Source organism: Chiloscyllium punctatum, chromosome 20, assembly GCF_047496795.1.
Source record: "Chiloscyllium punctatum isolate Juve2018m chromosome 20, sChiPun1.3, whole genome shotgun sequence".
NCBI lineage: Eukaryota > Metazoa > Chordata > Chondrichthyes > Orectolobiformes > Hemiscylliidae > Chiloscyllium > Chiloscyllium punctatum.
In genome coordinates this window covers 15,415,257-15,703,614 of record NC_092758.1, presented here as the reverse complement: position 1 = coordinate 15,703,614, position 288,358 = coordinate 15,415,257, and the positions used below count along the sequence as shown (strand labels likewise).

General features: G+C 41.1%; 1 protein-coding gene across 5 annotated transcripts; it reads right to left on the bottom strand.

Annotated features, from left to right (window-relative positions):
* Positions 1–59,830: 59,830 nt before the first annotated feature.
* LOC140491916 (glutamate receptor 1-like) lies at positions 59,831–274,126 on the bottom strand. 5 transcript variants are annotated; one of them, XM_072590383.1, is made up of 16 exons: positions 273,554–273,856; positions 273,198–273,341; positions 196,205–196,444; positions 194,472–194,656; positions 190,128–190,181; positions 189,602–189,763; positions 188,103–188,270; positions 187,645–187,749; positions 182,487–182,597; positions 176,883–177,089; positions 170,497–170,867; positions 92,659–92,857; positions 90,943–91,190; positions 73,399–73,513; positions 64,769–64,903; positions 59,831–61,054 (listed from the first exon to the last, which is right to left on the bottom strand). In XM_072590383.1, the coding sequence occupies exons 1-16, from the start codon at positions 273,633–273,635 to the stop codon at positions 60,887–60,889; spliced, it is 2,694 nt and encodes an 897-aa protein (XP_072446484.1). In that variant the 5' UTR covers positions 273,636–273,856; the 3' UTR covers positions 59,831–60,886. The 5 variants fall into 5 exon arrangements, with proteins under 5 accessions (XP_072446484.1, XP_072446485.1, XP_072446486.1 ...); XM_072590384.1 differs by lacking the exon at positions 73,399–73,513 and adding an exon at positions 69,726–69,840; XM_072590385.1 differs by having other exon boundaries at positions 59,831–61,051; positions 273,554–273,855.
* Positions 274,127–288,358: the final 14,232 nt, after the last annotated feature.

Below are 288,358 nucleotides of genomic sequence, written 5' to 3'. Positions count from 1 at the left end.
CCTTATATAAAAGTTGCATACTGGACCTGTACTCAAACTCCAGGCTAAGGGAATGGGTGTAAGTCTGTGTTTCATGCACCACCAGGGAAGCTTCTACATTTGCAATGATGACAGAAATTCAAATATTATTTTTGAACATTTTGGTATGTTGCCAGATCCAGATCCAGTTGAATTGCACCTTGCTACAAAGGGCAGCTTGCTGCTCCCTCTGTCCCTTGGCTCCATGTGCCCATTGGAATTCCCAGCCCATCAAGACAATGGAGGTGGAAATGATAAATTATGTCAAAAGGAAATTGGATAGACTTTTGAAAGAATGAAACCTATGGGGTGGGGGGCACGGGAATGGTTGAAAGGGGGCAAGTGGTGCAGTGGGATTGACTGGATCACTCCACAGAGGGCCAGTGTTGAAACTATGGCCTCTTTCTGTGCTGGAAATGACTGCGGTTCCACATCTATGTTATGTCAGGGGCTGAGTGAAGGTTATGTACAGCATCGAGCACTGAACGAGGCCATTCTGCCAAAGTCAATGCTTATATTTATGCTTCAGATGAACCCCTTCCCACTCCTTGATCTTGGCATAAATTTCTATTTCTATTGCCCTTTCTATGTTTCTGCGTTGGTGTCAAATATGTGTTGTATTTCACACTTTAACCACTCTTTGGGAATTTTTTTTTGATTTTCCTATTGCAGTTATTAATTGCCTTTTTTCATGTCCCTGACCTTGTGATCTCGTCTCCATCCACAAATGGATACATTTTCTCTAAAACTTAATTTCAGTACAAATTTAATTATAACTTCTGCTTTTCAGATTTTTTTTCTTTCAAAGTGAAAATGTTTGGTTTACTCTGTTTGTGACCTTGTTAGCTTGCATTGTTATTTCTAGTGATTTGCCTGCAGACCTCCAAGTCCACTCCTCCTCTTCCCTTTTGACTTTGAACATTCAAATAAAAATGTAGCCTCAGTCCTGCCTTACAACATGTACCACTACGTACTGTTATTTATGTAGGTTGGAATTCACTTGTGAATTAAATGCTCGTTCTTCAAGTTTTGTTTTGTTACATTATGTCCTCCCTGTACCTTCTAATTAGGTGTCTTCTAAATTTAAAGTTTTGAAATGGTACTTTGGTGGATTTGTACCAGAAGTGTAAAAATATTCCACTCACTGAACCATTTTGGCTTTCATCTTACAAATCTCGTCCAATATAGAATACCTTTCACGTTTATTTCTAGCCCCTTGTGTAATTAGAATGTACCTTGTCTTTATAAAATGCAAACTTGTATGATGAGAGGAGTCTGCTAGAAATCAAGCCACATAACTCCATGACATCAACCAGCAGGTTAAATGTCTTAAAAGTCACTAAAACTTATCAACCTGTTTCTCTTTATCATGGTTAACTAGAACAAAGATACTTTTAACTAGCTTTTCAATAGACTCAAAATTAAAACACTGACTTTAGTCAAAGCTATTCTTAAAACAAGTGAAATGCTGGTTATCAATGAAGGAACTATTCAAACTAAATGGTCACCCTTAACTGCAAATACACACATTCATATGTAGACAGGACAGACCAAACATAACCCTGAAGAGGAATTATGAGTGGGAAAGTAGGGAAAACCCTGTCATAGAGTCACGCCGCACACAAACAGACCCTTCAGTCGGTGCCAAACATAATCCCAAACTAAACTAGTCCCACCTGCTTCTTCCTGGCCCATGTCCCTCCAAACCTTTCCTATTCATGTACTTATCCAAATGTCTTTTCAACGTGGGAATTGTACCCAACTCAGGAAGTTCATTCCACACATGAACCACCCTATGCGTAAAACATTTTCTCCTCATGTCTTTTAAATCTCCCTCCTCTCACCTTTAAAAATGTGTCCCCTACACTTGAAATCCTCCATCCTAGGGAAAAGAAAAAAAAATTCTAGCATTTACATTATCTATACCCATCATTATTTTAACTGGAAAGATAGAATGAGATGACTTTCTGACAGCTCCTTCAGTTTCCTATTGCCAAGCTCACATTGCAGTCAGTCACTGAATGGTAGGAGATAGTCAGTTTCAGGTGGGAAGCAGTGAAGATTCCTGGTATTTGAAACTTTGTCTTTTCTTCCATAGTACTTCACTGAGAGAAATATAGATTGTGGTGCTTTCAGCTTCCAGCTCTGACTATTTTAGATTGACAGTGACAGTCCTGAATTCTCACAACCCTTTCTAATAACTACCTACAGCTTTTAGTTGCATACTGAAACAGGCACCTATTACGTCACTCCAGAGGCTGTTGCTAAGTGCTGGCTGAGATCCATTAAGGTTTTGTAGGTCTTTTGTCTCAAAGATTAAAGCAATAAAACTCCACCCTTAACTCTCCCTGAAACACCACTTTCCAAAATCTTTGTGTTTCGTATATAAACAACGAATAGACCATAGTCTCCTTTAACAGTTTGCTTTACCATTTCAATATAAAATCACAAAATAAACCCAGTGACGGTCAGTCCATAATCCATCACTAACTTTATTCTTTCTCGATGTTCGTGCAAAGCCGGTAGTTGATGCCCATTGCTAGTTGTCATAGTATAGATGATAGTTGTCACATGTAGGTAAAGACAGGAAGAATTCCTTCACTAAATTAATAACTAGTAAAGGTTTTGTTGTCTCCTTTACAGAGACTAGCTTTATATTGTAAATCTATTATTTTAATGTATATTCTAGCCAGGAGCTGTGTGGGGATTTGAACTCCTATTCCCAAAGTATTGGTTTGGATCTCAAGATTCCTTAGTTGGTTTGGTCTACGTGTAACTCCAGCCCCACAGCAATGTAATTGCCTCTTAACTGCCACCTGGGAAATTTGGGATGGGCGATAAATATTGGCCTATCCAAAGATGCCCATATGCCATAAGTGACTAAAAGAAAAAAGCAGATACATGGAAACATGACCACCTGGAAGTTTTCCTCTGAGCCATTCACCATCCTGACTTGGAAATATATCACCATTCCTTTACTGTCACTGGGTCGCAATCCCTTCCTTAAAGCATCGTGGGTCTACCTATAACATATGAACCACAGTGGTTCAAGAAGGCAACTCACATCACCTTCTCAAGGGAATGGGGGTCAGGCAAAAAATGCTGCCACAGCCAGCAACGCCCATGCTCTATGAACTAATAAAAAAAGTTAACATTTTCCATTTTTTGAAGCAAAAACAGTGCAGGTACATTTCCCTATTCCTGCTCTCCATATTCCCTGACTTTCCACAGACTGAAAGAATACCATTATAATGTTAAACCAGGTTAGGGATTATTTCACACTCTGAGATGTGGGATGTGAGGGGAAGGTATGGATATTTCACAACAAAGACAAGAGTGTAAGTTGATTTGAAAGGGATAAAGACATTCAACTCACAACCATTTAAGTTCAATACAAGCAAAGTATATCCGTTGTTCAGTGTCCTTGCTTTCATAATTGAGTCCAAAACTCCAAGCCTGATGCAGTCATTTCTTTGTGGGGTTTGTCAATTGTCTAGCTTGGTGATTTTCAACTATTTTTTTGGCTACAGCCCCCCCAGGAGCTCTTCTCAGGTTCCAGGGCCCCCTTTCAAACAGGGATACAGCACAAACAGATAGACAGAAAATCATTTATTATTGAGCACCAATAAAACATGAGCATTCTGATATACTGGTCAAAACTTTAGAAAAGACTGTATGAATTTAAACATCTCTCAGGCCTAATGAGATCCTTGGTGTTTTTCTGCAAGTTTCATGATATCGGGCTCCAAATTAGACAATGACAGTCGGAGGTCACCTCTTGTTGCGATATCAATTCTGTTCCTGGATTTTATCAAAGAAACTGTCTTGCAGAATCCGCCCGCAACCAAATAGGTTAAGGGAAAGGCAATAAAAAAAATTTGGACTTTTTCCCCACAGCGTTGTAAATTTATTCGGCAGATCACTCTTGATGCAAAAAGCTTTTTGAAACTGACTGCACTGACGACATGCAGTTATTTCATTCTGAAGATCAATCAACCTCTCTGGCATTTCTGCCTTAGTTGGGTGGGTTGTACTTCAAATAGATTATATTATAAATAGAAAGATGATATAAGCAGGATGGAATCCATTGACTCCAGTGAAGGTTGTTGCTTGGGTATTTCATTAGTTCAGTTACCAGAGCCCTTATAAACCGTTGGGGCTCCCCTTCTCTCAGTAGCCCAATTCCAATGTGCTAGGGCCCCTTTAGGGCTGGTCTCGCTGGCAGTGAGAAGCTGTAGGCAGTTTCTTCTCTTAAAAAAGAATTCTAAAATCTCAGCTTCACAGTTTTTGGTGAACCAAAGATTATTACTTGCAGAGACCCGAGTGCAGGTTGTTGGTTGCCTTTTGCAGGTGAGAGGTTTTTTTTGTTGTTAGCATAAATTTAGGGATTTTGACATTGTATGAAGCCTCGTTGACTCCTTAACTTTGCACAAATCAGTCTGGTTTAACTCTGTGAGGTCATGAGACCAAGCCTCCACGAAGACCAAAGCTTCCATTGTATATAACCAGCTGTCCATGGCCTCTATAAAAACTGACAGAACTGCGGATGCTGTAAATCAGAAACAGTAACAGAAATTGCCAGAAAAGCTCAGCAGATCTAGGAGCATCTGTGGAGAAAAGTCTGAGTTAACTATTCTGAGGAAGAGTCACTGAACCCAAAATGCTAGCTCTTAACTCCCTCCACAGATGCCACCAGACCTGCTGAGCTTTTCAGGCAATTTCTGTTTCTGCTGTCTATAGCCTTCCTCAAGTTAAGTGCCAAGCCATTATTACATTGGTGTCATGTGTAGTTCAGGTGTGTAAGGCAAGCCACCCCAAATTTGGGGTCAAGTCCCCAAGTGGGGCTTGGAAATTTTGGGATACTTCTGAGACAGCAATGACCTTGCTCTCATTGATCTCCTCCTCAATCCCCCAAGCTCTTTATTGAGAAATTACAGCAATGTTCAAGCCTTGAAATAGGGTCAGAGGGGAAAGGTTTGGGAAGCTCTAGTTCAGGGATTTTATTCTGGAAGACACCAAGCTTCCATAGCTGGGTATAGCACAATATTCTAGAAGCACTAGGGACGTGTTCACAGACTGAAATTTGGCTTCTGAAAAATTTTTGCAAGATTACTGCTAAGCTCAGTCACATGACTACAGCAGCCATCTCTGTTGGGCTGTTTAATGTGTTTTTATAACAGTCACTAAGCACATTTAGATATAATATACTCCAGAGATGCAGGAACAATATGAGGTTGTTTGGCAGGAAGAATGAGAAAGCAGAGTATTACTCAAATGAAGAAGGATTGCTGATTTCCGAAGTGCTGAGGGATTGAGGTGTTCTCGTACATGAGTCGCAACAAGGATAGCGACACAGGCAACAGAAAGACAAAGAATAGAAAATCAGATAAGTTAGGGAAATGCAATTCATTGGCCTGCTATCTCGTGGCTTAGTTGAGCTATCGCAGGTTCATCTTGCAATACCACTCTAGCCCTCAGGATGGCAGTCTTAGTCCTCAAATCAGTCATAACTAGTGTTAAAGTTGGGCTATTTCTGTCAAAAGTTTGTTGTGTAGTCACATGGTTTCAAAGGGGCGTCTTAATCACATTTGAATTCAATGGGATGAATTCTGGGAACAAAAAGGATCAGCTGGTTTCATCCAATGCCACATCACAAAGTGAGAAAGAGGTTTGCAATAAGGCAAAATAATCTCCTATACAGGGTTGAAAAGAGCTTCTATAGTATTCAGAACAGCAGCACTGACAGCAGGACCTCAGTCTTTTACTGGGCAATGGAAAATCCCATTCTCAGGATATGGGTTTCACTGGCAAAGGGTGCATTTGCTGCCCCTTCCCTGTCATACTGCAAAGTGGAGAATTGATATAACGAGCTATTTGCTGGGCTCATTTCAGAGCTGGCCACAATGCTGTGGGTCCACTGAGAAAGCATTGGAGACAGTTTAGTTTCTTTTAAGCCAAGTGATACATTTTAAGAGCAGAAAAACTGTGTAGAACACGAGTTAGGTCGCAGCTAGGGTGCCCGGTTCGAGTAATGATGTTACTGGATAGATGTGTTCACACATGAGGGGATTTAAAGGCAATTTATGAGAATGGGAGATGAAGAGAATTCTTCTTCCCCCAGAGGGTGGCAGGATTCCAGAGCTCACTGCCTGAAAGGGTCAGAACAGCAGAAACCTCAGATGCTCCAATATATGCTTGAAGTATCATAAACAACAGGTCAAGAGCTAGAATGGGGAAAAGGTTGGGTAATTCTTTCTCGGTTGACACAAACACAAAGGGCCAAAAAGCCTCCTGGACCAGGTTTTTCTTAAATATTTCTGTGTCAGCAGGGTAAGATTTGGTGCTGAAAATACCTGTTTATGATCATGATAAGGTGAGGAGAGGTGAATTGGCTCCTCTTTTTCTCCACACCTTGGTGCCAATCAATGCCACAAATACTGAATATGTTGTGTGTTCAAATGTGGAAGCAGTATATAATTCAGACTGTGATTCCACCTCAAGACCTAAACTGTGCAGCCCTGCCACACCTGGTCATCAATGGTGGTGGACAATGAAAGAATTAATTGAGGAGTGAGGGTCTACAAATATCCCAATCCTTGCTAATGGGGGATCCCAGCCCCTCAGTAAAGAGAATGAGGCTGAAGCATTTTTCAGTCTTCATCCAGAAGGGCTTAGTGGATGATTCTTCTCAGCCTTCTCCAGAGGTCACCAGCATCTCAGACACCAGCCTTCAGTCACTTCAATTTACTCCACATAATATCAATAAAAAGATGAATTGCAACAACTCACTGAGGCTCCATAGACAGCAACTTCCAAACCCAATAACTGTACCACCTGGAAGGACAAGCAGATGCTTCAGAGCACCACCACCAGAAAGTGCCCTTGTGAACCACACACCATCCTGACTTGCAAATATATTGCCGTTCCTTCAGTGTCACCGAGGCAAACTCCTGAAGCTCCTTTATGAACTCCACTGTGGGTCCACTTATACCACATGGAGCACAGAGCTCCAAGAAATCAGCTCAATATCACATCTCATGGGCAATTCGGATGGACAACATATTCCAGCCTAAACAGGGATGACTGCATCTAATGAATCGATAAAAAACATTCGGTCCCTCTGGCTGAATTAAATACATGTTTCCAGATGGTTTGTGTATTTTGTGAATTTAACCCCTTGTGCACTGAACTTGATTCAGTAGCAATATCTTAATGTCAAAGCAGAATGCTTCCAGGACCAAGCAACCAAAAAACTAAAACTGCCATGAGAATTAATGATATATTCGTAAAAAAAATTTGGTCTCATTGGTAGGAGATTGAACACATCTTTTTCTACTCAATCATAGGAAGGATATTACATACACAAACAATGGTCAATGTAAATTCACCAGATGACTCCTGTGATTGGAAGCTGTAATTATCTGAAGAAACTGGAACTGAAACTAATTCAATTGGAATTGGGAAGCCCAAGAGAAGATTTAATTTACATTTTTAAAACAATGAACGATATTGATTGAATGAATGGGGTAAAATGACTTTCTTTGGCTCGGGAATCAAGGCACACTGAGGAAGTTAGAAAGCCACAAAGGGATTTTATTTCTCTTTCAAGGGATAGTGGGGACTCAAGGGTTAAACATTCCACTCCCAAAGAGACTCACTGCAGTATCAGTTGCATGTCTGTCCTCTTACAGAATAGACAGAACATCTCAGTAGGAAGGAGACTGACTGAATCTTAGAGAAGGAATCCATTGGAGCCACACATGTGGATTCCTCTGCAGCCTCAGGCAAAGGTATTTGTCCTCCCCAGACAAAACTGATAGCCTTGGCCACAATCCTGTTAAACTGCCTCCTACTCCCATTACCTTGCTTCCCCTCTGTATTAGCAGGGGTATGTGAATCCCCCATCGAGAACAGGCAAAACCCTTCTGGTTTAATCTCTTCCCATCAACACATGATCATGAAAAATATGATAATCAGTCCCGGTAATCCATTCACTCGTTATCACAGGACATCAACATTCACCGGGCCTTGTAAAATTATAATTTCCCATCTTAAACAACGTATGACAATCCACCATGTGACTTATAGACCTTTTGTATTGTTCCTATAAGAAGTGCTGCCTTTGTGTGTAGAGCAGAGATTCGTGGAGAAGTGTCACCACAAGTAGATCGCATGACTACTTTTGGGGACATTGAGAATCTTTTTGCTGGCTGTCTGATAATACAGCACCTTATCATTGTACTGAAACTTGTGTCATCCAGATTTGTGGAACATCAACATACTGCCACTGGAAGATTGAGTTGAGTGAGATTAAATAAGCGTGTTGAACTATCTCTCCCCAAAGTGCTGGGTCCTGCTCATTAAGAATTCCTCCTGGGTAAATAACCAGTATTCATGGTAAAGTCACTCAGGACCTGGATATTATTCGCCTGGAAATGTGAAAGGAGAAATCTTTCTATGCTCTGCATGTGGGAAAAGATTTCAAACATCAGGGTAATTGGAGAAAGTACAGAGGCATACACAAGTGGTTTCACTGCACCAGCTGTAGAATGAGCTCAAGGCAGTTGACTCCTGGAATAGTGATGGGGTGTTGGCTGCTGTGACAGTGGAGTGGGGACTCCTAGCTGCAGTAGGCCTGGAGTGTGGACTCTTGCCAAGAAGCCGTTGACTGGGGTAATGTCGGTGCCTGGAGTAGAGTCTCTTGGCTGCAATAGGCCGAGCGAGAACCTTGCAGAAGTCCTGGAGCCATGTTTGGGAGCCTGGTCCATGAGGATGAACTCTATTTAAGTACTTTCTTTTATTCTTCTTGAACTTCAAAATTGTGCCGGATTGTGGTGAATGAACTCTTTACACACTGTATCTCCGTAGGTATATGTGACAGTAAATAAATCATCATTTGTTCATTCAGATCGGTTAGAGCAGGTTTTTTGCTGGAAGATCTCAGGAGTGGCCAAAAAGAGGCTATTTTAATCCTCTAGCTATAATTTATTCTTCAATCATTTGTCATTTGCAGCTTTCTGGTTTGGTAATTATCAGGAAACAGCTGCAAAACAATTGCTGAAAGACATCATCACATTGCTATTGAATTTACGTTGCGTTATGTTAAACAGGAGCAAATTTAAAGCAAATACTGCCCAAGGGATGGATGGGTTTGAATCGGTAATATTTACCTACTATTTACAGCACAGAAACAGACCATTCAGCCCATTGGGTCCATGCTGATGTTTACATGGCACACAAGACTCCTTATTCTGCTTGTTCATCTCTCCTTCAGCATGTTCCACTATTCAATTCAATCAAGGCTGATCTATAACTTCATTTATTAGCAGTTCCTTCTCCCTCATGCTCAAATAAATAGATTTATCTTAAGGCTTCATTTATAGAAAAACAGGTGGAACATCATAAGTGGGCAGGTGCTACACTGTTGTGTTTCTTTTGGTTAGTTCAGTCAGCTGGACAGCTGGTTGGTATACAAAGTGATGCTGACAACATCGGTTCAAATCCCACACCAGCTGTTATTACCATGAAGGAATTTCCTTCTCAACCTCTCCCCTTACCTAAGGCATGGTGACTCTCTGGTTAAACCACCACCAGTCATCTCTCTCTCTAATGAAAGAGTATCACCAAGGTCTGGTAAGACTATGATAACTTTATCTTTTAACCATTAAATCAATCCAAACTACATGGTGAAGTATTAAACTAGATAAAAATTATTTCCTCATAGTTTATTTATAGAACAGAACATTATTTATCTCTGTGCACTACTGTTATGCTATGTCTCATGGTCAGTATACTTTAAAGAGACTTGCTCATGGTAACATCACTGTATCATAGCATGTGACCCAAGGGTATACTGTAAGGTCTATTCCTTCATCTTAGATCACTTGGAGCCTGACATGTTACAGAAATCACGCTGCTTTGTGTAAATTAGGAGCTTTATTAGCACCAACTGTAGGTGTGGGAGAAATATTATTTCTGTATACAATAGCTAGTTTTAATAAGCATCTGTTGGATTCTTCAATATCACAATATCCACGCTTAATCATTTATGTTATAAAAGATAACTTAAGCATTACTGCATCAGGTGAAATCAGGCAAATCTGCATTATGGTTAGCAGCAGTGACCATCTGTTAAAAAATGAAGACTCAAATACATTGGCATCAGGTATTTGGAAAACCAATTGATAACCAACTGAACAACAACAGGATATCAGAGAATTCCGACAATTATCAGCATCAGTTTCAGTCAGTAAAGGCAGATTTACAGATCTGCAGATGGGGCACCAATCAATAAAAAGTCAGGCTTAATTAGTTTGCATTCAAAACAAAAAGATAAAACAATGTTCAAAGACTGCCTCAATTAGAAATAATAAAAAAAAGTCATCTACTGATCTGAGACATTACAAGGAGCTGGAAGCCTGATGTGCTGTGTTCACAGTTGATACAAATAATTTCTCAGCTCAAAATATGGTCTTTAAAGAAGGAGCATTTTCAATTTCGACAGATACAGAGTCCCAGCTGTACCTTTTTAGTTGATCCCGAAATGCTTTTACGCACTACTGAACATTTTTTTCCACCACCAAATAATCTATCATTTTTCATTTCTTCTTCACCACAAAATCATCAATGTTTCTGAATCAATTATCAATTTACACGCAAAACCTGCAGTGCTATGATGCCAAAAATGAGGGAAAGAGGGAAGGGATGAAATTAAAGATGGAATTAAAGTTGGAAATAAGGCACTACAGTTCACTACACTGTGATGTCTACCTCTCTCTAAAGGCATCTGCAGTTGCCTTTTTGTTTATATTCAGAAGTGCTCTTATATGCACTTGAACAGTTTTCCTATCACCGAATCACTGTGACTTCTTACGTTTTTAACTATCAACTGCTGGGTCTGCTGTATATTTTCTAAACACCGTGTTCAGTAATGTTATTACTCGCTGTTATTACAGACCCACTGACTCAGAGGTAGGAACACTACCAATGCTCCACAACAGCCCTCAGCAATTGCTTTTTAAGCTATTTTGGTTAGTCATCAATAAGTCAATAATTAAGCAATGGGGCAGCACAGTTGCTCAGTGGTTAGTACTGCTGCCTCACAGCCAGGGACCTGGATTCAATTCCAGCCTCAGGCTACTGTCTGCGTGGAGTTTGCACATTCTCCCCGTGTCTATGTGGGTTTCCCCAGGTGCTCCGGTTTCCTCCCACAGTCCAAAGATGTTCAGTTAGGTGGCCTGGCCATGCTAAATTGTCCATAGTGTCCAGGGATGCTCAGGGTAGGTGGACTGGCTGTGCTAAATTGCCCAATCATGTCCATAGTACAGGCTAGGTGCATTAACCATGGGAAACATGGGGTTACAGGGATAGAGTAAGTGGGTGGGTCTCCGTGGGATGCTTCTTGGAAGGTTGGTGAGGACTCGATGGACCGAATAGCCTGTTTTTGCACTGTAGGGTTTCTATAATAACTAGTTTTTAAAGGGTTATTGTAACAAAATTTAGATTTTTCAATAAAACTTACCGAGTTAAACTAAAGTATCACATCTGGGGCAGTTAGGTGCCTAAGGAGAACCACAATGTGTGAGAGTTGTTCCCATGTCCAAGGTCACCCCAGGCAGAAGCACAGAGCAAAGACAGGCAGTCAGGTGTAACCCCACCACAGTTCACAGACTGAACCTCTTGGCCAGGGCCAGCATTTAATCAGATAGGAGGCCCCCTGATTATCCCCAAAATTGGGGGGGGGGGGCAAAGACTAGGAACATAGTGTTGACTGGGAGTCTGTCAGTCTTCTTTTTTAAATCAATCTATGATTTTTTTTACATATACACAACCAATAACCTCCAACTATTTATCCTTAAAGTTAACAACACAGTTAACACAGCATTTCCAGTAGTTGCTCATGTGGCAGAGTGGAAGTATCCCTATTTCTGAGCCAGGAGGTTCAAGTCCCATCCTGCTCCAGAGGACTGCAATAACATCTCTGAACAGGTTGACTAGGAACTAAAGAGTTAGGAAGGGAGTTGCAGGAATTGTATTTCACAACAATGAAGGAATATCGATACAGTTTCATGCAGGGATGATGTGTGGCTTGGAAAGAAACTTGCAAGTAGCTGTATCACTATTTTAGCTCCTCATTTCTGGGGCTCGTGTGGTGTTGTGGTAGTGTCTCTACCCCAAGCTTCAAGTTCCACTTCCCATGGTGGAAAATGATGTGTATACATCATAACATAAAAATATTTAACTCCGCAATTTTGATGTCAGCTTAGTAACTTCTCCAGTACCCTTTACATAAAACAGAGTCTAGAGTGCATAATTTCACATTAATCAATTTGAGAACTTTGTTCATTTTTAAAATGCATTGGAGTGCACGTTGGTAACTGGCGATAGCTACATCTCAAACAGCAGGCAGGATTGTCACTCTGTGATCCACTTCCACTCACTTTGCCCTCAGTCCCCAGCGAAGGAATTCAATCAGACAAATTCTGCCTGTTGAATAAATTTAATTGATGTAAGTCTGTGTCACATAAAAATGAAAATGACTTTGCTGAAGGCTACAAGATGTTAACACTCTCTGCTTCACTCTCTGGGAGTGTCGTTCCACAAATTTAACAATAAGTGAGTTTCCCAGAGTTTCCACACTCACTCCATCACTTTAGGTAGCCATTTATTTATTGTGGAAATGAACGGATTTCACTTGGGGAAGGATAGCAAGTGTTACAGAACCAAGGTAGAGAGATGGAATGAAGTTATATAAATCATCCCTGATCTAATTCATGGGTAGAACAAGAATAGAGGGGCTGGATGGCCTCCTCCATTTCCTATGTAACAGGAATGGGAGGTTGAATTACCTCCTTCTGTTCCAAATCCCTCATAAAAATGCAGGAAACTGCATGAACAGCATATGACATGGGGTTTGGTCTGGGTTGGGAGGAGGGGGGAGAGAAAGGTCACAAGGATGTTAGAAGTGAGGGGAAATATAGGAAGGCGATCAGCAAGGGGGAGGTGAAGGATAGTTGATGTGGCAATGTGAAAGATCTAGTTAATTCAATCTTCCTCCTCCTGAACCCCATTATCTGCCTCCTAGCATAAATTCAGGCACAAACCTCACTGAGGTTTGATTTTTGGGCTGAATAGCCTCCTTATAGTGCCAGCCAGCTCCTACCTCGATTTGACCTGATCGTGGCAAATAGGTTTCTTTCCTTCTCTACCATTGTAGCTCAAGCTGATTGGCAGAGTCTGTGAGTGACCCTCAATGTCCCTCTGGTGAATATAAAGTAACAATGATGAGCTCAGCAGTTGAAATAAAACTTTCCCTCTCTCTCTCTCTCTCTCTCTCAGTTTGAGGAGAGAATAGATGGGCGACAATACTTAGTCTGTACTCTTCAACACAACAGTTGACAGACAACATGCAACCCACATGCAACACTGGACAGATAACATCCCAACCACCACCTTCAACATTTACTAAATGATTTGAGCTATGGGGAGAGGTAGAACAGGCTGGGACTGTTTTCCCTGGAGCGTCGGAGGCTGAGGGGGTGACCTTATGGAGGGGCACAAATAGGGTAAACAGCAAAGGTCTTTACCCCAGGGTAGCAGGGTCCAAAACTAGAGGGCATACTTTTAAGGACAGAGGAAAAATTTAAATGGGATCTAAGGGGCAACTTTTTCGTGTAGAGCGCGGTGTATGTATGGAATAAGCTGCCAGAGGAACTGGTACAATTACAACATTTAAAAGGCATCTGGATGGGTACATGAATAGGAAGGGGTTGGAGGGATTTGGGCCAAGTGCTGGCAAATGAGACGAGATTAATTTAGGATATCTGGTCACATGGACAAGTTGGACTGAAGGGTCTGTTTCCAAACACTATGGCTCTACAAACGTACGAAGGGAAAATAGGGGCAAGCAATAATCTTTTGCCGTCTGGTGTTGTTCACATCCTGTTAATGAATGAAAAAGAAATACTCACAATGACATGTCTTCGGGCAGAACTCATTGCAATCTATTGCAATGGGAAACATTGTGGCAAGAACCACTTAAGGATAGAAGAAACTGTGCCTCAGTCACCCAGCAATGAGGAAATCTCCTCTAGGTTAAAGATAGGAAGGACATACGTACGTGAAAATTGACCAATCACAATGGGATCTCAGTTGGGCTCTTAAATGAGCCAATTGACACCAATTCTCCCTCAACCCTCTGGAATTCAGTGGGGATTCAGGGATTGAATGGGAAATTAGCATGGCTTTATCCTCTTAAAGGCTACCCATCAGACACTGTCAGGTTTGCCTGTGGTTGCTGGTGTTGCAAGTGGGGTATTGAGGGATGACCCTCATCATCAGGCACTCTGTGTCTGAATGAGGGGCTCAGCATCATGACAGAGGGGGGAGGCATGCCAGTGAAAACCAAGCCCTGCTTTTGCCCCCGAATTCCCCTGCCCTGTCCTCCCAGAACATCCTCCTCATGACCCTCATAACATCCTGATCAACCTGACATTGGAGATCAGTGTCAATCTGCGACGTAGAACTTGCAGCACTACCAGTAGCTGCCACCGATTCCCAGTGGCACTGTTGGCAATGGAGAGCTACAGCTAGCCTTTTCTCAGGGTGAGGGAGGATAAAGGGGGCAGGAATTTCACCATTGGGCCCCTAAGATCACGGCAAAAGCCATTGACATGTAATGTATACACATCCCTCCAAAAAACCCTCAAGGAATGTGATGTAGGTTTCCATCAATTCTCCAATAAGTGGTAGAGACCCAGATAGGGGACAAGAGATTCCATTTTCTGGATCTGAGTCCTTATAAAAAGAGAAGGAATTAATCCATTGGATCAAGAGTCAACACTCTGTATAATGGATGTTCCTCCCAGACGTTTCAGTCATTACAGCTCTGGCCATCCCCATTACTGCTTTCCTCCATTATAGACGTCAATTTAATTGGGACGTCAGTTGAATCTGTTTGCTATTGCACTGTCAATGAACTCTCAGTTCAGCCAGAGACTAATTTCATGGCAATTGACCTCAGAAATTCTATGTGTAATGAAGTGTGAAATAAACGTCAATGGGAAATTGAAATAAATGTCAATGGGAAGTTGAATGATATATTGTATTGCATAGTGACCGAATAGATAAATAGTCATTGGGTCATGCAAACCCTGACAAAACTATTGGAGTGTGAAAACAAAGTCACAGCTGACAACATTCAAACATGTGCTTTATAAATATTTAATTCTTTGATTAAATTTGTCTGGAATGATTGAGCAATTAGGGTGCAGTGCGAATCATTGCTTCACGCAATTCCCTCATGGCACCTTTTCGATGATGGTAAGTTCCTAATGTTCTGTCATTGAGTGTTAAGCTCAGATGTGTGATCATCAGCATTCTTTGCAAGTTTATAATAGCATTTGAAATTGTGAAAGTAATTGCTGATGGTAAATTAACAAGTACAGCATGTACCCCCCAGAGTGATAGGTAAACTAGTTCTGTACATAACCTGGATCTGATGTTTGTTAAGTTTTTAATGATTGAATACTCTCTTCAAGCTTGAAAGAAGGAAAAGCTCGGAAGATGCTCTACTCCATCCACTTTCCTGTATGCCTCAGAAACCTAGAGAATAATTAAACCTCAATGGAGAAAATAGAGGTCTTGGAAATGTTGATGCTAAGTAACTAACTTAAAATTCTTTGCAGAGACCAAGGACAAATGAAGAGGCAATAGGAGTTGCATGAATTTTTTAAAAAACTCTTTAAAAAGTGGAACCAAGAGAAGAAAGTGATAGTATTTTGGCCATTTGATCAGAACCGAAAAGCTACAGTAATCTCTTCCAGAAGACAAAATGAAGAACAACAGTAAGACAAGTTGACCCAGACACAGTTGAATGATGGATGTTGCAGAGCGGTTGCAGATGACTCATGGCGAGTGTATGAGCCTGGGACAAAACAGGCATAAGGTCTATCATAAGGACATATGAACTAGGAAAGGAGTTGGCATTTCTGCCCCTTGAGTCTGCTACCCCTATTTGATATAATCATGGCTGATCCCATCTTGATCTAAACTCCACTCCCCTGCCTGCATCCCATAACTCTTTAACCCATTGCTAATCAAAAATCTCTCTATCTCCTCCTTAACATTACTCAATGTCCTTGCCTCCCCCACTGGGATAGTGAATTCTACGGCTTGACAACTCTTTGAGAGAGACAATTTCTCCTCATATCTGTTTTAAATCATATCCCTTATCCTTGAGCTATGACCCATCATTCTAGATTACTCCACATGAGAAAACATCCTTTCTATGTCTGTCAATCCACTTAAATACCTTATGGGTGGCACGGTGGCACAGTGGTTAGCACTGTTACCTCACAGCGCCAGAGACCTGGGTTCAATTCCTGCCTCAGGTGACTGACTGTGTGGAGTTTGCACATTCTCCCCGTGTCTGCGTGGGTTTCCTCCGGGTGCTCCGGTTTCCTCCCACAGTCCAAAAATGTGCAGGTTAGGTGAATTGGCCATGCTAAATTGCCCCAAGTGAAGGGTTAAAATGTAGGGGAATGGGTCTGGGTGGGTTGTGGGTCGGTGTGGACTTGTTGGGCCGAAGGGCCTGTTTCCACACTGTAAGTAATCTAATACCTCATATTCTTTTAAACTGCCACATTACAGCAAATATCCTGGCTGGAATACTTGCAAGCAACAAACGTAGCAATCATCATACTGTAGTGATTTAGCAACTAGAACTTGAATAGAAGGGCACATAAAGTTACCACTCAGTCAATAAAGAGAATAAAAACATTCAGTTACAATCTCCCAAAATGTGTTGATGAGGGCAGGAGAAGCCAAAAATTCACTTAAAAGGGATCTAGATCATTGCTTGAGAATGTGGGAATTGCGACTATGTTAATCAAGACAATGTCTGATTTTATTAGAGGGACAGAAGGTCAAAGTCAATTTTACTGGACTTATAATCTAAAACCCCAGGCTAATGTTCTTGGTATGTACCTTCAAATCCCACCATGTCAGATAGTGAAATATGAACTCACTTAAAAAAGAGATCAACATTAAAAGCTACCACAATGGCAATCATGCAATCTTTGACAACTGTTGTAAAAGGCTATCTTTAGGAATCTGTCATCCATATCTGGTCTGGCCCACAGCAATGTGGTTGATTCTAATTGCTGTCTGAAATGGCCAAGTAAACCACTTAGTTCAAGGGCTGTTTAGGAATGGGCAATAAATACTGGATCAGCAAAGGAATGAATAACGAAAGATTTATTTAGTGCTTTCAGATTGGTAGAAAATAACAAAATAAGCATTCTGGTTGGAATATTCTGAGAGGTTTGACCGTATGACACTATGCCCAGATTTTCCCACTATCCTGTCAAATGTCACCCAGCACCTCCATCCTCTGTTGCCTCCTCCAACATCTCCTGCAAATTGAAAAGCAAACCAGGCTTTTCTGCAACTTGACAGTTTTTCTTAAGGATTCAGTTTAGACCATTTAGAGTTGAGCTGAAGAGTAATTTCTTCAATCGAGAGAACAATAAGCCTGTGGAATTCACCCTCACGGAAAGCAGGCGAGTGAAAACCTTGTATGATTGGGAGCAATTACCGAGTAACTGGACTGTTAATCCAGAGACCCAGGCAATGATCTGGGGACCTGGGTACAAATCCTGCCATGGTGGAATTTGAATTCAATAACTATCTGGAAGTCTAATGATGACTATGAATCCAGTGTTGATTAGCAGGAAAGGCTCATCTAGTTCACTAATGTCCAATAGAGAAGGAAACTGCCATCCTTACCTGATCTAACCTACATTTGATTCAAACCCACAGTAATGTGGTTGACTCTTAACTGCCTTCAGGGCAATTAGGGATTGGAAGTAAATGCTGGCCTAACGGTGGCTCCTTCATTCGATCAATGGATAAAAGAAAGATTTCAAGAGGGTGTATGATTTAACATTTGGGGCTAAAAAGATCAAAGAATGGGGGCAAAGCAGGAACAGGCTATTGAGTTGGATGATCAGTCAAGACCATGATGAATGGCAGAGCAGGATCAAGAGCAAAATGGCTTGCTCCTGCTCCTGTTTAGAGTGACCTCTTATTGTTGAAGTTTTGATTGAGGAGAGAATGTGAGATGCGCGACTGCCCACTTTCAACCCAAAGAACACAGATCGGTGCATATTCTAAGTGGTGAGAGACTAATGGGGAGGAGCCAATATATTCAGGGATCCAGATAAGCAAACTCAATTGGCAGGTACAAAAGGGACCCGAAAAAGATGAACAGAGACCTGGCCCTCCTTTCAACGATGCTGGCAAATGGAGGGAAATTACATTTCTGCTGTACAAGCTCCTGTCAGACACCAGCTGAACTGTTCTCGGTTCCAGACTTACACTTCTGGAAGGAAATATTGGCATAGAGCAGATTCTCCAGAGTGACACTGGGGCTTAAAGAGTGAAATTACAATGTAAACTTGCAAATACAGGGCTCTTCCTGTGCATAGAAGGTCAGAGGTGCATGAGGTATTTAACTGAGTTGTTGGAAACGATTAAAGGATCAGACAGAGTTAAAGGGTCAAGAACCAAAGGAATCTGATCTAAGGTGATTAATAAAAGAACCAAAGATGAAATGGGGAAAAGTATTCGTTTACACAGTGAGTGTCCAGGATCTGGAATGCGGGATTACGTTGTGGAGGCAGATTGAATGGTGGCTTCCAAAAGGAAATTGAATAATTACCTGAAAAGCTAATATTTGCAGGGCTATGGAGAAAGTGAACAAAGAGAGCTGTTGTGGACAGGATGAGATGAATGGCTTCCTTCTGTACTGTAACTATTCTCTGATCCAGTAACAGAGAAAAACTACTTCCTCTGATGGGTCAGTCCAGACCAAGAAGGGATAAGCTAACATTAGAGCCAGATTCTAGATTAAAATGGTGCTGGTAAAGCACAGCAGTTCAGGCAGCATCAGAGGAGCAGGAAAATCGACGTTTCGGGCAAAAGCCGTTCATCAGGAGTAGAGGCAGAGTGCCTGCAGGATGGAGAGATAAATGAGAGGATGGTGGGGGTGGGGAGAAAGTAGCATGGAGTACAATAGGTGAATGGTTGTGGGGATGGAGGTGATAGGTCAGAGAGGAGGGTGGGGGAAGGTAGCAAAGAGTACAATGGATGAATGGGGTTGGGGATGAAGGTGATAAGTCAGAGAGGAGGGTGGAATAGATAGGTGGAAAGGAAGATAGGCAGGTAGGACAAGTCATGGGGACAGTATTGAGCTGGAAGTTTGGAACTGGGGTGAGGTGAGGGAAGGGGAAATGAGGAAACTGGTCAAGTCCACATTGATGCCCTGGGGTTGAAGTGTTCTGAGGCAGAAGATGAGGCGTTCTTCCTCCAGGCTTCAGGTGGTGAGGGAGCAGCGGTGAAGGAGGCCAAGGACCTCCATGTCCTCGGCTGAGTGGGAGAGGGAGTTGAAATGTTGGGCCACAGGGCGGTGTGGTAGATTGGTGCGGGTGTCCCAGAGATGTTCCCTAAAGTGCTCTGCTAGGAGACATTCAGTCTCCCCAATGTAGAGGAGACCGCATCGGGAGCAACGGATACAATAAATGATATTGGTGGATGTGCAGATAAAACCTTGATGGATGTGGAAGGCTCCTTTGGGGCCTTGGATGGAGCTGAGGGAGGAGGTGTGGGCGCAGGTTTTGCAATTCCTGCAATGGCAGGGGAAGGTGCCAGGACGGGAGGGTGGGTTGTTGGGGGGCATGGACCTGACCAGGTAGTCACGGAGGGAACGGTCTTTGCGGAAGGCGGAAAGGGGTGGGGAGGGAAATATATCCCTGGTGGTGGGGTCCGTTTGGAGGTGGCGGAAATGTTGGCAGATGATTTGGTTTATGCGAAGGTTGGTAGGGTGGAAGGTGAGCACCAGGGGCGTTCTGTCCTTGTTACGGTTGGAGGGGTGGGGTCTGAGGGCAGAGGTGTGGGATGTGGACGAGATGCATTGGAGGGCATCTTTAACCACGTGGGAAGGGAAATTGCGGTCTCTAAAGAAAGAGGCCATCTGGTGTGTTCTGTGGTGGAACTGATCCTCCTGGGAGCAGATACGGCGGAGGTGGAGGAGTTGGGAATATGGGATGGCATTTTTGCAAGAGGTAGGGTGGGAAGAGGTGTAATCCAGGTAGCTGTGGGAGTTGGTGGGTTTGTAAAAAATGTCAGTGTCAAGTCGGTCGTCATTAATGGAGTTGGAGAGGTCCAGGAAGGGGAGGGAGGTGTCAGAGATGGTCCAGGTAAATTTAAGGTCAGGGCAGAATGTGTTGGTGAAGTTGATGAATTGTTCAATCTCCTCGCAGGAGCACGAGGTGGCGCCAATGCAGTTATCAATGTAGCAGAGGAAGAGGTGGGGAGTGGTGCCGGTGTAACTACAGAAGATGGACTGTTCTTTGTAGCCAATAAAGAGAAAGGCACAGCTGGGCCCCATACGGGTGCACATGGCTACCCCTTTGGTCTGGAGGAGGTGGAAGGATTCGAAGGAGAAATTGTTGAGGGTGAGGACCAGTTCAGCCAAAAGAATGAGAGTGTCTGTGGAAGGGTACTGTTGGGGACATTGGGAGAGGTAGAAACGGAGGGCTTGAAGGCCCTGGTCATGGCGGATGGAGGTGTAGAGGGATTGGATATCCATGGTGAAGATGAGGCATTGGGGGCTGGGGAAATGGAAGTCTTGGAGGAGGTGGAGGGTGTGGGTCGTGTCTCGAACGTATTTGTGGAATTCCTGGACTGGGGGGATAGGACAGTGTTGAGGTAGGTAGAGATGAGTTCAGTGGGGCAGGAGCATGCTGAGACAATGGGTCGGCCAGGGTGGTCAGGCTTGTGGATTTTGGGAAGGAGGTAGAACCGGGCAGTGCGGGGGTCCCGCACTATGAGGTTGGAAGCTGTGGGTGGGAGATCGCCTGAGGTGATGAGGTTCTGTATGGTCTGGGAGATGATGGTTTGGTGATGGGGAGGTGGGGTCATGGTCGAGGGGGCGGTAGGAGGAGGTGTCTTCAAGTTGGCGCCTGGCTTCAGCAGTGTAGAGGTCAGTGTGCCAGACTACCACTGCTGGCTTGATGGTGAGGTCAGGATTGGAGCAGAGGGAGTGGAGGGCAGCGCGTTGTGAGGGTGAGAGGTTGGAGTGGGGGAGGGGGGTAGACAGGTTGAGGCGGTTAATGTCTCGGTGGCAGTTGGAAAGAAGAGATCAAGGGCGGGTAATAGGCCAGCACGGGGTGCCCAGGTGGTTGGAATGTGTTGGAGGTGGGCAAAGGGATCCTCGCAAGGTGGGCGGGAGTCCTGATTGTAAAAGCAGACTCGGAGGCGGAGGCAGCAGAAGAAGTGTTCGATGTCGCAGGGTGTATTAAATTCATTGATGTGTGGGCGGAGGGGGATGAAGGTGAGTCCTTTGCTGAGGACTGATCGTTCATCCTCAGTGAGGGGAAGGTCTGGGGGGATGGTGAAAACCCGGCTGGGCTGGGAGCTGGGACCCGGTTTTTACCAACATTAGAGCCAGACTACTCAGGGATGATGGCAGGAAGAACTTCTAAACATTGAGGTTTGTGGAAATGTGGCTCTCTCTCCCTGAAAATAAATTGTGAAGCTCAGGAGAGGGGAGCAATAAAAATGTTTAAGGCTGAGATTAAGAAGATTTTGTTGTGTAGGGCTACTAAAGGTTACAGAACTGAAATGGGTATGTGCAGTTCAGAGTCAGCTCGGTTGTGATCTAATTAAATAACAGAATATGCTCAAACGGCTAAATGGCCTTCTCCTGTTCCTCAGGATCCAGATAAGCAATTGTAGAATCCATACACTGCAGATAGAGGCCATTTGGCCCATCACGTCTTCACCAACCCTCCAAAAAAGCATCCCACACACTGTCCCCCAAGCCACGTAATTGCACATGTCCCATGGCTAACTCACTTAGCCTGCACAACTCTGGACACCATAAGGCAACTTAGCATGGCCATTCCACCTCCCTGCACTATTTTGGACTATGGGAGAAACTGGAGGACCCAGATGAAATCCACACAGACACGGGGAAAATGTGCAAACTCCATACAGATAGTCACCTGAGGGTGTAATTGAACCCAGATCCTCGGGGTTGTGAGGCAACAGTGCTAACCATTGGGCCAATGTACAGAGGTGCTGCAATGGGTGTTGAGAAGGGTAACATCTTATTGCACGATCTATTTCACACAGCCAAGGAAAGTAAATATTAAGCACAGCTGAATATTTGCTGTGCATCTCACAGCTGATGAGAGTACCCAAGCAGAAAATAAGGGAACAATCATTCATCTGGTAAATATGTGGGTGATAGTGATGAATAAATAATCAGCATTAAGAAGGCAGCAGCTGTGAGTGGGCTGGGATTGCTTTCACCCAGACCCAGCAGACCAGAACTTCAGGAGTGTTGTATAATAGGTTCGGAACTAACACCTTGAGTTTCAGATTCTCCATCAACTAATTCTCAGTTTTCTTGCAAATGATTTCAACTTCTACAAAATCTAGTATTACCTGGGGACGTCACCTCCAATTTTCCCTTGAATGCTTCTCCCAAATTCTCCATATCAAAGGCATAACTGATTGTGATTCCTCAATGTCCTACCTTCCCAACAAATTAGTTCTTCCTCCACAATCAGGTAGAGTTATGTCCTCTTTGCTGTTCCAAGGGACAAGTTTGCCAACTGTTGTTCAATTAATAAGTGACGCTAGTGCTGATGTATCATTTTACACAGCATTCTGAAGCATTTCAATACTTACGTAATTTACAGGAAAATGCAACAAATATCAGTCTGTTCCTCCAATGAGTGGGTGTGTGGTAAAAACTTGCATTTATATAATATCATTGACAGACACTGGATGTCTCAAAACGTTCTAAGGCCAGTGAAGTAGTTTTGAAGTGTAGCCACCATCATAATGTAAGAGATGCCACATCCTATCTTCACACAGTGAATTCCCCCAAACAGCAATGATCAGATAGTCTGTGTTTTTTTTATGTTGATTCAAGGATAAATATTGGCCAAGAAAGCAAGGAGTAATCCACTGCTTTTCTTTGAAGTAGTGGCTTGGGATGCTTCACATCCAACTAAGCAAGCAGGTAGGTCTCAATTTAGCAACTCCCAACAGTGCAGCACTCCCTCAGTATGGCACTGGTGCTTCAGCCTTGATTTTTGCATTCAAACACTGGAGTGGGAGACTTGAACCTAGACCTTTTTAACTCAGAGGTTAGGAAGCTGTCAACTCAGCCAGAGTTCACGTAAAATAGTTTTAACTTTGGTTTGATCCCCCTAGTAACCAACTCAAATCACATGACAAAACATCATATTTTAAGTCTTTATGGTAATAAACAGCCTTTAATCAGCATTGACTAAACATTACAAAAAACAAAGGAACTATGGCTGCTGTAAATCAGAAAGAAAAATCAGAAGTTGTTAGAAAAGCTCAGCAGGTCTGGCAGTACCGGTGGAGAGAAATCAGAGTTAACCTTTAGGATCGAGTGACCCTTCCTCAGAATGATTGACTAAATATTACTTAGTCGGCAAGATATATATAAAAATATAGAAAAGGCATCCCTTTTTAACATTTAATAAGCTGAAAGCCCATAACACATTTATATATTAGAATAATGTATAAATTAGAATACAATAACATGCCTTAGATTTCCATAGAATTGTTGTCTGGGCAGGACACAGTCCAAGGTTGCTTCCAGCTTCTAAAAGATTCACTGGTCCTTGTTTCATTGAATCATAGCATCCAATAATTGTAAAAGGCCCCTTGTTCAGTTTATTGAGCACTGAATCCATCAGTGATCACATAAATTTCCATGGGTTCTAAGTCTTCACATGGAGAACATTATCTCATGCATTCAGTCTGGTAGCCAACAGATAAATAGATTATTTACATTACTGATCACAGCAACTCTCTCCCTGTCTTTCTCTCCTGTCCAAGTAAGTAAATTTATGACAACCACAGCAACAAAGTCTTAAGAAAGCAGCAGTTTTTAAAAAAGTTACCCTGACAAAAAGTCAGACACATACAGTTTGAGGTGGAATAGTCTAATAGTGGAACCCTGGATTGTAGAAAATTGTAGAACCCTAATTATGGTATGCATATCCAATGACATATTAACATATTGCAACTGCTCAAACATTTATGTGCTTTAGGTGTGGCTGAAATTATTACTAAAGTCCATAAAGAACACCAAACCACCAAGATTTTTATCAGATGTGATTTGCTGCACCTATCTTAAAGCTGTACAATTATTCTTGATATCTGAAAGTACACTCTCTGCAAACAAGTCCTAATGCCATAGGTATTACTCAAAGATATCATGTCTGTGTTACACCAAGGACACACAAGACAGCTAGTACATCAATCTGTGGCTGGCCAGGGATGAATCAGGATAATCAGTGATTTGTGAATGCATATGAGGCATGACCAATACATCAACTGTATCCAGACAATGTTCTATTTACTTCTTGGATGAAAGTAGCAACAGACTTATTCATAGTGATTGGAAAAATGTTATATTCTTGTGATGGATTGGTGCTCGAAATGTACCATTGTTTGATGACTTCACAACACAGCAATTATGAATGTTGTTGACAGGATTTGTGCTATTTTAAATTTGTTCCGTGTCCTGGATATGATGGTGTTTGACAGTGGACCACAGTACACTGGCAAAATACCTCAACAAGTGTGCCCCAAATGGGCACTGAGTCATATCACATTATAAGTTCACTTTCCTTGCAGAGATGGGCTAGTGGAAGGTATGGTACATATTACTAAACCAATGATCATTAACGGTCAAACAACAAAGCAAGATTTTTGCACTGAATTGCTTCATTTTCATGGAAGATCAATGGAGAAGGAGTTACCATATTCAGTATCGCTTATGCTCAGAGGGAAAATGTGAAAGATCTTGCTCAACAACCAATTATCTAATCATCCCAAGACACAGGATGTTCTTTTACAAAGATAGAGAAGAATGATCACTGAGCAGGTAGAGAACTATCAAAACTGTGCACAGGGCAGAGAGTGTAAGTTAAAAATACAAATACTTGAAAACTATTAAAGGTTTCTAATATAGGCAAAGATCCAAGGTCATATAGTTATTATTGATCATGGTGCTATGTTGCAAAGGAACAGAAGCCCGCTCAGTGTCTGCCACATCAATCATGCACAAAAAAAGGGAAGAAGTATCCATTATATGGTGTGATTATCCATTATATGATGATTATATGGTGTGTTTGAGTGACACCTGTAGTAACAAGACATCCAATTTGACAAAAAAAGAACAATGGAATACAATCATACTTCTGGATAGACATCTGATCACTAGATAAGGACAACTTTCAAACCTTCAAAGTATTACAATGGAATTTAAAATATTAATCTTGTAAATGCTGTCTAACCTGCCTGTGTACTGTAATTTGTGCTCGGGTAGGTTTTTCACTTTGGACAAAGTGTTGTGTAATGTCTCACAATCAGTACATCAAATTATACCATTATGAGACTTACTCATGATATCGTACCACATCATAGCATTTGATCTGAGGGTGTAATGATCTCAGACTCTATTTTACTTCAGATCACTTGTAGCATGTTCTTCTGTTATAATTAACAGTAGCCCTGACACTGACGTGCCTGAAGAATACAATGTTAACACATATTAGTTAGTTGTTATATATTGTTTTGGATTCTTTGCTACCATGATAACCATACCCAATTTCTAATGGTACGGTACACAGCATAAGCCATTGGAGACAAACTCACACCACTGTGCAATTGACATTGAAAACTAGAAGAACATGGAAATGGAAAGAAAAATGCCCAGTGGATCAATGAGATGGTGAAACGGAAATGGAGTTTATACTTGGGAGTTTACAGGTTGGCAATTATTCTCCTTTACAGTTTAACTTTAGCGAGATAGCTTTACACTTTGTATCCAAGGACAGAATTTAATGCCCTTGTTAGAGGAGGATTTGTTGGCAAGGAGGAAGAGGTGTAGGGATTCTGCCCTGGGAATAACACATACCTACTCTGGACCTCATCCTACTGATGCTGCTACTCATTACTCAGCTTGTGGAAAGCCCTAAATGTCACGCCTGCCCAGAGTTGCTTGGAGATCTCTGGAGAGGAGACCCTAATTCAAAGGCACTCAGTTCCTGATCGAGGATCTGGTAATAAGAAGAGGAGGGCATATGTTCACTGAGAGGCATCCACCTACCATGCTATCAAATTCCCACCTCTGAATTCCCCCCTTACCTCCACATCAGTCCCCACCCCATCTCCCTTCCCAATCACTTCTGTCATTATTCACCTGCAATTGGGTCCATCAGTGGGTGATTCCTAAGTCTCAGGTTACGTATCAGGCAGGCACCAGTATCTGCTGGTCCTCTGGTTGCCTGGCACCTCATGGTGGATGGAATTTCAGTTCTGGGGGCCCCTGATCGAGGGAGAGATGAATCACTACCCAATCAAATGCCTGATTCATGCTTATTTTGGTGGATTTTGTTGAAAAGAAGTGACACAGAGGTGTTCGTTTTCAGCTGACAGTGCAAGTACCCTGTCACCTCAATTAAATACCACCCTACATTGGCAATGATGGGATACAAGGACATATGAAGTAAAAGTCATAAATAGTGGACCATTGGGTTGCATTCTCATTAGAAGGGTGATGACTGGTGGCAGTTTAAGTTGAGGGTAACCTCAGCCAATCCATTAATTGAACAACTTATTGGCATTCCTTTGTATTACAAACCAGCAATCCAGCCAACTGAGCTAACTGATCACCTTCAATACCTGACGTAAGAGCCTTATGTAACACACTGAACCAGTTCTAAATGTATTAGGTTCATACAGAGTGAGGGAAAGCTTGATTAAAATTGTGAACTATTTAATCTATAGAAATGGTAAATCACATAGAGTAAAATGTATTCAAAACCCATAAGTGAAATCAGCGCAAATTTTAATTGTGCATTCATACAAAATAATGAACATGCAATAATGCCTCCTTTTATTGGCATTTTTACTTACACAGAGTAGTTCTTTATATATTTTGATTCTACCTTGGTGATGTGTTTTTAAAAATTCATTCTTGGGATGTGGGCATCGCTATCAAGGTCAGCATTTACTGCCCATCTATGTACCATTTGAAGGAGCCACCATCTTGAATCACTGCAGTCCATGTGGCGTAGGTACATCCATGGTGCTGACAGGGAGAGACTTCCAGGATGTTGACCCACCAATAGTGACGGAATGACAATGTAGTTCCAAGTCAAGATGATTTGTGGGTATGGAGGGGAACTTGCAGGTAGTGACCTTCTCTTGTATTTGCTGTTGATGTCCTGGGTGGTAGATGAATGAACTAGAGGTTGCTGGCAGAGGAGCCTTTTTGAATTACTGCAGTGCATCTTGTACACTGCTGCTAATGTGTGGTGAATTGAGTGCATATCAGAGGTAAGGATGGGGTGCCAATCAAATGGCTGCTTTGTCTGTGTCAAGCTTCTTGATGTGGTTGGAGCGGCACTCATCCAGGCAAGTGGGGAATATCCCATCACACTCCTGACCTGTACTTTGTAGTTGGTAGAAAGACTTCGAGAAGCAGGAGATGAGTTATTTATTGCAGGATTCTTATCCTCAGACCTTTTCTTGTAGTCACCATATTTATATATCATTTGTCCAGTTCAGTTTCTGATCAGGATTATTGCCTTGACATAAAGATTGCCCCTTGGGACCTTAATATGTCCAAGTTTTCCTGAGTAAACTGTCTACATTTTATATGTATATGAAATGTTTTGAGCGTCAAAGTAATTTTGCCTGCTAGTCTTGTCTTGTAGCCTTTCTTTGTCTTCTACATTAACTTTTGTAATTCCCTTCTGCACTTTTCTTAACCTTTCTGGTTATTAACTGAATATTGCTCCTGATATTTGTCATAATTCTCCCTTTTCAATTTTATCTTGACTTTTATTTGCTTTGTCGCCCAGACTGCATTAGTTTTGGATATTCTGCCTTTTCCCTTCAAATACAACCATACGAAATAGGAATAGGAGGAGGCTGTTCGGCCCTTCTAATCTGCTCCAGACCATTCAATGTTCAATCCAACATTTCCCACATCTACTTTCCTGTGTTTTCCCTATAATCCTTGATTTCCTTGAATACAACTTGTTCCTACCCAGTCATCTCTTCCAAGAGTACCTTCCATTTCTTTCCTTCATTTCATCCTTCCATTCTCCAAGGTGGACTTCGGGACAGGCAGCAGAGAAAAGTGGCCGAGCAGAGGCTGATAGCTAAGTTCGGTACCCATAGGGAGGGCCTCAACCAGGACCTTGGGTTCATGTCACATTACAGGTGACCACCATTGCACTATTACACACACAGATACTCCTACACACACACACTCTCACACACACACAGGCACTCCTATACACACATACACACAGACACACATACACACAGATGCGCACACAGACACTCACACACACCCTTACAGACACACACACTCCCACACTCACACATGCGCCCCTTCACAGACTTAAGACACTCTGCACTCACTACACACACACATACACTTTCTCACACTCACAACCCCCAACCCAGACAAACGTACACACAGACAAAGCCCCACATACACACATATATCTTGTGGGGTGAATTTGTACTTGCAGAGTTACATTGTACTTTGCTCAAAAACTGCATGCATTCATGTAGAACTCTGAGCACAAAACCTACATGAATTTATGTAAAACTCCATTATCTCACTTTTTAGATTAGAATCAATCTAAGCATCATGGCATAGACAGAGAACACAGGGGGCCAACACCTTCAACATATTGTCTAGCTATCACCATTGTTAACAGCTAACCTGAGAATGCAATTTTTTAAAAAAAAGGTTTTGTGATTTACACATGAAAGAAGTGAAACTATCACTGTATTCTAACAGATGAAAGGCTTAACAGACAATCAATTTTTCAATGTATAATTTCAGTTACATCACACTGTAAATTTTTGCTCTAAATTCTGTGTGTTAGGATTGAGCCCTCCACTATCACCTGATGGAGGAGCGTCGCTCCAAAAGCTAGTGTGCTTCCAATTAAACCTGTTGGACTATAACCTGGTGTTGTGTGATTTTTAACTTTGTACACCCCAGTCCAACACCGGCATCTCCAAATCATTCCATTTCTTTGTTACCTCTTAACTCTGCAATCACCTTTTCCAATCCCCCCGTGCAGTAAAGTTACCTTTCAATCCTTTGGAACATTGCTACCATCAGTGAACAGAAATAGTTAATACAATTTGATATTTTAAAATGTCTTGAATTACTTAATTGTTAAGTTCCTAATAACTTTACACAAAATGACAAACTGTAAAAGGTCAATGCAGAACCTTCTCCTCTCCCAATCTTTCCAGCCCATATTTCACAGTATAATTAAACCTTTGGTTTTGATGCCACCTTTTCATAATTATCTGGTGACTCATTCTCTTCCAGTTCACCCACATTCATTCTTTACACTTCAGCTTATTCTTTAAGTAATAATTGTCACCTACAGCTGGTAAATACTGTAGAATTTAATGAACAATTTTATTTCAGAGACGAAAGGAATCATAATGGTGAGGAAGCCATTCAACGCATTATATTCATGCTGGCTATCAGCAGAAGCAACTCCAAAACAGAGCAGCCTGCCTACATAGAACATAGAACAGTACAGCACTGGAAAAGGTCCTTCAGTCCATGACATTGTGCTGAATGTGACATGACATTAAACACATCCCTTCTGTCTGCCCATGGTCCACATCCCTCCATTCCTTGTTTAGTCACATGCTTATCTAAAATTTACTATTGTACCTGCCTCCATCACCACCCCCGGCAGTATATTCCAGGTACCTAACACTCTCTGTATAAAATATGTGCCCCTCATATCTCATTTGAACCATTCCCCTCTCACTCTAAATGCAGGTCCTCTGATATTAGACATTTCAATGCTGGGAAAAAGATTCTGACTGTCAACCCTATGTATGCCACTCACAATTTTATAAACTTCTATCAAGTCTCAGCTCAGCCTCTGCCACTTGAGAGAAAACAACCCAAGTTTGGCCAGCCACTCCTCATAGTTCATACCCTCTAATCCAGGCAGCATCCTGGTAGACCTCTTATGCGCCCTCTCCAAAGTATCCATATCGTTCCCACAGTGTGGTGGCCAGAATTGAATGCAATACACTAAGTGCGGCATAACCAAACTGTTACAAAGCTGCAACATCACTTACTGACTTACATACTCAATGTCCTGATCAATAATGGTAAGCATGCCAGATGCCTTCTTTCCCACTTATTCAGTGGTGTGAGTTTGCCTCCAAAGGATGTTTAACCTGATGCAATAACATTCTTGTTATCTCCCATAACTTAAGAAACTGTCTATGAGTATCATGGCTTTGAAAAGTGCAACAGACAGTTATTGAAACTAATGAATTTGTGCAAACATTCCATTCATTGGGCACATAAGTGTCAGGGTTATGATTAAGCTATTAATGATAACTGAGCAGCAAGTATACACTACAGTGTCATGTTTCAAATGTTCCAAGGCATGAGAACTGTATATCCTGAGGCCACACGCTATGATTCAGTAATGATTTTGTGAGCATATCTCTTAAAGGTATGCTGATATATTGACCATGAGGCATACCAAACCAGTTGTTATCCCCACTGCCACCTTAACCATTCACTCCCTCCAACGCTGGCAAGCATTGGCAGAAAGGTGTGGTGGTGGACTCCTTGTTACTTGAGAATGTCCAGGCTGTGAGTAAATTTGTAGACATAGTCTTTCCAATAGCCAGACTGTCGCTTCTAAAACCTAAACTGGAATTGGATGTCAGAACCATGCAGAAATCTGGACTCCAAAGGATTTGCTTGGGAAATTGAAACTTACAGCTGACAACTTTGAACCATCCAAAATGACCCTTGAACCCAGAGATTTCCACTTAACCTTAATATTTGTTTAGGAAATGTTAGAGGATTAAAACTTACTGTAACTCGTGGCACGAAACACCTAATACCCCACCCCCAACTAAACCTCCTGATCCCTGACACCTAAACTTCTAAAACTGCCCACATAATCCTGCTGTCTCTGACACTCCACATTATCCCCAACCCAATCTTACTAACACTACACCATATCCCCACCCCTTCCATGCTGTCCCTTGACTTGGCACACGTTCTCCTCAATCTGACAGTCTGGCTCTGCCGACTTAACCCCACACCCACCTGGCACACTAACCCTCTCATACATATAGATCGCAGCTCACGTAACACTAGTTCAAATTATAAACACTAAAATAAATGTTTTTATATTTATATATAAAATAAGTGACACATCAACCTCTTCCAAAGGAGAATGAAAATGCATCTTTAAGAGGCATTGTCATTACCCATTTAAAAAATATCTTAGCACTATTTTGATGTCACACTAACAAGAGTAACATATTGTAGCTTTGTTACATCCTCTGACTGATCATTGTGTCATCAAAAAATTTAAGTACCTTACCTTCGGACCCTGTATCTAAATCATAAAGACTTGAGGTACCAACCCATTTGCCATACCACTTGTGATTCTGTCCATCTGAAGAAGACTTATTTATTCCTAAAAAAGAACAAAAAACTGTGGATGCTGAAATTCTGAAGCAAAAACAAATTGCTGGAGAAATTGTGTGCAATTCTGTTCTACTTCCTATCGGAAAGATGTTGTGAAATTTGAAAAGGTTCAGAAAAGATTTTCAAGGCTGTTGCCCAGGGTTGGAGGATTTGAGCTATAGGGAGAGGTTGAATAGGCTGGAGCTATTTTCCCTGGAGTATTGGAGGCTGTGGGGTGACCTTATAGAGGTTTATAAAATCTTGAGGGGCATAGATAGGGAAAATAGGTAAGGTCTTTTCGCTGGGGTGGGGAGGCCCAGAACTAGGGTGAGAGGCAAAAGATATAAAAGAGACATACGGGGCAACTTTTTCGTGCAGAGGGTGGTGCATGTCTGGAATGAGCTGCCAGAGGAAGTGGTGGAGGCTAGTACAATTGCAACATTTAAATGGGTATATGAATAGGAAAGGTTTGGAGGGATATGGGCCGGGTACTGACTGGCAGGTACGACTAAATTGGGGTGGGATATTTGGTTGACATAGACGAGTTGGACCGAAGGGTCTGTTTTCGTGCTGTACATCTCCATGACTCTATGACTTTAGCAGCGTCTGTATAGAGAAGGATAAGTGGGCTTGAAATATTAATATTCTCTCCACAGTTGCAGAATTTCTCCAGCAATTTCTGCTTTTGTCCCATTTATTCCCACTCTCTTCTTCCTGTTTGCCAGCTAATCTTCTGTCCATGCCAATAAAGAGAAGTTGCCATAGGATTACTTTGTCATTCGAGAGAGATGACCAGTGCTGATTTTAGGGGCAAGGGGTGACATTGAGAAAGGTGCGTGACCTTCATGTTAACACCTCAGCTAGTATAGGAATTGAACCTATACTTTTGATATCACTCTGCATTGCAAGCCAGCTGTCCAACCTACTGAGCTAATTGATCCCCTCGTACCAATATGTTACCCACAACACCATGAGCTTTTATATTCTGTAATCACCTTTGTTTTAGCATCTTATCAAATGTCTTCTGGAAATCTAAACATAATACATCCACTGGTTCTCCTTTGTCAACAGCACAAATTAGTTCTTCAAAGTACTCTAATAAAATAGCTAAATATGTTTTCCTTTTGACAATACATGTTGGCTGTCCCCAGTTAGCTTGAACCTATCAAATACTTTGTGATAACACATGTAAGAATAGTGATTTTTGAGAAGGTTTGTAGCTCAGGTCGATGATAAGTATGTAAGTTAGTTCGCTGAGCTTGAAGGTTTGTTTTCAGATGTTTTGTCACCATGACTCTGTGACATTATCACTGAAAGTCTCTGGTGAAGCACTGCTGGTATGTCCTGCTTCTCTATTGGTCTTAGTTTCTTAAGGTGGGTGATGTCTTTTCCAGTTCATTTTTTCAAGGGAAGGTAGATAGGATCTAAATCAATGTATTTATTGATGGAGTACTGGTTAGAATTCCAAGCCTCTAAGAATTCTCGTGCATGTCTTTCTTTCATTTGTCCTAGGATGTATGTGTTGTCCCAACTTAAGAAACCAAGACCAATAAATAGAGAGGCAGGACATATTACCAGCGCTTCACCAGAGACTCTGATGATGTTATCTAGTATGGTAACCTTCAAGCTCAGTAAGCTAACTTACATACATATCTAAGAATAGGTTCTAATTTACTTTTCCTATGATAGATGTTCAGCTAACTGGCCTGTAGTTTCCGTTTTTTGCCTCTCTCCTTTTTTTGTGTAAAAGTGTTACATTAGCTATTTTCCTATCTAGAGCAACCTTCCATGAAGCCAGTATGTTTTGGTAAGTGAATATCAATGCATCAACTATCTTACTAACCTTATTTTGTAAGACTCTAAGATGAAATCCATTAGGACCTGGGGACTTGTCAACTCACATTTCCAACAATTTATTCAGCATTATTTCCCTGCTAATTGTAATTTTCTTGCTTCAATTCCTGATATACACTATTCCCAGGATGTTAAATGCATCTACTCTCATGAAGACTGACGCAAAATATCTGTTCAATTCAGCTGCTATCTCTGAATCCTCCATTACTAATTCCCCAGCGCCATTTTCTGTTGAAGCAACACTTACTTTGTTATCTTATTTCTTTTTAAATATTTGAAGGAACTTTGTACATTTTTGGCTAGCTTTCTCATGTACTGTAATTCTTTACCTTTTATAAATCTTTAAGTAATTCTTTTTATACATTTCCTCCAATCTTCTGACTGGCTACCTATCTTTCTACAATTAAATGTCTTTTCCGTAAGTTTGATACTTTCGTTGACTTTTTCAGTTAACCATGGGTTTCTTATTTGTTAGGACGTTGACTATTTACCACCGATATTTGTGTCACTGTGGTCACTTTAGCATGGCCAATCCACCTAACCTGCACATACTTGGACTGTGGAAGGAAACCCATGCAGACATGGGGAGAATGTGCAAACACCATACAGGAAGTCACCTGATGAAGGAATTGAACCGAGGTCCCTGGTGCTGTGAGGCAACGGTGCTAACCATTGAGCCACCATGCCACCCAAAAGGGAACTGAGTTTTCTTTGACCAAACTTGTTCACAATAGGAAGTTAAGTTGGAAAGCATGTTGTGAGGGCACAAAGGGCTAGATTTTCCCTCCGATGATGGATAGTTTGATGGAAAATATTGCTAACTTGGCAATCACACCTCTCTTTAAATAGCCCTATTAGATCCAATGTTTAACTCCAGACTGGTGAGGATAGGATCAAGTAGAGCGTGCTGACCCTGGAACCCAATCCTAGCCAGTCACTATGGCAGTACATGCCAAGGTGGCTATGTAGAAGGCTCACTTTGTTTCTCTGGCACTTCTCTCAGATGTTTTAGGCCCTTTGAAACCCTATAGCTATCACTCTGTATTCCTTTCACATCTCATCCACCCCACTGCCCAGATGGGTCCTGGTAAATCACAGGCCAACTCCAGGCCAATACATGTCCCATACAACCATAACTCTCGTGTCCATGCTAGCGCTCCAAATTCTCAATCAGAATCTGCCTTTTGGACAGATCTCACAGTAATGTGGATATGAAACTAACACACTTCTAATAATCAAATACTGGTCTGACTCATACATGTGTAATTGTGAAAACACCCACACTCAACAAAGCTTTTAAGTTTCCTTGAGTGGTTAATCTTTTATAAAAACAATAAAACTTTTCTTCCAACTCACACCAAAGACAGCTAATCATCTTTAACTTGTCAATCAGACTATGAACTTCGGAGCTTCCAGTAAGATTTCTGGCTTTTGAAACTCAGCCAAGCATTCACAACATTCTAAACTATAGCAGATATCCTACCAGTCAAATTGTCTGGTAGCTTTTTCATTATCTTTCACTAACTGCTTCAACTTTTTTTCATGTTAAAAGAGCAAGTAATTTTAAAAACTTCAGATAAAGATACCTAAATATCCCCCTAGGGTAGGGAGTTCATAGCTAGAGACATTTTTAAGGTGAGAGGAGAAAGTTTTAAAAAGGACATCAGGGACAACATATTTACACAGACAGTGATTTGTGTGTAGAGTGAACTGCCAGAGGAAGTGGTGGATGCAGATACAGTTAGAACGTTTAAAAGATATTTGGCTAAATACATTAATAGGAATGAGTTGGAGGGATATAAATCAAATACTGGCAAGTGGGATTAGTTTAGTTTGGGAACATGGTTGACATGGACTAGTTGACCTGTAGGATCTGTTTCCATGTTTCAATGACAGTATCATTCTACAATAACATTGAAGTCTATTCTATCAGTTTAAAACTCTGACTCTGTGTGGTTCAGCCCTTGCAATAACCTAAATAGTCCTGAGGGCATTTTACCCTTTCATGTAAATTATAATGCATCCTTTTTCACTACACGCTGACATGTTCATTAATGCTCTCCACATCCAATGTCACCCCAAGCTGTCAGCTTCCGGAGTTTACAGCTGTCAGTGACTGTCACCTGATTTTCTGTGTCAATGCCTGTCATCTTTCGATTTCATTTGTAGGTATCTTTGTAGCTGATATGTGGTTGTGACATGTGAATGTTCAGGAAGTTGTGACCCAGTAACCACTTCACTGTACAGAAGGTCTTTGGGTTTACAGTCATAATTAGGCCAATGAAGTACATTAAGAGCAAAAGGGTAACGAGAGACAGTGTAGGGCCTTTTAAAGATCAAGGATGTCATTTTTGTGTTGAACCCCAGGAGATGGGAGAAATACTAAATGAATACTTTGCATCAGTTTTTATTGTGGAGAAAAAAATGGAGTCTATAAAATGCAGAGAAATAAACTTTGATGTTTTTATAAACAGTTCACATTACAGAAGAGGAGGGTCGGGATGTCTTAGAGAATATAAAGGTGCATAAACCTCCAGGACCTGATCTAATGGATCCCAGAACATTGAGGGAAGTAAGAGAGGAACTTGCATGACCACTTGCAGAAATATTTACATCATTTGTAACTACAGGTGAGATGCCTGATGAGTGAAGGGTGGCTAATGCTATACCTTTGTTTAAGAAAGGTTGTAAGGAGAAATCAGGAAACTATCGACCTGTGAGTCTGACTTCGGTTGCAGGAAATTGTTGGAGGTGATTACAAAACATAGGATTTATGGACAAAAGTAAGGCAAAAACTGATTAGGGATAGTCAGTATGATTTTGTGTGAGGAAAATCATGTCTCACAAACTTGATTGAGTTTTTTTGAGGATGTTACGAAAAAGATTGACGAGGGCAGAGAAGTAGACATTGTTTATTTGGATTTTACTAAAGTCTTTGAGAAGGTTTCACATGGTAGACTAACTAGTAAAGTTAGGTCATGTGGGATTCAGGCTGAACTTGCCAATTGGATACATAATTAGCTTAATGGCAGGAGACAGAGACAATAGTGGAGGGTTGCTTTTTGGACTGGAGTCCTGTCACCGGCAGTGTTCACAGGGTTTGATTCCAGGTCCTTTTTTGTTTGTCATTTATATAAATGATTTGGATGAGAATGTAGAAGGCATTGTTAGCAAGTTTGCGGACAACACCAAAGCTGGTGATATATTGGACAATGAGAAAGGTTATCTAAGATTACAAAGGGATCTTGATCAAGTGGGTCAGTGGGCTGAAAAATGGCAGATGAAGTTCAATCTGAATAAATGTGAGGTATTGCATTTTGGCACAACAAACAAGGTTAGGGCCTTTACAGTTGATAGTAGAGTGTGTGTAGTGTTGCAGAACAGAGGGATCTAGCGATGCAGGTACACAATCCTTTGAAATTTGTGTCACATATAGACAGGGTGGTTAAAAAGGCATTTGGCATGCTTGCCTTCATCGCTCAGTCCTTTGAGTATAGGAGTTGGGAAGTCAGGTTGAGGTTGTACAGGACATTGGTGAGGCACTTTCAGAAGAATGTATCGAGTTCTGATCACCCAGTTATAGGAAGAATATTATCAAGATGAAGATGGTTCAGAAGAGATTTACCAGGATGTTCCCGGGTATGGAAAGGTTTGAGTTATAAAGAAAGGCTGGATAGGTTGGGACTTTTTCACTGGAGCGTAGGAGGTTGAGAGGCGATCTGATAGAAGTTTATAAAATAATGAGATGTATCGATAGAGTAAATGATAGTTGTCTTCTCCCTAGGATGGGGAATTTCAAGACTAGGGGACACATTTTAAGGTGAGAGGAGAGAGAGTTAAAAAAGACATAACAGGCAAATCTTTTACACAAAGGATGGTTCGCATGTGAAATGAACTTTCTGAGAAAGTGGTGGATGTGGGTACAATTATAATGTTTAAAAGACATTTGGATAAATACCTGAATAGGAAATGTTTGGAAGGATATGGGCCAGGCGGGACCAGGTTAGTTTGGGATTATGTTTGGCATGGACTGGTTGGACCAAAAGGTCTGTTTCTGTACTGTATGACTCTGTGACTGTATGAGTCTATAAATGTGGTCGAACCAGTACAAACATCATTGACCTAACAATGAGCAAGTAGATACAAATTGAATTATTACACTCCAGAACCTAATGGCTCCCATGTTGTGCAAAGGCAAACTTTGTTTTATAACACTCCTGTGAAGCAATTTCAGACCTTTTAGTTATTAAAGGTGCATTTTAAAGGAAAGTTGGTATCATTATTTATAGTGAAATGTATTATGGAATAATCTTCAGGAATATATTACACTGTAACTTGCATCTGTATTTGTGTTTACATATTGCAGAGATTTTATATTAATGTTCATTTAAATAACCATTCTTTTCACATTAATATGATAGCAAAATACTGCAAATGCTACTGATCTCTCATAAAAATAGAAAGCGCTGGAGTGACGTATTTCACATTAATACTTATCACATAATTTTATGTATCTTCTATTGCAATGCCTTCTGTGCTATAATGTCCACTATTGCTTGTTTTATGTTATGTTAATGTGCATTATACATGACTGAATGCATTTTATTCCAGAGATTTTACATGAATTATAGAATATAGATAGATTTTGAACCATGGTCTCCAACATTTAGATTGCAATGAACAGGTTTATTGCAGATTCTCTGACAGTTGAACATAGAAGTCTATGCAGAGAAAGAGGGTATTCATCCCAAATATGTGCACTTGCTCTTCAAATTAGCATCTTTGCCAACCGCCAGTTTTTCCCGATACCCTTGCACATTATTTCTATCCAAATAATCATACAATGCTCTCTCAAATGCCTCAATTGAACCTGCCTCCATTACACTTCTGGGCAGTGTTATCCCAGACCCGAACTGCCTGCTGTGTGAACAAGCATTTTCTCACCTCGCATTTGCTCCTTTTGTGTACTCTAGTTCTTGATCACACAGTCCGCCTGCACTCTCTCACTGTGCTCACATTAATCATCGTGCCACTGCATGACTTCTGCTTGCAGAAGCTGCACGGCTGGAGGAAAGTGCATGCTCTTAACAAGCTTTGTCAGCTGGTTGCATCATGTTGCAGTTTTGTCCAGATGGACAATCATTTCAGCATAAAGTAAGCTTTCTGGCTGTAATGCAAACAAACAAATCAGAAAATTATTTGGAGCTGATCTATGAAGTCAATACATCGCAGTGCGTAAAACATAGGAGGCTATACAGCCCATCATGTGCTTGTGGACTGTCTGCAAAAACAACTCAGTGAGCCCTGCTCCTCCACTGTCATGCACATTTGTTTGATTTTGTTGCTTACCCAATCAATCTGTGCAGGGTTAAGGAAGATAACAGGGATTACCCTGTCACACGCCCAATATCTAGCTATTGCAAGCCAATCTGGGGCCTCAATTACAAATCGGGACCATAGAGGTGAACTCACATGCCCCCGCACTTAAAGGTAGCCAGCACCATTCTGGATTTTTTGGGTGCTCGGATCCAAGGGCCAACATGCAGCGTAATCAGCAGCAGAGTAAGTAACATCATGAGCCATAAGGTGAAGCAATTAGGCTTGGACCATCTAAAACCTGGACCATCTAAAATAGAAAAGGAAAATGTATAACTCCCATGTGGAATGGGAAAATGAATGTTTGATCATATTTGTAAAAGATGCTGCCTCATACATCACCAAAATATGTCAATAAATAATGAGAATTTAGAATCACACCACATATTGATGATAACAAATTCAAGGATATCTTTCCTATGAAAAGCATATTTTGGGCATCGAAAGTTGATGAGCCGAAGGCTGTTTTGAAAAGTGAATAGTAATTTTTTCTAAACCAGCAGCAAAATGTAAGGCCTGCACTGAAGCATCATTTCATATTACAATCATTTGGCAAAACAAGAATTCATTCACAGATGGTGAAGTAATTAAAGAAGCAATGACTGTGGCTGATGACTCTTTATTCACTTAAAACTAAAATGCCGTAACACATCCCCAGTTTGGAGAAAATACTAGAATAAACAAAGACAAAAGAAAATGGTTCCATACTGAAAATGCCTGTGCATTCCTGAGGAAGTTAGGAGAAGAATTCAACAGGCAGTTTCAGGGATTAGATGTGATGGAGCAAATTGTTATGTTTGTCTCAAATCTGTTCCTTCCACAAGACATTGGTGGTTTGGATATTAAATTCCATCAGATATTTGATTTATAAAGCAGTGGGGTTGAAAAAGAGGAAAATACAATGCAAAATGATACTGGACTGAAAATCAGATCAAGGAATATTGATTTTTGGAGACTCATGAACACAGAAAACTACTCACCTACTACCCTGTGCTTTAAAATGAAAGCTTACTTTTACTCCATACGCATTCTCCCAAGTGAAAATAATCAAGTCCAGGTACCTCATGCATACAGCTATTTGGTGGAATCCATACAACTAGCTAGCTCAAACTACAACTCAGAGTTCATAGGCATTGGTAGGTAATGTACAATCACAGATACCACACTGCATTTTGGGAAGTAGAGGACAAAATGAATCATTATGCATTCTTGGTTTTAGATTTATACAGGACCAAAATAAACTGTATATTCTATATTTTCTTCAGGATAAACTCTGGTTGCATTTAATTGCAAAAAGTGACCTCATGCTTAGAAACCATTGGGGAAAACGTTGGGGTTAGAGAGGTTAAAGGGCAAGATCTTATTAATAATGCAGGTGGCTCGAGGAGCTGTATAACCTATTTCAGCTCCCATTACTTATGTACTTATAGATGTGCATTTTATATTAATGTGCATTTCATATTAGTTACTTGAATTCAATTTCTTTCTCAGATATTGCTGGAAGGCTAATGTTGTTAATGAGCAGCATGAAGTTAGAATGTGAGCTCCCTGACCTTCCACTGGTAAACTGACATTACAATCTTCTGGAAAAGTAATTAACATAGTATTAAAAATACAAAGTTTGTAAGATTGTGATTTTGGGAACATTCCTAAATAAGGATAACATGGAGGAATGAAGGACCTGAATTCCACCGACAGTGAGACTGGGTGACATGGTTGGTCAAAGTTAAAGGGGGATCGAAGTAGATTTTACTGGGAGGTAGATGCAGTGCATCACTAAAACATGACCTGAGCAATCATGTGTTGGGACCAAAACCAGATCAGAAATTGTTGGTGAAACTCAGCAAGTTTAATAGCATCTGTGGGAAGAAGCAGAGTTAATGTTTCTAGTTCGATGACTGGAATACTGCAGGAAGCTTGTGACAGAAATGTTGGTATGGGAATCCAGTGGTGATTTGAAGTGACAGGCAACTGGAAGCTGAGGGTCATTTTTGTGGACTTAACATTTAGGACTGTTAGGTTTTGTAGACCCTTCAGTCTAACTAGTCCACGCCTACCATGATCCCAAACTAAACTATTCCCACAACCACCTGATGACGAAAGCTAGTGCTTCCAAATAAACCTCATAGAATCATAGAGTCATAGAGGTGTACAGCATGGAAACAGACCCTTCGGTCCAACCCATCCATGTTGACCAGATATCCCAACCCAATCTGGTTCCACCTGCCGGCACCCGGCCCATATCCCTCCAAATCCTTCCTATTCATATACCCATCCAAATGCCTCTTAAATGTTGCAATTGTACCAGCCTCCACGACTTCCTCTGGCAGCTCATTCCATACATGTACCACCCTCTGCGTGAAAATGTTGCCCCGTAGGTCTCTTTTATATCTTGCCACTCTCACCCTAAACCTATGCCCTCTAGTTCTGGACTCCCCGACCCCAGGGAAAAGACTTTGTCAATTTATCCTATTCATGCTCCTCATAATTTTGTAAACTTCTATAAGGTCACCCTTCAGCCTCTGATGCTCAGGGAAAACAGCCCCAGCCTGTTCAGCCTCTCCCCATAGCTCAAATCCTCCAACCCTGGCAACCTCCTTGCAACTCTTTTCTGAACCCTTTCAAGTTTCACAACATCTTTCCAATAGGAAGGAGACCAGAATTGCACGCAATCATCCAACAGTGGCCTAACCAATGTCCTGTACAGCCGCAACATGACTTCCCAACTCCTGTACTCAATATTCTGAACAATAAAGGAAAGCATACCAAACGCCGCCTTCACTATCCTATCTACCTGCAACTGTACCTTCAAGGAGTTATGAACCTGCACTCCAAGGTCGCTTTGTTCAGCAACACTCCCTTGGACCTTACCATTAAGTGTATAAGTCCTGCTAAGATTTGCTTTCCCAAAATGCAGCATCTCACATTTATCTGAATTAAACCCCATCTGCCACTTCTCAGCCCAGTGGCCCATCTGATCAAGATCCTGTTGTATTCTGAGGTAACCTTCTTCGCTGTGCATTATACCTCCAATTTTGGTATCATCTGCAAACTTACTCACTGTACCTCTTATGCACGCATCCAAATCATTTATATAAATGACGAAAAGTAGAGCACCCACCACCGATCCTTGTGGCACTCCACTGGTCACAGGCCTCCAGTCTGAAAAACAACCTTCCAACACCACCCTCTGTCTTCTACCTTTGAGCTAGTTCTCTATCCAAATGGCTAGTTCTCCCTGTATTCCATGAGATCTAACCTTGCTCAGCAGTCTCCCATGGGGAACCTTGTCAAATGCCTCGATGAAGTCCAGATTGATCACATCTATCACTCTGCCCTCATCAATCCACTTTGTTACTTCTTCAAAAAACTCAATCAAGTTTGCGAGACATGATTTCCCATGCACAAAGCCATGTTGACTATCCCTAATCAGTCCTTGCCTTTCCAAATACACGTACATCCTGTCCCTCAGGATTCCCTCCAACAACTTGCCCACCACCGATGTCAGACTCACTGGTCTATAGTTCCCTGATTTGTCCTTACCACCCTTCTTAAACAGTGGCACCACGTTAGCTAACCTCCTGTCTTCTGGCACCTCACCTGTGACTATCAATGATACAAATATCTCAGCAAGAAGCCCAGCAATCACTTTCCTAGCTTCCCACAGAGTTCTGGAGTACACCTGATCAGGACCTGGGGATTTATCCTGTTAGACTATAACCCGGTGTTGTGTGATTTTTAACTTTGCCCACCTACTTGTGTTCGGCCCATATCCCTCCAACGCTTTCTTATTCATGTGCTTATCCAAATGTCTGTTTTTTTCATGAATATTTTTGTTGAGAAAAAAGATTTTAATTTTTTACAGAATTATAAAATCACTACAAAATAGTATAACAACCTCTTAATATAATGACAATAACAGAAAATAAACTACTACTCTACTCCACAAACCACTGAAGAGAGAGAGAAAAATAAACCTATAAAAACTACAATTCAATAAATAACTAGGAAAAAATTAAATTAAACCAAGGTAAATTAAGTTAATTCAGATAATTTACTGCACTCAGCGTAATCCCACCAAAGCTCTCCACCACCATTAGTAAGCAAACTCGTATTTGTTCAGGATTCATTCCCACCTCCCCCCCCCGCCGCGCCCCATAACTAATGTACACCAGCCTAAACGTCCCAGGGGACTCTCTGACACCCAGCCCATTAGAATGTTCTTCCTCGCACAGAATGAAAGAATATTAAACAGCTTCTTCACGTGCACACCCAAAGAGAGGAGATTTGGCAAACCCAAGAGGAGAGATATTGGATTCAACTTAACTTCAATTCCCAAAACCTCTTCCAAAACACTCACCATGGCATCCCAATACCTATGAAGCTTGTGGCATGACCACTAGCAATGAGTAAGAGTGCCAACACCTGTTTTACATTTGGGGCATATTGGAGATGCTCCTGTCTTAAATTTCACAAGCTGTTCCGGTGCCAAATGAGCCCTGTGGAGTGCCTTCAGGTGCATAGCCTGCATCCTGTTACAAACCAAAATCTTCCACATGTTCTCTAAAGTCCAAGTAAACAACATCTACTTACAAATGTCAGACTCACAGTGCTGTATTCCCAAGCCTGACGGTACCGATCCCTGTGAAACACCACTAGTCACAGGCCTCCAGTCAAAGAAACAACCCTCTACCACACTGTCTGTTGCCTGTCATAAAGCCAATTTTGTATCCAATGGGTGAGCTCAACCTGAATTCCATGTGATCTAATTTTACTAATTAGTCGACTGCGCGGAACCTTTTCAAAGGATTTTCTAAGGTCCGAGTATACAACATCTACTTCCCAATGTCAGACTCACAGGCCTGTATTGCCAAGCCTTACAGCCTTTCTTAAATAAAGGCACAATATTAGCCACTCCCCAGTCCTCTGCCACCTCACCTCTGGTTGTAGATGATACATCTGTTTCAGCTAGGGTCTCCACAATTACCTCACTAATTTCCCACAACATCCTGTGATACATTTGATCAGGTCCTGGGGATTTATTCACCTTTATGTTTTTTTATGACCTCCAGCACTTCACCTTCTGTAATGTGAACTGTTTTCAAAACATCATTATTTATTTTCCTGAGTTCTCTAGCCTCCATTTCTGTCTCCACAATAAAACCTAATGTGAAATATTCACTTAATATCTCTCCCATCTCCTGAGGTTCAACACAAAGATAACTTTGCTGATCTTTAAGGCGCCCGACTCTCTCTCAAGTTGCTCTGTTGCTCTTAATGTACTTGTAGAATCTCTTTGAATTATCCTGAACCTTGTCTGCCAAGGCTATCTCATATCCCCTTTTTGCCTTCCTGTATTCCCTCTTAAGAATGCTCCTACACTCTTTATACTCTTCAAGAGATTCATTTGATCCCAGTTGTCCAAATCTAAAGTATGATTCTTTTTAATCTTGACTAGGACTTCAATATCTTTATTCATGCATTGTTCCCTAATCTTACCAGCCTTATCTTTCACACTTACAGGACTGTAATGCCTCCGAATGCTTGTTATTTTGGGACAGCCTAACACTTATCAGATGTCCCTTTACCTGTGAACAGTCCACTCCAATAAACCTTTGAAAGTTCTTGTCTCATATCATTAAAATTTGCCTTACTCCAATTAAGAATTTTGACTTTTATTGAAGGCCTATGCTTTTACATAATTATTTCAAAACTAATAGAATTATGATCACTAGTCCCAAAGGGTTTCCCTACTAACACTTCAGTCACTTGCCCTGCCTTATTTCTCTAGAGAAGGTCAGGTTTTTCTCTCTCTCTCTAGTAGGAACATTTACAGATTGATAAAGAAACTTTTTTGGAATATGTCTAACTAATTTCTCAACATCCAAACCTTGAACACCAGGGCAGTCTCAGTCAATTTTTGGAAAATTAAAATCCCTTATTATTGCAACCCTATTATTCTTGCATATATCTGATGTCCCTGCATATTTACTCATCAATTTCCCTCTGACTATTGGGGGACCTAGAGTATAATCCCATCAAGGTGATCATCCCTTTCTTATTTCTATTTTCAACTCATATATTTTCACTAGACAATCTCTCAAAAAATCCTCTCTAATTCTAGTAGTAATGTTTTTCTTAATCAAAGTCGCCACTCCCCTTTCTGTTTTACCACCCTCCTATCATTCCTATAGTATATAAAGCCCAAAACATTGTGCTACCAGTCCTGTCCTTCCCTCAACCAAGTTCCTGTATTATTAATATATCCCAGTCCCATGTTCCGATATATGCTATGAGTTCATCAGCCTTACTTGCTTATGAGAAGTCTTAATCTGTTGAAATCAGTGAACAGGATCCATAGCTATATTCCTGCTCTGGGAACTGATATTTCTCTGAGGAGAATCCAGAAATGATGGGGGTGGAACTGTTTGTCACTGTATCTGTAACCCTGGAAGTTAATGGTCACCTGAAGCCACAATTCCTGTAGAATTCATGCTTTTATTAGTTACAAGTTTATCTGTTTATACAGAATTGATTGTTTTCTTAAATTTGTATCTAGTTGCCTTATAGGAAGCTTGGGTTTGCTGTTAAAAAAAAATCTCTCAATCTCTCTCTGGCCAGCTGGTCGCATTATTTTTGACAATGTACTGACATTAATACAGAAATTATTGTACTGGAGGGGCACAAGTGTCCTGGGTAGGAGATTTGCTCGTGTGGCTCGGGAGGGTTTAAACTAGTTTGGCATGGGGGTGGGAACCAGAGCTACATATCTGAGAGGGGGGGGCAGTTGTAGATGGGGCATGACAGGATGTAGTGAATCTATCAAGGAGGTTTTTCATGTGATGAAACAAAAGGATGGGTTAAAGTGTGTCTGCTTTAATTCTAAGAGTGTCAGAAATAAGAGTGATGAACTTAGAGCATGGATCAGTACTTGGGACTATGATGTTGTGGCCATAACAGAGACGTGGGTTTCATAGGGGCAGGAATCGTTGCTAGATGTTCCAGGGTTTAGAACATTTAAAATGAACAGGGAGAGGGGAAAGAAGAGGGGGTGGAGTGTTGTTAATCAGAGAGTGCATCACAGCTAAAGAAATGAAGGTTGTTGAGGAGGGTTTGTCTACTGAGTCAGTATGGGTGGAAGTTAGGAACAGCATGGGAGCAGCTACTTCATTAGGGGTTTTATGCAGACTCCCTAATAGCAGTAGGGAGATCGAAGAACTCATAGGCTGGCAGATTTTTAGGTTGTTGTTATGGTGATTTCAATTTTCCCAATATTGACTGGAACCTCCTTAGTGCAGATGGTTTGGATGGAGCCATTTTTGTCAAGTGTGTTCAGGAGGGTTTCCTGGGGAGAGGCCATTTTGGATTTGGTTCTCAGCAATGAGCCAGGATAGGTGTCAGTTCTCATGGTGGGAGAACGCTTTGGTGATAGTGACCACAACTGCTTCACATTTACGATATCCATGGAGAGGAAAAGGAGCGGTTACCATGGGAGGATAATTAATTGGGGAAAAGGAAATTATGACACAATCAGACAGGAGTTGGGAAGTATAGATCGGGAGCAATTGTTCCACAGAAAGGGCACGGCAGACATGTGGAAATTGTTCAAGGAGTAGTTGTTTCGAGTGATGCATAAATTTGTTCCCCTGAGACAGGCAAGAAGGGTAAGATTAAGGAGCCTTGGATGACGAGAATTGAGGAGCTTCTCGTCAAAAGGAAGAAGGCAGATTACATAAGGTGGAGGAAGCAGGGATCTAGCACAGCTTTAGAGATTGCAGGTTTACTAGAAAGGAGCTCAGAAATAGACTGAGGAGAGCCAGGAGGCGGCATGAAAAAGGCTTGGTGGGAAGGATTAGGGAGAACCTAAAGGTATTTTACTTATACGTGAGGAATAAGAGAATGATCAGGGAGAAGGTAGGGCCAGTCAGGGATAGCGTAGGGAATGTATGTGTGGATTCTGAGCAGATAGGGGAAGCCCTAAATGAGTGTTTTGCTTCAGTTTTCACTAAAGAGAGGGACCTTGTTGTGAATTAGAACTTTGAGGAGCAAGGGAAAAAGGCTTGAACAGATCGAGATTGAGGAAGTTGATGTGCTGGAAATTTTGGCAAACATTAAGATTAATAAGTCCCCAGGGCCAGACCAGATTTATCCTAGGCTGCTCCGGGAAGCAAGAAAGGAGGTTGCTAAGCCGCTACCAAAGATATTTGCCTCCTCACTCTTCACAGCAGTCGTACCGGATGATTGGAGGGAGGCGAATGTTGTTCCTCTTTTCAAGAAGGGTAATAGGGAAATCCCTGGCAATTACAGACCAGTCAGTCTTATGTCTGTGGTCAGGAAGGTTTTGGAAAGAATTCTGAGGGATAGGTTTTATGACTATTTGGAAAAAACATGGCATGATTAAAAGCAGTCAACATGAATTTGTGAGGGGCAGGTCACGCCTCACAAATTTTATTGAGTTCTTTGTGGAGGTGACGATACAGGTTGATGAAGTCAGGCAGTGGATGTGGTGTATGTGGACTTCAGCAAGACATTTGATAAGGTTCTCCATGATAGGCTCATTCATAAAGTGGAGATTTGGCTATCTGGATTCAGAATTGATTGGCTGAAAGTGGTTGTAGATGGAAAGTATTCTGCCTGGAGGTCAGCCATGAATGGTGCCCATCAGGGCTCTGTTCTTGGGCCACTGCTCTTTGTAGTTTTTATAAATGACTTGGATGAGGAAGTTGAGGGGTGGGTTAGTAAATTTGCTGATGATACAGAGGTTGAAGGTGCTTTTGATAGTATCGAGGGCTACTGCAGGCTGCAGCATGACATAGACAAGATGCAGAGCTGGGCTGAGAAATGGCAGATGGAGTTTAGCCTGGATAAATGCGAAGTGATGCGTTTTGGAAGGTCAAACTTGAATGCTGAAATTAGGATTATAGACAGGATTCTTGGCAGTGTGGAGGAACAACGGGATATTGGTGTTCAAGTTCAAAGATCTCTCAATGTTGCAACCCAAGTGGATAGAATTGTTAAGAAAGCATATGGTGTTTTGGCTTTCATTAACAGGGGGATCGAGTTTAAGAGCTGCGAGGTTTTGATGCAGCTTTACAAAACCCTGGTGAGACACACATGCATGTGTCCCATTCTTGTCACCCTATTATAGGAAAGATGCGGAGGCTTTGGAGAGGGTGCAAAGAGGTTTACCAGGATGCTGCCTGGACTGGAGGGCTTGTCTTATGAACAGAGGTTGACCAAGCTTGGACTTTTCTCTCTGGAGAGAAGGAGGAAGAGAGGTGACCTGATGAGGTATACAAGATAATGAGAGGCATGGATAAAGTCAATAGCCAAAGACTTTTCCCCAGGCCAGGATTGACTGGCATATGGGGTCATAGTTTTAAGATGTTAGGAGGAAGGTATAGAGGAGATGTCAGAGGTAGGTTCTTTACACAGAGAGTTATGAATGTATGAAATGCATTGTCAGCGGTGGTGGTGGAGGCAGAGTCATTAGGGTCATTTAAGCGACTGCTGGACATGCACATGGACAGCAGTGATTGAGAGTGCATAGGTTAGGTTATTTTATTTTAAATTAGGATTAATCCTCAGCACAACATTGTTAGCTGGAGGGCCTGTTTTGTGCTGTACCTTTCTATGTTCTGTGTTCTAAGTATGGATCAAATGCTGGAAAATGGGATTAGACTGATTGGTTCATTTCTCAGTCTGCACAGGTACAATGGGCAGAGTGGTCTCTGATTTTTTTCTACATTTTCAAAATATTTTCAATTGCTGAGAAAGAGAAATTTACAGGCCTGTAGGGAGAATGTACAGGAAGGGCAGTCGGTGAATTCCTCCTTAGGATGGTCAGCATTTGTCCACTGGAGTGGACAAAGTTAAAAATCACACAACACCAGGTTACAGTCCAACAGGTTTATTTGGAAATACAAGCTTTCGGACTGCTGCTCCTTCATCAGTTAGCTAGCTCTGAAAGCTTGTACTTCCAAATAAACCTGTGGACTATAACCTGGTGTTGTGTGATTTTTAACTAACCCCGTTCTAAAGTAAGAGAAAGTGAGGACTGCAGATGCTGGAGATCAGAGTCGAAGAGTGTGGTGCTGGAAAAGCATAGTTGGTCAGGCAGCATTTGAGGAGCAGGAGAGTCGCTGTTTTGTGCAAAAGCCCTTCATCAGGAAATGTCAACTCTCCTGCTCCTCGATACTACCTGACCGGCTGTGCTTTTCCAGCACCACACTCTTCGACTCTATTCTAAAGTAAGAGTGGTATGACAGAGGAAGGTTGAAGCCAATGACTGAGGATAGATTTGTTTTGGTTGGTCTCCATGCAAACCATCTTCCTGAAGGCAGCATCAAACAGGCTTCAGTAACTTGTTTGGACATTTAAATAGCCTGACTTTGAGTGGAGTCTTCCATGTTTGGAAATCCCTCGGTGTGGAGTGACAGCAGACTATAGAAGAACTGTTATGTTTATCTTCTAACTTTTTTGTTATTTTCGTAATTTTTACTATGAAGAACTGAAATGTAGAACTTTTAGCTTATTTCTTTATTTCTCTATGTTTGTACCTAATATATTTTAGTATCTAAGATTTGTAACGAGGTACTTTGTACCTAAGATGGCACCTTGTGTGGCAACATTGTACACTTTTCACTGTACTGCTCTACTTTTGCACTTGAGTACGTGTGACAATAAAATCTAATTCAGATGCCTCTTTGGACTTGTATGTTGCTCAGTGTACTTTGGCAATGAAATGTACCTGTCATTTACTGTACCAATCACCTTGACACTTATTTAACACCTTCAGAACACATATCTTTATCCCATCCTTAGGCTATTATCTCCTTGAACTGCTACCTCCTGCACTGTGATTCAATGATTCTTCAATTGATATCAAAATTTAACCAAAAGGGAGGAAATTGGGATGTAAGGATCCAACTGTGAACCCCCAGTTACATATGTCGCTGTCAGAGAAACACAGGCATGAGATTGCATCCCTACAGGGTAGGTTAGGCAGTTAGCAAGACATTCAGTAAAAATAGACTTTCTTGTCTGTAGATACCTATTAATTTACATATGGCTATCAGTGCAAAACCTGTCATCAGACTCTCTACTCCAGTTTATTCTACTTGCAAATGTAATTCAGTTTCAAGATAGCACACACTCCCAAGTCGAATTCCCACTGTTTACCATATGATGAGCTTTCTGAATGAATTGGCTTTGAGCTCCGTCCTAGTTTAACTCTTCTTATGAGTTGCACATATTACCAGCAAGGCCAGCACTTATTGCTGATCCCTAATTGCCCTGAACTGAGGGGCCATTTCAGAGGTCAGTTAAGAGTCAACCACGTTGCTGTGGGTCTCGGGTCACATTCGGAGCAGGCCAGTCAAGGATGGCAGATTCCCTTCCCTATTGGACTTTAGAGAATCAGATGGTTTTCAAACAAAAATGAATGTTGATTCATGGTCACCATCACAGAGTTTAGTTGTTAATTTCATAAGTACTAATTAATCAAACTTAAATTCCTCTCACTGTTGATAGTGGAATTTGATCACATGTCTCAGGGCCTGAGGTTTGTAGATTACTCACCCTACAATGTTACCGCCATGCCACCAGTCCTTCTAACCTGTCTATTTAAATTGTGACTGGAGCTAATAAACTCAGTCAGATGTAACAGTTAATATAACCAAATAATATCATGGACAACCAATTAACAAAACGCCTGACAAATTGATGGCGATGTTTTATTAATTGAAGCTAGAAAACTGATATGAAACTTGAAAAGCAATACTATTATGAATTTAAAAAGAGCAGAAATAATTGCATTGCTCTTCACTGAATGATAAGCTTGTTAATTTGTTCTTGTACTAATATAGCTTTCAGAAAGTCTGTGCCTACAACTTAATCTTATCCATAAGAAATAAGAGGTAAGCCTCTGATTAATGATTTGATGCTTTTAAACTCATGTGACATTTCTACTTTATTGAAGAAGTACCATGCTTTATATTTGATTGGCCAATCTTCTTGTTCCTTTGTATTTTTCCTGTCACCAGCATATGTGAGTTTATCCCATTTTCATTGAAAGCACCACATTGCTTTGAGTAAAATTGTGAAGAAATAACCCATGACTAACTCTTTAAAAGCTGTTGTTGAGCTGTTGTGGGCACGCCAAAAGAATGAGTTGAACATGCAGTGAAGAATGAGTCCATTGCACGTACATTTCCAGAACCTAGGAGACAGTGAGGACTGCAGATGCTGGAGAGTCAGAGTCGATAAAGTGGGGCGCTGGAAAAAGCACAGCAGATTAGGCAGCATCTGAGGAACAGGAGAGTCGACATTTTGGGCAAGAACCCTCCATCAGGACCTGCCTGAAACGTCAACTCTCTTTCTCCTCAGATGCTGCCTGACCTGCTGTGCTTTCTCCAGCGTCATAGTTTATCAACTCTCAACTGAACCTCCCTACTCTATTCCCTGTTATGGACCAAGCCAGACCACTTCAAATATTTTAAGAAGATAGTATAGAACCTTAGACTTAGAGGAGATAATTAAGTGTAGTATTTTAGGAACCTTAGGTTCTACTAATAACTAATACCCATTGAAGCAGGCAGCAACTTTATAGGTGCGCGATGGCTCTTGCTTCCTGGTTCTGCTTCAGGCACTGGCTCCAATGCTACAAGGGCCTTCTACTTCCAATCAGACAGAAGGATAATCCAATTTTGAACTCCTTACACACAGTGGTCACCAAAAGCTATTGCTTATTAACTCTATCCCAGCCACAACCTACAGCATGATCAATTACAGTGTTGCATTCTGATTGATCTAGGCTTAGTGAGACCTATTGCTAATTGGTTGAAAGGCCACATGATCAACCTTCATTTGACTTTTAAGGGAATTGGACATTAACTGATACCACTTCCTACTATCCCCTGACTGATTCCTTCAATTGTCAATTATCCATGGGCCTATTCTCTTCAATACATTTTGCTTTTGTCAATTTACTGGGCTCAGTGGTTAGCACTGCTGCCTCACAGCACTAGGGACCCAGGTTCAATTCCCACCTCGGGCAACTATCTGTGTGGAGTTTGTGCAATCTCTCTGTGTCTGTGTGGGTGTCCTCCAGGTGCTCTGGTTTCCTCCCACAGTCCAAAGATGTGCATGGTAGGTGAATTGGCCATGCTAAATTGCCTGTACTGTTAGGTGGATTAGTCAGGAGTAAACGTAGGTGAATGGGTCTGGGTGGGTTGCTCTTTGGAGGGTTGGTGTGGATTTATTGGGCCAGAGGGCTATTTCCACACTGTATGGAATCTAATCTCTTCATAAAAAGATCGTTTGCAGTGTTCTTTGGTAGAGGAAAAGGCAAATATATGTAATCAGGACTCAAATATTGATAACCTTGAACTCATGCCTCAACGTTGTCTATGTTGGCAAAGTTCCCATTAAAACAGACACATAACTTAGTACTGGCCAAATGCTTTTTTCCTTCAAGTCATTCATTCTAATTGATTTGTTTTTGCCATGTTGAATGTTTGGAAATAGTTTATGTAATTCTTTATACTTACTAAAGCAAAAATAATACAAGAAATACTAACCTCAAAAAATTGTTCTAAAGTCTAAGGGATTATACAATTACAAACCATCACAAAGTTAACTCTGATAGAAAGGTCACATTTACTCAATTGCTATACTTCTAATGCACCAGTATAAGGACTATACACAATCCCACAGTACATTTCTTTGTTAAATGATTTGATTTGATTTATGACTGTCACGTGTACTGAGGTACAGCGAAAAGTGTTGGTCTTACACGCCTTACAGACAGATTATACTATACAAGTGAATCAGGGTAACAGAACAGAGTGCAGGATATAGTGTTACAGCTGCTGGAAAGGTGGAAATAGACATCAATATTAACATTAAAGGGGACCTTTCAGAATTCTGATAACAGTAGAGAAAAAGCTATTCTTGAATCTGTTTGTATGTGTACACAAACTTTTATATCTTGCCCAACAGAAGAGGGTGGAAAAGAGTATAATCAGGGTGGGCGGGGCCTTTGATTATGTTGGTTGATTTCCTGATGCAGTATAGATTAAGCCAATGCAGCTAAGCAGACTTATATGATGTTACAGTACTGAGATCTGCATTGACTATATAGGCAGTCCTGTGTTGTAAATGTTCTTGAGTCTGTTCACGAGCCAATTTGTATGCAAGCTAGAATAGAATGCAGGATGATATAAAATAGCAGTACATATGTACAGGAAACATTTGAATGTTGGATCATTAATATTACACCCCTGATTGGACCACGTTCATAAGTCACACATAGATAAACCAGGGATTCCCTGTACTCAAGCAGAATAATAGAACATTGAATTGATCGATGAGTATACTTTAACTGTGAAATTAAAACCAAACTAAATCAATCATAAAATGTCAGGTTATCTATTAATCCTACATGGCTAATAGGAAGAAAGAGGCTGTTGCCTCTCATAAGAGTTGAGATGAAGGGAGTATTCTCAAAATACATCTTAGCATTTGGAGGAAGCAGATTTTTATTTGATGGGAGGGGGTTTCAAATTCCTGCACAGGCATGTGATGTGTATTACCTAGAGGTCCTCTTTGAACCATAGGTATGGGGAGCTCCTCTGAGGTCAACCATTCAGGAAGGCGATTTGAAGCCAGAGCTCTAGGTCAGAAGCAGGGATGCAACTAACTGAGCTCATGGTCTCTCTAAAGAGTGGGTGAGAGGCAGAGAGAGCAGGATTGGGAGAGAAAGGAAGGGAGTGAGAGACCTAACATTTTTCTCCTAATTCTTCCTGATGTATCTGCACTCCTTGACATGGTGGACCACATCCTCCTCCTCCAACCTTGTCCATCATGAGACTGTACTCACCTGGTTCCTCTGTTAACTATCTTGATTGAAGCCATGACATACTCAGCAGAATTGATAAGGGGAAGCCAGTGGATGTGGTTTACTTGGACTTTCAGCAGGCTTTTGACAAGCTCTCACAAAAGAGATTTGCATGCAAGATTAGAGTGTATGGGATTGGGGAAGTGTACTGACACAGATAAAGGGCAGGCTAGCAGACAGGAAATAACAAGTAAGAATAAATATGTCTTTTTCTGAGTGGCAGGCAGTGACTGATGGGGAATTGTAGGGATAAATATTTGGACCCCAGCTATTCACAATGTGTATTAATAATTTAAATGAGGGGGAATTAAACATAATATTTCCAAGTTTGCAGATGATATGAAACTGGGTGGGAGAACGAACGGTGAAGAGAATGCGGTGATGCTTCAATATGATTTGGAAAAGCTGAGTGAATAAACAAATGCATGGCAGAAGAAACAGGAAGGCAGATTATTACCTTAATGATGATAGGTTAGGAAAGGGGGTGGTCCTTGTATACCAGTTACTGAAAGTAAGCACACAGCAGGTGATGAAGAAAGCGAATGGTATGGTGGACTTCATAGTGAGAGGATTCACAGGAGCAGGGATGTCTTGTCACAATTGTACAAGGCCTTGGTCAGGCCACAAAAGAAGTATGGCATGTATTTGTGGTTTCCTTATCTGAGGAAAGATTTTTTGGTTGTGGAGGGAGTCCAACAATGGGTTTGCAAGACTGATTCCTCTGATGGCAGAACTGACATATGAGGAGATGTTGAATTAGTTAGGTATATATTCACAGGTATTTTGAAGATTGAGTGGTGGGACGGGGGTGGTGGTGGAGGAATGCATGGTGGTAGAGGGACTCTCATAGAATTGTATAAAATTCTAATAGGACTAGACAAGGTAAATATAGGAAGGATGTTCTCGATGACCAGGGAGTCCAGAACCAGGGATCACAGTCTAAGGAGATAGGATAAGCCATCCAGGACTGAGGTGAGAAATTTCTCCACCCAAAGAGTGATGTGGAATTCTTGCCAAAGGAAGCAGTTGAGTCCAGACCAATGTATGTTTTCAAGAAGGAGCTAGATATAGTTCTTAGGGCTAAAGAGATCAAAGGGTATGAGGCAAAACTGGGAACAGGATACAGTGCTGGATGATTAGTCATCATCCTACTGAATGGTGGAACAGATTCACATGGCCTATTTTTGTTCCTATTTTCAATGTTTCTATATTACATTTAAATAAAAATCCATTCATGGGATATGGGTGTTGCTGGTTGGGCCAACATTTATTGATCTTCCCTCATTGCAAAGAGGAAGTGGTGTGAGCTGCTTTCTTGATTGGCTGCAGACCATGTGAAGTTATGAAATGGCTTTTCATTGTGTTCCCACACTATTCCCTCTTGTGTACCCCAAGGGTCTGTCCTGGGCTCCCTCCCACACACTGCACGTACCCCAACCCATCCACAAGACAATGGCAGTTTTCATATGAACACTGAAAAACACCCAGCTCTCCATCATCACCACTTCTCTTGATTCTTGCACTATCTCACCACCTATATGACATCCAATACTGGGTGGGAAGAAATGTCCAACTAAACATGGAAAAGACTTAAACTGTTGTCTTCAGTGAGTGAGACAAAAGGTGAGAGAGGGACAGAAAGAGGTTAGAGAGAAAGGATGATGGAGAATGAGATAGGGGAATGAAAGTGAGAAAAAGGATTGGGGTCAGAGAGAGGATGGAGCGTGTATGCGACAGAAGGAAAGTGAAGCTGATTCTGAAAGAGGTAGAGAGAGGGGATGAAAGTGAGAAGGGGGAGAAAGAAGGGGAGAACCTGTGTTTTTAAAGGGAGAGAAAAGGGGATGAATTTGAGAATGAGAATGATAGAGTGTGCGCGTGTGTGTGTGTGAGAGTGAAAGAGAAAGAGAGAACTCCTACGCTTTAGGGAAGGGATTCTTTTTCAGATATTTCTGGTTTTACATGTGGCTTTACAGGAACCAATGGGCTTGTAAAAAATAAATTAATTTCTATTAAACATATTTGAAGAGGAAAGTGTTTCTGTCACAACATTGACCTGGAACTTGTGTCAACAGTTGCTTAGGATTAATTATCTGAATCTAATCAGAATTATTCAGGGACCGTGCTGATTGTATTCCCTCGACTTAATGCGATTGAGGGCACATGGGTGTCAGAGGTTTCCATGCATTAATGAAACACAGTTACACAGTTTGAACAAAAATAGCAATATTTATGCAAAGCAATCTTGATTGCAGTCACAGTTCTCAGTGCACTGTGGAAGAAAGAGAAAACCTCAGCAAGTAATTTAGGCAAAATTAACTGTATTGTCAAAGTATGACAAGTTATCACATGATTGATCAGCGCAGGAATTGGGTGTGGTGACATTGTGGGATTGTACCTCTGTGAGTCAGCATCTGTGGGACTTTGTCCCAGTGAGAGTCAGTGTGTGTGTGGGACCCTGTACCCAGTGAGAGTCAGTGTGTGTGAGACCATGTACATCAGTGAGAGTCAGTGTATGTGGGACAGTACCCCAGTGAGAGTGTGTGTGGGATTGTACCCTAGTAAGAGTCAGTGTGGGTGTGGGGGACCGTGTACCCCAGTGAGAGTCAGTGTGTGGGACTCTGTACCCCAGTGAGAGTCAGTTGCGTGTGGGGCCCCATACCCCAGTGAGAGTCTGTGTGTGTGTGTGTGTGTGTGTGTGAGAGACCCCATACCCCAGTGAGAGTCTGTGTGTGTGTGGGGGACCCCGTACCCTAGTGAGAGTCTGTGTGTGTGTTTGTGGGACCCTGTACCCCAGTGAGAGTCAGTGTGTGTGTGTGTGTGTGTGTGTGGGACCCTGTACCCCAGTGAAAGTCAGTGTGTGGGACCCTGTACCCCAGTGAAAGTCAGTGTGTGGGACCTTGTACCCCAGTGAGAGTCAGTGTGTGTGTGGGACTGTACCCCAGTGAGAGTCAGTGTGTGGAGGGGGGCCTGTACCCCAGTGAGAGTCAGTATGTGTGTGTAGGACCCCATACCCCAATGAAAGTCATTATGTGTGTGTGGGACCCCACACCCCAGTGAGAGTGTGTGTGGGACCCAGTACCCCAGTGAGAGTCAGTGTGTGTGGGGGACTCTGTACCCCAGTGAGAGTCAGTGTGTGTGTTGGACTGTACCCCAGTGAGAGTATGTGTGTGGGGGGGGAAGATACCCTTTACCCTAGTGTGAGTCAGTGTGTCTGGGACCCATATCCTAACCAGTACCTTCACAACGAATAGGGCTGTCAGGTTATTTCAGTGCTCAGTGAACAGTCAACCATATTGCTGTATGCTTGTAGTTGTATGTGAGCCTGAGCCAGAGCATATTTGATGTCCACAGAGTTAGATTTTCTCTCCATGCGAGAACTGAAAAACTCATCAAACTGGTTACACCATCTCTCAGCTTGTAATGTTTTTTTCAAGGCCAGTCAGTGATTGACACATTGCCTGCTGCTCTTCCCTTTCACTTCAAGTCCCTGGAATTCATTATTAGTGTCCTGATGAGCCCTCCATCACGAACTGCTGTCCCTGTTACCATTTGGCTTATTGAGCTCACAATAATGTTGCCCTGTGAACTCATAACAAGGTGTGCAATCCTGCAGAACCAATGTGTTTACTTCTTCCTGTTGAGTTTTTCAATGATTCAAATTAAATCATTTATTAGGTGTCAGTTTCAAATGTCCAAGCTTATGAATTATCCAAGAGTTTAACATTCATTGGACTCAATGATTTGCCCTTGTGGTTTAAGGAGAATGGAAACTAACTGAGGGTGACTGCAGTATTCAAATTTAAACAACATTAAAATCAAAGAATTCTAAAGTATCTATTATTACATTTCTTTCTGTCAAGGATATCATAGGAAATATATAGGAAATATATGTTTGCTAAGATGGAATGTCATAATAGAGGGCTGATAATGTTATTTAGTTTCCATTTTAAAGTCATATACTATTCTTTATATAATATTTTGAGATTTCTTATTAAAATTTTGTAGCTTCGTAATAAGAAATGTCAATTTGGGAAGTAGTTGCAGCAGTTGAGGAGCAGGACGATGCACACTTCATTGCCACCACTTGAGGGGAGTGAATTCTTGTTATATATGTTTATACATACAGTCTCTATTATTAACAGGAAAAAAAATGCAAAAAAATTCACTTCACAGTCTGACAAGAGCTTTAAAAATAGAGGTATGCTGCTGCATAAAAGCAAGAGAGTGACATATATTTAAATCTTTGTAAATCACTTATCAGATGTCAGCTGGTGTTTGTGGTCAAATTGAGGAAGAAAGATTTTACAAAGTGTTACAACTCAGCATTAATAATGTGAGACTAAAGGTGAAAACCTTCAGATGTGTGAAGATTGAAGTAACTATGGTCCTAACCCTTACAACCAGAAGTTTAAGGGGTGATTCAAAAGATGTATTTCAAATCACGCAGGATTTTGATAGATGAAATAGAAAAAAAATGAACAGCAAGGGATAGGTAATGAGATGATATCGAGTTAAAGTGATTGGTAAAAGAACGAGAGGGAGTAATGAGGAGCAGTTGTTAGGTAATGAACTGTTATGACCTAAAATAGAAAATCCCAGGAGAATGTTTAATAGTAACTTTTTAAAGGGAATTGGATAAATTCTTGAAGGGGAAATATTTGTATGGCTGTTGGGGAAGACTAAGGGTTGTGAGATTAACTGGATAGCTTTACTAAACAGAAGTACTGCAGATGTTGGAATCTGAAATAAAAACCAGTAAGTGCTAAAGGACTCAACAGGTCTGGTAGCATCAATAGAGAGAACAGTTATTGTACTAATGTTGATTAGTATGGGGATCAAGGTTTATGTGGAGAAGGTAGGAGAATGACGTTGTGAAACATACCAGCCATGATGGAATGGCAGAGCAGACATGATAGGCGCAATGGCCTAATTCTGTTTCTATATATTATAGTTTAAATATTTCAAGTTCAAAGGCTTGAAAGACAGTTGGTGAGGGTGCCCAGAGCAAAAGACAAAGGGAGTGATTTTTAGTTAATGGCAAGACTGATATAAAATAGATGTTAATGGTAGGTGGATAGGAGAACATATGTTGGCTCTATTGGAAGCAAAGCCAACAAAATGTAAGAAAGACTTTGGGGTGAATAATGAAGGTGGAAGAGAGTGTTCATGCTCTGAGGTTGTTGAGTCCTAAAGGTTGTAAAGTGCTTACACTTTACCAAAGAGCTGGCAGAAGCAAAATGCATCAACTGTTCAGACCATAAGAAATAGGGACAGGCCTAGACCGTTCAGCTCCTTGAGTCAAGGCTAGACTGACGCTGGAAAAGGATGAAGGGCTTTTGCCTGAAACATCAATTTTCCTGCTCCTCGGATGCTGCCTGACCTGCTGTGCTTCTCCAGCACCACTCTAATCTTGACTCTGATCTCCAGCGTCTGCAGTACCCACTTTTGCCGTTTGGCACCTTGAGCCTACTCCACCATTCAATAGGATCATAGCTAATCTGACATACTTCACATTCAATTTCCTGTAAACCTTGATTCCCTATCTCAGCCTTAAATATACAGAAGAACTCTGGCCCCACAGACCTCTGAGTTTCAAAGACTTACAACTCTCTGAAAGAAGAAATTCCTCCTCATTTCAGTCTTAAATTGGTGCCCCTTAAATTTGAGACTGTGCCTTCTGGTCTGAGACTCTCCCATGAGAGGAGACCCTTCAAACTCCTTCTGAACCTTATATCTTTCAATGAGATCACCTCTCATTCTTCTAAACTCCAGTGAGTACAGTCCCAATCTGATTAACCTTTGTTTATAAGACAATCCCTCCATTTCAGCAATCATCCTAGTAACCCTTCTCTGCTTATCACCCTGCTATACAATGTCTGAGTGAATTGTATGTATGTGTGTATGTATTTATATAAGATATTGGTCAGATATACATAAAAATATTAAAATAGCATAAATATGTTGAGAGACACAAATGATGAGCTGACACACGTCACTATCATATCTTTGCGCTGTCAGATGAAGCATTTGTTCCAGTTTGCAGACATCAAAAGAGGCAGTTCTAATGTATATTTAGTTTAATGTTCTTGTACAAACAATTATATAAAACTGTTTTAAACCACTCCAAAGTGCAACCGAGACCATAGAGTGTTTTGAATGACATCTGTTTTTAGACTGTTGTCCATCTCTCGGTCCTGTGCCTGCTAACAGATGGATAACTATTAAATGAGCCTCTAGAAACACAGAAACAAACATCACCACCAATGACAAGCTGTAAAAGCCGATGCACAGTCCAAAGCATGTAACAGCAAATAGCAACTACCTAGCAGGGGAATCCTACACAGAGACAGAAATACTGCTTCATTAGGCAATGTCGTTAAAAACTTAACACTTTTTGTCTCTTTAAGGTGACTTGAAATAATATTCAGCAAAATCGCTTGAAGTAAACAATGGCCTGAAGAAGCTGTGTTTAATATTTCAAAGGCAGGACACTCATTTTCTTGACATTTTATAATTATCTGTTACCTTGAGTTAAATCAAGACCTTGATCCACACAGTATCACTAACATCCCTCCCTCCTGGCTCCAACATTTCATCTCTTCATTTTACTATATTCCGCCCCTCACTTCCCAGTTTCTTTTCTCCAGCATTTTATCCTGATTTGTTTATGTTTAGTCATTAGCTCCCTATCCTTTGTTTCTCGGTATTGAATATTCTACAACTGGAGCAAATGCATGAGAGTATTGATGAATTCTGTGAGAGTTGGAGGCTGTGTTGGAAGCAGATTAGCAATCGGTTGGACCAAACCTCTCTGTGACTAACTCAGTTATTCACAGCAGTTAATGCAAGATTGTGATTCCTGTCAGAAATACTAAACACCAACTAGAAACAAATGGTCCACCGAAGATGAACAGACACAGTTCTGTTCCCACGCGGAATAGTTTGATACAGATCTTACTCTCAGAGTCCTCCTCCCAATTATTGCAGCTTTACAATATTTTGCAACAATTTTTTGTTAGATTTCCTTAAATGAAGATTGTTATTAAAAAGTCCCCATAACTTGTTTGTTCAGTTCACTGAGCCATTCCTGGGTTTGCTTGTGTCACTTTCTGAGGTTATGAGATCCCAGTTGCGCCAAGACTCATTCCGCTTGTGTGGCTCATGCGGGGTAAGGTTTGCATGGACTTGCTGTAATCGTGGGTTACAATCCGCCCGTTCTCACCAGTGCCTCCCTGTGATGGGACCCTGTCCGTGGCTCTCATCGCTTCACTTATCGAAAGCTGCTAAGGAGAAGGGAGCAGATACTGGATAAGATAATGGAACCAATAGCTAAGAATTCAAGATTATCATGAAGATATGAACACTATATGATTATCATTAAATTGATATGAAGGTAAAACACACGATTGAACCATAAAGCGTTTTTGTCTAATTTTTTGCCATCTGCAATTCTTGTCTTGTAATACATACCAGGATTGGGGACGATGGAGACTGCTGGAGGCGAGGCTGTCAGCAAACATTACCTTTTATTGACCATCATCTTCCAATATGTATAAGAAGGGTCTGTTTCCATGGTATGCATTTCTATGATTGTATGTTACACAAGGCTTCTATATGCAGTGTAGTGTCCCTCCTCTGGACCAAGAATCCTGCGTTCAAGGCCCACCTGCTCTAGAGGTGTGTAATAACATCTCTGAACAGTTTGATTAGAAACTATCTAGAACCATCTTCCTGTAGTTCTAGTTATCATTTGTCATGGGATCTTACACCTCTGTTGAAGTAGACTGTTCTATTACATGCTTAATGTTAACCCTTTGCATCACATCTCCCCCAGTACCCCTCAAAATCTCTGAATCTATTCAATACACTATTTATACAATCCTACACTGTACTGACATAAGAAGTCAAACTCTGCTGTGTGTAGACTCCAATAAAACCGCCTGCATTTTAGTACTCAATAAAAAACATGCAAATGGGATGGGGATTGAGCAATATCCAGTTAGGTTTCTGGGGATTGGAGGCTGAGTTACTGGGATAAGGGGAGGGGATGACTCCTGAAGACGATGAGTTTGTTTCTTTGAATGCGGAGTCCGTTTATGGTGAATGGACCCAGAGGTTACAACAGGAGAGATACTGCTGGAAGAGTTGGTTGAATTCCTGATTAAAAAGAAACAAAAACATATGCCACAAGTAGTGAACATGATATATTCACCACAGTATCTGGAATGCTTTCGTATGAGAAACACAGCTCCATCCACCCATGCATCAGACAGATTAAAACCAGATTTAATGAAACCTAGGGAAATATAATTAGAGGTAATTGGAATGAGTGCCCAGGGAGAAGATTAGGCACTTTCTGTGACAGAAGGAGACAGCTGTCTGGTAAACGAGGATCAATTATAAATCAAATGCAGAGAATCAGAACCAGATGAACTCTGGGCTCCTGAGAATACTGCTCCCCATGATATGAAAGAGCCTTACTAATTGTCATTGAGCTCCCTGTAGACATGGAGGACATTCACTGTAATTTATTCTTTACAGAAGCTTTTATAAAGATTATATTTAGTAAACTCACAGTGAATAGAATCTTTTTTTTCTGGGGAAAGGGCCACCTGTGAGCTTAGGCCATGCGCCTAGATCTATATTTCATCTCTTACACCCTGTGTCATATCAAATGCGCAGCCTAAATGAGGAGCTTAGATCCATCTGCGTTGCCATGGAAATGGCATTTATCAGCAAGCTTTGAATCAATGTGTTTGTTGGTTCCAATTCTACATCAGTTGACTTTGGAGCTCCTTATTAGTAGACAAATTCCAATTTATTAGAGGTCAGAGATTGGGTAAGTTATGAGCCCAGTTACAGCTGGTTGAGGTATTTGATATCACGAAGAGGGTCTAATGCCAGGCACAGTGTTCCAGAATGACAAGGCAGAACGGTGGCTCAGTGGTTAGCACAGCTGCCTCACAGTGTCAGGGACCCAGGTTCAATCCCAGCCTTAGGTGACTGTCTGTGCGGAGTTTGCACATTCTCCTTGTGGGTTTCCTCTGGGTGCTCTCGTTTCCTCCCACCATCCAAAGATGTACAGATTAAGTGGACTGGTTATGCTACATTGCCCATAGTGTACAGGGGTGTGTAGGTTAGCCACAGTAGACATGGGGTTATAGGGTCTGGATGGGATGCTCTTTAAAGGGTTGGTATGGGCTGATGGGTAGGGATTCTATGATTCCAAGTCTTGATATTGGAAATGAGAGACTGGCTAGATGCCCTGAAAAGCTAGCAGGGACAATATGGCAGTAACTGACATACTCCCTCCTTCAGATGCCCATCTGCCCAATATCCACCAATGCCCATATTTCTTGTCCAAAACTTCACATTCACCTCCACTCTGTCCTTCACTCCTGCATTCCAACTCATGTGCTCCCATTCCTCTTCTCATCTTCTTGTCTCGAGCACTCTCCATCCCACACCATTTCCCTATTCTTTCCTCAGATCATCCTTCCACCAGTCACAGCCTTCATTCCTCTCTGTCTCACCTCCTTGTTTCCCCTCTCATCCTATTCCCTCATTAAGTCATCCCCACCTCATCCCTTGTTCACTACTCATAAACCCTTGTCACGTCTATTTGTACTAGAGTTGGTGAAGGGTGGCCAGTTCCAGAAGGGGTGAAGTTGTGGGCTAGGTTGGATCTGGAGTGGGTGAAGCAGGAGAGGGCACCGGAGTGGTGAAGGGATAGTCAGGTCTTGAGGGGGGGTCAGATCCAAACTTGGGGCTAGGTTTGTCTACTCTAGCAGGTCAGGCAGCATCCGAGGAGCAAGAAAATCAATGTTTCAGGCAAAAGCCCTACATCAGAAAAGCTCTCATTCGGATGCTGCCTGATGTGCTGTGGTCTTCCAGCACCACTCTAATCTTGACTCTGATCTCCAGCATCTGTAGTACCCATTTACGCCCTGTGTCTACTCTGGTGGCAGGAGAAGGGGTGTCAGGATGGACTGAATGAAGGAGGGTCAGATTCAGGGTGAGTGATGAGCTATTGGCTTGTGGGGGTTCAGGGTCGATGGATGGGTGATGAATGCAGTTACCCTGGACTGGAATGGTTAGTTTCGGGATAAGTCTGGTCAGAGTCTGGGGGTGTAGGCAAACTAGGGAAGGGGTTCTGAGAAAGAGCAACACTGGACTCAAGACGTAAATCAGTTTCTTTCTGTACATATGCTACATTTGTCCAGCATTCTCTGTGTTTGTTACAGACTGACAGCATCCGCAATACTTGTCTTTATGTGAGCTGTTGTTAGGGGTGTTTTGGTTAACTATGGGGTTAGTATAAAAGCTACTCAGGAGTTAGAATGTATTTAGTTGTCTAACATTCCCTGAGCAATTACTACTTAGTTTCAAATAGATTCCCTACAGTATGGAAACAGGCCCTTCAGCCCAACAAGTCTACATTGACCCTCCAAAGTGTAACCCACCCAGACCCATTCTCCTACCCTATGTTTACCTCTTACTTATGCACGTAACACTACGGGCAATTTAACATGGCCAATTCACCTAACCTGCACATCTTTGGATTGTGGGAAGAAACTGGAGCACCCAGAGGGAACCCATGCTGACACAGGGAGAACACGCAAATTCCACACAGACAGTCGCCTGAGGTGGGAATTGAACCCGGGTCCCTGGTGCTGTGAGGCAGCAGTGCTAATCACTGAGCCACCATGCCGCCCAAAAACATTCGTTGGAACTTCTTGAAGTCTCCGATTTAACTGGAGGCTTTCAAAGGGTTCCAGGTGTAAAGTATTTCACTAGTGGAATCTTCAATTTCCTGGGCTTTTCCTTTCGAGTCTGCTTTGATGGGGATTCCACAGGGTGCCTATATACAATTCCCATTTAGTCCAGAGAAATGACTGGCTGGCAAGTGGGAAATCCAAGCCAAAGTGATTTACACATTTAAATAATTAACCCATGGAGCTAATCAATCTCTGACAAGCCCGGCAATGATTTGTCACCTTCATTCGTGTTGCTTCGGTTCTTGACTTGTAACAAAATTCCACTAGCGCCACGAGCATTGCCAATCCGAGTCCACCAATCAGGATGTAGAAAACCCCTGCTACGTTGCTGAGACTCAGCGCACTTGTCTTGTCCTGAATGAATGAAGGAAAGGACAAATGTACTCAGAACAGATTCATTACAAACTTTGGAAGATGATCATAAATTGAGTCACGGGTTGAACTTGGCTTTGAGTCACAATGTGAACCAGGTGACAGTGAGTCTGCAGTAGGGAAAGAGTTGGGCCGTGCAGGAAATGGCAATAAAACTGGAAAGAGAAGCCAAAGAGGTTGACCTGTTTTACACGATGGCAGAAAGCCAAACTCGAGCCAATGCTGTACAGTTCATCAACGATACAAATTCAGCACACTCAAGTATCAATCACTAACTTGCCTTCTGATAGCCACTGATCTCACTGATTTTACTATGGGCACATTCTGAAATATTGGGGAAATTTGACACAAATATTCCCATGAAGTGTCACTTTGTATTGAGTATGTGGACTGAAGGGGGCTGAATGTGGGGTACTGCTGAGGTCTGAGTGTGGGGACTGCAGTGTTCTAAGTAGAGTCTTTAGGAGTTGGATATGGGAGACTTAGGGCAGTGTTGGGGGGGGGGGGGTGGGGGTGGGGGTGAGGAATGCTGCAGAGAACTGAGTGTGAGGGTATTGAGTGCAGGGGCTGCAAAGCCCACTACTCAATTTGTTAAAAAAAATCAATTCATTGTATAGCAAAAAGAATCAATGAACGCAAGTGAAGACGAGGTCCACAAAGCTGCACAGAGCACTGACTGACATCTACATGAGGGGTAAAATATTTTATACAGTAAAATAGCTCAGAGTCACACAACTGCCTGTTTCATTTAATTGTTAACACCAATTAATGTGCATATTTTTGATCTGTACTCTTACACCCGTAGAAGGTGCCTGAGGGTGGACAAGTCCAAGTGAGCTTTAAAGATCAACCTGAATGGGGCACTTAAACCAATAGACACACATTAAATCCTAATCAGAGCCTTTCTGGACACTGTACCTCCTGGAAAATTAATTAAAATTACAAAAAAAGCCAATTCATCAAACTGGTCAGCTCACTGGTTACTGACAATGTGTTGGCTCCTCAATGTGTCTGTGGAGATTCAGGATTATGGGTGGCTGAGAGCCCTAGGATTTGTGAAAACTCAACAGTGGATAGATTAGATTCCATACAGTGTGGCAACATGCCCTTCGGCCCAACAAGTCCACACCGAATCTCAGAAGAGCAACCCACCCAGACCCATTTCCCTACATTTATCCCTGACTAATGCACCTAATTCTATGGGCAATTTACCATGGGCAATTCACCTGACCTACACATCTTTGGACTGTGGGAGGATAGTGGAGCACCCAGAGGAAACCCACACAGACACGGGGAGAATGTGCAAACACCACACAGACAGTTGCCCGAAGTGGGAATCGAACCTGGGTCCCTGGCACTGTGAGGCAGCAGTGCTGACCACTAAGCCACTGTGCCACCCACGGATAGAGGGTGAACAACCACCCACTGTGCAGTACTGCGGAGGGTCCAGACTTAGCAGGTAGACATAAATTGTCCAGTGTATGCCCTTTCCCTTTCTTAAAGTTTTGGACCCTCTGGGGAACACAATCCTTTTTGATTGGCCACTGGTTACCTCTTGCAGCTGGTGGCTTTTTAAATCAAGCAGCGAGAGAAAAGGTCAGATGCAACCAGACAGGTATCACTTTAACGGACTTCTTGGAAGTGAATACTCCTTTGAATCTTGCAAGAGTTCAGGCTAGCTCAACAATTCTAGCTTAGACAGTGAGAGATGACAGGGTAGATTTCCGTTTAAGGTGGTGACGGTGATATATTGGTGACCAACCACAGAGGTACTTAGACTGTGCCAGAGGATCAAGTCTCCAGACTCAAGTGCTCCTGAGCTGAAGCTGTAATAACTGCGTCTAAACTCTGAGAAGGGATTTCAAGATCAGAATCACTAGAATGGTGCCACTTGAGAGAGACTGTGTCTGAAGACGAGGACAGTGTAGGGAGAGAAAGACAGAGAAAAGAAGAACGAGAGAGAGAGAAATGATTAACAATCCACCCAGTCAGCACAGAAAGAGATAGTACTGAAACTATTACAGAAAAACCAAACTCTCTTATCATTGGCATTGCCAGGCTGGGAGGGGTGACCTATAGGGAGAGGCTGAATAGGCTGGGGCTATTTTCTCTGGAGAGTTGGAGTCTAAGGGTTGGCCTTAAAGAGGTCTATAAAATTATGATTTGGAGATGCCGGTGTTGGACTGGGGTGTACAAAGTTAAAAATCACACAACACCAGGTTATGGTCCAACAGGTTTAATTGGAAGCACACTAGCTTTCGGAGTGATGCTCCTTCATCAGGTGATTGTGGAGGGCTCGATCGTAACACAGAATTTATAGCAAAAATTTGCAGTGTGATGTAACTGAAATTATACATTGAAGAATTGATTGTCTGTTAAGCCTTTCATCTGTTAGAATACAGTGATAGTTTCACTTCTTTCATGTGTAAATCACAAAACCTTTTTTTAAAGTTGCATTCTTGGGTTAGCTGTTAACAATGGTGATAGCTAGACAATATGTTGAAGGTGTTAGCCCCCTGTGTTCTCTGTCTATGACCTGATGTTTAGATTGATTCTAATCTAAAAAGTGAGATAACAGAGTTTTACATAAATTCATGTAAAAACTACATACATTGTAAAAACTGCATACATTCATGTAGAACTCTGAGCTCAAAAACTGCATGAATTTATGTAAAACTCTGTTATCTCACTTTTTAGATTAGAATCAATCTAAACATCAGGTCATAGACAGAGAACACAGGGGGCTAACACCTTCAACATATTGTCTAGCTATCACCATTGTTAACAGCTAACCCAAGAATGCAACTTTAAAAAAAGGTTTTGTGATTTACACATGAAAGAAGTGAAACTATCACTGTATTCTAACAGATGAAAGGCTTAACAGACAATCAATTCTTCAATGTATAATTTCAGTTACATCACACTGCAAATTTTTACTATAAATTCTGTGTTACGATTGAGCCCTCCACTATCACCTGATGAAGGAGCGTCGCTCCGAAAGCTAGTGTGCTTCCAATTAAACCTGTTGGACTATAACCTGGTGTTGTGTGATTTTTAACTGTATAAAATTATGAGGAGCAAGGATAGGGTGAATAGTCAAGATCTTTTCCCTAGGGTAGGGGAGTCCAAAACTAAAGGGCACAGATTTAAGGTGAGGGGGAATGATTTAAAAGGGACCTAAGTGACAAGTGTTTCATGCAGAAGGTGATGCGTGTATGGAATGAACTGCCACAGGAAGTGGTGGTTCTGGTAAAATTACAACATTTAAAAGGCATCCAGATGGGTATATGAATAGGAAGGGTTCAGAGGGATATGGGCCAAATGCTGGCAAATGGAACTCAACTAATTTAGAAATGAATAAAGAGAGAGAGAACTGATTAACAATCCACTCAGTCGGCACAAAGAGATAGTACTGAAACTATTACAGAAAAATCAAATCCTCTTATCATAGATGTTGCCAGGCTGGGATGAGTGAGCTATAGGGAGAGGCTGAATAGGCTGGGGGTATTTTCTCTGGACAAATTGGCATGGACAAGTTGGACCAAAAGGTCTGTTTTCGTGCTGTACAGCTCTATTACTCAAGTCTAAGCTGGGTATAATCTTCTAGGGTTTTCATACATACAGATTATCTGTAATAAACTACAAAGCTGTTTGGGAGCAGGGATTTGACATTAATAATAAAGATGAAAAGCTCACGTTGGAATGTAGGTATTCAAAACCACAGAGAGTGCAAGAAACGGATGCACAGATTGTGCCATGTATTAGCGCTGAACCTGGCTAATTTACACAAATAATTTTGAAGATTAATTGGAGACAAAATCAGCAATGAACAATTGAGCAAGAAGAACCAAAGTGAGAGCATGCGGAGCGATGGGAGACAGTGCAGCTTCACTGCAAGGGGCAGAAATTGAATAATGTGTAATTCACAACATAATCAAATCCCTTCCAGGACCTCAAACAGTGACAGTGCCTTGTAAATAGGAAAATGTGTCACTCAACAGAACAATCAGGGGTGACTGAAATGGCTGGGGCTTTTTTTTCTTGACTTCCCGATTGTGAAAAGGTTTCACACAGTCGTTGTAAAGAAGATGTTCCCACATTTGGAGAAAGCCAAAACAAGGGATTTTAAATAAGGCAGTGATCAATCCAAAAGAGAATTCACTAGAATTTTGTGCAGAATGGTGAGAATGTGGAACTTGGTGCCATGTGGTGCTGCTGGGTTGAATAGCCTTTAAGGAAAAGGTGGATTATGGTCCAGAGTGAAAAAGGAATGGAAAGATGTGTAATGAAACCAGAGATAGCTGGAAACACTCAGCAGGACAAGGCTTGGAGAGAAACAGTGGTAAAAATTCAGAGCTCTGACAATGGTTACTATCTCTGCTTCTGGGTGAAATGATGAGCTTCATGTTCGGTTTTTAACTAAGATTCCCAGCATCCACGGCATTTCAATTTTGTAGGCGTATGTGTTGTCGGGGTTAGTTGAAGTGGAGGAGGATTGTGTGTGTGTGTGTGTGTGTATGTGTGTGTGCGGGGGGTGGGGTGGGGTATAAAGACTGGCATGGCTTCTGGTGGACTGGCCTGTATTTGTTAAATTTTGTGTTGGGCCCTATAGAGGGATGGTGATAATTCTGTCTCATGTTGGGTAGTGGCCGTGTGAATTTTCTGTCTCTGAATTTGTAAAGGTATTCTCCCAGTTCGTTCCTAAGCTGATTGGCTCAGACCCATGTGAGCGTGGGTTCTGTGCTTTATTAGTGGATTCCCCTCAAGTTAGCATGCGTTACGTGCATTACGTGCGGCAACTAACCTTACTGCTGGAGTCCTTGCTTCCACATTCACCTTTATCGTACCACCATTTGTTTTTCAGCTTGTCTAAGATGCCTTGCTCACTGAGTTTCAATACTGCAAGGTTTACTCGATTTCTTCACGTGAAACATAACATAAATAACATTATCAATGTTATTTTATGTTATCCATGACAAAATACATTACTGATTCACAATTCCAAGTGATAGGTACTCAGTGCTCCATTTGGCTGGGTGACCAAACTCCTCCTACTTTACACACTCCACCCAGCGAGATGTGCAAACACCTATCGCTTTGCGTAACCAGCAGCAACCAGCTCCAGGTGAAGCTTGGGAGATAAAGTCAGATGTAGATCCTCAGCTGGGTGGCGAGAGGGAAATATTAGGCCACATGAACACAACAGACATTGGAAAGCTCACAGAGTCTGGGGTAAAGGCACTTACATTCCACTTGGCTTTAAAAGGGTTGGAAGTTGGTAATTTGTTCTTTCATACAATGCAGATTGAGACAGAATGTAGGGTCAGAGTTCAAAACTCAAGAACAATCAGACAATTGAGACATTGGTTAGTACAAGAACTGATGGCTGAGTGTTCCTGTCGAGGTCAAGTCCGCGCTTGATGCTTTCACAGTTACATACAAACATATAAACAAGGGGAGGCCATTTGGCCCTTTCAGCCTGCTCTACCATTCAATAATGTCAAGACTCATCTGATTTTAACCTCAACTCAACATTCCTCCATGTTCCTGATGATCTATAACCCTGGGCCAACAAGTGATTCTGACAGTGCACCCCTGAGTTTAGGTCTTGGGTGGCTTTGGGAGATAAGGTTATCAATGAGAAACAAGGTTATCAATGAGAAATTCACATGCTGTTCCCCAAAAGGAGGGTTAAGGGCATTTAACTGCAGGGGTATAGTTAGTTATATCCTACCTACTGGACTCACCACCAATTCTGGACAGGAAGCAAGGGGACAGGTTGGAGACTTCCCTTGAAGCTGGAGGTTAGTTCCTTAGAGGAGGAAGGCCATGTCCTTTGGATTCTCCTAGTCAGGTCTCAGTCATACGGATTAGGAGCAGGATGTAGGCCAGGACCCTGCTCTGCCAGTCATGTCTGATCTGATTGCAGTCTCAGATCCATTCTCATGCCCACCACAAAACCTTCTCACTTCCTTGTTAGTCAGAACCTATCTGCCTCTGCCTCAAAATATTCACTGACCCCACCTTGTGATTCCACTGACCAAGATGTTCTGAGAGAAAAAAAAACATTCGGCTCATTTCTATCTTAAAGGATATCCCTTTCTCAAAACTGCGTCTCCAAGTTCTAGCCCCTTCCATTATGTAAAACATCCTGGCAGCATTCACACTATCAGGATCTGAAATATTTCATCTTTTATTCTTCTATACACACCCAACCTTTGACCTTTCCTCATAAAGTAATACCTTCTACCCAAGAATTGGTCAAGTGAGCCTTCTCTGATCTGCTCCGAAATGAAGTTATCCTTTCTTAAGTAAAGAGACCAATAGACAAAACTCTAGATCTGGTCTTACCAAGGTGTAGGATAGTTGCTGTAAAATTCACCATCTTTTATTTTCCATCTCTTAATAACATCTGATTTGCTTTCCTAATCACTCGTAACTATATACAAATATATTGTGCTTTCTAGAACCAGGATACCCAGATCCCTCTATGCCACAAAGTACTGTAGTCTCTCTCCATTCAAATAGTATACAGCTTTATAATTCTGCTTGACTATCTGCTATAAGATTTTGCCCAGACACCTTAACTTATATATAGCCCGTTGCAGTATACCCTTGGGCTTATCACAACTTACTCTCTGACCTAACTCTGTATAATCCACAAATTTTGCAACTGTAGATTCCTGGGGCACTCTACTCATTACAACTTGCCAACCTTAAAATGACCCATTTATGACTGCTCTCTCGTTTTCTGTTAGCTAACCAATCCTCTGTTCAGACATCTCCTGGCCAAGTTCCATTGAGGTCTTGGTCAGTTCTCAATGAGCCAGCCCATGGTTCATATACTGCTCAGTCAGTTCCAGTGACATCTGAAACAAACCCAGAGAAAACTGCAGAAACCTAGCCATTTTGGCAACGTATGTGGAAAGAGAACTAGAGTTCATATTTCGAGATCGATATGACTCTTCTTGAGATCATTCCTGATCTGGTCCCCAGGTAGGTAGGTAACATGAGGGATTTTTAGCTGTCCCCACCCCTGCTCATTTTCTGAAAGCTAATCTGGCTGTGGGACAAATTAAATTTCTTGGTGAATCAGTTTATTCTACATCAGGACAAATCCGGGTGCCACAGGTTTGATCTTTGTAGAATTTTTGGGTGGAACAATAGGAATTGTGAAAAATCAGAAACCTCCAGTTATCAAATCCAACTTCTGAGGACCCCATCCCTGACTAGTGCTGTATCACCAACAGCCCAACTCCAACAGGGATTGACCCATCCCCCATCCCTGACTGGAACTACAACCCATTCCACATCTATGACTGGGTTTTACCCCAACCCCCATCCCTGATTGGGACTGTACCCCATTCCCTGTCCGTTACTGGGATTGTAATCCTCCCTCATCCATGACTGGAACCATTACCCCTCCCTCATTCCTGACTGGGACTGTATCCCATCCCCCATCCCTGACAGGGACTATACTCCATCCCCCATCAGTGACAGGGACCATAACCGTCCCTCATTCCTGACTGGGACTACAACCCCTACCTCATTTCTGACTAGGACTGTGCCCCTCTCTGAAGCTTGACACAGACCATGTCCCTTTCCTGTCCTTGTCTGGGACAATGAACCTCCCCTGAAAAAATCTTGTGCCTGACAGGGCCAGCCTCTAGCCTCTCCCCTGTCCCTGACTGGGACTATACCTCTTCTCCTTTCCATGACTGCAACTATAACATTTCCATCTCTCCATCAGTCTTGAGTGGCACAATAACCCCTCTCCCTGTCCACGAATGGGATCTCATCCCCTCCCCTGTCTCTGGCACAGGTTGTACTGTCCACCCCAAAATAGTCACTGACCCCACCTTGTGATTCCACTGACCAAGATGTTCTGAGAGAAAAAAAACATTCGGCTCATTTCTATCTTAAAGGATATCCCTTTCTCAAAACTGCGTCTCCAAGGTCTAGCCCCTTCCATTATGTAAAACATCCTGGCAGCATTCACACTATCAGGATCTGAAATATTTCATCTTTTATTCTTCTATACACACCCAACCTTTGACCTTTCCTCATAAAGTAATACCTTCTACCCAAGAATTGGTCAAGTGAGCCTTCTCTGATCTGCTCCGAAATGAAGTTATCCTTTCTTAAGTAAAGAGACCAATAGACAAAACTCTAGATCTGGTCTAGAGCAATATGGAGATCTGCAAACCGAAATCCTGAGGTGGTATGAGAAGCCCAGTCATTACTGAGATGGAGACACACAAAGGAAAACCGAAACAGACATACAGAATGATGTTGAGAAGGACATTGCAGTTGTGTAAATGGTGGCACCTCTCCAGATGTTTTGATAACAAGTGTGAGATGACTATGATGGGGGTCAATTTCCTTCCCACTGCTGAGGCCCCAGATGGCTGGTTGAGTTTGCTGGTTACGCAGTCATTTTCATTCTTTACCCACTAGTGTTCCACACTGAATCTGACCTTGGAGTCACTGCCTCCACTGCCGCACTCCCCCTTGTCGTACCACCATTTGTTTTTCAATTTGTCCAAGAGTCCCTGCTCGTTCAGTTTAAGAACTGCCAGGTTTACGGGATTTCTTGAAACGATAAAACATCAGTTTGTGAGCAAAATAAAAAAAATAAACCAGCAGTCAGAATTGGAGTCATTCATTTACACAGACCTAAAGTGACTTAACAGGTCAAACCATTCACAGGGAGACAAGGAGGAGTGGCAAAACTTTTCACTGTACTTAGGTACATGTGACAATAATAAATCAAATCAAATCCAAGTAGTTGAGGTAAAGTTAAGTGTGCACCCCGGGCATTCACAAAGCCAATATTGAAAGTTGGAAAGATGCCTCTTACAATGACAAGCTGGTAAAGTCAATGTATCCCAGACCATGCTCCTCCAGGGAAGCTGAGACTTTACCCAAATGCTTTTCTTCTTTCAGCTTCTCATTTACTGCCTTCTGCCGCAGTGAACCCAGTGACCCCCTTTTAGTGCACAAAATGTATCTTCAGACGCTCAGAGCATTTCCGCTTCACGCTTGAGTTCCAGTCTCCCCAGGCTCATGGCCTGACGTTGCAGACAATCCATGCTGGTGTCACCTTTACACAGCACCCTGCACTTGGCAGCAAGCTTGCCACCTGTCCAGTGAACTCCTGGGACACACCTTGGAATGAGTGAATACGGCTGCAACAAGCACCAACATCCACCTCCATTCCCACTCTAGCCTGATGTATCTATGGACTTTGTTCTTCCTTTCAAGGTGAAGGAAATCAGACATAGGATTCAGGGGGGAGTAGGATGGAAATTGGGATATTGGAGGATTGGGGGGAGGAGGCATTGGCAAGTGGGAGACAGTGTGTTGACAATGACCTCTCAACAACTTCTATGCCCTGCACTGAGAGTTTGGAAAAATACCAGAACCTTCATCAAGATAGTGGGACGGATGTTGAAAATACATTAATAAGAGGGAAAAAAAGCATTTTTATAGCATCTTTCATAACCTCAGGACATCCAACAATATTTTTTAGTCAAGGACGTACATTTTTAAAAATTTTAATGCAGCAAATATGTAGACCATTTGACCATAGCAAGTTCCCAAAAACAGCAATGTGGGATTGGCTGAACCGTCTGTTTTCAATGATGTTGATCAAGGGACGAATGTTGCTCAAGACACGGAGGATGACTCCGCTACTCTGTTTTGAAATAGGGCCATGACATCTGGCAAAGGTTAAGCATTTGTCTAAAAAATGGCATCTGTGACAGCAAAGTACCAGTTCAGTATTCTATTGATGGTCATCACTTGCATGGCCAGGAATTATTACCCTTTCCTAATTGTTCATGAGCACACATGTGCTGGTTTTAATGCATGTGCAGTGGGACAACCTTCAAGAATAAAGGTGAGAGTGCAAGCCACTGAGTCACAGCTCTGGAAAGCATTGAGTTGATTAATGAGAACTCTCCGCAGGCAGCTCACAGTTCAGCATCCATTCGATGGGCAACATAACCCAACTGCCTTTAAATCCCAGTTAGACACCCCTATGCTGTTCACAACCTCAAGCAAAATAAGGAGCTGTCAAATGAAGGACTGAACTGAGGAAGAATCCAGTTTCAGAAGGCTGTTTACTTATAGATAAGCCAGTCAGGATTATCAATTTGAATTGGTTGGGGGTGGGGGCAGCGTTGGGAAGCGTTTCACTGGGAGAGGATGTCACAGGAAGGATTGGAATGACACTGGGCTGAGAGATCTGTGGTGCAAATGGAGACAAGGTGCAGGAATGTCGAATTGGGATGGAGACAGAGCAATAGAGCTGCTCCCCTGGAATCAGGGCAAGTCCTCGAACAGAAATCATTCTCCCAAACTCTCTAATCTGGGAATACAACTGCTGATGACCAGCCGTCACTGTGCGGTTAGTAGGCAAGGTTAACTGAGATTCCCCCCACCAGCTCTGAGGTATTGTATTGAGCAGCAAAAATGAAGAGGCAAAAGAAGCTTTAATAACAGATATGATAGGGGCATTTTAGGGACTTTTTGATAATGACCTGAATGTGAAAGAAATGGAGGGATATGGACCATGGGCAAGCAGGAGTGATTAGTTTAATTTGACGTCATGGGCCGAACGGCCCATTTTTGTGCTGCAACTGTTCTGTGATCTAATGACAGAAAATGTCGGGTGACCATCAGTGAGCCAGGCATCTTCTGTGGAGGGGCAAAATGTTTTGCTCAATGATTGTTTGTCAGAAGTGGAAGATATTAGAGCTGAACGTTAACTCTGCATTGCTTGCCATCGGGACTGCCTGACCCTCTCAGCATTTTGAGCTTTTATGTTAGATTTCTAGTGAATGCAGTATTTTGTTAACATTTTTTCAAAAATGTTCATTCATGGGATGTGGGTTCACTTGCTAGGTCAGTGTTTATTGTCCATCCCTAATTGTCCGTTGACCTGGGTAGGGCCACTCAGAGAACTGTAGGTCTGAAGTCATGTGTAGACCAGACTTAGGTAAGGAGTGCAGATTTCCTTCTCTAAAGGACTTTGGTGAACCAGATGGGTTTTTACAATAATTGACAATGGTTTTGTGGTCATCATTAGATTTTTAATTGCTTACTGTCATTGAATTCAAATGTCATTGGAGGATTCAAATCTTGATCTCTAGGACATGAGCTGGGGTCTGTGGATTGCTCTCCCAGTAACATTACCACTTCACCAATAAAAACATTTGTCAGTTTGCTGGTCTCTGACTCTTCTGGTCTGCAGCTTACCCTGAGATGTAATAAAGGGCAGCAGAATGTCTACAGCCGATGAGCTGAAATTATTAAGCAGCTTTCTTCAAACACAATATCTGTCCCGTCAGGGCTGAAAACAGTGTGGGAGACGCAAGGGTGCTTGGTTCAATGGCATAAAGAGATGGGGAGCAAGAGGAAAGGGTTATATAGGAATCACAAAGTACAGTCAGAGTGGGATGAATGGTCCCTGTCATTTCTCCAACAGGCTGACAGTAAATACAGGCATGGCAATGTTCTGCTGGAGTCCAGTTTTCACAGTAATGGTTAAAGGGAGTGCTGAATATTGATCAAAGATTATGCATTTTGTAAAATGTCAGCGATCCTACCAAAATATCAATGGAATGGTCCAGTTGTTTGTCATGGAGCAACATACTTCTCAGCCTTGTTCTTTGTTCAAGAAGATGGGTTTCAGGAAATACTATCAATTCACGCAGCTGTCAGCACAAGAGCAGTAGGGCTGACAGAGCAGATCAAAGCAAGACAGGGCTGGCAGATACGGCAGGGCAAGAGACAAAAAAACTGCAGAAGCTGGAATCCCAAGTAGACATGTGGAAGAACACAGCAAGCCAGGGAGCACCAGGAGGTGGAGAAGTTGACATTTTGGGTATAAACCTTCTTCAGGAACAAAGGACAGGGTGGCAGGGCAGGGCAGATAGGGCAGGGCTGATGGGGAAGAGCAGGGCTGGTGGGATAGGGAAGGACACAGCAGTGCAGGGAAGATAATGCAGGGCAGGGCAGGGCAGAGCTGGTGGGATTGGGCAGGGCAGACTAAGGTAGAGCTGGGCACTATAGGACAAACATGATAGGGTTGAAAGGATACGGCAAGATGCAACTGGGCTAGGAAAGTAGGGCATCTGATAGCTGGACCTTCATGTCTATCCTTCCATTTAGAACATCGAGGCAGATCTTAACAATTAATTGCATTATTACCCAAACTTTGTAAACAAATTGACTTTTTTCCAAACTAGGACATTGTCCAGATAGGACGCTCACTGAGGAGTCAATCAGAAAGAAAACTAAAGAGATTAGGTATGAAAATCAATAATACTTTCAGAAAGAAACTAATCTCATCCATAGTCACACAGATTCCAGCTCATAGGTTCTCATTAACAAATCCAGCAGTCAAACATCTCAGATGTTAGTTAGCTAGTACGACTCCATAGCTGGGGCAGTTAACAATAATGTGAAGTGAATTTGCTGTGTTGTAATGGTCTCAGTTACTTTTCCACTTAATAATGTTAATCTATTGGAGTGTCAATTCCCAGTGTTAAGCGATCAGGTATTAGTTTGCAGTGATACACTAACACTGAGGCTGTACACAGTGTTAGAACATTATTGTGTTACTCTATTAGTGAGTTTGTTCCAATTGTTAATGTATCAGTGAGTGTGTTCCCAGTGTTACAGTATTAGTGAGTTTATTTCCAGTGTAATTGTATTAGTGATTTTATTCCCAGTGTTGCTATATTAGTGAGTTTGTTCCCAGTGTTACAGTATTAGTGAGTCTGTTCCCAGTGTTACAGCATTAGTGAGTTTATTTCCAGTGTTACTGTATTCGTGAGTTTGTTCCCAGTGTTAATGTATTCGTGAGTTTGTACCCAATGTTACTGTATTAGTGAATTTGTTCCCAGTGTTACTGTATCAGTGAGTTTGTTCCCTGTGTTGCTCCATTAGTGAGGTTGTTCCCAGTGTTGCTGTATTTGTGAGTTTGTTCCCAGTGTTACAGTATTAGTGAGTTTGTTCCCAGTGTTGCTGTATTAGTGAGTTTGTTCCCAATGTTGCTGTATTAGTGGGTTTGTTCTCAGTGTTACAGTATTAGTGAGTTTGTTCCCAATGTTACTGTGTCAGTGAGTGTGTTCCCAGTGTTACTGTATCAGTGAGTCTATTCGCAGCCTTACAGTATCAGTGAGTTTGTTCCCAGTTTTAATGTATCAGTGAGTTTGTTCTCTGTGTTACTGTATCAGTGAGTTTGTTCCCAGTGTTGCTGTATTAGTGGGTTTGTTCTCAGTGTTACAGTATGAGTGAGTTTGTTCCCAATGTTACTGTGTCAGTGAGTGTGTTCCCAGTGTTACTGTATCAGTGAGCCTATACACAGTGTTACAGTATTAGTGAGGTAGTTTCCAATGTTGCTGTACTAGTGATTTTGTTCCCAGTGTTACTGTATTAGTGAGTTTGTTCCCAGTGTTGCTGTATTAGTGAGTTTGTTCCCAGTGTTGCTGTACCAGTGAGTTTGTTCCCAGTGTTGCTGTATTAGTGAGATTGTTCCCAGTGTTACTGTATCAGTATGTTTGTTCCCAGTGTTGCTGTATTAGTCAGTTTGTTCCCAATGTTACTGTTTCAGTAAGTTTGTTCCCTGTGTTGCTGTATTAGTGAGGTTGTTCCCAGTGTTACAGTCTTAGTGAATTTGTTCCCAGTGTTGCTGTATTAGTGTCTTTGTTCCCAGTGTTACTGTATTAGTGAGTTTGTTCCAAATGTTACTGTATCAGTGAGTCTGTTCCCAGTGTTACTGTATTAATGAGTTTGTTCCCAGTGTTGCTGTATTAATGAGATTGTTCCCAGTGTTACTGTATCAGTGAGTTTGTTCCCAGTGTTGCTGTATTAATGAGCTGTTCCCAGTGTTACAGTATTAGTGAGTTTGTTCACAGTGTTGCTGTATTAGTCAGTTTATTTCCAGTGTTACTGTATCAGTGAGCTTGTTCGCAGCGTTGCTATATCAGTGAGTTTGTTGCCAGTGTTACAGTATTAGTGAGTATGATCCCAGTCTTGCTGTATGAGTGAGTTTGTTCCCAGTGTTACTGTATTAGTGAGTTTGTTCCCAGTGTTACTGTATCAGAGAGTTTGTTCCCAGTGTTGCTGTATTAGAGATTTCGTTCGCAGTGTTACTGTATCAGTGAATTGGTTCGCAGCTTTACGCTATCAGTGAGTTTGTTCCCAGTGTTACAGTATTAGTGAGTTTGTTCCCATTGTTACTGTATTAGTGAGTTTATTTCCAGTGTTACTGTATTAGTGAGTTTGTTCCTAGTGTTACGCTAATACTGAGTTTGTTCCCAGTGTTGCTGTATTAGTGATTGCATTCCCAGTGTTACAGCATTAGTGATTGCGTTCCCGTGTTACTGTATTAGTGAGTTTGTTCCCAGTGTTAATGTATCAGTGAGTTTGTTCCCAGTGTTAATGTATCAGTGGGTTTGTTCCAAGTGTTACTGTATTAATGAGTTTGTTCCCAGTGTTACTGTATCAGTGGGTTTGTTTCCAAGTGTTACTATATTAATGAGTTTGTTCCCAGTGTTGCTGTATTAAATAGTTTGTTGGCAGTGTTACTGCATTAGTGAGTTTGTTCCAAGTGTTACTGTATTAGTGATTTTGTTGCCAGTGTTGCTGTATTAGTGAGTTTGTTCCCAGTGTTGCTGTATTAATGAGTTTGTTCCCAGTGTTACTGTATTAGTGAGTTTGTTTCCAGTGATACTGTATCAGTGAGTTTGTTCCCAGTGTTAATGTATCAGTGAGTTTGTTCCCAGTGTTAGTATATTAATGAGTCTGTTCCCAGTGTTGCTGTATTAGTGAGTATGTTGCCAGTGTTACTGTATTAGTGAGTTTGTTCTAAGTGTTACTGTATTAATGAGTTTGCTCCCAGTGTTGCTGTATTAGTGAGTTTGTTCCCAGTGTTACTGTATTAATGAGCTTGTTCCCAGTGTTACTGTATCAGTGGGTTTGTTCCAAGTGTTACTGTATTAATGAGTTTGTTCCCAGTGTTACTGTATTAGATAGTTTGTTGCCAGTGTTACTGTATTAGTGAGTTTGTTGCCAGTGTTACTGTATTAGTGAGTTTGTTCCAAGTGTTACTGTATTAGTGAGTTTGTTCCCAGTGATACTGTATCAGTGAGTTTGTTCCCAGTGTTAATGTATCAGTGAGTTTGTTCCCAGTGTTAGTGTATTAATGAGTCTGTTCCCAGTGTTGCTGTATTAGTGAGTATGTTGCCAGTGTTACTGTATTAGTGACTTCGTTCCAAGTGTTACTGTATTAATGAGTTTGCTCCCAGTGTTGCTGTATTAATTTGTTCCCCGTCTTGCTGTATTAGTGAGTTTGTTCCCAGTGTTACAGTGTTAGTGATTTTTTTTCCCAGTGTTACTGTATCAATGAGTTTGTTCCCAATGTTACAGTATTAGTGAGTTTGTTCCCAGTGTTACAGTATTAGTGAGTATGATCCCAGTCTTGCTGTATTAGTGAGTTTGCTCCCAGTGTTACTGTATTAGTGAGTTTGTTTCCAGTGATACTGTATCAGTGAGTTTGTTCCCAGTGTTTCTGTATCAGTGAGTTTGTTCCCAGGGTCACTGTATTAGTGAGTTTATTTCCATTGTTACTGTATTAGTGAGATTGTTCCCAGTGTTGCTGTATTAGTGAGTTTGTTCCCAGTGTTACAATGTCAGTGAGATGGTTCCAAGTGTTACAGTATTTGTGGTTGTTTTCCCAATGTTACTGTATTAGTGAGTTTTTTTCCTAGTGTTGCGCTATTAGTGAGTTTGTTGCCAGTGTTACTGTATTAGTGAGTTTGTTCCAAGTGTTACTGTATTAATGAGTATGTTCCCAGTGTTGCTGTATTAGGTGTTCCCAGCCTTGCTGTATTAGTGAGTTTGTTCCCAGTGTTACAGTATTAGTAATTTTTTTTCCCAGTGTTACTGTATCAATGAGTTTGTTCCCAGTGTTACAGTATTAGTGAGTATGATCCCAGTCTTGCTGTATTAGTGAGTATGTTCCCAGTGTTACTGTATTAATGAGTTTGTTTCCAGTGATACTGTATTAGTGAGTTTATTTCCAGTGTTACTGTATTAGTGAGTTTGTTGCCAGTGTTACTGTATTAGTGAGTTTATTTCCAGTGTTACTGTATTAGTGAGTTTGGTCTCAGTGTTGCTGTATTAGTGTGTTTGTTCTCAGTTTTTCTGTATTAGTGAGTTTGTTCCCAATGTTACTGTATCAGTGAGTTTGTTCCCAGTGTTGCTGTATTAGTGAGTTTGTTCCCAGTGTTACAATGTCAGTGAGATGGTTCCAAGTGTTAATGTATCAGTGAGTTTGTTCCAATTGTTACAGTATTTGTGAATGTTACTGTATTAGTGATTTTTTTCCTAGTGTTGTGGTATTAGTGAGTTTGTTCCCAGTGTTGCTGTATTAGTGAGTTTGTTCCCAGTTTTGCTGTATTAGGGAGTTTGTTCCCAGATTTATGGTATCAGTGAGTTTGTTTCAAGTGTTAATGTATCAGTGAGTATGTTTCCAGTGTTACTGTATTAGTGAGTCTGTTCCCAGTGTTACTGTATTAGTGAGTTTGTTCCCAGTGTTTCTGTACCAGTGAGTTTTTTCCCAGGGTTATAGTATTAGTGAGGTTGTTCCCAGTGTTACAGTGTTCATGAATTTGTTCCCAGTGTTAATGTGTCAGTGAGTTTGTTCCCAGTATTACTGTATTAGTGAGTTTTTTCCTAGTGTTGCTGTATAAGTGAGTTTTTTTCCCAATGTTACTGTATCAGTGAGTTTGTTTTCAGTGTTACTGTATCAGTGAGTTTGTTCCCAGTGTTACAGTATTAGTGAGATTGTTCCCAGTGTTACTGTATTAGTGAGACTGTCCTCAGTGTTGCTGTATTAGTAAGTTTGTTCCCAGTGTTATTGTATCAGTGAGTTTGTTCCCAGTGTTGCTGTATTAGGGAAGTTGTTCCCAGTTTTGCTGTATTAGTGAGATTGTCCCCAGTGTTATTGTATCAGTGAGTTTGTCCCCAGTGTTGCTGTATTAGGGAGTTTGTTCCCTGATTTATTTTATCAGTGAGTTTGTTCCAAGTGTTAATGTATCAGTGAGTTTGTTTCCAGTGTTACTGTATTAGTAAGCTTGTTCCCAGTGTTGCTGTATTAGTGGGTTTGTTCGCAGTGTTACAGTATTAGCAAGTTTTTTCCCAGTGTTACAGTATTAGTGAGTTTGTTCCCAGTGTTGCTGTATTAGTGAGTTTGTTCCCAGTTTTACTGTATCAGTGAGTTTGTTCCAAGTGTTACTCTATTAAAGAGTGTGTTCCCAGTGTTACTGTATCAGTGAGTTTGTTCCCAGTGTTACTGTATCAGTGCGTTTGATCCCAATGTTACTGTATTAGTGAGTTTGTTTCCAGTGTTACAGTATTAGTGAGTTTGCTCCCAATGTTACTGTATCAGTGAGTTTGTTCTCAGTGTTACTGTATCAGTGAGTTTGTTCTCAGTGTTACAGTATTAGTGAGTTTGTTCACAGTGTTACTGTATTAGTGAGTTTGCTTCCAGAGTTACAGTATCAGTGAGTTTGTTCCCAGTGTTACTGCATTGGTGAGGTTGTTCCCAGTGTTAGAGTATTAGTGAGTTTGTTCACATGTTACTGTAATAGTGAGGTTGTTCCCAGTGTTACAGTATTAGTGAGTTTGTTCCCAGTGGTACAGTATGAGCGAGTTTGTTCCCAATGTTGCTGTATCAGTGAGTTTGTTCCCAGTGTTACTGCATTAGTGAGTTTGTTCCCAGTGTTGATGTATTAGTGAGTTTGTTGGCAGTGTTACTGTATCAGTGAGTTTGTTCCCAGTGTTACTGTATCAGTGAGTTTGATCCCAGTGTGGCTGTATTAGTGACTTTATTCCCAGTGTTACGGTATTAGTGAGTTTGTTCCCAATGTTACTGGATCAGTGAGTTTGTTCCCAGTATTACAGTATTAGTGAGTTTATTACCAGTGTTACTGTATTAGTGAGTTTGTTCCCAGTGTTACAGCATTAGTGGGTTTGTTCCCAGTGTTACAGTATTAGTGAGTTTGTTCCCATTGTTACTGTATTAGTGAGTTTGTTCGCAGTGTTACTGTATGAGTGAGTTTGTTCCCAGTGTTACTGTATTAGTGAGTTTGTTCCCAGTGATACAGTATCAGTGAGTTTGTTCCCTGTGTTGCTGTATTAGTGAGTTTGTTCCCAGTGTTGCTAAATTAGTGAGTTTTTTCCCAGTGTTACTGTATCAGTGATTTTATTCCCAGTGATTGCTGTATCAGTGATTTTGTTCCCAGTATTGCTGTGTTAGTGATTTTGTTCCCAGTGTTAATACATTAGTGATGTTGTTCCCAGTGTTGTCGCATTAGTGAGTTTGGTTCCAGTGTTACTGTATTAGTGAGTTTGTTCCCAGTGTTACAGTATTAGTGAGATTGCTCCCAATGTTACAGTACTAGTGAGGTTTGCAGTGTTGCTGTATTAGTGAGTTTGTTCCCAGTGTAACTTAATTAGTGATTTTATTCCCAGTGTTGTTGTATTAGTGACTTTGTTCCCAGTGTCACTGCATTAGTGATTTTGTTCCCAGTGTTGATGTATTTGTGAGTTTGTTTCCAGTGTTAATGTATCAGTGAGTTTGTTCCAATTGTTAATGTATCAGTGAGTGTGTTCCCAGTGTTACAGTATTGGTGAGTTTATTTCCAGTGTAACTGTATTAGTGATTTTATTCCCAGTGTTGCTATATTAGTGAGTTTGTTCCCAGTGTTACAGTATTAGTGAGTCTGTTCCCAGTGTTACAGCATTAGTGAGTTTATTTCCAGTGTTACTGTATTCGTGAGTTTGTTCCCAGTGTTAATGTATTCGTGAGTTTGTACCCAGTGTTACTGTATTAGTGAATTTGTTCCCAGTGTTACTGTATCAGTGAGTTTGTTCCCTGTGTTGCTGTATAAGTGAGTTTGTTCCCATTGTTATTGTATCAGTTTTTTTTACCAGTGTTACTGTATTAGTGAGTTTGTTCCGAGCGTTTCAGTCTTAGTGAGTTTATTGAACATAGAACATAGAAAAATACAGTGCAGTACAGGCCCTTCGGCCCTCGATGTTGCGCCAACCGAAGCCTACCTAACCTACACTAGCCCAATAACCTCCATATGCTTATCCAATCCCCGCTTGAATAACCATAAAGAGGGAGAGTCCACCACTGCTACTGGCAGGGCATTCCATGAACTCACAACCCGCTGAGTAAAGAATCTACCCCTAACATCTGTCCTATCCCTACCACCCCTTAATTTAAAGCTGTGTCCCCTAGTAACAGCTGACTCCATACACGGAAAAAGGTTCTCACTGTCAACCTTATCTAAACCCCTAATCATCTTGTACACCTCTATCAAATCTCCCCTAAACCTTTTCTCCAATGAGAACAGCCCCAAGAGCGTCAGCCTTTCCTCAGACGATCTTCCTACCATACCAGGCAACATCCTGGTAAACCTCCTCTGCCCCCGTTCCAGTGCCTCCACATCCTTCCTATAGAATGGCGACCAAAACTGCACACAATACTCCAGATAAGGCCGCACCAGAGTCTTATACAACTGCAACATAACCTCAGGACTCCGGAACTCAATTCCTCTACCAATAAAGCCCAGTACGCCATATGCCTTCTTCACCTCACTATTTACCTGGGTGGCAACTTTCAGAGATCTGTGTACATGGACACCAAGATCCCTCTGCTCATCCACACTACCAAGTAGCCTACCATTAGCCCAGTAATCCATCTTCTTGTTACTCCTACCAAAGTGAATGACTTCACACTTAGCTACATTGAACTCCATTTGCCACCTTTCTGCCCAGCTCTGCAACTTATCTATATCCCGCTGTAACCTGCCACATCCTTCTTCTCTGTCCACAACTCCACCGACTTTCGTGTCATCTGCAAACTTGCTCACCCAGCCTTCAAGCCCCTCCTCCAGGTCATTTATAAAAATGACAAACAGCAATGGTCCCAAAACAGATCCTTGTGGAACACCGCTAGTAACTGCACTCCAAGATGAACCTTTACCATCAACTACTACCCTCTGTCTCCTTCCAGCCAGCCAATTCCTAATCCAAACCTCTAATGCACCCTCAGTGCCATACCTCCATAATTTTTGCAGTAGCCTACCATGGGGTACTTTATCGAATGCCTTGCTAAAATCCATATACACCACATGTACTGCTTTACCCTCGTCCACTTCCTTGGTCACCTTCTCAAAGAATTCAATAAGGTTTGTGAGGCACGACCTGCCCTTCACAAAACCATGCTGACTATCCTTGATCACATTATTCCTATCCAGATGTTCATAAATCCTATCCCTTACAATTCTCTCTAAGACTTTGCCCACAACAGAAGTGAGACTCACTGGCCTATAGTTACTAGGGCTGTCCCTACTCCCCTTCTTGAACAAGGGGACCACATTCGCTATCCTCCAGTCTTCTGGCACTATTCCTATAGACAACGACGACATAAAAATCAAGGCCAATGGCTCCGCTATCTCCTCCCTAGCTTCCCAGAGGATCCTAGGATAAATGCCATCAGGCCCAGGGGACTTATCTATTTTCACCCTTTCCAGTATTCCCCGGACCTCTTCCCTACATACCTCAAAGCCATCCATTCTAATCACTTGTGACTCAATATTCACATCAGCAATAATGTCCTGTTCCTGAGTGAATACTGATGAAAAGTATTGATTTAGTGTCTCTCCAATCTCCTCTGCTTCCACGCATAACTTCCCACTACTATCCTTGACTGGATCGATACCTACCCTAGTCATCCTTTTATTCCTGACATACCTATAGAAAGCCTTAGGATTTTCCCTAATCCTACCAACCAAGGACTTTTCATGTCCTCTTCTCGCTGCTCTTAGCTCTCTCTTTAGATCCTTCCTGGCTACCTTATAACTCTCAATCGCCCCAACTGAACCTTCACGCCTCATCTTTACATAGGCCGCCCTCTTCCCTTTAACAAGGGATTCCAATTCCTTATTAAACCACGGCTCCCTCACACGACCCTTTCCTCCCTGCCTGACAGGTACATACTTATCAAGGACACCCAATAGCTGCTCCTTGAACAAGCTCCACATATCATTTGTGTCCTTCCCTTGAAGCCTATTTTTCCAATCCACACATCCCAAGTCATGCCTCACCGCATCATAATTTCCTTGCCCACAGCTATAACTCCTACCTTGCAGTGCACACTTATCCCTCTCCATCACTAGAGTAAAAGTGACCGAGTTGTGGTCACTGTCCCCGAAGTGCTCACCTATCTCCAAGTCTAACACCTAGAACCAAATCCAGTATAGCCTCACCTCTTGTTGGCCTGTCTACATATTGTGTCAGGAAACCCTCCTGAACACATTGGACAAACACCGACCCATCTAACGAACTCGAGCTATAGCTTTCCCAGTCAATATCTGGGAAGTTAAAGTCCCCCATAACAACCACCCTACTACTTTCACTCTTCTCCTGAATCATCCTTGCAATACTTTCCTCTACATCTCTCGGACTATTAGGAGGCCTGTAGAAAACTCCTAACAGGGTGACCTCACCTTTCCTATTTCTAACCGCAGCCCAAACTACCTCAGATGGCAAGTCTTCCTCCATCGTCCTTTCCACCGCTGTAATACTATCCTTGACAAGCAATGCCACACCTCCCCCTCTTTTACCCCTACCTCTGACCCTACTAGAACATTTAAACCCTGGAACCTGTAATAGCCATTCCTGTCTCTGTTTTACCCATGTCTCTGTAATGGCCACAACATCGAAGTCCCAGGTACCAACCCATGCTGCAAGTTCACCTACCATATTTCTTATACTTCTGGCATTGAAGTATACACACTTCAAGCCACCTTCCTGTTTACCGGCACCCTCCTTCGAGATCGATGCCTTGTTCCTAACCTCCCTACACTCAAGGTCCTGTACCCTAAAGCTACAGTCCAGGTTCCCATGCCCCTGCAGAGTTAGTTTAAACCCTCCCAAAGAGCACTAGCAAACCTCCCCCCAAAGATGCCCCTCAGGTTCAGGTGTCGACCATCCTGTTTATAGAGGTCCCACCTTCCCCAGAAAGACCCCCAGTTGTCCAGAAACTGGAATCCCTCCCTCCTGCACCATCCCTGTAGCCACGCATTTAACTGTTCTCTCTCCCTATTCCTCGACTCTCTATCACGTGGCACGGGTAACAGACCAAAGACAACAACTCTGTTTGTTCTAGCTCTGAGCTTCCAACCTAGCTCCCTGAAAGCCCGGTCTAACATCCTCACCCCTCTTCCTACCTATGTTGTTGGTGTCAACGTGGACCACGACCTGGGGCTGCTCCCCCTCCCCCTTAAGGACCCGGAAAACACGATCAGAGTTCCCAGTGTTGCTGCATTAGTGAGTTTGTTCCCAGTGTTAATGTACCAGTGAGTTAGTTCCAGTGTTGTTTTATCTGGGGGTTTGTTCCCAGTGTTACAGTATTAGTGAGTTTGTTCCCAATTTTACTGTATCAGTGAGTTTGTTCCCAGTGTTGCTATATTAGTGAGCTTGCTCCCAGTGTTACTGTATCAGTGAGTTTGTTCCCAGAGGTGCTGTATTAGTGAGTTAGTTCCCAGTGTTACTGTATCAGTATGTTTGTTCCCAGTGTTGCTGTATTAGTGAGTTTATTCCCAGTGTTACAGTATCAGTGAGTTTGTTCCCAGTGTTACTGTATTAGTGATTTTGTTCCCAGTGTTGCTGTATTAGTGAGTTTGTTCCCAGTGTTGCTGTATTAGTGGGTTTGTTCCCAGTGTTACAGTATTAGTGAGTGTGTTCCCAGTGTTACTGTATCAGTGAGTCTATTCGCAGCCTTGCAGTATTAGTGAGTTTGTTCCCAGTTTTAATGTATCAGTGAATTTGTTCCCAGTGTTACTGTATCAGTGAGTTTGTTCCCAGTGTTGCTGTATCAGTGAGTTTGTTCCAAGTGTTAATGCATCAGTGAGTTTGTTTCCAGTGTTACTGTATTAGTGAGTTTGTTCCCAGTGTTGCTGTACCAGTGAGTTTGTTCCCTGTGTTGCTGTATTAGTGAGCTTGTTCCCAGTGATGCTGGATTAGTAAGTATTTTTCCAAGTGTTACTGTATCATTGATTTTCTTCCCAGTGTTGCTGTACCAGTGAGTTTGTTCCCAGTGTTGCTGTATCAGTGAGTTTGTTCGAAGTGTTAATGTATCAGTGAGTGTGTTCCCACTATTACAGTATTAGTGAGGTTGATCCCAGTGTTGTTGTATTAGTGAATTTGTTCCCAGTGTTACTGTATCAGTGAGTTTGTTCCAAGTGTTAATGTACCAGTGAGTTTGTTCCCAGTGTTACTGTATCAGTGAGTTTGTTCCCTGTGTTGCTGTATTAGTGAGTTTGATCCCAGTGTTGCTGTATTAGTGAGTTTGGTCCCAGTGGTACTATATCAGTGAGTATGTTCCCAGTGTTACTGTATTAGTGATTTTGTTCCCAGTGTTGCTGTATGAGTGTGTTTGTTCACAGTGTTACTGTATTAGTGAGTTTGTTCCCAATGTTACAGTATCAGTGAGTTTGTTCCCAGTGTTGCTGTATTAGTGAGTTTGTTCCCAGTGTTACTATATCAGTGTGTTTGTTCACAGTGTTACTGTATTAGTGTGTTTGTTCCCAGTGTTACTGTATTAGTGATTTTGTTCCCAGTGTCACTGTATCAGTGAGTTTGTTCCCAATGTTACAGTATCAGTGAGTTTGTTCCCAGTGTTGCTGTATTAGTGAGTTTGTTCCCAGTGTTACTGTATCAGTGTGTTTGTTCACAGTGTTACTGTATTAGTGTGTTTGTTCCCAGTGTTACTGTATTAGTGATTTTGTTCCCAGTGTCACTGTATCAGTGAGTTTGTTCCAAGTGTTACAGTAACATTGAGTTTGTTCCCAGTGTTAGAGTATTAGTGAGTTTGATCCCAGTGTTGCTGTATTAGTGAGTTTGTTCCCAATGTTACAGTATCAGTGTGTTTGTTCACAGTGTTACTGTATTAGTGAGATTGTTCCCAGTGTTACTGTATTAATGTGTTGGTTCCCAGTGTTGCTGTATTAGTGAGTTTGTTCCCAGTGTTACTGTATCAGTGAGTTTGTTCCAGTGTTACTGTATTAGTGAGTTTGTTCCCAGTGTTGCTGTATTAGTGCGTTTGTTCCCAGTATTACTGTATCAGTGAGTTTGTTCCAAGTGTTAACATATCAGTGGGTTTATTCCCAATGTTACTGTATCAGTGAGTTTGTTCCCTGTGTTGCTGTATTAGTGAGTTTGTTCCCAGTGTTACAGTGTTTGTGAGGTTGTTCCCAGTGGTACTGTATGTGTAAGTTTGTTCCAAGTGTTAATGTATCAGTGAGTGTGTTCCCAGTTTTACAGTATTAGTGAGTTTATTTCCAGTGTTACTGCATTAACGTGTTTGTTCCCAGTGTTACAGTATTAGTGAGTTTGACCCCAGTGTAACTGCATTAGTGATTTTGTTCCCAGCGTTACTGTTTTAGTGAGTTTGTTCCCAGTGTTACTGTATCAGTGAGTTTGTTCCCAGTGTTGCTATATTAGTGAGTTTGTTCCCAGTGTTGCTGTTTTAGTGAATTTGTTCCCAGTGTTACAGTATTAGTGAGTTTGTACCCAGTGTTGCTGTATTAGTGAGGTTGTTCCCAGCGTTACTGTAAGAGTGATTTTGTTCCCAATGTTGGTGTATTAGTGAGTTTGTTCCCAGTGTTAATGTATCAGTGAGTTTGTTCCCAGTGTTACTGTATTAGTGATTTTGTTCCCTGTGTTGCTGTATTAGTGAGTTTGTTCCCAGTGTTACAATATTAGAGAGGTTGTACCCAATGTTACTGTATCAGTGTGTTTGTACCCAATGTTACTGTATTAGTGAATTTGTTCCCAGTGTTACTGTATCAGTGAGTTTGTTCCCTGTGTTGCTCCATTAGTGAGTTTGTTCCCAGTGTTACATTATTAATGAGTTTGTTCCCAGTGCTACTGTATTAGTGAGTTTGTTCCCAGTGTTACTGTATCAGTGTGTTTGTTCCTAGTGTTACTGTATTAGTGACATTGTTCCTAGTGTTACTGTATTGATGTGTTTGTTCCCAGTGTTACTGTATTAGTGAGTTTGTTCCCAGTGTTATGTATCTGTGAGTTTGTTCCCAGTGTTACAGTGTTATTGACCTTGTTCGCAGTGTTACAGCATTAGTGAGTTTGTTCCCAGTGTTGCTGTATTAGTGAGTTTGGTCCCAGTGTTACAGTATTAGCGAGTTTGTTCCCAGTGTTGCTGTATTAGTGAGTTTGTTCCCAGTGTTATAGTCTTAGTGAGTTTGTTCCCAGTGTTAACGGTATTAGTAAGTTTGTTCCCAGTGTTACTGTATCAGTGACTTTGTTTCCAGTGTTACGGTATTAGCGAGGTTGTTTCTAGTGTTACAGTATTAGTGAGGTTGTTCCCAGTATTACTGTATCAGTGAGTTTATTTCCAATGTTACAGTATTAGTGAGTTTGTTCCCAGTGTTACTGTATCAGTGAGTTTGTTCCCAGTGTTGCTGTATCAGTCAGTTTGTTCCCAGTGTTACTGTATCAATGAGTTTGTTCCCAGTGTTACAGTAGTAGTGAATTTGTTCCAAGTGTTACTGTATCAGTGAGTTTGTTCTCTGTGTTGTCTTATTAGTGAGTTTGTTCCCAGTGATGCTGAATTCGTGAGTTTGTTCCCAGTGTTACAGTAGTAGTGAATTTGTTCCAAGTGTTACTGTATCAGTGAGTTTGTTCCCAGTGCTATAATATTAGTGAGTTTGTTCCAAGTGTTACTGTATTAGTGAGTTTGTTCCCAGTGCTATAATATTAGTGAGTTTGTTCCAAGTGTTACTGTATTAGTGAGTTTGTTCCCAGTGCGACACTACTTGCTTCAGTTCGCAATGTTAAACTTTTGGGCTATTACTTTCAGGTGCTTTGCTAACAGTGTGTTTTCTTACACAGTGTTGCATGAATCCACCCACCTTAAAGGTGATCCTTTTGGTGTAGCCACTCCATATCCCTTGGAGTCGAGGTTACCTCCAACCTTCATGGTATCACATGGCTTCCTCTGCTCGATATACTCATTCATGGTCGACTCTAAGAGATAGGCATACTTCCCTTTGGACTTTCTCACACGGATTACACCTTCCTCTGTGGTTTTGACAAAGACTGAAGGCTCAGCAGACTTCATATAAGCCCACATCTTTTCAAAAACGGCAATCTTTGACCTCTGCATAAGATGAAGAGTAAACAGAATGAATTTACCACAGCACCAAGGGCGGTTCTTCTTTCCTGGAATGTGGGCTGTCAGGTCTGCTGTGGGCTTTTTTTTCTCTCGGATGGTAGCCAATCTCTGGAACCTTTACTGTAGGAGGCTAGGTAGGCTGTATCATTCAGCATAATTAAGCTGAGATGGAGACATTTTTAATCAGTAAGGGAATCAAGGATTATGAGGTAAGTCGTGTCAAGGATTCTCAGATCAATTGTGATCTCATTGAACAGCAGAGAGGACACATTGGGATAAATGGCCTCCTTCAGTTTCTATGTCTCATGGTCTTACTCAATGGTCAACCACTCAACAGAACTGATGCATGGCCTTCATTGGTGATTGACTTCAGCAGCTCCCCTGTCTAGCTACCTCAACCTTCACCAGGGTGAATGAAAATCAGGGAATTAAGGATTTTTAAGAGAATAGGGTGTCACTGTCGCTACTTGGATTTTGTATTTTCCACAAGGTGAATAGATCCCTGAAATGCCCCAATCTTTGGAAACTCCTTAAATTACCAGCAATGTCCCAGTCATGAAAGGACTCCCATATCTGTGTTGCATCTCACATTTTGACTGCCCTTAGAGCCCATGTGAGCCAGAAGATTGACATGATGCCCATGTTTTAACATTTTAATAGTGTACTCTGAGACCTCTCATTCCAACATCCATCTCCTTAACTTCCAGCTTCCTTTGAGTAACTTTTGAAATATTATTAGTGAGGTGGCAATCTTGAGATCCTTTGCTCTTCAAAAGGACAAATATATATTCATGGGATATGGGCATCACTAGCTAGGCCAACATTTATTGCCCATCTCTAATTGCCTGGAGGGCAGCTAAGTGTCAGTCACATTGCTGTGGGTCTGGAGTCACATGTAGGCCCAGCCACATAAGGGCAGCAATTTCCTTTCCTAAAGGACATTGGCTAAACCAGATGGGTTTTACGACAATCCAGTGCAGTTACATGGCTACTGTTAAGTTGCTCCCCATTTCTGATTTTATCAAGTTTTCTTTTTGAATTTTGCCAGCTGTCATAATGGGATTGAAACCCATGTCCTCAGAACCTTGGCCTGACATCCTCTGCCATGAGGCTAGTGACGTTATCACTTTGCCAATGCCTGCCCAGCTTAACCCTGGGGCGATGGCAACAGTGTCATGTCGATAAAATGCTGGGTCCAATTTCAGGCTGGCTTTTAGCCTTCTTCAGCATGCTGCCTGTGGGACCCTGTTGTAAATGAGGTAGTTGCTGAAATTTCTACATTACAACATGGGACTACACTTCAATGGCTACAAAATACTTTGGGATGTTCTATGGCATTGAATGGTGCGAAAGAAATACAAATCTTTTTATAAAATAGCTTCAATTGCATTCACAATGAAAAATTTCACTTGTAGCTGTCCCTAGAGTTGGGTAGAAAGACTGTTGTACTTACTCTGAAGAACTCTTTTGTTGATCCAGCGTCAAGCGTTCCATAGGCGATCTCTGTCTGTTTTGCAAGGTCCTCTGCGCTCTCAATGGGAGACACCATTCGTTCGACTGTCAGGAAGGCAGCTAGATTTGCAGTGTAGGATGAGATGATGATCAAAGTGAAGAACCACCAAACTCCACCAACAATTCTGCCCGACAGAGATCTAAATATGGTCAAGAACATGGGGTTGGGAGAGGAAATGACACGAAATGAAATGCATTAAAAAAAGACAGCACATTACTAGTCCTGAGTCAATGTGTGTGGTTTAGGAGTATTCACAACCACAAAAACTTAACAGCTTCTGTCAAACCAGATCCCACTCCTGAGACCTTTGTGACCCCAGGCAGGGGTTGAAGGTAGGGGCTGTCCATGATTGATTACTAAGATTTCAGGTATTCAATGTTGATCATCAGCACAAATATGACAATGACACCCAGCAATTTATTTCTCTAAATATGAGACTGCAAGTCAGAAGCTAAACCTATGAAGAAATGCAGTTCACCACCATCTTCTCAAAAACAGGTTGGGATGGGCAACAAATGCAGGTCTTGCCAGAAATGCTCAGATCCCAGGAAAGAATTTTTTAAAAAAGTCCGGTTTCTCAGCCCTGTGGTTTGATGGTAGGTTCCCAGGCCTCCCTTAAATACTCCATAAGATATCGGAACTGAAGCAGCCCATTCAGCCCATTGAATTTGCTCCTCCATTCAGTGAAATCATGACTGATCTGAGAATCCTCAAGTCCTCTTTACTGCCCTTTTGTATCTACCCTGTCAAGTCCCCTAAGCATTTTGTTTGTTTCAATAAAGTTGTCTCTCATTCTTCTAAATTCCAATGAGTACAAGCCCAATCTGCTCAACTTTTCCTCATAAGACAGTCCCTCCCTGGCTGGTATCAGTCTAGTGAACCTTCTGTGTTTTGCCTCCAATACCAGTACATCTTTCCTTAGATAAGGGGTCCAAAACTGCACACACAATTGGTGTGATTGGAATCATCATAATATATTCCCTTTGCCAGTGGTGTTCTGGAAATACTGGACACAGTCTCCCATTTTCTTCCCATGACACTTGCAGTTTGACTTTAGCACTGTGCAAGTGGATGGATATTGAACAAATTCAAATCTTGCCTGCTTGGCCAGAGGATTAATGTACCCAAAGTGATCCTCTATCTGTATGGAGTGTCATGTCATGTTCACAATTCGTCATCCAATTTGTACAACCTATTTTAGCAACAATGTTCTTACACCCAGTGCTGCGGATGCCATGGGTCACAAAACATGTCTCAGTCAATCAGCAAGCTTATACAAAGAATTGACCTGCTCCCCAGCTAATGGTGTGAAGCACTGTTAAACTTTATAAACCATAAGATGGACTTCTGATCAGTCAATAAACAGATAGCCTTAACAATCCACTGGATCAGCCAATCAGCTATTTCTGGCTTAGACACATGATCCCACATAGTATATATTCATTCAGTAAACATGATTGACATGTTGACTTTGAGCTCAGATTGTTATTCACATTATGTTCAGGTCTCTGGAATCCTCTCCTCTAAACAGTTCTGGATGCTGAGGATCAGTTGGAGCAGACAGAATATTTTGTGTGGAAAAAATACAGTTAAAGGAGCGGCTAAGTGGCTAAAGAGAGTTGAGGCACAGATCAACCATGATGTTACTGAATGTTACCTTACCATTCCCACTTAGTATGCTTTTCCTTAGTTCTCATATGTGAGCTCCATTGGAAACACTGGCATTTGTTGCATATCCCTGACTGCTCTTGAATTGATTGGCTCTCTAGGCCATTTCAGAGGACAATTAAGAAGCATCAACCACATTGCTGTCATTCTGGGGTCACACACAGGCCAGACCAGGTAAGGACAGCAGATTTCCGTCTTTTAAGGACACTGGGAACCAGATGGCCTTTTTTGATAAATGACAATCATTACCTTCAGCCTATCGATTCTTATCATTCCAGATATTAAAAGTTGAACTCAAATTCCACCAGCAGCCAAATCTAATCCCCAGAACATTAAGCTGGAGGTGTGCAGTAGTATCCAAGTGACAATACCACTACATCAGCATCTCCCCTGGAATTAAATAGCCCTACCAAACTGTGATAAAAGAAGCTGCACTTTCAATGGAGCCAAAACATAGATCTCCATGCTCACGTGCAGCTGGACTCCTCAGTACTCTGAACCGCTGTGTGTGAGCTCGTTGATCAGCTTCTTCATCACTCCAATCAGGGTCCTTCAGTAAACATAGAATCCACATCTGAGTCTGCAACCTGGGGCACCCTCTCCCTTTGTCCTGGTACTTGCACACTTATGCTCTGTAATTTACCACATGAAGACCTCTGTTCGAGACCAACATTAAAGGTTAAGTGCAGTGCCAGTCTGAGCTGGTGCTTGTGAGAGTGAAACTGAATGTGCAATCTTCAGGAAGGGTGAACCCTCTACTTCCTCCACAGGCTGAGCAGCCTCCATACCTTCAGCACCTGAAATACAAGGTTGAGACAAGAATGAAGTTTCATTGTGTAGGGAAAGCAAAGGGAGACAGAGGTTTATGGAGTGGACTGTGCACAGTTCACACAAAACGTGTGGAGTGGGATGGAAGTGAAAAGAGGAAATGGGGATGTAGATGTGAGCACAATTACAATGTTTAAAATACATTTGGATAAGTATATGAATAGGAAAGGTTTGGAGGGATATGGGCCAAGAGCAGGCAGGTTGGAGTAGATTGGTTTGGGATTATGTTTGGCATGGACAGATTGAACCGAAGGGTCTGTTTCCGTGCTGTATGACACTATGTTAATAAATTCTTCTCGATGTCTCCTCCGGTCTTGTCCCCATTAGGACTGAGTATCCCACTGCCTGGATTGACCAAGATACCTTCTTTGAGAGGAGAGAGGGAGTGCAGATGTAAAGGCAAATCTGATGGAAGCCTCCTCTCTCAGGCATTTGTTACTGATTGGTGGTGGTGCACTTTAGCAATGTAGCTCATTAGCTAAGACACAGTGCACCAGATCTGAGATGTGGGGAGCAAGGACTGGAAACGAGAAGGAGGTACACAGAATGTGACAAATAATGGGGGGGGGGGGGGCGGAGGGGGGGGGAAGAATGGAAAGGTCAGTAGTATGAGAATTGGGGCTGGGAATGGTGGTGATGGAGCAGGGAGCAGGAGAACATGTTTCTTACCTTGACAACACCATTCAGGTCACTGAGCTTCTTCCAGCATTGCAACCATGTCAAAATACAGCATTCACCACCTCAGCAAGCTCTTCCTCTTGGAGGTGGAGATATTGCCTAGAGGAGAGTCCACCCCTTGTTGGGTGTGGGTCTCTGTTCATCGATGACCTTGACCAGACTGCCCAAGGTAACAGTGAAGACTTTAAGTACCCGCTTAGAACTTGCTCCCAGTGTTTTTCTAAACATGTTTGTAGTTAGAGTGGAACCCGCATTTAACAAGCTCCCATGCTTGAAATGTCACCTGAGATGGATAACTTCAGACCCTGAATCAGGCATCCAGCCAATGAACAGGGTAGATTAAGCTTGATACACACCTGCATCTTTATGGTTCACATAAATCTTACTTGTGCAGTTGTTACAGAGGCATGCAGCATTTGCAGTATAAATAGGAAAAGAGAGAGACAAGGATATAGGGCAGACCCTGTCTTTATGGGATAAACATTGAAAATGATAAAGAAACACACAGTAGCTACACCATTTAAACAGAGAGACTGATACCCTGTATATATAGCAGGAACACACAAAGGCATCTGATAGAATGGCCGGAGTCATAGAATGGACACAGTATAGAAAGAGTCTATAGGCTTACTAAATCTATGCCAGATTTCTGCAAAATTAATTTAGTTACTATCAATTTCACTTCACCCTTTTGCCAGAAATTGGCAAATGTTTTCCCTTCAGGTGCTTATCTAATTCCCTTTTAGAATAATGACTGAATCTAGCTCCACTACACATTCACACCATGCCATTCAGATCCTAAACATTCATAATTTTTTTCTGACTCCTTGTCTCATCTTTGTTTCTTTTGGGAATCATTTTAAATCTGTGTCATCCGGTTCTCCCTTCTTCTCCAAACAATTTCTTTCATCAATTTTCTACACATTTCCCGAGGGGTCTCTCCCTCCTTGCACCTGCTTTAGAATTGTGCTCAGTTTTTCTCCTGAATCTTCTGACCGGAAATGGATCGCTTCACTCTTCTTAGGGTTGATTTTAATCTGCCATGTGTTTGTCCATTCCACTAGACTGCCTATGTTCTCTTGAAACCTGTCACTATCCTCCTCATAGTTAACTGTATGTCCATAAGCAAATTTTGAAATTGTGCCTCATAGACCCAAGTCTAAGCTGTTACGGTCATATTTATCTTCACACCAAACCTTGGGAAATCTCACTTTATACCCTCCTGTGATTAGATTCCCTAGTGTGGAAACAGGCCCTTCAACCCAACAAGTCCACACCGGCCCTCCAAAGAGCAACCTACCCAGGCCCATTCCCTTACATTAACTCCTGACTAATGCACTTAACACTACGGGCAATTTAGAATGGGCAATTCACCTAACCTGCACATCTTTGGACTGTGGGAGGAAACCGGAGATCGTGATCTCAGAAACAATTGTACCTCACGACTGTTTCCTGTCACACAGTCAAAACTGCATTCATAATTCTATTGTTCCTTTCATTCCATGGGCTTCCACATTGCTGGTAACCCTGTTAAGTGGCATTTTATCAAATACCTATTGGATATCCATGTACAATCCATCAACTTGGTTGCGCTCATCAACTATCTCAGTCACTTCATTACAAACTCAATCAAGTTAGTTAAACACAATTTGCTTATAACAAATCCTTGCTGGCTTTCCTAAATTCATCTGCATTTGTCTGTAACTGTTAGGTTTGTCCTGGATTAGCTTTGAAAGCTTTTCCATCATTCTTACTTTTGTGAAGAAGGTTGCAATTCTCGTCCTCTGGTACTATACCTGTAGGTTATGGTTAGTAATAGTCTTCTGCTCATTTCTCCAGGTCTTAATTGTTGCCTTCCATGATAAGGAGCCTCCTATTTTCGGGAACAAATTGTCTCATGTCATCATTCTCTTACTTTCTTTAATTTACTTTCCTCTATGTAGTTTCAATGATCCCCTTTGACAAGTTCTCTTGCCTTAGCATATGGCTAATTCAATTTTGTTTGCCTTTCTTGATGATATTTGTTAATGTTCCTTCCTTCTCTACTTAGGGACATAGAGATATACAGCACAGAAATAGACCCTTCAGTCCAACTCATCCATGCTGACCATTATCCTATATAAATCTAAACACATTTGGTCCATATCCCTCTAAACCTTTCCTATTCATATACGCATCCAGGTGCTTTTTAAATATTGTAATAGTATTGGCCTCCACCCTTCCTTTGGTAGCTCATTCCATGGACGCACCACTTTTTGCGTGAAAACGTTGCTCCTTAGGTCCCTTTTATATCTTTCACCCCTCACCTTAAATCTATGCCCTCTAGTTTTGGAATCCCCTACCCCAGGGAAAAGAACTTGTCTATTTACCCTACCCATGCCCCTCATGATTTTATAAACCTCTACAAAGTCACCCCTCAGCCTCTGACGCTCCAGGGAATATAGCCCCAGCCTATTCAGCCTCTCCCTTTAGCTCAAAACCCCCACCCCTGGCAAAATCCTCGTAAATCTTTCTGAACCCTTTCAAGTTTCACAACATATTTTCAATATCTGGGAGATCAGAATAGCACACAATACTCCAAAAGTGGCCAAAACAATGTCCTGTACAACTGCAATATGACCTCCCAACTCCTATATTCAATTCACTGACCAATAAAGGCAAGCATACCAAACACCTTCTTCACTATCCTATCTAACTGTGACTCCATTTTCAAGAAGCTATGAACCTGCACTGCAAGATCTCTTTGTTCAGCAACACTCCCGAGGACCTTACCATTAAGTGTATAAGCCCTGCCCTGATTTGCCTTTCCAAAATGCAGTACTTCACATTTATCTAAATTAAACTCCATCTGCCATTCCATGGCCCATTGGCCCACCTGAACAACCCCTGTATTCTCTCCAATTGATTTGTTGCATCCTTCTCAAGGACTACATTCCACAACTTCACAGAATGTAGATGTCTATTTTTCTCAATGTTCACACTTCAGCCCTGGACAAGATGCTCCGAATCACAGTCTTGATCATTATTTTCTAATGTCACCATTGATCATTCCATCAAAGTTGGTACTTCCTTAATTTGCTCCCTTCCTTAAAATCCTTGGATACATCTGATCCAGTTAGAAGCTCTTGTCAACTTTAAATGCTGATACACTCCTAGACCATTTTTAAAACATTCAGTATCTTAGCTTTCTCCATGTCACGAAAACTTTGTCACATCTTCTTCCCTAATAAAGACAGACACAGAATAATCATTTAGCCAAGTCCTATGCCTCCATGCGTGTGTCTGCTTTTTACTTTCTAGTGAGCCCCACCTCTCCTCTGCATGTAGAAGATTTTGATATTTTGTTTTACATCAGCTGCCACCCTCTTCTCATTTTCTCTATGTCACCCCAATTCCTTTCACAATTAATCTCCACAATTATCATCAATTCGGGGTGGCGGGGTGGCTCATTGGTTAGCACTGCTGCCTCACGGCACCAGGGACCTAGGTTCGCTTCCAGCCTCGGGCGACTCTCTGTGTGGAATTTGCACATTCTCCCCATGTCTGCGTGGGTTTCCTTCCACAGTCCAAAGATGAGCAGGCTAGGTGGATTGACCATGCTAAATTGCCCATAGTGTTCATGGACGTGTAGGTTAGGTGCATTAATCAGGGGTAAATGTAGAACAATGGGGAGTGGGTTTGGGTGGGATACTCTTCCGAGGTTCAGTGTAAACTTATTGGGCCAAAAAGCCTGTTTCCATACTGTAGGAATTCTAAGGTAACATCTGACATGTTTCTATTTGCTGTATTTCCCAATCACGGGTTAGCTCTCTCTTCTGTTACCTTACATTCCCGTTTCATGAGAACACATCTTGACTTTACACTGAACCTCATTATTTAAAGACAGCTCATATTTTGATCACAATTGTGTTTTGTCAATCTTTGAATTCAGTTTACCCAGGAAAGATCTCATCTCAATCTATAAATGTTTGCAGGACCATTCATCTGTATGCGCACTATGGAGTCATCTACTGGTATCTGAACTTCCTCCTCTCCACCACCTAATGTACTGTTGAAGCTTTGTAATCTGGGCTCTGGTTGCACTCCCCAAAGGAATGATCATCTTCAATAGTATTCAGAACCAAAATACTTTATAATGAGTATTTACACAATAAACAAACAGGAAGTCATAGATGACATATGCAGTATAAACACCAGTGAAAGGTGTATAGAGTATTGGCAAACAATGGCAAGCTGTATTTGTAATTTAAGACTCATAGATTCATACAGTACAGAAAAGGCCCTTCGGCCCATTGAGTCAACACCGACATAACTACCACTAAAGGCACGCTAATCCCAATTTCCTGCACTTACTCTATATCTTTGAATGTTATGATATTTGAAGTACTCATCCAAATATTTTTAAAGGTTGTAAGGTTTCCAACCTCCACTAGTAGGCAGTGCATTCCAGATTCCCACCACCCTCTGAGTGAAAAAAGGTTCTCAATCCCCTTTGAATTTCCTGCCCTCTTACACTAAAACTATGCCTTTTTGTGATTGACCCCTCAACCAAGGGGAACTGCTGCTCTCTATTCAGCCTGTCCATACACCTCAATTATAAGGTCACAATAAATCTCAGAATGTACAGTATTAATGCATAAAAAGCAAAAATTTACAATAGAAACCCCAGTTTTACATTTTTTTGATAAATGTATCTTGAACGTATGTGTCACTGGCTAGGGGCAGTATTTGTTGTCCTGGAGAAGGTAATGGTGATCCACCTTCTGGAACTACTGCAGTTCATTTGGTGCAGGTACACTCACAGTTCCAGGATTTTCAAGTAGTGACAGTAAGGGAATAGCGATATGATTCTAAGTTAAGATAATAAATGACTAGGAGGGAAACTTGCAGGAGCTGGTGTTCCAATATATCTGCTGCCCTTGTCCTTGTAGACGGTAGAGGCTGCATATTAGGAAAATGTTGGCTACAGAGCTTTGGTGAGTTGCATCTTATAGATGGTACACATTTCTGTCACTGTGCATTGATGCTGGAGAGAATAAATCTTAAAAAGTGCTAGATGGGATGGCAATTAAGTGTGCGGCCTTGACATGGAATGGTATTGAGTTTCATTGAATCCCTTCAGTGTGGAAGCAGGCCCTTCGGCCCAACAGGTCCACACTGACCCTCTGAAGAGTAACCCACCCAGACCCATTCCTTTACCCTATATTTAACCCTGACTAATGCACCTAACCTACACATCCCTGAATAGTATAGGCAATTTAGCATGGCCAATTCACCTAACCTGCACATCTTTGGATCCTGGGAGGAAACCAGAACACCTGGAAGAAACCAACACAGACATGCGCAAACTCCACAAAAGCATTTGCCCAAGGCTGGAACCGAACCCAGGTCCCCAGCGCAATGAGGCAGCAGTGCTAACCACTGGGCCATGCTGGCCCATTGAGGCCCTTGAGTGTTGCTGGAATTTTAACAACAGGATAAATGGAGAGTATTCCAACACTCTCCTAACTTGCGTTTTGTAGACGTTGGGCAGGGTTTGCTAACACAAGAGGTGAGTTACTTGCCTTTTATTTGCTCTTGAATCTACAGTACGTATATGCTTGGTCCAATTAAGATTCTGTTCAACTGAATAAAGGATAGTTTTGATGAGGAGTGTCTCATTGATGTTGGGTTTAAGGGCTTTGAGAAAGCATTTGGCAAACTACAGTGATGGACTATTTAGCAAAATTACAAGTCATGAGGCTAAAGGGCAATTCTAGTTTGGAGTCGAGAGTGTGGTGCTGGAAAAGCACAGCAGGTCAGGCAGCATCTGAAGAGCTGGAGAATCAACGTTTCAGGCATAAGCCCTTCATCAAGGATGAGGCCATGCCCAAAACATCGATTCTCCTGCTCCTCGTGTGCTGCCTGACCTGCTATGCTTTTTCAGCTCCACACTTTTGACTCTGATCTCCAGCATCTGCAATCCTCACTTCCTACTAATTGTAGTTTGGACACAACATTGGCAAAGTGACAGAAAGCAGACAGCACTAGCAAATGGTTGAGTTTTCAAGTGAGACATATATAATGGAGTTCCGCAGGGACACCTCTTTTTGAGCAATCGTAATGACTTGGACTTGGGAATACAGAACAACCTCGATTATCCAAACGAGATGGGCAGGGAGTATTCTGATCAGATAACTGATTGTTGGGATAACTGATCTGATCGCAAACAAAGGAAGCACTAACAAGATCTTGAGATCTTGTTCAGATAATTTGAAATTTGGATAACTGATGTTCAGATAACCGAGGTTGTTTTGAACATCTCATAATCAATATAAAGTTCAGAATGTCGTAAACAGTGAGAAGGGTAATAGCAGACTTCAAGAGGAGCAAAATAATGCAGATGCTGGCGAGCTGAAATAAAAGCAAAGTGATGGACAAACTCAGCAGGTCTGTCATCATCTGTGTAGAGGGAAACTGAATTAATGTCTTGTGTCCAATGGCTCATTTTCAGCAGAAGAGTCCAAAGAGTCTGTTCCAATGAAGAGTCATATTGGACTCAAAAGCATTAGCTCCATTCCTGTCTATCCGTAAACATTGAACTTTTCCAGCACTTTTGGTTTTATTTCTGTAGGACTTCGGCAGGCTGGTGAAATGAGTAGACACACAGCAAATGGAATTCAATTGTGAGAAGATAGAACTGTTGCATTTTGACAATAAAAATGATGAGGTAATTTTAACTAAAGGACATTCACAGTAAGACGTCCCCACTTTTAACTCAAATCCTCCTGCAATGAAGGCTAATAAACCATTTGTTTTTCCAACTGCTTGCTTCACTTGCCGTTTGATTTTCATTGACTGCTCTCTCACTACACCATTGGTTCCCTAACGTTTCTTGCAGTCTATTTGTGTCCTCATTTGTGAAGTCACAACCAAAGTGTGTGATCAATTCTTCTGCTGTTTTTTTGTTTCTCCTTATACTTTCTCCTGTTTTTGACCGTAGGGGACCCACATTTGTCATGACAAATCTTGATGTTTCATTTACAGAAGCTTTTACAGTCAGTTTCTATGCTCCTTGCAATTTTACTTTCACACTCTTGATCAAACCTTCTGTTCTTTTTTGCTGAATTCTAAAAATCTAATCCTCAGGCTTTCTGGTTTTTCTGGCAATTTTATATGTCTCTTCTTTGGATCTAGTACTAGCCCTAATGTTTTTCATACACTAAGGTTGAGCCACCTTTCCTCTTTTACTTTTATGTCAGATAGCAATGAATAATTGGTATAATTCATGCACATCCGCTTTCAACATGAACCATTGCCTCCCACGGTCAACCGTTACAATTGAAAGTTCCTCAATCCATCCTCGCCAGTTTGAACTTCATACCTCATGTTTAGAAAAAGGACTCTTGGTTCAGATTCGACGACTTAATTCTCCATCTTAATGAAGAATTCTATCACATTATGGTTGTTCCAAGGGATATCACACAACAAGACTACTAATTAATCTTTTCTCATTGCACAGTACCCAGGCTGGGATAGCCCACTCTCCGACTGGTTCTTCAACATATATGTCTAAAAATCCATGCATATACTCCAGAAAACTCTCCTCTAAAGCCTGTAAGTGCATTAAATTATATTATTGTGGGGGTCAAAATCCAACCCTCAACAATGTTTTCTGCCCACTGGTATTTCTCAGCTCCTTTACTAACATTGTCACCCCATCTCTTTCCTTTTTTGCCTGTCCTTCATAAACCATGAATACACCTGGAGGTTTAGTTCCCATCCTTGGTAACCTGAAACTATGTCTCTCAAATTATAACTATATCACACCCATCCATATCTATTGCATTGCTAATTCATCCACCTTATTGTGGATGCCCTTCACATTAAGACACAAAACTTTTAGAACTGTCTTTTTAACTTATTTGATTACCTTAGCTTTATTTTGCTCTATGGTCCCCAGAGCTGAGATGAGAAGAATTTTTTACACAGCAAATAATATTCTGTAGGCGTGGTACACACAAATTCAACTGTAAAAATCAAAAGTAAATGTAATAAATACTTAATCACAATATAAAAGTTGCATCAGCAGAATTAACTGGATAATCCTTTTGAAGGGCCAGCACAGACACAATGGATCAGTTAGCCTTCTTCTGTGATGCAACATTCTGAGAGTTTTAGTGGTAGGCAGCCAATTAGGATGGCTAAGGCTCCAATTAGGAGCAACTTTATAGTCCAGTTCACATTTTGCCACTGGTGGTGACCTGTCACATGAAGAGGTCAATAGAGCCGAACTCTCGATGGTAATTCAGGGGCCAGCATAACCACTCCTGTGGCCCAAGTGTTTCATGTGCAATTCAATAGACATAGACAATAGGTGCAGGAGTAGGCCATTCTGCCCTTCGAGCCTGCACCACCATTCATTATGATTATGGCTGATCATCCTTAATCAGTATCCTGTTCCTGCCTTATCTCCATAATCCTTGATTCCACTATCCTTGAGAGCTCTATCCAACTTTTTCTTAAAAGAATCCAGAGATTGGGCCTCCATTGCCTTCTTGGGCAGAGCCACTCTAAGTGGCCTGCTGTGATGGTGTTCTTCAGTTTTGATTTGGATCTCACCTCCAGGGGACCTCAATGTTCGAGTATCCATACAGTTCCCTAACTGTCTCAGAATTGCCGACCCTTCCAGAGGGACCTCAAACACTTGCCTATTTTAATACTGAGATAAATACCAAAATTTGTCAATACAAACAAATATAGTGAGGCAAACAAAGAGAGGAATTCAAAACAAATGTAACTGATTGTGGATAGCCTTACCAAATAAGAAGGCTAGCTGCAGCAGGAATGTTAACATATGGAAGTGTGAGGTGATGCATTTTTAGTAGAAGAGATAGGGAGACGATGTATGGTCTCACTGGACAGGGACAGGGGGACCTGGGGAATCCATGTGCATCGATCTGTGAAAGTGACAGGATGCATTGACAGAGTAATTAGCAAAACACATGGATTCTTAGACAATACAGAGAGAAGCATTGAGTATAAAAGCAGCGAAGTTGTGCCAAAACGTGATAAAGCTCTGGCCACAACTACAGTATTACACCCTCTTCTTAGTCAATGGATTGAGAAGGATTTGAAGGTCCTTGAAAAGTTGCAAAACAGACACCAGAATCGTTCCAGGAAACAGGGGCTTTAGGTTCATGGTTAGGCCAGGAAGGCCGAGATTACTCTTCTTGGAACAAAGGAGATTGGGGGATGATTTTACGGAGCAAAAAATTTTAATAAATTTAGATAAGATAGACAAAGAAAAGCTAGGCTAAGAGAAACTCTTTCAATTCGTTGAAGGTGTAAAGACCAGATTTAAGGTTGTGGGAAGAGTTATCCTCGGGATGAGTGGAAGAAATTTTTAAGCATAGTGTTGTAATGAGCTCGAATCTGCTGCTCATGAGGTTGGTAGCAGTGGAGATGATGAATGAGTTCAAAAGCAAGTTGGATGGATCCAAGTGGAAAACTGCCTTGCAGAGTTACCGTGATAAGTTGAGAAACGTAATTAGCAGAGAACTAATATGGACCTGATGGGCCAAATGGCCTCTTTCTACTCTGTCATGACAGTGCATGACTCTAAATGGTCCACATCTTTGGTGTAGAATTTTAAAGACCCTAAATTGCCTTCAACAATCACAAAACAGATTAGAAATTATTTTCTCAAAGTGTATGATTTTGCACTGAAATTTGCAATGGTTTATTAACTTAATTCTCCCAAACCAGTACAGTATCCATAAAAAAACATTTTTGATCTGAAAACTGTCAAGTATTTGGCTTTTATGTCACATATATTTATTACCATTCACCCTTACCAACCTCTCCCATTACTGGATTTCATGTCACTTATGATCTAGAACACATCTTCAATAAATGGCAATGGAACTAAGTGATCAAATATTGAACCATTTACTGTGTGAATGTATCCTCCATCTACTCAAATCAAGCCAGGTTCCGTAAAGAGAACCTACTTTGCGCAAATAGTATTTAGCACACTCCTCCGTACATGACCATGTAAGTTATGCACTGAATTTTGGTTAAGTCACGTATGGAAGAACAGGTTTGAGGAACTAAATAGCCAACTTCTGTTCCTGTGCACTATTCTGGTTGCCATATTATAAAGAGGAGATAATGACACTGCAGTGGGTGAGAGGCAGATTGAGATCTATGTAGAAAATACTTTTGTATCTTCTTTTATGTCGTCTGTCTCTTTACATTCTCTTTGTTTGTCATTTCTTCTTCAGTTCTCCTTCATACGTGTTGGATTCAACTTGGCTCTTCATGAAATAATAAACCCATTGCTGACCTTAAGGCTTTTCCTTCCATTTCATTTTAATTTTTGCATCTTTTGTCAACAAAGAAACTGTAGTTTTAGTTGATCATCCTTTCCATCTTGTGTGACTGGAGCTGTTCTCCATTTTTTTTTGCATTTCCTATTTATATTTTTAATCATTGCAACATGCACTTCAATTTACTGCTGGATGGTTTTGTACCCTTTTATTACAGATCACATTGATAAAATGATATTTCATTTCAATGGTCAGACTAAATATTACACTGAATTACACTAAGGATAATTAGGAGTCTTAAAAATAAGAACTAGCCAGCAGTAAAAGTATGACAACATTGCTGTGAGAGCTTTTGGTTGAAGTATGCTTTAATGCTTTCAACCAGAGATTGTTCCTTTGTTGCACGCTAATTTATGTTTTAGCATATTTGCATGAAGAGGTAAAAACATTTTGTGAATAACATGAGCACCTCTCCATTTGACCCTCAGTATCAAGTACCAAATCCTATAACATTAGATTAAAGCTTATACTTAAGGCAAAAGTGCACAATTCCACAAAAGGGAAAATAGTGTATATGTTTACCATCACAAGTAAAGTGCAAAATAGAAACAGGCTATGTCTAGTCGTGACAAAATTCATCAAGAATTGTTTCACAAACAAACACTCTGGAAATATGAAAAGCCAACATTTCTAAAGTTATCTCTTCCACCAAGGCATGTTTGCTCAGCTATACAGTATAGAAATGCCATGGTACTAGTTTACGTCTGTTACATCAAGTAGGTTCAAGAATGGCAGGTGGACATTTGAATGAACACTGCACAGTTTCACAGATCTTCTTCATTACAGACAACTACAATTTTGTGCTGACGTAACAGACTCATTTCTATTGAAGCAATCAGTTCCAGCACTGATACTGCAAACATTTAATCAGCATCCTTTTAGGGAACTTTCGCAAAGACAAAGCCCACCCTGTGAAATACAGCTTTTGAATGAAACTACCTTGTTATATTCTTCTGGCTATATAAAACAGTGAATAATAACAGTTAGCATATTCCTCGGTGTGTAATGAGTGCCTGCAGTGTTCAAATTATAGCACATTGGAAAAGGAAAGAAAAGCTTGATTTTCAATAGCGCTTTTTTTGACCTCAGGTTTGCCCAAAGTACTTACAACCAACAAGATATATTTGAAATGTAATCACGATGGAAATGTAGGAAACCCAACAAGACAACTTGCATGTATCAAGCACCCACAGACAGCAGCAGCATTAATGATTAATAATCTCATTTTTCAAAAAGATGAATTATAAGAATCATGAATGATTGACTATTGCATACTGCTCAGCTTATAAAACAGTAAATGATAGGAATCAGTACAATCCTTCATATATAGAAAGCAAATATTAGACATCAATACACTCCTTGGCGTATATATGAGTGAGTAATAGGCATGAATATATCTTCTACACATATAAAACAGGGTTCATTATCCTCTTCAGTACATAAAGCAGTGAATGACAGACTGCAGTGTACCACTCAGTTGATAAAACATCGAATAGCAGGGTTAAGTATAGATATCGGCACATAATACAGTGAATGGCAGGCTCTATTATCCTCCCTGACTCATAAAACTGTGAATGATGTACTTTAGTAAAGCATTCAGCTGACAAAACATTGGATGGTAGAGTTATCCTATTCCTTTGTGCATAAAGCCATGAATTGGATGCTTAACTATATTGTCCCTGTGTAAAATGGACATCTATACAGCTTAATATTGACCTTTTTACAAAGAAATGCGGATAATTGGCAAACTACAAGAAAACACGAATGATAATGCATAAGTGAGATACTTGCTACTTTGGCAGGCTTGCCAGACAGTCTCAACTAGCTGCGCAGATTATGGAGGGAGTGTGGCTCCAAAGCTGCAAACGGCATCTTACAGAGCTCAGTGCCCACTTTATTTCTACCAGGGAACACATCGGCAACTCCATAGCAGTGCTCCTAGACTAGTTCAGGATTGAGCAACTGCTAACTCAGCTTCCTTGGCAGCGCAGGTGGAGGTTCCCAACATCTCACTGCTACAAATAATGCTCAGACGTACCTTATGATAGTGGCTGCCATCTTGACTTCAGATCACTTAGAAACATAAAACATAGGAGCTGGTGCGGGTCATTTGACCCTTGAGCCTGTTCCTCATTTAATATGATCATGGCTGATCATTGAGCTCAATGCTTTAATCCTTCCTCCCCCATATCTCTTGATCCCCTTAGCAACAAGAACTATATCCATATCCAGGTCAGTGTTCACATGAGCCACAGTCCACAAATTTGCTTCATCCGATTATTCGGCATTCCTATGGCTCCCAGCATGTAGGAGTGGAAAAGGACTTCATGGAACTCAAACCTGTCATCCTCACACAGTGTGATAATAATTGTACTCTCATAACTGCTACTCTTTCAGTCTCTGTTAGTCAATTAACCCAGACTGCTACCAGGCTGGTGTGGTCCAAAGCCTGCACCTTAAGGTCATCATAAGTCCTCCGACCTCAAGCGATGGGATGGTGGATCGAGTCACTGGTCACATGTCGAAGGGCTAATCCTTGTTGTGAAATGCCCATTCTCTTATTCGGCTTAAAGGCCTGAAGACAGTGTTTAGTTAGACCAGTGCAGGACAAAACCATCATGCTTGTTTTGAGGAGATTTGGCTCTCACCAAGCTGAACTTCTTGGTGTGATCATTGCAAGTCACAGAGACTTGGCACATGGGGTTCCAGCATCGCTCACCGCTGGCCGCAGAGACATGTGTCACAGTTGATGTTGCAGAGAAGTCTTCTACCCTGGAAAATCCAAAAGCTCTTCCAATTGCTCTTCATTTGTCAAGGAGAAGTGGATGAAGTCCTATCTCCTGTGCACAGTGCCTCTGTGACTACCCTGAGGCATCCATGAATAGTGAGCTGTGAGATGTTACTGACATCACTGTTTCTGTTTTGAAGGATCCATTTATGTAAAATGTTTAGGCAATACTGACCTGTATTTCCCACTGGATCATCCTCACTCTGTTTTAAGGTGGTAGCAAAGCCCCTGATGACCTCTTTATTGATGTGCTGTTCTGACTTGTTAATAAGGTGGGTGATGCTCCAGAAAAATCTTTGGTGGGCAAAACATTTTCTGTTGAGCACTTCACTCCCCTCCCTCCCCACTCTCTGTCATGGTCATGTTGCAGATTAGTATCGCAAATAAAAAGAACCTGGCTCCACCTCAATGTAAGTACTGGATTTTTGTCTTTTGCTATACGCAGCGAATATTTCAAATTTGTTTCAGCAAAGCAACACACAGCTTTCATAAGCCCAACAGTGTTAACAGTAGGTTATAAACACATCAGCTGTAACCTGCTGAACTGACCCTTCAGTAGTCCAGAAGACAGGCCATTTTGTTTTAGAAGGTTTCTTACTTTAGAATGAAGGTACATGCTGCCTTTACATACATACACTGATCAAGTTTGCGTTCCTGAATTTACAACAGTCAACTTGGCTCTTTGTTGTATCATTGCTGAATCCTTCTGATACTTGCTGCAAATGGAAATATAGCATCTCACTTTGAGTCTAAAATCAGTGTTATACTTATCATACAAAACTGTGAATGATGAGTTTTAATACATGCCTTTGCATATTGTTCTGTGAGCATTGTTTCTTTCCCATAGTATTGATTAACGAACTTTCATTCTCAGTCAATTTATAAGACTGAATGAATATTTTAGTATATGCATTTTTACTGTAACTAATAGGCATTACTTTCTTGATCTCTATATAAACAGTAAATGTTAGGGATGTGGTTCATCCCTCTTTATACAAACTGTTCATTTTAAGCTTTAACGTGTTCCTGGGTGGCAGATACAAAAGGTGCTTCAGTATGTTCCCTGTATATGAAAAGGACAAGTGACTGGTTGCAATATACCACTCAGATAATAAAACATTAATGAGGGGCATCCCAAAGAACCCATTCATATACAAAGCAGTCCAAAAGTAATGTTTTTGATATCTTATACAATTAAGCTTCAGTACACTCGTTAGCATTAAAAGCAGCGAATGTTCAGCTTAATATATGCCACTTAATTGATAAACCATTGAAAATCAGGAATTACTATTTTCCTTGGTGCACAATTCAACTAAAACCCGGCAGTTCATAAAACTGTGAATGATATACTATATTACAGCATTCTTCTGATAAACATGGAATAGCAATGATATAATGTATAAACACATGAATGAATGTATATACTACGTGTAACAGAATAATATGTCTTTTTGTATACACCTATGTATCTAAAATAGTAACGAAATGACTTTGTTTTACTGTTTGGTACATGGAACGTTGAATGATTGGGCTAGAAATTGGTAAAACTCTGTTTCCGGTGATTAGTCCACAACTTGTGATGAGCCCACACCAATTCTGAGCTTGGCACTCATTCTACGTCATTGTCAGGACTGTCATGCAGCCCTGAGTGCATTACAAGTTACACATCTCTGCAGCACTGCTGATGGTTGCTGTACACCCATTGTAGGAAAAGTAGGTGTTCCAGCCAGCCTACCTGCTTTAAAGGAAGATTTCCTTCAAAGTGAAACTTCATTGGCTGGGGGAAATAATCCCCGTGGGAAACCAAAACATCCTGAAGCCTCAGAAAGAGTGCTCTGACAAGGGGTCATAAAACGTTTAAGTCTGTTTCTTTCCCTAATGATGCACTCAGACCTGTTGAGTTTTTACAACACGTTCTGCTTTTATTTCAGAGAGTGGTGGCTCCCTGATTTTGTCACACTTCTCTGGAGTCACTGGTGGTAGAAGTAAAAGCCAAGAAGAAACCTTTATTTCCAATGGGAAGGTGGGGGGGGGGGGGGGGGGGGGGGGGGGGGGGGCGGGTGGTGGTGGAGGAGGGAGTGGGGCCACAATCTGAGGAAGGAAGAAGAGCAGCTGTAATAGGTAGTCAGTGCTCAGAGTGAAACATTGTGTGACTATGGAGCTCCTGCTTTCCTTCCCATCTCTCTTCCCTCACACCAACTCAACCCTTTCTCACGAAAGGCATTTTGTTGTTTCCTTTGCTGTGATCAGCAAATATCTCAAATTAACTCCAATTGTGAACCACATTTTCCACAAACCCAGCCTCAGCAACAGGAAGTCAGAAGCACAATGCACACCAAGTTGTTGAGATGCCCTAGTGCAGCGCTCATCTTATTTAAGAAGGCTTGTTATTTCAGGAAGTATTAACAAAGGTGATTCTTGTATACAAATTGATCAAAATTTGTATCGTGATTTCCATTGCCAGCTTGGCTCATCAATGTGATAATAACTCTGATTCTGACATATCTGGCGCCCACTACAAATGGCACAACACAACTCCATTTTACAGCCATCGTCTTTAGTAAACTCCTTATTGTATTAAATAGTGAGAGATATGCTTCAGTATACACCAGTGCACATAATACAGTAAGTAATGATCTTAGTATAAACCACAATGCACATTGATTGAGGAAGTTTTGTTTCAAACTCAGTGAATAACATTCTGAATAATTATTTTAGTACGTACATAACTGTGAATGATAGGCATTTTTTTTACATGAAGCTGAGTTTTAATATACCCCTCTGTATACAAACCGTAAATTATAGCTTTAATATATTCTTCACTAGAAAAATCAATGAGTCGTAGAGCATTATAGTCAAACCGTATTTGAAACACTGAATCACAAGCTAGACTATCCCATTCAGCTTGTAAAGCAGTGAATGACCTATCCTTGTAAAACAATGAATAATAGGTTTCATGATATGGCTCTTCAATCAAACTTCTACTTATTGGATCTAATATCATCTATTGTGCAATATTTAGTGAATGTCAGACCTCAGCCCATTTGTCTGTCTATGAAAGAATGAGCAACAGGCTTTAGTATACCACATAGTTTACAACACAGTTAATGACAGGTTCCATTGTACACCTTGGTACATAAAACATCAGAATAATAGACATCAGCGTACCTTTGGTTTATACAATTGTTGAACTTCAGTATACTTCAGGTATGTAAAACAGGGACACTTGATTTTGGCATACAACTCAGTACATATGATAGTGAATGATAAACTTTAACATAAACTCTGTTGATAAAGCAATGAATAGCAGGGTCTCATCCCATCTTCAACAGATAATGTAGTGAATACCAGGTGATATTATCCTCCATGAATAATGTTTAGCATTCAGCTGACAAAACATTGAGTTGTAAAATTACCCTCTTTGCTGGTGTGCAAAAATACAAATGAAAGGCTTTAATGTGTCTTCATTATGTGAAGCAGAGAATTTTAAATAAACCTGTGCTCTTAAAATAATGAATGCATTTCTTTAGTTAGCTACCGGTACATGAAGCATTAAATGATTGAGCTAGAATTTGCTTTCCGGTGATCAGTTCCCAATATGTGACATGCCCATGATGATTCCAATGGGGAATGTGAGCAGCTAGACTTGCTGCCCTCTTCTCATTGCATGATTATAATGCCGCCTTGAGCCCATCCTAAGCTGAACTTGTCTCTGCAATGCTGTACGCAGTAGTGGGCCCAACAGTTTTGCGGAAATAAAAAACACATGATCAGGCAGGCCTCCCTTTTCAAAGACAGGATCCATATGCAATGGAAGCTTCATTCATGGAGAGAACACTGCTAAATAATCAATGGGAAAAAACAAATTTGTAGGGAGGTGTTGCAAACCCTCTGAGAGAGGGCTCTTCAGTAAAACTGCACTGATGAAGTGACATGTTAAGCATTAACCCTGTTTCCCACTTATCAAAGAATGTCAGGATTGCTGAGCTTTTCCAGTGCTTTCTGTTTTTATTTGAGAGAGAGTGCTCACTGATTCAGTCATATTGCCCGAGAGCCACTGGTGAGACATCGGTCGAAGTGAGGAGAAATACCCCTATTTCCATTGAGGGGTTAACATAGTCTCCAAGCCACACCCTGAGAAATAGAATGAGAGTGGGTGTAATGGGCAGTCATTCAGAATGAAACATAGTGCGACTGTAGAAGCCCTATGTTCCTCTCCATCACCATTCCTGCACACCAAACCTCCCCATTCCAATGAAAGGCATCTTTTTTTTCTCCTTTATTGTGAGCAGCAAATATCTTGAATTAACTCTAGCAAATCAACACAGAGCTTCTACAAACCCAGCCTTGGCAATGGTAAGCCATAAGCACCTCTGCTGCAATTTGTTGATGATCCCTGTCAGTAGGTTCATCCTGTTTCAGGAGTAAACAATGAAGCTGTTGCCTCAATGTACATCGACCAAATTTGCAGTTGTGGTTTTTCACCAATCAGTTTGGCAGACTGTCACTGAGTCACACCTTTCTGATGAATGCTAGCACCACACAACTCAAGATTGCATCCATGATCTTTTGTCAAATTATCCGTGTATAGAGCAGTGATATAATACACATCTGCATAGATAATACAGTAAATAACAGGCATTAGCATAATCCAAGGTATATAACACTGACTGAAAACCTTCTGTATACCAGTAAATTGATAATGTTTTGAAAAGTTAACCTCTGAGTAAGAGACATTAGCATGTTCTACTGTACTTAAGCAGTGAACATTAGGCTTTAGTATAACCTTCTGTATATGCACCATCACTTTATCAGTACTAATATATTCTTTAATAGAAAAATCAACAGTTAAATTCTAATAAACTCATATATGCAAAATGAACCATATGTTTCGGTATACCATTTAGTGTGTAAAACAGTGAATGATCCACCAGCATAAAATAGTAAATCATCAGCCTCCCTATATGACTTGTATATCACTGTATATAAGTCAGATTTTAGAGTATCCCTCTAATAATAAAACAATGAATGACAGTCTATAGCATAGCGCTTGGTTCACGAAATAACACCTGATAACATTCAGTTTGCTTCTCAGTAGATAAAACAGATAATGTTTGGCTTCAGTATATCCCTTGGTTATAACGCAGAGGATAATAAGCAAAGCATATCCTTGGTATATAAAACAATAATAGGTCCATAGGTTTAGTATTATGTTTTGAAGTAACATAGTAAATATTGTAATTCATATACCACTCTGTTTATAAAGCAGACCAAGCAAAATGCTTGAATAATCCACTAAGTTTAGAAAGTACTGGGCATTAACTTTTGATACACCACTTTGCCATGAGACATTGAATGATATATTTTAATGCACAACTCAAAGTTAGAATCCATTTGCTAAGTACAACTCAGACAATAGCTATCAGCAACTTATTTCTTGACATAACAGAAACACTTGAGTCCGAGTTACACTGAGCAAATGGATTCTAATTTTGAGTTGTGCACGAAAGCATATCATTCAGTGTAGATTAGTCATGACAAGATAGAGAGTAATTACAGTATCTGGAAGCACTTTAAATGCAAGCCTGTTCTAGATAGACACATCGGCAGGAAATATCTCTGCCCTGAGTCACTCTGTTTCAAATTCTGGAGCTGAAGTGCGAATTGCAGATACTCTGACACCTAAAAGAAGGTGAGGAATTCTTGATCCAGAGTATAGTCACTCATCAGAAAAAAAGTACCGATACAGGAAGGGGAGAGTCTGATTGTCACAATTGGATAATGGAAAGAAGGGAATTAGGGCTGCAACAGGAGGTCCCACAGATATTGGTACAGTCAAACAAGTAATTCAAAACTGTGAGGATTAAGAGGAAGACTGCAAGATAGATGGTCAGGCTGCTGACTGAAGCACATCAGAGTGGGAAGCTCTCCAGAAGACTGAGTAGAATTGAATGGCAATAATAAGGTATTTACAAATTAGGGGGAGAAACAGCATGCTCGGGAATCACAAATAAATCCTAAAGGGTACATTTCTCACCAAGAGTCAGTGTAGAGGATACAGGAAAGGAACTTGGGAAGATCCAGTTGTCACAGTCCATGTTTGGAACAATGACACTGGGAGGAGGAAAAAAAGAGGTCTGAGTAAGAAGGAATTATGAATTAGGGACAAAATTATGAATCAGGATCTCAAGGATAATGATCTTCAGTGTATGACAGAATGAGTCATTAGCTAATTGATTTGGGACAACCCCATTAATAAGGTGCTTGTGTAGCTGAAGGAATGGTGTGAGAGTGAGGGGGTCTAGTTGATGAGACACTGGCCCCAGTTTTGGGATAAGAAGGAACTGTACCATTGGGATGGGATTCCCCCTGAACCAGACTGGGACCAGTGCCTCAGTGGAAAGGATAAATAAGGCTTTAGAAAAGATTTTGAACCATTTAGGACAGGAGCAAAAAAATTAAAACTGTAAATAGTTTAAAAATATGAAAAAGAGATGCAAGTAAAGTTCAAATAATAGTCTTCAAGGTAAAATTCATTCCTCAGGTGGGAATCATATTCTAACAAAATGGATTGAGGCCACTGGGCCTGTCATGCTTATGCTGTCTCTTGACCATCCCTGGTCTTTTCCAACAGCCCCATAAATTGTAAATGCACTTGCAATTGCCCCGAAAATATTCTTAAGGAATCTAGTTCTATCATCCTTTCAGTTAGTGCGTCCCAGATTATTAAGACTGTGCATGTGAAAACATTTAATTTTCCTTTAGTTTTCTGCTACTTATTTTAATTCAGCTACGTCTGATTAATGGCCCACGTGTCAGAGGAGATCATTTCTCCCTACTTCTTTAACAGAATCCCTGGTAGTTTTGAGTTCCTCTGTTAGGTTTCCCTTTAACTTTCTTTCGATAAAGATAACAATCCCAGTTTCAGTAATCTCCTCATATAACTGAACTTCCTTAGTTACTTGGATACCTCTGGTCGGGAACTCTAGGCCTATCCAGTCTTCCTCAGAGCTCAAAATCTCCAATCCTGGCAAAATCATTGTAGGCCCCTTGTCTATTGATGAGGTCTTGTGACCTCAGGGTCAGTGCCCCGGTCTCTGAGCTAGATGCTTAGGTTTGAATCACAATTGATGACCAAGGCCAAACAAGGTTGAGTTTCAACCTGCAAATCTTTCTAGCACATTCTAAAAGCAGACAGTAAGAGTAGGAGAAACTCCTGACCAGCAATGTGGTGGAAAAAAAGTTGGAGTCTCCAACATCACAACCCATAGTTCCAGACTACAACATGCTTCTAAAATGCATCTCCCAATGGCAACTTAAGACTCCCTGAGTGAACTACAACAGACACCATTTTCTCTGGTTCCAGCATTCCTTTAATGCAGTGAACAGACTTTAATGTTTTATAAATGCCAAATATAATCTCTCTAGTCAATATAAATATTCCACATCAGCCTTTTTTGCCATTTATCCTGCTACCTCAGGCATCTGTGGACACATACTTACTGCTGTTCTGCTACACCAGTTTCCCAGTATTCAGTTGTTGTTACTATACATTCCCCTGCCTTCTTTACCCTTCCAAAATATGAGAGCTCACAGTTCTCTGCATTGACTTTCATTGAGCAGTTTTATGTCTCTCTGAGCATTACATTGAATTTAAGTGTTTAAGATGATTGAAGGAATAAGTAGAGTTAATACTAAGAAACTATTTCCTCTGGTGGAATTGCTCAGAACAAGGACACAACTTGAATATGACAGCAAAGCCATTCAGGAGTAATGGTTGTAAGCACTTCACACGGAGGTTAATAGAAACCTGGAACACTCATCCCTCCCACTGTGTTACAAGCCTGGGTTCATTTCAATGTTTCAACATTAAGATTGATAATTTTTTTTTGTATATACGGGATACACTGAGATTGGGAATTTGGGATGCAGAACCAAAGACAGAGTTTAGATACAGAACAAACACTGAGTTTCAGAATAGGATGGAAGACTCAGTGTTGTTCCTCTGTTCATTACAAGGCTTTTAATGTACAATTCTGAACATACTGAATAAGAAATAGGAGGACTTTCATCAATATTGTGTCTATCTGAACATCCAAATGCACTTTACAGCCATTCACCATTTGGTTTATAAATCCTTACCATATAATACTGTGAATGTTCAGATTCTGTGTACTCCTTGAACCATAAACAAGTGAATAATAAGCTTTAATACAACTACAATATATAAAACAGTGAATTATAGACTATATTATGCCTCCTGGAAAATAGTAAAATGTGAATGATAGACCATAGTGTATGTCTCAGTAGATAAAACATTGAAATTGACAGTAAGGTATGTCTCATTGCAAACACCAGTAACTGTTAGAGCTAGTGTACCTTTTGATATAGAAAACATTGAATAATAAAATGAATTAGTGTTATCCAATACATAATGAAATTGCATAATATGCTCCAATATATATAAAACATTGAATGAGAGAGTTTAGTGTATCCCTCAATACGTAGAATACAGAATACCTAAAAGAGATTTTAGTTTACATGTTAGTACAGTAAACAATGAATTACATTCTTTACTTATCAGGGGATTGAACATAGAATTATAGGCTTTAACATATTTGTTGATACTTAAAAGTCAGAAAGGTTATATTTCACAGTGCATTCAATCATAATAATAAGCTTGTGTATACCTCTCACTATATAAAACAGAGTGTGAGATGTTCAATATTCTCTTTAGTACTTAGAATATTAAATCATAACCTTAGTATGTGCTTAGGTATACAAACAGTGAATGATGAGCTTCAGTACATTCTTCTAGATATAAATCAGTGACTGATTGCCTTTGGTATATGACTCGGTAAGTAACTCGGAATCATCAGCTTTAGTTTACTCTTTGGCAGAACTGGACAGAATTATGTTGTTAGCCTTCTGTAAAACTGGACACATGCATAGATGGGAGAATGCATTAAAAATAGCAACAATGAAATTTGCTGAGCTTGGGAACTTGGTACAGAAAGAGATAGAAAGCATTTTAAACTAGGGGTCAGTTTATATAAATACTTAGAGGTAACAGTTAGATTTCAAGGGAACTTCTAATCAGACAAAGGCTGAGAGCAGAGGCTGCTGCTTGCTTTTCCCATGCCATGTGAGAACTCCAGGATGTATCATCAGTGTAAGACGTGCTTTCAATAGCCTAAACACGAGCTCAGGTGTCCGTTACTTGAGGAGTGACTGGGGTCACTTCAGGGAGGTGCTGGATTGTATGTTCCAGGCATTGGTCTCCTTGCGGCTAATTGCAGTTCTGAAGTATAAGTGGTTGGCCTCCAGCAATGCAGGAAACATGTGACAGGGTGGCATTCTCAAACTGGTTTGCTGTGCTGAATACTAAAACCGCAGAATGGTTACAATATAGGAGTCTATTTGGCCCATCAGGTGCATACAGGCTTTCTGTGAGAGCAGTGTAGCTGGTCCTGCACTCCTATCTTTTCCCCCATTGCCCTGAACATTATTTAGCTCTGATGTATATTTAAGTGCCCTTTCAAAGCCAGGATTGAATTTGCTTCCAACACCAGTCTCACTGTATAGATAAGTTCTTCCTTGCTGTTGCTTTTTTTCCCCAATTGCCTTGAATCAATTTCCTTTGGTTTTGGACCCTTTCTCTAATGGTAACACTTGCTTCTCCTATACTTTGTCCAGACCGCTCTTGATTTTGAAAACCTTGATTTTTAACACTATTAAATTTCCTCCTAAACTTCTCAGGGAAAAACGACTCCAGTTTCTTCGATCTATCCACATAATCAAAATCCTCATTCTCACACAATTCTTTCTGTGTCCTTTTGAAGTCTTCACATCCTTTCTAAAGTGCAGTGCCCAGAATTAGTCACAATACTCCGGTTGAGGTCAAAGTAGTGTGTCATAACGATTCAACTTAACTACTCGTTGCTTTTATTCTCTGTGCCGCTATTAATAAAGCCAAGAATCTCATCCACCTTTTTAAAACTACTTTCTCAAGCTACCCTGCCACCTTCAATGTATTGTGCACATGAAAGGTCGAAAGGTTGAACAAATTGGGCTTATATCCATTAAAGTTTAGAAGAAAGGGAGCTGACTTATCAAAACATGTAAGTTCTTGACAGATGGATAGGGTAGACACCCAGGAAGTACTTCCTTTTGTTGGCAAGATTAGAACCAGGAGACACTTTTTTAAAAATAAGAGGTCTGCCTTTTAAGATACGAGATGAGATTTTTTTTTCTCTTAGATGGTTATTAGAGCATGGAATTGTATTCCTTAGAAGATAGTGGAGGCTGAATCTTTAAATTTAATCAAGCTGAGTTAGACAGATTTCTGATAAACAAAGGACTTCTGATAGACCCAGGAATCAAGGGATATGGGCAGCAAACAGAGAATTAGAGTTGAGACATAAAGATAGTTTGGAGATGCCGGTGATAGATTGGTGTGTACAAAGTTAAAAATTACACAACACCAGGTTATAGTCCAACAGGTTTATTTGGAAGCACTAGCTTTCTGAGCGCTGTGGAGTATAAAATTGTAAGATACAGAATTTTTAGCACAACCACCTGATGAAGGAGCTGTGCTCCGAAAGCTAGTGGTTCCGATTAAACCTGTTGGACTACAATCTGGTGTTGTGTGATTTTTAACCTTGAGACATAAAGAAATCAGTCCAATATTTCATTGAATGCAGTAATGAAGAATCAAACTTTGTAATCTTTTGTTCCTTTGTTCCTGCATCCACTTTAGAATTGTAAATTTGCATTTATGTTGCATTTTCTTACACTCCTGCAATAATGTATCACTTCATGCTTGACAGTTTTGAACTTATCTGCCAGGCGTCACAAAGCAGGGGAGAGCAATTTGTAGCTCTGGAATAAGGTGCCTCTTAGCAGACTTTGAGGATGAAGGGTAGCTATTCAGAATTGAAGAAGGTTGGATGTGATGTCCCACAAGGATTGCCCTTGCATGTGAAAAACAATAAAGATACCTCAGTGACGAAATTGGGTGTGCTAATTGGTTGGGCAGTAGATATATTTAGCAAGTGCAAAGTCCCAAAGCCAAGTGATTGTCTCCTCATTTGCTGAGTTTAAGAGGATTAGTCCACTACTTATTCTGTAGAGGGATCGCTCTTCAGGAATTTGTGTCTCCTCACTAGTACATCAAGGGTTTGTACTGCTGGCTGTGGAAGGCCCCTGACTTCTCTTAAAGTTGTTCAGCAAGGGCTAATTTCACCATGGTTGTTCGAACACACCATTTGACAGATTAGGTCTGTCCCAAGGAACTTGTCAGCAATCTTCCTTGTTTCCAATGCCATGCCTGTTGCTAGATTTTCTGCAGGAAAGTTGCTCCAGATGAGGCACTGAGATTGCAAGCAGACAGGGGGTTGATTTAACAGGACATCTTGGAGTGGGCAAGTGAGGAGCAGCATGGATAGTTTGAATCAATTAATGAATCTTCATCAGTAGACAGATGTGTGGGGGATGATGTGTGGGGGATGATGTGTGTGGAGATGGGAAGCCAGGAAAGGATTCTGAGTGGGGAGAGGGTAGCGCAGTTATAATGTGCATTGCCGCATTCAATTGAGTGTCAGCAATGAGAGTGGGTGATGACTTGTGCTGGACAAGTGAACAATACTCTGCTGTGTAATTGTGATATGGCTGTTACTGAACAAGGAGTTTAAATGAGGGATATGAGAGATATAACTAGATGAGATGCACAAAGAAGGTGGGTTAACCAGGAGCACAAAGGAATTGACCCAGGTGTGCCTTAGTGATACATCATGAGAGTCCAGCTGAGAAGGGCAGTAAAAGGTATAATCAGGTGAAATAGTTCATACAGAGGGAGGTGTCATTGCTGCTCAGCCAGGTTTATGTCAAGGTTGCAATCAATAGACAATAGACAATAGATGCAGGAGTAGGCCATTCAGCCTTTCGAGCCTGCACCGCCATTCAATATGATCATGGCTGATCATTCCCAATCAGTATCCTGTTCCAGCCTTATCTCCATAACCCTTGACTCCACTATCTTTAAGAGCTCTATCCAATCCTCCACTATAAGCTTTTTAGTGGCAAGAGCTTTGTACCAGGGTGAGTGGATATCCTGAAAGGAGATGTGGAGAGGATGGTGAGAGCTAACCCACTAACACCGTCCATGGGTCAGCAATGCACAGGATGAGTGCGACAGGGAGGTGATTGGCAAAATCAGCCCTTAGCCAGCTCATTGGAGCATCTGCAGTTACTCCAGTTCCAAAGAAGTACCATGTACACAACATGTTAACTCTGTTTCTCTCTCCACCAGACCTGCTGAGTAATTCCAGCATAGCTGCTAATAGTAACCAGTAGTAGCTGACAATGGGTTGTTTGTGATGGCAGCTCATGTGATGTCAAAGCCTGGTATATGGGGGTTGAGGTAAGGACATGGGAGAAGGTGGTCAGGCTTTAAAATTATTGAACTCAATATTGAGTCCTGAAGGCTGCAGGGTCCTCAAGTGGAAAATGAGATGCTAACCACAATTATTGATTCTCCCAGGCTGACCTTTACCCATTCATTTGTCTGCCCAACTACTTTAACTTTCAACCTGGGCTCCATCTCCACCGATCATTCGCTCCTTACCCTTCACCCAACCCCACCTTCAGCAGATGCCCCAATGTTTTCCAAGCTAAAATCAATTCTGAAGAAGGGTCACTGGACCCAAAACATTAACTCTGCTTTCTCTCCACAGATTCTGCAGAGTTTTTACATGAATTCCTGGCTTTGTTTCTGATTTGCAGTAAATGCAGTTTACTGAGTTTTTTTAGTTTAGTACAAATTGTTGTGTTCATTTCAAAGCTGACACTCTGGTATTTGTCCTGATTAATTCAAAATGAAAACCTTTGGTGACATATGTCTTTTTCCAGCAACATACAATTTCTGCATGAGCAGGAAGTGATTTCTTTTTCATTTTTTCACAGGATGAGGACATCATCCGCAGGGCCAGCCTTTGATGCTCAATCCTAATTGCCCTTGGACTGATTGACTTGCCAAGTCCGAAAGCAGTTAAGAATCAACCTCACTGTTGTGGATTTAGAGTCCTGTGTTAACCAGACCAGGTAAGAATGGATTATTTTCTTCCCTAAATGTCATTTGTGAACCAGATGGATTTTTATGAATATCGATGATAGACGGTCACCATTCTAGAGCCTAGCTTTCAATTACGGATTTTAGTAATTAACTGGTCATTAACTAATTGTATATTTAGCAGCTATCATGGCAGGATTTGAACCTATATGCATATGGCAATAGCCTGGCTCTCTGAGCTATTTATCCAATGACATGACCACTATGCGACTAAATGGTGTTTATTAGATTGGTTTCCAGGATGAGTGAATTCATCTTCATGAAAAGACTAGACACGTTGGGGTGGTTCTCCTTGAAGCAGAAGAGGTTTTATGGAGATCTGACAGAAGTGTTCAAAATTATGAATGGTTTTGATAGAGCAAATGAAGGGACACTATTGACAGTGGTAGAGGCCACAGTTGTAAAGCGATTGCTAAAAGAAATATAGTACTTCTGGTAGCGCTCTCAATGCAAGAAGGAGACTTTTCACGGAGTGCAACTTATAAGAAGATATGTTTGGAGAATGTTAACATTGGGAGGCTCGAAAACTTATACTACATGTTTCTGTTGATTAGAAAACTCCCCTAATCTTGATGCTTGCCATTGGCATACTGCAAGGGCTAAGAAACATCTTATTTTGTCTGATTCATGACCATATCTTCTGTGGTCTTCTATTTGGGGAGAGTGGATGGGTAGACTTGAGTGCAGACCTTCTGGCTCAGAGGCAGGGACTATACATTGTGCCATCAGACAGTCTACACCAGAAGGAAAAGGAGACAATAATGAAGAACCATTTTTTACACAGTGTGTTATCATAATGCAAAGTGCCTAAAAGGTGACAGAAGCAGATTTCATAGCAAATTAGAAAAGAAAATTTCTAGACACTTCTGGTGAAACAACACAGACCAGAAGATTTGAGCAAAAGGCCAGCAGATGAATAATAGTTTTACTGGTCTCTTCCTGTGCTACATCATTCTATGATTCTATGGTATGGCCAGTGATGAAGGTGATCAGCTTGAAATGTTCTTATTATCTGTTTCTCACTTCAGTAACGCTGACTGGCAATGTTAAGTATTTCAGCCATTTTCTTTTTCCATTTCAGGCTTCCACAATATCTTGATTACATTTCCTTTAATACCATTTCCTGTGAGGTGTCTACTTCATTCTTGCAGTTGCTTCAGCCCTGACACATCTGTTCTGATAATACCATCATTCATACTGGCACCTCTTAAATGCCTATTTTCATTACCTTAGTAATCTCATCTGCCCCACTACCGTCACTATGATTAATAGTGCCCAACATATTTCTCTGACCTTACAACCTTCCCTGTTTCCAAGGAATACCACCCATCTCTTCTTCTTATATTCTATCCCATTCCATCAGTGACACCCTGGTCCATTCCTCTAATACCCCAAACCATGTCCCTTGCCACAGCAGCTTCCCAGGCATTATTAAAAGATGTGTCATCTACTCTTTCACCTCCTCCCTTCTTGCTATCCAGGGCCTGTGATTTACTTGTACATCATTCACTTTAGAAAATGCAAGAGCTGCCCCTAATGTGGCCATCTCTATATTATGGAGTCCTAACTCAGAGCGGATTTTTGTTTTGCTTAATTTCCTCTGCTCCTTGATAGAGCTTTAATTTCCAGTTGCTTACGACTTTAATTCTGTGTCCTACTTCCAACAATCTCTTGGTCTTCGGTCTCCTACACTCTTTCAGTGAAGCTCAGTGTAAACTCAAGGAACAGCAGCTCAGCTTTCAATTCAGGATTTTATACCTTTCAGGACTCAACATCAAATTCAACCACCTTAGACCATAATCATACAACCGGGGCTGGAAATTATTCCGCTGTACCTTTCTTTGCACCTCTTCTGGACCTAGCATTTATTTGCTAATTGACTGGATCAGATGAAAATGTCATCTCTAGATGGCGCAAAGAGTGTGCTTATCGTACATGTGAAGGACCTGATCTCACTTGGAAAGGAAGGAGCAGCCAATTTCAAAAATGATGCTGCCACAAATCTGAATAAATAAAGAGGAATCCAGGAGCTGGGGGCCGAAATCCTCAGGGTGGTGGTGGGGGGGGGGGGGGAGGGGAGTAAGAGCACACAGAGTGTTAACAGCAGCCCTGCCCACAAGCATGGCCCTCAGAGTCTGGGATGGGACCATCTCTAGGTTGCATTGCTGCTGGGGAGGGCAGGCAATGAGGTGGTGGCTGTGGTAGGGGAGGGAAAAGGTGGCCATGTCAGCATCAATGCATGCTGCAGCTAGCTGACATCAGGGGCCACATCTGCATATGTGCAGGTGTTATTTTGGCATTTGGGATATGCACTCTATCCTTAATTTGTCCCCCTGACTTGATCATTACCCCATTTCCCATTTAATCCCTCCCGCATTTCAGCATTCCTCCTTATCTAATAACTCCCTTCACCATTCATTGCCTATGCACTTGTCTTACAATGGATAAAGTCTCTCACTTCTTTCAGTTCTGAGGAACATTTATTGAGCTGAAACATTAGCTCCTTTTCCTCTATCTGCAGATGCTGTCTGACCTGTTGAGTATTTCCAGCAATTTTTGACTCAGTACTCTCCTTGGTTGAGAAGTTATTCAATGACTTAAAAAAAGACTTGCATTTATATGGCGCCTTTCATGACCTCAGGAAGTTCCAACGCTCTTTACAGCCAATGAAGTCCTTTGGAATTGGAGTCTCACTGTAATGTAGGGATGATAAGCTTCAGTATACATGCCCAATTTATTAAACAATAAATATAATATCTACTGCAACACGTAAAATATTGAATCATAGACTTTAGCATATGTCCCAATAAATAAAACAATGACTATGATGTTTAGTATACATATTAATCACTGGTTATTAATATTCTCCTCTGGGCAACAAACAGTGAATGACAGGCTTCAGTGCATTCTTTTGAATACAGTGGTGAAGATTTCTTAACAAGGATGAGAATTTAAGAATAGAGTCAATAAATGAAGCTAACGAGGGTTAGTAATGAGGGTTAGTGATCACAGGGTGTTGGGTGAATGGAGTTTGCTGTGAGCATGAAATATGTGCAGTAATGATTTGGATGAGTTCAAGTTTACAGTTTGTGGAATTGGGAGGCTGGTTAGGAGCACAATGGAATAATTAAGTCTGGATGTGACAAAAACAAGGATGGGGGTTTAAACAGCAGGCTGTGCACAGATGGATGATATTATGAGGTGAATAACTGGTCCTTGAAATGGGAAGGAAATGCATTCATCTAGAGTTCACATAGGAAACCACTGGAAGGTAATGAACATGGCATAAGCCAGTGAATGATAACGTTTGGTATATCCTTTAAAATGACTGCATATGGATTAGGATGAGTGTAGCAGAAAAGTGTGTGGAGTTAGTGCTGGGGATTAAAGATAATGGTTTCCGTCAATCCAATAGGATACTGGCATTGGAAGCATCAGGAAAGATTCATTAAGTTGATCCCAGGTCTGGAGGCATTTTCTTATGAAAAGCTGTTGAGCAGGTTGTGCCTTTTGAGAAGACTTTACGGACACACACACAAAACTCTTTGAAGATTTGACAGGGTAGATGCAAGATGCTGTTCCCCTTGTGGCAGAGTCGAGGACCAGAGGGAATAATCTTAAAATAAGAGTTCACTCTTAGGACATGGGTAAGGAGGAGGAAGTTAATCTCTCAGGGTGTGTTGAACCAGTGGAATATTTTTCAGCAGAGGGCTGGCTCATTGAGCATGTGCAAGGCTGAAATAGGTAGATTTTTAATGAGTACGGAAATTGAGGGTTATGGGGAAAAGGCAGGAAAATGGAGCTAAGGATTATCAGATCAGCTGTGACCTCCTTGAATGGTGAGGCAGACTCGTTGGGTCAAAAGACCTACAGCTCCTCCTATATCTTCTGTTCTTGTGTTTAAAGGAAAGCTTTGCTCATTAAGTATTGGATGCCAGACAAGCAGACTGGCAGATGAGAGACAGTGGAGAAATTGTGAGATGGAATGGTGAAGGTGAGAACCAGGTGTCACCTGTGTAAAGTGGAAGCAGATTTGTTTGCAGGTGACCTTACATATATGACAAGTAGGAGGGAATCAGGGGCAGGCTGCCTTGAGGGATTTCAGAGATAATGATGTGGGCATTTAAACAGGCATTGGATAGACATATGGAGGATAATGGGCTAGTGTAGGTTAGGTGGGCTTGGATCGGCGCAACGTCGAGGGTCAAAGGGCTGTACTGCGCTGTATTTTTCTATGTTCTACGTTCTATGTTCTAAATGGGCAGAGAAAACATCACAGGCAATACGTGAATGAGTGAAGAAATAAACCAACAAGTACAGTCCCATCTAGCTGCACAACACTGAAGAGGTGTTGGAGGACCATGGTGTTTATGCCAAGTTAAAGACTGCAGTCAGGTTGAGAAACAGATGGTGCAGATGGAAAATTATTGGAGAAGACTCTTATGGCCAGAATTTGCTCTCTTTTGGAAAAATATGGATGTAGTCATGATAGGTTTTGTGAGGGGAAGGTCATTTCTCACAAACTTGATTGCATTTTTTGAAGTGACAGAAGTGATTAATAAAGATTAACAGTATATGCTGTCTACATGGATTTTAGCGAAGTCTTTGACAAGATCCCCATTGCAGGTTAATGTAGAAGGTGAATTCACATGGGAACTGTGGTCAGCTGGTGAGATGGATGCAAAATTGACTTAGTCAAAAGTCAGTAGAATGGCATTTTTCTGACTGGAGATCTGTATTCAATAATGTTGCGCGGGGGATCAGTGCTGGGATCCCGGTTGACTGTGAGATTTATAAATGGTTGGAGGAGAATATAGGTGGTTTGATTAGTAAGTCTGCAAAAGGCACAAAGATTGGGGGAGCTGTGGATAATAAAGAGGATTGCTGGAGGATACAGCAGGATATAGATTGGCTGCACATTGTGTAGATGAATGGCAGATGGAATTTACTCTAAACAAATGTGGGACGATACATTTTGGAAAGTCTTATGCAGGAGCGAAGTATACAGTAAATGGCAGAACCCTTAGAATCATTAACATACGGAAGGACTTTGGTGTATAGGTACATAGTTCCTGGAACTGGCAACACAAATGGACAAGGTGGTCAAGAAGGTGGTAAAGTTTGGGGCATAGAGCATAAAAACTGGCAAGTCATGTTGTAGCTGTGTAGAACTTTAGTAAGGCCACATTTGGAATATTGCATATAGTCCTAGTCATCACACTACCAGAAGGATGCAGAGGCTTTGGACAAGGTACAGAAACATTTTATCAGGATGTTGCCCGGTTTGGAGGGTATTAGCTATGAAGAGACACTATACAAACTTGGTGTGCTTCCACTTGGATGTCAGAGGCTGCAGGGTGACCTCTGCAAAAATAATGAGGAGCATGGATAGAATTGGAGTCTTTTTCCCAGGGTTTAACTGTCAGTTATTAGGGAACATAGGTTTAAGGTAAAAGGGGAAAAGTTTAAAGGAGAAGTGACAGGAAAGTTTTTTACACAGAGGGAGGCAAGTGCCTGAAATGTACTACCCAAAGAGGTGATGGATGCAGATATATTAACAACGTTTAAGAGGCATCTTGACAAATACACGAATAGACAGAGAATAGAGGGATATGGACCACGTAGAGGCAAAACATTTTTAGTTTAGGAAGGCATTATGTGTTAGCATAGGCTTGGTGGGCTGAAGGGCCTGTTCCTGTGCTGTACTTTGCTCTTTGAGAAAGGGATAGAAAAGGGTGAAATACTCAAAGGAGAGAAGTGGGCTTTTTTAGAGGTAAAGAGAAAAGACAAAAATGGGAAACTAGAACAATGGGCTTGGATCTAGAATGATAGAATTGAAATTGGAGAGGCAGCTAAAACACAAATGGACAGAAAATGTCAGAAATACTCAACAGGTCCAGCAGAAGGCACCTGTGGGGCAGAAGGCACCAAAGATTCCCTGGATTCTAGAATGGTCTCAGTGGATATAGGTTTGCAAAAATAACATTGCTATTCAAGAAATGAGGGAGAGAGAAAACAGGAAAGTGTCAACCAATGTAAGAAAAGAGTCCTCATTAGGCACATAGAAAATCATAGTATGATCAGTCAAAGTCAATTTTTTCTTCACAAAATGGAAACTGTTCAACAAAGTTCTCAAAAGTTTGATGATATAGTTTGTAGGGTAGATGAAGGGGCACCAATAGATGCAGTATTCTTACATTCCAGAGGAGATTTGATAAGATTCCACATAAAAGATTAATATACAAGAGAAGGGCTCATGGAGTTGGATGTGATAAATTAGCATTGACAGACAATTGGTTACCAGACAGGAAAGAGAGTAGGGGGCATTTTCAAGTAGGCAGGCTTGTAACTAATGGAATGTCATAAGGATCAGTGTTGGTGCCTCAGCTATTTATAAATCAATATGAATGACTTAGATTTGAGACTGAGAATAATGTATTTAGGTTTGCTCATGATGTAAAGCTAGTTAGGAATGTGGTGGGACCTGATGAGGACTTCCAGCACTTTTGGATTTCATTTCAGATTTCCAACATCTCTGGCATTTTGTTTTGAATTGGTGGGCACTCAAATTACCTGGGTGTAGTTACATAGCATGATATGGGATGGCACAGTGGCTTAGTGGTCAACACGGCAGCCTCACAGCATGAGGCATCTGGGTTCGATTTCTCAGGCGATTGTTTGTGTGGAGTTTGCACATTCTCCCTCTTGTTCATGTGTGTTTCCTGCAGGTGCTCCAGTTTCCTCCCACTGTCCACAGATGAGCAGGTTAAGTTGGCCACCCTAGATTGCCCCATAGTGTTCAGGGATGTGCAGGCAAGGTGGATTAGCCATGGGAAATGCAGGGTTATGAGTAGGGGTTGGGTCTGGGTTTGATGCTCTTCAGACAGGATGATGTGGACTTGATGGGCTGAATGGCCTGCTTCCACATTGTTGGGATTCTATGATTTGGATTCACATGTGCTAGTAGCAAACAAGAAATGAAGAGGAGGGAATAAGGAAAAAATCCAGAGTTAAAGTCAAAGAGTCTGTGGTGATATAAATGGAGTGGAGATATAGAGTGTTAGTGAACTGATGCCTAGGTTCTGAGACATCCACAAGGCAAAAAACTATGTACACAGAGTACTGTGCACTGTGTTCGTCTCCTTACTTAGGGAAGGGTAATACTTATAGGCAATTGGAGAAGATTAATTTGGTTGATTCCTGAGGTAAAAGGGAAAGATTGTGCATTGATGGCATTTAGAAGGATAACAGGTGATCTGAGTGAAACACTTAAGGGTTTGGACAGAGTAGATTCTTTTCATGGTAGAATTTGTGCTTCCTAATTACAGAGTCCCCCAGACTTGAGGAATTTTATTTAAAACAAAAATTACATGAGCATAACTAGCAAGGCTAAAATTTGCCCTTGACAAGGCGGTGGTGGACACTTGGTGTAGATGCACCCTCAATGCTTCTCCCTGACTGTTGTTTGGAATTCTCTGTCCAAACAAGGGGTCAAGGCTGGATCATTGAATCTGCACAAGGAGAACTAAACAGATTTTGGATCTACAAACAGATCAAAGACTATGGGGGGAGCGGGTGGGGAAGAGATGGAGCTCAAACAGTGAAGCAGATGTAAAGCCATGGTGTAATTGAATGATGGAGCAGACCCATTATTTACTTATGGTCTAAGGGTTGAATACTAAAGCGTCCACCACTGGAGGTATTTCTGTGGGAATGCAGGCCAAGGACGTGCATGTAAATGCACGGTTTACTGATAAAAAAAATAGTAACGAGGTTGGAAGTTACCATAAGGTCCAGAGGTGACACGGAAATGAACTTCAACCCAGGAGAGTGAATCCCTAATCAGGATCCACATTGTTGGGAAATAGCACACTTTTGGCAGGACACAGACTACGTGCAAGATAAAGTCATCCTAAAATTTTGAACAATGAAAGAGCAAATTTACAGTAGCTGAATCTTACAGTGTAGTCCAGTGAATCCAAGTGCAGACCAGTGCATTCCAGGGAAGCCCAATGGATTCCAGCACAATCCAGTGTCATCTGATTGAGAAAGGGTCCTGATGGTAGCTGTGTCCAGCAAGCTAAATTTGAGCAAAGTATATGAAACAGTGAATGGTGGGCATTAGTGTATTGAACAGTACATAAAACAATGGATCAGAATTTATTAATTGCTTTAGTGCTTGAAACAGTGAACAATTTTTAAAAATGCATTTATATAGTGCCTATCATGGCACCAGGACATTCCAAAGTGTTTCTCAGTCAACATAGTTATTTGAAAGCGTTATCAATACTGTTACATAAGAATAACTGGCTTGAATACATCACTCAATTTGTAATACACTGAATGACTTTAGTATATGTCTCTGTACAAAGAAAATGTTAGTGATAGGCTTAGATACTTTTTGTACTTAAAATGATGAAGGATGCATGTCAGTAAGTTTTTATTAATAAGATGATGAATCTGCAGTTTATGCCTTGATACAATGAAAAGTAATGAATGCCTTTCATTATATCCCACAGTTGATAATCATTTACTGATAGGCTGTCGCACACTATTCAGCACATAAACATTGAATATTACAAAATTATGTATTTGTCATGACATTAGAGAATAATGGCCTGAAGAATACTTCCTAATATATAAAAGATTGAAGATCAACTTTAAGTATAATCCTCCATGCCGATGATAGTAAATGATAAGAGTTTAGTACATTTCTGGTACATAGAGGAGTGAATGATGCTGTTTAGTATGTTTTGCTGCACAGAAAACATTAGCTTTGTTTTAGTTTATTAGCTAATATATGAAATAGAAAAATACATTTCTGTCAATTCCTTGTTCAATACAAATGACTGATAAACTTTAATATACATTTTGTTCATTAAACCAGTGAACAACAGACTTAGTGCATAACCATTCAGCAATATATAAAACAGTGAATGATCCAGTAGTCCTCAGTGGACAGAGATTGGTAAGTATTATACATCCCTTAGCATTTAAAGCAGTTAAATAGATTTTTATATTCATTCATGCAATATGGGTATCACTGGCAAAGCCAACATCTGTTGTCCATCCTGAATTACCCTTGAAAAGGTGGTGGTGAACCACCTATAGAAATGGAGTCCAAGGGATGTTGATACACTCCAAAGTGCTGTTAGGAAATGAGATCTAAGACAGTGATCCAATAACAATGAAGGAACAGGATTCAAGCTAGTGTGTGAATTGAAGGGGGATTTGCAGGTGGTGTTGTTGCTATCAGTCTGCTGCCCTCAACTTTGAAGGTAGTAGAGATCACAAGTTTGAAAGGTGCTGTTGAAGGAATTTAATAAGTTATGGGAATGCATCTTGTAAATGGTATACACAGCTGCCACTGTTTGATGTTTGGTAGGGGGACTGAATGTTTAAGATGGTGAATTTATTGCCAATCAAACTGGCTGCTTCATCTTGGAAGGTGTTGAGATTCTTGAGTGTTGTTGAAATTGGACTCATCCAGGCAAGTGTCAGACTCCTGACTTGTACCATGTAGATTAGAATTTTTTGATTAGATACCCTACAACAAGTCCACACCGACCCTCTGAAGAGCAATCCATCCAGACCCACCCCTCCACCCCATATTTACCTCTGACTAATGCACCTTCACAAACCTTGCAAATGGCCAATTTAGCTTGGCCAATTCACCTGGCCTGCACATCTTTGGACTGTGGGAGGAAACAGTGGATATTATTGAGGGGTTGGTGGTGAGTTATTCATTGCAGAATTCCAATGCTATGAACTAGTGTTGTGGCCACAGCTTTTATACGGTTCATCCAGTTACCTAAGCCCAGGATGGTGATGGCGGGAGGAATCAGTAATAGCAAATTGGAGGTGATTAAATTCTCATATTCTCATCTCATGTAGTGAGAATATCCATTGTTAACAGTGAACAACAGGCTGGAGTACAGAAAACTGAGAGTAATAGGCTGAAAAATATTCTTTAGTTAATTACCAGTCAACGATTTACATATGTAGATCTTGCTGTTAGACTGCTTGAAATGGGATAACGGCCAAATATTGTAGCTTCCTTTGCTTTAGCTTTTTACCCAGGGTTGGTGCTTGAAGGAAGCTTTTGTTTTTGGTGAATCATGCATTAAGCAGACACTTTAAAACACGCCACTATAACTGATTGCATTGAGACACTGTCAACATAATGCAGCTCTGCAAAACATTTGCATGGTTGAGCCCTGGTAGTGCTTTACCTTAAAAAAAACACGAGAACACCAGCTTATTGGAAAAATAAGCACACTACATTAAGTACCTGGGGTGGAGTGTCAGCTCAGTGGGACACTGATACTGCAATGTGAATGTGCAAAATAAATGTGGCCAAGTAATACAGGGGCAGTTGACAGTTCCAGCAATAAGTTAGACCAATCTTCTGGACAACTGCATGTTCTTCTGGGTGGATGGTTGATCATGAAGGTGCATGTGTTTAAAATGAAATGCAATACTACAACAACAACTTGGATTTATATAGTCTCTCTGATACAATAAACTATCTCAAGACTCTTCACTGGGCAATTTCAAACAAAGTCTGACATCGAGCCACAGTAAAGATTATTGGAGAGATAACTAAAGGCTTAGTCAAAGAAACCATTCTTAAGGAGTGTGTTAAAGATAGAAAGTGAGATAGAGAGAGATGAAGAAGATAAGAGAGGGGATTTCAGAGCTGAGAGCCAAGGCAATTAAAGAAGCAGGGGGTGGAGTGATTAACATCAGGAACATTCTAAAATTAAAGGATCACAGTCATCCCACAGAGTTGGGGGGCTGGAGAAGATCACAGAGACTGGTTGGTGTGAGACTATGGTAGGGGAGTCAGGGTGGGGGGGAGGGAATTTAAAAATAAAGACAATGAAGACACTGGTGCAATGATTACTCAGAAGCCAGCGTAGGTCAGTGAGCACAGTAGGAGATGAGTGCACTATACTTGATGCAAATTAGGACATGTGCAGAAATGTCTTGGGTGATCTCAAGTCTATGAGGGATAGTATGTGGGAGGTCAGGCAAAAGTTTGTCAAAGCTGTAGAAAATTCATATTGATATTCATCAATGCAAGTTAAAGCTTCATATTTAAAATTGGACGTGGGGCACTGAGAGATTGCACAATAACAACCACAGGGAATCTTCTAACGCTCAATATCTAATAGTGTGTGTTGGGCTTTATTATATGACTAGTAATGCAAAACAGAGAACAACAGACTTGAGGAGACTTCTCATCGTGTAACCAGCTTCTTAAGTACATTTCTTTGTAATCACCAGACTTAATGATGTACATTACTTTAACCATAAATATATACACTGTGACTAAATAGGCTTTGTGGTTACTGATCAACATGGGCTTCTGGTCTGACAATGCTCAGTTTAAAATTCTCATCCTCAATTACAAATATTTTCACGGCCTTGATTTGGAGTTGCCAATGTTGGACTGAAGTGCACAAAGTTAAAAATCACACAGCACCAGGTTATGGTCCAACAGGTTTATTTGGAAGCACTAGCTTTTGGAGTGTTCTGAAAGCTAGTGCTTCCAAATAAACCTGTTGGACTATAACCTGGTGTTGTGTGATTTTTAACTTTAATGGCCTTAACTAACTCTCTTGTCTCTTGCAGCCCTACAATTGGTTGCACTACTACACCTCTGGTGGATTCCCTGGAATCCAGTGCTCTAGGTGGCCATACCTTTAGCTGCCCAGACTTCGAGCTCTGAAATTCTTGCCCTAAATCTATCCGCCTCTTTACCTCTCTCTCTCTCCCCTCATCTTTACGATGCTCCCCAAACCTCCGTTTTTTTCTGAGCTTATGCTCACTTGTCTTAAAATCCCTTATGTGTTAGCTTGTGTATAATAACACTCTTCTGAAGTACCTTGTGCATACTAGCACATTAAAGGCATTATATAAATGCAAGTTGTTGTTGTTGATAGTATATTTCTCAACAGAGAAAACCATAAATTATAGTTTTAATATATTTCTCAGTACAAAGCAAGGAAATTAAATATTTACTGTATTTATTGCATTATTCAACAGGAAATAATTGACTTTAATACATCCATGGTACATAAAATAGTAGATTTTAGTACATATTACAGTGCACTAAATTGTGAATAATAGATTTTGGAGTATTATACAGTACAGTAAATAATGAATAATAGACATCAGTAATTCAATAGCACAAAGAACAGTGAATAACAGAATTTAATATATTTCATGGTACATAAAACAATGAAGTATAAGTTTTAGTAAATTCCATTGTACATATAATGATATATAATAGATCTTAATATATCCTGTGCCACATACAATAATTCAAATTGATTTTGGCGTATTCCATGGCCATAAATAGTAAATAATGTATTTTGGGATATTCTAAGGTACATCAAACAGCAGATCAAAGATTTCAGTACATAAGACAGTGAAGAACGTACTTCAGTAAATTCTTCAGTAAATAAATATTAAATGACAGGTTTGAATGCATTTTATGACAAATTAAACACAGAAAATAATAGAGTTTGATTTATCCAATGATACATAAACCAGTAAATCATAGACTTTAGTATATTCTGTCATCCATTAAAATTAATAGTGGAGTTTTGTATATTTCATGGTACATAAAAAAATACATAAACATTATTATATTTCATGGTGCATAAAGCAGTAAATAATAATCGGTACACAAATATTGAGTAGAATGCGTAAATATTTCATTTGAGAAAAAGTGTTAGTATTCTTCTCAGTACATTGACGAGCAAACAATAGAATTTAGTGTATTTCTTGGTTAATTAAGCAAAGAATAATAGGTATTAGAATATTCTTTTGTCTGATAACAATGAAAAATCAGCTTTAGTATGTTCATTGCTGCATAAAACATGCAGAATGACCTTCCATCTACAAAAATGTACACCAACAGTGAATAATAAATGTTAATATATTCTTGAATTTATAAAGGATTGAATTAAAATCATTAGTACGTTGTTTAGTGTACAGTACAGTAAAACATTGATCTTACTTTACTGCTTGGTACATGCAGTAGTGAATGTTAAGCTTCGGTATAGCTATTGGTGCGCAAGACTTTGGTATACGTTCATATATCAAACTGTGAATGATAGACTTCAGTATACTGGTTTCACGCAAATAATAAAGAATGGAATGTGTTCCACTAATTAGTATGCAAAAGGATGAATGATATGCGCAGTATGCTCCCTGGCACTTAAAGCAGTGGATAAAATGCTTCACTATATGCCATGGTATATAATAAGCAATAATCTGTTTTGGTACACTAATCACAAAGCAGTCAATAGTCTGCTTTAGTATAGTCCTCAGTACATAACAGTCAACAATTTGTTGTAATATACTCCTCAGCATGTAACAGTGAAACCTAAGCTTCCATACATTGATACAAAAAGCAGTTGATTCATAAACATTAAACATTGGTATAACACTGAGTTGAATCCTCCCAGCAGATAGCACAAACCCCACAGGTTGACCTTTAATGGTCTCATGTTCTAGCGAATTTCCTTCAATTCCCTTCAATTTCCCTTATAGTTCTTAAGGAGTATCAATTCAAGTAGGTTTACCATACACCTATTTTTAATCACATGTTGCATTCACAAGTGACTCAGCTGTATACACCAATGTACATGGAAATGTGACAGATAATTAATCCTGAATTCATAAAACATTTATCTAAAATATATAACATATCCCTTCGCATGTCACATTGTTGAACATTCAAGTTAATGTACTTCTTGTTTTATGAAACAGTGAAGATCAACTTTAGCTTGCCATTTGCAGAAAAAGTGAAAATTAAGCTTTAATATACTCCTCAGTACATATATTCATGATTAATATACTTTAGTGTAAATTAATCAATGCGTAATAAGTTTTAGTATCCTGCTCATTACACCAGAGTGAATACAGGTGGATGTCTATACTGCAAAACATTAGAAATACTTAATAGGCATTTGTGTATTCACCAGTGTACAAAATGGTGAATGACAGAGTTTAGTAGATTGTCCAGTATAAAAATAGTTTGTGATAGACATCCCCATCTTTCTTGCACATTAAACCATGAATTATCAGTTCCATTTTACATATTGATACATTTATCATTGAATTAAAATCTTTGACATATTTCTTGGTGTTTAATGCAGTGGAAGATAGTTTTTTTGTTTATTTGTTGGTACACATAGCTGTATAAAAGACTTTAGATCATTCCTCAATACACTGTGGAGAATAAATACTATTATTTCCTTGAATTTGTAAAGTAGAAAATTAAGATTCTACCATCAGTACACAATATGATGACAAATAGCCATCAATATACTCCTTGGTATGTGAAACAGTGTTTGAGAAGCTTTAACATATTTACTGATGAACAAAACTGAATAATAGATTTTAGCACAATCGATGTTGAAAATAAATAGAATGAATAATAGACTTTGGTGTACAAATTTGCACATAAAGTAATGAATAACAGGTTTAGTGAGCTTCATGAAATGTAAATAAGTGCTTTAGTATATGACCCAGTAGATAGAAAGGTGAATAACTGGCATATACAATTCCTCACTATATAGTAAAAATTCTCAATGATCATATATTTTTCAGTTTATAATTGTCAGTAATCAACCTTAGCCTTCCCGTCAGTACATAAAATAGTACAACACAAAAAAAGCACATAAAACAGCCAATCCAAAAGTTTGAAAACAAGTACCAACAAAGTCAAGAACGACTTCTTCCTCACTGTTATCAGGATTATGGAAGTATCACTCACATTATTAGAGTTGATCTTTCTCTGCACCTTCTCTGTAGCTGTAACACTATATTCTGCATTCTGTTCTAATACCCTGATGTAAGGTATGATTTGTCTGGTTAGCATGCAAAGCAATACTTTTCACTGTATCTCAGTACATGAGACAATAATAAATCAAAATCAAATCAAATCAATCCATCAGGCAGATTCCTCTTTTACCTCCTAACTGTTTCATGCCCTCTTGAACCGCCTCCCTGAAGCTTTTACAACTTTTCCTAATAATTCTTGCTATTGGTCTGATTTTAGTATTTAATGCTGGACTGAATTTGCTATCCATTTTGGACTGGATTCACAAGCAACCCAGCAGTATTCACTGAGATTATATTAAACAGTAAAAGATAGGTTTGAGTATATTTCTAAATCCATAGAAAAATGAATTAAATTGTTAATACACAACTTAGTCCATAACACATAAAAGACAGCCCAAAAGATTTTCCATAGGATGTGATCCCATGAAATAAGAATTTAACATGCTCCTCATTATATAAATGCTGAAAAGCAGGCTTTAATCCACAAAAAGTGCAAATAAACATTAGTGTAGTGCTCAATTCATTTAACAGTAAAGAAATAAGCTTTGGTACACAGTTCATTACATTAAGAAGGAAACAATTGATTTTAGTAGCTCTCATAATACGTGTTGTATTGAATAATAGGCTTTATAATACTTCTCAGTACACCTAACAATGAATAACATGCTTTACTGTGCTTCCTAGGACATAAAATTGTTGGCTGATAAACATCAAACATTGAATCCTCTGGACAACATAGCACCCTAAAACTCCTCTGAAACTCACCAGTACCTCATCTCTACTGACATCTTTAGCAGTTTCATGCTTTTCTGAATACTCTTCAAAGTTGCTACAACTTTTTCGAGAACATTAGTTCTTGTTGACTTTAGGTCTCAGACTGGAATTTAGCATTGGATTGACTCTATCACCAGCTTTTAGCTGCATTCACAGGTGACCAGTAACTTACACCAAAATAACATGAAAGAATGAAAGGTAGACTACATGTTCCTGAAGGCATTGAACATTGAATTAAAATCTGTAATATATTCTTAGTGCACAATCTGTAAACAGATAGACATTAGAGTACTCCTCAGTACATGAACTGAAGGTTGTTACATTTTTAGATGTCTCTACTACCTGAATATAGGCACGAGTATGCTCCTTAATAAACATAATCATGTATGCTGATCAATACATAAAGCTACTCATAAAAGGCCTTTGTATATTCCTTCCTACATGAGACAGTGAATGATAGGGATCGGTATATTCCTTATTATATGATACAGTGAACAACATACTTTAGTATACAAGTAATGAAGAATAAGTTTAGGATATACTGTGGTACATCAACCAATAAGCATAAGCATTAGTATATTTCATGGTAGATCGAGTAATATAGAATAAAACTTCAATATCCTCCTTAGTACAGTAAGAAGTGATTAACAGGTTCTAGTATACTCCTTGACATATTCACCTGTAAATAAATGCCGGAACAATAGGTTCATCAGCGTATTATGTCATAAAAGGCCTCAGTATACTTGGTGGTGTTTGAATGGTGGATGATTAATATACTATTCAGTAAATTAGGCAGTGAATATTTTAGATACAATACATAGCAGACAGTTGGCTTTAGTTTAAAGCTCAGTATATTAAACTTGAATAATAAGTTTTGTTATATATCTTAGAATTCTGGTCCAGAGTTAGTTGGTGAAGGACAGAACTTCAGCCAATCTTAGCACATTTCTAGTTTTATTTATAATACTACGCATCACAGAAATGTTAATCATAAAACATTTCTGCCTGCATTTTTACATGCACAAATGAATCCTAGCTAATGCCCAACAACTGTGTACAATTAAACACTTGTATAATTAACTCGTCATATGTTAAGCAGTAAGTAGAAGCTTTTATTAATGACTTTATCAATGTATGAAGCACTATTTATGAATGAAAGAAGTTTTAATGTTAACTTTGCCTTCAAGCTCCTGGCAGTTGCTTGGCTCTTACTGATCACACTACTATTTCGATCACCATTAGTGAAAGATTGCACTTAGAATACTCCTTTACACATGAAACAGTGAATAATAGTCATTGATATATTCTGTGTTACACTGAAAACTATATCTAGTATAGTCCATGATAAATTAACCAATGAATAACAGGTTAGTATATCTCTCATACATTATGTGATGAATAATAAACTGTAGTACATTCTCAGTAAAGTAAGTAGTGAAAAATAAATTTTAGTAAAGTTCTTGGTCAATTAAACAATGGACAATAAGCTTTAGTATACCTCCCAGCATAAAACAATGAAAAATAAGCATGCGTATTCCTCAATACGTAAACTATGAACAACAGGCTTTAGCACACTGCTTGCAATATTAAGAAATGAATAATAGGTTTTGATGGTAATCATTGTATCTTTGTATATGTTGCCTATCCTTTGGGTGCATATGACAGTGAAAAATTGGCTGTATGTACTCTTTAGTACATTAGCAGAGACTAACAGGTTTTACAAGATTAATTGGTCACACAAAAATAATCAGCTGTATACTCCCTCGATGCAGTACCTTTATGATTTAGTACATGCATCAGTATATTAAGCCATCAATTAGATACCTTTTCTTGACACATAAGAGTGGATGACTATTTATTGTATATTCCTTCATGTACATAACCGTGTATAATTGGTACAGCATACTTCTTGGTACATTAAGGAATGAAAAATAGACTTTAGCATACTTCTCTGTACCAATAAAAATCGGCCTTGGGAAACTCATTGTTAAATAAAGCAAGTTAAAAATTATTCAGCATAGGTTAAGACATGTAAAACAGTGAAAATAGATGTTAACATACTTCTGAATTCATGAAACATTAGATTGAAAAAAATGTTTGAAATGTTCCTTATTAAGTAATAATTAAAAATATACATAAGTAGACCTATTTGGTATGTGAATGATAGGATTTTTATACTTCTCAGTACAACAAGCAGCAAGTGATAAACCTTAGTATATTCCTCAATACGTAATAGTGAAAAATAAGGCTTAGTATACTTTACAATATGTAACATATGTGGCTAAAATAATGGGTATACACAACAGTTAGCGTGAATTCTCTGGACAAATAGATAAGCACCATTCACTCAAAAGCCCCTCCCATTCCACTAACAATCCTTCACTTGTCGGATCTTAAAAGCTTGTTGAATTCTCTCTTTGAAGTTTTTACAACTCTTCCTTACAGTTTCTGTTGACTACAGGTTTCAGTATTTAGCATTTAAAGGAGTTTACCACTGGTTTTAGGCAGCATTCAACAAAAGTATACTCCAAGGTACAACATGTGAAAGACTATATTTCTGAGCTCAGAAAATCTGTAGTATATGTTGTTATATATTATGAAAAATACAGACATCGGTGTACTCTTTAGTTCATGGAACAGTGAAAGTGAAGTTTTAATATGCTCCTCAATATAATAAACCATGAATAATGGACTTTAGTATACTCCTTGCTACATAAAATAAATAAAGCTATGAAAAATTAGCTTCAACATACTCTTTGGTACATTGAACTGTTTAGAATTGGTTATAGAATACAGATTGGTAAATAATAGTGAATAATATGCTTCTTAATGTACATGACAAAGAATAATAGATTTAAGTATAGTACTTGGTATATTAAACAGGGAATTATAGGCTCAGTTTTCTCCTCAGAACATTAAGTAGTGACAACATGCTGTAATCCAGCCTTGGTATATAAAAGTGATCAATAATTGTTGTTTACTCCATACTATACATGGCTGCGCATAATTGGCTTCAGTATCCTCCTTGCTACAATTACCAGTCAATAATAGCTTTTACCGTTTACCTTGGAATATTAAACTGTTAAAGCACACTTTGGTTTATTCTTTGGTACACAAGGTAGGGAATGAATGGCTTTACTATACTCCTTGGTACATGATCAGCAAATAATAGTATATTTTTCAGTAATGAAATCAGAGAACAAGGGGCTTTAGCAGATTTCCCAATGCAATTAGGAGTAAGTTATTCACTTACTCTTTTTTATACCATGATACATAAAACATTGAATTGAAGTCTTTGAAACCCTACTTAGCAAAGATATACTGTAGTATATTCATTGGTACATATAAAAAACATTTTAAAAAAAGCTTTAGAGCATTTCTCAAGATGTAAAACAGAAAAATTGACTTAAATAGATTCCTAAAATTAGAAAACTAAATGAAAATTCAATCTCTTGACACATAACCTAGTGAAATTAAGTCATTAGTGAACTCCTTGGTACAGTGAATGAAACAGTGAATGATAGGCTTCTTCCCTCGTTACATAAAGGATATAAAATATTCTTTCATGCTTTTTTACAGTAAATAACAGATATTAGTATACTTGTTGGGAAAGTAAACAATGATTAACAAGTTTTAGTAAGCTCTTGGCAGTTTTGGTGTACACTTTGATTGATAAAACAGTAATAAGCTTGATTATACTCCACATTATGTTTAAAAAGTTACTTATTAGCTTTATTAAATTATTAAAGATTGACATTTTACCTCATTTTATACCTTGATGCATAAAATATTTATCTAGATTTTTAATCTATTCTGTCAACGTTAATACAGGCTTTAGCATATTCAATGATACATGTAGCTGAACAAAGCCTTCAGAATATCACTCAGGACATGAAACAGTTTTAATATATTACTGAATTCATAAAACAGTGAATTATGATGCTATTCCTTGGAATATATAACAATAAAGTGTGGCCTTCGTGGACTTAATGGACTATAACAATGGATGATATTTTAGCAAAGTTACTGATGCATAGAATTACAGTCTTCAGATAAATAGGTTTGGTATACTCCTTAGTCAATTGAAAAGTAAACAACAGACTTCAGTATTAAGCATCTAACGTATAGTTTTAGTATACGACTCAGTACATAATGCAGTTTGTAAGAATGTGCATCCCCTGGCACATTACATAGTGACTACCAGACTTTACAAAACTTCCTGATACATTAGACAGTGAACGATAGACTTCAGTATACTATGTGTTACATTAATTGTGAATAACACACATTAGTGTACTCATTGTCACATTATGTGTGAATTAAAGGCTTTCATATATTTCTTGGTAAATTACATATCAATAAAAGGCTTTATCATATGCTTTGCTGTGTTACACGGTGAATATAAAGCTCTATCATACATGGTATATTGCACATGCTTTCATAAATTATGCTTAAATAGTAGGCTTCAGCATACCTCTTGGTACATTACACAGTGATTAACAGACTTTAGTGTACTCCTTGGTACATTACGCACAAAATAATAGGTTGGTGTATACTTGCTGCTATGTAAAACTTGTTGAGTGGCCAGTATATATTACCAGGTACATGAAACAGTGAAAGATAGATCTTAATAAACTCTGGCACTTATAAAACATTGAATTAAATTTCTCAACAAATTCACCAGCAAGTAATATGGTGAACCTACTCGTGTACATTTTGCAAAAGGAAGTAGACTGCTTGAGAATGCTCCTCAGTACATTAAGCAGTGAATAATTTAAAATGCTCACTGATATATAAGTAGTGAATAATACACAAAGCATAATCCATGTTATATTATGCAGTATTTAATAGACTTTAGTATAAGCTTGGATTCATTATACAGTGAATAGTAGTTTTCAGTATACCTGTCAGAATATTAAAGGTTTTGTACACCACTTGCAGATTAAGCAGTAAAAATCAACTTAAGTATAACCCGGTATGTTAAGCAGTGAGTTACAAACTTTAATATACTCCTCGGTACATTATGTAGTGTCAAATAGGCTTTGGTACATATATATGAACAATGGCCTTTGGGATTTGCCAAAGTACGTACTTCAGTAAAAGACTAATTTAAAGTACTAAATTCATAAAGGATTAAGTTAAAACTTCCATTATATTTCTTTTCATGAAACATATTATGAAGTGGATGGGTTACATATTAATGCAGACACTGCAAACAGGTGTGGAAAGGATGTGGTCTGCCCACTCTCTGGATCACCAGAGTCTTACCTATTGATACCTGAAACATCAATTGATTTATTTCAGTCTACTCTCTGGCATGTTAAATAGTTAATGATACAATCCAGTATGTTCAAAGGCTCATAGACAAGAAATGACAAAGTTCATTGAAAAAGAACGACATGGCGTATTCCTTGTTGTGTTCAATACACTTCAACATACTCGACAGAATTCAAGACTAGGAATAATAAACTTTGTTATTTCCCTCAATGTATGAACACCACCTTAAAAATTTTGCATACGCCTCAGTATAGTATAAAGTGAACAAGAGCCTTGACTATGTATCATGAAATAAATAAAAATGAATAAAGCACTGTTATAAAATACATGCAAAATGATTTTCAGTCAACAACAGGGTACATAACACTGAGAAACATAAATTATAATGTACTCTTAAATTAATAAAGCATTGAATTAGAGTTTTAAACACATATTCTTTACTGCCTTATACCAGGTTTTTAAAATGGCATTTCAGTACTCTTTACTACTTAAAATGGTGAATTAAAGATTTTAGTATACCTTTTGCTACAATAAGGCTGCAAAAATAGGCTTTAGTACACTCTCAGTGCATTATGAATAAATGCTTTAACATCTTCCTTGATAAATAAATCATTGAAGATAAGTTTTTGTAGAAATACAGGCACATGAATCTCTGAATGATATTTTTCACTATACTCGTGGTTCATTAAACAGTCAATGATTTGATCCAGTATAGTCCAAAGTACTTAGGGAGTGAGTGATAGGTTTCAATGTACTCAACAGAATTTAACTCTAGTATAACCAGTTTCATTGTACTTCTCCAAGCGTAAACACTGAAGAAAATGCTTTAATATACTGCTTAATAGATTCAGTAGTGAAAAATAGTATACTTCTATTACATACAATTTAATAATTGGCTTTTGTATATTCATTATTACATTTAAAATAAAAAAACTATATTCCTCATTTGATATAATACTGAATTAAAGCCTTAATATACTTGTTAGTACCTCATAAGGGTAAAGCATAAGCATTAGGGTATTCCTTGGTACTTAACACAGTTAATCAAAGGCTTTATTGACCTCTATAATACTGTGAATAATAAATGTTTGGTGGACAGACAATTAATATTTACCTTCAATATTCTCAATGGAATTTTAAACTTGAAATGATGAACTTGGACAACGTGCATTATATCCTTCACTGCACAGTTTGATAATTATATGGTAAATAATAGGCTCCAGTACACTCTTCCGTACATGAGACATTGAAATTCTGGCTTTAGTATACTCCTTTGTATATTCATCAACAAATAATAGACAATAGTATACTCCTTTTTTACAGTAAGCAGTGAATAATAAACATTACTATAATCCTTAGCACATTAAGCAGTGTATAATAAACTTTAGCATACTCTTTGGTACAGTAATAGTGGATAATTGATGTTAATATCATCCTCGATATATTAAGGAGTGAATTTCAGAACCTTGCATAGCCCTTGCTTTGTAAAACAAATTATATGAGTTTGAAAAATGCCAAGGTATAAAACAGATCTAAAATACTCCTGAATTCATAAATCATTGAGCTAAAAAAAGGTAAAAGATAGACATTAGTTTGTTTCTTGCTATCAGAAACAGTGAATGAAAAACAACATTGTATCTCAATACAGAAAACTGAATAATACTCTTTACTGTGCCATACTATCAGTACATTAAGCAGTGAATTAGTAAAGCAGTATATTTAGTATCAGTCTCAGTATTTAAATATTGAAGATAAACTTGAGTATATTTAGTAGTATCTGAACCACTGAAGGAAATGCTTCAGTATACTCAATGAAACAGTAAGTAGTCAAATGTACAATTTAGTATACTCAAAGGTATATGGTGAATGGCAACGTTGAGTACATTTCTTATTATGTTAAACAGTGAACAAAAAGCTTCCATTATACTCAGTAGAACCTAAAACCGGGAATAATAAACCGTGTGAAACTTCTTGGTGTCTAAATAGTGTTTCAAATGCTTTTATATACTCCTCAGTACATTACTCAATGAATAATAGGGTCAAGTATAATTTCTCGGTGTTTGTGACAGTGAATAAACTATTTTAGTCCACTCATTGCTCTGTAAAGCATGTAGAATGACTTTCAGGGTCACTAAAGTACAGAAAAACATGAAACATAAATTTTAACATATTTCTGAATTCATTGACCAGAAATTTAACAGAATCAGCCAAATAAATAGCAAGAGCAAGACAGAGGCTAGGTAGCCTGCATGATGAAACTCACCTTATGACTCTTAAAGCTATCCACCATCATCTCCAGGGATAAATCAGGAATGTGATGGAAATACTCTCCACTTGTCTAAATGAACGCAGCTCCAGCAAATGCTCTACAGATTTGACATCATCCAGGACAAAGCCATTCCTTTAAAACCCGACTTGTTATCTTAAATGTTTACTCCCTTTCCCACAGCCCACAGTAGCTGCAGTGTTACATAATCTACAAGGTGCACTGCAGTAACTCAACAAGGTTTCCCCAACACCTTCCAAAACTGCAACTTGCATTGCCATGAAGGATAAGATACATCGGAACAGCACCCCTTACAAGTTCTCCTCTGAGCCATAAAACATTCCGACTTGGACCTGTACCATAGGTTCTTCCCTGTTGCTGAGTCAAAGTCTTGGAACTTTGTTTCCTAAAGATACTGTGGATGTACTTATCACACATGAACAGGAGCAGTTTAAGGAGGCAGCTCTCCACCACCTTCTCAAATAAGCATTGAAAGGCTGGCATTGCCAGCAATAGCTACATCCCATTAATCTATTAAACAGAAATGTTAACAGCAGAATTCCCTGGGGTCATTATTAGAACCACTACGCCATTTGATATGGATTAGTAACCTACACTTGGGTATACAGGGCATAATTTAAAAGACCACCAATGATATAAAACTTATACATATAAGTGGGTGACAGTAACAGATTTCAAATTGATATATCTATTGACTATGGCTCTGTTGGAAGCACGCACACCTCTGACTCAACAGATTGTGAGCTGAAGTCTCACTCCAGGCTGCTTCTCTACTGTAGTACTAAGGGAATGCTGCAGTCAGAGGTGTTGCCTTTTCCATGGAATGTCAACTGGGGACATGGCAGTCAAAGATCCCATGGTACAATTTTGTAAAAGCCCAGAGCAGCCATCCTTCAATCAACACCACAAAGATAGATTCTCTGATCTTTCATAGATTGCTCTTTGTGTGGGCTGGCTTTGTATATGTCGGTTGCCGTGCTTCATGTATCAGTGGCTATACTTCAAAAGTAATTCATTGGTTTTAAATTGCTTTGACAGTGCTATATAAATGTAACAACTAAAGAAGTATCCAGAATCCTTGGCTTTATAAATACATAAATAGAGTGGTATACAAGGAAGGTTTGCTAATACCTTATAAAAGACTGCTTATGTTCTCAGCCCGAGTGTCAAGTCCAATTAGCAAGGATTACAATCCCCTGAGAGGATTCAGGAGAGATTTACTCGAATGGTACTCAAAATGAGAGTCTTTTGTTATGTGGAGAGACTGCAAAAGCTGGAGTTGATCTCCTTATAGCTGAGGAAGAGGAGTTTTGATAAAAGGTGCCAAAAAGGGGTTTCCAGAATAAATAGAGACATGATTTCTACTGGCAGAAGAATTGATAATCAGCAAGCACAGATTTAAGGTGACAGGAAAGAAGAGCAGAGGCACCAAGTGGAAACAAAGAGCTTGAACGTCTAAGCAGATACAAACTAAAATTGAAGGTGAAGTACAGGGAAGGCGTGGGAACTAATTGGATTCCTCTACTAGCACAGCCTGGATGAATGAGTAGCCTACGTTAGAAAATAAAAACAGAAGAAAGAGGAGCAGGAGTAGGCTGTTTGACTTCTTGAGTCTTGTGCAACAATCCATAACACCTAAGTATTTTCCTAAATACTTGCTGTAGCTGGAGATCAGAGTTAGTGCTCAGCTATGGATCCACTGGAATCCTGTTGGACGCTCCAGATGATGAACATGGTCTTATCCTCCTTGACAGTTGAGCAAAGCCCACATGCTAACCTTTAATGATTCTTATCATGGACAAACATCTCTTTGTACAAGAGAATTTTACAGTCTCTCTTTCACTCTAATAAACAACATTCTGATTCTATATTCTTCCCACTAAAACGGGAAAAGCGTACAGTTTCCCACATGATACTCCATCTGCCACACTTTTCCTCACTTACTAAAGCCTATACACATCTCTTCACGGACTATTTGGGGCAAATTTCCACGAAGTTCAGCAGACTCCATTGTTCCATAAAAATGGTTGGCAGGATAAATCCACAATTTCTGTCTGATCGGAGTTTCACTAGTTGTGGAGGAGGATGGATTGTAATTCACACAGGAGGGTAAAATGCACACAGGACCATTTTGGTTATTGTATGGGCCTAACCATGCAGAGTCAGAGTTTCAAACTGACAGAATAAACCTGAATGTTCTTGAAAAGTAGATGGCCTCTGTTTTGGTGACTTCAACTGATGTTTTAAAAATTCTCTTCTCTTTAAACATGAAAAGGAAATAGGTTGAAGCAGTTAGTGAGAGATAAGGAAAACGTGCTCTACCAGACAGTTCGAATGGCATGGCATCTGCTGCAGTTTAGAATGTTGTGAATGTTTGGCTGAGCTTCAAAAGCTACATTATCTCACTCGGAGCTCCTGAGTTCATAGTCTGATTGACAAATCAAAGATGATTAGTTGCCTTTGAAGAGGGTCTGAAGAGAGGTTTTATTGTTTTATAAGAGATTGGCCACTTGAGAAAACTTTTAAAAAGCTTTCTTGAGTGTGGGTTCTTTTACAATATGTGTGTATGAGTTAAAGCAGTATTTGATTATTAGAAGTTTGCTATTTTCATATCCACATGACTGAGATCTGTCCAAGGTGGATTCTGGTTGAGAGGTTGGAGAGGTGGCATGGAGGGGTATGAGATATAGTTGTTTGGGGCATGTATTGGCATGGAGTTGGTTATCAGGAGCCAGGCAGCAGTGGGGTGGATTGGATGTGACAGGCTTACAGGGGTGATAACTAGATGGATTAAAAGAGCCTAAAACATCTGGAACAAAGTGTCAGAGAACTGAGGCGAGCCTTCTAAATAGCTCACCTTGACACATGCTGCCATCATGACTAGCTAGGATTGGGTCCCAGGGCCAGCAAGCTCTACTTGATCCTACCCTCACCAGACTGCAGTTAAACACAGGGTCCAATACGGCCTTTTAAAGAGAGCTGGGAGTGCCAATTCAGGAATATTCTCCATTCATGCTATCCACCTTTGGAGGGAAAATCCGTCCCTTTGTGCCTTCAGTTCATACTTTCCACCCTAACTTTCTATTGACAGCAAGTGTGGCTACAAAACATTTGGTTCCTTTCATTCAAACCACTAATATAGGTGGTAAATAGTCAAGGTCCAGCACTATTACATCCCAACAAATAGGAAATCCATGGTTAACTGAAAAAGTCAAAGATAGTATCGAACTCCAATTGTACAAAGAAAAGTTGCCAGTCAGAAGATTGAACAGGATATTTTTCAAAAACCAAAGAATTTCTAAAAGGTTAATTAGATACAAAAAACTACAGTGCACAACAATGTTAATCAAAAATATAAAAACAGGCAAAGTTTCTTCAGATATTTAAAAAGAAAAATGGCAACAAAATAAGTGTTGGTCAAATAGAAAATGGAGCTGGGGAATTAGTAATAGAGGATAAGGAGATAGCAGATGAATTGAACAGATATTCTGCATCAGTCTTCACTGGAGAGCATACAAGTAACATCTGGAAATACTGTAAATCAGAAATTGAATCAAAAAACTTAGTTAACAGGGAAGTAATGTTGACTAAATAGTTTGAACTGAGAGTTGACAACTCTTTATGTCCTGATGGATTTCATCCCAGGGTCTTTAAAGAAGTAGCTAGTGAGATAATTGATGCATTGATATTCATTTTCCAGAACTCACTAGTTTCAGAGAAGATTCCTTTAGATTGGTAAATAGCTAATGTAGCTTTTACACAAATAAGGGGAGAGGCAGAAAGCAGGAAACTCCAGGCTAGTTAGCTTAACATCTATCATAGGGGAAAAAAATTAGAAGGTATTCTTACATATGTCATCACAGAGCGTTTGATAGGTTCAAGCTAATCAGGCACAGCCAGCATACTTTGTCTTAAGGAAAACATATTTAGCTACTTTATTGGAATTCTTTAAAGAAGTAACTTGTGCTGTCGATAAAGGAGAACCAGTGGATGTATTGAGTTTAGATTTCCAGAAAGACATTTAATAAGGTGCCACAACAATGGTGATTGTAGAAAATAAAAGCTCACGGTGTTGGTAGTAATACCCTGGTATTAGGGGATCAATGAGGTCAGTAGTTGGACAGCTAGCTTACAATGTAGTGCGACATCAAAAGTGTGGGTTCAATTCTCACATGAGCTGAGGTTACCATGAAGGTCATACACTTTCTCAACATTACCTCTTGCCCCAGGCAAGGTGACCCTCAGGCTAAACTCAGTATCAGTCATCTCTCCATCTCTCTCTAATGACAGACTTGCCTGATAATCCTATGGCAACCTCGCTTTATTGGCATGGACAGAAGATTAGCTAGCAAACAGGAAGAAGAGAGTAGAATTCTATGGAACAAAAGCAGAAATTACTGGAGAAACTCAACAACTGTAGAGAAAAAGCAGAGTTAATATTTCAAGCCCAGTTACCCTTCTCTATACAGATGCTGGCAGATCTGCTGAGTTTCTCCAGCAATTTGTTTTTGTTTCAGATCTTCAGCATCCACAATTCTTTGTTTCAATTTAGGAATGAGTTGGACTTTTTCAGGTTGGCAGGAGCATCAGTGAAATGGCATTTGGGTTTGTGCTTGGGCCTCAACTGTTTATGATTTAGATGAAGGGTCCAAAGATAAGATATTTAAATTTACTGATGACACAAAGATCTGTAAGAATGTGAATGGTGAAGAAGGTATAAGGAAGCTACAAGGGATTATGATAAATTAAATGAGTGGCAAAGATTTGGCAAATGAAGTAAAATGTAGGAATGTGTGCGATTGTTCATTTTAGTAGACAGAATGAAAAAAGACACATATTGTCTAAATGGTGAGAGGTTGCAGAGCTCTGAATGCAATGCTATTTGGGTACTCAAATTTTTTTCTAATTCATTCATGAGATAAAGGCATCACTGGCTGTATTCATTGCCCCATTCCTAATTGCCCAGAGGGCAACTAAGAGTCAACCACATTGCTGTGGGTCTGGAGTCACATGTAGGCCAGACCAGCTAAGGATGGCTGTTTCCTTCCCTAAAGAGCATTAGTGAACCAGGTGGGGTTTTCTAACAATCAGCAATGGTTTCATCATCATCAGAAGACTCTTAAATTCAGATTTTTAAATTGAATTTGTTTTCCACCATCTGCCATGGTGCAATTTAAACCTGGGTTCACAGAACATTATCTGGGTCTCTGGATTAACATTCCAGCAGTAATACCACCACCTCCCCTATGCATGCCCTAGTGCTTAAACACAGAAGGTTAGTCTGCAATTATAGCAATAAATCAGGAAAGCTCAGAGAATGTTATTGCGAGGGGAATTGAATACAAGAGGGAGGTTATGTTTCAATTGCACAGTACATTGGTAAGACTGCATCTGGAGTACCATCTGGAGAACTGGTCACTGTACTTGTGAAAGGATGTTAATGTGTTGGAGCAGTTCAGAGAGGGTTTGCTAGACTAAGGCCTGGAATCAGCAGATTGCCTTATGTAGAAAAGCTAGGCACTCTGGGTCTGTATCCTCTGGGGTTTAGAAGAGTCAGTGGTGACTTAATTTAAACATATAAGATCCCGAAGGGATTGGACCAGGTGGATGTGGAAAGGATGTTTCCTCTTTTGGAAGAATCTAAAAGTAAGGGTCATGGTTTAAAAATAAACAGTAACCCTTTTAAAAGAGAGTTTAATTTGGATAAATGTGAGGTATTGCATTTTGGTAAAACAAAGAAAGGGCAGGGCTTTTACTGTTAATGTTTGATTCCTAGATAGTGTCATTGAACAGAAAGACTTAGGGGTTTAGGAGCACAGTTCTTTGGAAGTTGCATCTCAGGTAGACAGGCTGGTTCAGAAAGCATTTAACATGCTTGCCTTCATTGCTTAGACCTTTGAGTTTAGGAGTTGGGACATCATGTTGAGATTGTACAGGACACTGGTAAGGCCTCTCCTGGAATAGTGTGTATAGTTCTGATCGCACTGCTCTGGGAAGGTTGTTATTAAATTGGAGTGGCTTCAGAAAAGATTTACCAGGATGTTGCCTGGACTAGAGGGTTTGAGTTAAAAGGATAGGCTGGGATTTTATTGACTGGAATTTAGAAAGTTGAGGGGTGTCCTTAGAGAGGTTTATAAAATCATGAGGGGTATAGATAAGGTGAACAGCAAAGGTATTTTCCCTAGGATAGGTGAGTTCAAAACTAGGGGGCATATTCTTAAGGTTCATTGGATCCCTACAGTGTGTAAGTAGGCCATCAAGTCCACACTACCCTTCCGAAGAGCATCCCACCCAGACCACCCCTAATCCTGTAACCTCACATAGCTAATCCATCTGGTCTGCAATTCCCTGGACAGTATGGACAATCTAGCATTGCTAATCCCCCAACTTGCACATCTTTGGATGAGGGGAGGCAACCAGAAAACCCCAACCCAGACATGGGGAGAATGTGTAAACTCCACATAGATAGTCACCCAAGGTTGGAATTGAACCTGAGGCAACATTGCTAACCACTGAGTCATCGCGTCATCACATTCGAGGTGAAAGGTTAGAGGAGAAAACATTTAAAGGAGACCTGACAGGCAATGTTTTCACATAGAGAGGGTGGTTCGTGGAATGAACCTTCAAAGGAAGAGGTAGACGCAGACAAGGTTCCAACATTTAAAAGACAAGTGGATCAGCACATGAATAGGAAAGGTTAAGAGAGACATGGGCCAAATACAGGCAAGTGGGACAGAGGAGATTTACCAAGATGTTGCCCATGTTGGACAATTTTGGTTATGATGAGAGATTGGATAGACTGTGATGTTTTCCTTAGAGCAGAGGAGATTGAGAGGAGACATGATTGAGTTGTACAAAATTATGAAGGGCATAGACAGGATAGACAAGAAGAATGCTTCCCCTTGATGGATGAATTAACAACCAAAGGCAAAGATTTAAGGTAAGGGACAGAAGACTTTGAGGAGGTGAGAGGAAAACGTTTTTACCCAGAGGGTGGTGGGAATCTCGAACTCACTACCTATAAAGATGGCACAGCCAGAAACCCTAACAACATTTATAATCGTCAAGTGGCAGATGCAATGGGCCAAAGGATCTTTTTCTGTGCTGTGGGTCTCTCTGCGATTCTATCTTTTTCAGATTCTGCCATTATAAACAGACTAACTCACCACTGAGCTGACAAGCGAAGCAACATCACACCAACCACACCAGATAAGATACTCAACTGGTAGATAATTAATTACAATCAGTTGTAAATGATGTGCTTCTGATAGGTTGGAATTCAAATTGGCAAGAAATTGAATAATAAGAAATTATATAAAATTTTACAATGCAGAAATAGGCTACTTGATCCAAATGGTCTACGTTGCTATTTATGGTCCAACTGAGCTTCACTCTTGTTCTCTTTGTCTAACTCAACCTTTTTAAAAAAATTCCTTTCTCCTTAATTTGTTTATGTAGCAGTTCTTCAAACATTTTTATGTAATTTGCCTCCACAGATCCTTATACATGAGGTTTCTAGATTGCCCCCATTCTTTGCGAAGGATCATTTCTCCTGAATCATCTGTTGAATTTATTTGTGACTGTAAGAGATTTATGGCCCTTTAGTTTTGGACTACCTGTAAAAGATATTTACTCAATGCCTACTGTATCAAACTTTTTCAAATTTTAAGATCACAATCAAGTAATTTTCCATAATTTTATCGATCTCAATTAACCTTTCCTTTTCTATGGAAAACTGCCCCAGTCTGTAAGATTTTTGAATCTAATTACATCATTATAGAATCTCACAGCATATTCTGGTCCATACCATCTCTTTGAAATAGCTGCCCAATGTAGACCCACAACTCCTGCTCTTTCCTTAAATCCCTCCTGCTTAGCCCCTTCAATGTTAATGTCCAATTACCCACTGAGAGTTTCCATCAACTTTTCATATAATGAGTTCTACATTGTCGCAATCATCTGAGTGACCAAAGATTTAGAGAAGGGTGACTACAAGGGGTTTGTAAAATTAGGAAGGGTACACATACAAGTATTTATCATTTACTTTAAATCTACTGTCCTGGCAGCTGACTCACTTGACAGATTAATTCATTTTTTCACTAATTTCTCTACCTAAACCCTCATGACTTTGGATCATTCAATAATCAAGTCCCATTCTTAATCTTCTCTAAGTAGTGCTGCCTCAACTTCTCTGATTTCTTCACTGAACTGAATGCTCTAGTAATTGTCTTTTTACCCTCTTCAAGATCTAGATGTTATTGCTTACATGCGGCATCCAGAATTGGACACAATATTGCAGTTGATACTTATCCAGTAAAGATTTATACACTCCCAGTTTTTATATCGATCCCCCTGTTTACAAACCAAGTATTCGACTTGCTCTCTTAACCAATTTATCAATGTAGGCGGAGATGGAAGTGCGCTCATTCCTGATGGAGGGCTTTTGCCCAAAATGTCGATTTTCCTGCTCCTGACCTGCTGTGCTTTTCCAGCACCACTCTATTCAACTTATCAATGTGTCCTGTCAGCCATAAGGATCTGTGAACATGTACCATCAGGTTCCCCTGGTCTCTCAAAATAGTACTTTCTAAACTAAACTGCCTATCCATGTTGTTGCTTCCAAAATGAATCACCTCTGCATTTCATCTACTAGGTACGTTCCCACTTCACCAGCTATATATGCCCTCCTGAGGTATGATACTATTTTGTTCACCATTTACTATTTTGCCCAGTTCAATGTCATCTGTAAACTGGATTTGTATGTTATCCACTAATGCTTTTTAACTCCCTTTCCTTGATTACCTTCCATCCTTTCTCACTTTCCCCTGTACTTTCTTTATCATGCTCAGCTTCCTGTTTTACTCAGTGCTCGACAATTGTCATAAGTCCAAATTCTCTATTTTATTTAAGCCCTAATCTTTTTGTTGTGTGCAGCATTCAAGCTTTAGATGCTCCATCGCCCTCCTTCATGGCAATATTTCTTTTCACTGACTTGAAGGCTGACTCTTGCTCATTTATTGTTTTCCTTGGTCAATCTTTGGTTACAATCTTTGCTTGTTCAAAATCAGTTCAATTGGCCAATTTCCAACTAAGCTTTCTTTCTCCTTGTTTGTTCTTTATCTCTTTCTGTAAAGGACTTAATCTTGACTATGATCACTATTGCCCAGAAGGTTACTAACTGCAACACACTTCAGATGCCCTACTTCAATCCCCAGAAATATGTCAAACATTGCTTCTTCGTTGGGCTTCTTGACTTTTACTGTTTTCTCCCTCAGTCTATATTAATGTAACTAAAGTTTTCTAATATTACCGCATTACTGTCCTTTACATTTCTTTGAAACTTAACTCTAGACCTGCTCCTTTATTTGCTCTCACTATTTGAGCAACGTAACAGCTCTCCGATTCTTCAGTCAAACCAAGATTGATTCAGTTTTTGGACACTCCAGTACCTCATCCCACTATGGAACTGTAATATTATGCTTGATCAATACTGCCACCGCCTTTTCCATAATCCTTCAGAAAAAAAGTTGTAGCCAGGAATGTTTAGTTATCATTCCTACACACTGTACGTGTAGAACATACATTGCACCTCCTCTCTACACCTATAGTCCGGTGCCCTAAACCCTGCTAATGTTGCTGCGGCTGTACAGGATACTGGTTAGGCCACTTTTGGAATACTGTGTCCAATTCTGTCCTCCCTGCTACAGGAAAGACTGTGTGATACTTGAAAGGGTTCAGAAAATATTTACAAGGCAGTTGCTAAAGTTGGAGCACTTAAACTGTAGGGAGAGGCTGAATAGGCCTGGGCTATTTTCCCTGGAGTGTCAGAAGCTGACGGGTGACCTTATAGTAGTTTTAAAATCATGAGGAGCATCGACAGGGTGAATAGCCAAGGTCTTTTCCCCAGGGTTGTGGAGTCCAGAACTAGAGGGCATAGGTTTAAGGTGAGAGGGGAAAGATATACAAGGGTCCAAAGGGGTAACTTTCGCATGCAGAGGGTAGTGCATATGTGGAATGAGCTGCCAGAGAAAGTGGTGGAGGCTGGCACAATTATAGCATTTAAAAGGCATCAATGGCGACAATGAATAGGAAGAGTTTGGAGGGATATGGGCCAAATGCTGGTAAACAAGACTGGAATAACTTAGGATATCTAGTCAGTTTGGATGAGTTGGGCCAAACAGTCTTTTTCTGTGCATCTCTATGACTCTGTGAAACCCCTATAAAATGACATTTAACCTTCCCTCATAGACATTGGTCCCAGTTTGTCCAGGAGCAAAATGTCAGCGTGTTCAGGTCCCTCCTGCCCCAGAACTGGCTCCAATGTCCCAGGAGTCTGAAGCCTGCTACTTCTCCAACTACCTGTTTGGTCTTTCTGCTGTGACATTCAGTGTTCCACTGGGAGCAATCCAGCAATTTCCGAACTTAAATTTTGCATTTTTTAATTATCTGGTGTGATGTCTTGAGAACATACAGAATTATATTGTGTGATATCTCATTAAAATCTATAGTTGCCACAACTGATGTGTTTAAAGAAACAAAACACCTCAAAAAAAAAAGCATTCCCAACATCTGGAATACCAATGTGATATTTCCAAAAGGATTACAGTTGAAGTTGCTTTAAGCTGGGAGATTCCCAAAATTTGATGAGGCAACATAATACTATTGAATTTTCTCAATTTGCAGTTACTTTGTGCAAGTGGTATGCACTATTTGGAATGCCGATGTTGGACTGGAGTGTACAAAGTTAAAAATGACACAACGCCAGGTTATAGTCCAACAGGTCCAATTATAGTCCAATTAAACCTGTTGGACTATAACCTGGCGTTGTGTGATTTTTAACTTGGTATACATTAGTTTGTGGTGCACACATTTCCCTAGTGCTCGAACAGAATCTCCGGTTTATAATGAGTGTATTGAGCAACACTGTGGGTGAGATCCAGTTTTTTCTTAAAAAGAAATGGGGGCTTTCTGTGTAAGACAATAACAGGAGGACACAGGAAGAAGGTGTGAAATGCACAATCCTTTGTGAATAACATGGAAATAAGGTGCTACAACGCTTAGATTTGGCATTGCGCAGTTGGAAGAAAGAGTAGAGGACAGAGATAAAGAAATTGCAGAACATATAGAGCAGTTGGATGCAGCTATAATTCCAGCCGCTTCCACCAATCAGGGTTTTTTTGATGCTGAAATAACATCTTGCATATGAGCCAGTCAGGAATTATGATTTCGAAAAAGGAATAACTAAACTGAATATTGGAAAGCTGGCAGACACCTAAGTAATCATGGCTGATGGAAGGTCAGCTACCATCCCATGTCCTGTGAAGGTGCAAGTATTAAACTGATGAGCAGAAACAGAAACTAATGAAATGTGCCAAAGCTGAAAATGACCACAGTTCCCTTGACCCCCTCTGATTTTGGAGCCCCAAGGTCACATGGTGCAAGTGATGGTGTTGAGAACAGGGTAGCAGTTAGTCATCCCTTTGGTTCTTTAAGTACTTACAGTTGTCCCTCCATGAGACCTCCATGTGGAAAGGAGGACACCGGTTGCTTAAGGCAAGCTCCTGACTATATTGATTTTTCTGTGAATTCAGTGAATTTTGGATTTTGATGTGATGGAAGAGGGGAGATAAATGTAGAAGAATGTAGAAGGGGATAGAATTGCTGATGGACGAGAGGGTATCATGGCAGGTGAAAGTTTGGGTGAGGGGTTTGGGTGCTGGTGAGGTGGTGGAGTGGTGCAGGGTTTGGTTGTGGTGAGGAAGTATGTACAAAGATATGGATTAGGCAGGGTGACAGGTGGGTTAGTGAGGATGTCAGAGGTGTAGCCAGGTCGCATCAGTGGGACGAGTAATCAGAGGTTTGTGGAGTAATCTGGGATTCAGGGTGGCTGGGTTTGGGGGTGTAAGATTGATTTTGATCCAGGAGCAGTCAGGGAGTATTTGGGTTAGATCGAAGAGTCAGAGTTCATCATAGAGTTGGAGGATAGTTGAGCTGAGGGGATGATCAAAGGTAAGTAGGTGGGTGTGACCAGATGAATAGATATTATGAGTTCGGCCTGGTTTTTAAGCTGTCTAACATCTTCTAGTTAACCACCCTCTGTTACTCAAATTGAGAGTTGGAGACTTTGCTGGAGGGCTTCAGATGAAGGGTAATTGCTCACTGGACGTTTACTGTGCAATTCTCATGTAGTCAGTGCATCAATATACACCAATGTGTTTGGTGAATAAAATATTTTGAATTCAATTCTTGAATTTCAGAGGTTGGTTAACTTATTAAATTGCGAAAATCTGACTTTTACTGTATGTACAATGAAACGTTGGTTGTTGGAAATTTTGTGAAAGTGCCTGGTTCTGGGCATGAGACTGTCAGCTAAATAATTGATATTTTGAATTTATGGCTAATTTCTCAGAGTCAATGATTTGAGGCTGTTTTAATTATTGTATCATCTTTTAAGGAAGTAGTGGGAAATGGTAATGGTCTACACATGGTAATGATCTAAAGGCGTCTAACAATTGGATTTGTATTTCAAATTGTTTGGTATAGTGTTTTTACAGCTTCTAAGTTTATTTCAAAGCTGAGAGATCCAAGCTGACATCGAATGATAATGGATTCTGGATAAGTGGTGCTGGAAGAGCACAGCAGTTCAGGCAGCATCCAAGTAGCTTCGAAATCGACGTTTCGGGCAAAAGCCCTTCATCAGGAATAAAGGCAAGTTTATGTTCCTGTGTAATGCCTAACTGTGATTTTTGTCCTTGGCATCAGGTTAACTAGTTTAATTGACCAAGCATGGACTTTTGCATTGAAAATTTACCTGAAATTTAAGGGATTATTTGAGGCCATTCGTCTCAACATGGGCTTACTGAATGTAATAGAAACAATCTAAGGTTTTGATGGACATTTTATGAAAACAATATGTGTGATGATATTCATTAGGATGAAATGATGAAAAACAAAGATTGTAAATTTGTAATTACGGCACACTGATTTGGGAGACTTTGTGTATATAATTTCCATCTCTCTAAAGTTTTCTTTTAATGAGTGATCAAATAGATATAAATACAAAATAAGTTGGCTCTCACTGTTTTTACCAAATGCTTCTAATTGGGGACTCTAATTTGCAAATCTATTGACATAAAATGATCATCTAACAATGGATTTTAAAATTCCATCCTGGGAATTTCAGGTTTGCAGTAATCTGTGAACCCCAATCACATTGGTATTTAGAAGGCAGAGATCTGAAGATGGAAAATAAAATACGTTGGCTTTGATGTTTGATTGTTGTGGTCAATAACCATAATTTAGCTGAAACTGAGATCACTGCAAGTGAGCTGATGGAATTTATAGTTTGGATGGAGTCCAGTAGCTACTGATGTGATGAACATGATGATACATCGAGACTTATACTGGTGCTGTTTTGGTTAATTTGGATTGATCGTTTCGATTTAATACGGGTGATGTCTTCAAAAACAAAGATTGCCAGTGGACACTTTTTATTAATGGGCTAAAATAGCTGTAGAGATGTTACTCAGATGGCTCCTGGTGGACAGGAGGGAGAAAAGTGGGTGAGTGTGTGAAAGATGGCTTGCATTTCTTCTATATCATTATGTACTCTCTATTTATGAAATTAGCACAAAGTAAGTTACAGCAGTAACTTTTTCGTGTACAATGAGTGCATTATGTTGGTCAAGGGTTTATTGTTCAAATTATGGAATTAATGGAATATGTGAGCATCATCATTTATGTCTTTATTCTGGGAGATATTGGTTTGGTCATAGGCATTTATAGTGAAGAAATATAACCAGAATAACAATGATCGAAAGAGATTGAAGGAACACAAGTCATCTTGATATTTCCACATTTTGTTTTTGATGTCAGTTTTTTGTGTCTTTTGTTTACTGTGATGTATTGGTGGTTTGCATGCAATGTGGCACTCAAAGGCAGAATTAATACAGAGTTGTGTACACTATGTTGCAGTCAAATTGGATTGTACAGCATATTGGATCCGAGGACTCATGTTGGAATAAAAGTGAACTCATTAAAGAGTCTGCATTATGGTGTACCTAAGAATACATTCTAAATTGTGTGATGTAATGTCGCATTAAAGAACAAATTCTGCAGTTGTTTCAACTGGCAGAATGTGTATTCAGGTGATTAGAGTAACAAAATTAATTTGAATAAGAAAACTCCACAACAATAATGATTTGATAATCTGTTGGAGTGGCACTGATTCTAGACATTGGTACTTTGGGTCCTCTAATCCCAGAGTTTGTCTTTCATGATCATCTGCAGAGTTCCCCAGTAAAAGTTAACAGGCATTCTGCAGTTACTGGGGTAGCATTGTGTAGGACCACTAGTAAGGCAAAGGGCATTCACAAGATAGGTATGTAGAATATGCAGTTGATAGTTCATCTTTATCTGCAATGTGGCATAATTTTATATATTCCATTCAGATAGAGTACTTAGTAATAAATTTTATTTTTGCATTGTGGTCAAATAGACCCTGTGATCGTCAGTGACAGAGGGAAGGAAAATTAAGAAACTGTTACTGAATTGGAGATTGATTGTGGCAACATATTCAAATTAGCTCTTCACGAACCATTCTGGCAGAAAGGCCTGTGTCGGTTACCTTTCTCGTTTCTTCTTCTTCCTCTTGCTCTTCAGCTGCTTGCTTTCTACCAGGTGGCAATGCTAATGTAGTTATGGACTGAGTAGCAGACAGTCAACAGTCCTGAGATCTGGTGAGTACTGAAGGGTTACTCCAGAATGGTCCAGACCCCAGAAATGTTGCTTTAGCAGGTCAACGGTTCGCTCTGTCACATTTGTGTGGCAGCATGGTTTTCTTCATATGCAAGGCTTGCACACTTCAGGCAAGAGCCATGTTATCAGTTGACAGCACTCATGCCTCAGCAGCTGTCTTTTAGTAGTGGTTCAGTTGTAGATGGGCTGTCCCAGAATGAAGACACAATGCATTGACCTATAATAATTCACTGTCTATAAAAGCACATCACTTGGATATCAAAGAGTTCCTGAACATGGCAAACTGACAAGTGATAACTGCAAATGTTATCCCAACGTTAACACCCTTCCTCCCTTTAAAACAGTCAAACTTCAAGATCTAATGTCATCTTTCTGGTTTCTTGAGCATCCCGAGTTGTAATCACTCTACCACTGGTGGCCAGGACTCCAAATTGGTTCCATAATCATCCCTTCATCTCTAGCTTTAAAATCTTCCTGAAAACAAAAACCATCTTCTTTTTACTCTTTCATGGATGTGGGTGTGGCTGACAAGCCCAGCATTTGTTGACCCTGAACTGAGTACTATTTCAGAGGGTAGTATCAGCTGCAGTGATGTGGGTCTGGAGGTCCATGTCAGCCAGATCAAGCAAAGAAGGCAGATCTCCTTTTTTAAACAACATTAGTGAGCCATTTGGATTTTTACAACAATTGATGACAGTTCTCATGGTCACCATTACCGTGATTGGCTTTATATTTCTGACTTATTAACTAAATTTAAATTCCAGCAGTTGCTCAGCTGGATTCAAACCCACGTTTTCACAGCATTAGCACAGGCCCGGTGGGTGTTGTCAATTCGTTCCTGCACTATAAGGAACTCCGCTTTGCTTATTGTCTCAGTCATGCTGGATTCCAGGTGGAGTGCCTATTTCTGTACCCATTCTGTACTTATTGCAGATGATACAAAGTTAGGTGGACAGGCAGGTAGTACTGAGGAAGTGGGGAGGCTACAGAAGGATCTAGACAGTTTGGGAGAGTGGTCCAGGAAATGGCTGATGGAATTCAACGTGAACAAATGCGAGGTCTTGCACTTTGGCAAAAAGAATAAAAGCACAGACTACTTTCTAAACGGTGAGAAAATTCATAAAGCCAAAGTACAAAGGGATCTGGGAGTGCGAGTCGAGGATTCTCTAAAGGTCAACATGCAGGTTGAGTCCGTGATTAAGAAAGCGAATGCAATGTTGTCACTTATCTCAAGAGGGTTGGAATATAAAAGCACCGTTGTGCTACTGAGACTTTATAAAGCTCTGGTTAGGCCCCATTTGGAGTACTGTGTCCAGTTTTGGTCCCCACACCTCAGGAAGGACATACTGGCACTGGAACGTGTCCAGCGGAGATTCACACGGATGATCCCTGGAATGATTGGTCTAACATATGAGGAACGGCTGAGGATCCTGGGATTGTATTCATTGGAGTTTAGAAGATTAAGGGGAGACTTAATAGAGATGTACAAGATAATACATGGCTTGGAAAGGGTGGACGCTAGGAAATTGTTTCCTTTAGGTGAGGAGACTAGGACCCGTGGACACAGCCTTAAAATTAGAGGGGGTAAATTCAGAACAGAAATGTGGAGACATTTCTTCAGCCAGAGAGTGGTGGGCCTGTGGAATTCATTGCCGCAGAGTGCAGTGGAGGCCGGGACGCTAAATGTCTTCAAGGCAGAGATTGATAGATTCTTGTTGTCTCGAGGAATTAAGGGTTACGGGGAGAATGCGGGTCAGTGGAGTTGAAATGCCCATCAGCCTTGATTGAATGGCGGAGTGGACTCGATGGGCCGAATGGCCTTACTTCCACTCCTATGTCTTATGTCTTATGGTCTTATTCATGGAAGTAGCATTTGTGCAGCAGTCCTCACCATCAATTCTTGCAACATTTTGCAACTCAGAAAACTTTGGTAGGTATCAAGCGTAACCACAGTGCTACAAATTCGAAGTGTATAAGTTTGTTTGTTTTGGGATTGTCTCGTTAAGTCAATGCAGAATGAAGTGTGACGGTCAAGTGACTTGTACTGAATTCTGCCTGAAAACAAGTCAGGGTGGCTTGATCATTAAAGGTTAAAGGGTGGCCCAAGTTATCTTACAGGGAAGTAGGTGGAACAACTGTAGACAACAGCAAGAACAGCTGTGCTGAGTCTTAGTAGACTGCTAATTTCCAAGTCTCACAGGGAAGTCTTATAATGTGAGATTTTACAAACAGTTATCCCTGAAACTGTTTCGTTACAAGATAGATTGGAGGTCAAGGGCTAGAGGATATTGAATAGCATTTTTATCTCAATATAAGACAAATGTGATTCAAGCTACTAAAAGATGATTTTTGAAAGAGAGGGGTCATAGAAAGCAATTGTGTAGCATTGGGTTCAGGACTGAAGATACCACTGAAACCAAAACACCCAGTCTGAAGCCAAATTAAACCCAGAGAGCAGGAGTTAATGGCAATCAGTTCTGCATTTGAAACAGAGAAAATGCTGAATCTGCAAAACAATTGGATGGGCGTTCAGGCGGAGACAGAAAAGACAAAATTTGAGAGGAATTTAAAGAGCTTGGAAGATTTACCTAACTTGGACTAATGTTACCTCACAAGGAATACTGTTTCTGGGAAAGTCACATGGGTGATATTATTCTGTAAATTAAAATATAAGCTGTATGCTAGTAGGTTTTCAGTCAATGTTGCTTTTAATTTATTTGTCAAGGTAAATGCTATTGAAACTTGAAAACTTTTGGTGTGACTCAATCAATAGAAATTCAATTATATTCAAATATCTTCTTTGCCCTTCCAGGCAAAATTCCAGACTAGAGTAGTTAAGGAGGAGAAAGCTACAGGAGAAGAAACTGATTATGTGGTGAATATCTGGTGTCTGAATAAGGTGTATTCTATTATTAAGGAGAGTGTTGATTGCAGTAAGAAAGGAAAGGGGACCCAAAGGGCAGGAGTTCAGGAAACTCAGCCTTTGCAACTGTCTAACAAATCTGAAGTTCTTTCAAATTGTCCGGGTTGGAGTGAGGGCTGCAAATTGAATGGGCTAACTGAACATTGCAGGAAGCCATTGAATGGCATAAAAGAAATGTAATGGTGTAGAGGATATTATAGTAAATGGGGATTGACAATGGTCTCTGTAGTACACAGCATGAGTCCAGAAGACTGTTCTGCCTGCTTGATGTCAGGTTCGGGACATCTGCTCGATATATAGACAAGAAAACTCAGATTGACAATAGTTAAATAGTTTTAGGATAGTTTCTTAGAATAGCATATTCTTGATCTGACCAGAAATGAGGTGATATTAGACGAGTATTATACAATAAGTTTAATTAATGATCTCATAGTGAAGGTGTCTTTTGGTGGCAGTGACAATATGATTGAATTTTGCTTTAAGAGAGGGAAGCATTTTGAGACTACTTTTCAAAATTTAAATAAAGGGAACTGTGAGCTCATGAAAGCACAGCTGGCTAAGTGAATGGCAAATGAGCTTACAGGATAAACCACAAATGATGCTATGGCAGATATTTAATGGGATATATCAGAATTCACAGAATAAATACACTCTAACGAGTAACAAAAATTCCAATGGACGGTGCCAGCAACAATAGTTATCTAGAAATGCTAAAAACAGCATCACACTCAAAGAAAAGAAAAAATACATACATTTGTGCAAAGGCAGGTGGTAGGTCAGAAGATGGATAGAATATTTTAAAAAAATTTGACCAAAAAAAATTAGAAGAAACTAGCCAGAAGAATTTTTAAAAAGTAAGAGGTTCTATCAACATTGAAAGAAGAAAGCAGTTAACAATGTGAGTGTTAGTCCTGTAGTAATTCTGGAGAATTAATAATGGAAAATATGGAGATAGCAGATGAATTCAATAGATATTCTGCAGGATATAAATAACATCCCAGATGCAGCAATAAATCAAGAAATGGAAGGGAGGAACTGAGGAAAATAATCGTCACTAAAGAACTAGTACTGAATAAACGATTGGAGAATTGGCTGACAAGTGCCCAGGTCCTGATGGACCTCATCCTAAGATCTTAAAAGAGGTGGCCAGTGAGATAGTTTTAATTTTACAAACCTCCTTTGATTCATGGAAGGTCGCATTTGATTGAGAGATAGATTCAAAAAGGGAAGACAGAAGGCAGGAAACACAGGCCAGTCAGCTTAACATCTTAACACCTTAACATGAGGAAAATGTTAGAAGCTATAATTTAAAAAGTTAAAGCAGGACACTTGGATAAGTTCAAGGTAATCAGACAAAATCAACATGGTGTTGTGAAAGGAAATCATGGTTGTTCAAAGTTTTTTGAGGAGATATCGCATTCTGTGAGAAAGGGTAACTTGTGACTGTACCGTACATAGATTTCCAGGAAGCAATTGATAAGGTACCACATCAATCATTATGGTGGAGAATAAAACATCATGGTGTAGTGGGTAGCATGGGTAGACAATTGATTGGCTAATAGGAAGCAGAGAGTAGGGATAAATGGGTCTTTTTTTTAGGTTGAATGGTGTATCATTATTATCAGTACTGGTACTTTAGCTGTTATAACCAATATAAATGACTGAAATGAAAGTTGAAGAAAGGATTGCCACATTTGGTGACAACACAAAGATGTAAAGTAATTATGAGGAGGAGATAGCAGAGACATAAATATATTCAGTGAGTGGGCAAAGATGTGGCAAAGGAATGTAATTTAGGAGAATATTAAACTCTCCATTTTTACAGGAAAATTGAAAAAAAGTATACTATCTAAGTCGTGAAAGATTGTAGAGCTCTGAGGTGCAGAGGGAGCTGGGTGTCCTCATGTAAGAATGGTAATAATAAATAAGTATAAAAACCAATTGAATGTAATCTTGTGTCATGAAGGAAACTGAGAACAAGAGTAGGAAGATGATGCTTCAGTTAACTAGCGAGACCTTATCCAGAGTACGGTACATCATTGTACGGTCACTTTATTTACTGAAGGATGTGAAATGCATTGAAGGCAGGACAGAGAAGGTTTACTGTAAAAGTATCTGAAATGGGTGAGATGATTTATGTAGCGTGGTTAGACAGGTTAGTCTTGTATCTGCTACAGTTTTGAAGAGTAAGAAGTGATTTGACTGAAACAAAAAAGATCTTGAGGGGTAGATGTACAGAGAATGTCCTATCTTATGAGAGAATATAAAACTAAGGTTCACTGTTTAAAGATTGGGGTCACCCATTAAACAAAGATGGAAGAATTTTTTTTCTCTTAGGAGGCTCATGAGGCTTTGGAGCTCTCTACCTGAAAAAGTGGAAGCAGAGTCCTTGAATATTTTTAAGGCAGTGCTATACAGATTCTTGTTAAGCAAGGAGCTGACAGGTTATCTGGGATAGGTGGGAATGTGATTGGATCAGCCATGATAGGGCTGAATGGCGGAGCAGGCTCAAGGGGTTGAACGGCCTTCACCTGTTTCTAATTTGTCTGTTTGTATTGATGTTCTTTTTAGAACCTTTGGTGTCAACTGGGACTGTAACAATAGGAACAATTAGAAACAGCCATGAAGTATAGAGAGTCCACCCTCTGTGTATAATCCATTGTGTGTCTCTTAACCACTCACCTTGTCCTCTGCCTGATCAATTTGGAATCAAAAATGGTCTCTTCTTTGACTGTTTAAAAAGAAAACTGTGTATAACAGAACAGGATCATCAAGATATTTGAGCTTGAATGGGAGACAGTTTATGGGCATAGTAAACACATGCCTCTCTTCAGGGGAAGCAAAGATTGTCCTTGGATGACTATGGATGTAAAGGTTGACAAGAAACAGAATATGGACGATAGTAATAAATATAAAGTTCATCACACAGTAGGGAACAAAATTCAATAAAGAAAGTATGGAGTTGACCTAAAACAGGGAATTACAGGTGAAAAAACTAAATTGGACCAGGCACATAAATATTGCAGCCACAATTGCAGGGTAGAGGCAGAGGAATCTACAGTAAGTGACTTACTTCCCTACTCCCTAAAGCCTACCTATTATCACCAAGATGCAACCCAGTGGTGTGAAGGAATGCTTTCCATTTGATTGGACAAAAGGAGCTTCCAAAAGTCACAAGAAGCTCAACACTCTCAAAGTGTCTGCCACCTGAACATTCACCCGCTTCTGTACTGACTCCTGATGCACATTGGCACCATATACAAGTTACATTGCAGCAACTTGCCATGGCTCCAATGACAGCATTTTCCAAACACATGATTGTTTGGAAGGACAAGGACAGCAGATACATGGGAACACCACTCCCTTCACTCGAAGCCACTCACCATCCTGACTTGAAACTAAATCACTGTTCCCTTATTGTCGGTAAATCAAGATCCTAGAACTCCCTTCCTACAATCACTGTGGATGTCTTTTCATCACCAGACTACAGCAGTTCATGAGTGGCACACTATCACCTCCTCAAAGCTGTTGTTGAGGTGAGCAACCAGTGCTGTCTTCCAGCAGAGACACATCTCAGGAAAGGGGAAAAAGGAATTGAGTATGAGAATTGATGTGTAACTAACATAAAGTTTTAACCAAAGGCCTTTTCTATGTGCATAATTTGTGAAAGAAAGAGTGGTATTGATTATTGATCAAAATAGAGTTGTTGAGTCATATAGTCATACAGCTCAGAAATGGACTCTTTAGACCAACTCATCCGCACTGACCTGACATCCCAATCTGACCTAGTCCCATTTGCAAGCCTTTGGCCCATATCCTTCTAAACCCTTCCTATTCATATACCCATCCAGATGCCTTTTAAATGCTGCAATTGTACCAGCCTCCACTACTTCCTCTGGCAATTCATTTCATACATGCTCCACTCTTTGCATGAAATGTTTCCCCGCACGTCCCCTTTAAATCTTTTGCCTATCACCTTAAACCTATGCTCTCTATTTTTGGACTCCCCTACCCCAGGAAAAAGGCTTTGGCTATTCACCCTATCCGTGCCCCTCATGATTTTATACAACTCCGTAAGGTAGCCACTCAGCCTCCAATGCTCCAAGGAAAAAATAAACCCAACCTATTCAGCCTGTCCTGATAGCTCAAACCGTCCAATCCCAGCAATTCTTGTAAATACTTTCTGCACCCTCTCAAGTTTAACACCACCCTTCCTATAGAAGGGCAACCAGAATTGTACACAGTATTCTAAACGTTGCCCCATCAATGTCCTGTACAGCTGCAACATGACATCCCAACTCCTGTACTCAATGTTCTGACCAATGAAGGCAAGCATGCCCAAAGCTTCTGTCAATTCAAAGGCATAGCTTACCAGCTGAATGAATATTTTACACAGGTCTTTACTAAACAGGTTACTGCCAATAAGGTAAGATTATGGAGGTAAGGAGAAACCTCTTTGAGTCAGAGAGTGGTGAATCTGTGGAATTCACTGCCACATAAGGTTATGGAGGCCAGGTCATTGAGTATATTTAAAACAGAGATAGTTGAGTTCTTGATTCCCAAGGGGATCAAAGGTTACGAGGAGAAAGCAGGAAGGTGGGGTTGAAAAACCTACCATCCATAATTGACTGGTGGAGCAGACTTCATGGGCCAAATGACCTCATTTCTGCTCCTATGTCATATGTTGCTATGGCTTCGAGGACTGCAAATGTTCCAAACCTGTTTAAAAATGGGGCAAGTGATAACAACTATAGGCCAGCAAGCTTAACATTAACAATGGGAAAGTGCTGGAGCCATTAATGCACGACACAGAGAAATGGCACTTGGAAAATCATGTATTAATAAATGAAACACAGTGTGGCTTTGTTCAAGATAAGTTGTACTTGACTAACTTGACTCAGCTCTTTGATGAAGTAATGGAGATAGATTGATGAGGTTGGTGGTGTTGACGTATACATTAAATCTGACACAGGGCTTTTGAAAGCATCACCTAACAGATTTCTTAACAATATTGAAACCTTTAGGTAAAAGGGACAGTGGCAAGATTGCTTTAAAAAAAGCCATGTCGAGATACTGAAAACATGTAGTCATCGTGAATGGCTATTTTCAGACTTGAGGGATATACAGTGACATTCCCCAATCTTTGGTGGTAAGATCAAACTTGATTTGGATAAAAATGGAATTGCATGCAAAGGGAATACTGTCTGAGTTTGCAGATGAACATTACTTGGAAACACCGAGGAGGATCACAATAGGCTTCAGGAAAGGATAACCCATCAGAAATGTAAATTGGGCAGACATGTAGAATTTAATGCAGCAAAGTGGGAAGTGATAGATTTTGGAAAGAAGAATGAGGAGAGGTAGTACAAACTGAATATTATAACTTTAAAGAGGAGCAGAAGCAGACAGACCTTGGAGGAGTGGATACAATTCTTTGAAGTTGGAGTTAGAAAACATGACTTCCAATAAAGGAATTGAATGCAAAAGTGTGATAGTGATAGTGAATCTTTCTGAAGCAGTGGTTAGACCTGAGCTGCAATACTGTACTCAGATCTGGCCATCTCACTTTCGTAAGATAGTCAAAGCCTTGAAGAGGAGATTGACTGGAACAAGAATCGGGATGAGGCACGAGTTGAAAAATGTGGTGCTGAAAAAACATAGCAGGCCAGGCAGCATCTGAGGAGCAGGAGAATCGACGTTTCGGGCATAAGCCCTTCTTCAGGAATGATTTCCTGAAGAAGGGCTTATGCCCGAAACGTCGATTCACCTGCTCCTCGGATGCTGCCTGACCTGCTGTGTTTTTCTAGCACCACATTTATAAACTCTGGTCTCCAGCATCTGCAGTCCTCACTTTCTCCTCCTTGGGATGAGGTACTGCAGTATGTGGAGAAGCCAGAGGACAGAGTATTTTACTCCTTGGAGTAAAGAAGACTAAAGTCAGACTTAATGGATGTGTTCAAAACTCTGAATGGTCTTGATAGAGTAACGAAGGAGTAAACAAGAAGAAACTGTTTGCAGTGAGAGGAGCATTGGTAACGTAAGGGCACAAACGTACTGTAATTGGCAGAAGAACCAGAGGCAAGATTAGGAGAAAATTGTTTTCACAATGATTTATTGTCGTCTACACCTAAAATGTGGTGAAAGTAGATTCAGCAGTAAGTTTCAAATAAACTTACGAAATGGAAAGATTTGCAGGATGTAGAGAACAAGAAGGATAATAAGTGGAATACATCTCTCAAAGAGCCAACAGAGTACACAAACACAAAATGTCAAATGGTGTAGTGATACTGACACTACCTTTGGACTTGAAGCCCAGGGTTCAGGTCTCACCTGTGCTATTGGTGTGTTTTAACATCTCAGAACAGGTTGTTTAGAAAATATCTCAAATGGCTTCCTTCTGTGCTGTCTGATTCTATAATTCCATCAGTCAATACTCTGAAACACACTGACAACACTAGGCAGGACAGTATTAGAATGTGCTGATGCAACACAGTCGAGAAATGTGCAGATGTCAGTTTGGAATAGCTTCTGGCTCTGTCATTCAAAGATAATGTTTCTTTCAGGTCAGCGAATGAAGGAGCAGCTAAGTGAGAACCATGAAAACTGTAGGCAGAAAACTGGATGTGGTGGCTGATTCTCCCTCACCCATTTGACACTCCCTTTGGAGACCAGTTTGACCCTCATAACTCTGGGGTTGATTTCAACCCCAGCCCTAACCCTGTAGGAGACAGCCAGGATAGAATTGCCCTGCAGTCTGATTCCCACTTTGTTTGGGATTTATGGAAAGTCAGACCACATACTGGTCCAATTCGCTGAGTTTCCTGTTGATTAAAGTTAACACCGATCACCTCCAATACCCAGCACCAACACCCCAAACACCCTCCAATGCTCTCCAACCGATCCAGACACAAAGCAGCACAAGATCAGCCACCAATCATGAAAAGTCATGTACAACATGATTGTTCTAACATCTGAGCCACTCTTGCAACACCACCATGCCTTGCTCCAATTTCCACTCAGATTGAAGACTGCCAATAATATTAATTGTTTTGTTTTGAACTAGTTAAATTATTTATATACACGTTAACCGTGGACCGTAAAATGGGTATATGCAGCAAAAACACGGTAGCCCTCCAAGCGGACTGTGTGCCCTACACTAACTCTATGCATTTTACGGTCTCGGAATGGTGTATATAATATTTTCTGGAAATAGATGAGCGATCGTACATGTACATCACTGTTCCATTTCCACCCCTGATCGAAAAGCAGGGTCTTTTTTAAATTGAAATCCTTTATCCCCTTTTGGACCAGAGGTTTTTTTTTTGGAATAAAAAGAGAATAAAAAAGGTCTATTTAAAAAAAGCGAATAGAGATATATGCACCATGGCATCAGATTGGGACCGAAAATGCACAAAGGTGAAGGTTTAAAAGACCAACCTTGGCGAAATATCGCATCCTTGCTGCATAAAGGCGCCCAGAGAGAACCAGAGACTGTTAAATATTCCAAACTCGTTGGTCTGGTCGAGACTTTGGGCATCAGGTCCATCTTCGTACTCCTCTGTTTGCCACTCATAGGGGCTGAATCTGCTCACCAGGAACAGGACCACACTCACACCGATGTAGGCGAATACGATGCACATCCAGATCTCATACGCTAAGGGGTCCAGGAAGGAGAAAACCCCCGGTTTGGATTTCTGGGGTTTTTTAATCATGATGGAGATCCCCAAACTCATGAAAGGTTTTGAAAAGTCAATGACCTCCTCCCGCACCAAGGTGATGGTTAATGGGGCCACTGCGATATCAGCTTTCTGAAAGACAAAACCGATTAAGAATTTACAGTCAATTCACTGACAAGACCCTCGTTCACTTATTTCTGATACCAAGCGAAACACTCTTTTAAAATCAACTAGTCAGGTAGGGAAAAATAAAGTATTGGCTCTTTAGCCTCAATGTTCTTTCTTTGAGTTTGCAGTGTGCACATTGGCTGCTCTCCTTTCAATTGTGAATATCCTTGAAACTTACTTAACTGACTGTGGTATAATCTGAAATGATGCTAGTACTGAAATGATGCTAAAGAAATGCAAGTTTCTCATGCTACTCTTTGTCAGGTCAATGCCTCAACCAATCAGAATCAACCTGCCTTATTTCACATTTAAACAAAGTCCGGTAGTTAATGGTCAGTCATCACTAATGGTTGCATGCATTCTTATGGCAGTACATCCAACAATCAGAGTCCACTTGCACACTAAGCACACTATCCATGTCGTTTTCTCATTATTTTGGCATTTATTGCACATTGCACTGATTAGTGATAAACTAAAAACTTCAACAAAATTTGTCTTTTTTTAGCAACTTTTTGATTATTCATTTGATCTGAAATTATTATTTTAGGTAGATAGAGAGACTCCAGGGAGGACTCTTCTGCTTTCCTTCAGATAGTGCATTGATGCTTTGTTTGTCCAACATGGCAGGTTTAATTGTCAACCTTCATATTTTGCTGTGCAGAATAATTCTCACCACCAAAATATACCTTCTTTTCCCTCAGTTGTCAAACTTAGTTTGTGTTTTGTAAAGTTCATCTTTCGTATTATTAACGTGCCAAAAGGCCATTCATTGAGCATTCTTAGATGGCCCATAATTGTCAGGAATTGTTTAGGAGTCTCAAGTACAATATCCTGCTATGCAAACTTGGGTTCAACTAGGGTTTCATTTTGACATCGGGGTTGAGTGTGATGCTGGAAAAGCACAGCAGGTCAGGCAGCATCGGAGGAGCAGGAAAATCAACATTTCGAGCAAAAGCCCTACATCAGGAATTTGACATCACTGAATGATCACTGGCTGATCATTGAGCTCAATACCCTAACCCTGCCCTACCCTGCCATATCCCTTGATCACTTTAGCTACAACAGCGATATCTACCACCTTCTTGAAAACTCCTAATGTTTTGGCCTTAACTTTCTGTGGTGGTGAATTCTACAGGTCTTCTACTCTCTAGGTAAAGAAGTTTCTCTTCATTTCAATCCTAAAAAGTTTACTCTTATCCTTAAACTATGAACTTTGGTTCTCGACTCTCCCACTATTGGGAAAATCCTTCCTGTATCTTACCTGTCTACTTTCGTTCATTTTATAGGGTTTCTGTGGAAGCCCATCCCCTCATTCTTCGAAACTCCACTGAATAGAATTGTAAAATGATTCAATCTCGCCTCATACATCAATCTAGCCATCTAAGGAATCAACTTGGTTAAGTTCTATTGCACTCCCTCTATAGCAAGAACATCCTTTGGAAAGGAAAGGATTAGAAGGATATGGGTGGAGTATGTGGTGCTGGAAAAGCACAGCAGGTCAGGCAGCTTCCGAGGAGCATGAAAATCAACGTTTCGGGCAAAAGCCCTTCATCAGGAATTACTGATGAAGAGCTTTTGGTCAAAACATTGATTATCCTGCTCCTCTGATGCTGCCTGACCTGCTGTGCTTTTCCAGTGCCAATCTCTTGACTCTAATCTCCAGCATCTGCAGTCCTCACTTTTGCCTTAGAAGGACATAGGCCAAGTGCAGGGAAATGGGGTTAGCATGGTCAGGCACTTTGGTTAACATGGATCAGTTTGGGCCAAAGGGCCTGTCTCCATTCTGTAGGACTCTATGACACTATCCTTCCTCACATAAGGAGACCAAAACTGCACACAATATTCCAGGTGTGGCCTCACCATGCCCTGCATAATTATAACAAGACATCCTTGTTCCTGTTCTTGACTCCTCTTGCTATGAAGGCTAACATACTGTTTGCATTCTTTCCTGAGATGCACCTGCATGCTTACTTTTGCGATTGTTACACAAGGACACCTAGATCTTATTGAACATTTCCCTCTTTAATTTACAGCCATTCAATTAATAATATGCCTTCCTCTTTTTGCTACCAGAGTAGATAACTCCACACTTATCCACACAATACTCCATCTACCATGCATTTACCACCCACTCTTGATGTAACTGAGTGATACACTCAGCCACATCAGAAGGACTTAAAGAGCTAACCACTGAAGGTACAGGTGTCAAATCACAGCTGGAAAGTAGTCTCTCTGTGGTCACAAAGCTACACACAAACCTTTGGCTTGAAAAACTGGTTGACAAAATTGTGGCTTGCGCTTGTTTGAGATTACATTCCGTTTGTGACATTGCACATTGTAAATAATTGCACTTTGTCTGCCTAAGCTATCTAACATGACATAACTAGGAAGAATGGGCTGATAATCATGCCTCACTGTTCCACAAGCAATTGAAAAATACATAAAGTCACAATTACATCACCATGATGATCAGTTTGCCTGAATGACAGCAATTCAGGACAAATGTAAGCTGAACAGAGGTGACATTAAAAAGGATTTAATTTTACCTATTAGCTCATAAACATCAGCCATTATTAGTTCCTGTTTAGCAGTTGCAGCCAAATAGTTTTCAACACGGCTTCTAATTTAAAAACGATTTTTAAATCTTTCCAAGAGAATAATCTCTTCTGAGAGCTCTGCACATGTTACTGGCTCCTAACAAACACCTATCAAAATGTCTTTGCTTTACCCTTTCACATTTAACGTAGGTTTCACAGACAGATTCCTCAAATTTTGAAATTTTTGTTTGCATCAGAATCTGGGCGGAATTGAGGACTGCAGATGCTGGAGATCAGAGTCGAGAGAGTGGTGCTGGAAAAGCACAGCAGGTCAGGCAGCATCTGAGGAGCAGGAAATCAACGTTTCAGGCATAAGCCCTTCATTAGGAATGAGCATTCCTGATGAAGGGCTTATGCCCAAAATGTCGATTTTCCTGTTCCTCGGATGTTGCCTGACCTGCTGTGCTTTTCCAGCACCACACTCTTGACTCTGCTTCAGAATCTAACTCATATTCATGCAGAATAGCTTTGTTATAATGTCACAACCCTTACAGACCTCATCTGACAAAGATGATTAAGTTTGGTGAGCTCTACCTGTCAATATGCTTGGAAATATCCAGTTTCCCTTCAGCCACTTCATTTGTTTTCCTACTTTCTCAAATGGCACAAGGAATGTCTCCACATCCTTTTCCTCAAATTTTGGTAGGGACTAGAATCAGAGACATCTACACACCCCTGGACACTATGGGCAAGTTAGCATAGCCAATCCACCTAACCTGCACAGCTTTGGACTATTGGAGGAAACCCATGCAGACAGAGGGAGAAGGCATAAACTCTGCACACAGCTGCCTGAGGATGGAATTGAATCAAGGTCCCTGGCACTGTGAGGCAGCAGTACTAACCACTGAGCCACTGTGCCACTACTTTACAAGTGCCCCATCTGTACAAACTTAAGCATTTCCCTCCTGGGATTTTAGATTCTGGCCAAGGCTTTCCTCATCAGAACCTTCTTTGGCATCCAAAGTCCCTTTGTAATTATTATTTTAAGCTGGTATTCCCTATTTCTCACCTCTTTTCCATTCCTCTCTCTTAAATTCTTTCTTGTGCCTTTTCTTCTTCCTGAAATATTCATTTGTTTTCTTTCTCCTCTCTCTGTAGGTGAATTTTTTTGAGTTTCATTTTCCTTTTTATCCTTTCTTTTAATTGCAAAGCTCTTTCCTCTTTATCTCTTGCTCATGTTCAAGCTTCTTTAATACTAGCTGAATCCTTGCTAACTCAAGTGACTCACCACATTTTGTACCTAATCCCTCCTGTATGTCCACAAATCCTGGATGCTTTGCTATTATTTCAATTATCTGTCTCCTTGTATCTGACAGGCAATTCCACCTCTAATGTATTTGCCAATTCTAGCAGTCTGGCTCTTGTAAATCCATCAAGGATATCTTTTCCAACTGAAGGATGGGCTAAGCTGGTTTCAATTCCAACTTACTTCAGTATGAGAAACCTGGCATTTGTCATTTTATCCTTTACCACTTACCCTTACTCCACATCCAATTTTATGATATCCTTGTTCAAAAAACACCAGACCATGAGCCCCCAAACTTATATCATGACTTAACTGGGAAGAGTACACCAATAATCGTGCCCCACATTCACAAGCAGTCACATAATGTAAGAAATTATGCCACCAAGACAAGAATTTGCCTGACTGGCTATTACTCAAGACAATCACAAGTCATACCAGATTTTGTCATCAATAGAAAATAACTCTATTCATTACAACATACTTTAATAAATTACAGAGAAAATAATTTCTAATCTATTACAAAGCCTCTTCAACTATATCCCTTCAAACTCTTCAAACACCCACACACGCGCACACATGTGCACACACACGCACATACACGAACTTGTTCATGATTATAGTACTCATGAATGACAGACAGTTTGACATAGATATCATAGCGATTAAGAATATAGACAGGGTAAACAAAATTCTGAAGATCAAAAGCCCTTAATCCAAGGGTGAGTTAAAATTTCTTATGCAATTCCTCTAAAGATCTAGCAATGACGATGCCCTGCTGTCTGTAAAACAATGGACATTGCTTACTTCAGAAGTTGAATCAGGGACCTGGGTCTCTTCTTGTTAGAATTTCTCCTTTTAAGCTGTCATTTTTGTCTTTCCTCACACACAGGCAGAGCAAGAGGGACAGAGATGTTTTAAGCTTGCAGGCTCTGGGTGTCTCTGTCTGCCCGGGTACTTATAACTTTGTAACAAACTGCAGCTCAACCAGTCAGAGGACTATAATAAGGCAGAATTTCATTAACTCAAGTACTTTCAGCATCACTCAGACTCAAAGTGTCCCTTTAACGTAGACCCATTTCACATTTTTTTTCTCTTTCTCCACTATTTACAGCACCTTTGTCTTTTGCGACAAGCCTCTATCAAAAATATGAAAAAAATACTGAATCTCAATCCTTCAGCTGAGCATCTCAAAAAGAATGAAGGTGTATGTCTGCAACTGAGACAAAGTAGATACAGACTGAATGAAAGCTTCCTTTCCTATCAGGGATACAGAATTATAGCTAGACAGCACGGAAACAGACCCTTCAGATAAGATATCCTGAAGTGATCTAGTCCCATTTGCCAGCATTTGACTCACACCCCTCTAATCTGGGCAGCGTGGTGGCTCAGTGGTTAGCACTGCTGCCTCACAGCACCAGGGACCCGGGTTCAATTCCTGCCTCAGGCAACTATCTGTGTGGAGTTTGCACATTCTCTCTGTGTCTACATGGGCTTCCTCTGGGTGCGCTGGTTTCCTCCCATAGTCACAAAGATGTGCAGGCCAGGTGAATTGGCCATGCTAAATTGCCTGTAGTGTTAGTACATTTGTAGGGGAATCAGTCTGGGTGGGGTGCTCTTCAGAGGGTCGGTGTGGACTTGTTGGGCCGAAGGGCCTGTTTCTGCACTGTAGGTAATCTAAACTCTTCCTTTTCATGCACCCATTCAGATGCCTTTTAAATGTTGTAATTATACCAGCTTCCACCACCTCCTTTAGCTGCTCATTCCATACACGCACCACCCTCTGCGTGAAAACATTGCCCTTAGATCCCTTTTAAATCTTTTCCCTTTCACCTTAAACCTATGCCCTCTAGTTTTGGACACCCCTACCGTGGAAAGTAGATCTTGGCTACTCACCCTATCCGTGCACCCCGTGATATTTTTTCAATCACCTCAGACTGAACTTGTTCACTCCAAGGTTACTCAAGGACAATGCTCAGTGACATCATAAATGTGTGTCTGTAGACCATCTCTGTTTTTAGAGGCCATTTAATCTTCTGTTAAAACCCGACCACACACCATACAAAGGGCTTTGAACAACCAACTATGGTATCCTATACTGATTGCCAAATGTTGATGATAATGGCACATGAAACTCACTGAATACACAAGCTCGCCGACCATCCCATTCCAAACTTTGGAGTCTGGATCCCTTGCTCCGTATTTTCCATCTGCCACGATTGCAAGCTTGTACTTGAAGCCCACATGCTTGGCAATCTCTGCTGCCAACTCCACACAGTAACCCTCGTACTTATCGTTACCTTCTAGCTGATCATGATTCTTCTTCAGCATCACATAAGGGGGTTCCTGCAGACACAAAACACTCAGTCAACACGACAGTACCCTAATCATTCAATCAGATATCTCAGCCATTGTCCCAGGCTCACCCAAACAGCAAGTATTATCATATGAGCCAGGTCTGAAGCCAGGACTAGGTCCATCACCTGAGGCTTTGCAGCTAAGCTGACTCACACAGGATTCAGTAATGAATGCTGGAGTGAGGTGTCCCAACTCAGAAAAATGAAACCTGCTCCATGTGGATAAGGCTCCACATTCACCCAACCAGAGATGGCCACTAAACAATCAGTTATTTTAAATTCAGTGGGGAAATAAGCTGCCAAAGGGAAACAGGCCAGTCAGGACTTGGGATGCAAGGTCAGAAGTCACACGACACCAGTTTATAGTCCAACAGGTTTATTCAAAATCAGAGCATGCTCCTTCATCAGCTGAAGTGAGCAGTGCTCCAAAGGCTTGTGATTTCAAGTAAACCTGTTGGACTTTAACCCTGGTGTTGTGCGATGTCTAACTTTGTCCACCCCAGTCCAACACTGCATCTCTGGGCTGCAAGGCGACAGACAACGTACAACGTAAGGCAGAGTGAAATTATCAACTGTTGTAGGAAGAATTAAAAATAAAGGACATCTTTTAAATGAGAAATATTGAGTGGAATTTGCATGTCCTTGCACACACATCAGAGAAAGTTACTAAGCAGATACAGCAGGAAGACAAATGATATATTTGCCTTAATTGCAGGAAGACTGGAGCATAAGAGTAAGTCTTTAAGGTAATAAGAATGTCTTTATAAATCTTTCTGTAATTATATGTAAAGCTTTGGTTAAACTACAAGTAAGGCACTGTGTGTAGCTCTTAAGAAAGGTTATATCAACTTTCAAGGAACTGCCACCAAAAGAAAATGACTAAATTGATACATTGAGAGGACTGTACTGTGAAGAGAGTTTGAGTGGGATAGGTCTCCCTTTCCTGGAGTTTAAAAGATGACAAGTGATCTTGCTACGGCACACTCTTAAGAGGCTCCAACAGGGGTGTTTCTGATTAATGTTTTCTCCTGGACAGAACTGGAGGATGTATTCTCAAGATAAGGAGGTGGTCATTTGGGATTGAGATGAGGAAATATGTTGTAAACCAATGAAATCCTCTCCCAGTTTGCTGTGGATGCTGAGTTGTTTTATACGCAACCCTTAGGTGGATAGTTTATTGGACATCAAGAAACTTAAGATATGTGATATTGTGATTTGATGGGACGTAGGGATCGCTGGCAGGGCCAGCATATATTAGATTAGATTAGATTACTTACAGTGTGGAAACAGGCCCTTCGGCCCAACAAGTCCACACCGGCCCGCCGAAGCGCAACCCACCCATACCCCTACATCTACCCCTACCTAACACTACGGGCAATTTAGCATGGCCAATTCACCTGACCTGCACATCTTTGGACTGTGGGAGGAAACTGGAGCACCCAGAGGAAACCCACGCAGACACGGGGAGAACGTGCAAACTCCACACAGTCAGTCGCCTGAGGCGGGAATTGAACCCGGGTCTCTGGCGCTGTGAGGCAGCAGTGCTAACCACTGTGCCTTCCCCTGATTACCCCTTGTGCTAAGTGGCTTTCTAGGCCATTTTATTTAACAGACAGCCACATTGCTGTGGGTCTGGAGCCACATATAAGCTAGACCAGGTAAAGATGATAGTTTTCCTTCCCTGAAGGCTATTGGTGAATCAGGTGGGCTTGTGTAACAACCTGTGAAAATTTCCTGGTTGTTATTACTGAAACTAGTTTGCAAATCCAGAGTTTATGAAATTAGATCGTGCAATTTGAACTTCATCCCCAGAATACCAACCTTGTCCTATGGATTACAATTCCAGTGATCTTACAATTATGTCACTGTCTGCCTAAAAATAATGGTAAGCAGTCAAAGCGTGATGGAGCTAACATTCTACTCCTGGATTTCTGATGATGATTGAACTATTTCATGGAATGTTGTCCAGTCTCCACCAACATCCATATTCTGAACATGAAACCTTTAACCCATTGGTGACCCCTTGCTAATCACATTTCAAATCTTAATGTATTCCTTTTGTTGGTCTCACCTGACAGATTTCAGCTCCCTCATGGTATTATATACAAGAGAGAATGACTAGACTGTGCTTTCCTTGCCCCCAGCACTATTGGACTAGTTTTGAGGTGGTAATCTTCTGGTCTTATTACAATAAGCCAAAGATTCTCACCCTATTAAACTATGTGTGTTGGTTTCAAACTTATGCTGGGGCCATCCAGCAGACCTGAGTTATACTGTGAGCTGTTGCATGTTAATATTGTCAATGCTGTGACAATTTAGCAGGTCAGTATTTTTTAATCACCCTGTTTAGATGCACATACCATGGGAAGAGTGCAACAGAGGTTCACTTGTCAGTTTGCCGGATTTTCTAAAGAAGTGAGGTTGAAGAAGTGAGCCTGTACTTTCCAGAGAGTCACACAATGAGAACTGACTGCACTGAGCCACACAGAAGTCTTACAGAGCATGAGAAAGTGGATGGAAATAAGATGTTTCTCTTTGCAGGTGAGTCTAGAACCAGAGGCATAGAGTGAGGAGCAGGCCACTGAGGACTGGGATGAGGAATAATTTCTTCACTCAGAGGTTTATAAATCTTTGGAATTTTTTACCCCAGAGGGGTGAGGGACCTCAATCATTGAGCACATTAAAGACTAATGACATCAAGGGATATAGTGGGAGCTAGTGTGGGAAAATGGCAATGAGCAGGCTGAATGTTGGAGCAGGCTCGATGGGCTGAATGGCCTACTCCAGTTCCTATGTTCTGCAGAGCCAATATAGGTCAGCAGAAATTGGGGGTGATGGGTGAATACACCCTTAAAATAGGTCAGGATACTGGTGGCAGAGCACTGAAGAAGCCAAAGGCTACAGAGGGTGTAGGGTCAGAAGGAGTCAAGGGTTGATAACATCCTGATGGGCTAACACTTTTATATGGGGTGTATTGTGAAAATACTGGCTGAATTTATCACTTCTCTCACCAGTGGCATGGATTGCAGTCAGACGGCCTATCTGAGTCCTGGGTTCATACTGTCAGCTTTGGGTGACATGATGGTTCAGTGGTTAGCACTGCTACCTCACAGCGTGAGGGACCCAGGTTCAATTCCAGCCTCGGGTGACTGTCTATGTGGAGTTTGCACATTCTCTCTGTGTTTTGTGGGTTCCTCTGGGTGCTCCAGTTTCCTCCCACAGTCTGAAGATGTACAACTTAGGTGGATTGGCCATGCCAAATTGATCATAGTGTTCATGAATGTGTAGATTAGATGTATTAGACAGAGGAAGTGCAGGGATAGGGTAGGGGAATGGGTCTTTGGAGGGTCGGTGTGGACTTGTTGGGCTGAAAGGCCTGTTTCCACACCTTTGTGATTCTATGAGAAGTGGATCAAGTTTCAGTTCTAAAACATGTATCAACATCAACAACAACATCAACTCTTACGTGGAGAATTTTAATGAGTAAATGAAGTTGGTAAGGTCAAAGAGGATAAATTATTTCCTCTGGGAGGGAGAGATCAGGATAAGGAGATATAATGTTAATATTTGAACCAGGTCATCCAGGAATGATGATAGCAAACAATTCCTCATACCAAGGATACACCAAATCTGGAACTCTTGCCCTCAAAATGCTCTCGAAACTGGGAGATCAAATGAAAACTTTAAATCTAAAATGGATTGATTTTGGAAATGAAAACAGAAACTGCTAGAAATACTCAGCAGCTCTGGTAGCATCTGGCAAGAGAAATAGGGTTAATGTATCTGGTCAATAACCTTTCAGTAGAACACATTGACCTGAGAGTTAACTTTATTTCTCTCTCCAGATGCTGGCTGAGCATTTCCAAAATCTTCAGAGTATTTTGCCTTCGGATTTCCATCATCTCCAATATTTCGCTTGCTTTTTTTTGCATGGGACGTGTGCATTGTTGGTACAGACATGTTGGTCGCTCCTACTTGTCTTTGAACTGAATGGCTTGCCAGGCTGGCCATTTTGGATGTATTTTTAACAGCCAACAACATTGCTGTGGCTCTGGAGTCATGTGTATGTCAGAGGGGGTAAGAACGTCAGATTTCCTTCCTTAAAGGGCATTAGTAATCCAAGTTTTCTTCTAATGATAGCCGTCATGCTAATGGAATGTTGGCCTTATTTCAAAGGGGTAGGAGTATAAGAGTAGGGAAGTCTTACTGCAACAGTACATGGTGCTGGTGAGATTATAACTGAAGTACTGTGAGCAGTTTTGGTCCCCTTATTTAAGGAAAGATATTACTTCACTGGAAGCAGTTCACAGAAGGTTCACTAGGATGATCCTTGGTGTGGAGGGATTGTCTTATGAGCAAAGGCTAATTCGGTTGGGACTCTGTTCACTGGCATTTCGAAGAATGAGAGGTGATCTCATTGAAGCATACAGGATTCTTAACAGCCTTGACAGGATAAATGTTGAGAGGCTAGGGCCAGATGGCATAGTGTCAGAATAAAGAGACACCAATTTAAGACTGAGGTGAGGAGGAATTTCTTCCTTGGAGTGTTTTGAATCTTTGGAACTCCTTACCACAGAGAGCTATGGGGGCATAGTCCTTGTCTATATCTGAGGCTGACATAGATTCTTGACCAGTAGGAGAATCAAGGGCTACAGGGGACAGGCAGAGAAGTGGACATGAGAAATGTCAGATCAGCCATGATCCTATTAAATGGCCGGGCAGGCATGAGGGACTGAATGGCCTACTCCAGTTCCTTGTCTTATGTTTATAAGGTACTATATTGGTTTTATATTCCAGATTTATTAACTGAATGTAAGTTTCAGCAGCAGCTGTGAGGAAATGTGAACATGTGCCCCAAAAGCATTTGTCTATCCCTCTGGCTTACTAGGTGAAAGTGAGGACTGCAGATGCTGGAGATTAGAGTCGAGAGTGTGGTGCTGGAAAAGCCTGCTATGCTCCTCTGGCTTACTAGACCAACAACATACCCACTACATCACCACATCCTCAACATTGGATGTGTGAGTGATTTTTGTGGGGTAATGATATTGAAGGTTGTGGAACCAAGGCAGGTATGTAGAGCTAGGATATAGATCAGGTGTAGACTCAGTGAACAGCAGAACAGCTTCAAGTGGTTGAATGCTCCTTCTGTTTCTTTGATTCTTGGAACCTCTGAGACCTCTCAACCCTCCACAGAAGTCGCCACATGGACCGACTATGGAAAGGACACCACAGGAAAAAAGGAGGTCATTCAGCCCGTTGAGCTCACTCTGTTGCTCGGTGAGATTTTGTCTAGTCTTTATTTCTTTCTGGGTTCCACATACAGAAATATGGGAAGTTATTATGGTTCACTCAGCTACCCATTCACACTCAGCATAGCAACACTTACTAAGATCGTTGTTACAAAATATGTTCGATTCTGGATGCCACTGGTGTCATTGCCAGTTTGATGGTCCCCTGTTGTTGCAACAAACTTGTCATCTTCATTCCAATAGCCGATCTGTAAAAAGCAGTATTAATGAGCATGTTCCATTCCAAGTCATTCACCATCCTGATGAAAAGATATATCACCATTCCTTTACTGTCGCTGGGTCAAACTCCTGTAAACCCCTCCCCTGTGATCCTACCTACAGTAAATGTAAAACAGCAGTTAAAGAAGGCAGCTCACCACCGCCTTCTCCACAACACTCAGGGATAAGCAACAGTTGATGTTTTGGATCTTGTAGGGCACAGGCCTCTGAGGGGAGTATAGCACTGATGGTCAGGTTTCAGGTACCATGACGAGCTGTACGTTAATGAGGGGGTATGTCAGGTTTGATTATAATTGGGAATTGTCGAAGACTGGGGAACAGTACGACTTTTCTGTGGGGGTCAGTGAGCCACCAGGATGGTGTGTTGCCTCCCTAGTGCCAGGGCCAAGGATGGGTCTGAGAGGGTGCAGGATATTCTGAAAGGGGAGAGTGACCAGTAGGAGGTTGTTGTGTACCTTAGTACTAATGACATCAGTCGAGAAAGGGATGAAGTTCTGTGGAGAGAATATAGGAAATTAATCAGGAGGTTAAAAGGTAGGCACCTCGAGGCACCTACTAGACATGCTAGTGACAGTAGGAATGGGAGGATAAAGGAGATGAATGCACAGCTGAGAAGTAGGTGCAGGGCTGAAAATGTGTTGCTGGAAAAGCGCACCAGGTCAGGCAGCATCCAAGGAGCAGGAGAATCGACGTTTCGGGCATGAGCCCTTCTTCAGGGCTGCGCTTTTCCAGCAACACATTTTCAGCTCTGATCTCCAGCATCTGCAGTCCTCACTTTCTCCTCGAAGTTGGTGCAGGGGGCAAGGATTCACATTTTCGAAACATTGGGATCTCTTCAGAGAGAGAAATGACCTGTATAAGAGGGATGAACTAGGCGGACTGCAGATGCTGGAGTACCAGAGTTGAAAAATGTGGTGCTGGAAAAACACAGCAGGCCAGGCAGCATCTGAGGAGCAGGAGAATCAACGTTTTGGGCATAAGAGTTCTGGGATACACTGATCAGGTCCTGGAGATTTATCTACCTTTTTGGATTTTAAGATCTCCAACACTTCCTCTTCTGGCAGCTCATTCCATACACTTACCACATTCTATATGAAAACGTTGCCCCTTAGGTTACTTTTATATCTTTCCCCTCTTACCCTACACCTATGCCTTCTAGCTCTGGACTCCCCCATCCCAGGGAAAAGACTTTGTCCATTTATCCTATCCACGCCCCTCATAATTTTGTAAACCTCTATAAAGTCACCCCTCAGCCTCCGACGCTCCACGGAAAACAGCCCCAGCCTGTTCAGCCTCTCCCTATAGCTCAAATCCTCCAACCCTAGCAACATCCTTGTAAATCTTTTCTGAACCCTTTCAAGTTTCACAACATCTTTCCAATAGGAAGGAGACCAGAATTGCATGCAATATTCCAACAGTGGCCTAACCAATGTCCTGTACAGCCGCAACATGACCTCCCAACTCCTGTACTCAATACTTTAACCAATACAGGAAAGCACACCAAATGCCTTCTTCACTATCCTATTTACCTGCAACTCCACTTTCAAGGAGCTATGAACCTGCACTCCAAGGTCTCTTTGTTCCGCAACACTCCCTAGGACCTTACCATTGTTCCTTGGATGCTGCCTGAACTGCTGTGCTCTTCCAGCACCACTAATCCAGAATCTGGTTTCCAGCATCTGCAGTCATTGTTTTTACCTTATCATTAAGTGTATAAGTCCTGCTAAGATTTGCTTGCCCAAAATGCAGCACCTCACATTTATCTGAATTAAACTCCATCTGCCACTTCTCAGCCCATTGGCCCATCTGATCAAGATCCTGGTGTAATCTGAGGTAACCTTCTTCGCTGTCCACTACACCTCCAACTTTGGTGTCATCTGCAAACTTACTAACTGTACCTCTTATGCTCGTATCCAAATCATTTATGTAAATGACAAAAAGTAGAGGACCCAGCACTGATCCTTGTGGCACTCCACTGGTCACAGGCCTTTAATCTGAAAAACAACCCTCCACCACCACCCTCTGTCTTCCACCTTTGAGCCAGTTCTGTATCCAAATGTTCTGTATCCAAATTCTCCCCGTGTCTGCGTGGGTTTCCTCCGGGTGCTCCGGTTTCCTCCCACAGTCCAAAGATGTGCACGTCAGGTGAATTGGCCATACTAAAATTGCCTGTAGTGTTAGGTAAAGGGGTAAATGTACGGGAATGGGTGGGTTACGCTTCGGCGGGGCGGTGTGGACTTGTTGGGCCGAAGGGCCTGTTTCCACACTGTAAGTAATCTAATCTAATCTAATCTATCGATGTTACAAATATCTCAATAAGTGGCCCAGCAATCATTTCTCTAGCTTCCCACAGAGTTCTAGGGTGCACCTGACTAGGTCTTGTGGAGTTATCCACCTTTATGTATTTCAAGACATCAATTTTTCATGGTGTCACCATCTATTTCTCTACATTCTATATCTTCCATATTCTTTTCCACAGTAAATACTGATATAAAATACTCGTTTACTATCTCCCCCATTTTCTGCGGCTCCACACAAAGGCCGCCTTGCTGATCTTTGAGGGGCCCTATTCTCTCCCTCGTTACCCTTTTGTCCTTAATATATTTGTAAAAACCCTTTGGATTCTCCTTAATTCTATTTGCCAAAGCTATCTCATGTCCCCTTTTTGCCTTCTTGATTTCCTTCTTAAGTATACTCCTACTGCCTTTATAGTCTTCTAAGGATTCACTTACTTGGATGCTGCCTGAACTGCTGTGCTTTTCCAGCACCACTAATCCAGAATCTGGTTTCCAGCATCTGCAGTCATTGTTTTTACCTTGATCTATCCTGTCTATGCTTCCTTCTTTTTCTTAACCAAACCCTCAATTTCTTTAGGCATTCCCTATACCTATCAGCCTTTCCTTTTCTCGTTATCTCATTTCTGAAGGCTTCCCATTTTCCAGCTGTTCCTTTACCTGCGAAAATCTGCCCCCAATCAGCTTTTGAAAGATCTTGCCTAATACCGTCAAAATTGGCCTTTCTCCAATTTAGAACTTCAACTTTTAGATGGGGCGTTGATCAGATGGGCAGATGGGCCAAGGAATGGCAGATGGAGTTTAATTTAGATAAAAGCGAAACACTGCATTTTGGTGAGGCAAATCAGAGCAGGACTTAAACAGTTAATGATCGGGCCCTGGGGGGTGTTGCTGAACAAAGAGACTTAGAGGTGCAGGTGCTAATTCCTTGAAAGTGGAATGGCAGGTTGACAGGGTGGTGAAGAAGGCATTGGAATGCTTGGCTTCATTGGCCAGAACACTGAGTATCAGAATTGGGTTGCATTATTATGGCTATACAGGACATTGGTGAGGCCACTGTTACAATACTGTGCACAATTCTGGTCACCTTTCTACAGGAAGGATGTTGTTAAACTTGAGAGGGTGCAGAAATGATTTACAAAGATGTTGTCGGCTTCGAGTTATAGGGAGAGGGTGAATAGGCTGGGGCTTTCTTGCCTGAAGCATCAGAGGCTGAAGGGTAACCTTATGGAGGCTTATAAAATCATGAGGGGCATGGACAGGGTGAATAGCCAAGGTCTTTTTCCTAAGTTAAGGAGTTCAAAACTAAAGGGCAAAGATTTAAGGCGAGAGTGGAGACATTTAAAAAAAGGAGCCAAGGGCAACTTTTTCACACAGAGTGTGGTGCATGTATGGAAAGAGCTTCCAGACGAGGTGGTGGATGTGGGTACAATTACAACATTTAAAAGGAAGGGGGTTTTGAGGTGTAGGGCTAAATGCTGGCAAATGGAACTAGGTCAGATTGGGATGTCTGATTGGTGCAGAGGAACTAGATTGAAGAGTTTGTTTCTGGGCTGTGACTCTATGACTATCCATATTGTGACAAGTCAGTCTTATCCATCCAGTTTCTCGCTGTACCTGTCAGTTGACCTACCAACTTCAACATATACTTCAACCACTTCTCCACACATCCCTCAATCACACCTACCATGCTGCTCAACATGTCCTCTCCACCCAACTGGATAGTTAGAGGGTGTAGGCTGGGAGGGTGTTTGGTTAATGTTTCTGGGAGGTACTGTGGGAGTATGGATGGACTGGAGGAATGGATGGTTACAAGTGATTTGGAAGGAGTGGTTATAGGTGGTTTGGGGTGTATACGTGGACTCGGGGTTTATAGGTTGTTTGGTGGCATAAGTTTGATTAGACTACTTACTTACAGTGCGGAAACAGGCCTTTCGGCCCAACAAGTCCACACCAACCCGCCGAAGCGCAACCTATCCAGGCCCATTCCCCTACATTTCCCCCTTCACCTAACACTATGGGCAATTTAGCACGGCCAATTCACCTAATCTGCACATCTTTGGACTGTGGGAGCACCCGGAGGAAACCCACACAGACACAGGGAGAATGTGCAAACTCCACACAGTCAGTTGCCTGAGGCGGGAATTGAATCTGGGTCTCTGGCACTTTGAGGCATCAGTGCTAACCACTGTGCCACCGTGCCGCCCACTTTGGGAGGGCTACAGGTGACTTGAGAGCATAGGAGGCTTGGGGAGTTACAGTTGGATTGGGGGTATAGGTGGCTTTGGGAGAATAGGTGGTAGGGGGGTATCGGTGGTTTGAGGGGGTTACAGGTGGACTGTAGGTAGCAGTGGTTTGGAGGCTTATAGGTCATAGGGTATAGGTGGCTTGGGTTTGGAGGCTCGGCAGCTTGGATTCATAAAAGGTTTGGGGTACTGGTGGTTTGGGGATAGTGATTTGGGGGTATAACTAATTTGGATATTTGGTTGGCATGGAGGATTGGGGTTGGACAGCAGATGGTTTGGGGTATAGCTGGTTGGAGACTGGGGACTTGGAGATACAGGTGGTGTGGGGTTACAGGTGGGATGGGGTAGTATTGGGCTACAGCTGATTTGGGAGTATAGGTGGTCTATTGTATTGGGAATTAACAAGGTGGATACAGGTTGTCGCCGATATTTGTGGTGATGGGCTGTATTGAAGGCACTGTACAACATTCACTTACCTTTCTAATTCCATCACTTTTCAGCTCCAACACATTGACGGTGTAGTTGGTCCGATGTCCAAATTCATTAAACTGAATGTTCCCAGTTAATCCGTCACTACGAACCTGCAACTCAGCCAGACAGAAACCACATTTCAGCATGTAGGGAGAGCTTTGCGCTGTTTCTAAACCTGTGCTGTACCTACCCTGGGAATGTTTGTTGGGATAGTGCAGACGAATCTTTACTTTGTATCCACCCCCATGCTATGCATGTCCTGGGAAGATTAATGGGGACAGTGAAGAAGGGGCTTTACTCTATATCCAACCCTGTGCTGTACCTGTCTGGGAAGTGTTTGATGGGGACAGTGAGAAGGGAGCTTTACTCTGTATCTAACCCTGTGCTGTACCTAACCCTGTGCTGTACCTGTCTGGGACAGGGTAGAGAAATCCTTGGGAGCTTCTCCATCATGATGCTGTACCTGCTGTAAGGCTCGTTGAATGTCTATCCCTTGACCCCATGGTACAGCAGGGTTTGCCAAACAGTCTCCCGCGTTTCCTCTCCGGGAGATGTCGATCCGTGTCTTGCGTAGGTACTTGAAAGCTTCAGACAGCACGAGCACTCCATCGAAGGTCATAGCTGACGTATACTGTAGGAGAGGAAAGGGAAATGGACTGTGAGTGAGATCCTGTCTGAGAACTGGGACGTAAATACGAGGTGTCACAGGATAAATGAGAGGCTGACAGGGTGCGAACAGTGAGCTGCTGAAACCGTCAAATGACTTGAAAGGTTAAGTCTCTGGCTGGCAGTTTAATCTGACAGGGAAATGTGATGCCAGACATGTCTGACCCTCTCTGAACGCCATAAGCTTGGGTAACTGCTGTCAGCAGGCAGGACCCAGTGAGCTACAAACTTGAACATTAATAGCATGACTTAGAAAAGAGTTGATTTAAGAGACACTTTCCACTCACTCCCCTGTCTCACTAACAGCAGTTGGAATTGGCCCAAGAAGGGGAATAACATTCTCTATTCAGAAGTCATATGACACCAGGTTATAGTCCAACAGATTTATTTAAAATCACAAGGTTTCGGAGCAGTGCTCCTTCTTCAGGTGAAGCGAAGGGAGGTACACAGGCACAGAATGTATAGGTGGAGGGATAATGTCAAGATAATTCCAAGTAATTAAGAGAGTCAAGAAATAAGTACAATCCTCTCTGACTCCATGTTACTCCTCCTACTCCACCTTCAACAGGCATCTCTTCACTGGAATCACTGATTTCCCCACCCGCTGGTCCACAGTGCTGACAAGTGCCAGTATATGCGAGGGATCTTTTTTATCTTGTGATGGAAATGCTACTGAAAGTCTGAGCCAGGTTCTCTTAGGAATTCCCTAGCCCATGGAGCTGTAAACTCTGTCATTAAGCATGTTCAAGACTACATGCAGTCTGTATAATGAGGCATAAAAGGATGTGGGGTTAGGGTGAACAGCATGTGCATAGTCCCTCAGAGCAAGGATGATGTTCACTCATGGTGAGATTATGTGTGCAGGGACTTTTAACATGGGGATATTAGAGCACTATCACTACTACATAGCTCTCATTAACTGGGTAACTCTCTCATTCTTACTGCCTGCCAGGAAGATTTTATAGATTGGCAATTAACCTGTTTGGCACAATCCTTCCAACGCTATAAAATAGGGAGTGGGACTTGAACCTTAAGCTCCAAAGAAAGTGTCGCTCACAGCATCAAGGAATTCCTTTGCAGAAAATGGAGTTGAAATCAAAGACCAGCCTCTATCTTAATGAATAGCAGAGCTGGACCAAGGGGCCAAATGGAGGGCACCACTTCCCATTTCTTATGCTCCTGTTATCAGTGGCTCTGAGATGTCGCCACACTAATCTCACTGAGTTGGATGGACTCAGTTACTGTATGTTCCCAAGGTGGGAAGAATAATTTCAACAGCATACTAAAACCTCCTACCTTCAGTTTATGTCCTTCAATTCCTTGATACTCTTTGCCATCTAGTTTTTTCCAGCGCTGAAGGAATTTTGATACTTGAGCACTGTCGGGCCGCACAATCTGAAACCCAGTCACATTTGCTCCTGCATGCTGGAATTTATCCAGATCCATGTCAAGGAAACCCTTCGATACAAACCAAAACAGAAAGATGCAGATTATCAGCATCAGATAGGGGCCCTAAATCTGTTCAATTCTTAAATTGACTACATTAATTTCCCTGGGATTCAGGGTTAGTCTCCCCTGATTGAACTGGGATTCAGGGCTGGTCACCCACTGAGACTGAGCTGGGATTCAGGGCTGGTCACCCACTGAGACTGAGCTGGGATTCAGGGCTGTTCACCCATTGAGACTGAGCTGGGATTCAGGGCTGGTCACCCACTGAGACTGAGCTGGGATTCGGGGCTGGTCACCCACTGAGACTGAGCTAGGATTCGGGGCTGGTCACCCATTGAGACTGAGCTGGATTCAGGACTAGTTGTAAACTTACCAGACTTGCGAAGATGTACTGATAACCTCGGATGTGCTTTCCAATGCTTATGATCTGTAAAACACAGAGAATACAACATTTTTTTAACCAGCTCAAGTGGCTTGTCCCATGTGATATTTAAAGTGTTTATTTTCTCACTCAGGTCGGATCTTTGGTCTATGATTTTTCTGTCCCCAAACAAAGTGGAGCCAGGGTCATTGACTACAGTTAAGGTTGAGTTGGACAGATCACTGATTGACAAGGCTGTCACTGATTCATGGTGAAGTGAAGATCGGGCCACAATCTGCAGTCACAGGCTTGTCTAGTGGTAGAATGTGCTCAAGATGCTGAATGTCAGTGTCTGGCCAATGTTGGTTTCTCATCCCCAGCTGCCTTGGGAAGGTGCATGGGGAACTACCTTCCTGCACTGCAGCAGTCCATTTGGTGTGGATTCACACAGCAGTGCTGTTGGGAATTGAGTTCCAGCGTTTTGAGTCAGTTACACTGAAGGAACAGCGATATATTTCGTAATCAGGAGAATGCGTGGCTTGGAGGGGAACTTACAGATGGTGGTTGCAGAGAACAGTAAAGCACAGAAACAGGCCCCTCGGCCCAGCAAGCCTGTGTTGACAAGTGATGTTTTTTCTAAACCAAAATCCTATCGCCTTCTGATAGTCGATAACTGTCTATTTCCTGTCCATTCACATATCTGTCATTGCTATTGTAACCACTTCCTCTGGCCGTGCATTCCAGGCACTTACCACCAAGAGTACTTGCCTCTCACATCTCCTTTAAACTTACCCCCCTTTATCTTAAACATATGTCCCCTAATAATTGACATTTCTTTCTGAGGAAAAATACTCCAACTATTCATGCCTCTCAATATTGTACACTTCTATCAGGTCTCCCCTCACCTTCCAACATTCAAGTGAAAACAAACCAAGTTTGTCCAATCTCTCCTTGTAGCTAACACCCTCCAAACCAAGGAACATCCTGGTCAACTGTTTCTGTATCCTTTCTAAAGCCTCCACATCCTTCTGGTGGTGTGGCGGCCAGAACAATGCACAATATTCCAAATATGGCCTAAGTGAAGTTCAGTACAGTTTCAACATGGCTCGCCAATATTTGTATTCTATGTTCTAACTGATGAAGGTAAACATGCCAATTGCCATCTGTTTAGTTTGGGAAACTTGGTCGGCATGGATGAGTTGGACTGAAGGGTTTGTTTCCATGTTGTATGACTCTATGGCCTTTAAAGGATTTACACATGGCAAATATGGATTTCCCATCAAACTGCCACTCCCTAATCTACATTCCCCAGTTCCTGCCTAACGTTATGGTAGTTTGTCTTCCTGAAGTTTAGTACTTTCATCCAAGAACTACTTTTATTCTAATCCAAGAATAATTTAAAACTTTAAAAAATTATGGTCACTGTTCCCAAAATGCTCCCCCCGTGAAACTTTTATCACGGGCTCATTTCCCAATACTAAGTCTAGTATGGCCCCTTCCTGAGTTGGACTATTTGCTTCAAAAAACTATCTTGGACACACCTAGCCAATTGCCACCATCCAAACCCCTGGCACTGAGCAAGTCCCAGTCAGTATAGGGGGAAGTTAAAATCACCGACATCAACTCTGTTGTTTTTACATTTTTCATCATCTGTCCACCATATTTGTTCATCTACCACCCGCTGGCTGTTGGGACGCCTGTCGTACAACACCATAAAGTGATCGCACCCTTCCTATTCCTGAGCTCTACCAATATGGCCTCAGTGGGTGAACTTTCCAAGGTGTCCTGGCTCAGTACAGCTGTGATATTTTCCCTGATCAGTAACATGACTCCTTCACCTCTTTTACATCCCTCTCTACCTTACCTGAAAGATCTAACTTCTGAAATGTTAAGCTGCCAGTCTTGTCCCTCTCTCAAACAAGTGTCTGCAATAGCTTGTACTAATCCAAGCTCTAAGTTCACCTGCCTTACCTATCATACTCCTCACATCAATATAATGCAGTTCAGACTGTCCATTCCACCATGTTCAGTAACCTCCCCGTGTCAACTCTTCCTCCTAGTCTTACTGGCCTTAGTCTCTGGCTCCTCTTCAGTCATTTTATTTGCTGACCTACTGCTCTCGTTCCCACCCTTCTGCTACATTAGTTTAAACCCTCCTGAGTGACATTGGCAAACCTCCTTGCCAGGATATTGGTCCCTCTCCAGTTTAGGTGCAATCACATAGTGTTCCCATGTGCTTGCTGTCTTCATCCATCAAGTGTAGTTGTGATTTGGAATGTCCAATCCAAAGAACTTTGATAAATTTCTGCAGTGCATCTTGTAGATGGAACACACTGCTGCCACTGCGCACGAATGTGGGATGGTAATGAACAATGAAGATGGCAGTCAAGCGGCTACTTTGGCCTGACTGGTTTTGAACTTTTTTTGAGTGCTGTTGGAGCTGCACTCATCCAAGCAACTGCAGGACATTCCATCACACCGTTAATTTATCCATTTTAAATGGTATGTTTTGAGAAGTCAGGAGGTGAATGAATTGCCATAGAATTCATAGAGTCTGACCTGCTCTTACAGATACACAATTTATGTGGCTCATCCATAGTTTCTGGTCAGTGTTAGTAACAGCAGGGATGTTGATAGTAGGGGATTCAGTGATGGTTGGTTTCTGAATACCATAAAGAGATGGTTGGATTCTGTATTGCTGCAGATGACCATTGCTTGGTACTTGTGTGCAGTGAATATTACTTTTCCCACTAATCAATGCAAGATTAAGGTTATTCAGCTTCTCCTCCATTTAGACATTTTGCCAACGTCTAATTCTTCTGTGAGAAAATATTCACTGTTTGTTGCAGGAGAAAGAGCAAACCTCTGAAACATCATGTTCTGATCCAAGAGCTTCACCCCATCCCTGATAAATCTGTACCTCCAGAAAATGGAACTAAAGGTCAGCTTTAAGGAGGGGTTAATGGGGAGCTGGGTGAAATGAGCTGAACTACTCAATGGGATAGTTCCAAAGCTCACTGACATCATCTATTAAAACTGAAACCAAGAAACAGGACTGACTGCGATGTGAGAGCATTATAGCCACAAAGGATTGAACAAAACACGAGTAAAACTCTGGGAGCCTGACTGTTAGAGAGACCAGCTCATCTCCCACTGTGATATTTCCCTCTAAATGGAGCACTCCTTTCCTACTAATTCACAGAAGCAGGGATAACCTTGCTCTTGCCCCAAGTTTTCAATAGATCGTTACTCTTCACTTTCAACTACCACGTGGAGAACAACATTGTGCCTTATCAAACTACAATTGCTAATAATAACCTCTTTGTGAAAAATACTATTTTTTTTTTGTCATGCAGCGCCAACACTGGTGGCAAATACAAAGTCCAGATTGGTTTCCACAGAAAGGTTCCCATTATGAAATAGGCACCACAGAAAGATTGAGAATGAAACTGGACAGAATTTTTAAGGATGCGTCTTGTCCTGGTTCAATTGGTTTCACTTTTTTAAACCAGCTCCACTTGATGGCACCTGAGTTTCAATACTGGATGGCTCCACATTTTCCCAAGCACCTCAACTGGCACCCCCGCTTCCAGTAGGTGGAAACGGACAATAGGAGGAGGAGTAGGCCATTCAGCTCTTCAAACCTCCTCCACCATTCAATATGATCATGGCTGATCATCCACCTCAGTCCCTGGTTCCCACATTCTCCTGCATACCATTTGATCCCTTAAGCCCTAAGAACTATATCGAACTCCTCCCTAAAAACATCAGAGTTTTGGCCACAACCGATTTCTGTGGCAAAGAATTCTGTGGCAAAGATGTGCCACTTGTGGAAATTTCTCATTTCCATCCTAGCTCAGGAGAAGGTACTTGGTCTAGGTAATCACTACAAAACCAATGTATTGGGTTCTTTCCGTATTTAAATAACCATTATATCTGGATGGGATTCTCTGAATGCAGCCACCAATAACACCAAGTCCTCAAGAGAATGACAGAGAGGCTCCAAAGTGACAATTTCAGACTACAATACAGCTGCTAAGAGCATTCAATATATTTATTTCTCCCAGTTCCACATTCTAACTATTCAACACTGCCGACCTCTGCTTGTTGCCAACTCTAATTCCAATCTCATCTCTCCTTCCAGCACCAGCTCCTCCCCTGAGCTGATTGCACCCCACCTCCTCTATGTCACAATTACTATTTCCCTCATCACCCAGCTATCCCTCCATTGACTGGCCTCTCCTTGGATCACTCTGCCTCTCCATTGCCCAGTTCTTGTCCCCTGTCTGTCCAATGCCTGCCATAAGCTAGCCCAGTGCCTGTTTGTTGTCTTGCCCATTGCTTGCTCAGTGTCACCTGATTCATGATGGTGGTGAGTTTATCAGCCTCGCAGTCAATGATGACGTGCCTATCCTTTCTCTTGTCCAAATCTTTGAAGAGCATCCGGTAGCCTTCTTCAGTGGTAGTCTCAATACTGACTGCTGTCACTTGCCAGTTCTTTTCTGCAGCTGTGTCCAACACCTTCTGTAGTACGGACAGTCCTGAGCAGGAACAAAGGAGTTGAATGTTCAACACAGACTCTACCATTAAAGAAAAGCAGCATTCAAGTGATCCTTCAACCCACTCACCTACTCTCTATGTGAAGACATTTCTCCTCATCTCAGTCCTATCTGAGGAGAACTTCTTGCATTCCTTGTTTAACATTTTCTAGTCAGAATCCCACCATCACCCTCCTTGAACCAGATCTCTGATAATGGGAGATTTTTGTGAAAGTTCATTGGAAAATTGTGGGATAATGCTGATGTTTAAAATTAATTGTGTTTGACTAAAGTAATGGAGAAGGTTGATGAGGGAAGTGCAATTGATGTTGTGCCTGGGGGACTTTTAAAAGGCTTTTTTGACAAAATATCCCAAAATTGGCTTTTTAAAAACATTAAATCTTTGGGACTGAAGGGACAGTCAAAGTCAGGATATTAAAATGGATAAGAGTCAGTGAACAACAATGAACAGTTGCTTTTCGGACTGGACAGAAGGGTGCAGTTGTGCTCCCTGTAGTCACTATTAGGACTGTTGGCCTTTTTGATATACATTACTGACATATATTATTAAGTACATTAGGCATCTTATCGAAGATTGAGATGACATGAAGCTCAGAATGTAGTAAACAGTGAAAAACATCGTAACAAACTTCAGGAAAGTCTAAACGTAAATTACTGCAGTTGCTGGAATCTGTACTTATAACAAAGAATGCTGGAAATCTCAACAGGTCTTGTAGCATCCGTGGAAAGTGAGTCAGCTAACGTTTCGAATGAAAATGACTCTTCATCAGTGCTCGAAGAGTCATCTAGATTCTAAACATTAGCTTGCTCTTTCTCCACAGATGCTGTCTGACCCACTGTGATTTTCAGAAAAATCTAGATTGAGTCAGGTGAAGTGGATAGACACATGGTCAATAAAATAAAACACAGGGACGTGCGAAGTGATAGATTTTGGTTGGAAGATGAGGAGAGGGAGGCAGCTTCAATTAAATTGTGCAACGTTAAAGGGGTGCAGGAACAGAGACTTTATGGCATATGTATAACTATCTTTGAAGGTGTCACGACAAGTTGAGAAGTTTGTTTAAAAAAGTTTTTTCTGCATTAGTCAGAAAATCAGTCAATTAGAAGATTGCACTGCACAACAACAGGACATTGATCTGGTCTTTGTGAGAGTTATGCAATCCCTCCTCAGCCTTGAAAGTTTCTCATTTTTTATTCAGACGTGACTGCACCTTTAACAAATCCACACTGACATTCAGTAATTGGTTGATATTTATTCAACCTCTCGCTCCTTCAGTCTGTAAAGAAATGTTTCCCCACAACCAACACTAAACAGACTAGTCTGTAGTTCCTTGGTTTCATCCTCCTACACTTTTCTGGCATGAGCACATTTCCAATCTTATGCACGATTTCCAAATCTAAAAGGCATCAAGATATTAATGAGTCAGCCCTAATATTTACAGGGAGTTTGCAATTTAGAGTGGTTACAACAGTAGGTATCGCATGTGTTGCATAATGATTCAATGGAGGATGGGATGAAGGTTTATTTACCGCGATCAGCATCGTAAATATACACAAACTTCTGCCATTTGTAATGTTCGATGAGGTTGAGGAGAGCAGTCTGTAGGTCAGGTCTCATCTGAATGACAAACTGGTTGGAGGTATCGACGGGGAAGCTGGGAGTGATGAACGAGAGGTGCAGGGCTCCACAAAACGATGTGAGTGTGTTTACCGTCTTCCTGTCGTAAAACCCAAAGATCGCGTAGACTCCGCGAGCAAACAGCGAGCAGACTGAAATAAAAAATGTAATACCAAATGACATTCTGTCCATCACAAAAGCTCAGAGGTTTCATCTGAAATAAAATCATATGCAAATAAAAGGTGTTGGAAATTGACAATGAAAATATGAGCATCTGGCAGATAAACATTTCTGCTGGAGTCTTGTCAGAACAACCTAGGTCCAACAGTCAAAGTCTAAGTGATGTTATGAAGGTGTAGAAGTGTACCTTTAAGAGAGTGAAGGACTTAGAGAGGTACACAGAGTGCTGGAGAAGTTACATTGTAACATTTGTACCAGCAGCTAGAGTAGCTGGTTGCCTGGATACAAAAACAAATTTGAATGTGGCCAATCAGTTTAAATTATACCCCAAAAATACCAAACTCCAATGAAGTTTAAATTTGATATATTGACAATCTTAAAAGCCAATGGCACAATCTAATACTTGGAGGTAGAAGACTGGGAAAAATTGAACAGTTAAGAGGAGAACTGCCAAGCCACCAACATCTGCAGACTGCCTGAAAAATTAGCTCTCTTAAAGGTACATTTATCTATCAACGATTGGTGAAAGAGAAATTCTAAGAAGAAGAGAATCAACAGCGGAAGATACAAAAGGAAGATTCAACAGCTGCCTGGTTTTGAAACTTGAATTTTGGTAAATCTTAATTAGTAGTTTTATCAGAAGGGAAAATAAATGACAGGTGTTGTAAATAGTTGTTAGTTAATTATCCTAAGTTAGATTAAAAAAAATTGTTACTTTTTATTTTAAATAGTGACTTTCGGAAATAGGTTCTTGGACTCTGAATTTTCAGATTACTGCACAGGATAAATCTTTTCTGTGTTTCTGGTTTAAATTAAGCAGGAGGGTTTACCTGTGTCATACCAATGATGAGTGAAACTTTGGGTGTTTCCACCTGAAGATCTCTGCTGGTGCTAAGTTACCCGCTTGCTTGTCCAGTATCCAATCCTCCGACAGTGTCAATTTCTTTCAAATAAATTTCGGGCTAGATTGAAACCACTGTATTGAATTCCTGTTATAAGCCCCATTCCCGAGTAACTAATGCCATTCCGCCATCGAGTCTGTTCACATCCTTGGCTTCATGTTTGACTCCAAGATGTGCTTCTGACTACATATCCATTCCATCATCAAGACAGCTACATCATCAGCTCTGTAATGTTGTTTTACTTTGCCCCTGATTTGGAGATGCCACTTGTCACTTAGGTCCCTTTTAAATCATTCCCCCTCACCTTAAATCTGTGCCCTTTAGTTTTGGACTCTCCTAGCCTCGGGAAAAGATCTTGACTATTCACCCTATCCTTGCTCCTCATAATTTTATAAAGTTAAAAATCACACAACACCAGGTTATAGTCCAACAGGTTTAATTGGAAGCACACTAGCTTTCGGAGCGACGCTCCTTCATCAGGTGATTATGGAGGGCTCGATCGTAACACAGAATTTATAGCAAAAATTTGCAGTGTGATGTAACTTAAATTATACATTGAAAAATTGATTGTCTGTTAAGCCTTTCATCTGTTAGAATACAGTGATAGTTTCACTTCTTTCATGTGCAAATCACAAAACCCTTTTTTTTAAAGTTGCATTCTCGGGTTAGCTGTTAACAATGGTGATAGCTAGACAATATGTTGTAGGTGTTAGCCCCCTGTGTTCTCTGTCTATGACCTGATGTTTAGATTGATTCTAATCTAAAAAGTGAGATAACAGAGTTTTACATAAATTCATGCAGTTTTTGAGCTCAGAGTTCTACATGAATGTATGCAGTTTTTGAGCAAAGTGCAATGTAACTCTGCAAGTACAAATTCACCCCACAAAATATATGTGTGCATGTGGGCCTGTGTGTGTGTGTGTGTGTGTGTGTGTGTCTGCTGGGGTGGGGGTTGTGAGTGTGTGTGTGCGTGTGCGTGTGTGTATGTAGTGAGTGCAGAGTGTCTTAAGTTTGTGAGGGGGTGCATGTATGAGTGTGGGAGTGTGTGTGTTCCACCACCAAAATAGACCCATTGGTTCTGGCAGCAGACACAGAGGAGTTCATCAGATGAACGAGACTCCAGGAATTCTTTCAAGGTGCTGGCAGTGATCCCACTGATGAACTAGAACAGCGACCAAAGAAGGTGTCAACATGGATCCCACCAGAGGGCCACTACCCTGGGCTTGACATGTATGCTCAAACTGTCAGGAAATATATAAATGCCAGATTCATCAACCGTACCCACAAGGTAGAGCAAAACATCACCCATTCAAAATGCAATGCCATCCAGGCTCTCAAAACCAATGACAACATTTTCATCAAACCAGCAGATAAAGGAGGAGCCATTGTCATTCAGAATAGAACAGATTACTGCAAGGAAGTGTACCGACAACTGAACAACCAGGAACACTACAGGCAACTACCAGCTGATCCGACCAAAGAACACACCCGAGAATCAAACACACTGATCAGAACTTTGGATCCAGTCCTTCAGCATTCCCTACGCGCCCTCATCCCATGTACTTCTCGTGTAGGCGACTTCTACTGCCTTCCAAAGGTACACAAAGCCAACACACCAGGACGTCCCATCGTGTCGGGCAATGGGACCCAATGTGAGAATCTCTCTGGCTATGTGGAAGGCATCTTGAAACCTATTGTACAGGGAATCTCCAGCTTCTGTCACGACACTACGGATTTCTTACAGAAACTCAGCACCCACGGACCAGTCGAACTGGGAACATTCCTCGTCACAATGGACGTTTCCGCACTCTACAGCAGCCTCCCCCACAAGGAAGGCATCGCGGCAACAGCCTCAGTACTCCACACCAACAACTGCCAGTCTCCAAACACCATCCTACAACTCATCCGCTTTATTCTTGATCACAACGTCTTCACCTTTGACAACCAGTTCTTCATCCAGATAAACGGAACAGCCACGGGAACCAAATTTGCACCCCAATATGCCAACATTTTTATGCACATGTTTGAACAAGACGTCTTCTCTATGCAGGATCTCCAACCAACATTGTACACCAGGTACATTGATGACATTTTCTTCCTCTGGACCCATGGCGAGGAGTCACTGATAAAACTACACAGTGACATCAACAAGTTTCATCCCACCATCAAACTCACCATGGACTACTCTCAACTGTCTGTCTCATTCTTGGACACACGCGTCTCCATCAAGGATGGATACCTCAGCACCACACTCTACCGCAAACCCACAGACAACCTCACAATGCTACACTTCTCCAGCTTCCACCCAAAACATATTAAAACAGCCATTCCCTATGGACAAGCCCTACGCATACACCGGATCTACTCAGATGAGGAGGAATGTGACGGACACCTGGAAGTACTCAAGGATGCCCTCACAAGAACGGGGTACGATGCTCAACTCATCGACCGCCAGTTCCGACGTGCCACAGCAAGGAACTGTAATGACCTCCTCAGGAGACAGACACGTGCTGCAACTGACAGGGTACCCTTCGTTGTTCAGTACTTCCCAGGGGCTGAAACATTACGCCATGTTCTTTGTGACCTGCAACACATTATCAGTGAGGATGAGCACCTCACCAAGACCTTCCCCACACCTCTACTACTTGCCTTTAAACAACCGCCAAACCTCAAACAGATAATTGTTCGTAGCAAACTGCCCGGCTCTCAGGACAACTCCATACAACTCCATAGGCGGGCGGCACGGTGGCACAGTGGTTAGCACTGCTGCCTCACAGCGCCAGAGACCCGGGTTCAATTCCCACCTCAGGCGACTGACTGTGTGGAGTTTGCACGTTCTCCCCGTGTCTGCGTGGGTTTCCTCCGGGTGCTCCGGTTTCGTCCCACAGTCCAAAGATGTGCAGGTCAGGTGAATTGGCCATGCTAAATTGCCCGTAGTGTTAGGTAAGGGGTAGATGTAGATGTAGGGGTATGGGTGGGTTACGCTTCGGCGGGGCGGTGTGGACTTGTTGGGCCGAAGGCCTGTTTCCACACTGTAAGTAATCTAATCTAACCCTTTCATGGCGGACGCTGCAAGACGTGTCAGATTGTGGACATAGATACCATTATTACTGTTGTGGTTCTGTTCGCCGAGCTGGGAATTTGTGTTGCAGATGTTTCGTCCCCTGTCTAGGTGACATCCTCAGTGCTTGGGAGCCTCCTGTGAAGTGCTTCTGTGATCTTTCCTCTGGCATTTGTAGTGGTTTGAATCTGCTGGAACTGAAAACCAGAAGCAGCAGATTCAAACCACTACAAATGCCGGAGGAAAGATCACAGAAGCGCTTCACAGGAGGCTCCCAAGCACTGAGGATGTCACCTAGACAGGGGACGAAACATCTGCAACACAAATTCCCAGCTCGGCGAACAGAACCACAACAACAAGCACCCGAGCTACAAATCTTCTCACAGACTTTGAACGACTATTACGCGTGGGAACACCTTCCACCTTGTACATGGCAGGTACTCATGTGACTCAGCCAACGTTGTCTATCTTATACGTTGCAGGCAAGGATGCCCGGAGGCATGGTACATTGGGGAAACTGAGCAAATGCTACGACAAGGGATGAATGGGCACCGCACAACAATCAACAGACAGGAGGGTTCCCTCCCAGTTAGGGAACACTTCAGTGGTCCAGGACATTCAGCCTCGGACCCTCGGGTGACCATCCTCCAAGGTGGACTTCGGGACAGGCAGCAGAGGAAAGTGGCCGAGCAGAGGCTGATAGCTAAGTTCGGTACCCATAGGGAGGGCATCAACTGGGACCTTGGGTTCATGTCACATTACAGGTGACTACCATTGCACCACATACACACACAGATATTCCTACACACACACACACTCTCACATGCACACAGACACCCACATACACCCTTATAGACACACACACTCCCACACTCGCACATGCAACCCCTCACAGACTTAATACATTCTGCACTCACTACATACACACACATTCTCACACTCACAACCCCCACCCCAGACAGACAGACAGACAGACAGACACACACACACACACACACACACACACACACACACACACACACACACACACACACACAGACAAAGACCCACATATATTTTGTGGGGTGAATTTGTACTTGCAGAGTTACATTGCACTTTGCTCAAAAACTGCATACATTCATGTAGAACTCTGAGCTCAAAAATTGCATGAATTTATGTAAAACTCTGTTATCTCACCTTTTAGATTAGAATCAATCTAAACATAGACAGAGATCACAGGGGCTAACACCTTCAACATATTGGATTAGTGGTGCTGGAAGAGCACAGTAGTTCAGGCAGCATCCAACGAGCAGCGAAATCAACGTTTCGGGTAAAAGCCCTTCATCAGGAATGATAAGGTCTAGCTATCACCATTGTTAACAGCTAACCCGAGAATGCAACTTTAAAAAAAAGGGTTTCGTGATTTACACATGAAAGAAGTGAAACTATCACGGTATTCTAACAGATGAAAGGCTTAACAGACAATCAATTTTTCAATGTATAATTTCAGTTACATCACACTGCAAATTTTTGCTATAAATTCTGTGTTACGATCAAGCCCTCCACAATCACCTGACGAAGGAGCGTCGCTTTGAAAGCTAGTGTGCTTCCAATTAAACCTGTTGGACTATAACCTGGTGGTGTGTGATTTTTAACTTTGTACTCTGCCCCTGCCTTAGCTCATCAGTTGCCAAAGCCCTCAACTATGCTCTAGGTATATCCGGACAAACCTATTCTCATCCACTTCTGATGAATCTCCCATTTTCATCCCTGTGTAAATATGAAGTCACTCTGCTGCCATTTTCTTATTTGTGCCAAGTTCTGTTCACCCGTTATCCTGTACCCCTATGTTTACTGTCCTCCACTGGCTACTGCTTAGGTAAACCAACTTGGAGGAGCCTGTGGTATGAGGAGATGCAGTTTTTTGAGCAGACCCATCAGCAAGTAGTCAAACGGAAAAGGAATCAGAAAAAGGAACTCCAGCAATCCTGATGCCAAGGAGCAATTCCACCTCCCGAAAACACTTGCTGAATGTGTGGTTCGACATGTATTTCTGGGATAGGGCCATCAGCCATACAAGGACCCATTGAACGCAGGATCAGTGACATGAAATTTCCTATCGGACAATCATACTTATAAGCAAGTGATTGGCCACAACTGCTGAGGTTGTGTCTCAACCTTGAAATTGTCAATCTTAACTTCAAACCTCTTTTCTGATTCACTATTTCTGTAAACCCCTCCAAACACATAACCCTTCAAGATTTCTGAGCTCATTCAACTCTGGGCTTTTGAACATCCCCAATTTTAAGTCCTGATGAACAGTCACTGAACTCGAAACATTAACTCTGCTTTCTCTCCACAAATACTGCCAGACCTGCAGAGTTTCACCAGCAATTTTTGCTTTTGTTTCTGATTTCCAGCATCCACAGTTCTCTGTTTTAAACAATTTTAAGTGTCTTGCCGTCAGCTGCCCAGGCCCTATGCTTTGGAAGTTCTTGCCTCAGTCTGCAGAGTGCTCCATCTAATGTTGCTCCTTTGATATACTTAAACATTTGAGTACTTTAATCAAACATTTGGCCATCTAAGCTAATACCTTCATATCCACCTCAGTGGCAAATTTGCTGGAAATGTCCCTGGAATACTGCAAAACCAACAATTTCTGTGTTAGTCTCCTCATAGAACAATTATCTCACATCAGGAACACAACTTGGAATATTTTATAGCATTAAAAATGCGATGTAGAAGCAAGTTATTGGTTGTAATTTATTCCTAGGATGTGGGCATTATTGAAAAAACTGGCATTTAAAAAAGCAAGAGGATTAGGTTATTCAAGCACCTTCAATCATTTGATATGATAATGAATGATCGTCAAGACTCAACACTGCTTTCCTGCCCAATCTCCCTGGATACACTTACAACTTCATAAAGCCTTAGATATGCTGAGCAACTGAGAATCTTCCATCTGGAGTGCAAAGATTTACAATCCTCTGAATGAAGAAATTTCTCATCTCAGTCCCAATGGCCTCAGCATTGACCCTGTCAAGTCCCTTCCAAAGCTTTGTGAGAAATTTGTTCACATGGTGCCACTTTCAGTGTTGACTCTTGGGGACTACCTGTCTGAGACAAGCAATGCTTTTTAATGACTGCAATGAAGAACACCATCCCATCAAGAAAACAACAGTCCACAGAACTGCTGATCCACATGGAACTTCCAAAAAAATTGACAAACAAATCTCCTAACTTTTCAATAAGCTCAATTCTCCTTCCAAACTCCAGAGAGTACAGACTCATTCGACTAAACTTACCTCATACAAAAAAAAAGAGAACTATGGATGCTGGATATCTGAAACAAAAACAAAGATTGCTGGAGAAACTCAGCAGGTCTGGCAGTATCTGTAGAGAGAAAGCTGAGTTAACCTTTCAGTTCCAGTGACACTGTTCTGAAGAAGGGTCTTTTGACTTGAAATGTTTACCCTACTTTCTCTCCAAAGATACTGCGGAACTGTTGAGTTTCTCCAGCAATTTCTGTTTTAGTCCCCTCATAGAACAATTCTCCCACTCCAGGAATCAATCTGGTGAACCTTTGTAGCATCCCATCTATGGTAAGTATATCGTTCCCTAGGCATGGGGGGGGGGGGGGGGGGGGCAAAACTGTACATGACACTCCAGGTTCTCTTACGTTTACCTGACTTGACCTGAACACGGCAATATTTTTGGGGTCATCTCGTTGATCATTGAGATTTGATTTTACACCAAAACCAAAAACAATCAGATATCCAGCATCCACAGTTCTTATTTTACTTTTGTTCCATGAGGAAAGTTTAGTTGAATGGACCTATACTGTCTGGAGTTGGAAAGAGACGTGAACTTATTGAAAAGATAGGAGATTTGTTTGTCAATTTCTTTGTAAATTAAAAATCTGCTAGGCACTATTTCAAAGAAAAGCAATAAAAAATTTCCCCATCTTCCTCGGTCAAGATTTGTCTCACCAACACCATGAAATTAGATGTCTCTCATTGCTGGTTGTGCGACCTTGCTGTAGGCAACATGGCTAGCTTGGTTCCTAGGTTCCAATACTGACTGTACTTCAAAAACACTGGCTGCAAGGTATTGAAGTTGCAAAGGGTTACGTGTTGGGAGGGGTTTATAGAAATAATGAATAGGAAAAGAGGTTTGAAGCTAAGAATGAAAATTTCAAGCAGTTAAGCAGTTGTGGCCAATCACTTGTTTGTAAGTATGATTGTCCGGATAGGAAACTCTGGGTCACTGATCCTGGGCTCTATGGATCCTTGTGTGGATGATGGCCCTATCCCAGTGAGTGAAAGTAATTTACTTTTACTCACCTGACTCCGGAACACAATGCCCAGGGTGAGGTTGTACACCACTATCTGACTCTCCAGAAGAAGTGGCTTCAATATACCTGAACAACTCCTCTCAGCACCTTCAGCATCTCAATCAGTTGTACCCTTAATCTTTTAAATTTATTGGAATGCAAATCTAGTCCTTATCATTTATAATGTGGAGGTGCCAGTGTTGAATTAGGGTAGACAAAGTTAAGAAGCAGTGCTCTGAAAGCTTGTACATCCAAGTAGACCTGTTGGACTATAACCTGGTGTTGTGTGATTGTTAACCTCATCATTTAACCCTATTTAGCCCAGGTGTTATTCTGATGGATCTTGGCTGCAAGGGCAAGGGCACTGGCATTCAAGGGCATCTTAAGAACATAGAACATAGAACAATACAGTGCAGAACAGGCCCTTCGGCCCTCAATGTTGCACCGAACTGTGAACTAATCTAAGCCTATCCCCCTATACTATCCCAGCATCATCCATGTGCTTATCCAAGGATTATTTAAATATCCCTAATGAGGCTGAGTTAACTACATTGGCAAGCAGGGCATTCCACACCCTTACCACTCTCTGAGTAAAGAACCTGCCTCTGACATCTGTCTTAAATCTATCATCCCTTGATTTGTAGTTATACACACTTGTACAAGCTGAAGTCATCATCCTAGGAAAAAGACTTACACTGTCCAACCTATCTAATCTAATCCTCTGATCATCTTGTATATCTTTATCAAATCCCCTCTTGGCCCTTTTCTTTCCAATGAGAACAGACCCAAGTTTCTCAGCCTTTCATCATAAGACCTTCCCTCCAGACCAGGCAACATCCTAGTAAATCTCCTCTGTACCTTTTCCAATGCTTCCACATCCTTCCTGTAATGGGGCAACCAGAAATGTACACAATATTCCAAGCGCGGTTGCACTAGCAATTTGTATAGTTGCATCATGACATCACGGCTCTGGAACTCAATCCCTCTACCAATAAAACCTAACACATCACATGCCTTCTTAACAGAACTATCAACTGGGTAGCAACTTTCAGGGATCTATGAACATGGACACCAAGGTCTCTCTGCACATCCCAAACTTGTATATGTTCCACTTGAGTCCTCTCTCACCTTTATTCATCTATCAATACCAGTGTAAAGATGAGAAGGGGAGGGGATGAAGATGATAGCTTAGCGAGGAGGGTGGAGTGGATAGGTGGAAAAGCTATCCACTCCACCCTCCTCCCTGACCTGTCACCTTCATCCCCTCCCTCACTCACCTATTGTACTCTATGCTACTTTCTCCCCACCCCCACCCTCCTCTCATTTATCTCTTCATCCTTCAGGCACTCTGCCTGTATTCCAGATGAAGGGCTTTTGCCCGAAATGTCGATTTTACTGCTCCTCGGATGCTGCCTGAACTGCTGTGCTTTTCCAGCACCATTAATCCAGAATCTGGTTTCCAGCATCTGCAGTCATTGTTTTTACCTATCTATCAATACCATCATAGCTCTATCTTCCATTTTGATTCATATGCTCAGTTGGTCTCCCCATATGTCCTCTTCAATGTCACTTATCGATAGGTTATAAACACTGGTCTAGTCAGTGATTCCCATGTCCCATGAAAAAATAAATATTTAAAACTGGAGTTTAACAGGCTATATGCAAGTTTGAAAAAAAAATTAAATTTGGAGATTCCTAACTCAGTGTTACAGCTTTAAATTATTGAACTATGTTATTGTGTTGAACATGAACAGAATTAACTGGAGTTAGATTTTCAGTTGGAATGACGCTTTTGGAACAAATTACATTCATTCTCAGTGGCCTTCATGAGTCAAATGGAATATTCGTTTGTTACTCAAAGAATCCAGAGACCAAGGGCAGTGGCAATGCAACAATACCCAGATACAGATCGAATTCATCAATACAAAAGGAGAATCATAACTAAAAGGAGTGAGGATACAAATACCTCTCGTAATAACAACAGACAACTGGAATTAAGAAACTATAAATGTAGTTGGACCCCAGGAATGCCCAGGATATAATCAACAAATGTTTTAGATGTGACTCAAAGTACAATTATGCAATGAGCTATTCTAAAAGAAATAACAAGGTATTCAAAGTTATGCACAATACGGAAAGTTTAGAAAAATCAGGCAGATAAAGTTTTATTAGTCACAAGAAGCTTCAGCTCAGTAATGAATGTCTTAGTCATAAACTCATTTAACTGAACTCCGTTGAACAGGGGATGCACATCGACAATATGTGAAGTGGATTGGTTAAAATATTAGAGTCATAGAGATGTACAGCATGGAAACAGACCCTTCGGTCCAACCCGTCCATGCTGACCAGATATCCCAACCCAATCTAGTCCCACCTGCCAGCATCCGGCCCATATCCCTCCTAACCCTTCCTATTCATATACCCTTCCAAATGCCTTTTAAATGTTGCAATTGTACCAGCCTCCACCACTTCCTCTGGCAGCTCATTCTATACACATACCACTTTTTGCATGAAAAAGTTGCCCCTTAGGTCTCTCTTATATCTTTCCCTTCTCACCCTAAACCTATGCTCTCTAGTTCTGGATTCCCCGACCCCAGGGAAAAAACTTTGCCTATTTACCTTATCCATGCCCCCCATAATTTTGTAAATCTCTATAAGGTCACCCCTCAGCCTTCGACGCTCTAGGGAAAACAGCCCCAGCCCGTTTAGTCTCTCCCTATAGCTCAAATCCTCCAACCCTGGCAATATCCTTGTAAATCTTTTCTGAACCCTTTCAAGTTTCACAACATCTTTCCGATAGGAAGGAGACCAGAATTGCATGCAATATTCCAACAGTGGCCTAACCAATGTCCTGTACAGCCGTAACATGACATCCCAACACCTGTACTCAATACTCTGACCAATAAAGAAAAGCATATCAAACGCCTTCTTCACTATCCTATCTACCTGCGACTCCACTTTCAAGGAGCTATGAACCTGCACTCCAAGGTCTCTTTGTTCAGCAACACTCCCTAAGACCTTACCATTAAGTGTATAAGTGCTGCTAAGATTTGCTTTCCCAAAATGCAGCACCTCGCATTTATCTGAATAAAACTCCATCTGCCACTTCTCAGCCCATGGGCCCATATGGTGCAGATCCTGTTGTACCTCCAATTTTGGTGTCATCTGCAAACTTACTAACTGTACCCCTTATGGTCGCATGCAAATCATTTATGTAAATGACAAAAAGTAAAGGACCCAGCACCGATCTTTGTGGCACTCCATTACTTAAATTCTTTAATTAATAAGGACCAAAGTGAGGGTAAGGAAATTCAGGTTCCTGCCTACTTTAGGTTTAGTTATGACAATGTACTTAAATCAATAAGAAGAGTCATGATTCACAATAAAATAGCTGTGGTACTCTATTTTAACAAGACAGACATAGTTTCAAATTAGTGACACCCCGTTGAGCAGGCTATCTCTGAAAAAAAGCTCAAATGAAACTTGATATGAAACATGTCACTTATTCTGAACTATCAACATCCTTTCTCCCCCAGCAATCCAACCTCTCCCCTTTCATCTATAGCAATAATTACTGCCCCCTCCACACATCACATCAGCTCTATTGAAGAGTCATTTTGGCACAAAACGTTAGCTTGCTCTCTCTCCATGGATGCTGCCTGACCCGCTGTGATCTCCAGCATTTGTTGTTTTCAGTACAGATTCCAGCATCTGTAGTAATTTGCACCATGAATCATAACCAGTCTTTTATTTTTAGCAATCAATGGATTTACAGTTTACACAATCTGGACATTATTCCTTTGAAAAGACCTGACTTCCCTGATAAATCATTAAAGAGCTGTTAAAAACAGAATTGGGAGATCTGAAATGAAAACATAAGATGCGACAAAAACTCAGCAGTTCTGGCGGCACCCGAGGAGCGTGTAATTTTATTATTTTTCTGCACTTTTAATTGTGGACTGAAATGCGAAAAGGATTGTTTTATTTAGAAAAGAAACAAGGATTATTGAAGGATTGCTGCACTTTTAAAAGTGAGTAACCTGACACTTATTGTAAGTACTGTTCCACAGCTGCCTGTTCAGACACAGAAGCCTAGTTTGTAGATGAGGTCAAGCTGGGTGGCGTGTGTGAATGGAGTTTTGGCTGACAACTAGTACCTGAATGGTCTATGGACTAGTGACTAGCCACCAATGATACAGGCCTTCTGCTTGCCAACAACTAAGAGACTGGCTCCCAAGTGGCTGAAGAACTTGGGGGATGTGAACTTTTTGTCAGAAACCATCGGACTACTGGAAGAGAAGATGTTTTTGCTCTTCATCTCAATCCTGAGGCATTTATTTTCCTTTTTTAGTTGCTCTTAGCGCTGTCTTTAAATTAATAAATCTTCATAACCATTTTTATACATAAGCTTTGCAGGCCAGAAAGGAGTGAGTGAGACATGGCCAGAGTGAGTAGATAGTTTGGGGGAATTTGGAGGCAAAGTGGCAATTCGATGCAGTGGTGGGAGGGAAGAGGTATTTTTTGGCTCATAGTTTATAAGGTGTATTTTTTAACAGGATGAGTTGAAGCCTATGACCAGGGCCCAGCACAAAAGAGTGACATCACAGGTAATGCCAGTATGTTCATTGGCTGGTGAAAGCTACTAATTTGGCCATCTATGATAGATTACTTTCAGAATAAAGGTAAATAGGGGAAATATTGATGGTGATTTTCAGAAATCACTGGAGTCAGGGAGAGTCCCATAGGAGTGGAAAACTGCTAATGTAATAACTCTGTTTAAGAAGGGAGGGAGGCTGAAGACAGGAAACTATAGGCCAGTTAGCCTGACCTTGGTCGTTGGCAAGATTTTAGAATCCATTAAAAAGGATGAGATGGTAGAGTTCTTGGAAGTGCATGGTAAAATAGGCATGACAAAGAATTCTTTGAGGAGGTAATGAGAAAGTTAGGCAAAGGAGAGTGAGTGGATATGATCCATTTGGATTCCCAGAAGGTCTTTAACAAGTGCTGCACAGGAGTTTGCTAAATTAGACAATGACTCATGGTGTTAGGGGCAAGGTACTGGCATTGATAGAGAATTGGCTGACTGGCAGACAGAGTAAGGATAAAGAGGTCTTTTTTCAGGATGGCAGCTGGTGACTAGTGGAGCTCTGCACAGGTCCGTGTTGGGATCACAACTATTCACATTATACATTAACAAACTGGATGAAGGACTGAGGGCATTATTGCTAGGGCTGAAGATGACACAAAGACTGATGGAGTGACAGACAGTGTGTTAAGGAAGTGGGGAGGCTGCAGAAGGACTTGGACAGACTAGAAAAAGGCAAAGAGATGGTAGGTGGAATACTGTGGGAAAGTGTGAGTTTATGCACTTTGATAGGAAGAATAGAGGCATAGACTATTTTCCAAACAGAGAAAGGCATCAGAAATCTGAAGTACAAAGGAATTTGAGAGTCCCAGTTCAGGATTTTCTTAAGGTTAGCAAACAGGTTTAGCTGGCATTTAGGAATACAACTGTAATGTCAGCATTCATTTTAAGAGTCTCTCTGTGCCTCTGTGCAGAGGGGCAGCTTATAAGGGGATTAGAATTTTAACTAGAAGAGTTAAATGTCCATGTTCATAATTGTTCATCTGTAGTTGGAATCTATTTATCTGTAATAAATAGTAATTCTTTTTAGGTACAAAAACCTCTCTGTGCTTTCTGTCAAGCTGTGTCGCAAAGACAAATAGCACTTTTTAAAACCTTGGACTTTTGCAATGAATCCAGGAATAGCAAGGCTCGATTTCAAGCATGTTATCCTCATGAGGCACAACAAGACAGCAACAGAGTTAACATTTTATGATTCTTCCTCTGAGCTGTAGGGAATTGGAAAATAATGTTTTTTTTCTATGCTGTTCACAAAGGGGGAAGAGAAGCAAGTGGAAAAGATGCCCAGAGCCAAAGGCAAGGGAAGTGTAGTGAGAGAAGGAGAGATGTGAATGAATGTTATTGTTAGGAATATTGGAAAATAGGTCAGCTCTCTCTGAAAGCAGACACGTGCAAATGAGACACTGGGGTGAGGGGAGTGTAATCAAAAAGGAGACAGTATGATTTGAAGGTGCTGAACTCAGAGTTGAGTCCTGAAAGCTGTAAAGTGCATAGATACTCAAGGTTTCATGACAGTAAGATGGAGAACTGAAATGGCAAACAACTGATTGGCCAAGATTATTCTAATGGATAGACTGGGAAAGTAGAGGTCACTTTGTCACTTCCCAGCAGTTCTGAAGAGAGTTGGACTCAAAATGTGAATTCTGTTTTTCTCTCCACAAATACTGCCAGAGCCTGCTGACTTTCTCCAGCACTTACTATTGTTATAAAGATGTGATTGGCACCTGTGGATAGAAGTTTACAGGGGTAAAAAAAAGGGCTAATTGTCTTAAAAATACATCAGCAATTTGACTTTCTATCTTCTCCCAAGTTAAAACTCTACTAAAGAATGTAGGCGTAGGGACGATGAGTACATTAAACTATAGGTGAGATTAGCGAAGGGATATGATTTCTATTAAAAGAAATGAAAGAACACCATCACTATCCATAGTGAATTCCCATTCGCAAGAGACTTATAACAAAACTGTAGCAATGGAATGAAAGTAATGGAAACAGAAAAATCATTGCATTTTTCACTTCATAAATATGGAATTAGATTAATCAACTACAATATATCGTACAGAGAAAAGAGTAATACCAGACAAGGTAATGGAGAAATCGATAGGGATTGAACAGGTGGTAGCAACGAAATTCTGAACTAGATTAGATTCCCTACAGTGTGGAAACAGGCCCTTCGGCCCAACAAGACCACACCAACCCTCCAAAGGGAAACCCACCCAGACCCATTTCCCTCTGACTAAAGCACCTAACACTATGGGCAACTTAACATGGCCAATGCACCTGAGCTGCACATCTTTGGTCTCTGGCAGGAAACCAGAGCACCTGGAGGAAACCCCATAGACACAGGAAGAATGTGCAAACTCCTCACAGACAGTCACCCAAGGCTGGAATCGAACCTGGGTCCCTGGTGCTGTGAGGCAGCATTGCTCACCACTGAGCCACCGTGCTGCCCCTATGGGGAAGAAATTGTTGATGATAAATGTGGCGATATGTGTGAAAATATGAATATTGTGGGAATGAACATGATAGCAGAAAACTTCTTCAGCAATGGAGAGTGTGAAAGAAATCAAGGGGGTGATTGATGATGTGCTCCGTAAAATCCGAGTGCCTAAACAAGGTTGTAAATTAACATCTTTGAGGAGAAAGTGAGGACTGCAGATGCTGGAGATCAGAGCTGAAAATGTGTTGCTGGAAAAGCGCAGCAGGTCAGGCAGCATCCAAGGAGCAGGAGAATCGACGTTTCGGGCATAAGCCTGATTCCTGAAGAAGGGCTTATGCCTGAAACGTCGATTCTCCTGTTCCTCGGATGCTGCCTGACCTGCTGCGCTTTTCCAGCAACACATTTTCAGCTGTAAATTAACATCTGCCCTGACTGCAAATATTGGGGCTTCCGGATCCATTGCCAGAAATCCAAAAATTCTTTTGATAATGAGAAACCCTTGGGAAACTCCCAGATTTAGCTCTGTTTGCTTTGGAGCACCAGAATGTCCTGCATGCACTGACAAATGCATTCACTACGGCTGAAGTTCCAGATGGAATTTGGTAAGCCTTTCGCCATTGTCTAAATATTGAGAATAAATATCAAACCAGGGTTGTGATTCCATTATATAAGAGAAGGACAGGAACAGTGGAAGAGTATAGGTTAGGTGTGGGAAAAAACCCAATTGCATTGCAAACAAACTGATATGATGCATTACTCAAGGTTAACTGGCACTCATTACACACTGGCAGAATCTGAACAAGTCGTACTAATTGCTGCATGCAATTTGCATACATATATGTTGGACTGTTATGAGATGGAGGCTCACTGAATTTGGACAAAGTAAAACAGAACAAGGTACTTAGGGGGCCTGTGAATACAAGACTGCCACCATTATAGGCAGAGTGGGGAAAGCCAGTGGCAAATGCAAACACTAGATAAATGTGGAACATGAGGAAAAGGAGATAATGTCCATGGACTGGCAAAATGAGATAAAGATGTGGGAGGGGAGAAAGCACAGTCTGAATTTTGCAAGTGAACCTGGATGTGAACATGACCCTTGGAAAAGATCACAAATTTGTACAAGGAATTCAGATCACAGAAAGGTGAAACCTTGGAGCAGCCGTTCTGGAATGAGATTGACGAGTGAGCAAAGGTTAAAGTTTGACAAGAAAAGATTATGGAACATGTTGGGAATTCCAAAAGAGACCGACGACCTTGTGATCATGGAGTTTTAAAGAGCTGGAAGGAATTTGGTGACAGGGAATAGTCAGCCTTATTGCATAGGTCGATATGCAGGGAAGAAATGCTCCCTGAGGAAAAATGACTGAAGCCAAACTGCAGGCTCAGAATTTTGAAGAGAAACTTGGTGATCAACATGCTACTGCAGAATCCCCTAGTGCAGGAAAATAAATCTTCAAGATCCTGGCTCTTGCAGCAAAGTACTCTTGAGAATATAAATGAATTGATGTAAAGGCTGCATTTTTGCAAGGTGAAAAATTTCAAAGGAAATTATTTTTGAAACTACCTAAAGAATCAGTTGACAGAGAGTGGAAGCTGCAACAAATGTGATCATGGGTTGATTGGTGCAATGAGAGTCCAGTGTATTGATCTGGGTCTATCCTGTTAAAAGTACCTTGCATTCAGTTTAAAGAAGCCCAAGCAATATTTTACTGGCATCAAAAAGATAAACTGGTTGGCAGCAGGGTGGCTCAGGGGTTAGCATTGCTGCCTCATACCGTCAAGGATCTGGGTTCGATTCCATCCTCGGGAGACTATCTGTTTGGAGCTTGCACATTCTCCCTGTGTCTGTGTGGGTTTCCTCCAGGTGCTCTAGTTTCCTCCCACTGTCCAAAGCTGTGCAGATTAGGTGGATTGGCCATGAGAAATATTGTGGTTCTGTTCGCCGAGCTGGGAATTTGTCTTGCAAAAGTTTCGTCCCCTGTCTAAGTGACATCCTCAGTGCTTGGGAGCCTCCTGTGAAGCGCTTCTGTGCTGTTTCCTCCGGCATTTATAGTGGCCTGTCTCTGCCACTTCCGGTTGTCAGTTCGAGCTGTCCACTGTAGTGGCCAGTATATTGGGTCCAGGTCGATGTGTTTGTTGATAGAGTCTGTGGATGAGTGCCATGCCTCTAGGAATTCCCTGGCTGTTCTCTGTTTGGCTTGCCCTATAATGGTAGTGTTGTCCCAGTCGAATTCATGTTGCTTGTCGTCTGTGTGTGTGGCTACTAAGGATAGCTGGTTGTGTCTTTTCGTGGCTAGTTGGTGTTCGTGTATACGGATCGTTAACTGTCTTCCTGTTTGTCCTATGTAGTGTTTTGTGCAATCCTTGCATGGGATTTTGTACACTACATTGGTTTTGCTCATGTTGGGTATCGGGTCCTTCGTTCTGGTGAGTTGTTGTCTGAGTGTGGCTGTTGGTTTGTGTGCTGTTATGAGTCCTAGTGGTCGCAGTAGTCTGGCTGTCAGTTCAGAAATGCTCCTGATGTATGGTAGTGTGGCTAGTCCTTTGGGTTGCGGCATGTCCTCGTTCCGTTGTCTCTCCCTTAGGCATCTGTTGATGAAATTGCGAGGGTATCCGTTTTTGGCGAATACCTTGTATAGGTGTTCCTCTTCCTCTTTTTGTAGTTCTGGTGTGCTGCAGTGTGTTGTGGCCCTTTTGAATAGTTCGTTTGTGTGTGTTGGGGTGGTTGCTTTCATAGTTTAGGACTTGGTCTGTGTGTGTGGCTTTCCTGTAAACCTTTGTGGTGAATTCTCCGTTCGGTGTTCTCTGTTCCATCACGTCTAGGAATGGGAGTTGGTTGTCCTTTTCTTCCTCTCTAGTGAATCGGATTCCTGTGAGTGTGGCGTTGATGATCTGGTGTGTGTTCTCTATTTCTGTGTTTTTAATTATTACAAAGGTGTCATTCACGTATCTGACCCAGAGTTTGGGTTGAGTATAACATAATTATACTACCAGCAGACAAAGGCAGAATGACGGTCATCCTGGACAAAGTAGAGTACATGCAAAAAGCACAAAAACTACTTGCAGATACAAACACCTACCAAAAGAGGGAGTTTGACCCCACCCCACAGCTCACCAATAGGGTAAACAACACACTGAGGAATCTACAAAAAAACGGACAGATAACCAGGTCTGACCTACAAAGAATGAAACCTGAAAGCAACAACACCCCCAGATTCTATGGACTACCCGAAGTGCACAAACCAGCCATCCCGCTCAGATCCATAGTATCACTACCAGGGACACCATCACACAAACTGGCTAAAGAACTACAGCAGAAACTGAAACACCTGATCAGCGGATCCAGACAATCTATACAATCGACACAGGAATTCTTGGACATCATCAGAAATATACACATAGACAAGGAAGAAACTATGGTCTCATTCGATGTAACGGCACTGTTCACCTCCATCGACAAAACCCTAGCCAGAGAAACAATAGCCAACCTGCTGGACAGACATAACAGACAACAGGACGTTGAACCTATCAACAAAGACGGCATACTTAAACTACTGGACTTGTGCCTCACAACACACTTCACATTCAACAACCAAATATACGAACAAATCAACGGAATACCCATGGGCTCACCAAGCTCTGGACTCTTGGCAGAAGCAGTAATGCAAAGGTTAGAACAAACAGTCTTACCACATCAGGAGCATTTCTGAACTGACAGCCAGACTACTGCGACCACTAGGACTCATAACAGCACACAAATTCAAACTCTGGGTCAGATACGTGGATGACACCTTTGTAATAATTAAAAACACAGAAATAGAGAACACACACCGGATCATCAATGCCACACTCACAGGAATCCGATTCACTAGAGAGGAAGAAAAGGACAACCAACTCCCATTCCTAGACGTGATGGAACAGAGAACACCGAACGGAGAATTCACCACAAAGGTTTACAGGAAAGCCACACACACAGACCAAGTCCTAAACTATGAAAGCAACCACCCAACACACACAAACGAAGTTGCATCTGGACACTATTCAAAAGGGTCACGACACACTGCAGCACACCAGAACTACAAATAGAGGAAGAGGAACACCTATACAAGGTATTCGCCAAAACGGATACCCTCACAATTTCATCAACAGATGCCTAAGGGAGAGACAACGAAATGAGGACATGCCGCAACCCAAAGGACTAGCCACACTACCATACATCAGGAGCATTTCTGAACTGACAGCCAGACTACTGCGACCACTAGGACTCATAACAGCACACAAATCAACAGCCACGCTCAGACAACAACTCACCAGAACGAAGGACCCGATACCCAACATGAGCAAAACTAATATAGTGTACAAAATCCCATGCAAGGACTGCACAAAACACTACATAGGACAAACAGGAAGACAGTTAACGATCCGTATACATGAACACCAACTAGCCACGAAACGACACAACCAACTATCCTTAGTAGCCACACACACAGACGACAAGCAACATGAATTCGACTGGGACAACACTACCATTATAGGGCAAGCCAAACAGAGAACAGCCAGGGAATTCCTAGAGGCATGGCACTCATCCACAGACTCTATCAACAAACACATCGACCTGGACCCAATATACCGGCCACTACAGCGGACAGCTAGAACTGACAACCGGAAGCGGTAGAGACAGGCCACTATAAATGCCAGAGGAAACAGCACAGAAGCGCTTCACAGGAGGCTCCCAAGCACTGAGGATGTCACCTAGACAGGGGACGAAACGTTTGCAAGACAAATTCCCAGCTCGGCGAACAGAACCACAACAACGAGCACCCGAGCTACAAATCTTCTCCCAAACATTGAGCCATGAGAAATTGCCCAGGGATGTGCAGGCTAGGCTGATTAGCCAGCGGAAATGCAGGATTACAGAGATGGAGTAGAGGGGTGGGTCTAGGCGGGCTGAACTTTGGAGGGTCAATGTGTACCTGATGGGCTGAAAGACCTCTTCCACACCATAGGGATTATATGATCTTTATGATTCATTTCAGACTATTTCACAAAAAGAGATTGCTCCAGAAATAATGAAGAGAGATGCCTGGTGATTTGAGGAGTTATAAGAACATGAAAGGAAATCAATTCTGCTGTGGTCACTTTGTACTTAAACATATTATAAGTTTTTGGTTAAGAAAAGGAGATTGATTGTAGTATATGGATTATGAAAATACTGTTACTGATTAATTTATAGCAAGGTAAGATGCAGAATATGAAAAAAAATGTTTATTTTACTGTTAATTTTTCTCAAAGTTTGCTTGTTTTAACAAAAAATGAATTGGACACACCCTTAAGACCATCACACCACATTTTTATTCATTCACAGGATGTGGGTATCTCTGGCTAGGTCAAATTTTATTACCCATCCCTAATTGCTGTGAGAGCAGTTAAGAGTCAACCACATGTAGGTCATCTATGTAAGGGTGACAGATTTCCTTCCCTAAAGGACATTAGCTTTCTCCCAACAACTGTTTCATGGTCATCATTAGACACTTATTTTCAGATTCTCCACTGAGTTCAAACGCTGCTTTGTTATGGAGAGATTTGAAACCGGATCCCCATAACTTTAGCTGAGTTTCTAGATGAACAGTCTCGCAATAATACAACAAGACCATTGCCTCCTCCACTTTAACCTTGACGTTCTGACCCAGACATCAGGACACTATCACTTCACCACAAAACCCTAGCTATAAAACATATACTGCTAATCAGGCTGAGCTCAGAACCTCAACATTTCTCACTCTGTATTGTCACATGGGTACCAAGCGTGATATGATTTGTGTCATTGGAACTCAAGGGTAATTTGTATGTTTTTAAAATGATTTAGTTTTTGAGAAGAAGGGAATCTGTTAGTTTAGCAAGCAATTGAGGTCAATTTTCTAATTAATCAACCAGGTAGATATAAAGGGGGAACCAGTGGGACTGGTGTGTGACAGGAACTGAGAGCGCGTAGTTAATAAGTTCTATCCCCACAGAAAGGTGTCTTGGTTTCTGTCTCATCAACTGGCTTAGATCCAAGGTGTTTTTTTTTAATGTTGTCAATATTTCAACAGTTGTTTACCCATGTATCAAACTTTAACAATGGAAAGCTAAGTAATGATCCTCTGTTTTGAAGAAGTGTAACTAGACTGTTTCCTGATTAGATTCCCTACAGTGTGGAAACAGGCCTTTCTGCCCAAACAGTTCACACCAACCCTCTGCAGAGTAACCCACCCAGACCCATTTCCCTCTGACACTATGGGCAATTTAACATGGCCAATTTATCTGGCCTGCAGGAGGAAACCAGAGCACCTAGAGGAAACCCACACAGACGCAAGGAGAATGTGCAAACTCCACACAGTCACCTGAGGCTGGAATCGAACCTGGCGCTCTGAGGCAGCAGTGCTAACCAATGTGCTCCCGTGCCTCTCCACAGTTGCTGTGAGACCTGCTGAGTTTCTCCAGCTATTTCTGTTTTTACTCAAAAGCTAAGTAATGTAATACTTAATCTCTATTTACAAAAGATGCTCGATAAAGTACCACACATAACGCTATTGAACAAAGTAAAAACCCTTGATGCTGGGGTAGTATCTAAGCATGGATAGACGATTGGCTAACTCATACAAGGCGGCAAATTGGAATAAAGTGATGGAACTCTGGAACCAATGAACTGCCGAAGGGTTTAGTGCTGCAGCCACAATTATTTACAATATAGACTAATGACTTGGATGTATTTTCATCAAGTTTGCAAGACAGAAAAGTAAATACAGAGGAAGTAGTGAGTTTGACATTTGGAATCTACAGAGGATACAGACAGCTTAAGTGAATGGGCAAAAACTTTACAGATGGAATATAATGTGGGAAAATGTGAGGTTATCCACTTTGTCAAAAAGAGTAGAAGGTCTAAACATTTTATAATGGGAAAGAGATTATAGAAAGCTGAAGCGCAGAGGGATTTGAGGCATAAATCATAAACCTCAAAAAAAACTTGGATTCAAATTCAGTGCGTAATAGAGAAGGTATTGCAATGTTGGCTTTAATCTGAGGAAAATGAGTATAAAACCAATATGAAGCACAAGAGATACCCTCAAGCTTTTCAGGGAGAGGTGGGCACCGCAGGGTGTGGAGCTTTTTATTTCTCCTTCCGAACCTATTTTGAGTTAATTTCTGCGCCCCCCCACCCCCCCCCCCCCATCCCCAAGTTCAGTTTTATTGATCACCGAGGCATTGCCCTCTGATAAGGAGGGTGCTGCTTGTCAGTGGCCACTCAGGTGTTTCTTTTCCTCCTGGAAGGAAAAGAAAATATAAAGCATGTTCCTGGAATGCTGGGAACAGGGTTTTGGTCCCTTATCGGAGGAAAGGTAATCTGGCATTGGAGGCAATCCAGAAATGGTCCACTTAGTTTATCCTAGGCATGGAGGGATTTTCTATAGAATTAAGATCAAGTAGATTGGGCTTATACTCATTGGAGTTTAGAAGAATGAGAGGAGACCTTGTTAAAACATAGAGGATAAAAGGGGACTTGACTTGTCAATGCAGTAAGATTGTTTCTCTTCGTGTGGGAGTCGAGGACCAAAGGGCATAATGTCGGAGTAAGGGATCACCCATTTAAGACAGAAACATGGAGGAATTTCTTCTCTGAGGGCAGTGAATCTGTGCAACTCCTCACTGTATCCAATTGTCAAGGGTGGGTAGTTAAGAATGTTCAAATTTGAGATTACAGATTTTTAATCAGGTATGGAACCAGAGGTTATAGGAAGAAGGCGGGAAAATGGAGTTGGAGATTATCAAATCAGCCAAGATCTCAATGAATGATGGAGCAAGACTTGATGGGCTGAATGGATTATTCTTACTCCTAAATCTTATAGTCTTACACTGAACAAGCACAGATTCCAACTCGTCATTTTTGCTTTCATGATACTTGGGACTGTAGTAAGGATTTGGTAGAGGTTCAGCTCAAAGGCACATTAATTATTCTTACGAGTCCACTATTAAGTCCAATTGAGTGGATCTATTCACATCTCATTTCCCCTAAAATGTCAACTTTTGCATTCTATAATAAAATTGACCCTAAACATTTCCCACAGCACAAGAGTGCTGGTATGACCAATCATGAATTACGTGATTGTTTTGCTGAACACTTCCATTCAAACTGGAAGCATGACCCTGAACTTTAAATCTAATTCCTAATCCCACTCCCACTCTGACCTATCTGTCCTCAGCCTCATACACTGTTCTCCTGAAGCTCAATTAAAACTCAAGAAATAGCAGCTCACCTTTCAATTAGATATTTTGCAGCCTTGTGGATTTAACACCAAGTATCCTCATTTCAGTTCACTTCTTTCTCCAGATTGCAGGGATTCACATGATTCTGCTGTTCTCCTACCTCCCAACCTAAACCAGCCTTCTCCTTTGACCTCATTTACCCTCTGTCCCCCTGCCTTTCCACTTGCTTAAAGCCAAGCACATTCTCTAGAACATTCAATTCTAATGAAACACCATATGCCTAAAACATAGGCTGGAAATTTATGTTCTGTTGCCCCAGGCGACGTTTTGTAAGTAGGCAGGCAAGGCATGAAACTGGATGTATATGGATCCAGTCTGATAATTCCAATAGCACATAGAGTGAATGATACACTGTTGGAGGGACTGTCTTTCAGATGAAATGTTAAACTCTGACCCCCATCTGCCCTAGTTGGATGTCAAAAGACATACAATACTATTTGAAGAAGAACAGAAGTGTTCTTTCTCACCAATAGACACTCCTCAATCAACATGTCGATGAAACAAGTTAGCTGGCTATGATCACACTGTTGTTTGTGGGATATTGCTGTGTGTGAGTTGGCTGCTATGATTCCTATACTTCAATTGTGACTACATTTCAGAAGCACAACATGATTGATCTTGTGAAAGGTACTATAGAAATGCAAGCACTTTCTTTTTGCCTCGGTGTTTTCGGGATTGAACTCCTTTGTTGGAATATAGTGTATCATTGTAATGAGATTCTACTATATTAGATAAATATATATATTAATTGTCTTTAATTCCACACAGGTATTTGAAATTCACTGATGATTTGCTTGAATCCCGAAAATAGATATGAATTGTGACTGCTGGATTAGGAGGTGTATGCGTGCAATGTATAACTCTACAAATCAGTAAGATTGGCTTCAGTTCTATACTGTACCAACTGGCTTTCTGAAGTATAATTTATTATTGTGGTGGGTTTGCATATTTGGATTATAGTGTTGATATGAGATTATATTTTTGGGGTAGATTCATGTTTTGGTTGTGACCTTTGAATAAAATAAATTATTGGGATAGGCTTGTGTTTTGCAATGGGATTACATTTTCTGGATGGGATTCTGGTTTTGAGATGGGAGTATAGTATTAGAATAGGACTATTCTCAGTGTTGAGTTATTCACTACCTGAGATAGCAGTACAATGTACAGTTAGCTACATATAGATTTCCCATTGAGTATTCTACCCTAACGTGTTGCAACAGAGCTAAAAAAAATGACAACAGATAATATATCTTATTTTGAACTGGGAACACAGGAACAGGAGTAGGCCATTCGTTCAATGAGATCAGGGCTGATCTGTGCCCGAGCTCCATTTACCTGCCTTTGGCCCACATTCTTTAACAGCTTTGCTTAACAAAAAAAAGTCTCTCTCAGATTTAAAAATAACAACTGATCCAGCATTCAGCGCCATTTATGGAAAAGAGTTCCAAACATCTACCACCCTTTGTGTGCAGAATGCATCCTAACATCTCTCTCCGAAATAATCTAGCCCTAATTCTCAGACTATGCCCGAGAATCCTTATCTGCGGAAATAGTTTATCTTTATCGACCCTATCTTTTCCTGTCAATATCCAGAAGACTTTGATTAAATGACCCTTAACATTATCAATTCTGGACAAGATAAGCCTAATTTGTATTTTAAATAAAAGAATGCTGGAAATCAGACACAAAAACAGAAATTACTGGAAAAACTCAGCAGGTCTTGAAGCATCTGCAGAGAGAAAACAGAGTTAACATTTCAGGTCCAGATTTTAGCGAGGAAAAGGTTAGCATATATGCTAAAGATAGAGTAGGGCAAGGGGGCAACGGTAAACAATAGGTGGAAATGAAGCCCACTGAGAGAAAGAATATCAGTTAGGCAGACAAAGGACTGGATAAAGGTCGGCCTGGGACAATCAATAGCTGCGAATGGGGACCGTTAGTAGCTGACAATGGGCTGTTTGTGGTAGCAGCCCGTGTGATGACAAGGCCCAGTATGTGGGAGTTGGGGTAAGCACATGGGAGCAAGTGGCTCAGGCCCTAAAATTATTGGACTCGATATTGAGACCCGAAGGCTGCAGGGTCCCCATGTAGAACATGAGGTGCTGTTCTTCCAGCTTGCAGTGAACTTTGCTGGAACACTATAGCAAGCCTGGGACACGAATGTTGGCCAGGGAACAGAGTGGCATGTTTGTCCCAACTTGTATAATCTCTCCTCATAACCCAGGTATCATTTTTGTAACCCTACGTTGTACTCCCTCCATGACCAACATATCCTTGCTAAGATGTGGTGCCCAGATCTGCACATAGTATATGGAGTTTAATCAGTGTTTTGTTTCACTGTAGGATACTTTCTGTATCCCTGCACTCCAGTCCTCTCAATATAAAGGCCAGCATTCCATTCGCTTTCTGAATTATTTTCTGCACGTGTCTGTGACATTTTAAGGATATGGGCACGTGAATCCTCAATTCTCTTTGGACATCCACATCTTTCAAAGGAGGTTAGCATCATTGGCAGAGTTGTTGACCATCCCAAACTGTCCTTGAACTGAGAGGCGTTCTGGAACATTTCATAGAAAAGTTAACAGTCAACCACTTTGCTGTGAATCTGGTATCACATGTCGGCCAGACCTGGTAAAGATGGCAGATTTCCTTTCTTAAAGGGGCGTAAGTGAACCAGATGGGTTTTTACGAAAATCAATGATAGTTTCATGGTCACCATTATTGAGACTAACTTTCAATTCCAGGTTTTATTACTTGATTTTAGATTACACCAGCTGCTGTGATGGAGTCTGAACCCATGTCCCCACAGTAAGCCTGGATTACTAGCTCAGCACATTACTACAACACCACCATATCAGTTTTAGTGACCTATTCACCTAATAGAAATGATGGCCAAGGAATTTACATGAATGGAGTATTTGAAGAATTTTAGCACAGTAAAGGAGAATATCTGGTAGTAGAACAATGGGTTTAATTGCGGATAGGAAGTTACAACCTACTTGAGTTCTCTCAGCACTGACAGCATCAGGCAGTGGGTCTCCCCACATCCCCTCCTTCAGCAATACAAGAGAAATAAAATTTATAAATGGGACTAAAAATTTAAAAAGGAATAGTATTGCTGGAAAAAGAAATCAAGGACTGGAGGCCCGTGACCAGTGGAGTGCCACAAGGATCAGTGCTGGGTCCTCTGCTTTTTGTCATTTACATAAATGATTTGGATGTGAGCATAAGAGGTACAGTTAGTAAGTTTGCAGATGACACCAAAATTGGAGGTGTAGTGGACAGCGAAGAGGGTTACCTCAGATTACAACAGGATCTTGGCCAAATGGGCCAATGGGCTGAGAAATGGCAGATGGAGTTTAATTCAGATAAATGCGAGGTGCTGCATTTTGGGAAAACAGATCTTAGCAGAACTTATACACTTAATGGTAAGGTCCTAGGGAGTGTTGCTGAACAAAGAGACCTTGGAGTGCAGGTTCATAGCTCCTTGAAAGTGGAGTTGTTGGTAGACAGGATAGTGAAGAAGGCGTTTGGTTTGCTTTCCTGTATTGAGTACAGGTGTTGGGAGGTACAGAACATTGGTTAGGCCACTGTTGGAATATTGCGTGCAATTCTGGTCTCCTTCCTATCGGAAAGATGTTGTGAAACTTGAAAGGATTCAGAAAAGATTTACAAGGATGTTGTCAGGGTTGGAGGATTTGAGCTATAGGGAGAGGCTGAACAGGCTGGGGCTGTTTTACCTGGAGCATTGGAGGCTGAGGGGTGACCTTATAGAGGTTTACAAAATTATGAGGGGCATGGATAGGGTAAATAGGCAAAGTCTTTTCCCTGGGATGGGGGAGTCCAGAACTAGAAGGCATAGGCTTAGGGTGAGAAGGGAAAGATATAAAAGAGACCTAAGGGGCAACTTTTTCACACAGAGGGTGGTATGTGTATGGAATGAGCTGCCAGAGGAAGTGGTGGAGGCTGGTACAATTGCAACATTTAAAAGGCATTTGGATGGGTATATGAATAGGAAGGGTTTGGAGGAATATGAGCCAGGTGCTGGCAGGTGGGACTAGATTGGGTTGGGATATTTGGTCGGCACGAATGGGTTGAACGGGAGGGTCTGTTTCCGAGCTGTACATCTCTATGACTCTCTGACTCTAAAACTGGAAAGATTATTTTCAGCCCCCTAGGTAATTAGATCGGTAGAGACCAATTTACAATAATCCTCGGTCCAATATTCATATGACATTCATCATCAGACAGTGGTAGCAGCTGTCATAGTCTGCATTACATTCTGAGTATAAGGCAGAGAGCTTCCCCACTGAGTGTGCAGCCTGGAATTTCACACAAAAGGAGATATCAGCCTCTGAGATTCCCTGCAGAAAGCACTAATGAGGGTCATACTCTGCAAAAGCCACTGTCTATATGTGGCAGTGCTTCAATTAAATGAAATACCGTGTATAAATTATTAAGCAAATGTAACAGCAGTCAAAAGAGAAACAACACGGGAGGGAGTGTGGTAGAGCTCACATTACTGTAACTAGGGATGATCATGCTCAATGGACTGCTGGGCTATCTTGAACACCAGACTAACAGCAGCTCCTGCTACAATGAAATACCATTCCAATCTCTCCCCACATCCTTTCTACCACGCAGTTCCAAAATATTTCTTCGATCACATCTATCTTTGGATATGAATTTATCATCAGTGCCGATGTCCCACTTTATTCAGTTTTAATCCCTCCTCTGACCGTTGCTTTTCTCCTGCCACGATCAGCCAACTTTGCAATTCTCAGTTGTGACTCAGTGGGTAACAATCTCATTATAACATACCCTTCAATAATTGTAACAAAACACCCTCCTGGTTTCCTAACCCTATGAGTGAGTTTGATCACTAAATCAGAAGGCATTGAGTTCTATAGCAGAGGCTTGAACCCATAATTTAGGTTGACACTCCTAGCGCTGCCCTAGAGAAATGCAACACTATCAGATATGAAATCTCTCACAGCCAGCACTTTTCCTTGATAATGCTCCTTGATAACTGGCCAATATTTATCCCGCAACTAACATCAGTCTAAACAAATGATCTGGCAGTATGTTGTTTCTGTTTTTGCAAACTTGCTCTGCACCAATTTGTTGTTGTGTTTTATATAACAATGACTTTACTTCAAAATTAGCTGTAAGGTCCACAAATCCTGAAATATGGGTCGAAAGGTTTGGCGCCGGAAAAACACAGAAGGTCAGGCAGCATCCGAGGAGCAGGAGAGTTGCCGATGAAGTGCTTGTGGCTTAAACAGCGAGTCTCCTGCACCTTGGATGTTGCCTGTTGTGTTTTTCCAGCACCACACTTTCAACACTGACTGTCCAGCATTTTGCAATCTTCACTTTCTCCTCGGTTCTGACATATGCCATGTAAGCAAGATGGGTAAGTTTATTCTCTCAACACATACCTAACAAACTGATGTAAGAATGTTTACGTTTTTCAGTCCATTTATGGCATCTGCAACATCCTCTTCCAACTCAACCTCTCAATTCTCACCCTTTACTTGCCTAGTACTCATCACCCTGCTGGACCATTATCCTTCTAACCCTCTGAAAATCTCTCTTGAACTTCCCCTCCACCATTATAATCCATTTCTCAGTGTGATCTGAATGACTTCCGAACTGCAAATGAGGTCATAGCAAGGGCTTCCTAAAACATTCATACCCATTCATCCTTAAAAATACATTCATACCCATTGTTAATGAAAGCTTGAAACTGGCTATGGTTGAGAAAAAAAAGACAGGTTGCCAAAGCTTTTCATCATGCACTCTTCAGGACATAATCGCAAGAATAACAAATTTCACAGGAAGCAACAATTTATACTGCATGAGAGAGCATTAACTGATTGGCGAATATACTTTGAAATCTTTGAATCATTTTTATTCCTAGCTACACACACGTAAGAAATAAAGACTGCAGCAGGCCATTCTGCCCCTCCAGCCTGTTCTGTCATTCAACAGAATTATGTCTTATCTGCTCCAAGCTTCAACACTTCTATCGTGTTATCTCATCATAGCCCTCAACTTTCTAATATTTCAAAAATCTATTGACCTCCTCTTTAAATATTCTCACTGATCTAACCTCCATGGATCTCTGGGGTAGAGAATTCCAGACATGTATTACCTTCTGGGAAAAGAAATTTCTCGTACTTCAATTATAATTCAGTGTCCCCTTATCCTGTCACTATGACTCCACCAGTGAAAACAAGCTCCCAACATCTACCTTGTCAAGGTCCCTCAGAATCTTGTAGGTTTCAATAAGAAACTGTATTCATCTAAACTCTAATGAATAAATGCCTAACCTGTTTAACTGTTCTTGATCAGTCAGTCCCGTCTTCGCAGTCTAGTGAAACCTTCTGATCTGCCTCTAATGCCAAAACACCTTTGCTAAAATACAGGGACCATTTTTCTTCTGTACCTTGCATGTTAATTTTTTTGTTTCATACACAAGAACACAAGGTAGCTCTATGCTGCACTTTTTCTGAGTGTCTATCCATTTAAATAATAGTACTTGTACCTTTTGATTCTTTTGACCATAGTGCTTGACTTTGTATTTTCCCTACATTAAATTCCATCTGCTAAGTTTTCCCCCCTCACTCAACCTATCTATTTCCCTTTGCAGATTCTTATGTCTTCATCACACAACATCTTACTTATTTTTGCATCACAGTAAACTTGAATACATTATACCTTATCCTCTCCTCCAAACTATTTACTTGGAAAGTAATTAATTGAGGGCCTGGGATTGACCCTTTTGGAACTTCAGTGATTATGTGTTTCCAACTTGTAAAACACCCATTAATTCTGATTCTCTGTCTTGTGTGTTAACTAATCCTCAACCCATGCCAATATATTATCCTCAATAGAATGAGTTCCTATCTTTTAAACTGCACCTTATTGAATACCCTCTAGAAATCTAAATGTCTACCAGTTACCCTTTATGAACTATGTTTGTTACATCCTCAAATATGAGCATTTCTAGCACTGAATGAATTATTTAAAAGATCATGGTGGTAGTGAGTGCTTCAGGGTTGCAATAAAATCTTTAATAGTTGGTTGACATTAGCAAAGAGAAAACACGAAACAGATGACATAAAATTGCACTGTTCTGGACTACTGTAACAGTTGGAATTTGTATGATAGACTCTCGGAAGACAGCAGCAAGTTCAGTTCTGTTATACGCAACATGCAAGAAATAAAAAAGCAAATCAAAACTTGTATTAATGTCCAGTCAGAATGGCTCCATAGGCTTTCGTCAATAAAAATAATTTAACTGAATTATCATTTTTGATGATGATTCCATAATGATGGAAACTAAGCATAAAATTTCACTGAGCACAGTAGATAGACAGGAGGTGGTAATGTCACTGGATTCATATTCCAAAGGCCCAGGCTAAAGCTCTGGAGACAGGTACAGATCCCATTATAGCAGCTTGAGGATTCTGAATTCAATTGATAAAGCTGGTCTAAGCAATAGTAAGCACAAAGCTATTGTCAATTGTTGTAAAAACTCATCTGATTCCCAGATGCTATTTAGGGAAAGAAATCTTTACCTAGCCTGGCCTTCATGTGATTCTAGCCGCATAGCACTGTCACTGGCTCCTAACTATCCTCTGAAATGGCCAAGCAACCCACTCAATTCAGGAGCAATTAGGGATGGTCAAAAAAATGCTGGTCTGGCCAGTGACACCTCTCAATATAGCCTCTCTGTGATCTCCTCACAACTTATCATTTGATGTAGCATTGTACTGTCAGCAAATTCCCTGTCTCTTTGTCTGTCAACAATGGAGATGGGAAATAGTTAAGGCCCCAATGATCCTTACTGCATTCCATTAGCCACAGCGTATTTTGTGCAGATTTTTATCATGATGTTAGACCTTTACTTATTTTTTAACTATGTTTTGTATTTTTACTTTGGTTAAAATGTAACCAGCTGTGAGGTGAACCAATGTTGCTCAGTCTCTCAGCGGAGCAGGTAAGGGCTGTTTGGCAGTGGCAGCTTGAAGGCTCGGTGACGTTTGTTTAATGGTTCAAATTTGAAAGTTTCTTTTTAAATAAAAGCGCGGAGTGGACCCGGAAGCTGGTGTAGCACAAGCTTACCTGGGTAAACTTTTTCCTATACAGGCGCACAGGAGAGGAACCCGAGGCACTACAGGGGTAGTGCCTCCCACCCGCCCTCCTCTTCTAACCTAATAACAAGACCCGTTGTGGTAAGCAGGTAAGTGCTGCATTTTGCTTGTTCTATTGTTTAGACCTAGTTTTTTTTTAAAAAGGTTACTTTTAGAGGGATGGCAATGAAGGCAGTGCAATGTTCCTCTTGCAACATGTTTGAGGTGAGGGATGCCATGGTCGTCCCTGCTGATTACACTTGCAGGAAGTGCACCCATCTCCAGCTCCTCCAAGACCGTGTTAGGGAACTGGAGCTGGAGTTGGATGAACTTCGGATCATTCCGGAGGCAGAGGGGGTCATAGATCGGAGCTTTAGGGAAGTAGGAACTCCAAAGATTGCAGACAGATGAGGGTGACAGTGAGGGGGACTGGGAGGAAGCAGCCAGTGTAGGGACCCCCTGCGGCCGTTCCCCTCAAGAACAAGTGTACCGTTTTGGATACTTGTGGGGGGGTGACTTACCAGGGGTAAGCAATGGGGTTCAGGCCTCTGGCATGGAGCCTGTCCCTGTTGCTCAGAAGGGAAGGGTGGAGAAGAGCAGAGCAATAGTTATTGGGGACTCAATAGTTCGGGGCACAGATAGGCGGTTTTGTGGGGGCAAGAGAGACTCACGTTTGGTATGTTGCCTCCCAGGTGCAAGGGTACGTGACATTTCTGATCGTGTTTTCCAGGTCCTTAAGGGGGAGGGGGAGCAGCCCGAAGTTGTGGTCCACATTGGCACCAACGACATAGGTAGGAGGAGGGCTGAGGATGTTAGACAGGCTTTCAGGGAGCTAGGTTGGAAGCTCAGAGTTAGAACAAACAGAGTTGTTGTCTCTGGTTTGTTACCTGTGCCACGTGATAGAGAGTCGAGGAATAGGGAGAGAGAGCAGTTAAATGCGTGGCTACAGGGATCGTGCAGGAGGGAGGGATTCCGGTATCTGGATAACTGGCGTTCTTTCTGGGGAAGGTGGGACCTCTATAAACAGGATGGTCTACACCTGAACCTGAGGGGCACCAGCATCCTTGGGGGGAGGTTTGCTAGTGCTCTTTGGGGGGGGGTTTAAACTAACTCTGCAGGGGCATGGGAACCTAGACTGTAGCTTTAGGGTGCAGGACCTGGAGTGTAGGTAGGTTAGGAACATGGCATCAATCTCAAAGGAGGGTGCCTGTAAAAAGGAAGGTGGCTTGTCGTGTGTATACTTCAATGCGAGAAGTATACGAAATAAGGTAGGTGAACTTGCAGCGTGGGTTGGTACCTGGGATTTCGATGTTGTGGCTATTACGGAGACATGGGTAGTACAGGGACAGGATTGGCTGTTGCAGGTTCCAGGGTTTACATGTTTTAGTAGGGTCAGAGGTAGGGGTAAAAGAGGGGGAGGTGTGGCATTGCTTGTCAAGGATAGTATTACAGCGGTGGAAAGGACAATGGAGGAAGACTTGCCATCTGAGGTAGTTTGGGCTGAGGTTAGAAATAGGAAAGGTGAGGTCATCCTGTTAGGAGTTTTCTACAGGCCTTCTAATAGTCCTAGAGACGTAGAAGAAAGGATTGCGAGGATGATTCAGGAGAAGAGTGAAAGTAATAGGGTGGTTATTATGGGGGACTTTAACTTTCCAGATATTGACTGGGAAAGCTATAGCTCGAGTACGTCAGATGGGTTGGTGTTTGTCCAATGTGTGCAGGAGGGTTTCCTGACACAATATGTAGACAGGCCAACAAGACGTGAGGCTATACTGGATTTGGTTCTGGGTAACGAACCAGGCCAGGTGTTAGAATTGGAGGTAGGTGAGCACTTTGGGGACAGTGACTACAATTCGGTGACTTTTACTCTAGTGATGGAGAGGGATAAGTGTGCACTGCAGGGCAAGAGTTATAGCTGGGGGTAGGGAAATTATGATGCGGTGAGGCATGACTTAGGATGCGTGGCTTGGAAAAGTTGGCTTCAAGGGAAGGGTGCAATCGATATATGGAGATTGTTCAAGGAGCAACTATTGCGTGTCCTTGATAAGTATGTACCTGTCAGGCAGGGAGGAAAGGGTCGTGTGAGGGAGCCGTGGTTTAATAAGGAATTGGAATCCCTTGTTAAAGGGAAGAGGGTGGCCGATGTAAAGATGAGGCGTGAAGGTTCAATTGGGGCGATTGAGAGTTATAAGGTAGCCAGGAAGGATCTAAAGAGAGAGCTAAGAGCAGCAAGGAGGGGACATGAAAAGTCCTTGGTTGGTAGGATTAGGGAAAGCCCGAAGGCTTTCTATAGGTATGTCAGGAATAAAAGAATGACTAGAGTAAGAATAGGTCCAGTCAAGGATAGTAGTGGGAAGTTGCGTGTGGAGGCTGAAGAGATTGGGGAGACTCTGAATGAATACTTTTCATCAGTATTCACTCAGGAACAGGACATTGTTGCCGATGTGAATATTGAGTCACAATTAATTAGAATGGATGGCTTTGAGGTAAGTAGGGAAGAGGTGTTGGAAATTCTGGAAAGGGTGAAAATAGATAAGTCCCCTGGGCCTGATGGCATTTATCCTAGGATTCTCTGGGAAGCAAGGGAGGAGATTGCAGAGCCATTGGCCTTGATTTTTACATCCTCGTTGTCTACAGGAATAGTGCCAGAAGACTGGAGGATAGCAAATGTGGTTCCTTTGTTCAAGAAGGGGAATAGGGATAACCCTAGTAACTATAGGCTGGTGAGTCTCACTTCTGTTGTGGGCAAAGTCTTAGAGAGAACTGTAAGGGATAGGATTTATGAACATCTGGATAGGAATAATGTGATCAAGGATAGTCAGCATGGTTTTGTGAAGGGCAGGTCGTGCCTCACAAACCTTATTGAATTCTTTGAGAAGGTGACTAAGGAGGTGGACGAGGGTAAAGCGGTAGATGTAGTGTATATGGATTTTAGCAAGGCGTTTGATAAGGTTCCCCATGGTAGGCTACTGCAAAAAATACGGAGGTATGGCATTGAGGGTGAATTGGAGGTTTGGATTAGGAATTGGCTGGCTGGAAGAAGACCGAGGGTAGTAGTTGATGGTAAAGGTTCAGCTTGGAGTGCAGTTACTAGCGGTGTTCCGCAAGGATCTGTTTTGGGACCATTGCTGTTTGTCATTTTTATAAATGACCTCGAGGAGGGGCTAGAAGGTTGGGTGAGCAAGTTTGCGGATGATATGAAAGTTGGTGGAGTTGTTGACAGTGAGGAAGGATGTGGCAGGTTACAGCAGGATATAGATAAGCTGCAGAGCTGGGCAGAAAGGTGGCAAATGGAGTTCAATGTAGCTAAGTGTGAAGTGATTCACTTTGGTAAGAGTAACAAGAAGGTGGGGTACTGGGCTAATGGTCAGATACTTGGTAGTGTGGATGAGCAGAGGGATCTTGGTGTCCATGTACACAGATCTCTGAAAGTTGCCACCCAGGTAAATAGTGAGGTGAAAAAGGCATATGGTGCACTGGGTTTTATTGGTAGAGGAATTGAGTTCCGGAGTCCTAAGGTCATGTTGCAGTTGTATAAGACTCTGGTGCGGCCTCATCTGGAGTATTGTGTGCAGTTTCTGTCGCCATACTATAGGAAGGATGTGGAGGCACTGGAACGGGTGCAGAGGAGGTTTACCAGGATGTTGCCTGGTATGGTAGGAAGATCGTTTGAAGAAAGGCTGAGGCACTTGGGGCTGTTTTCATTGGAGAAAAGAAGGTTTAGGGGTGACTTGATAGAGGTGTACAAGATGATTAGGGGTTTAGATAGGGTTGACCATGAGAACCTTTTTCCACGTATGGAGTCAGCTATTACGAGGGGGCATAGCTTTAAATTAAGGGGTGGTAGGTATAGGACAGATGTTAGGGGTAGATTCTTTACTCAGCGAATCATGAGTTCATGGAATGCCCTGCCAGTAGCAGTGGTGGACTCTCCCACTTTATGGGCATTTAAACGGGCATTGGATAGGCATATGGAGGATAGTGGGCTAGTGTAGGTTAGGTGGGCTTGGATCGGCGCAACATCCTGGGCCAAAGGGCCTGTACTGCGCTGTATTTTTCTATGCTCTATGTTCTATGTTCTCAGCTCAAAACAGAGTGATAGAAGAATTTTGCTCAAGAATTACTTTGAGAGAAATAGTTTCTCCACATTTCCATCTTATATAGAAGACCCCCTATTTTTTAAACTGTGTCCCCTAGCTCCAGTCTTTCCCACACAGGCCAACATCCTCTCAGCATCCATAATTTGGGAAATCGGTCCATTGGCCAACGTTTTGCTTATCACTTAACCTATCTATACCCTCAATACAGCCTCTCTGTGTCCTCCTCACAACTTATCATTTGATGTAGCATTGTACTGTCAGCAAATTCCCTGTCTCTTTATCTGTCAATGATGGAGATGGTAAATAGTCAAGGCCCCAGTGGTCCTTACTGCATTTCATTAGCCACAACCTGTCGAGTTGCAAATACACCAGTTATGCTAACAATTTTCTTGTCCTTGAACCAATCCTCTATTCAATGCCCCCAACTCCTTCAGTCCTTATTTTGCCTATTAACTTTTTCTGTGGCACCTTACCAAATGCATTTTTTGAAATCTGGGTAAACAACTTACACAGTTATTTGAGTCAGTCCCATTTTTCGGTTGTATTCCAGTTATCAGGGTGAACCTCTTATCACGGTGCAATGTCAGTCATTAAATTTTTTCTCAACTATCTGTTAGAATGCGAAGTAAACCAACTTCTCACATCTCTCCCCATAACTGAACATTACTTCCTGCCTTTTAATATATCAAAGGAACAGACTGTTGGCAGATTTAGTGGCGTGATTATGCCAACGACACATGAGAACCCGCCTCAAGCTCTGCCACCCGCTAGCACAGGTTCTCACACCCAGCGGGAGGGAATGAGAGCAGGAGGTGGCTATGGTTGAGTCACATTTCACAGCTAAGAGAGAACAAGTGATCACAACCTCTGATTCCAATGTGTTTCAAAACTGAACTGATGTCAATCCTCCACCTTTCACATAAGAACACATAAAAATGAAGGAGCTGAAACAGGCTGTTCAGCCACTCACGCCTATTCTGCCAATCACTAAGGTCACAGCTAATTTTCCATCTCAACTCCATATTCCTATGACTCTCCCCATTTTCCTTGATCTCATTACCATCTAAAGATCTATCAATTTCTGTCTGGAATATACTCAATGAGTGAGCATTCACGGCTTTCTGGGGTAGAGAATTCCAAAGGTTCACAACTCCTCCAGTGAAGAAATTTCTCCTCATCAGGATCCTAAATTGCCCACCTTGTACTTTGAGACATGAACATTACTTTTTAGTCTCTCCAGCTCGGGGAAACATCCTCCAATCATAATCTATCAACTCTTTAAGAATCTCATGTTTGAAAAGATTACCTTCCAATCTTCTAAACTTGAGGGAGTACAGGCCCAGTTTATTCAATCTCTCCTCAAGGGACCAGTCCCCCATCCCAAAAATCAATCGAGCCAACCTAGGTTGGAGTTTCACTAAGTCAGGTATATCCTTCCTTAGAAACTACACACAGTGCTCCATTTGCAATCTCACCATGGCTCTTGCGGGAAATTCTTTACTGTTACACTCCAGTCCCTTTGTAATTAAAGGCCAACATATAATTTACTTTCCAAATTGAGTGTGGCATTTGTAAGCTAACTTTTTGTGGGTTGTGTCACAAGGAAACCCAGGTTTCTCTGAATTCCAACATTTCTCGGTCTTTGTTTAAAAAGAATCCTGGTATGACAAAGCAGATAATTTCCATTTGCCGTGCTCTTGCTGAATCCATTTTCAGCTTCTTGGTGTCCTCTTCATGGCTTACTTTCCCACCCAGCTTTGTTCCACCAGCAAATTGGTCCATTCATCTAAGTAATGAATATGGATTGTAAGTAAAAGCAAATGGATAAAAGCAAATACTGCAGATGCTGGAATCTGAAACCAAAGGAGAAAATGCTAGAAAATCTCAGCAGATCTGGCAGCATCTGTAAGGAGAGAAAAGAGCTGACGTTGCGAGTCTAACTGACCCTTTGTCAAAGCTGCTAGGCTTTAACAAAGGGTCAGTTAGATTCGAAACGTCAGTTCTTTTCTCTCCTTACAGATGCTGCCAGACCTGCTGAGATTTTCCAGCATTTTCTCTTTTGGTCTCCTATGGATTGTAAGTGGCTGAGACTCAAACACAGACCATTTGTAATACCCCGCTAGTTACAGCTGCCAAGTATGAAATGAACTGTTTCTCGCTACTTCACATTTTCAGTCTTTTAAACAATCCTCAAACCGTGATAATAATATTATAGAATCACAGATGGTTAGAACACAGTAAGGATCCATACAACTGATCCCATCTGTGCTGGCTCACTAAAGCAACAATTCACCTGGTGCCATTCCCCCACCTTTTCACACAGCTCTGCATTTTCTTCTTTTCAAATAACAATCCAATTCCCTTTCGAAAACCTCCACTTTAACTAGTTTCAGCAAACTTCATTTCAACTGGCATCTTATCAACTGGCATTCTTGATAAACCGGCAAAAAAAATGTCAAATACCGCAATCTACCTCGATATCTGGGTATTTATATATAAATAAAGTATAACAGTGATGTGTATACCCTCTGCATTACATTCATATTACTTACTGTGTGATTTTTACATTGATTTTAGGAGATGTGTTGATGTTTTTGCACAGAGTGTTTGAGGGATGTTGATGTCTTGAAGCTTTGCTTAGTCAGGTTTTACTGCGGTTGTGTGTACCTCTTGATTATCCAGAATATTTGATCAACTGGCACACTCCTGAACCCATAAGTGACAATTAATGGAAGGTTTACTGTATTTCCAAGTTTCATATTATCTCCAAATTTTGAAATTTTGCCCTATACACCAATGGCAATAACATTAAAACTGTCAGGAAGAACAGAGATTCTTACATTGATCCTTAGGACAATGGGTTGAAAAGTGTGACGCTGGAAAAACACAGCAGGCCAGGCAGCATCTGAGGAGCAGGAGAATCGACGTTTCAGGCTTCCTGAAGAAGGGCTTATGCCCGAAACGTCGATTCTCCTGCTCCTTGGATGCTGCCTGGCCTGTTGTGTTTTTCCAGCATCACATTTTTCAACTCTGGTCTCCAGCATCTGTAGTCCTCACTTTCTCCTTAGGACAATGCACAGCAAACTTCTCTGCAGTCCAAATATCATCTGCTTGTTATTTCTCTTTGTTTCTTATCATTCAGTCAGTTTTGTCTATATGTTACTGTTGTTCTTTTTATTCCATGAGCTTTAACTTTTACTCACTAGCCCCATGCCCATGAGTCCTTCTGTACTGACCTCTCCTGTGGTACCTGATTGAATACTTTCTGAAAATCCAAATATATTAAATCGACCAGTTTTTCTTATCTACCCTAAAATTTACAATGTCAAAGTAGTCAAAATTTGAGTTCCTTCTCATGAATCATTATGATATTCTAGGTTCACTCCTGGCACACCCCTACAATACATTCTATCATTTTCCCACTACAAAATATCAGGCTAATTAGCCTGTAGCTGTTTGCTGTCTTCCTCTTTTCTCAAACATCAGGGTTACATCTGCTGGCTCCTAAGCCATCGGAGCCATTCTAGAATGTAATGGATTTAGGAAGATTAAAAATAATGTGTCCAAGATCTCTGTATCCATTCTCTCGGATGTCCAGTTTTTGTGTTGGTTTTCTGGTGGATTAATATCTCTCGTGCTATTTCTTTGTCAATAAAGCTCTTGATTCTCATCAGATCTTTGGTTTGCTACTATTTTTGAAACATTTTTCATACTGTTAGGAAAACATATACATTCATGGACCATGAGAAACTGGAATATAGAACTATCTGGTCATGTCTATGTTAGAAAGTCTTTATCACATGATTTCTTGGAAATGAAAAGTTTGAAGGTCAAAGACAAACATAGATTATCTCAGTTTCCTGGAAATTTTGGAGAAAAAGGCTTTTAAGCAGGGACAAGAGATGGCTTTTATGGCTTAACTACAGGACAAACCTTGGATTATTGCCTAGCTGTAGCCCCTACAGAGCTAAAATATCTCTTTAATATCTCTGCCATTTCCTTATTTCCCATTGTTACTTCTCCTTTCTGAGCCAATACTTATTTTAATCAATGCTATGGATCCTGGAAATCCAGAATAAAAGCAGGAAGTGCTAGAGCAGGTCTGGCAGCATCTGTGCAGTGAGAAAAGTAAATATCATCTTCAGTCTAGCCACGACTATTGGACTCTAAATATGAGTCATAATAGACTTGAAATGATAACTTTTTTCTCTCTCTCTCTATAGATGCTGCCAAAACTACTGAATTTCTCCAGCACTTTTTGTTTTTCTTTCACCAATTTCTTGCTTTTTTCCATTCCTTAAAAAAATCTTTTGCGTCCTGTTTTAGTTAGCTTACTTTCATATTCCAAATTCTCGTTCTCCAGCATATTTCCTCTGTTGAGTTCTAACATTCTTCCAGTGTTTAGAGTTGTCACTTTTGATGGTAATCCATTTAAAAATAAACTCTAAGTTTCATCCAACGACTCTTTGTTAGGCATGGTGGACTCCTTTTACAATGGAGCTTCTATTCCTTAGGGGACTGCTTAACTATTGGATATGATGCATTAATTCTTTAAGTGTTTGCCATTATTATCATATTTTTAAATCTAGATTTGCAGCTTACCATAGATACCTCACCCCCTCATACTTGCACAGCTTGCTCTGATCAGATTTAAGATTGTGATTTCAGACTTAACAAAAATACGATCAAATTAATATCAAATCATTTAGGAAGTTAAATGTCGGAATGGATTGATATCAGTCCCAATTTATAGAATTTTACAGCTCAGAAACAGGCCATTGGTCCATTATCTGATTTACCCCTGCACTCTTTCCCCATAGCTTGCAACTCTTTCCCTTTCAAGAATTTATCTAATTTCTATTTAAAAGTTGGCTGAATGTCACACCTTAAGGACCACTGTTACCTCTACTCTCCCAATGAGTTTGTGATTTAAGCAGGTTGTAATTCAAGTATTTTCCCCTTATTAATCAGTAATTACTCTATAAACCAGCAATGCAAAAGAAAACTAAAGTTGAAGAAAACATAACTCAGTTGTCTAAATTCAGATTCATATCACAATTCCAGGTCACGGGAACCCAAATGATACAACAAAATCATTGGGTTCCCTAGACATTGACCCAGGAAAGCTCATAACATAAAACTTTAAACTGAAATCAGTTCAGGGCTCCAGACGTAAAAAGTAAAACTCAGTTAAAGTAAATACCAGTTTAGAGACATTAGGCAAACTAAATAAACTAACCAACACCCACTATTAACATCTTGAAGGTTACATTGACCAGAAGCTGAACTTGACAAGCTATATAAATGCAGTAACGTAAAAACAATGACTGCAGATGCTGAAAACCAAATACTGGATTAGTGGTGCTGGAAGAGCACAGCAGTTCAGGCAGCATCCAACGAGCAGCGAAATCGACGTTTCGGGCAAAAGCCCTTCCTGAGGGCTTTTGCCCGAAACGTTGATTTCGCTGCTCGTTGGATGCTGCCTGAACTGCTGTGCTCTTCCAGCACCACTAATCCAGTATATAAATGCAGTGGCTACAATAGCAGGTCACAGGCTAGGAATCCTGCAATGAGCAAGTCACCTCCTCACTCCACAAAGGCAGTCACCATGTACAAGGCACAATTCAGGAGCATGAATGAATCTTCCTCACTTTTCTGGATGAGTGCAGCTCCAATAACACTCAAGAAGATTGACACCATCGACAACAAATCAGCCCACTTGATTAACATCACATCCAACAAACATCCATTCCCTCCGTGACTGATGCTCAGCAGCAGCAGCAACAGTTTGTAACATCTACAGGTTGCATTACAGAAATCCACCAAGGTAAGATAAAGAACCCACAACCATTGCTTCTAGAAGGATATGAACATCTAGGTACATGGGAAAACCAACACCTGCAAGTTTCTTCAAAGTCACATACCTTCCTGACTTGGAAAAACATCACAGTTCCTTCAGTATTGCAGACTCAAAATTCTGGAATGTCTCCGCAAGATGACAGTGTTGGACTGGGGTGGACAAAGTCAGAAGTCACATGACTCCAGGTTATAGGCCAACAGGTCACAAGCTTTCAGAGCACTGCTCCTTTGTTTGGTGAAGTCATTTCACCTGGCTAAGGAGCAGCTTTCCAAAAGCTTAGGAGTTCAAATAAATCTGTTGGACTATAGCATGGCGTCATGTGACTTCTGACGTCACCCTCGCTAATGGCATTGTGGATCTACCTACACTAAATAACAGTGAGGACTGCAGATGCTGGAGATCAGAGTTGAGAGTGTGTTGCTGGAAAGTCACAGCAGGTCAGGCAGCATCCGAGGAGCAGGAAAGTCGAGCTGGAGCCCTTCATCATCCTGCTCCTCGGATGCTGCCAGACCTGCTGTGCAAAGCAACACACTCTTAACAACTACTTACACTAAAGGCCTGTAGCACATCAAAAAAGGCAGCTCATCACCACCTTCTCAAAGGCAACTAGGGATTGGCAATAAATGCTGACCCAGCCAGTGAGGCCCGCATCCCATGACTGAATTAAAAAAAAACACAATCTGGTTAATCACAATTCTAGACAGTCACAAATGAGGCAAACTACTCACACCTTCAAGTAAAAGTCGATCTCATCCATAACTTCAAACTTTGGCTCCAAAAGTCTTCATTTTATGTTAGTTCTGAGAGCAGAAACTGGTGGGAACAGTCTAGTGAACCTTTGATACGATTGCTCTTTTCTCATTTGAACGTCAGAAATACCGGTTGGGAGCTTGGACCATGCAATCCTTTCTGAATTCAGCACCATGGCCAGCATCAGTGTAATTACTGACAGTTCCAATGACCCGGCAAGGATTTCAATACCTCACATATACAGTATCATGCAGATAAAAGGAGCTTCCCTCCTGTCCGGGCTAAATATTTGGTCTTATAAACTTGGCTTTTGCACCAATATATGTTACCCAGGAATAAGATGCAGATAAATGTACAAAGTGAAATCGAAGTGTTCGATTCAGCTGGTCCGGCAGCACCTACGGAGGGAGAAAATGTATTCCAAAGTTTTGTGTTCCTTGCTTTTTGGAGATTAGGCAAACAATCGAAAAATCCTCAAGGCTCTGCACTGAATAACATTGTACACCAGATTCTTGAAGTTACCATGCAATTCTTCTCTTGTGATAAGTGTGTTGCATATTCTAACAGATGAAAATCGAAACTTACTTGCCAATGGAAGATTACAAAAAGTTAATGTTCTACTTGGAATAGCAAAGCAATGTTTCATGAAATAGAACAAACAGTTGTTCAGCTTTGATATCGTACTCCACCTCGCCCAACTCCCAACCCCCACTGAGTTGGAATTACTTCCACTGTCTGGGGAAATCTGGTGGGTAAAGATCAACTTTGGAGATCAACTTCAAAATGATCTCAAATCAGTTTGTAGAAACAAAACCTAATCACAGACATTTACATTGGTTTTGATTGATTTAGATCACTAAAGGCTGTAAGAATATACTGAGTCTAGTTACACTGGAGACTCTGGCCGTGGGAGCTCTGGTCCTGCTATAGTGGAAGCCGTGATGTTACACTGGAAATTCTGATACTATACAGAGAATAATAACAGTATGCGCTGTGAAACCAATCTTGTTTCTGATTAGCATTCAAAAATCATTTAGGAAGGATCAAAGAAGACATGACAGAAATGATTTTAAAAACCGCAACTCTAGAGTAAAGGGGATATGTTAACCTAATGGCAGTGACTAAAACATCATTGAAGGGTTCATGCCACATGGTGGTGCTGTTAAAGCAGCACAAGTTTACACTGGCATTTCTGACATTTAAGTGAGAAGCTAACACACCAGCGCTCTGCTGAATATTTATTAAAGGAATCATACCACTGCATGTTCGAGACAGAGAACAAGGCAATTTGCGAGACTTTGTGATACAGTATTATAAATGCGTGCCATTGAGGGAGTGTGAGAGGGATGGAAAGGTAGAGAGAGGGTGTGTGACTGAGAAAATGTAAGACTGCGAGAGAGTAAGATTGAGTGTGATACTGAGAAAGTGTGAGACTTTGAAAGGCAATGTGAGTGAAAGTGTCAGCGAAAGGACATAGAACAATACAGCGCAGGCTGAACCTTCGGTCCAGGCATCATATACCATTCAAAGCCAAACTGAGCTGTGCACCCATGGTCCTTATCCCTCTATTCCCTGCCTGGTGATGTGTCTGTCTAAATGTCTCTTCAATACCGCGAATATATCTGTTTCGACCACCTCACTTGGCAGTGCATTCCAGGCAACTATAACCCTCTGTGTAAAAAACACTCCTTACCTCACACATCACCTTTCAAATTCTCCTCTCACCTTAAACCTATGTCCCCTTATATTTGACATTTCCAACCTGGGAGAAAAGACTTCAACTAACCACCCTTTCTATAGTTCTCAGGACTTTATATATTTCTATCAGGTCACTCTTCAGCCTCTGACATTTTAGCAAAAACAATCCAAATTTATCCAACTTCTCTTATAGCTAATATGCTCCAATCCAGGCAACATCCAGTTAAACCTCTTTTGTTCCCATTCCAAAGTCTCCACATTCTTCTTATAGTGTGGCAACCAGAATTGCACACAATACTCCAAATGTGGCCTAATTGAAGTTTTATGTGCTTCAACAGGACTTGCCAATTTTTATGTCAATGCATGACTCATGAAGGCAAGCATGCTGTATGCTTTATTTACAAGTTTATCCGCTTGTCTTACCACTTTCAGAGAACTATGCCCTTGTACCCCAGGATCCCTCTCTATGTCAATGCTCCCAAGGGATCTGCCATATATCGCCCACTTGCATTTGACCGCCTGAAACGCATCATCTTATACTGTCCAGACTAAACTCCATCTTCCATTTCTCCACCCAACTTTCTAACTGATCTGTATCCAGCTGTACCTTTTGAAAACCTTCTTCACTTTCCACATCTCTACCAATTCTCATGTCTGCAAACTTAGTAATCAAACCATCCAAATCATTTATATGTTACAAACAACAGAGGTCCCAGCACAGATCCCTGTGGAACACCACTAATTAGAGACCTTAAGTCAAAACATAATCCCTCCATAACTACCCCGTCTTCTACAATCAAGCCAATTTTGTATCCAAAATACTAACTCACTATGGATCCCATATGGCTTAAACTACTGGACAAGCCTTACATGAGTGACCTCGTCAAATACTTTTATGAAGTCTATATATTTACCACAGCCACTGCCCCACCCTCATCAACCATTTTCATCACTTCCTCAAAAAACTCAATGAAATTAGTGAGACAAGACCTCCCAAATATTGCCAACCTTATCTTTCATCCTCACAGGAACATGTTGGGCCTGACCTTGATCAACTGGCCTTTAAAATACACCCACTTTTCAGATGTGGATTTACATTGAAACAGCTGCCCCCAATCTAATTTCTCCAGTTCCTGCCTCATACTGGCATGATTAAGCTTCCCCCAGTTTAGCAGTTTCACCTTAGGACCAGTCCTATCCTTATCCAGAACTATCTTAAAACTTAGGGAATTATAAAATTAGTGACAGAAAGACTGAGACTGTAAAAACAGAGAATATTAAATCATTTCAGAGATATTACAAGAGAGACAGTGTGAGACAACATATGACTCTCTAGTTGAGCCTGAACCTGTTCATGCACACTAGTGTACACATTATTGTGTACATGTGCATTGTGTACTTATATTTGTACATATGCACATATACACTGCTGTGTGCATTTATACACCAATGCATTCATGTACATGTGTGCATTGACACGTGTACGTATGCTTGCCCAAGTAATGCATGTATGTGTGTGTTTGCAAACCTGATTGTCTATGTCTGTGTGAATGCATATTCACATGGAAGTGTGGATTTATATGCAAATGTGCGTGCACACTGAATGTATGCAGAATATATGTGTGTAAAGCTATCACAGAGAAAAAATATGAACACGAGAATTGAATATAACTCACATCAAATTCCTTGTCTGCAATTTTACCAGAGGTGTTCACTTGTTTATTTAAATTAGGAAATGTCGTAGGGACATTGAATTATAGCTCTATATTCATAGTGACGTTTAGCAATTTCCCTGACTGCTCAACCTAACAGAAAGTGATTGGGTTTTGATAGAGTAAATAAGGAGAAACTGATTCTGCTGACAGAACGGTCAGTAACTAGGGGACACAGATTTAAAGTAATTGGCTACAGAACTAGACGTAAAATGAGCAGAATTTTTTAATACAGTGAGTCACTGTGATCTAAAACAGATTGGCTAAAAGGGAAATGGAAGCAGATTCAATCGTAACTATTAAAAGGACTTTGGATAAAAGTTCCAATGGTGAGATTGGAAGGGTTTTGGAGAAAGAACTAGGTATATGGGACTAATTAGACAGTGTCACCAAAGCACTAGCATAGACACAGTGGACCAGATAGTCCTTTTTCTGTGCTGAAAGATTTTTTGATCCTCTGCATAATTCACATCTTCCATTGGAATTCAGTGAGGTGCATGACATCAGCAGATTAATTGAGCTGTGGGGCCTCTAATGTTTGCAGACAATAAGTAGTTAACAACAGATGTTACAAACATCTCTCTTAAGGGGCAGGCAAAGAATTGGGAAATTAACATGTTCTCCCACATTAGGATCGATAATTATACTTCTGGGACTCAAGCCTCACAGTATTAGATGCTGACTCAGAATGCACATGCTATGCCGAGAGTTAACATCAATATCAGAAGATTATCGCTCCTCATTGATATCTTCAGATCTTACCTACTGAGTCATATTTATTTATAGCAGATGGAGTGTGATAGTGACACTATCGCAACTTGCCTAACAGCGACCTATTTACATGGGTTTCAATTAGAATATTCCTCAGAGATGCTCTACGTACTCAAGATAAGGAACAGATCGGAATTTTCTGAGGAGGTCACTGACAGGAGGAGAGTATCTCTAAATCTCTGAACAGACTACAGAAGGTATTTAATATAGTAACATGAACAGAATGGTTCCCAAACCTCTTCTGGAACAGGGAAATCAGGACTTACATTGCTGCTTCATGTCAGGATCCTGTGTGTGTCTTATTGCACATACACGTGTGGATTGTCTAAAGATGTTTAAACCTCTAATGGGCTGATTTCCACTTTCCAGGGATCTATGAAACTCTCTGACGCTGGCGTCAGTGTCAGAAACCTGTGCCAAATGCACAAGACTTAACTGCATACTCACCCTTGAGATGTTAGACTGGTCAATATCTGGTCTAACTCAAGAGAATGGCCAGCACTACTGAACTGAGCACTCAAACTGAAGGCCCCAATCACTCACGCCCCAAATTCAAGCTTATTATCCCCAACCAAAGTTCATTATCCATCTTCAACCAAGATCGGCTACCCACCTGACTAAACCGGACTGACCGTCTACCTGAATACTCTTCCCCGCCTGGACCTGACTGGCCACCAGTCCTGAATACTAACTCACTCATCAAACAAACCAATATTCCTGTCTTGTTTTGCTAATGTGATGCTTTTTTTTCCCTTTTGTTTGCAATTATTATGATTCTGCAGTATAACGATGCTGAGTACTAGAAACCTTCCCACACTCTGGAAGCTTTCCTGTATTTTTGCAGGGGATTTCCCACTTTTTATAAGTGATTGATTCTTCTTTTGCAGCTTCTTGAGATGAATCTCATTCATCACGGAAATTGCTGGAAAAACTCAGTTTGGCAGCATATGTGAAGAGAAAGCAGAGTTAACATTTCTGGTTCAGAACCTGGACCCAAAATGTTAGCTCTGATTTCTCTCCACAGATGCTGCCAGACCTGCTGAGCTTTTCCAGCAATCGGATTTTGTTTCTGATTTCTAACATCTTCAGTTCTTGTTTATTATCCCTGTGACATCATGGCCTTGATAAACAATTCCTGTTGTATTAATGTTTTACTAATGAATCCCAATTCATTGATTTCATAATTTCCATTCTCTTAATAGCTTTACTGAATGAATCCCACTTGCGATAGCTCTATGAATCCTATTTCTTTAACAGTTTTCACCAGATATTTCCTATGTCTGCGATGCCTCTAATAATCCCAGCTTTTCCTTGATGAGTCTTGCTGTCGGAGCTCCTGCTATTTCTATGGTTTAAATAATGGATTTCCCACTTTTTCTATGACCACAGAAGTCTCATAACTTGCTTCTTCGATTTGACTTTGAGTCCTTAGACTTCTAATTTGGCCAGTTATCATTTTATTTTTGGCTTTGTGATATTCCTTAGTCTCAACTGCTTTTGTCTCTATTGCATGCAGGTTTTGTCTCTCTACCAGAGAAACAAAATACTTGCAATAGAGGAAAGTTTACTAAGATGATATCAAGGTTAATAAGTAATGGTCATAATGTTAGAGGAGGTTACAGAGAGAAGAAGCGATGAGGATTTGGAGGGTTGTGAGAACAGGTGAGTGAACCAGGGTGAACATAGCACTCAGCAGCAGAGTTTTAGAAAAACTCAAATTTCTACACTGTCAAAAATGGGTGTTGCTGGGTAAGCAACAAAATACTCAAACTTAGTGGTAACAAAGTCATGGATGGGAGATTGAGCAGCAGGTAACCACAGTTTGTGTTATAGTTGAACGTTGAGATGAAGGTGGAAGTAGGCAATCTTAACAACAGGAGGTTGGATGCTCATCTCAGGATAAATACACCACCAAGGTTGTGAATAGCCCTCAAACTATTACCAGGCAGAGGGACAGAGTCAGCTGCTATGCAAGAGTTTGTTGCCGGCATTGAAGACAATGTCTTCACCCTTCTGAATATAGGAAGGGACCTGGAAGTGGTGTTTCAGTGCTCTTGATTCTCAGTAAGACATCATCTGGAGTAATTACATTCAGTTTTCTGGGCCAAATGTAAAATTTGACGCAGTAGATAGCAAGAAACTGTTTCCTCTAGTCGGAGAGTCCAGAACAAGGCCACAATCTTCAAATTCAAGTGAAGTCACAAAGGTCCTTTAAATATCCTGCAGAGAAAATCTTGAACTCTCTGTAGAAAAGGATGGACTGAAACTGGAGTTTCCGTCTGAGTTTGATAGATATTCATGCTTAGGGTATCAAGTGATTTGCAGCAAAGGATTTCCTATGAAACTCCTGGATGTAAAAAAAACTGATAGTGGCATAGAATTTCTTTTAACTGTCTTTGAATGTTTCAGTAAATAAACTGAGATGGGAAAAGGCTATTTTGTGAGAATATCCAAACAGTCAGCAAATGATCTACCAGCTTTCTGACTGGATGTGCGCAGACCCAGTGGGAATGTGGGGAGATGGGTGCAATGGCAAGACAGTGAGGTCAATGTAGGGGGCTGGGGTATATCCACCATAGAAATGAATGCTTTGGGGGTAGCGCAGGGACCAGGAGAATGGATGTGTCAGATGACCAGTGGTGAAAGTGTGGGAAGTGGGGGCTTGTCCAGGGTGAGATAGTACCTGACAAACATTTGAGGAATACACTCAGCCAGCATTGACAACTCACCCTGCAACCTTTGTTTTATTTGGTCACAGGACGAGGCATTGCTGGCTAGGCTAATATTTATTGCCCATCCCTCATTGCCCAGAGGGCAGTTAAGAGTCAACCACATTGCTGTGGGTCTGGAATCACATGTAGGCCTGACCAAGTAAGAATAGCAGTTTCTTTCCCTAAAATACCATGAATGAACCAGATGGGGTTTTCCGACAATGGATTCATAGTCATCATTAGATTCTTAATTTTAGTTTGTTTTTTTATGAATTCAAATTCCACCCATCTACCATGGCAGGATTCTAACCCAGGTCCCCAAAACATTACCTACATCTCTGGATTAACCGTCCAGCAATAATACAACGAGGCTGTCGCCTCCCCAGAATCAGCTGCACTTTCTACAGGGGAAGAGTAGTCTGGCTACTTTTGAGAAGTGTTCACAAACTCCAAACAGTCATTGGGCACATTTTAGAGCTTTTTTTTTGTTTCTGCAGCCGAGTTAATAGCCGCAGAATTTCTAACCCAAACCCTTTCCTGACAACGCAGTAACATCACTGATTCCTGCACTGTAATAGGATGAGCTGTCAATCAACTTCCTGCAGCTGCCAATCAAACCTCCTCAGCTGACGCTATCCACCACTGGCCCCAGCTTTGCTCATCTCCAAACTACACAACCTCGTCACTTGCAGTTTGTGAGTTTCATTAAAGTAATGAGTCTGTAAAAATTGGTGAGAGAAATTGGTTTGCTTCAACAATGGGAAAAAACAAAATCATGCATTATTTATCGGGAAATTGGACCTAATGTTCCTCTTAAACTCAATGACTTATTTTCAATTTAAAATGTGCTTTTTCAATTTATGTTACTGTAACATTCAGTTTCTCCTTTACTATTCTAAGGGTATTGATTCTTGTGTGACAATTGACTCCATTCTAGTTCAGTCAGATGGGCACTAGCACACCCTCTCCAGTCCTGATTCTCACTGGGGTTCTGTCCCACAGGGGCTCATTCATCCTTCATTCTTCCTTTACGTTGGAGATGTAGCATATTGGCCATATCATGGATAAGTAATCTAGAGGCCAAGGCAATTGGCCTTGCTCATGGGTTCAATCGGTGGGTTGTGGGATATGAATTCAATTAATAAACCTGCAACTTAAAGCATGTCTCAGTAACTATAGAATCCCTACAATGTGAAGCAAGTCATTTAGCCCATCAATTTCACAATGGCCCTCTGAAGAACATCCCACCCATGACCCATTCCCCCTACTCTTTCCCTGTAACCATGGCTAATCCCCTTAGTCTGCACATCCCTGGGCAATTTAGCATGGCCAAGCCACCTCACCTGCACATCTTTGGACAGGGGCAAGAAACCAGAGCGTACCCACGCAGACATGGGGAGAATGTGCAAACTCTACTCAGACAGTTGCCCAAGGGTAGAATCAAATCCCTGTCCTTGCTCTGTGAGGAAGCAGTGCTAACCACTGAGACCATCAAATGATCATAAACTGTTGTAAAAATCCAAATATTTATTGATGTTCTTTGAGGAAGAAGATCTGCCATCCTTATCTGGTCTGGCCTACAGATGACACCAGACCCATAGCAATGTGGTTCACTTCCCTCTATCAAGCCACTCAGTTGAAGGGCCACTGGGGATAGACAACAAATGTTGACTCATCTAGTAATGTCCATGTCCCATCAGACAATAATGGAAAGAAAAGGTAGCAATGAGTAAGTCATCAAAACCATTTGAGTCAAATTAGACCTCAAAATCCAGAGGAAAGAATGTCATAACCTTGTGATGTGGTAAAGCACTTTGTGGTCAGTCAGATACTGCCATCAGTGAGAAACAAAGGCCAGAATTTTGTCATGGTGGTTTGAAGGTTTGGCGGTGGATGGGAGGGCAGGGTAACTGCAATGAGGGGAGTTGGTTTGGGGCTTAGTTGTGCAGGGAGTGGTGGTACAGGGAGAGTGATAGTGGATCTGAAGTTGGAGGGGGTGTGTGTATGGGTGTGTTTAGAGCAAAACTGACTCCCATTCCTCTATGTTCCAATATCATTGGAATCTCTTGTAGGTTATCTCAGACCTTTGCAATAACCCTCAAAAGTTTTCAAGACATTATTTTCCACTGTAAGCACTATGGGTGAAGCAAACTTGAGCCTGTCCCTGACTGACAGCTCAAATTACTTAGCAATTTAATTGAAGGAATTTGGAGCAGTGCAAATCTTTTAATCTATCATATTGCAGATGTCATACTCAGCTCATAAAATTTGCATTAAAATTCTTTCTATATTATCTGTATACTTCTTCCGCTGTAAAATTGTTGAATCTAATTTTTGAACAGCCCTGCCTGAAGTGATACCTGTGTCAAACAATCCATTTACTGCTCCAGTCTCAATAAATCTATTGCCAGTGTTGGAAGTGGTCAAACTGACAAATGTCACAGCTGGTGAACTGGGTGCCAGTACTGGAACTCAGTGAATTTGGCACCAGTAGCAAAGTTGGCAAACAGTGCTTCCCAGAGTTGGGGTTGCGTTTCCCCCCACCCCAAGTGGAGTCAGATGACAAAATGCTGGGGTCATGAGCTTCAAGGTATCAATGGCTGCTCCAGCTCTGACTCAGTGAAAAGCTACAAGGCAGCTTGAAATCCTGTTACAAATGTAGCCTAAAGGACTCAACCTCAAGACCTGGCTCGTGCAGCAGTAAAGTTGATAAGCCCCTTTAAAAAGACATGAACTTTCCTCACAATGCTTTACATTCTATGCACCTTGCTCTTGGAGGTTTCCTCACCCCTGCACTCTAACTAGTCAGTGATAGAGTCATAGAGTGATCCAGCACAGAAACAGACCCTTCACTTCAACCAGTCCACGCCAACCATGCTCCCAAACTAAACTAGTCCCATCTCCCGGCACTTGGCCCATGTCCCTCCAAACTTTTCCTATTCATGTACCTCTCCAAATGTCTTTTAAATGTTGCAACTGTACCTGCATCCATTACTTTCTCTGGCAGTTTATTCCACACACGAACCACTCGCTGTGTAAAAATGCCCCTCATGTCCTTTTTAAATCTTTCTCCTCTCACCTTAAGAACATGACCCCTAGTTTTGAACTGCCTCCATCTTAGCGAAAAGACCTTTGCAATTCACCTTATCTATGCCCCTCATGGTTTTGTCAACCTCTATAAGGTCACCCCTCAATCTCCTATATCGCAGTCTATCCAGCCTCTCTCTCTAACACAAACTCTCCAATCCTGGCCACACCCTGGTAAACCTTTTCAGAACCTTCTCCAATTTTAACAGGCCATCTAACACCAATACCCACCCCTCAGCAGCCTTGCGCTATTGCAATTTGCACTGAGGGACCCTGACAATTTTCCAACCATGGAATAGTGACCCGGCAGGAAAAAAAGCATTAAGAACCCTAGTGGTAGAAGTGGAGCATCAGATGACATGATTGCCAATGACAACATCCGTTTCTATATCTGTTGTTGACTATTTAATAACAGGTTGGTTCTGCATTTACAATCAGTGGGGCAGTCAGGTCCTCATGTTATTCATCACATTAATGCAGCCCCTTGAATGCAGGTCACAGAAGTTTGGGATGAAGGAAGCAGAAGTAGTTAGCCCTGCCCTGCTTGATCACACTAATTCCCAGGCCGAGCTGTAAATCCTGTACTTCCCCGGTTTTAAGGGCAGGCGATGACCGAGTGGTATTATCACTGTTAATCCAGGGAATGTTCTGGAGACCCAGATTCAAATCCACGGTAGCTGGTGGAATTTGAATTCAATAAAAATCTGGAATTAAGTATCTAATGATGACCATGAAACAACTGTTGATTGTCAGAACCGTCTGCTTCACTAATGTCCTTTAGGGAAGGAAACTGCCCTCCTTACCTTGCCTGGCCGACATGTGAATCCAAACGCACAGCGATGTGAGTGACTCTTAATTGCCCCCTGGGCAATTAGAGATGGGCACTAATGGCCAGCAATGAGCACAAGAATGAATATAAAGAAAAACACTGCAGTTAGGCGGTAATGTGGGGGTTAAATTAAAAAAAAGAAAAAAAGGATTGTCGCAACTGCTTGTTCTGTGGTGCTAAAAAAAAGAGGAAAAAAAAGAAAAAGGAAAGGAAAAAAAAAGAAAAACTGCTTCAGACCCGCTTTGGAGGTGCGGGTATTGGACTGGGGTGTACAAAGTTAAAAATCACACAACACCAGGTTATAGTCCAACAGGTTTATTTAGAAGCACTAGCTTTTGGAGCACTGCTCCTTCATCAAATGGTTGTGGAGTATAAGATTGTAAGACACAGATTTGAGCAGATTTGAAGATTACAGTTCACATGTGGTACTCTTGAAATGCAGATGTAATCTTATGGCTGTTGTAAGACAGGTTCATAGATAGATGCGAAGGCGATATGGGTCACATGGTCTTGATCTGGTCGCAAAATCTAGAACTCATATCCTGGACATGGTCTGAAGGCCCAGATGTGCATGTCACATGGTCCAGGTTGAAGGTCTGATATTGTCCAGATATGAAGGTCTCATTGTCTGACTGTAAAGGTTTCACAGCCCTAGGTACAACTATGTTTTGAAAGGATTGCATTATCTGGCTGTACATATCGCTTAATACTAAAGATCCCAGAGGTTGCTGGATGAAGTCTCATCAGAATATTTGTGAATGCAATTCAATGCCTCCACAGCTTGTGAGCTTGCACTGGATCCAGACTACAACCTGAATTATGACTCCAACCTGAATACAATCCTGAATACATTTTCTTTGACTGCCTTACCTTGCTTTTTCTGTTCTTGTTTTTTTTTCTTGCACAATGTTTTGGCTACAACTCTCTACACAACTGTGCCAAATGGACAATGAGAAATTCGAATATGGAATTGTATAGACTTTTCTGGGTAGAAAGGACTTAGAGTCATAGAGTTATAGAGATGTACAGCATGGAAACAGACCCTTCCGTCCAACCCATCCATGCTGACCAGATATCTCAACCCAATCTAGTCTCACCTGCCAGCACCCAGCCCATATCCCTCCAAACCCTTCCTATTCACATACACATCCAAATGCCTTTTAAATGTTGCAATTATACCAGCCTCTGCCATTTCCTCTGGCAGCTCATTCCACACACGTACCACCCTCTGCATGAAAAGGTTGCCCCTTCGGTCCCTTTTATATATTTCCCCTCTCACCCTAAATCTATGCCCTCTAGTTCTGGACTACCCCAACCCAGAGAAAAGACTTTGTCTATTTATCCTATCCATGCCCCTCATAATTTTGTAAACCTCTATAAGGTCACTCCTCAGCCTCCGATGCTCCAGGGAAAACAGCCCTTGGAAGCAGGAAGTCAGAAGGTCAAAAAAAAAATTGTGGATTATCTGATGCTTACTGGAAAAGCAAGCAATTTTGAGAAAAAGAATTTAATAAAGGCTTTTAAAAAGTTATAAGGGTTGGATTTATTTCCCTTAATTGGTGAATAAATAGACTTGCAAAAACCCTAGGATCTCTACTGTTTGTTGCCTAGCAACAGCCTCTGGACTGAGATTGCTGTTTGTTCTGATAGAACTGAATGTGAACAGTTGTTGAAGAGGCTTACAGGAAAAGCAGAGCTAACTCTCTCACTCTACCTCTGTCGGCAAGCGACAAAATAAAACCAGTTGTAAGGTCTCTCTGTGAATAGCCTTATAAAATGTAAATATCAGAACTTCTGTCTGCTTTCTATCCGAATCTGAAAACTGACCTGAAGATCTTTCATCATTCTGCAATGGCAGTCGGATCTCATCAATGGGAAATCGAATGAACTTTAAGAAGTCAACCCAGTTTAGGTTCTGAATTCATACCCTTGACCCATTGACATGTTGTTCCTTTGTTGCCTTTTTTTAAAGACAATGCATCTGCACAGCTTCTTGTCTGTGTGAAAACGTGTAGTCAGGGTTAAGTGACATAGTTGAATGCTGATTGGAAACTTAGTTGATTTTTGCCACTTGTTTATAAGCAAACTTATTCCTTAAACAAGTTATTTTTGGGTTTATTGAATAAATCAGGTGAAAATCACTTTTGTTCCAGGTAACAACAATAAATAGAAACAAACTGACCATTTGTGCTGATTAAATAGATTTTTTCCAGTTTGGATGGGGCTTGTGGAATGGTGAGGTTTGGTTTTCGACTGATTGTGTCACGACACAATCAATGGTTCATTTACAAATCTGAGGATGATTCAATTCATGCTCCCACAAACACGACTGTCACTGCCCTTGCTGGTGTGCTGACTGTCAGTTAGTTCAGTCATCTGAACTAACTGACAGTCAATTGAACTCAATTTCTGACAGAGAGTGATGCCAACAGTGTGGGTTCAGATCCCACAGTGGTTGAATTTACTATGAATGACTCTCCTTCTCAATCTCTCCTCTAAACTATGGTGTCCCTCAAGTTAAACCACCATCAGTTGTCACTTTTCAATGGGAGATCAGCACAGTCCAGTAGGACAATGGTGACTTTTGATCAGCTGGGCGAGCACTGTGGAAGGACATTTGGTAGAACACTAAGAGAGGTAAGGGAACCTGCAGGTCAGGAATTAAGGAATAAGCAGGTGAATAGACCAGGTGTACATTTATTATGGGAAGGTTTTGGCTAAGGTCACTTGAAAATTTAATTTTAATGCACTTAATTTCTAGACTTAGGCAAAAGACAATGCAGGCGGTCTGCTACAGGAGGGATAGAAGGATAGGGAATTGTGTAACTATGGTTCCATTCACGCGACAAATGTGGGTCTGAGGCATGGAGGGAACCAGAGTCTGAAAAATTGGTGGCAGATAGCTCATAATAAAACAGAGGGATCTTGGATGCTCCCTCCCAAACTTCCTTCTACATCCTCTCTCCAAGCACTGCTTAGTGGGTGGAACAGTGGTTAGCACTGCTGCCTCACAGCGCCAGAGACCCGGGTTCAATTCCCGACTCAGGTGACTGACTGTGTGGAGTTTGCACACTCTCCCCGTGTCTGCGTGGGTTTCCTCCCACAGTCCAAAGATGTGCACATCAGGTGAATTGGCCATGCTAAATTGCCCGTAGTGTTAGGTAAAAGGGGCAATGTATGGGAATGGGTGGGTTACTCTTTGGCGGGTCGGTGTGGACTTGTTGGGCCGAAGGGCCTGTTTCTACACTGTAAGTAATCTAATCACTGCTTCCCCTACTGCTGCCTCTGTTCCATCTACAAGTCATTGTGGCAGCTCAACAGGAAGTGAAATCCCCATCAGTAGAAACAAGCTTCCTTCTGACAGTCCTACAACATAAGAGTCAGGTAGACGATGGCCATTTGCACCTCCCAAGTCTGCTCCACATGACATGACCGAATATTACTGTGACCTCAATTCATTTCCTGGCTACATCTGAGCACCTTTAACTCCTTTGTCCACTAAAATTCTGTCAACTTCTGCCTTAAACATTTTCAATGATGCTGTCTCCACTGTTCTGAGAAGAAGAGAATTTCACATAAATCAGACCCTCTGAGAAAATACATCTCCTTCTTCAATGGGAGACCACTTATCTTAAACTCTGTTGCTTACATTTATTGTCTCCTAGAAGGGGAAACATCCTCTCAGTATCCATCTACCCTGTCAGTTCACCTTGGACGTTTCAAGCATACCTTCATTCTTCCAAACCCCAATGGATACAGATCCAATCTTTCCAACCTCTCTTCATAAGATAACTCCTTCATCTTAGGCATTAGTTAAGTGAGTCTTAGCTAAACAGCTTCTAGTGCAATTATATCCTTTCTTAAATAAGGGAACCAAAACTACACACAGCACTCCAGCACTCAGCAATTCCTCATCGAACTGCTGTAAAATTTCCCTACTTAGAAGGTCCAATCCTTTGCAATGAATGCCATATTCCTTTTGTACCTGCATACTAACCTTCTACAACTTATGTTTTAGGACACCCAGCTCCGCCTGTACCTTAGACTTTTTGCAATCCATCACCATTTTAAATAATATGCTGCTCTTCTAATCTTCTAAAGTGGAGAAGTTCACATATTCCTAAATGAAATTGCATTTGCCACATTTTTACTCAATCACTTAGCCTACCTATAACGATTTGCAGTTTGATTAGATTAGATTAGATTAGATGCCCTTGAGTCTTCCCCAGAACACACTTTCCTACCTCTCTATGTGTCAATTTCCCTGACCTCCAAATTAAATTCCAGCACCACAATCATGTAAATCTAATGGCTTTTCCAAATCTCTTCAATAAAACAGTCTGTTTACTCACTGAAATCGCAAAAAGGATATCAACTACACCTCATGTTGAAGTCCCTATGTGGACCTTTTACATAATGCTCGCGAAAGGATTTCTTGTGCAGTTGAATGCATGTTTTAAATGGCGGAGTTAACTAGGATTACAAGACTCCAAATGCCACATTTGAGCACCAAATGCTTAATGTCACAGTCACCCAACATTATGCCTTGTCAATGTTAGTACCCGTATAGTCACAGCATGTGAAAGGAGTTGAGGTGGAAAGGATGAGGCTCTGTCATTAAGTGCACAAGGTATTTGGAGGGCTTGCTGCAGTAGATGTTGAGAGACTATTTCCCCTGAGTGGCCTTCTAGAACTAGGGGGTGCAATACAGGATAAAGAAATCAATGCCTCAGGATTGAGATGAGGAGGAGTGTCATCACTCAATGTTTTGAATCTTTAGAGTTCTCTTGCCTCGAAGGCCATGGGATACTCTGCCATTGAGTGTTTTCATGGCTGAGGCTGATAGACTTTGGATTCGTGGGGGGGTGTGGCAGGGTAAATGAAGGAACATGGGATAGGATGGAAAAGGGGAGTTGATGTCCAAAGTCAACTACATTTCTACTCCTTCTGTGTTTCAGTGGCTGGAAGTGGTCCAAGTGGCATTCTCAAGGATTCAAGCTGCCACTGGTAATGAGCAGTGCTGCAGAATTGAATTCTGGGACCACTGAATGCCAGATACCACATTACAAAGATGAATTCAATGCCAATTCATCTGCTGGAACCATACAAGTGACCAATAGAGCCGACACATTGTCATAAGAATACAACAAATTCATTAGCAGTCCTCAGAGTAGGGAACCTACCATGCTTATCAAACCTGACCTGCATTTGACCTGGAATAACCAGGTTAACTAGGGATGAAACTGCTCAGAGCTCCCAAACCGGCTGATTACCGTGTTCATGTTTAGTGAGGCTCCTAATTAACAGAGTCGAAAAGTGTGGTGCTGGAAAAAGGACAGTGCATCAGGCAGCATCCAAGGAGCAGGAGAGTCGATGTTTCGGGCATTAGCACTTCATCAGGATGTGGAGGGGGAAGGGGGCTGAGAGATAAATAGGGGGGGTGGGGTTGGGGGTGGGACTGGGGCTGGATGGGAGCGTGATGGCGATAGTCAAAGTTTCAGGCATAAGTGAAAAACTCAACTGCACAACAAGCAAGGTAAAAACAACAAAAATCGAAAGATTCTTCAAAGTTAACAGATCATTCAAAAATTATCACACATCCTGAAAATAACTTGTAAAACCCTTTATATATGGAGGACTCAAATACAAAGGGAGTAGACATCATGTTTCAGCTACACGCAGCTCTGATTAAATCATACCTGCAACACTTTGAACAGTTCTGGGCACAATGCAATAGAAAAAGTCTATTGGTCTTGGAGGGATTGCATGTGGGTTTACCAGAATGATACTTGGATCGGAATTATACAAAGAGATTCTAGGATTGGATTCTCCAGATATTAAAGGTGGATAGAAATATTTTGCACTTGTTGGGGAATCTATACCGCAGAAGTAAAGGCTAAAAACTCTAATGTGAAATTCTACATGCAAAGGACAGCAAAATTTGGAACTCTTCTGCAAACAGCAATTGATTCGATATTAGTTATTGATTTTAAATCTGAGACTAATTGAGTTTTGTTATCCAAGGGCATTGTGTGATATGAGACAAGGTATAGTTAGAAATCAATGGTGATTTCACCCAATGGTGGGACAAGTGGAGAGGTAAATGGCTTCCTTCAATTCCTATATTGCTACTGGATTAAAAATCACACAACACCAGGTTATAGTCCAACAGGTTTAATTCGAAGGAGTGTCGCTCCGAAAGCTAGTGTGCTTCCAATTAAACCTGTTGGACCATAACTTGGTGTTGTGTGATTTTTAACTTTGTACACCCCAGTCCAACACCGGCATCTCCGAATCACATATATTGCTATTGAGCCACTTGGTATATGGATATCAGCATGATTTGACTGCAGCATGAAATATCATGAATGTTAGAGCATCTAGTGCTAATGTAGCAAAATTTGCTTCCAGCTGAATAGTAAGAATGGCAAAGTTACTGGTTTCAGTCCCTTAACAACTCCACTCACTAGACAATGGCAACTGTTTGAAGTTGAGCCATGGTGCTGTAATTGGTCCCAAATGAACTTCCAAACATGTATGCATGAATACCACAAATTTCCACCTTTGACTGTACGACCTTAAGAAATAAGAACAAGAGTGGGTGGTTCAGCCCCTATGTCTGCCCCACCATTCAACAGGATCATGCCTGATCTGATATTCCTCACATTCACTTTCCTGCATTTTACCCATAACTGTTGCTTCCATTGCTGATCAAGGATCTATCCCAGCTATAAACTTACAGAAGGACTCTGCCTCCACAGTTCTCTGTGCCAAGGAGTTCCAAAGACTCACACCCCTCTGAGGGAAGAAATTCTTTCTCATCTCAGTCTTAAATTAGCAATCCTTTATTCTGAGAACATGCCCTCTATTCCTAGACTCTCCCATGATGGGAAACATCCCCTCAGCATTTAGCCCATCACACCCCTAAGAATTCTATGTGTTTCAATGAGACCACCTCTCATTCTTTGAAATTTCAATGAGTAGAGACCCAGCACTTATTCACAAAACAACCCTTCCACATGGGGGAATTCATCCTAGTGAACCTTGTCTGAACTGTCTCCAACGAAATAATAGCTCTCCTCAAATAAGGAGACCAAAATTGTTCACAGTACTCCAGATGCAGTCTTACCAGTACCTTGCCCAGTTGCAATAAAACTTCCCCGTTCTTACACTGCAATTCCACCATTGTCACAATGCCGGATTCTGCCTCTGCCTCAGCTTATCTGCTGCTAATATCAGAATCCATGTATTTGTCACTTTTGAACTTTGCAATTCCAATTAATGTCTGTCTGGCCTCCCATATTCCACCCTCTGGAACCTTGAGGTCACCCATGACTCCGACAACCATGCCCTGACTTGTAGCAAATCTTGTTCACCCTTCATTCTTTGGTTAAACGATATCTCAATGTTAAAATTCTCATTTAAATTCACGTTTAAATTTTGCTTTGGCTTCAGCCTTACATAATCTCCAGTCACAAACAGTTCTAGTGTTCAAACTTCATTCAGTTCTACCTTATTCAGCACCCCAGATTTTAATTGTTTCACTGTTGCAGGCTGTGTTGCTTACTTTCTGGATACTGGAATTTCCTCTCTTTACCTCTAACTCTCTATCTCACTTTCCTGCTTAGAACAGTCAGGAAAACCTGCCTCGAGCCAAAGCTTTGGTCATCTGTTTTCAGATATTTATGTGTGACTTGATGCATCTTTTAAAAATCAGATCATGAAGTGTTTTGGGACATTTTATTACATTAAAAGATGCAAGTTATTGTTTTTCAACCTTTCCCCTAGTCTCCATGGGAAAACCACAAGATCAGAAGAATTCCTGATGAGATTGCCTTCTCTCCAGTCTCTCATCCTCTTGCTTTGATTTTCCTCCTCTTCCTCCGAATCTCCTTATGTTATAAATTCATATTCTCTACTTTGGAATCAACACTCACTGACTCTTCTCCTCCTATTACCCATTATTTCCTGGGATTCCAAACTTTGGCACTCCTCGTATTCTTGAGTTTGTTCTTCAAATGGTGGAACTCCCTCACCCTCCCTCAGCCACGCTTCCCCCTGCAGATCCACAGACTTTGAACTCAGGTGGTCACCAAACAGAACCACTGGCAAGAGCAGCACCCCTACAGCAGCATCATCTACTGGGCCAACTTGCCCAGCATGAGGCACTCACATCACCCAAAATGGACTCGCCCTTGCATCTCTGATGCCATTCTCCCTTTCCACTCAGAACTCCATCCCAGCAGGAGAATCCCAGGACAGCGGAAACACTTTACGGATGCCCTCAAAGTATCCCTGAAGGATTTTAATATCCCAACTGATTCATGTGTGACCCTGGTTTGTGATCAATCAAAACGGAGAAGGCTCATTTTGTGAAAAGAAACTTACATTTTGAGAAGCAGCGTGTAGTAAGACTGCAGTTCACAAAGTGCACTCATCAAGCTTTTCAGAACACATCAAGTCAGACTGGAAGCAATATTCTCAATTCCAAGGGATTGCCTATGAAGATGTCACCTCAAGCTAACTTCATTGATATCCACTGCTCCCTCCCGCTCACCTTTTTCCTTCTTCAGTTTCAGCGCTTCATTTATTTTCTTAAAACAAGCGTTCTCCTTCTAGTTACTGTCCAACACAATGTGGCTACATTCAATGTGATCTCACTCATTAAATCCTAACTCTCAGAAACAGGTAGAGGGTGTTAAGCCTAATCCACCAGTAAATTGGATTATGAATGATCTCCGTTTCCCAATAAGAAATGGAAAATCTGTCTTTGTTTTGCAATCATGTTCTGTGGGAGTGACAGAGTCAGTATCATTGGCGACCTTTAAGCACCAATTGGATAGGTACATGGATGTGTGCTTAAGCTAGAACAAATGTTCAGCACAACATCGTGGGCCAAAGGGCCTGTTCTGTGCTGTATTGTTCTATGTTCTATGATGCATTAATTCCAAAGTATGGATTAATTTATATTTTTCAATATCTGTGTTTGTGTTCTCTGTTGCCACTTTCAAAAAACATGTTACAGGAATTGATATCATCTGCACATTAGAAAGAGAGAGAGAGATTAATCCTTACCATCAATGTTCACAGCCAATGAATGGATCTAAATCTCAGTCATTCCTGTTAGTTAGGAAGTAAAGTAGTTGCAACACAGCAAACTCCCATGATAATGCCCATATTTCTAAATGGTGATGACTGAGGGATCAACATTACACCAGGACATTTGTAGGAACTTCCCTACTTTTCTTCAAAATAATGACACTGAATCTTTTGCATCCATCTAAGATGACTGGAAGGTCTTCACATTAAATTCCAATCAAAAGACAGCACCTTCAACAGTGTAGTAGTTAAAAATGTGTGCTGTTAAAAATGTACAGAACTTCCCCAATACTGCCTCTCCACCATTGCAGAGTTACCTCAGTACTGTCCTTGTGGCACGTGATGCTCCCTCAGTACCACCCCTCTGACAGTGCAGTGTCAGTACTGAAAGACTGCTGCACTATCAGAGGGTCAGTACTGAGGGAGTGCCGCACTGTCAGAGGGTCAGTGTTGAGGGAACGTCACACTGCCAGAGGGTCAGTACTGAGGGAATGCCGCACTGCCAGAGGGTCAGTACTGAGGGAATGCCGCACTATCAGAGAGTCAGTACTCAGGGAGTGCCGCACTGCCAGAGGGTCAGTACTCAGGGAATGCTGCACTGCCAGAGGGTCAGTACTCAGGGAATGCTGCACTGTCAGAGGGTCAGTACTAAGGGAGTGCTGCACTATCAGAGGGTCAGTACTGAGGGAGTGCCGTACTGTCAGAGGGTCAGTACTGAGGGAATGCTGCACTGTCAGAGGGTCAGTACTGAGGGAGTGCTGTACTGTCAGATGGTCAGTACTGAGGGAGTGCTGCACTGTCAGAGGGTCAGTACTGAGGGAGTGCTGCACTGTCAGAGGGTCAGTACTGAGGTAATACTGATCAGTCATAGATGTAGTATAATGGAGTAATGCCCCACTACAGAGGCCGTCTCATGAATAACAACTTATTTGGCGGATTTAAAGATTTATCAGCATTTGAAGAAGAGCAAACATGTTTCTGCATCTTGGTCAAAATTTATTCCTTAACCAGTATTATCAGAAACCAGTTTTCTCATCATTTAGCTCATTGAGCGATGTTGCTATGTAAACATTAATAACTATGTTTGCCGAGTACAATTTAAAAACACAAATTGTCGTTTGGTGATGCAAAATTGTATTGCAAAAACAAAACAGATTTTGTCAAAGTTTTTCATCTTGTTCAAACCTGGACAATTTGTAAGAATCACCGTGGAGACAACATAGCAATGCCTTCACCAGAATCTAGTTGGAAACTAATCAGCACTCTCCTCTCACATGCTACAAATGTTGTTTTCCTTTCACCTTGTTATTTCTTGCAAATCATCCTGGCGACCGCAAGATGTAAAATTTCGACAAAGTGTAGGTTTTTTTCAGCAATACTCAATTTAAGATTATTTAATTGGCGGTGGTACATTATGAGATTTCCCAAAGGTGTGATATGAGGACCAGCTCCTTCTTTTGTGTCTACTTGTGTATTCAGATCAAACCAAAAACGGCCGATATGAAGACAAGCAGCTATCAAGCTAAGGAGACAGATCCCTGGATGAGAAAGGTAGACAGAAAAGCAGACAATATGATAGCCACACGGCAGGTTAGACCATCAGAGACGTCATTAAAAAGGTAGAAAAGATGGATAAAGAGAAGAGTTGACAGACAGGAAGAGAAGTAAACAGATGGACTAGAAGTCAAAGAGATGGACAATATCTCCTCCCGCTAGGTTATCTCACTGTCTTTTGTGGTTTTAGATAGAAGACACAATAACACATTTCTGGATCAATACAGTAAGGCTACACTCCAAGTACTTTAGAAAGCTTCACACTGTTCCTGTATTCCGTATTCTCGCAAACAGATTACTCCGAGAGGCATTCCAACAGAGCACCAGCTGTAACACATGGGCACATCTGCATTCACTCCAAAATATAATCACGGTTTGGAAGTTCATCAGCTCATTACTTTCAAAATGGGAAAAGTTGCAGTGATTGGAACAACCAAGAGAGAAAACAAAATCAATGAGAACGTTATCAGGTGGGGGTGAGTCAAAGTGTCTATGTTGTTTAAATTGTAGGAGTTGGAAAAGAATGTAGGAGGAGGAGAGAGCCACAAAGGCTAAGTCCCACTGGGTCCCAGGGCAAGACAGAGTTAGAGCGGGAGATGATGAAGCGAGTCTAGATTGAACAGGATTCCCAGACGGGAACGTCAGCAGGGGTGGAACACAGAGGGAGTAGGAGGAATAGACTGCTGGCTAATTTTATTAATACTTTGAATTATAAAATCGAAATCCTGAATCTTATAAAAATAATTAAGAAAAGGCACTCGGAAATGCAGTATAAAACTAACCAGGCAGAAATAAAGGAGGCTTTATGGTTAACAGAAGCAGCTCATTTCTGTCTGGTGAGTAATACAGGCACAAATGACTCTGCATCTCAAAATCTATTAGGATCATGGTATATGCTCATTTTTAATAAGGCACATAAAGCTAATGGTCAATTACTATTCATTATAATTATAATTCGATTATTATTCAATTAAGAAAGAAGGAAAAAAATGAGATGGAAAGAGAGGGTAAGAGAAACAGGGGATCATAAAAGCTATACATTTCCCCCATTCCCCTCTGCTGTTTCCGTGCAGATGTTTTCCTTCAAGTACTTATCCATTTGGAAGTTAATACAGAAACTCTTTCCACCACCCCTTCAGACACCACATTCTAGATCACAACTAAAGAGAAAGAAAGAAAAAGAGGGAAGATTATAAATGCACTTATATAGCACCTTGAACATCCTCCGGATAACAGACCAGACATTCCAGCCAACAAACAACCTTAAAAGAATAATCACTATCACAATGTAGGAAACCTGGCTGTGCATTTAAACACAGCAAGCTCCCACAAATACTAATTCCACAATGAGCAAATAGTTTTCTTAAATAAATTATCTTATTAATTGAGGGATTTGGGCTTGCCAGGAAACTCGGGAGTAATACACTGCACAAAACTCAGAATTTTTGATGGATTTTGTAACATGTGGATATTGAGCACAGATTAGAACTGTCAAGGACCCCAGTAATATTTGCCAAATTTACTGAATAATTATTTGAGCAATCAACAACTGATAAATATCAAAAATGAACAGGAACATCCATAATTTTAATTTGATAAGGTTTCTAAGAAGTTGCAATGCTTAGTAATGTGACAGAACTAATAAAATAACATTCAGAATTGGTTGCAAATAGAGGACTGCTTTCTAAAAAAAAATGATTTGCCCTTCTTAAGCTTGTCTCATAAAATGATAAGTACAATGTCCTGTAACCTTATAAACACAATGTCAACTTACACAATAAATAGAGAATTGAATAACCCATATGTAAAATGTCAAATAAGGTTCAGTAGAATGTGGAAGAATCTTGTGAATCCAATGTCCAAGACCCTATGAATTGTATTGCAATTACAATGTTGAATAAACTTGTAAAAGAGGGTCATGTAACATCATGACCTCTAGGTCCAATCATCCTGCAAGAACAATGTCTAACATCAATGACTATACAATGCACTATCTGATCAATGCCCTCAGAGTACAATGCTCAATAGGTCAATGAGTAGAATTTCCAATAGGTCTCATCTTTCAATGTAATCTCCAATAATCCAGTAAGTACAATATCTGATAACCCTGTGAACAGAATTTCCAAAACTCCAGTGATTACAATGAGCATTAATATTTGAATTTTTTTTCTACTCTTTCAGAGAGTGCATGTGCTGCTGGTATGGCCAGTGCTTATTGCCCAAGCAAAGGTGATGATGAGCCACTTCAGTGAACCACTGCATACCATTGAGGTAGGTACATTCTTGGTGCTATTAGGAATTCTGGGATTTTGATTCAGCAAGAGTGGAAAAAAAAGATAAACCTCCCAAGTTAGGCTGGAGTTTGGCTTGGGGGTAAACTTGCAGGTGGGGTTGTTGCTATACGCCTGCTGCCCTTGTCCTTCTGGGTTTGGAAGGCGCTGTCAAAGAAGCCTTGGTGATTTGCTGCAAAGCATCTTGTAGATGGTATACATTGCTGCTACTGTACTTCAGTGGTAAAGAGGGAGACTGCTGAAGGTGGTGGATGGGGATACTGATCAATTCGCTGCTTTGTTCTGGATGGTATTAAGTATATTGAGCATTACTGGATTGATGTTCATCCGGGCAAGCACAGAGTACTCCAACACATCTCTTACATGTACCTTCTGGAAAGTAGTCCTTTTTAGACAAACAGATGTTGTGTTACTCAACTCAGAACTCCCAGTAGCTGACATGATATAGTTGCCAGATATTTATTTGGTCGGTCCAGATCATTTTTTTGGTCAATGATGTTGACATCCAGGATGTTGAAAGTGGTACATTCAGTGATGACAATGTCAACGGGTGACTGTTGGGTTCTCAATGGAGATGGTCATTGCTTGGTACTTGTATGGTCTGAATGTTGCTTGCATCCAAACCTTGGATATTGGCTATATATTGCTGTACGTGGACACTGACCACTTTGGTATCTGGAAAGTTGCCAATAACAAACATTGTGCAATCATTAGCAAAGGACATTATTGATGTGATAACGGAGGAAAGGTCATTATTGAAGTTGCTGAAGACGTTTGGAATTTTTTTATTCATTCATTGGAGGTGAAGCTTGGCACCATTTAGGTCAATCATCCATTTGATTGGCACCACATCCACAAACATCCCATCCCTCCACTTCCAGAACTCAGAAGCAGCTGTGTGTATCATCTGCATGATGCACTGTGGACATTTACCAGGGTTCCTTAGACAGAACTTTCCAAACTCACAAACACTACCATCTAGAAGGGTAAGGGCAGCAGACACATTGGAAAATCAAGCCATTCACCACCCTGATATGGAAATATACTGCTGTTCCTTCAAATCCCTACTTAATGGCATGTAGGTGTACCAAATGTACTGCAGTGGTTCAAGAACATAGCTCACCACCCCCTTCTTAAGGACAACTAAGGATGGACAATAAATGCTGGCCTAGGACACTACCCTAGGCCTAAGGGAGCCCTGTAGCAATCTTCTAGACCTTATTCAAACACAACCACCTTTCTTTATGCCAGGTATGACTTCAACCAGAGGAGAAACGTGCCTCTGATTCCCATTGGCCTCAACTTTGCCCAGGCTACTTTTACAACACTTTTACAACACCAGGTTGCATTTTTGTAAAAGGGCATTCACTCTCACCTCACCTCTTCCAGTCTTGACTATCTTTTGACCAAGGCTATAAAAAGATGAACAATGTCAGTGAAACAGGTTATTATTGTCTGAGTGTCACAGTTGATGATAGTATCTTGTACCACTTTGCTGATGACCTTAGCATTGTAATTGGCCAGATTGGAATAGTACTACTTTTAGGGAACTGGATCTATTCTGAGCAATGTTCCGTATCATCGATTAGATGCCAGTCTTAAAGCTCTGCTAGAAGAGTTTGGCTAAAGGTGCAGCTAATCTTGAAGCACAGTCTTCACTGCTATTGCTGGGGTTTTGTAGGATCCATAGCCTTTGTAGAATTCAATGCCTTCAGAATGTGAATGGAATTTAAGTGGCCGAAGACTGACATTTGTGATGCTGAGGACCTCAGGAGGAGGCCTTGATGGATAATCCACTTGTCATTTCTGGTTAAAGATCATTTCAAATGCTCAGCCTTCTCTTTTGGGCTCCCATCATTGAGGATGAGGATATTTGTGCAGCCTAACTCACTCGTCACGTGTTATTTGTCCACTGCCATTCATGATTGGATGTAATAGAACTGAGAACTTTGATCTGATCCTTTTCTTCTGAATCAAAATAGGGTGAAGAAGAATACAAAGAGATTCTACAAATACATTAAGGGCAAAAGAGTAAATAGAGATAGGATAGGACTTCTTAAAGATCAACAAGGCTGTTTATGTATGGAATCACAGAGAAGGATGAGATACTAGACAGGTTTTTGCAACAGTATTTGGAGAAGGATATGGAAGCAACAAAACTTGGAGAAATATATATTGATATCTTGAAAAGGGTCCATATTACAGAGGAGGAAGTGCTGGATGTCTTAAAATGCGTAAAGGGGGATAAGTCCCTGGAACCTGATCAGGTATACCCTCGAACTTTGTGGGAAGCTAGGGAAATGATTGCTGGGACATTTGTATCATTAGTAGCCATGGATGAGTTGCCAGAAGATTGGAAGCTGGCTGATGTGGTGCCATTATTTAAGAAAACTGGGAAGTAAAAGCCAGAGAACTATAGACCAGTGAGTCTGATGTCAGTTGTGGCTAAGTGGTTTGGAGAGGTTTCTGAGGGACAGGATTTACATGTATTTGGAAAGGCAAGGACTGATTAGGAATAATCAACATGGCTTTGTGCGTGGAATCATGTCTCACTGACTTGATTGAGTTTGTTGAAGAAATGACAAACAAAATTAATGAAGGCAGAACCGTGGATGTTATCTATATGGACTTCAGCAAGGCATTCGATAAGGTTCTGAATGGTAGACTGGTTAGCAACACTAGATTACATGAAATCTAGGGAGAGCTAGCCATTTGGATATAAAATTGGTTTGAAGGTAGGAGATAGAGGATGGTGATGGAGGGTTGTTTTTAGACTGGAGGCCTGTGACCAGTGGTGTGCTGCAATGATTGATGCTGGGTCCACTGCTTTTTGTCATTTATATAAATAATTATGATTTGAATATAGCAGGAATGGTTAGTTTTCACTGGACACCAAAATTCGTGGTGTAGTGGACAGCAAAGAAGGTTATCGCAGAGTACAATGGGACCATTATCAGATGGGCCGATGGGCCGAGGAGTAGCAGGTGGAGTTTAATTTAGATAAATGTGAAGTGTTGCCTTTTGGTAAGGCAAATTAAGGCAGGTCTTATACACTAATTGTAAGCTCCTGCAGAGTGTGGCCAAACAAAGAGACCTTGGGGTGCAGCTTCATAATTTCTTGAAGGTGGAGTCACAGATAAATAGAGTAATGAAATAGGCATTTAGTACACTTACATTTATTGGTCAGTGTACTCATTATAGGACTTGGAATGTCATGTTGAGACTGTACAGGACATTGGTTAGGTTACTTTTGGACTATTGCATTCAATTCTGGCCTTCCTGCTATAGGAAAGGTATTATTAGACGTTAAAGGGTGCAGAAAAGATTCATAAGGATGTTGCCATGGTTGGAGGGTTTGAGCTACAGGGAGAGGCTGAATAAATTGAACGTCGGAGACTGAGGGGCGATCATTTAGAGGGGCATATAACATTATGAGGGGCATGGATAGAGTAAATAACCAATGTTTTTATTTCGCCATGGTAGGGGAGCCCAAAATTAGAGGGCATAGATTTAAGGTGAGTGGGGAAAGATTTAAAAGGGAACAAAGGGGTAACTTTTTCATGCAGAGAGTGGTGCATATATGGAATAAGCTGCCAGAGGAAGTGGTGAAGGCTGGTGAAATTAAACATACAAAAGGCATCTGGATGGGTATGTGAATAGGAAGGGTTTAGAGGGATGTCAGCCAAATGCAGGCAAATGGGTCTAGATTAATTTAAGATACCTGGTCAGCGTGAATGGGTTGGACGGAAGGGTCTGTTTCCATTCTGTATGACTCTATGACTCTGGCCATCATATATTGGCGTCTACTGTTTGGCATACACATAGTCTTTTTCTGTTTTCATCAGGTTGACACTTTATTATGAGGCAGGCCGCTCTTGGCACTCCCTCTTACACTTTGCATTGGACTAGAGTTGATCGTCTGGTTTGATCGCCAAGGTAGGGTGGGGGCACGCTGGGTAACACGGTTACAACTTGAGACGGAATACAATTCTTCGGCTGTTGATGGCCAACAAAACTGTGCGGATGTCCAATTTAGAGTTGCTGGTGTTCTGAACCTGTCCCATTTAACATGGTCATAGTACTACACAACGTGATGGATACTACCTTTAGTATGAATATGGGATTTTGATTTCACAATGGCCACATAGTGACCACTCCTCCCAATATTATAATGGACAGATGCATCTGTGACAGATAGACAAGTGAGGACCAGATCAAGTAGGATTTCCCCTCTTCTTGGATCTCTCACCATCTGCCAAAAATCCCAGTCTTGCAGCTATGTCCTTCTGGATTTAGCCATCTTATTCAGCCAAGCTACCCCTCATGCTATGCATTGAAGACACCATCACCAGATTACATTCTGTGCAACTGCCAAATTCATTATTTCCTCCAAGTAGTGTTCAAAACAGAGGAGTATTGACTTATCAGCTGTGGGTGAGCAGTAGATATTCATCAGTTGTAAGATTGTCCATGTGTTACCAATGCCATGAGACTTCATAAGAACCAGAGTCCAGATTGAGGACTCCCAGGGAACTCCATTCTAACTCAATATCACTGTGCTACCACTTAGACTGAGTCCAGTCTGCTGGTGCGATAGGTTACCTTCGGCAATAATGACCGTGCTGCCTGGGACATTGACTATGAGGCAGGTTGTCATGAGTATGACTATGTCAGATTGTTGCTTGACCAATCTATGGGACAGCTCTCCCAAATTTGTCACAAGTCACCAGATAGTCGTAAGGAAAACTTTGTAGGGTTGACAGGGCTGGATGTGCCACAGTTGTTTTTGGTGCCATGGTGGATGCCAGGTAGTTCATTTAGTTTTACTCTTTTTTGATCTTTCTGTAGCAGTTTGGTACAACTGAGTGGGTTGGTCAATCATTTTCGAGGGCACTTAAAATTCAACCACACTGCTGTGAATCACGCGAGGATAAGGATGACCACTTTCCTTCCCTAAAGGATATATGTGAACCATAAGGGTTTTTATGGCAATCAATAATAGTAGTTTAATGGCCCCATTTTGAGGAAAAGCTGTCAACTCCAAGTTTTATAATTATTAATTAAGTAATTGAATGTATATTACACCAGCTGGTGTATAGTCGTGTTTTAATTTGTGATCCCATGGCTTTAGTGCAGGTCTCTGGATTCTTAGTCCAATCACACATAACATTGATTAAAAAACAGAATACTCATCAGTATAACTTCCACAAGAGTGGTCTCGATAACCTCTTTCTGCACTGCAGAGAGTCTATGAATCTATGACTTCAATTATATTGGGTGTACAAAGTAGTGTTGTGAGTACAGTGCCAGTAAAAAATAAGAACTTATTTTCCAAAGACCCCATGAGTATGGCGTCCAAGAATCCTGTGAGGACAGTGCCAACATGACAATAACAATAAGCCTGTTAAACCTGTGTGTACGGTGCCCACTAGCCCTGTAAGCATAATCTTCAACAGACATGGGAATGCAGAACCTAATTATTCTGTGTGAACAATTTCAAATAATGCTGAGTAGAATATGGAAGATTCCTGTGAGCTCAATGTTCCAAAACACTAAGACTGTGATGTCCAATGACACAGACATGCCATGTTCAACAACTCTGTGAGTATAATATCCAATTACTCTGCAAGTATATCCATTAACCCTCTGAGTACAATGTCTACTAACTCTCTGAATATAATGTCAAACACTCCTGTGAGTACAGCACCCATTAAACCTGTGAGTACAGGTTTAATTACTGTGTATTCAGAGGGTTAATGGATGTACTCGCAGAGTGATAGAAAATATTCAGAGGAAGCTTTACAGGCTAGAGGGTGAGAAGATGTTCCCGTTAGTGGGTAAATCTCAAAATAGAGGACATAAATACAAAATATAGGGATACTCATTTACAACTGGGCTGTGAAGGAATTTCTTCTCCGAGTGAACGTTAGGAATTCTCTCGCTCAGAAAATTATGGATGCTAGATAATTGAAAGTATTTAAAGAGCAAGTAGATAGATTTTTGAAGTATCAAGGAGCTGGCAAAATAGAGGAGTTGAAGCCTGGAGCAGATCAGTCATGATCCTATTGAGCGGTGAAGCAGATTTCAGGGGCCAAAAGGCCTAGTCCTACTCCTATTTATTAGGTACATCAACACCACCGAGGACAAGTACCTTGCTGTATTGACATGCTGAACATTCACTCCTTCTACCACTGATGCACAGTAGCAACATTTTGTGCCATTTACAAGATACACGGCAGCAATTCTGTAAGGGCCCTTTTTAAGCACCTTCTAAACCCATGACCTCAGCCACCCAGAAGGGCAAGGGCAACAGATGCCTGAGAACACCACCACCTGAAATTCCCCTCCAAGTCACACACCTTCCTGACTTGGAAATATATCATCATTCCCTCACAGTCGCTGGGCCAAAATTCTGGATCTCCCTTCCAAATAGCATTGATCTTAGATCCTACACTCCAGCAGTTCAAATGTTCAGTTCACCACACTGTCTCTAAGGCAATCGGGGCAAACAATAAATGCTGTCCTGGCCAACGATGTCCACATCCCATGAACAATTTTTCAAGAATTGTGCAATAACTCTGAGAAGGCATTTCAATAATACTGTGTCTGCAATGTTCAATAAACCTGTGAGAAGGATAACTTGTCAGCAGAATGTCAATAATCCAGTGAATGTAACACTCAAAATGTCCAATAATCCTGTGAGTACAATACACAGTAGCCTTAGAAATATAACTTCCAAACATCTGGTGAATTAAATGTACAATAATACTCTGAGCACAGCAACCAAGTACCCTGTGAATCTGATGTCCAATTGCCCTTTGAGTGCCATGTCCTGTAACTCACAAATCATAGCAACACAGCACAATAATAGACCATCCCAAGCTACTTCACAGGATCATAAAAAGCAAAAATAGACATGGAGCTAAATAAGACAGTATTTGGAACTGTGACCAAACCTTGTGTCAAAGACCATAGGTTTTAAATTGCACCTTTAAAGCTGAAAATGCACTATAGAGGCTGAGACATTTAGGCAGGAAATTACAGAGCAGAGGGTCCAAGCAATTGAAGATACAGCCTGCAATGGCAGACCAATTAAAATCGGGGATTTGCAAGTGACCAGAGGTTCTCAGAGTTGTGTGCCTGTAGAAGATTGCGGAGGTGTGGGGGTGGGGGTGATGAAGCCATGAAGGGATTTATAAACAAGGAAGAGAATTTTTTAAAATTAAGGAATGGTTTGAGCAGAAGGATAATAGGTGAATGGGATTTACTGGAGTGAGGACATGGGCAGCACTGTTTTAAATTACTTCAAGTTTGCAGAGAATAGAATGTGGTAGGTCAGCCGGCAGTGCGGTGGTATAGTTAAGTCTAGAAGCAGCAAAGCCATGAACAGGAATTTCAGCAGGAGATAAACAGACGCAGGGGTGACAAAGACGGGAATGCACAGTCATAGTCAGAGTGAGATTCTGTAGCCAGACGCCTATCTTGGATCAGGTGTGACGCCACAATTGCAAACAGCCTGCTTTTATTCTCAGATAGTTGCCACCTTGATGGACAAAATCAGTCGCTAAAGTTGGGGTTTGGAGCCACATTCAAAAACAATGGCTTCAGATTTGTGAAGATTTAACTGTATCTAAGGAGGTAGTGTTGTTGGTATAATGTTGTGAAAGCAAATTCCAATAACATTTCAATGCAATGTTTATTAACCCTGTGACTGCAATGTCCATTAATTCTACGAATACAGCATATATTAACCCTGTGTGTACAGTGTCCGTTAACTGTGTGTGTGTGTATATGTACAATGACCAATAACCATGTAACTACAATAGCAGTAACCAATTCACCAATTCATTCCCAGCCGAGGGAATTCTCTTCTTACTGCAGCCAGGAAGTGTTCTCATTTGTTAGGAAATGTAATAACAATATTGCTCACAATCTGTTCGGAGATAAAAGCCATCAGAACTCGATTGGAGTCAATTGTGCATAAACTGTTATCTCCACAGCTGGGACCAACTCATAAGGTAAATTCTCTGACTTGGATCAGAATAAAAATGAAAACAGTAGGAGTTAGCAGTGTTGTTATTATGTAGGCTCTCTATAATGTCCCAGGATATTTAAACTCACCGCAGATATCCCCAGGATCCAATGAACAATCTCAGTGTGCGCTAGATGTCAGATGTTCGCAGCACATTGTGTTGTCAGGTTAATCACCACTTGGGAAAATGAGGATTTATCATCCAAAGCCATTCAAGAGGGGCTCTCTCACTACATCAGGAAAATGGTGCCTTGTACTAAATGCACCAATTTTTTGCACTTGGAAATATCAGAAAGCCTGATGCCACCAGTCTTCAATTATGCTATTTAGCACAAAGACTTCTAATATGCAGCTATTGTGGTGTTGTGATAGTGTCCATACCCCCTGGCTAGACAGGCCCGGGTTCAGGTCTCACCTGCTCTAGAGGAGTATAATAATATTTCTGAACAGGTTGATTAGGAAAATATTTTGAGCTTTGTATTATTGAAAAGGAAAAGTCAGACTTAAAATTGTATTCTGGTAAATTAAGAAAACAAACTGATTTACAATGTCATTCTTGATGAAATGCAAAAAAATGTCAATAATAATTATCAAATCTCCTTGTTAGTCTCTAGCAGATCATTTAATGATCTGGTGATCACAATGCAATTCTCAGTTTACACATACCTGAGAATCATATCTTGCATCTCCTCTGTCATATTGTCAGTGTTGAGTGGATTAAGCTTGTGTATTATATATTTATTTATTGTCTGTACTAAAGAGTGTGGACACATGCATGTGTGTGTGTCATTTCTGGAAGGTCTGTGTCAGCATTTGAATGTATTTTTCATTTTCCGTGTTTTCTGTGCATGTATATTCCATTGAGTGTGTGTATCTGTTAGTACCTTGGTGATGTACAATTCAGAGACTCTGCAGTTCTGTTTACGGCTGTCAATGAAACAGAAACAGTGAGTCAGTAGTGGAGGAGAGTGAGGATCTAAGCTAAACCTAGTGGATGGTGCATGGAACTAATGGGGAATATGGGGACAGGGTGAGCTGCTTAGGGCTTGATTTACGGAGTACAACAGTCTGGGTCAGTTAATGACTGATCTACAATCAAGCAGAAGCACAATATAGCAGGGCTGGAATAGGAGAGACAAATATTTGACAGGAAAGAAGAATCAAAGTAAATATCGGAATAGAACAAACAATTAAGATAAAACGATTTTTTCAAAGGACTTACAAAATTAGAATGAGCCGGAGTAGAATAGCTCCAAATTGTTTGATCTTACTAGTTGTCAGATGGCTGACAAGAGAGATCTTATCAAAATAAAAACCTATTAAACTCAGATTTTAATTTCACCCAGTACAGACTGGAGCTCGGGTAAGAGTCAGGTACAAATGTCACCCTCTTTCAACCTCACATGTCTCAATTCATTTCCCAGTCTGGGAAGATTGAGATCCACACTATCTCCATTCACAACACGGTGTGGCATACACATGAACCCTAATATTGTATTAACAGTAAAAATGACAGCAAGCAAACGGTTGGCTCGGTGGTGACTCCAGTCGTTGCATGCTGTTGTCTGCAAATTGTTCCCAGTGGAGCTAACACAAACTCAGTCTTTGAAACCTTCAGCAGTTCTGTCCTTCCTGATTGCCACGATCCACTCTTGTACAAAAGTCTTAACATTGGAAACCTTTATTTTCAAAGAATTCAAAATGAGAAAAACCCAGAATTACTGTCTCTGCAGACTGGGAGAGATGCTGCAACAATGCGATCTACAGTGGTCACTTGGAATATCCCAAGAATATCAGCAGCATACGCAAGGACTGCAAATGATGATTAAATAAGCTCCCTGTGTGTTACACAGCTCCAAGTGTGTAAATTAGACCAGTGAGTTGCACAACCCTGGGTGTGTAAAACCCTGTATTAAAACGACCAGCTCTCTTGCATGTTCTCACACTGACTCCATTTCAGGGAGATCAGACAACATTGGAAACCTAGAAATTAGAAACTGCAGCGGCATTTCATCCTGACTATCCAAACTGCAATATAAAACAAGATCAACTCCCCAACACCAACTTCAATAAATATTGTGCAGCAATTTCTTAAAAACAAATATGAACAACCTTGAGTAACAGTCTGCTAGCAATAATTACCCGAAAATTCGCGTTGGATTTTGTTGCAAAAATACCAAAAAAGATATTTCCTGGCAGATGGTTTTGAATCCGAGATCACAGCCAGTAACTATCCTAAGAGCGGTATCTCTCCGTACCCTCACCAGTCAATGAACCCCTAAAGCAATCCATTGCAAGCTGTCCTTATTAAAGGGGAGCGCAAACACTGTTGCTCTAGCACCCAACATCTCCCTGTTCCTTTAAGACCCGTCGCTATCCGGTCCCGGGATCAATTCCCCGTTTTATTTTCCGCCTCTCTTACTCACAGGCGTTCGTGACGGCGAAACTGTTGCTAATGTCCACGTTCTCCGTCTGGGTGATGAGTTTGTACAAAGTGTCCGTGTTGTAGAACGATAATCCGAAACGGAAAGCGGAATATTCCTGGGATTGCTGTTTGGGAAAGAGAGCACCTGGGGGAAGGGATGGAAGAGAGAGAGAAAGGAGATGGATTGGGAATTAATTGAGAGGGAATTTCAATCCACTGACCAAATGACATCAGGACAAAAACACAGCAGATTCAGGGCAGAATTCGGAGTTGGCTGATAGGAAAAATGAAAGCAACTTTTTCCTTTGCAAGAATGAATGAAAGTGTGAAAATGCAGACACAGAAGTAACTCCTTACCGATTTGCAAGCTGCTGGGAAACGCTCCCAAAACACATCCCAACAATCCCGAACACAGGATGGTGAGGATGGATTGCTGCATTTTGCCTTTTGCATCGGCGAGCTGGGCTTGACTCGTTCTCCCCGCCGTCTCTGCACTTACCCGCTCCTTAACGCCGCTTTGGATAAAGGAGGATTTGCTTCGCTGCCAGCGCGTCCCCAGCGCGGAGCTGCCGCTCACTCTCTCACACACACACACGCGCGCACACACAGACAAACAGGCACAACGTCCCCAGCGCGGAGCTGCTTCGCAAACAACGTCCCCAGCGCGGAGCTGCTTCGCAAACAACGTCCCCAGCGCGGAGTCAGAGCCCGGGCGTCCACAGCGCGGAGGCAACAACCAATCTCGCGCTCCGGAAGGTGGAGCAACAGGCGGCTTTTGTCCAACAGCGGCGCCAATCTCTGGCCCCAGTCTGGTGTGTCCCCGGCTCGGAGCGGCCCCAGCGCGGAGTGTCCCCAGCTCGGAGCGGCCCCAGCGCGGAGTGGTCCTGTTTACTGTTGCAGCTCTTGACAGGCAAATCGCGATCAGGCGCTCTCGGCTGTGAGACATGTGCAGCATGACTTGATTATCAATTTACTCAGAGGAGGACCATTCCCCAGTGACTGCACAAATGGGGCTCCAGGGATTAACGAAAGTGGCTTTATTATTTATATAAGAATCTTGTTCCGGCCAGTTGTCATGATTGTGGGTGTGTAATGAGTTGAGATTGTAAAAAAAAAATCAGTGGAAGACTCATTTCCCATGGTTGTACAATAATGAATCTTCCTACAACATAACTGAATGATGTAAGTGGGTGGCAGGGTTCGAAGATAGGCTAATGTAACCATGGAAACAGTGTGAAAACCCCCTCTGATGTGGAGAGCTGGTTAGTGAATGAAAAGAGCGAGAGAGCGGCGTATTAAAATGCTGCACATTCCGTCGGTCAATTCAAGAGGACAGAGAGAAACAAAGGGGTGGGTGGGGGCAGTAACAATGAAGGAGTCACAGTTCTCCCCCCGTTCACCCAGACTTGGATGGACACTGACATTTATTTCTTACAACAGCAAACATTTTGCTTCTTGATCTGATTTGACGCTGCCTCCCTCCACCACCGCCCCCCAGATCTCTCTGAGCAATCTTACATTCAAGGATCTCATCGGTTTATGGATTGGCATTGAGGAGCTACAAGGGTTGCCATTATTTACTTTTAGAGTCATAGAGTCCTACAGAATGCAGACAAGCCCTTTGGCTCAAACTCGTCCATGCTGACCAAACTATCCATCCATGCTAATCCCCATTTCTCTGCACTTGGCCCATATCTTTCTGAACCTTCCTATCCATGTATTTGTACAAATGTTATTTAAATGTTGTTAATGTACCTGCCTCAACCACTTCAGCTGGCAGATCATTCCATATACATATCACCCTCTATGTAAAAAGGTTGCCCCTCAGGTTCCCATTTATTCTTTCCCCTCTAACCTTAAACTGATTCTCTCTAGTCCTTGATTCCCCAACCCTGTGAAAATACTGAGTGCATTCACCCTATCCATGCCTCTCATGATCCTATACACCTCTATAAGGTCCTCCCTCATTCTCCTACACTAAATAAAAAAAAAGCTTGTTCAAACTCTCTTCCTCTAACTCAGTCCCTCAAGTCCTGGCAACATCCTTGTAAATTTCTTCTGCATGATTTCCAGTTTAAAAGCATCCTTCCTGTAGTAAAGTCACGAAAACTTCTCCATCAAGATTCAGGATGACTTTCTTCCTCTCTGGAGTTTTGAGTCCAGAGGTGACCAAACAACCCAACGTGGATTCTCATAGCCTGCCCAAGTGAGGCATGTGTCTGAGACAGAGAGGTAAAGAAACAGCATGGGCAAACTGATATTAGCAAGTTAATTTTGTCAGGGGGATATGAGCATTAGAAGCTGAAACCACATAAGGAGCTGTTAGAGAGATTATTCTCTTAGAGGAATTTTAAAAAGTCACTACCTTCTGTCATAAGAAGACATATTGTGGAGCAAAGGTTGTGACTCCTAGAGAGGTGCTAATAATGGGTGACCGTTATGAGCTAATCCATAAAACTAAACATTTTTTCTGTCACCCTCATAAAAGGGATAGAAAATGGGGACAATGAAAGGAAGACCAAGATAAGGAATGGATAGCTGGGGTTGCTTGTCAGATCAGAAAGGAAAGTACTGAGGGCAGAGGTGAAAATTGTAAGCCAAAGTGGGACACATTTATTCGGAATGCTGCAGATCCAACTGGACTTGTTGACATGCAAGAATGAATTTGAAAAGGATCCTCAGAAGGAAAGGCCATGAATCAGATTGTAACTTTAACTACAACTGGTGGTAGACAATGCTGTGAGTATCAGAGAATTACATAGGGTAAATAAGAGATATGAAGGGTTTTTATCCAAAGGGAAGATAACATCTTTGTCTTCAGAGGAAGAATCCAAGCCTGTAACTACATTAAGAGATTTGGGCTGCTAAAACTCTTTTGCTGGAGAAGGATTTAGTTTTCTCTCCAGAGAGTTCAAGTCAGTTAACACAGGCAGCTCATATTGAAGTGATGATGAAGGGGTTGCAGAGTGGTATTATATCAAAAACAAAGTCTTGATGAGGGAATAGAGACATCCTCACAGACTTAGACTATTTTTCAAATAGTAGTACCAGCCAGATATCACAAGACGACATTGCAAGGAGCACCTGCAGTTACTATGTCAGGGCATACGGGAATTTGTAAACATAAGCATTGATAAATAGGTATTTACATGCTCAGGACTTTATAACCATAGTGCAGTTTTGTAAAACATGTCATACATATCAGATGTTTGATGTATAAGATGTTTGCGTGGGTTTACTCCGCGTGCTCTACTTTCCTCGCACAGTCCAAAGATGTGCAGGTTAGGTGAATTGGCCATGCTAACTTGTCCATAGTATTCAGGGATGTGTAGGTTAGGTGCATTAGTCAGGGGTAAATGTAGAGTAATAGGGTAGGGGAATGCGTCTGGGTGGGTTACTCTTTGGAGGGTTGTGTGGATTTGTTGGGCTAAAGGGCCTGTTTCCACACTATAGGGAATCTATGATTCTAAAACCTCAAAATGTAAACAGACTAGCACGTTTGATATCTATAGCAGCTTTTGCAGAAACATTTAGGTGAATGGATTTTGATGGACCACTACCAAAAACAAAAGTAGAACATTAGTATATGTTCACAATACAGGCATGACAACTCAATACCTAGAGGGTATGCCTTGAATGACAATGACAGCTCAGGTAATCATGGAAAAATTAACACAATCATTATGAGTCTACCAGTTAAGGTACAGTCTGATCAGGGTTCTAACTTAATTTTGAGGAAATCAGTAGCAATTTGAAAATAAACTAAGTTGAAGTCAACTATGCATATCATGCTTTTGCCCAAAATGTCAATTTTCCTCCTTCCCAGATACTGCCTGACCTGCTGTCCTTTTCCAGCGCTATTCTAATCTTGACTCTAATCTCCAGCATCTGCAGTACCCACTTGCGCTTATGCATATCACCTGCAAACGTATTTGGAGAGGTATCATCAGACTCTCAAGATTAAGATATACTGTGATGAATGCGTAGGATTAGGACATAGCATTGGATTTTTATTATTTGCTACAGGGAATCCCCAAATGAATCTACTGAATTTGGCACATTTCATTTGTGCTCATGAAATTAGAGGTCAAGTGATTGAAATGGGTTAGGGAGAAGTTCTGGATTGAGAAAGACACATCCTTGGTGTTGGATTGCATGTCCATGCTTTTAGAAAGTCTCATTAGCGCAGGTAGAGTAACACAGAAGTATTTACAAGTAACACAGGCAAAATTAAAGGATGGACAGATAAACTTTCAGCAACTCGCGTGTTTCAGGTGGGAACTTAAGTATTGGTATTGTTGCCTTTACAAGGTGAATGTATGAAGGTGAAATTTCATACAAAGAAGCTCGGAGGGGTGAGAAAAGTGTCAAACACTCCTGATTTTAGGAAGAAGAGTTGGTTATGTCACGTAAACATGCTGTAATGGTATTGTCATAGGGAAGAAGATAAGACGGAGTAAGCGTGCAAGTGGAAAACGACAGGAGTTAGTGAGAGTGACATAGAAGGAGAGGTAGACAGTTCTCAAGGTGAACCTGTTCAATTTGACTAGGAGATACTGTGTTCTCATATTTAGAGAAAAGACAATGAGAAGATTTTGTAAGAACATACAAAAGGAACAAGAATAGACCACTTGATTTTTTAAGTCTACTTCATGACTTAATAAGCTCACAACTGATCTGATTTTAACCTCAGCTCTACATTACTGCATATCCCCAATTATCTTTTAAACCCTCGCTCATCAAGAATCTACCTCTTCTTGCAAATATTTAAAGATTCTGCATCCACTGCCTTTTGAGGATGGGAATTCCAAAGACTCTCAACCCTCTAGGAGGAAAGAAAAATCCTCATCTCTGTTTTAAATGGGTGCCCTCTTATTTTTAAACTATGATCCCCAGTTCTAGTTTCTCTTACAAGAGGAAACATCCTTGCACATTCACTTGGTCAAATCCTCTCAAGATCTTACATGTTTCAATTAAATCACCTCTGACACTTCAAACTCAACTGGCCTGGCCTGTCAGACCTTTCCTCATAAGGCCATCTGCTCATTCCAGGTATTAATCTAGTAAACCTTCTCTGAAGTTTCAACTCATTATCATACTTACATAAGTGCGGTGACCAATACTGTACACAGTAGTCTAGATGCAGTCTCACCAATGCCCTGTACAACTGAAGCATAAACTCTTGCATTCAATTTCCCTCACAATAAACCACAACATTCCATTAGCTCTCCTGATTACTTGCAGTAATTGCAGACTAACCTTCTGTGATTCATGAACGAGGACTCCCAGATCTCTCTTCATTTCAGACCTCTGCAACCTCTCACCATTTAGATAATATGCTTTATATTTTTTCTGCCAAAATGGACAATTTCACACTTTACCACATTGTACTCCATTTGCCAGATATTTTCCTACTCGCTTAATTTATTTATATCTCTTTGAAGGCTCTTTATGTCCTCTTTATAACTCACTTTACAACCTAACTTTCTGCCACTAGGAAATGTAAGTACCATACTTCAATCCTGTCATCCAAATCATTTGTATAAATTGTAAAGAGTTGAGGCCTGGGTAATAACCCAATTGCCACACCACTTGTGACCACCTTCCAGCCTGAAAAAGACCCACTTAATCTAACTCTCAGCTTCCTGTTAAGAAGCCAATTTCTCATGCATGCCAGTATGTCACCCCTACACCATGAGCTTTTATTTTCTGCAGTTACCCTTGATGTGGTCCCTTTTCAAATCATAGAATGGTAGAACCACTATAGTGCAGAAAGAGGCCATTCGGCCATCAGGTCTTCACCGACCGTCCAAACAGCTTCCCACACCCCACCCTATCCCTATAACCCTCCATTTCCCATGGCTAATCCACCTAACTTGCACATCTTTGGACTGTGGGAGGAAACCAGAGTACCTGGTGGAAACCCACACAGTCACAGGGAGAAAGTGCAAACTCCACACAGGCTGCAATCAAACCTTCTCGCAATCTAAATGCAGTACTTCTACTGATTCCTCTTTATCAGCAACATAAATTATTTCTTCAAATAATACTAATAAATTAGTTAAACTTGATTTCCCTTTGCAAAACCATCAAGGAGAAAGTGAGGACTGCAGATGCTGGAGATCAGAGCTGAAAATGTGTTGCTGGAAAAGCGCAGCAGGTCAGGCAGCATCCAAGGAGCAGGAGAATCGACGTTTCGGGCATCAGCCCTTCTTCGGGCTGATGCCCGAAACGTCAATTCTCCTGTTCCTTGGATCCTGCCTGACCTGCTGCGCTTTTCCAGCAACACATTTTCAGCTTTGCAAAACCATGCCTGATTACCTTCAAATTATCTAAGTACCCTGTTCTAACTCTTTAATAATAGCTTGTAACCTTTTCCCTCTAATAGATTTTAAGCTAACTTGCCTGTAGTTTCCTACTTTCTCCCTCATTCCTTTTTTTTGAATAAAGAGTTACATTCATTATTTTCCAATCTAAAGGAGCTTTCCCTGAATCTTTTGAATTTTGCAAAATTAAAACCGGCATATTAACTACATAATTATTTTAAGACCCTAAGGTTCTTAAATCTATCAGGACCTGGGGACTTGTCAACTTGCAGTCCCAACAATTTATTCAGTAGTTCTTCCATGGTAATTATAATTATCTTGAGTTCCTCTCCTACTTTCAGTTCCTGATTTCCAGTATGGTACTTGTATCCTCTTTAGTGAAGACCGATGCAAAATCTCTGTTCAATTTGTCTGCCATCCCTTTATTCTCCATTACTAATATCACAAACTCATTGTCTTTAGGACTAACACTTACTTTGTTAACTCTTCGCTTTTTTAAATATCTGAAGAAACTTTTCCTATCTGTTTTTATATTTTCGGATAATTTTCTCTTGTACTGTACTTTTCCTTTCTTTTAAAACTTTGTTTTATATCCTACCCAGTCTAGTATTACTTTCTTACTCACTCTGCACCCCTTTCAATATACCATCCAGTAAAAATTTATATTCCCTCTTCCTGATCATCTCCCTTCCTATCACACCCAGTCTGAGATCACTGTCCAGCCATCGCCCATAGACTCCCATATCCACTCCAGCCTAATTTCTCTATTGGTTGACTCCTTAATTCCATGTAATTCAACTATTCTGGTCAACACAATTTAATAATCCCCCAATTTCTGATCCCATATTCCAATTCACACCCGTATTCTTTAATACTCCATGTGCTGTAATTCCTGCTCTCCTTTCTCTGTTCCATTAATATTATACATAATTTAATCCTGTACTGTATCCCCATATAGTTTTATACCCCTTCCAATTTAATCCTACATTCCCTTTCACACACCATGCCTTTTCATTTGTGATGCAAGTTTATGTAATTTTCCTATATATTTTTATATCATTTACTTTAGAGTTTGGATTTGAGCCAGTTTCATTTGGGTTTTGGTCTATGCATTTGAAAGGGTTTAATGATTAATTTGTAGATATTTCTTTAGCCATAGTGCTTTACTTCAAAAAGAAGTCTGAGAGAGTGTGAGCTCTTTGAGACTAATGGATATTAACTTCATTGTTCCCCCAAACTTCCCCAAAGTAAACATTGTAGTGCATTAGGCTTTCAGTTCAGAAGCTTGAAAAGTTTTTAAGTTTCAATTTGGCAATTTGTATTAGTTTGGCTGAAATTAGATGTGTAAAACAGTTGCTCCTAAAGAATAGCGATAGATTAGAACTGTTAAAATATAGATTACCTGAACGCAAGGAGTTTAGTTTTAAAGGTCCAGCCTTGAAGTGTTTGGTTAAATGCTGAAGAGGTTAGTTGAAGCTGAGAAATTCAATGTTCAGTTGAATGAAGGCTCAAGTAAAATGCAATCAGATTTTCCAAACCAGAAATTGAAACTAAGTCAAACTCTGTGTATGATAGAGAAAGGAATTATTTTTGGTCAGCGAGTACTGTAAAGGAATGCTGATGGTTTAATAGGATTGTAGGTTACTGTGTGTTTTGAAATCTTTAAAATTTGTATTATATGTAAATAGTTAGGTTTTGTTTTATCTTCCATTTCTTTTGCATTAAAAAAAATCTATTTACAATTTACAGCATTGTGTGTTTATGTTTCAATGAAATATCACTTTGTTGAAAGCAGCAAAGCAAAAAGTATCAAACCATATTTCAGTCTGGGATCTGACTTGTTCAGTAATAGCATCAGCTGGAGTCATAACATTGTCCTTCCCAGTCTAATTCTACTCTCCTATTCACTACCCGTACCCTTTAATTTTAGCACCCTTTCTAATCCCACTCTTTTGCTCACTTTCCATAGTATTTAATATCCATTTCTTGAAGCAACTATCTAATTACCTTTGAAATGATTATTGGGACTCTACTACAACACCAGTCTGTGGCAGATAATTCCACCTTCTAATCACCTTCTGTCTGAGATTTACCTCCCCTTTTATTCTTTTTGTGATTATTATAAAAGTGTGCCCTTTCATTACTGTCCAGTAGAAACAATCTCTAATTATTTACTCTATTGCAACCATATATTATCTTCAAGACCTCTAACAGGTCACCACTTAATATTCTCATCCTCTTTGAAGAAAGTTCCTAACAAAGTTTCTGTACATAACTTCAGTTCCTATTCTTATTACCTCAAATAGCCTGCATTGTATTGTTATCATTGCACTCATCTCTATTCTCCACTAGGCCCTTTTAAACTGTGCAATATACATCAATGACTGACTAAATGAGGCATCATACACATTAGTTGTCGAACTTCCAATCATTTCTTTCATGACTATGACTCCCTGTCTTGTCATTTTAGTGAGCTATGTATCACTCCCAAACTCCTTGAGTTCCATTCTGCATATAAGGGAAATTACCTCTAAAATACTTATTTTTAGGTGTCAATCCAATATTAGACACTTTGGACTGGAGAGCACGAGAGATAAAATGGCCGCCTTCACATTTGTAATAGCAACAATGCACTTTGCTCCACCAAGATGTATCTTCCAGTGTCCTGTTAAACATAAGCCACTTCACACAATTCTCTGAGCATCCAAAAATAGATTTCCAATCACAAAACACCCTCTGCAGAATGTTAGTCTTTAAATCTCCACAAACATGGTTTCTTTGGGCCAGGAAATTGTCTGCATTAGTATTCCGCTTGGTAGCTGAGCCAGAAACATTTGTTTTTCCAACTGGTTGGCATGATGGCACCAGTTAGAAATCTTTTCCCCGAAACCTTTCTTCCCACTGATTTTGAGACCCCAGTTTTCTTCTTGACTTGGGACACAGAGACAGGAGAAATCCTAACTGCAATCCAGACTTAAAGTAATTTCCACAATTCAGAATTTTGGTTTAGGACGTGGGGAGTGTGCCCATGTGACCTAAGACTGTGCCTGTTCACAAAGTAGGTTGGATGGAAAGTCTGCCTGGCAATTCCGACACCATGTTTAAAGATTAAAAAACCACACTAATGCAGTATGCCTTCCTCCTGTTCTCACTGTCTGTGCCCCACCCATGTAAATCAATGCCACAGTAGCCTCCCCTCGATGGCAACTACCCAAATTCCAAGGCCCCTCATATCCCACATACCCGAATCATTCCAATGCCTCTGTATAACTCCTATGCCATTGCAGTGCCAACTCATGCCTTTCCATGCTAACTCACTTATTATCCAGGAGAAAATGAGGACTGCAGATGCTGGAGATCAGAGCTGAAAATGTGTTGCTGGAAAAGCGCAGCAGGTCAGGCAGCATCCAAGGAGCAGGAGAATCGATGTTTCGGGCATGAGCCCTTCTTCAGGATTCCTGAAGAAGGGCTCATGCCCGAAACGTCGATTCTCCTGCTCCTTGGATGCTGCCTGACCTGCTGCGCTTTTCCAGCAACACATTTTCAGCTCACTTATTTTCTAGCCTGGACATTAATCAGGTGGTACCCTGGCAGAAAACAAAGTTTCCAGCTGATTGATGATGTCACTACTGAAAAAACACACTCATTGGTATTAAAAAAAATTGAAATTTGTTCAACTAATCCTTTACATAAACAAACATTTCTCTCAAGTGTTTAATATCTTATACCAACAGATAGCTCGCTTAAATCAACAAACATTTCGATTCAATAAAAAGTTGGAGCACCCTATTGTGCAAATGAAAGGGTCAGAAATTAGTCATGCAGCATCAATTCTAAAATGGTTTTATGTGACCAGAAATCTTGAAGCACTTAACACATTTTTAATTCATATTTGGTTTTGGACAGTTTCTAGACAACTTTGCTAGTCCCAATGCTTTTTACACATTGCTGTTTCACAATCCAAAAGGATGCTTTAGTAAAGGCACCAAAGATCTCCTGGGACTGGATCCAAAGATGTACCTGCGTATCCAAAAGGAGAGAAATATAAAACAGTCCTCCAGCCCTCACCTTACCTTCTCCTCAGTGCACACATTCCCAATGCGTCTCATTTCACCCCAAGTAACATTATGCTGTCTACACTTCCTTCTCGATAACTTATAGCCTTTTTTTCCAAATTAGTCCACACACATATGGGCGGCACGGTGGCACAGTGGTTAGCACTGCTGCCTCACAGCGCCAGAGACTGGGGTTCAATTCCCGCCTCAGGCAACTGACTGTGTGGAGTTTGCACATTCTCCCTGTGTCTGCGTGGGTTTCCTCCGGGTGCTCCGGTTTCCTCCCACAGTCCAAAGATGTGCAGGTCAGGTGAAGTGGCCATGCTAAATTGCCCATAGTGTTAGGTAAGGGGTAGATGTAGATGTAGGGGTTGCGCTTCGGCGGGGCGGTGTGGACTTGTTGGGCCGAAGGGCCTGTTTCCACACTGTAAGTAATCTAATCTAAACATGTCCTTTCCCTTTCATCATATCAATTCATTGAGATCCTTGAATTACTGCAGCTTCCATAACATTTAATAAGCTGAAGGAACAACTGAATAATCAAAGGGCAAAGGGAGGAGAAGAATACTATCATTAGAGAAAAAAAGTGTTCAGGAAACTAATTGAGCTAAAAACCAATGTCCCGTATACTTGTTGGAATGTATCCTATGATAGTAAAAAAGTGACAGAGATAGTGGGTAGACTTTTAGTATTCCTCCAGGAGTCCTTGGATTCTGGAAAAGTCCCAGAGGATTTGGAAACTGCTAATGTAACATCTTTATTTTAGCAAGTAAGGAGACAAAAAAACAGTAACTATAAGCTAGTTAGATTAATATCTGCCATTGGGAAAATGTGAGAAAGCATTTAAATTAAATATAATATGATCAAGAAGAATCAGCATGGCTTCATGAAGGGGAAATCATGTCTGATGAATTCATTATAGTTCTTTGAGGAGGTAATTACTAGAATAGATAAAAGGAAAATGATTGATGTAATATATTTGGATTTTCAGGAGAATGATAAGATATCACATGTTAGCTATGTAATAAGAGCCCATGGTGTTGGGGGTATTTTAGTAGCATAACGTCATTAGAAGATTGGAGAACTAAAGAAGACAGAGAGTTGGGATAAAGAGGGCATTTTCAGGACTGCAGCCTATAACTAGTGGAGTGCCATAGGCATCAGTGCTGGAGCCACAATTATTCACAATATACATAAATAACTTGAGTCAGAAAAGTGCATGTACTATAGCAAAGTTTGCAAAAATGGGTGGGAAGGCAACTAGTGAGGATACTTAAAGGGTATGCAAAGGGAAGTAAACATGTTAAATGAGTTAGCAAAGACTTGGCATGTGGAATATAACACGCGAAAATGTGAAGCTATGCATTTTTTGCTAGAAGAATGATAGAAAATGAAAGTAACTCCTGAAAGTCCATAAGGGCACGAGGATGATGCATCTGACTTTGATTAATTCTTGACCCTGAGTTTCTGGCTCCATAATAAATCAATCAATTAATCAATCAGATAGCTTTAACTGAGGGTAGACCTTGTATGAGGTCACATGCCTCCTCTCCAAATGACTCCAATTTATCTGTTGTCAAAGGGACAGATTGAACATAAGTGTTGCATAAAGTCAAATGTTTGTAACACACCTATGAAGGTATTCTTAGATCACCTGCAGTTACACTTTGCTGGGACAGGCTTCAATTATAAACTGTTCCTCATTTTTAATCGTGATTCTCTGGGATTTTCTAACCAATCACATGTGCATGCTTTGCTATGGTCAATATGCAAACATTTGTTCTATTCTTTGAATGCTGTTTCGGGAGCCCCACAGCATTTTGTATCTCAGATTTCTTTATATCTCATCCTGTAAATGGCCAGAAGGGAAAATAAAACATTAAATATCTTTTCAAAAGGTGGAAAAGGAACTGACAGATAACTACCAATTAGACTTACATCAACAGTAACACAATTCAAAAACAACGATTAATTTGAAAAAGGTAGACTAATCAAAGCAAGTTAACATGGAAGTATAGGTCAATTTGACTAATTTATACCATTTATCCTGGGAAAAGAGAGTTCTGACTGTAAGCAATGGCTGTCATAGACATGTGTAGATAAAAAATGTTTTTAAGTATAATCTTCACATTGTATGGGATTGGGCTAGCAACAAAGTTCAGTCTTGAAACTTTTTAAATAGGGTAAAATCTGAACAAGTTCATTCAGTTTATTGCAAACTCTAACGAAAACCTAGACTGTGATTTACAATCTACTTCTTTATTTTCCATATATTTCCATATTCTTTTGGACAAGGAATTGCACAACTTATCTTTTGGTCTTCGGTTGCAAGCTTTTGTCTCTTCCTGTCACATTTTTCATTTTTTTCCGTATTACATTCTGGTTTCTCTCCATGACATATCTTTTTTCAGTTACTTCTGTCTTGGTTCTTTTCCAACCAATTCCTCTCCATGTGCAATTATACTCATTTCTGTAGTCATCATACTCAATGGAAACATTTCCTAACCAACGATGTATAAATTGTGCGAATGTATGAGTCTTTCGTAATGTTTTCTTTGTTCCCCATTGCTTTATTTTGTCCTGTATCTCAAGGCTGTTACATCCAGTTGTGACTGGTGGTGGACAATTAAGCACATCATTGGAGGAACAGGCTTGACAAACACCCCCCATCCTCAATGATGGGACAGTCCAGCACATCAGTGCAAAGCATAAAACTGAAGCATTTGTAACAATCTTCAGACAGAAGTACTGAGTGAATGATCCATCTCAACCTTGTCCAGAGGTCCCAATGTCATGGATGCCAGTCTCTAGCCACTCGATTCACTCTATATGACATCAAGCATCAGAGAGAGATACTGGACATACTGGGCCCTGATAACATTTCAACAATAATCCTGACGACTTGTGTTCTGGAACTTGCTTCAGCTCAAGCCAAGCAGTTACAATACAAATACAACACTGGCATTTGCCCAACAATGTAGAAAATTGCCCAAGTATGTCCTGTGTGCAAAAAGCAAGGCAAATCCAAGCTGGTCAATTACACCTCATCAGTCTATTCTTGATCATCAGTAAAGTGAAGGAAGGGGGTCATCGACAGTGCTATTGAGCATTGAGGCTCAATTTGAGCTCCACGTGGCGATTCAGCTCCTGACCTCATTACAGCCCTAGTTCAAACATGGACAAATGAGTTGAATTCCAGAGGTAAGGTGAGAGTGACTGCCCTTGACATAATTTGACTGAGTTAGGATTCAAGGAGACCTTGTAAAACTTACAGTCAATGGGAATTGGGGGAAACTGAAGTTGTTAGAGGTCTGTCACCTCAGTACAAAGACATCACGACAGGAGTGCATTAGGGTAGTATCCTAGGCCCAACCATCTTCAACTGCTTCATGAATGGCCTTCCCTCCATCATTAGGTCAGAAGTGGACATGATTGCACGATGTTCAGCACCATTTGTCACTCATCAGATACGGAAGCAATCCATGTCCAAATGCAGCCAGACCTAGGCAATATTTTTACATTGGAGAAAGTGAGGAGTGCAGATGCTGGAGATCAAAGTTGAGAGTGTGGCACTGGAAAAGCACAGCAGGTCAGGCAACATTTGAACATTAGGAGAATCGACATTTTGAGCAAGAGCCCTTCATCAGGAATGAGAACCCAAAACATCGATTCTTCTGCTCCTCGGATGCTGCCTGACCTGCTGTGCTTTTCTAGCACCCCACTCTCAACAATATCTTTACATTATGTAAAGCTAGCAATTGACAAGACACATTCACACAATACAAGTGCCAAGTAATGATCATCTCCAACTAAAGAGAATCTAACCATTACCTCTTTGACATTCAAGATCGCTACCATCACTGAATTATTCGTTATCAACATCCTGGGGGTTACCATTGACCAGACACTGATCTGGATTAACATAATAAATCCAGTAGCTCCAAGAGCAGGTTAGAATCTAGGAATGCTGCAGTGGATAGTTCTAAAGAAGTCCTACCTTAACATCGTTTCTCTCTCTACAGATGTTGCCAGACATACTGAATTTCCCTACAATTTTCTGTTTTTGCTTCAAATTTCCAGCCTGTACAGTATTTCGCTTTTAGTAGGCTACTGGGGAAATGGTTTTCAATGGAAAGTAGAGAGTCTGGTTGGATGGAGCAATCGATGGCTTGTTTACGGTACCGGGGGTGACATTTTAGGGAGAGGTCGGCGACTTGAGTGATAGTTTTCAATAAGCTAGGGTACTGTAAACAAACATATGAATTAGGAGCAAGAATGGAGTGTTTGGCCACTTGCTCTGCTATTGAATGAGATCACAACTGATCTGATGCTGGTCTCAATGCCATTTCTCCAAATACCTCCAATAATCATCGACACTATTGTGAATCAAGAATTGATCTACCGACATCCTTAAAAATATTCAGCAAGTCTGCCAACACCATTTTCTGTGACAAAAGTCTCCAAGGACACATGGCCCTCTGAAAGATAAAAAATCCTCTTCTCTACCTAAAGTGGCAGACCTTACATTGTTGACCTGTTTTGTCTTCCGCATGGGAATATATCCTTTTAGCATCTATACTATCAAATCCTCTCAGCATCTTACCTCATCCTGTAGGATGACTAGAAGGCCATGCTTCTAGTTAAGGTACGTCAAGGATGGACTGTGATGGGTACGTTCGGTTGTTAGAGGGTCATGCTTTGCTGTGTGAGTTAGGTACTACACAAAATGGGCATCAGTGGGAGAATTAAAACAGTTGAATCATATGTTTCAATGAGAAAAT

What these genes read in the sequence shown, in the direction of transcription:
- LOC140491916 (XM_072590383.1), bottom strand. Translation starts at nt 273,635, where the DNA reads ATGCAGCAATCCATCCTCACCATCCTGTGTTCGGGATTGTTGGGATGT. An exon ending in TCACCACCATCATGAATCAG is followed by an intron (nt 190,182 to 194,471) that starts GTGACACTGAGC and finishes TGTGTTTTACAG; the next exon opens with ATCATAAGCATTGGAAAGCA. An exon ending in AGTACATCTTCGCAAGTCTG is followed by an intron (nt 189,764 to 190,127) that starts GTAAGTTTACAA and finishes TTTGTATCGAAG; the next exon opens with GGTTTCCTTGACATGGATCT.